Source organism: Sceloporus occidentalis, unplaced genomic scaffold, assembly GCF_023333645.1.
Source record: "Sceloporus occidentalis isolate IW3139 unplaced genomic scaffold, rSceOcc1.0.p SCAF_7, whole genome shotgun sequence".
Taxonomy (NCBI): domain Eukaryota; kingdom Metazoa; phylum Chordata; class Lepidosauria; order Squamata; family Phrynosomatidae; genus Sceloporus; species Sceloporus occidentalis.
Window position 1 is genome coordinate 43,990,517 of NW_028316987.1, and position 288,358 is coordinate 44,278,874.

The 288,358-nt window shown below is 40.7% G+C and overlaps 8 protein-coding genes and 1 non-coding gene across 17 annotated transcripts; 5 read left to right on the top strand and 4 right to left on the bottom strand.

Moving 5' to 3' along the window:
- The first annotated feature begins 27,849 nt into the window (after window positions 1–27,849).
- Window positions 27,850–76,664, top strand: LIMD1 (LIM domain containing 1). 3 transcript variants are annotated; one of them, XM_089532775.1, is made up of 9 exons: window positions 27,850–29,574; window positions 30,068–31,961; window positions 53,062–53,163; window positions 65,180–65,247; window positions 66,056–66,118; window positions 67,910–68,040; window positions 69,915–69,966; window positions 73,367–73,435; window positions 74,758–76,664. In XM_089532775.1, the coding sequence occupies exons 2-9, from the start codon at window positions 30,464–30,466 to the stop codon at window positions 74,893–74,895; spliced, it is 2,121 nt and encodes a 706-aa protein (XP_089388901.1). In that variant the 5' UTR covers window positions 27,850–29,574; window positions 30,068–30,463; the 3' UTR covers window positions 74,896–76,664. The 3 variants fall into 3 exon arrangements, with proteins under 3 accessions (XP_089388901.1, XP_089388903.1, XP_089388904.1); XM_089532777.1 differs by having other exon boundaries at window positions 27,850–29,529; XM_089532778.1 differs by having other exon boundaries at window positions 27,850–28,060.
- Window positions 76,665–78,181: 1,517 nt separating this feature from the next.
- SACM1L (SAC1 like phosphatidylinositide phosphatase) lies at window positions 78,182–114,653 on the bottom strand. The gene is made up of 20 exons (XM_089532779.1): window positions 114,552–114,653; window positions 100,605–100,702; window positions 99,829–99,903; window positions 98,909–99,036; window positions 98,008–98,157; window positions 97,030–97,089; window positions 96,148–96,181; window positions 94,761–94,862; window positions 93,182–93,267; window positions 92,925–93,011; window positions 91,916–91,984; window positions 91,735–91,814; window positions 89,693–89,791; window positions 88,344–88,482; window positions 88,028–88,097; window positions 87,870–87,942; window positions 87,242–87,335; window positions 85,800–85,892; window positions 82,122–82,179; window positions 78,182–80,253 (listed from the first exon to the last, which is right to left on the bottom strand). The coding sequence occupies exons 1-20, from the start codon at window positions 114,587–114,589 to the stop codon at window positions 80,117–80,119; spliced, it is 1,770 nt and encodes a 589-aa protein (XP_089388905.1). The 5' UTR covers window positions 114,590–114,653; the 3' UTR covers window positions 78,182–80,116.
- Window positions 114,654–114,965: 312 nt separating this feature from the next.
- Window positions 114,966–123,828, top strand: SNRPD1 (small nuclear ribonucleoprotein D1 polypeptide). 2 transcript variants are annotated; one of them, XM_089532781.1, is made up of 4 exons: window positions 114,966–115,021; window positions 120,863–120,939; window positions 121,473–121,664; window positions 123,649–123,828. In XM_089532781.1, exons 1-4 carry the CDS (start codon window positions 114,984–114,986, stop codon window positions 123,723–123,725), a joined length of 384 nt encoding a protein of 127 aa, XP_089388907.1. In that variant the 5' UTR covers window positions 114,966–114,983; the 3' UTR covers window positions 123,726–123,828. The 2 variants fall into 2 exon arrangements, with proteins under 2 accessions (XP_089388907.1, XP_089388908.1); XM_089532782.1 differs by lacking the exon at window positions 114,966–115,021 and adding an exon at window positions 118,082–118,251.
- On the top strand, window positions 114,970–115,042 carry TRNAR-ACG (transfer RNA arginine (anticodon ACG)). Its single transcript has one exon. It is a non-coding gene; the product is annotated as a tRNA-Arg (tRNA).
- An 82-nt stretch (window positions 123,829–123,910) lies between the features above and the next one.
- Window positions 123,911–148,652, bottom strand: SLC6A20 (solute carrier family 6 member 20). Its single transcript, XM_089532780.1, has 11 exons — window positions 148,464–148,652; window positions 137,466–137,606; window positions 136,693–136,784; window positions 133,578–133,805; window positions 131,969–132,079; window positions 130,234–130,475; window positions 128,867–129,029; window positions 127,762–127,966; window positions 127,077–127,236; window positions 126,707–126,872; window positions 123,911–125,516 (listed from the first exon to the last, which is right to left on the bottom strand). The coding sequence occupies exons 1-11, from the start codon at window positions 148,588–148,590 to the stop codon at window positions 125,388–125,390; spliced, it is 1,764 nt and encodes a 587-aa protein (XP_089388906.1). The 5' UTR covers window positions 148,591–148,652; the 3' UTR covers window positions 123,911–125,387.
- Window positions 148,653–161,438: 12,786 nt separating this feature from the next.
- LZTFL1 (leucine zipper transcription factor like 1) lies at window positions 161,439–179,403 on the bottom strand. Of its 2 annotated transcripts, none has more exons than XM_089532784.1 (10): window positions 179,198–179,403; window positions 177,408–177,532; window positions 176,066–176,260; window positions 175,613–175,673; window positions 173,784–173,852; window positions 167,211–167,276; window positions 167,025–167,102; window positions 165,050–165,208; window positions 163,227–163,330; window positions 161,439–162,502 (listed from the first exon to the last, which is right to left on the bottom strand). In XM_089532784.1, the coding sequence occupies exons 1-10, from the start codon at window positions 179,198–179,200 to the stop codon at window positions 162,484–162,486; spliced, it is 879 nt and encodes a 292-aa protein (XP_089388910.1). In that variant the 5' UTR covers window positions 179,201–179,403; the 3' UTR covers window positions 161,439–162,483. The 2 variants fall into 2 exon arrangements, with proteins under 2 accessions (XP_089388910.1, XP_089388909.1); XM_089532783.1 differs by having other exon boundaries at window positions 165,050–165,223; window positions 179,198–179,396.
- An 8,501-nt stretch (window positions 179,404–187,904) lies between these two features.
- CCR9 (C-C motif chemokine receptor 9) lies at window positions 187,905–195,552 on the top strand. 2 transcript variants are annotated; one of them, XM_089532787.1, is made up of 4 exons: window positions 187,905–188,541; window positions 189,077–189,122; window positions 191,298–191,362; window positions 192,712–195,552. In XM_089532787.1, the coding sequence occupies exons 3-4, from the start codon at window positions 191,348–191,350 to the stop codon at window positions 193,804–193,806; spliced, it is 1,110 nt and encodes a 369-aa protein (XP_089388913.1). In that variant the 5' UTR covers window positions 187,905–188,541; window positions 189,077–189,122; window positions 191,298–191,347; the 3' UTR covers window positions 193,807–195,552. The 2 variants fall into 2 exon arrangements, with proteins under 2 accessions (XP_089388913.1, XP_089388912.1); XM_089532786.1 differs by lacking the exon at window positions 189,077–189,122.
- A 5,421-nt stretch (window positions 195,553–200,973) lies between these two features.
- Window positions 200,974–271,524, bottom strand: FYCO1 (FYVE and coiled-coil domain autophagy adaptor 1). Of its 4 annotated transcripts, XM_089532789.1 has the most exons (19): window positions 271,339–271,388; window positions 267,426–267,464; window positions 260,272–260,461; window positions 260,030–260,136; window positions 259,134–259,259; window positions 252,604–252,710; window positions 250,988–251,131; window positions 250,330–250,423; window positions 247,308–249,938; window positions 245,325–245,417; window positions 241,985–242,103; window positions 240,967–241,134; window positions 237,926–238,075; window positions 235,389–235,576; window positions 232,636–232,768; window positions 214,341–214,436; window positions 211,863–212,073; window positions 207,506–207,615; window positions 200,974–206,178 (listed from the first exon to the last, which is right to left on the bottom strand). In XM_089532789.1, the coding sequence occupies exons 3-19, from the start codon at window positions 260,324–260,326 to the stop codon at window positions 206,103–206,105; spliced, it is 4,608 nt and encodes a 1,535-aa protein (XP_089388915.1). In that variant the 5' UTR covers window positions 260,327–260,461; window positions 267,426–267,464; window positions 271,339–271,388; the 3' UTR covers window positions 200,974–206,102. The 4 variants fall into 4 exon arrangements, with proteins under 4 accessions (XP_089388915.1, XP_089388916.1, XP_089388917.1 ...); XM_089532790.1 differs by lacking the exons at window positions 267,426–267,464; window positions 271,339–271,388 and adding an exon at window positions 271,452–271,524; XM_089532791.1 differs by lacking the exon at window positions 267,426–267,464 and having other exon boundaries at window positions 250,348–250,423; window positions 271,339–271,403.
- On the top strand, window positions 222,715–227,486 carry CXCR6 (C-X-C motif chemokine receptor 6). The gene is made up of 4 exons (XM_089531292.1): window positions 222,715–222,745; window positions 224,184–224,256; window positions 225,646–225,738; window positions 226,038–227,486. The coding sequence occupies exon 4, from the start codon at window positions 226,058–226,060 to the stop codon at window positions 227,090–227,092; it is 1,035 nt and encodes a 344-aa protein (XP_089387418.1). The 5' UTR covers window positions 222,715–222,745; window positions 224,184–224,256; window positions 225,646–225,738; window positions 226,038–226,057; the 3' UTR covers window positions 227,093–227,486.
- Window positions 271,525–288,358: the final 16,834 nt, after the last annotated feature.

Below are 288,358 nucleotides of genomic sequence, written 5' to 3' on the forward strand. Positions count from 1 at the left end.
ATTCTGTGGATACAGAGGGCCAACTGTACATTGTTATAATCCATCATCTCTTTCTCTAATTCTACATTCTTATTTGTTCAGAAGCCAAAAGTCATCTTAAACATTTTTATACCTTTGCTGTGTTTTTTCACCAGTTCCCACACAGCCCATCAACATGAAATGAGGTAATGAAAATTATTTCTAAGGAAAATGAACCATACTTAATTTATTACCTCTGTACTTCAAAGCAATGGGCTGGTAATAGATCAAGCCCAAGCCTAGCAGTGTTGCCAAGGGATATGCATACATGCAAGTGCTTGTCTTTTGTTAGCCCTGATTCTCACACAGCCTTAGTTGTTCAGGAAGAATGAAGGTTGTAACTTTGTCAGTACACAGTATTAATGTGAAAAGTAAAAATGAGGTGTTTTTTCAAGCATGGCGAGTCAATGATGTACTGTAGTAAGCAAAGCAGTTTTCTTGGAGAGTGCAGCCACTTGCCTAGTACAATACATCAGCTGTTCTGGGCACAGGAAATCTTGACTCTGTGTAACAAAGACGTCAGGATTTCTGGCTCCAGTTCTTCCCAACTGCATTTCTAATTCACAGTGCTTACTGTGCACTCTTTTTCTGTCTCCCCCCCCCTTTTTTTTTTTTACAGTTTGTAAGCCATGAGTCATTGATCAGCTGCCCTCCTGACAGCTTCAAAATGCATAGCCAATGTAGTTTGGCCTTTAACCTGTTAACTTTGGATGGCAAAAACTGCACTGTGATATGAGCACAAGGAGTGCTAACCAAACCAAAATGTTGTAATGGTTGAGACAGAACAAATCTATTTTGCAGCCTTCAGAAAACTGAATCACTGTCTCCTACCCCTTTGGGCTGGTGGACTCTATGATTCTTGTGTCATAGGATCATTTTTTTCTTTTTTAAGGATTCTGTTAAATCATAATTTAACCAATGTTACCAAATTCTGCCAGTTTAACTGCCAATGAATTCATTATCTTGGGTATTTTGACCTCTTCATTTAATTAAAGAGCTGCTTTACCCTCTCTGAGTAAAGTGTTCAAAAGTCTAATTCAGAGATCTCTGTTATAAAGAATCATCAATAATTCTTTTTTAAAAAAGGCTTTGAGAACAGTTCACACCTGTTAAAACACACCATTCAAAAACATGCCAGAAATATCCAAAAAAGGACATCCCACACTTAGTTTCCCTTAACCTACTCAATTTCTTTCTTCACTAATGAGATTCATACACACACACACACACACACACACACACACACACACGTATGTATGTATGTATGTTAGCAGTGAAGGGCTGTAAATAGAGCAGAATTGAAAGAATCATTAACAAAATTGGTTGAACCTAAATACACATATATGGTGACTTTTCTCTGTAGATCAGTGGCTGACCTCTGGTTTCAGAACCAGAACAGGTAGAGTCTGGCCTAGAAAGAAGATTGTTTGTTTGTTTGTTTGTTTGTTTGTTTGTTTTGCCTTTCAGAGGCTGTAAGTTGTTAATGTTCCTGGTTAAAATAATTGTGCTGTTAAAATGGATTTTCACAAACTTACTCATCTACACAATTGTGCAAGTCTGTATATACACTATCAGTTTTTCTCCATTAGAAAACTCCATTCTCTTAGGCTTGATAATGTAGTTCTGTTGCTTCATACCCAGCATTTCAGAGGCAGAGAAAATTATTGAGATTTGTAGCGATTTGATTGTTGGCCTAGGACTCAAGGAGACCACAGTTCAAATCCCCAGTCAGCCTTAGAAACCCACTTAGGTAAGCCACACTCTCATCTTCCTAAAAGGAAGGCAATGGCGAATCTCAAACAAATTTTGCGAAGAAACCTTAGGATAGAGCCACCACAAAGCCAGAGTTAGCTTGAAGGCACATGAGAGAGAAGACCATTATTAGTAAGCTACTTGGTTTTTTGTTTGTTTGTTTGTTTGTTTTTCAGTTTCCACACTTGTAGAGTAAAACCATCAGCATCTGTTTTGAAAGATGAGAGAAGTTTCATTTTTAATAAAAGCAGCAAATGCCTTTTAAAAGATTTTTTCCCTATAGGCAGCATCTTCCCTCTCCTGTTAGTCCACAACAGCAGAATAACTAGAGATATTCATTAAGGCTATGTTGGCTTTCCTTTCTTTTTTGTAGGAAGTTAACCCAATCCTTCTCTTAGCTCTTTCATTTCCCAGCAACAACTAAATCCTTTTTCAGTCATCAAAATGAACTGAGAAAGAATGTTAATTAGCACTTTACCAACTGAACACATTGTAGCATTTTAGTGTAAGAGCCAGGATTTCTCGTGCATTATTCTGGGGCTTGGACTTGCATTGTAAGCAACATGCTCAGTTAGAGAAGGCTGAGAGATCACAAAACGGCCTTTTATGTGTTTCTTTAGTTTTCAGCACAAACAAGGAAGGAGGGGTGGGTGCGGTGGGAAGTTAACATCCTGAACTTAATGCTTCATATGTGTGGATGATAAAAACAGCCTTTTAGGAAAGGAGGAGAAGGAGGAGCAGCTAGAGATAGAGGCTCATAATGCTCAAACAGATCCTGCTAAAATGTATGAATCTGCAGTTGGCCAGAGTTTGGAGGGCAGGTTTTCTTCATCCCCATATGTGTTTCACCAACATTATCCCAACTATGTCAGGCAGGCTACATAGACAAGCATACTTAAATTTTTAAAAGCCATTGACAATGAAACTCCTTTTTAAAGTCTTTTTATACTTGCCTGTCCACTCCCTTTTCCTCTGTCTTGTTGGAGGTTTTCAGCACCAGTGGAGGATGGTGAAGGCAGTCAGTCTGTCATACTGCCACAGCACATTTGTAGGAAACAATGCAATAAAGCTTGGGCTGAGAAAAAATGAGATTCTTCTCTTGCTGATTCTATTTGTAGTAGCATGTGCCTACCTAGAATAGGCAAGGTACCTTCAGAATCCCTTACTGAGCTTGCATGAAGAGCAAAACAGAGAGAAAAAAGGAGAGCAGAAAAAACTCTCAGCAGCTACCCACAACATGTTTTTTAAAAGCATAGATCTGTAGGTTTAGCCCCCAAAATGAAAATCATGAGAAAGGTGAGAAATGGTGAAAGAAAAAGTCAACCTGAGATGCCTTTTGGAAGAAGCTTTCAAGTGGGCTCTAGAAAATTAAAAAGGTTTTTGTTTACTTACCTGACCTTGGAGTTTCATTTCACATGCACATTTTGTTCATTTTGGATAAAAGGTTTGTTGGAACTTGCTGAACTACTCTTGTGTGTCTGTGTGTGTGTGCGTGCGCTGTAGCTACCTATCCCCATTCTTTCCATGTCATTTCTGCCGCAGGTACCACATTTTCTATTAAAGACATAGTGGCCAAGAACACATCTGTATTGTTAATTGATGTACACCTGTGAGCAGGACCCAACTGTAATCCTGGCTGGATACTTTAGTGGGCAACTGGAATAGGGATGGGAATTTTGTGGCCCTCCCAATGTTGTTGACCTGTAACTCCCAGCAGCCCAGTGGTCAGGAAGGCTGGGAGTTGCAGTTCAGCAACATCAGATGGGCCACACAGAACCCACTTGTGAACATTTCCCTGCCCACAAAGGAACAGGTCTGACTTGCCTTAGAAATGACAGCAGATCTACTCTTCATCTCTCAAGCCAGTACCATTGACTTCATCAAAATGTGTACTGTAGGGGAAGGCTTCACATTCTCACTGTTTTTCACCAATCCTGGAGGGCTACCAGGAGTGGTGGATTTGCTGGAAACCTCATCCTTCGAAAAAGCTTAAAAGCATTGCTAAAAATGTAAACCACAAGAAACAGCAACGTTGGCTGAAAATGGCACCTTGTGGCAAAATAGTAGCTTCTGCTGCCATTCTTTTGTGTATCATTTTCATATACTGATTAAGAGATTTGGGAAATTTCCTGTTCAATATTTGATTAGCCAATTTCAGGTCATAATGCCACATTTCACTAATTTTATATTCGGGAAATGCAGGGCAGAAAATTGTCAGCTGTCAAAATAACATGTATCTTAAAAGTTCAAATAATGGATCTACACGATCTCTAAGAATGTTTTAGGAATGTTTGAGATCCCCTAGTCTGTCAATTTTAATGTGCTGCATTATTCTATGTGGGGGTTTTTAAGCAAAGATTTTTAAATGTTTCTGTTTAATACTGAATGTATGTAGTATGTGCTCTTTAAAATGTACTGGACTTTAGTCTTCAACGGTCACCAACCGGGCATCTTCCAGACATGTTTGTCTACCACTTCCATAATCTCCAGCCAACATGGTCAGTACCTTGGGATGTTGACAACTGAAGTCAAACAACTGGAGGATGCCTTATTGGGGAAGTTCTCTTTCTTACGCTTCATTGAGATGCACAGACTACAGTACTGCTTTTTCACTATCCGTATCTATTTTAGTCTGGTGGAGCTATCTCCTGTTAAACTGTGTTAATTTTATTGGTGAAATAATTTCCTAGTATACTGTACTAATTTTAATCTGATTTCCTCTAGAGACCTATGGGAACAATACAAAAGTAGTGAAAATGCAGTGAAATGTTCAGTCTAAAAAATGTCCTTTGCATGGAAAATACAGGATGAGTGTCTATGTTTTTATGTTCTTTTGATCAGCACAAACCTTCTGGGGGATTAATGGCAGTCATTAATGTCTCTTGAGCCCATCATGAATACATTAAGTTGGAAGAACAACAGGATGTCAGGATGGTCTGACACTCCACTCAACCAAGGATTGCAGATAAACAAAAGTACGAATTGGCACCACATTTGCAAAATGTAGAGACTTTGAATGGGATTGGCATGTATTGCCAAATCAAGATAGCTGTGGGAACTTCAATTTTTATTAAGATCACGTCCAATAATCTGAATTTCTCCAAATGCCAGTGGAGGTCAGGTTTAGCAATAGCAAATTGGCAAGGGTTGAGAACAAGCATGTGGTTTAATGAAGTGATGAAGCTGTTAAGTGATGATACAATTGATCCAGCTGCTCTTGATGTTGAAAAGTGGAACAAGCCCATTGGAAATAAGAAACACGATACAAAGTGACTCTGCTTTGGACTTGGCTTGTTTAAAATTCATCACAAGGCCCTCCTTAGTAGGAATGCTATCATCCACAGTTTGTACAATGTCGACAGTGGAACAGCTCACACTTTGCAAATAAAAGCTCCCAGTTCGTTAGTAGAAGAAGGCTGCACAATCTGATGGATCTTGCTACCTCTGCGGACCTGCAGTGGATCATTTAGATCTTCACACGTCTGGTTGGCTGAGATCAGATATGGTACTATACAGCTTGGAAAGTTTACTACTTTGAACTAGAGTTCCAGAAACCCGCAGTCAACACACCCAGTTCTGACACTAAGGATGCTAGGTATATCACCAGCCAACTACCTTTCCCATGCTGCAAGTGGAATTGAACATATATTCTTCACAGTTCTTAGCTCACTATGATCCTTTTTGCATCTCCTATACATCTGAGGAAGTAAACTTCTACGAATGCTTATGCTACAACTTCTTTTCCACCATTAATCTCTAAGGTGCTACAAGATCCCTTTGCATATGATCTCATTCAGTGATGGCTTAGGGCTCAAGCAGACTGGAAGGCTGGAGTGGTCCCTGATCGGCTGTGAAAATTAATCTTGCCTTGAAAAATTCAGTCATTTGCTGTGATATGCACCACATTTTCAATTTTTTAAAAGAAGCAAGCCAACTGTTTGACATCTAAGCATCTTTGGTATAGCATTACCTCAGAAACTTTTGAAATTAAAGATTTCATAACTCACACCTACCAAGAAGCAAACACTTAATTTCATTCACAATATTCAGAATTGTGTGTGAGAGTGTGGTGTACCCATATGCAAGCTGGGTTTTCAAACAGGATTAGCTGTCCCAAAGAAAAAAGATAAGTGTCAAAGTAATCCCAAATGAAACAGTAGAACCCTTGACAAACTCCTGGAGTTTAATGAATATTAAACTTGGATGGTTCCAGTTCAGTTCAACTCCAAATTGCAGTTCCTCTGAAGGCCTGAGCATATCAAAAGAGCTGCTGTTGCAAATTAGTTTACATTAGAAATCAAGGAACATAATTCTCGTTTAATGTCCAGATGAAGAGATGAAGATTGAACTTGAAATGGATCAAAAAGCAATGCATGTGATGATTGGAGCCATCAAAACGCTGAGGGTTTTCTCCAGTGAGAGTACAGATAACAGTTTTCACAGCAATCTGGCCAATATTAGAAGTGCTGTATGGCTTTGTGTCATTTCTGAGTAGCAACCTAAATTTCTGGGGCATTTTTATAAAGGCCCATTTTGTGTACTTGGCATCAATAGGACCAAGGTAGCAGTGTCGCACAGAGGGTTAAAAGGGGAAGAAATTTGAAAAGGGACAGATTGTTCAGCTTTACAAATAATTCTGTAGCTCCCTGGGGCATTCCTCTTGATTTTAGGGCAGGTCACAGCACTTGAGACACAGCACTCACATGGCAGCTACAAGCCCTGCAGCATCCACTTTATTTGGCTCTCACTTTCTTTCCTAGCTTCACTCAATCCCTTCACTCTTTGATCCTTTCGCCTAAGAAATGTCATCAACGTTTTTTTGCTCTGTGTCTTTTACTCACTTGCGGGGGGGGAGGGGGGGAATTGACTGTTGCCTTTGTGTGCAATTCCAAATCTTCTCATAGGATAAACAAACAGAGTAAGAGAAAAGGAAAACTGTCATCACTCTCTTGCCTCTTTGGAACAGAAGCCATGCTTTTTTCTTAAGGATAACACAAATTGTCCCCAGTATCTCCACCCTCCCCCTGTTTAGTTTTCACTGACATTTGGATTTCATCATGTCAAAGCCAAACTAGACCTTTCATAGCATCATGTCAAAGTCAAACTAGACCTTTCCACTGATGGAAACAGTTCTTCCAATCAAGAAAGTAGGTGTGGAGCTTCTGAGCCGGATTAAAGCTTCATGAGAACACTAGACCTGAGTCCCCATTGAATCCTCTGTGTTCGCGGTTACTTTTTAAAAGCCTTTTATGCAACTGTATGAGTCTTTAATGATTAAGTGTATCTGTACTACACAGTTATAGTATTTTGATGTCTCTTTAAGTAGTCTGCGTCCTACAGAATATAGGGATTAATAGTTTACTGCTTAGAAATCGCCACTAAAGGTGTTTAGTGCTTTCCTGTGAACTATACTAGAACTCTCCACCAGAAAATTTGAGGTCCTAAATCCAAGTGTTAGTCCCAACTACAGTAGACTTATTGATCAATGGAACTTGTATAAATGTTGATTTCCCAAGTTCTCATTGACTCAGCTGGTTTATTCTCATAAGGGCTAATAATTGGATTTAGTATCTCACCAAACCAAGCAGGTAGTGTGGAGTAGTGATTTGAGTATTAGACTAAGATTATGGAGATCAGGTTTCAATTCCCTGCTCAGCCATGGAAACCCACTGGGTGCCCTTTGGCAAGTCACACTTTCTCAGCCTCAGAGGGTGGCAATGGCAAACCCCCTGTGAAGAAATGTGCCAAGAAAACCCTATGATAGGTTAGCCTTAGAGTCACCATAAGTCAAAAATGACTTTGGGGGGGCACATAATAACAACAACAACATTTTGCCAAGCTACAAATCCCAGGAATCCTTAGAATGAGGGCATGACAGTCTAATGTAAACCAGTGTAACTGTCTAATGTAAATTGGTGTTTTTCAATCTTTAGTGCTCCAGATGTTCTGTGCTTCAGCTCCCAGAATCCCTGGCCAGCTGAGACTTTTGAGACTTGAAGTCAAAAACACCTGGAAGACCGAAGTCTGAAAACCACTGGTGTAAATACACACTTAGCTTGATGCATAAGAGATGTTTGGTACAAAGGGGGGATTCTGCCATCTTATAATTGGCTGAGGAAGCCTGTCTCTTTTTGGAAAAAAGGCTTTCATGCCAATGAGGGTCAAATGTATAATTGTATTAAATTCCATTGCATTTAATAAATCAGGGCAGTTTAGAGGGGTACATGTGTCTGTTGATCACATGCATTCACATAAACTGATCTGGTCGGCCAAGATACAATTTCACTTTGTCTCAGAGGCAACTAGAGCTAAAATACAGCAATCACTTGCCCTTCAGGAAACGAGAAATTTTTTAAATTCCTTGTATAGAAAGGGTCACGTTTGTTCATTCAGAACTGAAATGGAAAAACCTCCCTAACATACTAAATCCTCCTTTAGGCTATTCAGCATTCTCTGCCTTGTGTGGATTTGGTACAGTAGATGAGTGGGCTGTTTCCTTGTATAATCAGGAGAGGATTTAAGTTGCAGCCACTCAGTGCGGGAAATCAGGAGAGGAATGTTTTCTTCCTATTCTGGTAGGAATTTCTTCCTAGTCGCCCCCACTACAGGGTGGGGAAGAGATTCTTTACAACTTGATATTAAAGTATTGTGAGATATACACTCTTCTTTAAAAATAATCTAAACTTTTGCATCAAGAAAAGGCAACATTCTACATAAATTTCTTTGTTGTTGTTAACTGCTGACTTTTCGTGGGAACCCTGCGGATAAGATCTCTCCAAGGCCCCCTGTCCTCAACCTCTCTGCTCAGGTCCTGCAGGTCCACTCCAGTGTCTACCCTGATCATCCCTAAGTATCTGGCATGTGGTCATCCTTTCTTTATACTGCCTTCCTCATTTCATAGCATCATTGTCTTTCTTCTTCGTGGTCTCTACGAATCAGACAAATGGGTGATTCTGTGCCTACACAGCAATGCTCGGAAACTTCTAGAATCTCTGGGCAAAAACAACTTTTTGGCAGTAGCTCCGTCCACCCTATATATTTCCTCCAACAGTCCTGCTCTTCTTCAGTTCCTTCATTCTGCCGTGCTTGTAGCTCGAGGAACTTTTGCTAGCTCGGTTCATCCTTGCTATCAGCCTTATTGTGAAGAAATCTCTTGGTTTTTGATCAATAGACTGTTCTTTGACCATTCTTTCGGATCATCCTTGGGGACCTTGGACTTTGTTTGCTACTCCGGATTTGACCACTCTTTCTTAAATGGCTTCTTTCAAGAGATGCTCAAAGTATGGGGTGAAGATCCCAATTTCTGATGGACATGATAAATGTGTCCTTTGCCTGGAGGAGACCCATAGCCTCAAGGTTTGTCCCTATTGTAAGGCCATGACATCCCTTGAAAAACCAGGACCAAAAATTGAAGGCCTTTTTATATGAAAAGGCCCTTCAACCATCTCCAACCTCCGTCTCTGTCTCCGACCAGAAGGAGCCTTCCATGAGGCCAGCCACAGGTGTACGTGCTGTGTACGTGCATGCACCACCATTAAATACTGCAGGACTTGAGGTCCTATGATTTTTGCCATCCACAGGGGTGTCCGGAACCCAGCCCCTGCAGATAAGAAGGGCCCACTATACAACAGCTTCAGTTTAGTCATCCTGGCTTCCAAGGGGTGTTCGGCCTTGATCTATTCTAGAACCCATTTGTTTGTCTTCTTGGCCATCCATGGCATCCTCAGCACTCTTCTCCAGCACCACACCTCAAATGAGTTGATTTTCTATCACCTTTTTTCACTCTCCAGTTCTCACATGTATACACTATGATGGGGAATACAATAGCCATCCTCACTTTAGTGTTCAGAGTTATGTCTTTACACTTTATGATTCTGTCCAGCTCTTTCATAGCTGTCCTTCCTAATCCTACTCTTCTGATTTCCTGACTCAAGCTTGATCAATGGTTGATCCAGGGCATGGGAACTCTTTAACTATTTCAAGTGCCTTGTTGTCTAAGATACTTTTTTTTTAGAATGATTTTATTGAAAAACAAAAACAAAATCCATAACACCAAACAGTACAAGCAATGCAAAGCTTTTGGGTGTGGACATATTCCCCTACAGGAAAAGAAAACCAACCATTATATTTGGATTGCTGCAGTTACAGGAGTGTACAGTCATGTAAAAAGCTTATTAACAGATGGGTATCTCTGGACATGAACCCAAGGAGATGAGATGGTCATCATTCAACACATTTTTCCAACTGTCAGCATGAAAAGCTGGGAGTTTCACTTGATGTATATGAGCTTTTATATAATCAATAAAAGCAGTCCAGTTCTCTTGGAATGTGACGTTTTTCTTATAATTAGTACAAGACTGAATGCTGTATGAGAGACTGTCCATCAACCAAAGGTCCCACACCCTTCTCCACCATTTTCCATCTTGAGATTTCCAGTCTTCCAGCATTGCACGGCTGCTGATATTAGAAACAAGTTCAAATGTATGCATTGCAAATGGATATTGTCTTTGCTGTAAATGTTTAACAATAAAAGATCCAGGCAAAAACCAACAGAATGGTTAGTAATATGAGAGGTCTGTTTTAAAACATCATTCCAGAATGCTTTTATTTTAGGACATCCATATGACCCTGGAGTTGTTCATTCCCTCCAGCACTTTGGTGAAGTGTTCTTCATAGTTCTTGGAGTCAAGTGCATTTTGTATATCTCTTATCATACCTTCCCTCACTGTCGCAGCGTGTGGCTGTTGTCTAAGATTCTTGTAGATCTTCCATCTTGTTTGTTGTTGGTTTTTTTTTCAATGTTCAGCATTAATCCAATCTTGGCACTTTCCTCCTTGACCAGTTTAATTTTGTATTTCCTAATTTTTTTTAGTTTAGAGGCTCCATGTGAGAAATTGGACCTAGACTCTAGCATCTTTCCTACTCCTGGTCTACACCTTTATAAGCCCCAAAGCAATGTACAGACATGCACCTCCTGTTAGTTGCTCCACCTGCTTTCATTCTAATACTGTCTCTGTTGTTGTATGCCCTCAAGTGGTTTTTGATTAATGGCAATCCTAAAATAAACCCATTATTGGGTTTTCTTGACAAGTGTCTTCAGAGGGGGTTTGCCACTGCCATCCTCTGAGGCTGAGAGAGTATGACTTGCTCAAGGTCACCCAGTGGTTGTGGGGGGGGGGGTTAATGCTCGAGCACAGAATTGAATTCTGATCTCCAGAGTTGTAGTCCAATGCTCAAATTCTGTCTCTTGCAGAGGAAAAAATAAGTTCTGCAGGGCAAGGAAAGAAGGTCCAAAAAGGTAACACGGAGCCAACATGGGGCTGTGTTTGACTTTCAAACAGAAAATCTTTTATCACACTACATTAGCCAATCTAATAACTTGAAGAAAAGGAAAGACACATCCAAATAAGCTGGGGGGAGGGAGAGAGATTTTTCTTCTCATGTGTGAAAATAAATTACAATATATCCTGATTTCATTAGACGAATCTAAGACAAAACCAAAGAAATTGACATCTGTAATGTATATGTTTCCCATTGTTTTGTAAAACCCAAACTAGAGTTCTGGGGACATGGTGCATGTTGGCAGGCATGGACACTGACAAGAAGGACCAGCAAAACTCTAAAACAGATCACTAGGTCAAATGGGAAAAGATGGAATGCTTTCTGTTTTTGTATTGTTTTACACACAAATGATCTATTCTTCTGCGATCAGGAAGGAAATGTATTTTACATTGCTAACCAAGGTCAGGTCAGGGAAAGAGGGGGAAAAAAGATGGCTGTTTCCTCATCAGCGAAGCAACCTCACAAATTGTGCCTGAATTAGAAACCTCTGCATGATTGTGCAGATGGAAAGGAAATGGAAGAAAAGCAGTGCAAACTGGGGAGTGATTTTTTTTATCAAGCGAACAAAAATAAAGGAAATGATTCTGTAAGAAGTCAAAGGGCATTCTTTTAATGCTTTGGTTTTTGGTTGGACAGACACATCTATGAACGCAAGGCATGGCCTGCTTACAAAGAATTTTGAAGATCCATAAACTGCATTGGGAAAGATTTAAAACTTTATCCTGTTTTTTGTGTGGTCTAGACAAATTATTCAAATTCTGTTTCAAAGCCACAGCAGGTAAGGGATGGGGGCCATATCACTCACTCACTTCTCCATCCACAGATATTATTTGGCATGTTGGGGAACCTCACCTGTATTTTCCCTAATAAAGGAAAAGAATATGTGCTCAAGATGACATCTGTTGCTGGCGTTTGGACGGGAACATTAATATTGCCAAGAGAAGCTGCCTTTTTTTGCCTGCCATTACTCAGTATTTATTTAGGAAGCTGCCTTAAACCAGAACAGACATCTTGTCCATCCATTCCAGTCACAAATTGGCATTGCTTCCAAAGTTTTGGGCAGAGAAAGGCCTTTCCTAGTCCTGGTGTCTATCAGGAAGAAGCCAGAATGAACCTAAAACCTTCTTCCCCCAATGTGTGTGTTCTACTGCTGAGCTATGGTTCTCTCAGAACTTTGAAATTTTACTTTTTGAGACTATGGGCCCGAACAGACAGGCCAAAATAAAGCTGCTTCGGGTCACTTTGGAGGTATACTATTTAAATGATGCATGCATCTTAAAGAGGTCGGAAGCCATGCCAAAGCCATGCTCCAGTTCTAAGGAATGGAGTGCAGCTTTGGTGCAGCTTCTGGCCTCTTAAGATGTGTGTTTCATTTAAACAGCATACCTCCAAAATGCCTCGAAGCAGCTTTATTTTGGCCTGTCTGTATGGGCCCAATGATTATCACAATCCCCCAACTAGTAGATTTTGAGAGGTATACTCCAAAAAGGTTAAATTTCCAAACTTTTACTATTTTATGTTGGAGAAAATGACATCACAGGTGCTTCTTTTGATGCACCACGATCCTCTCTGGTTGATTTAAAAAGGAAGGTCAAGAGATGATTTCACATATCTCTTCCAGTTAGGCTCTGTGTATGCGCTGACATTTATCGTGGAGAGATTAAAAACATACAGTATGTGTGTTTTACTGGGATAAAACTCATTATGCTTTGCTGAAAATTGAAATATCTTTTCTTTTACTTTTGTATAGGGAAGAAGCCTCTCTTTTTTTGAGTGTTTGGATGAAGACTGTTGGCTTAGTGAGAAAAGAAGTGTGTAATCTCTCCACCGCTTGCTCTTACCCTTCATTTTCATACATGCATCAGTGTTCTCCATTCATCTGAGGAAGTAGATCAAGTCTTATTCTACAACTTGGTATGGTATAGAAGGACAGAACTATCTTGTTGCTTGTTCCAAACAGCAAAATGTGTTGGGTTGGCCCTATCTCCCCTGCAGCCTTCTGAAAACTGCAGCTTTAAGCATTGCTATAAGATCCCTTTGCATATATTCCAAACTAACACAGCTATGTCTTTGAGCAGAACAGTAGCATTTTAAAGAACAGTCTGTCTTTTCTGCATTAGGAATGGTGCACAGATATGTGACTTTTCTGGAAAGGCTGAGATTTCATTAAAAGTATTTCACTATCAAAAGCAAACAAGTCTCTTGCTACGGGTTTTGAGCTCATGCCAATATAGTTTTTCTGCCCGGCCAAGTAAAATGAATACATCAGAAGCGGGTGAGTCAACAACATCCAAACTCATAGGATTTTCCAGCAATTTGTGGGGAATGTGCTAGGGAGTGTCATGAATCACACTGCTAAGGAATAAATGTTCTGGCAGGATTTCTGGGCCCTCTGATACCTGAAAGCTCTAGAGGGGGAATTGATCACTATTAGTTAGACGTGACTGCTCTCTCACACATATTTAAAAAGCTAGAATCAGCTACCCAAAGGTCCAGTAATGGTTAAACAGGCCAGGCTACTCTTAAAATCATAGAATCAATCAAACTTTATTGCTTTTGACCAAAGGTCATTGCACATAATCATAGAATCATAGACTCATAGAGTTGGAAGACACCACAAGGGCCATCCAGTCCAACTCCGTGCCATGCAGGAATTAACAGTCAAAGCACCCCCGACAGATGGCCATCCAGCCTCTGTTTAAAGACCTCCAGGGAAGGAGACGCCACTACACTTCGAGGAATAGTGTTCCAGTGTCGAACAGCCCTTACTGTCAGGAAGTTCCTCCTAATGTTGAGGTGGAATCTCTTTTCCTGGAACTTGCATCCAATTTTCTGGGTCCTGTTCTCTGGAGCAGCAGAAAACAAGCTTGCTCCCTCCTCAACATCCCTTCAAATATTTAAACATGGCTATCATATCACCTCTTAACCTTCTCTTCTCCAGACTATAAATACCCTAAATCGTTCCTCATAGGGCATGGTTTCCAGACCATTCACACTTTGGGTTTGGCCGGTCAACCAATTAAAATCCACCTAACAGTTGCATCATCTAACCCACATTTTACTAGCTTGTTTGCAAGAATGTCACAAGGGACCTTGTCAAAGGCCTTACTGAAATCAAGATATGCAGTATCCACAGCATTCCCTTCATTTACCAAGCTGGTAATTTTGTCAAAAAAATAAAGAGAGAGAGAGATCAGATTAGTCAGGCATGACTTGTTTTTCAGCTCACAAACTTCTCTGTTTGTCTGATCCCAGCCTGTGAAACTGAAGAGCCAGTGCCTGAAAAGAAGGAAAGAGATGTATGAAATCCACAAACACTACTAATTTCCACCCACATATCTCAGATTTAGCCAAATCACAGCCTTCTCTCAGGGTTGGCCTTACAGAGTGAGGTGGCTAGTTTAGGCAACAGATATGTTTAAGGTGAGAGAGCTATGTATCTCCTGGGGGTTGCCTTATGTGCTTCCTTCCCTCTGGTTCAGTGCAGGATTCTCTTGCCTCACTAGTACTGAACTAAGATTCAACAGTCTATCTAGTCAGCTTCTATGGCAACCCAAATCTAACCAATTATTGCAGTTATAGTGGATCACACAGCTTTGCAAGCAGTTCTGCTATTATTTGCATAATCTCATGTGCAAATATTTGTACATAAAAAATCCCTATATTGGATGACATATTTGCACCAATTCTAGAAATGTGCAATACAAGTGCAAATAGCCATATACTAACACTGATGAAGGTTTGTATATGGAATGGGAGGACAAAATTATATTGTCATTTGTTTCAGGCAGCAAAATGTGTCCTGTCTCCCCTGTAACCTTCTAAAATTGCATCTGTAAGTGTTGGCAAAAAAGCTTAGAGAGCCAGGTATCTTCTTGTCACAGTGCCTCATAATTCAAGCAACATTGACAGATTTACTGCCTCAGACAATGTTGGCTCTATTCTGATCTATTGTGGCCAATAATATTTGATAGGTCCTCATGAATTCGTTTGATACATCCCAAAAACCAATTGTTTACAGATTTACCACTTAAGGTCCCATCTGAGTAAATGCATTAGCTTTAGGGGAAAATAGGTCTAATATATATATCTTTTAATCTTATTCTTTATATTTAAAAAGTCACATTGTGGACTTAATTTTTGCTTCCACAGTATTCTCACCTTACATAGGTTAATATGTCAAGTAAAATAATACTGGTGAGAACTAAACCCTTGTGCTAAATTCCTAGCATAATTGGGATTCTTCACCACTACTGAAATAGGCAGGAACATTCAAAAGTTAAGTTGTTTTTTATCCAACAAATAATTACTTTCAAAAATTACAATAGAGGTTTTGAAAGTGTTTAATCATAGTTGAATGATCTTAGGTAAATGTAAATTACTAAGTAAAACGTGACAACATCAGCAAAACCCAGTACAGTGGCATTATAAGGGGCGCCACAAATTGAATGTCTAGAGTCTTGGGCCATCTAATATAGGTAGAATGTGCTTGCGAGCCAAAGGTCTTGTCATAAACAGGCTGGAGATTGAGTATCAAAATCAGACACAGAGAAGCAGGGATCGGGCAGAGGTAGGAGGTATATGAATGAATGAATGAATGACCGGGGGAGCCTATCACAAGTACTTCCGTTTTCTCTGGATTCAGGCTGAGTCTATTTTCCCTCATCCAGCCCATTACCGACTCCAGACAGGCATTGAGCGGAGAGATGCCATCCCTAGACACTGCATCAGTCAGAGACAGAGAGAAGACTATTTGGGTGTCATCAGCGTACTGATAACACCGCGCCCCGTGTCTCCGGATGATCTCTCCCAGCAGCTTCATGTAAATGTTGAATAGCATAGGGGAAAAAATCGCTCCCTGAGGGACCCCAGATGTAAGGGCCCTCTTATCGGAGCGACAGTCCCCCAGCTCCACCATCTGGAATCTGCCTGAGAGGTAGGAACGGAACCACTGCAGAGCAGTGCCCCCGATACCCAACTCTCCCAGGCGATCCAGAAGGATACCATGGTCGATGGTTTCGAAGGCCGCAGAGATGTCCAAGAGCACTAACAGGGACACGCTACCCCTGTCCATGCCCAATATGGCTAAACTAGTAATGATTAAGTACTGTAGTTTATAAACTAGAGGAGAATAGTGGATAAATGAGAGTCAAAGACTCAACTGGGCATAGAAAATAGAGTCAGGACAGAGCCGACAAGAGAGAGTTTGCTGTGTTATCCATGTACAGGCTCCCAGAACAATTAGAGGAAATTATTTTTATAGTGCTGGGTCCCTCTTCAGAGGACGAAAAAGAATGGGAAGGGTAGCTATGAGAGAACTAGACAAGAACCTAAAGTGTAAAATATACAACTAAACACTAAAGTTAGGATCATCCAAGGTATTGTATTCCCGATCACCATGTACAGATGTGAGACCTGGACCGTAAAGAAAGCAGATAAGAGGAAGATCTGTTGAGAAGTGCTGCTGGGGAAGAGTGCTGAGGATACCATGGAAAGCCAAAAGACTAACAAATGAGTCCTTGAATAGATCAACCCTGAAATCTCCCTGGAAGCTATGATGATCAAAGTAAAGCTGCTGTACTTTGACCACATCATGAGAAGGAATAACTCATTAGAAAGAACAATAATGCTAGGAAAGGTGGAGGGCAGTAGAAAGAGAGGGAGACTGTACACCAAATGGAGAGACTCAGGGAGATCGTATGCATGAATCTACAAGACAAGCAGAGCAGTAGAAGATAGGGACTCTTGGAGATGTCTCATCCATGGGGTCACCATGAGTCGGGGGTGACTTGAGATCAGTTAACAGCAACAAACCTGATCCCAACAAAGGGATCAGCTAATGCACCTAAGGTGTTCCTGCAGCATAAAAGGTACCTTTACCCAATGGAGTCAGTCTCTCTGGGTCTGTCTTTCTTTCTGTTTCTCTTTCTCTGATCAAAAGCCTGGAGTAGTGAAGGTGATGTGTCAAAGTCTACAAGAGGCCCTGAATTCACTCACTTTCACAAACACACACACACTACACTGTAAAGTTTAGTTTCCTGCATCAGTTCCACTGAAGCAAATGGGAACTACAGTTGGGTAACAGAGAAAGATTCTTCTCAATTGCTATGGGCCTCGGAGTTGTTTCTGACTTATGGCGACCTATCGTGGGGTTTTCTTAGCAAGTTTCTTCAGAGAGTGATTGCATTGCCATCCTCTGAGACAGAGAGAGTATGACTTGCCCAAGGTCAACCAGTTTATTTACATGGCCTAGCTGGGATAGTAATGCAATAATGTTCGCCCCAGAAAAGTCTACCTAGTCTGCATTTTGTTTTTACTGAGTAAGGAAGGTTGTTACAAAAGTGGCTCAAATGAACCAATTACTCTTGTGGGACTCATTCATTTCCAGTGTCAGTTGCTTGGGAAGCCATAACCAGGTTCTGGAAGTTTTGAGGGCAGAAAACCTTTGGTGAACTTATCTAAAGGAGTTTGAGCAGCCACCTTTACACCACTGCTGCTGGTCCTTCTTTGCCTGCTGTCTTCTCTTGGGAACAATCTACATTCCTCTACTCTGATCTCACTATCCAAAGCGATACAGAACGGTGGTAGAGGCTACAGCTCTCTTTCCTCACTCCTTTCACAGCTTATTCCCTGACTGCATGGCAACCACAATTAGAAGGAGCAGCACAGCTAGAGGCTGACAGTGGTCCCTCTGCTATAGAACCACAATGCTGGAAGGGACCCAAAGGGTCATTTAGTCCAACCCCCTGCCATGCAGGAAGATGCAACTAAATCACTTCTGAATGATGGCCATCCAACCTCTCTTTAAAGACCTCCAAAGGAAGAGAGTCCATCACCCTCCAGGGCAGTCTATTTGATTCCTGACCAGCTCTTACAGTCAAGACTTTCTGCCTAATGTTTAGGTGGAGTCTCTATAGCAAGAAACTAACCCAACTAGGCCAGTCCTCAATGCTGCCCTTGAAACTGGGGCAAGGTTCTAGTGGATGATGCTCCGAGTAACTTCAGTTAGTTGATATGTTCACATACCTTTATAGTGAGAGACTGGGATCTGCAACATTAGCATTGCCTTTTCTTCATTTTAGAGCCTAATGTTTGTGATAAGCTTATATCAAAACACAAAACTATAATTTTATGGGCTAAGCCACTTTGTTGAAAAACGCCTGGCTTAACAATCTTTCTTCAGAGAAACCACAGCAGGCTGAAATGCAGAACTTCCCTATCTGAGATCTGACAAAAAACAAAACAAAACAAAAACCACACTTGAAGTTACAGAACAGGCACTGGGTGTTAGATATTAGGGTGTTTAGAAAAACCTCAAGATCATTAGTTTGTCTTTCTTTGTTTAAGAAAGCTCTCTGTGTGCATGTGTTTTAAAGCTCTTAATTATTATAGGGAGAGGAAACTAAATTGTCTTTTTATCTGCTCTCAGTTATACAGGTACCATAGTTGCATGCAACTAAGAGGTGGTATATCTCCCAGAACATCAACAGTGTACCACATTCACCTGCAACAACATCTTGGGGAGCCAATTTCTCAGCCTATTAGAATTACGCAGCTTCTGCAGCTTGTTCATTTATGCTCCCTAGCATTGCAACAGCCAGTCCAGGAGTACTGCATATTGCCCCAAATGCCCACCTGGATTATTTAGTCAAGAGACATTCACAGTTTGTTTATTATGCAAAGAGATTGTTTTGCTCTGAGTATTAGGAACACTGAAAATGGGGGATAGGTATTACACTACTGTACTATGGATTTTGGAAATGTTCTGATGGGCAGAATAACAGTTACTCCTAATATGAACTGGACATGCGGGACACAGAGTGGATTCATAAATCCAGGGTTTCATTTTCAGACTAAGATTTGCTATGCAAAAGGGAACATTTTAATTGCTGTCAGCATGAGCGCTGGTGGTATGTTCTGACAAGCAAAATCCCTGGCAAAAGGCAAGCCAAATTCAAATAGAACAGAGAAAGAGAAGTTGTGGTTGTCTAGCAATGCTACTTGGAGTGGATCTCCAGTCAGTCAAAGCCTGCAAAACCATAGATGAGGGAGTATGAGAGCTGGAAGTCTAGCAATACCCAGAAGCTGCCATATTCCCAGTTCCTGTATTAGAAGGAAATTGGGAGCAGAAGCTATAGATGGAGAAGGAGGGAGAGACATGTTGGAGAATCATTACACATACTGTAATTCTGCTGTATTCCAAAATGATAAGCCTTATTTATTTATTTATTTGTATCTCTCTCAGAAACCCCTAAAAGAGATTTTACTTTTCAAACTTCTGCATTGTGCTGTATTGAAATTCAAGTGTCTTTATGTCAAAATTTGTCACAGCCTATTGAAAATGTTAAGATTTTGCATAACTTACTGGATACCTGTATATGTCTTTAATGATTTCCAACAAAAACGTCACAAAGAATAAAGCTTCCCAGTAACTCCAGTTCATTTATTACCTTTTTATTATCACTCCAATTAATTTATTACTCTTCTACTCATCTCTATTATGTTGTGTTTGGCAAGTGTATGCTAAGAGCTTAACTGTGACAATCATGCATTCCATGTTTAGTGAACAGTGCTATCCAGCAGTTTCCATTAATGACCACTCAACCGCATGGAATAATGCATGATTTAAGAATGGCTTAATACTGTATATATGACTGAGTAATGGACGTTCTTTGCCTAAGAAAACCCTATGAAATTCTTGGGATCACTATAAGCGATTAATTTAATAGCTACAATAATTTAGACAGGTTATGATAAAAACAACAATCTGGGAAATTTGTGGCCTTCCATCTAGCAACTATGTTGCAGTTAAATATACATATTACCTCATATTACATAAAACCAATATTAATTACATACAATAGTGATCAGAGAGCCAGTGTGGTGTAGTGGTTTGAGCATTGGACTGTACGACTCTGGAAACCAGGGTTCGAATCTCCACTCAGCCATGGAAACCCACTGGATGACTTTGGGTGAGTCACACACACTCAGCCTCAGAAAAGACCATGCTAGATCTGCCTAAGAGTTGACATAAATTGGAAAGGACTTGAAGGCACACATCAATAACAGTAGTGATCAAAATCACTGTCTTGCTTGTGGCTTAGCGTTGTAGTACACCACTTATTAACATACAGTAATTTTTTTAAAAGCCAGCATTATTTTTATTTGTAGTTCTCCTTTAAGACACTGTCAGTTATAGATATTTCTGTCTCAACAGTTTGAAATAAATGCAGGGATCTTCATAGTTATTGTATCAACATATGCTCTTCTCATCCCTCTGAGACCATCTTGTGTGAGAGAGTGGGAGAAGAAAAGGATCTGAGATACAACACAGCTGTCTCACACTCAGTTGGAAAGAAAAGGAGTATATGTGAAGCCAAAGGCTTTCATGGCTACCATCCATAGGTTTTTATAGGTTTTTCAGGCTATGTGGCCATGTTCTAGAAGAGTTTATTCTGATGTTTCACCAACATCTGTGCCTGGCATCTTCAGCCACAGATGCTTACGAAACGTCAGGAATAAACTCTTCTAGAACATGGCCACATAGCCTGAAAAACCCACAGAAACCAAAAGAAGTATAATAACTTAGAATGTGAAGGAAGCTTCCACTGCATCAAGGCACAGTTAAACTTTTTACTTTCAAATCTAGTGTCAGTGGACCAGCTGTCCAAACAAGTCTCTTGCTTCTGTTCAACCTCTGGTCCAGCTGAAGAAGAAAATAACTGCTAGTACCTGCCATGGCTAGTTAGTCCTACAGTGGTCAGTACTAGAAGACTAACTCTGTATCAAAGGAGACTTATTGGAGATCTGTGGCCAAAACATCAGGCTAGGAGGTGGCAAAAGCGTATATCATCTTTTCTGTGGCACTAGACTGGAATCAAGTTGCTACCAATTTTTCACTGGCATTAAATCTAAAACAGCTCCTAAGTCAATATACCCACTATCTGTTGGCTTACAAAACTGATACCAGTGGGAGGGTTCAGTGTATGGTGTGTGGGAGGGAAATTATGCCGAAAGTTTCCTAGAGCTGTTTGCAGTCTCCACTTTCATCATAACTCTTGGCACTATCTTCTCTGTAGCCTACAAGGCATAATTTAAAAAAGTGGGGAGGGAGACACACAGCATACATATATTTAAACAAGCTCTCTAGCCTAGTGCATTTTTAACCTAACTGTGCAGACGTCTAGCTCATGTTTCACTGAGACAGATTTCCAGAGGGCGCTAAACAGGACCCTAGTTTTCAAGCAGAATCTTGTATCCAGCTCTGTAAATCTGCTTTCTTGACAAATCAGAGCAGGATGAAACTGGGTGGTGCGTTCCACCCCTCTCCTCGCTTATTTGCCTCTAGTTGTTCAGTGCGTGGGAAATTCCCGTGTTCAAAGCCTGAGGATGATTAATCATAGCCATGTTCTTAATAAAATCAATAACGTTTGGCTTAACGGTAGCAATTACGCTGTGGAAGGAAATGTTACTGGGTAGAAAATAACAGATGGGAGAAAACACAAACAAGCATGTTTGCCCACAAGATACTCTCGTAATTTCCTTACATACTGAAGGGTTCTCGTTGTTCCTTATAAAGCAGATGTTTACCAAATGTTAGTGGTCCACAACTTCCATCGATTCCTCACTGCTGGCCATCAGGGACGTAGCTAGGATTTTAGGGGGGGGGGTCCAGACGAAGTGCCACCATTATAATGGGGCTTCAGTGCAGCGGCGCAGCAGCACACACCATTCATTTTTCTAATGGAAGGGGGGGTCCGGACCCCAAGAACCCCCCCCTTGGCTACGTCCCTGTGGCCATGCTGGCTGGGGCTGGTCAGAACTGGAGTCCAGCAACATCAGCCACAGGTTCCCCATACCATATGTACAGCACAACTAATTATACGGCGACATAAAAATAGGGGTATAGGTTGTTGTTGTGTGCCTTCAAGTTGTTTCCAACTTATGGCAACTCTAAGGTCAACCTATCATGGGAGTTTATGGTGCTGAGAGTGTGTGACTCACACAAGGTCACTCAGTGGGTTTCCATGGCCAAGTGGGGAATGGATCCCTGGTCACCAGAGTCTCCAGAGTCCAAGTCCAGTGTTCAAACTACTACATTCTCTAGCTATTTTCTTAACATTTCACTCTGTGTGTGAGCACACCTTCAAATCGCCTGTTGACTTATGAGGACCCCCATGAATTTCATAGGGTTTCTTTAGGCTAGGAAGACTCAGAGGTGGTTTTCCCAGTTCCTTCCTCTGAAATACAGCCCACAGCACCTGGTATTCCCAAGTGGTCTCCCATTCAAATACTAACCAGGACAGACCCTGCTTAGCTTCCAAGTTCAGACAGGACCTGGTCCCTTTAGGGTATTTAGGACTAACATTTCACCACCCTAGATTATTTGATGCTGAGGGCTAAACTCAGTGTCATACTGGAGATAAGGCATGTTCTTCCCCATCTCTCTTGTCCCCAGTTCTCATTGCTGTCAGAAAACTTTGTCTGCCAGCCATTCAGAGCTGTTTCTGAGGGTACAAAGGCTGCAGAGGGGGCAGCAAGGCAGATTGCTTCCCTCTCAGTTCCAATGGCTTCTGCTGTTCTGCCAGTGCTGACATAACAAGACATTGTTTTCTGCCATCATAGAATGAAGAAGAATTACTTTCAGAGTGGCTGCATTTGATGAAGTGAGCTGGAGTCCATAAAGCTTATGCCAAATAGGCTTTGAGGTACTGAAAACTGTTCTTTTTGATACAACAGGCTAATACAGCCTTCCATCACCTGGGAGTAAGCCCTGTTGTAAGTAGTAAGACACTCTGACCTTGGAGTAAGATATTGACAGTAAGACATATATCTGAATAAACATCAGATGAGTTCGCAACATGGTATACTGACACAGAGTCTTCAATCTGTCTCATGTACAGTTAGCAAAATTAGTCAAGGTTGCTAACTGGAATCAAATAGCAGGATAATATGACCCCCACCACTGGAACATTTGGTTTCCAGGCCCAATGAACACTTCTGGATATAACTTTTAAAGCCTTGTATGTTTGAGGCAGGCCATTTGTAAAACAACCTTTTCCTATATTAGCCTATTCTGGAATAAAGATTAAGGACAGGAGCCCTCTTATGGCTTCCAAAACCACTTGACTGACACCAGGGAGAGGGACTTTTCAATAGCTACACTCAGACTTTTAAATACCTGTGTTCAGATAGATCTGCCTGGTTGCAGTAGTGATTTCAGTGAGCTTTGGTGGGTGGAGTATCACAGCTTTTCTTGTGAGTCTATCTTTCTGGTGAGAGGGTCCCTCCTGTCCTTCGCTGAGTGCAGCATTTGCTGGATTTTCTTCATCAGTTTGTAGACCGCAGGAGGTCAGTTTGTAGGCCAGTATGTAGGCCACAGGAGTTTACCGCATACTGTGCGGCTGCGGACAAGTCTACGTAGGGAAAACCAAACACAGTGTTTAAACACGAATCAAGGACCTCAAGGGACACTGCAGACAGGGTCAGAAAGAAAAATCAGCAGCATCAGTACACATTATAAACCATCCTGGGCATAAAATGCTGTTTGAAAACACTGAAATTTTGGACCATGCCAAGAGCTATCAGGTCAGAATGCAGAGAAGCCACTGAAATCCATAAACACCTGGGCAACTTCAACAGGAAAGAAGAAACCCTTAAAGTGAACAAAGTTTGGCTACCAGTCCTGAAATCAAGACCCAGCAAATGAAAATGAAAACCACCCAGGGTCAGGGGGGTTTCCCAGCAGACAACAGATCATTTATTAAATAGACACCCTAAGGCCTTGCCATTCAACAACAGAACAAGACACAGATTAACATATAAATCGCTTCCTCTCAACCAACAGTATATATACCACACTCTCTTCCATGCCAACATTCTCAGGATGCCAGCCACAGCTGCTGGCGAAACGTCAGGAAAAAACTCTTCTAGACCACGGCGGCCTCATAGCCCAAAAAGCCTACAAAAAACTATACAAGCCATTCTTATCCCTGTTACCATGTATGGATGTGAAAGCTAGTCAGTTAAGAAAGAAGATAGGAAGAAAATCAATTCATTTGAGATGTGGTGCTGGAGAAGGGTGCTGAGGATCCCATTGACAGCCAAAAGGACAAACAAAAGGGTCCTAGAGCAGATCAAGCCAGAGATCTCCCTGGAAGCCAAGATGACAAAACTGAGGCTGTCGTATTTCAGACACATCATGAGAAAGCACAACTCATAGGAAAAAACAATAATGCTAGAAAAGGTGGAGGGAAGCAGAAAGAGGGGAAGGCCGTATGCTAGATGGATAGACTCTATTAAGGAGGTCATGGGCATGAATTTACAGTACCTGAGCATAGTATTGGAGGACAGGGAGTCTTGGAGATGTCTCATCCACAGGGTCGCCATAAATCGAAATTGACTTGAGAGTAGTTAACAACAATAAATCCAGCAAGTTGCCAACTAGTATTAAATCCTGGATCACAACTAATTTTCCCCCCTTGGGGGTTTGATTCAATTTCTACTAGCAACAATTTTATTCCATTTTATTTTATTGTACCTGTAAACATGATTTTAAATATTTTTCTTTGCATTATAATTTAAAAACACATTTTAAGTTAAAACATATAGCCTAACTTTTTGAGTTGAAATGGTTTCCCAGCAGAGCAGAGGGGGTAGGTAAAAATAGTTTCAGCGTGAACACAGAATCCCTGAAAGAAAAAAGTGACTCTCCTTCTATAAAGGGCGAATATCCTGGCCACTTTGACTGGTGCTGTGTACTTGCCAAAATGTCATGTGTACGACATGGAAGAATTTATAAACACAACCACAAAGGAACATGGGAATGAGCCAACAGAATGAGATTGCAGGTCATCCAGACCAGTCAGTTGGATCTCTGCTTAGCATTGGGCAAGCTGCTGTTACAGCTTCCCAGTATGTACAACGGGAATAACAGATACTTGCTATACATATCTGTTTTGAGAAACAATCCATATAGAATTTTTCTATATAATTTCTGCTGTAAAACTAAATGCATACCAAACTCTGAGGCTGGCAAAGATGTCACATAGCTCAATCTGTACAGAACAGATGACCAGTAGTGCAGGGACGTAGCCAAGGGGGGGGGGGGTTCTTGGGGTCCGGACCCCCCCTTCCATTAGAAAAATGAATGGTGTGTGCTGCTACGCCACCACACCCAAGCCCCATTATAATGGTGGCACTTAGTCTGGACCCCCCCTTCCTAAAATCCTAGCTACGTCCCTGAGTAGTGGAGGAGACAGTCCTTTTTCACTTAAAACCAGAAACTCCAAATTTCCGCAATACACTCTTATACTACTCCACTTTTACTGCTCTGGCTGCCTACTGTTGCATTCTGGGGTTTGCAGTTCAGTGAGACCTAAGAGCCCTCTGACTGAGAATTCTAAAGGACCCACCTTAAACTGCAAATCCCAGAATGCAACAGGAGGCAGCCAGCGCAGTTAAAGTGGAATAGCAATGCTTTAAGCGTGTAGTGCGGTAATCTAGATTGTTTCAGAGCATATATAAACAATTTTCCCTTTATATGCAGTGGACCCTTGCCTTATGCAGGGGATCCGTTCCCCCCCCCCGCGTAAGGCGAATTCCGCCTATGTTTGAGCCCCAATCACTTGAATGGGGCTCATGCGTGCAGTGGCGTGGTGGCATGGCGGCACGTGCCATGGGCACGCACCCCATTCATCTGAATGGAACATGCCGCCCCTTGCACCCAGCACGCTCCCGCACGGCTTGACCACATACGCTCAAAGCCACATATAACGCGGGCGCACTGTACGTGCCTTCAAGTCACCTGCCAACTTATGGCAAAGCCATGAATTTTATAGGGTTTTCTTAGGAAAGGAATACTTAGGCAAGGAGTTTTGCCAACCCCTTGCTCTGGAACAGTGGTTTCCAAATGGTGCTCTTTAAGGGATTTCGGATTTCAGCTCCCAGAATCCCAGACTATTGGCCAACATGGCTAAGGCTTCTGGGAGCTGAAGTCCAAAATCTCTTTAAAGGCACGGTTTGGAGACCACTGCTCTGGAATGTAGCCTACAGTACTTGGTATTACCAAATGGTTTTCCTTCCAAGTACTAACCAGGGCTGATCCTACTTAACTTCCAAGATCAGACAGGATCAGGTACTTTTAGGGTGTTAGGCCCTCAACATTCCCTCCATACTTTATTATCCATAAGCAACCTGAAGTAGAAGTACTGTATAATAAGTAGTGATAGCTTTCGGATCTGAGGACTTGGGCTTTCAACCCACTTTGGCCCCAGACAGTATTTTAGAAATGAAGCATAGACAACTGGATCCTATGGTCCAGCTAAGATGGGTGCCATGTCACACACAGACACAGTGTGAGCTGACTAATAAAAGCTGATAAATTTTCTATACTCCCTCCGCTGTTGTTATTCTGTGTCTTCCAGTTCTTTCCATCTTACAATGGAGTTTATCACACGGGGCTAATTTTGGCATGAAAGAGAGATTAAAGAACATTTAAAGCATCCCACAAATAAAGCAAAAATAGAGAGTAATTGCATGAATGGTTATCATACACAATTGCGGAAATAAAGCAATATCGGAAATGCATTGTCACTGAAATCCCGAAACTAAAAAGATGCATGTTAATGCTTCTTTGTGACTACTTGAATGGCGGGTTTATACGACGTCATGGGAAATAGTTTAGCGTAATAACAGGATTTTTCCAGTATATTTATGGGATCATGAGGCTTTCTTGGCAAGGTTTATTCAGAGCAGGTTTCCAATTGCCTTCCTTTAAGGATCCAGCAATGGGCCTTGCCCAGTCACCCAGTGCGTTTTCATAGGTAAACAAGGATTTGCACCCTGATCTCTCAGAGTCCTATTCCAACCACTCAACCCACCATTTGGGCCTCAAACTGGAGTATTTCTGCAGTGCGGATGCAGCCCGGAGCTCAGCAAAATGAGTGATTAAATTACATATTTCATAAAATATAATATTACTATTTAAATATTATGCCATATCAATTTTAAGGTCTGTATTTTTTGAACACATTACGTTTTAATTTATAACTGTTTTAACTCTTTAAATGGTTTGTTTTTAAATTTTTATTTTTATATTTATTTTATATAATAAATACATAATTATTATATTTATATTTATGTATATTTATATTTATATGTTGAACTGCTTTTAAATTGTATTTTTTAATGTTGTTCGCTGGCTATAGAAAGGGAGGATACAAGAAAACAACAACAACAAACAACATGCTTCTGTTTATTGTAGGAACCACATTAGGCCAGCTATGCAAACCTTGGCTGAACAGAGACACAAACACACACACACACACAACCCTATATCTTTCCCAATCAATAAATGTCAGAGAGGCTGGGCTTGAAAGTAATGTCTTAACAACATATTTTGTTGGCGGTGTTGTTGTGTGACTTCAGGTCGTTTTGTTCACATCACAGTGTCTTTTTGCCTTCCTCTGAGGCTGAGAGAGTGTGACTTGCCCAAAATAAGTGCTATGAGGCCTTGTGAGTTGTTGGGACTGAATTGGGACGGGAAGCGCCATTTTGTGCTGCTCCTCTTCCTGAGGCACCAAAAGCGGGACCTAATTGCTAATTGCAACGGGTTTCACTCTAAGGCTGCGTCCACACTGGAGATAACCCGGTTTGGAAACGCTTTCAGTCTTTGTCTCATTCTTTGCTCTTTTCCATAGCCTTGAGCCAGACAAATTAAAGCGTTGCCAAACCGGGTTATTTATCCAGTGTGGATGCAACGAAGCGAGAGAGAAGGAGGAGGAGGCCTCGCCCCGCCTCAAGGGCCTCCCCTTGGGTGTCTCTTCCCGAACCACGTCGCAAAGGAGCCTCCTCCTCCTTCTCCTCCCGCCTGAAGAGAAGGAGGCAAGGAAGGGACGCCAGAGGAGAAGAGAGGAGGAAGGCGCCCATTTGCCTCTACGGGACAGGAGTGAGTAAGGCCTCCTCTCAGGAGACGCAGCTCCAGCCGAAGCGCCCCCGAGAAGAGGAGGAGGAGGGCTCCCTCGGCGTTGGAGCTGGAGGAGGAGGAGGAGGAGGAGGAGGAGGAGGGAAAGCACGGGGGAGTCAGGCTGCCTCTTCTTCCCGGTCCTTGCCCTCCTTCCCTCCTCGGCTCCGTGGAACCGAACTCGAAGGGGAAGGAAGGAAGGAAAAGGGAGAAGGAGGAGAGAGAAAGAAACAAGGAAGGAAGGAAAAGAAAGAGGAGGGAGAACTAAGGAAGGGAAGAAGGGAAGAGAAGGCATGAAGGAAGGAAAAGAAAGAAAGAGGAAAGGAAAAGTTAAAGAAAGGAAGGGGAGGAAGGAGGGAAGGAAGGAAAAGAAAAAGGGAATGAAGTGAAGGAGAGGGAGGGAAGGAAGGAAGGAGAGAAAGAAAGAGGAAAAAGGAAGGAAGGAAAAGGAAGAGAGAAAGAGGGAAAGATAGAAAGAGAAAGGAAGGAAAAGAAAGAAGAAGGAAGGAGGGGGGCCTCAGGCGCAGGCAGTATGGCCAGGTGTCCTCATCTCAGAGGAGGACAAGGCATTTCAAAATGGAGGACACGGCAAAATAAAAGCTCAGCACGTTCATAGAAATATGTAACTTGGTGCTTCTTGTGTGTTGTGTGCCTTCAAGTCACAGGTGCCCTCCTTTTCCAGGACCCGTCCTCCATTCCTGCCTTCTGCCCAGAAGGAGTTCCAGAGCGCCCTCCCTTTTGAGCATGGAGTGGGCCCTGTCTCTGGTGGGGTTTTCTTGGAGGGGCTTTGTTTCTTGCCCTTGCCTCGCTTCCCCAGAGGAGGAGGCTGAGAGAGTGCTCCAACCACTAGGCCACGCTGCCCCTTCCGTCTTCTTCGTCATGCTCAAAATGGAGGATGTTTTGGAATTATTCCTGGACAGAAGGCAGGAGTGGAGGACGTGTCCTGGAAAAGGAGGACTCAGGGGAATTAGCCGGGGGTGGGCAGGGTGACCTGACGTCCTCCTTTTCCAGGACATGTCTTCCATTTCAACTTCTGTCCAGGAATAATTCCAAAACATCCTCCTTTTTGAGCCTGACTGAGAAGCATGGATTTATAATCCTATGAGTGTGTTTAGCAGGGTGACCATGACATGTCCTCCATTTTAATGGTGACCTGTCCTCCTTTGTGGTGAGGACACTTGGCCACCCTGAGGGGGTCGGAGTGTGTTTTTGTGTTGGGGGGAAACAGGACGTGCAGGTTGTGAAGATTTCCTCAAGCGAGGAGGGGAAAGTCTGGAGTTGGTGCGCTTCCTTCCTTGCTCCTCAGTGAAGAGTAGTAGTAACTTGTTGCTTCTTTTAAATCTGCTCCTTATTTCCTCTGCTTTTTCCTGTTTACTTCAACCACGGTGTAAATGTCTGACCCGACTGGCAGATTGAGAGTTTGTCTGGCTTGAGGGTTAATATTAAACTAGGAGGTAACTAAACCTCCTTCGGTCATGTCAGCAGGATTTGGAATTTTGGTGCGTCTCCTAAAAGTTGTTGTTGTTGTTGTTGTTGTTGTGTGCCTTCACGTCGTTCGACCTATCATAGGGTTTTCTGGCAAGTTGAGAAGGTTTGCCATGGCTATCCCCTGAGGCTGAGAGAGTGTGACTTGCCCCCCCCCCCAGGTCACCCAGGGGTTTGAAAATCATGTTGTTTTGTGCCTTCAAGTCATTTCCAACTTACAGCGAGCCTAAGGCAAACCTATCATGGGGTTTCCTTGTAAGTTTATTCACTGAGAGGGTTTGCCAAGGCTATCCCCTGAGTCTGAGAGAGAGTGACTTGCCCTGTTGTGTGGCTTCAAGTCCTTTCTGACTTATGGCGACCCTAAAGCAAGCCTATCATGGGGTTTTCTTGGCATGTTTCTTCAGAGTGGGTTTGCCATTGCCATTCTCTGCAGCTGAGAGTGTGTGACTTGCCCAAGGTCAACCAGTGGCTTTACTAAATTACACTTCTTTCTGTTTTAAATTCCAGCACTGTCCCTGCTCTTCCCGAAGTAGCACCAGGGAGATCTCAAGACGTGCTTTTGGTCACTTTGGATTTCTTCACAAGCTGAAAGTGACACCAGAGTTGGATCTGGTATCCTTCTGGGAGTACAGTCTGCAGTTACCAGGAAGTCTGAGAACGATACAAGTGTTGATATTGTTGTTTTTATCTTGTTTTGAATTATAAAGCCCTCCTATTTTTTTTTCATTAAAAACATTAGCTGCATATTTTAAGTGATTTTTAAAAAGGGGGCTTTAACGACTCTATTGGCTGTTGAATGGGAATCTCAAGCTTAACAAAACTGATTGACTGCAGTACTTAAATTCCCATTTCCTTATTTCTTCCTGGACTCTTGTGTGTGGAAACAAGTGATTTTTTTAAAAAATGGATAAATATGATGATCTTGGTCTGGAGGCAAGTAAATTTATAGAAGATCTCAATATGTATGAAGCTTCCAAAGATGGGCTCTTCCGAGTAGATAAAGGAGTTGGGAATAACCCAGAATTTGAAGAAACCAGAAGAGTGTTTGCTACAAAAATGGCCAAAATCCACCTTCAGAAACAGCAAGAGCAAGAGGAGCTGATGAAGGCAACCTCTGGGGTTCCAAGCAACGGGGCCACCCTTGGTCCTCAGCATCAGCTCCCAGGGCATCCTGTAGCCAGAGGCCCTGGAGGGACAAATAAACTGCACTCAGGTGAAAATATTGCAAAGCCTCCCCTGGCTGCATCATCAGCTGTATGTGCAGGCCATCACCTCTCCTTCCCAAACCAGCCCCAAGGTTATACTGAAGGAGAGAGAGCAAAATTGTACCCAGAAAGCAATAGAGGCAGTGGTGACTATGGATACAGTGAGGGCCTAGGGTGTCCAGAAGCTTCCAGAGGACATGGTAATCAAAGGGCAGGGCAGGTGAATCTATGTAATTCCAAGACAACTTTTCCCTCCCTTTCTCACGAAGAGCCCAATAATGGTGAAAATCAGATGGGCAATCAAGGTTGGGGAAGAGATGCTGGGAAGTTTTCTAGCATGAAGGCCAGCCCGGGCTCCCATTTATGGTCAAGCACCAATCATGATGAATCCTTTCAGAAACATCCTACAAAACCTCAAGCAGATCTTCTTCCGTACCAGCAATCACGTAACTCCTTCAGGTCTTCAGAGAGTGGGTACGGAAGTCAGGAAAGTGGAGGCGAAGGACCTGGGCTTGGTCAAAGCTATGACCCAAACCCAAGGAGTCAGAGGTCATCGTCTTTCTCAAATGCCTGTAGTCCCTTGTCCTCCACAGTTGGGGTTGGTGATGAACTTCCTGCAGGGTATTCACAGCAGAGGGCTTCCTCGTTCTCTGCATCATCAGGGCACCCTTCTCAGACTCTTTTGAATCAGTCTGATAATTTTCATCCAAACTCTGACGTTGAGGTGTGGACTTCTGGTACCTCAACTAAAGGCCCTGGTGACAATCATTCAATATGTAAGGATAATATTCAACCTTCAATTTCCGGTTCACTTCCTACTCCGCTACCTCCAAGTGTAGACTATCAGCAAGCTAACACTCATCCAAAGCCTGGTGGTCATTTTGTAGTTCATGGTCAAAATCACAGGCTTAATTCTGCCGTGTCTGGCATGAGTCCTGAGCAGAATTGCATCAGTGTAACATCTCATGGACCAATGATTTCCAATGTTCCAAAATCTCCTTTTAAAGAGGGCATCGGCACTCTGCAGCGTGACTCTGGTCACCAGGAAACTTCCACTTCTGCAAAAATAAAACTACCCTGTCAGACACTCCTTTCACAGCAAGAACAAGGACCATCTACTGCTGAATTAAAATTAGAAGCTCTTACCCAGCGTCTGGAGCAGGAGATGGATACTTGTCCAAAGGCTGACTACTTTGGTAGGTATATATTTGTCTACTACATTATGCAGTACATTACTTTTTAAAATAAAAGGTTCAGCGATAAATGGTACAGTATCTGCACCTGGAGGTATGTTTTCTTAGTTTCTTTTCTCCATTGTCACTAATCGTGGGAACAGCTCATACTTTTAAAATTATATTTTCTGGAAGCTACAATTTTAATATAATAACTTCAGTAGAAAATGATAAGCTAGGGAAAAATGAATCAAAAGCATGTTTTTAGAAGCAAGTTGATATGCCAATTTTATTGCCTCAAAAGCTGCAGTCTACCACATGCTTTTTTTTCCTGCTGTGTGCTGGATTATAAACAGTTTTGGAGGGTAAGTGGGATTTTATGACACTCTGATGGGAGCATTTAATTAAATAATTTTTCATTTACCAAAAAAACAGCTAGTTGTGTCCAAAACTGGTTGCAGGTTTATCTTTCCTGCTTAACCAAACAACATTGGCTTCAGTACTATCATGTTACACTGAGCTCCATAAAAGTGACTAGGAGAAGTGTGGAAACTTGATGTATTGTATCCTGCTTTTAGGGTATATAAGTGTTTAGCCAAACAAGGTGATAGATTTCTATCTTCTGCTTTGCAATATTTGACAAGGATCTTTATAGAATCTAAACGGAGGCATTAGATAGCTTAATAAGATAGGTTACCTATTCTCATGAGCAATAGATCTTCTCTTGCTGCTGTTTAAAACAAAAGCAGCTGCAGCAAGGTTGGGCCCCCATTTTCATCCCTGCGCGTAATAATCTACTGAAAAAGCGACCCAGAAGTCTACTTCTGGTTTACGTTCCCTGGATCTTCAGCTTATTTTCCATCTTGTTTGGAGGAGTTAAAGAGCAAACAGCTTTTGCAGGATGGTCAGTTTACCATTTGGCATATCTCTCCCATTAAAAAAAAGCAATTGGGTTTGGGAGGGCATTGGGGTGGGGACTTAGGGAAGTGCAAAAAGGGTGGAGCCACACTTTCCCTGTGTCTGATTTACAGGGACCAAAAGCACCAAGATGTCTTGGTGCTTTTGTGCACGTGCCTTCAATTTCCTGTTGACTTTTGACAACTCCATGAATTTCATAGGGTTTTCTTAGACAAGGCAGTGACGTAGCCAAGGGGGGCGTCCATGGGGTCCAAACCCCCCCTTCCGTAAGCTGCACTAGAATACAATGAATGGCATGCATACGCCACCGCACCCAAGCCCCCCTCTTCCCAAAATCCTGGCTACGTCCTGGGCAAGGAATACTCAGAGATAGTTTCCCCAGATCATTCCTCTGAAGCAGAGCCTACAGCACCTGGCATTTGTTAGTAGTCTCCCATCCAAGTATTAACCAGGGCTGGCCCTGCTAGCTTTCAAGATCAGGCAGGATCTCGTGCCTTTAGTGTATTTAGGTAGGGTATGAAATGCAAGACACCACAAGGAGGGAAGTAGTTCAGTGTACTGTTACACAGTACAATGGCACCAGCAGAGAGCACAGTTAGTCTCAAAGGTGCTACAGGATTTCTCTACAACCAGGAGAGAAAGTAATTCTAACCTCTAAGACCAATCCAAAATGTTTTGTTGACCAAAGCAGAGGCAAGATGGTGCATATTTCTTCATACAAGAACAAATTAGAAGTTAAATATCACTTTGACAGCGGTTCCAGAACAGCATCCTCAGGTAGTGGCAAACTAGTTTAGGCAGGCAGTAGAGGCCATATGGCTTCCTGTTATCTGCTGCTTGGGGCATTTGTGCCTAGTGAAATGGCTTGGGAAGCTCCTGAAGAGTAAGGTGATGAGCTTCCCTTGCCTCCAGCATGTGATTTTCCATGGCCTCTCAAGACAGTATTTTAGTGCCCTATTAAAGATGGAACATCTGATGTTGATATGGAAATGGCTTCTTTAAGATCATGAGTGAGTTTGTGGTCATGCTTGAGATTTAAACTGGGGATTTCCTTCCTCATAGAGCATTTTTGTAACTGTTGTGCAGCATTAGGATTCTTTTGAGAAGGAATAATAATGTTTAGTATTTTAAAACAACTGGCTAGGGGGGTACTTTGTGTTCAGAAGATTAATGGATTGCAAATGTGTAGTGGATGTTGAAGTGAAGTTCGAAGTAAGATCTATCTTTTCCTGGAATGGGAAACATGTGGCTCTTTAGCTGTTGATTTTCAGAGGCTGAAAATGCTGGGAATTGCAGTCCAGCAATATCAAGAAGGCTGCGTAATTGATTGGATTAGATAAGGAAAAACAGATGATTGAATATTCGTAGTTTTTCCTTACATTTGCTTGGTTTAGGCTGTTATTCTGAGTCTACCCGCCAGTAAGATTTTTGGAATTTTATTTATTTATAGAGACAGACCTACTTCATATCCTACAGTGCTCTTCTACTTTCAAGGCCTTCACAAGTCATTTCACAAAATAAACAGTCCAATACAAATACAATTTAAAATCAGTAAAAATACAGCATAAAACTAGGGTGATAATAGACTGTAATACAGTTAAAAACAACAAATAAAATGTAGGGAACCAGAAAAACAAATATATAAATAGTAGCAGAAACAAAGGTATGCTGAAAAAGAAAAATCTTCAGGAAAAACACAATTAAACAGGAAGATAATCTTGGGGTAGTGAGCTCCACCTATAAAAAGATGCCGCACAAAAGGCACAAGTGCACCTCAGAAGGCATACACGAGGGGTGTGTCAGCTCACCTTAAAGGACAGGCTGATACTTTATATTCTCATCCACATATCTAATGTCCATCTATCCAGAACTTCCATGGTCAATCAATTCATGCCATATGGACAATAAATTTTCAGGGGCAATTGATAATCGGACAAGGGGAATAGGCATTGGACACAAGAACAAGTTGGAGCAGACATAATATAAATGGTGCTGTTGGCACCATGGTTGTTTTGAAAAGATGAAGAGAGAGTACAGGTGAGATATATCTGGAGGGGGATATGGCTATACCTCACTTAGAGCAGAAGAGAAAATGTTCTTTTGGAGAGGGAAGATGTTACGAAATACAAGGTTGTACATGACTCCAGGAGACTGGCCTGTGGTGTGGGGCAAAAGCAACTGAAGCCCTCTCTTGAGTTCCTTGACTAGCATTTTTTCCTGGCATATGTTTTAAGAGAGAACACAGGAACTGTCAATTGTGAGTTCCTTGTGGAGCCCTGACTAAATCAATTATTAAATTATAAAGAAATATAATATTATTTAAAAATTATAATTGTTACATAATAAAAACAGAGAAAAGGGAGGAGCACTAGAGAGAAGGGTAAGAGGGGGGGAGCAGGGCTAGTTAAGGAATAGTTAGTTAGAGCAGTGTAAATTATTCTCAGATGTTGATGTTTTTGATATTACACACAGAAGGAACATTGCACTCTTACTGTAGGTCTTGCAGGGGTCAGTTACCCAGGAGAGAGTTGTTTCAAAGCTCAAAGGGGGGAAAGGTAGTAGTATTAGTGGGGATGGCTGTTTCTCCACAATGAGTCAAAGCACAGATGCCAGTAAGTGCTTAAGGTTTGTTGCTGGTGGTGCTATTCAGTAAAGGGTTTTTCCTTTGCTGGAGCACTGGATTGGTGCATTTGGGCTGCACCCTGAGTGTTTAGGGATTGTATTTAGGGATTAATCTAGAGAATCTGAAAGCAAATTGCATTTGGAATTTTGATTTTCTGAGAGAAAAGGCTCCTCACATTGTATGCTGTGCAGTGGAAGCAGATGTGTGCCAGTAAAAATACTGTGTCTCAACTTGCAAAGTCCCTTTTAAATTTTGCCTTCTCTAAATAGTAAGCATTGCAAGAAATATACTTTGATCTTCTTGTGAGCATGTAATAAAATACAATAGTAGTTTTGGTAACAAGTCTAGACAGTGGGTGTGTGGGATTATTTTAATTAATGTCCTTGTGAGAAAGAGGAAAGCTGAGACTACTTAAATTCCAGTGATATTCCTCCTCCCTGGCATACTCCTTCAGCTACACTACAGGGAGGATGTAGAGCCAGTGTATCTGATTTAAGAAGCCAGGAAAAAAGCATCTTGAAATATAAGGAAAAGAATGTACTTTCCCACAAAAGACTGATGATCAAGACTTGTAAGGAATGCACTAACTTGATCACAGATCGTTTCTATTAATAATGATAATAACAACAACAACAATAACTCCAGATTTTCTTTTCAACAGAATTCTTTCTATGTGATTTCTTCTGGTTCTGTAATTCCTCTATAATTACAGAGGACATTCTTGAATTTAAATTACATCACATACCTTAGGAAAGCTGGTGTTGTGGGAAATGGCTAAGAATTCCCTTCTGTGCCTTTTTCTCTTTAATCTCTTGGCTGTTACTTCAAACTGACTTCAAAAAGAATAAGAGCGTTTAGTTATTCAGTGGTGTGGCTTCTATTTTAAATGTAGCAATTTCTGAAATATTCCAGTAAGCATGCCCTTTCTGGTGAAAGTCAACTCATAGAATCATAGAGTTGGAAGAGACCTCAAAGGCCATCCTGCCATGCAGGAATACACAATCAAAGCATCCCTGACAGATGAGCATCCAGCCTCTGTTTAAAAACCTCCAAATAAGGAGGTCCCACCACACTGAGGCAGCATATTCCACTGTCACTAGCTCTTACTGTCAGGAGGTTCTTTCTAATGTTAAGGTAGAATCTCTTTGTTATTGTTAACTGCTGACTTTGGCTCATGGTGACCCTGTGAATGAGACATCTTCAGGACCCCCTGCCCTCCACTGCTCTGCCCAGTTCCTGCATGCCCAGGCTGGTATGTGATCTTTCTACTTTTTTACTACTTTCCACCTTCACCACACATCATTGTCTTTTCTAGTGATCCATTTTTTTTCATGATGCAGCCAAAGTACAACAGTCAATTTAGTCATTTTGGTTTCCAGGGGAAGTTCAGGCTTGATCTATTCTAGAACCCATTAGTTTGTCTTTTTGGCCGTCCATTTTCCTCAGCACTCTTCTCCAGCACCACATCTCAGATGAGTTGATTTTCTTTCTATCGGCTTTTTTTCACTATCCATCTCTTGAATCTGTATTTGCTGATGGCCCGCACAATCCTTACTTTAGTGTTCAGAGTTTTATCCTTACACTTTATGATCATGTCTAGTTTTTTTCATAGCTGCTTTTAGCAATTCTGGTTTTCTTTGTCTGGACCCCCCCTTCCTAAAATCCTGGCTACGTCACTGTTGGTGCGCACCCATCCACACGGCACGCGTCATGATGACACACATGGTGCGCCGTGTGGATGGGTGCGCACCAACAGTGACGTAGCCAGGATTTTAGGAAGGGGGGGTCCAGACTAAGTGCCACCATTATAATGGGGCTTGGGTGCGGTGACGCAGCAGCACACATCATTCATTTTTCTAGTGGAAGGGGGGGTCTGGACCCCAAGAACCCCCCCTGGCTACGTCCCTGGCACCAAGATGGTGCCCGGGCAGTGCAGTGAGGGCACGGTGAGTGCTCGGAGCATGCGGACACTCAACCCTCACTGCGCGTACAGGCTGACACAAAGTGCCGGTCTGTACAGCCCCTTAGTTGGAGTCAATAATGCACATGCAGATTTTGTTTGGCATTCCCTGGGGCACTCCATTATCCAACTTATGTTTGCAGTGTGACCCCTAGTGCCTTTTCTTTCCTGAATCCAGCTTGCACCTCTGGGATTTCACACTCCATATGTTGTAGGAAGTGGTTATTATGCCCTCTTCCTAGAAAGTAAGCCAAATTGAATTCAGTGGCCATCCATAGGACTCCATTGTTAGTCTTCTGGGCATTCATTCCCAGTAGACACTTCTAGGACTCCATTGTTAGTCTTGTGGATTTTTTCCTTTACAGATATATTAAAGGGCATAGTGAGGCAGCTATCATACAACAGCTTGCCTTGAAACATCCGTCTCAAATGCTGTGGCTGTAAGCAGAACAGCTGTGTGCTAATGTGTGATTACCAGGAAATGGAAACATGAGTGGTTTGAGAGACGTAGTAGCATGATTTTTACTTTGGGCAAATCACAGCCTCAGAGGGAGGCAAAAGCTAAAGCCCCTCTGAACAAATCTTGCCAAGAAAATCCCACAGTAGGTTCCTTAGCCTCTGTAGCTTTGATATTTTTTATTTCAGAACTAGATGTATAAAAAAGGAAGGAGAGCTTTCTTTTTCTTTGAAACTCTCCCTCCCCCACTATCTTCTAAAAAAAACAAACCCCAAACAGTTTAAAATGAATCATATAGGTTTCCTAAGGAATATCTGTGATTAAAGAATTTCTTCTGACATTCAGCATAACACTTATCTTCGAACTCAGGCATTACATATACACTTGTGACTTCTTTGTCCCTATATGGCAGGGCAGAAAGATATAAATGCCAAATAAAGTCAAGATTTTTGTTGGATTAGAAAAAGAACCACATTTGTCTGTGTGTTGTGATTTGGTCTGCTTTGTTTTATGGAGGGCTGATCTTGTAGTGTTGCAAGAATAACACGGAGAAATTCTGCAGTTGAGTTTCCACATTTGGGAAGCACACTTGCATTTCTAGTTTCTAATAATACTTCATTTCAATTTCGAATAAAGTGATAGAAAGTGATTTTTAAAAAAATGCATGTGCCTGCATTGATGCACAGACTGTGTGTTGTGTGCCTTCAAGTCGTTCAGACTTATGGCAATCCTAAAGTGACTCTATCAAGGGTTTTCTTGGCAAGATTTGTTCACATTGCCTTCCCCTGAGGCTGAGAGCATGTGACTTCCCCAAGTGGGTTTTATGGAACAGACTAGTAGTTGTTAGAAATATTACTGTTTAGAATAATAACCTCCAGAACATCCCAGCTAGCATATTTGATTCTGGGAGTTGTAGTCCAAGAAATAAGTTTTCCAATCTCTACTCTAAAGGACTGTTTTTAAGGGAATTAAGAATGCAGTGTGGTTTATTTTCTGAACACTAAAAAGTAAGAGATAGTAGACACCAGTGATTGTCAACTGCCAGTCTTGTCCTGTGCTTTGTTTCCTTTGGAAAACTGTTTTGTTAGTAAGGCTTTAATGAATAAGCCTAACAAAACAGTTTACCAAATGTTTATCATAAATGCCATCCAAACAATCGTATCCAAACCTGCCATGTATGCAGGATAATTTTTTTTCCATTTAATTCATTTTTGAACAAAAACTGGTTGTTACACTTTTACAAGTCTGAATATCTCCGAAACCTAGGAGACTGAAATAAAAGTGTTTTGGCATTCTTTAAGCTTTGTGGATAGGACTAACATTTTGACTTAATTTCAGAAGATTAGGCTTCATTATTGACAGCTCCAAAACTTCTGACTCCTGGGCTGTGTGAGGCAGGACTTTTTTCGGTGGCAGCTCTTGTGATATATGGTGAAGAAACCAAGATAGATAAGAGCCAGGGCATGGTTTACAAGGGATGTTTTCAGTCCCACTGTGCTCCAAAGCTTCCCTTGTTTAGCGACCAAGATGCAATTCGGGCATTTACTTTCCACATGATTTTGAAAGAAACAGAGACATCTTTGTGCAAGGACACATTGCTCTAGAGTGAGAAACCAAAGTGAAGGTTTTCTCTTACTCCTGCTTTCCACTTGAAATATTGTTACCTTTCTACCAAGGCTATGATGTGTTCAGATTTATTGGGATTAATCCACCACACAAACTGGGTATTTATATTGCTGGAATCTCTATCAGTAGCAGTCTGTTTATTTTTAATTTAGAAAAACTAGAAACAGTGCATTCCTCATGAGAACAAGGTATGGCCTGTGGATGAGGAAGACATGCCAGCAATAGCTAAAAAGAGCCCATTGTGAATTCTCTACCACTGGCGTTAGTGATGGGGGCGAGGGAAAGATTGCGTCAAACATAAATGCTTCAGAAAGATAAAGATACCTGGTATCTTGTGAAAAATATACTTCATTACATTTTAAAATTTACTCCCATTGACTATAATGTAATCCACATATGTGTATATTCATGTATAAGTCTACAAATTTTAGTCAAAATTTGACTCAAAAATCCTGAGTTGACTCATCAACGGGCCAATATAAGTACTGTACTTTAACTTTTATATTAAAAAATGAACCAGAGAAAACAGAGCTACTTGTGATAGGTTCCCCGAGTCCAGGGATGGAGATTTGCCAACCTGTTCTGGACGGGGTCACACTTCCCCTAAAGTTCGCAGTTTGGGAGTATTCCTGGACCCATCTCTACAGTTACTATCTCAAGTGGATGCGATGGCCAGGAGTGCTTGGTACCAGCTTCGGCTGATATGCCAACTGCATCCCTACCTGGACCGAAAGGACCTTGAAACAGTGGTACATGCACTGGTAATCTCTCGACTAGAATTCTGCAATGTGCTCTACTTGGGGCTACCTTTGTATCAAGTTCGGAAGCTTCAGCTAGTTCAAAATGCAGCAGCCAGACTGATCACTGGAACATCCAGATCAGATCATATAACACCAGTTTTAAAATCTCTACACTGGCTGTCAATCAGCTTCTGGGTGCAATACAAAGGGTTGGTCATCACCCTTAAAGCCCTACATGGCTTGGGCCCGAGTTACTTGAGGGAATGCCTCTCCCTACATAATCTGACCCGCACTCTCAGAAGATCCGGGAAGAATCTTTTACAATACTCAAAGACTAGATTAATATCAACTTCCGATAGAACATTTACTGCTTTGGCCCCATGTTATGGAACAACTTAGTTTAGGAAATCCATCTTATCACCACTTTAGATGCCTTCAAGAAGGCACTAAAGATGGATCTCTTCAGGCGGGCATACCCACCTGACCTGTAAAGAAATGGAAGAAATCCCGCTTCTGATCGTAACATCACATTGTATCTGATGTTTTTATTAGTATTGTTGATTCAAGTTTTAACTGATTATGGTTTATAATATGTTTTTTAGATACCATTGTATTGTATGTGGTTTTATGGTTGTAATCCTGCCTCGATCCAGTGGGAGAGATGGGAAAATAATAATAATAATAATAATAATAATAATAATATAATACACAGGTCATATCAAAATTCATACTTTTACCCCCAAACCTGCCCTCGACTTATATATGAGATTGACTTACAGTCAAGTATATACAGTAGTCATTTTAGTAAGAGTTGCCTTTCAAAGATAGTGCGTTTGGGTTTTATTTTTTTAATCATCGCCATTACAAATGGTTATAGGGGTTTTGCCATATATGGTGCTTCCTGTGTTTTGTTTTGATTTTTTTAGTTATGTGGATTTTGGGGTGGATGGCTTTAAAAAAGAAATCAAGAAAAAAGAGAACCCACTGTAGTATTCTTCAGGATAATACAATTTACACTGTTATGTTACACTGAATTGATACACTGTGCCAAGAATCTTTTGGCACTCAATCACTTTTTCACAGGGATGCTCTGATTATGTGAGACAGTGAGGAAGCTATGTTCTATCTCATACTTGATGGATGAGTTAGCATTACAGCTGTTGAGGCCTCATCTGTGCTGAGGATGCCACTGATAGGATGGATTGCAGCTGGAAAGTGGCCAGAGAAACAGGTAGTAAATCAGAATAGGCAGCTCATCTAACATCTGGGAACATGTTGGGGGGGGAATTATCTATACCATTGCCTACAATTAATTGCACAGCATCTGGGAAGTACATTTGGTTTGGATAGTTTATTCCTGATCTCTGACATGGCTTATCGATGTGCATATGCCAGCCTTGACATTGAGTAAAATGTATATTTTAACTTTAAAAGCAGATAGAGGGTATTTGAGCATAGATACATAACACTCTGCTGGGGATGACCTTATAAAAGATTGACTCCAATTGGTGTTGGAAAGAACAATTAGTTGTATTCTGTCTTAGGTCAAGGAGACTGTAACTCACTAGAGCTGCCTTCTCCATCCTGGTGATCTCTAGATGTTTCAGACTGTTACCTTCCATTGTTCCAATTCATCGATGTTGCTGGCTGAATCTGATAGAAGCTGTCATCTGAAACATCTGTAGGGGACCTATTTAGAAAGCCTGGATTAGACCACGGAATCTATATTAGAAGGAAGTGTGCCCCTTCCCCATAAATCCTGGCGTACAAATGGCATAACAGAATGACAAAGCTCACCAGTACTCAGTCTACTTCCAGAGTTCAGGGAGTGTCCAGCCAACAAGATTTACTCGCTGCTCTTTGCAGAAATGTGCCATCCTTGCAAGGGACTCAAGCTGTTCATCTCAGTGAATCAGGTATCAGTGTGAAGGTAAAGTTTGTTGTTGTTTGTACCTTCAGGTTGTTTCTGACTTAATGGCAACCCTAAGGCAGACTTACCATAGGGTTTTCTTGGCAAGATTTGTTCAGAGGAGGTTTGGCATTGCCTTCCTCTGAGTCTGGGGGCATGTGACTTGTCTACAATTACCCAGTGGTGGGTTTCATGGCCAAATGGGGAATCAAAACAAGTTTAGGGAGGTATAGTCTAAAAATACCGCTTTTCCATGATCGGATCCTACTTGACTGCCTTGCCTCCCTGTTCCTGCCACAGGAGTAATGTTTCTTGTTTGAGTTTTGTTAAAATAGGAGACTAGAAGGCAGCTCACAGAGAAGTACGGTTTTCTCTGTTAAAACAGGCAAGAAGAGTTCTTTTCTTGTTTGGGGTTTGTTACAAACAGTAGTAGACAATTTTAGCACTGGTTGTGTTATTCACAATTTGTCCAGTTCATGGAAAATATATTTTCTTTATCAAAACAAGATTAGTTTTAAAATGAAATAGGAGTACATAGAGATTAGAGAAATTCATAGGTGGCCATGGAAGTTACAAAAGATTATCTATCTATCTATCTATCTATCTATTGTATTTATACCCTGCTCTTCAGAAATGCTCCCAGAGCAGCTTACAAGTTGGTAATTAGACAGTTCCCTGCCCTCAGGTTTACAATCTAAAGACATGACACACAAGGTATCAGCTTCAGCTGATACACAAGCTATGCCCCTTCCTGGAACCGGGGATCTGGAAACAGTGGTACATGCACTGGTAACCTTGTGACTCGACTTCTGTAATGCGCTCTACATGAGGCTACCCTTGTACCTAGTCCAGAAACTTCAATTAGTTTGAAACATGGCAGCCAGATTAGTCACTGGAACAGCTAGCGGTGACCACATAAGACCTATCTTAAAAACCCTCCACTCGCTGCCTATTAGTTTCCGGACAAAGTACAAGCTGTTGTTAATGACCTTTAAAGCCCTTCATGGCCTGGGTCCAACCTGTTTGCAGGATCACCTTCTTCTATATAACCCACCCTGCACACTTAGGTCCTCTGGGGAAAATCTACTGCAAAAAAGACCAAGTTGGCCACATTTACCCGGAGGGCCTTTTCATCTTCCTGTTGGAAGAGATCCGAAATATTACCAATCAAGTAGGATCTTTTGTGACAGGCCTTCCCTGTCACCCACTGACATGAACTACCATATGGAATATCCCAGAATGCCCATCTCTCTACTATGGATTGATTGTTTTAATATTTTTAGATGAGATTTTACTGTTACTGAGATTTCATTGTTGTTGTTATGTGGGATTATAATGTTGTTGTTTGGGGGAGGGCTAATGGGTTTTATTTTGTATTACTGTATTTTGTTGTGTTGTAAGCTTCCTTGATCCTGTAGGAAAGGCATTATTATTATTATTATTATTATTATTATTATTATTATTGAAAGGGGATGGCAGCGGGGAAGGGGATCAGATCTGTTAGAAACTCTGTCTTATTCTCTTCTTCTGAGGCCAGGCCAATGGCAATAGATTGTTTTTTCACTTTGTAACTGTGGCGTCAGACATTGCTACTTATAAAGTTCTTTGTGGTGTAAACATTTAAAAATAAAACTAATTATGTCTGCAGGGTGAACCTAATCAAAGATATAACACATTAAGAACAAAAGGGATGAAATGTAAAATAACAGGGAAGGTGACTCAGAGGAACAGACAGAATGAAAATATGGATCCAAGGAAATTTTGAGTGATAGGAGACTCAAATGTTGGTTCGAGTAAACAAAGCATCTTCTTACTTTGTTACTCTAAGTGAGTCTATTCTTAGTGTAATGCTTGTATAGGAAGAAACAGGTGCAGCTGTTGAGTAAATGTCATGTGCAGATGCTTAGCATATGAGTGGAATTCCATATGATTATTCAGGGTGGACGGGGAAAAGTGGGAATGTGTCTTGTGCCTGTGATCTTACACAACATTATTAGCAATGAGAGAAATCTGGACAGTCAGTGAAATAGAGTGCTGTTCTTGTGTCATTTCACAGGTTGTCTTCAGCATCAGGTTAATCTTAATTCTCTTTACAGTGGACCCTTGTTATACGCTGGGGTTTGGTTCCAAGATCCCCTGTGTATAACAAAATCCGTGTAGGCTCAAGTCCCATTAAATATAATGACATAGCAAAATGGTGTCCCTAATAAAAAATGGAACTTCAAGGTAAATTTATACTTTTTTGGAACATTTTCAAACCGTGTATGCTTGAATCCGTGTATAAAAAATCCGTGTATAAGAAGGACCGACTGTACTATCACTTTGAAAGAACACCTGTTCTTTCAAATTGAATCTATTGCGTTTTGTTTTTTTAAAAAACACATCAACAATCTGGCATAGGATATTGACTCACATCAAAATTTCATTTTCAGAAATTGTCTGGGACGGGGATGAATTCTAACCTGCAACATGTGTACTGATCTTTGGGGGCAATTGTGGGGTGGTTTGATTTGGTTTCGCCTAACCCACTATGTAGTTACTGGGCTATTCAGTACAGTTTGCGTCTCCCTTATCTGGAATTTTGAAATCCAAAATATTCCAAAACCCAAAACTTTTTTCATGGCTGGCTGAGATAGTGACACCTTTGCACACTGATGAAACTGATGTTTCATGCACAAAATTGTTTAAAATATTGTATAAAATTATCTTCAGGATATATGTATAAGGGGTATACGAAACATAAAGAATTTTGTGTTTAGACTCGTTTCCCATCTCCAAAATACGTAAATATGTACATACAGTCGACTCTTGACATTCACAGGGGAAAGTCAACATTCATGAATGGGGGAGGCAAGAGCAGTGCCCCCATCTCCCTTCTGAAGCCTTAAACAGCTCTAGCAAGCTCTTAGAGTCACTGGAAGGGCAGGGGAGTGTGCATTTGCAGCACTGTCCTTCCCTTCCAAGGGTGGGGGATCTTTTCCCAAGGCAAGAGAGCTGTCTTTCACCAGGCAGGTATCTAAAGATGTGTAACTAGTCTGCTCTTTTCTGCACTCATCTTACAAAAAATTTCACTCATCATACCATATGCAAAATTAATTGTATAATTAAAAGAAAGTAGTTAGAAGGCAGAATAGGAAGGGTGGAAAGAGAGTGAAAGGCCACAACAGAAAGAATGGGTTTGAGAAAGACATTTTACTTAATAACCCAAGTACACAGAACTGTGTTAGCAGCAATTAGAATGTAATTTTTTGCACTCACTCCAAATAATAATATACAAGGTATAATACAATGATATATAATAGTATACGGTAGAAACCAGTTTGGAATATAATCAGCAATGGAGAAGTTACTGAAGAGAGTCCCTCAGTAGAACGCCAAACATTTTCCTTCCACATCTGATTTCCAGACCTAAAAGGCCCAACATCCTGAAAGACTCCTAGCTGTTTGACAACCTTGGTCTCTTGCTAAGCAAACATATCACACCCTCTATTCAACTGCAACTCTCTCTCTCTTTTTATTTTCCAAATTCAGCTCTTTGCTATACCAACGCAGCTTTCTATTCTGACTTGAACTTTAAAAAACTTTTTTCTCTCTTTCTACCCTGCCATTCCCAAAGAAATGACACAAATTAGTCTGCTTAACAGAGCCATGTGATTCATTTCTTCCAATTCTAACAGTTCTAACCATTCTAAAAGTTTTGGAAATACTTAGCCCATGGGTTGGCAACCTGCGGCCCGCAGGCCGGATCCGGCCCGTGGAGGCTTTTTAGCTGGCCCGCAGCAGCAGCCGCCGCCACCGGCAAATGCGGCTTTTTGCCTCTATGGGCGCCGCCATTTTTTCTCCCAAAATGGCGGCGAAGTCTCGCGCGACCTTCCCTGAGGTCACGTGAGACTTCGCCGCCATTTTGGGAGAAAAAATGGCAGTGTCCATAGTGGTGAAGTCTCGCGCGACCACAGAAAAGGTCGCATGAGACTTCACCGCTATGGGCAGCGGGCCTTTAGGAGACCCGCTGCCGCCCCAGGAGTCCCCAAATGGGGCTCCGGAGGCGGCAGCGGACCTTTAGGAGACCCGCTGCCGCCCCAGGAGTCCCCAAACGGGGCTCCGGAAGCGGCAGCGGGCCTTTAAGAGACCCGCTGCCGCCCCTGGCGTCCCCAAACGGGGCTCCGGAGGCGGCAGCGGGCCTTTCGGAGGCCCGCTGCCGCCCCTGGAGTCCTCCAAGAGGCCTCCGGCGGCGGCAAGGGGTCTCTGAGAGGCCCGCTGCCATCCCTGAAGTCCTCCAGTGCTGGCGGGCCCCGCCAGCTTTTTTGCCAGCCTCTGACGGGGCCTGGGGCCCTGTCATGGGCCAGCAAAGAGGGGGAGGCCTCCAGCGCTGGTGGCCCCCACCGGCTTTTCTGAAGGCCTCTGACGGGGTCTGGGGCCCCGTCAGGGGCCGGCAAAGATGGGTAGGCCTGGCCCCCGGAGGGTGGAAGCTCCACCCCCCGCTTCGGCCCCCCAGTCGCCTGAGGGAAAGCAACCCGGCCCCGGCTCAAAAAGGTTGCCTACCCCTGCTCTAGGATACCTTGCAACTCTATGAGTATGTGAACTACAAGGATGAAGTGGTAAAGTGATGTACTTAAAGGTTTTATATGAGCATTTACATAGATACTCCCAGGTCAGTCTGCTTAGAACTGCAGCCAAACTCCCCAGCTCAGTCCTACTTGGCCTGAAATTAATTTCTCTGCACAGACTGTGAAAAATGTCCCCATAAGAGTAAGAATGACAAGACAATCTTCAGTGTGCATTTGCTTTCCAGTTCCTCTCTGATGACACATTCATTGAAGGATGGTATTTCACCAGGGGTGAACATCATATAGACAGGCACTTCTATTCCCCATACATCCCTCCCGATAAATCAAATTCTGTTCAATATAACCTACTCCAAGTCAGTCTACTTAGAATTGCAACCAAAATCCCCAGATCAGTCTACTTGGCCCAAAATGAAATCCTCTGCACAGACTGTACAAAATGTCCCCATAAGCAAGAATAACAACAAGACAACTGTAGATATAATTCATTTCCTTCAACTTTATTGATCTGGGATGATGAGGTCCATTCTTCTGCCTGAGAAGTCCCATCTTTTAACTCCTCCTGAGCCACAAGCCAAAGGGATGCAGCACAGGAGGAAGGCAGTGCAGAGAAGGCAAAAAACCTGTCTTGACCCGGGGCCAATTTGGGCTCAACAGGGGAAAATTCCTTCTCGGCTCCAATTCAGGCAACCAGCTCATAAAGCCTGCACTGCCAGGTTAAAGGATGGGCAGGCTGGTTCTTCAGACAATCCAGAGAAGAGTCCAGTAGAAAAAGAGCTCGCTGAGTCCTTCCTTCCTTCCTTCCTTCCTTCCTTCTGGTCTTCCAAGCCAGTCCAGGCCCCTCTTCAGTAGGTAGAGAGGTGCCTTAGCCTTTCAGAGGAGCACAGACAGAAAAGGGAATGATCCCATGCTGTCTGGAGGCGGCTAAGTGCAATGCCAGCCATCCAGGAGCATACTCACCTCGAAGCAATGTCCCTCCTAGCTGAGTTCAGCCCAATGGGGCTCACCTAAAAATATGCATGGGATCCAACTAAAGGCTGGAAGTACATCATTTTGGACTACAACTGCCGGAATCGCCCAGCCCATCAGCATGGAGGATCCTGGGCGATGTAGTCCAAAAAGGTACTTAACCAAGCAGGGCACACTTACCTAGGAGTCTGCTCTCTGAAGGCAAGGCACCAGGAGTACTTACCTGGGAGCCTGGGTCTACACAAGCCCAACAGCGTTTGCATCAAACAAGGAATGTTTGAAGTGAATAGAAGAGTGAGCAAGTCTCTTGGTTTCTTCCATATCTGGCTATTCACAAGATTGGTCAGATTTTGTTTAAAAGCCAATTGAAGCCAGATTCTCCTTCATCTCAAAATGGAGATGGATACATTTCTAAGCTTCTTTTTTCCTCCAGAAGTGAATTTTCAAATTTATGATGAAACCCTGATTGAGGCTGTACTGAGACTCATTTCTTGTCTATCTGCTGTCCCAGCAGGGAATTAATGTGGGCTCAGAACCTGGGGACTTTTACATGAGTGGGTGTATTGTGACCTCACGTGACATATCACATTGTGATGCTGCTGTGTGTGATGAATGAATATTTGTGTGAGTGAGTGAGAGAGAGATGTGGGTAGTTTGCTTCAATTTGTTATAAGATTTTTAAAGCCTATATGCCAATACACAGTAATGAATCCTTTTGAGTAATTTTGGCTGCGATTGTACATTGAGGTTTAACTGTATGAATCTCAGAAACTAGGACCTATTAAAATAAACTGTTGTACTGTGATCTTTTGTACTTTTTGTACTTTTTTATCTTAAGTGTTTTGTATATTTTAAGCTTTTGGTCATGGCCTTTGGCTAATACAATAAATAATAGTTATGATGATAGTTATGATGCATGGGTAAGACAGTTGTTGGACCATCGGTGCGATGGTTCACAGGCACTGATATATCACCGCTAATGAAAGGGAATTCCATATCCAAGCCTCTACCAGAAGAATGTCCATCATGTTCTTTTCCCAGATGTTGCTAGACTTATTCCTCACCCTTGATTGTCTGGGGATGATGGGAGAGGCAGTCCAACAATAATCTGTAGGGCTGTATGATTTCCACCCTTTTTTTACACAAATGTTCCAAGTAATCTTCTCTGCGTGATTCGTTTTAAATTTTATTTTGTTGTTGTTTTTCTTAGGGGATTTTCTTGTTCCAAAAGAAAGATCTATTAACAAAATTGGCCATGGTAAGTTTAAATTATTCATGGTGTCTTAGAATGAGGGTTTCCAAGGAGTGACATCAACGGTAACTACCTGTTGCAAAGGAGCTGCTGGTTTGAGCTGTCCTTCTATAAATGGCGGTGTGCTTTACTCTCAGATGGCATCACATGAATTGTGATTTGTAATCCGAAACATGCTTACCTGAAATCATACATTCATGTTCTACATTCATCACCAAATACATTCAGAATTATTTGCTGCTGCTTTGCGTCTTCAAGTTGTTTCTGAGTTATGGAGATCCTAGGGCAAAGCTATTATAGGGTTTTCTTGGCAAGATTTGCTCAGAGAGAGTTTGCCATTACTTCCCTTTTACATGAAAGAGTCTGAATCTGGTCTCCAGATTTGTAGTCCAGATTCCACCTAAACGTTAGGACAAATGTCTTGATCAGGGGTAGGCAACCTGCGGCCCGCGGGCCGGATGCAGCCCGGCAAGGTCTTGGGACCGGCCCCCGGCCTGGTCCTGCCACCGACTGCTGCTGGGGCCTTTGGGGGGCAATTGTCTATAGAAGCCTCAGAAACATGCATTTATATTAACATTTTTTAAAAAATCAGCAATTTTTTTCGCGTGTCCTCCATTTTTTAAAAAAAAAGTGTCTTCCATTTGAAAATTTTGTCCTACATTTGTCCTGGTTTATTTATATATTTAATTTTTTTAAAAAAATTATTTAATTTAATTTAATTATTTATTTTTTGGCTTTGGCCCCCCAGTTGTCTGAGGGACAGCAACCCGGCCCCCGGCTCAAAAAGGTTGCCTACCCCTGACTTAGCCAGATGAAACACTGAAAGTTGGTAATTAGATCTCAGTGGGTTATTTTAATGGTATCAAGTAGGAGGAGGTGTGACTTAACCATCTCTGTTTTCATGTAATTTTTTTACCATATCCAACTGATAATTCTTTCATCAAGCAGACCTTCTGGTTTCATGCTCGCAATCAATTGTACAAAAACTTTTAAGAAAACACCCTTAAATCTGCCAGTGCCGTAACTATTCTTCAGGTTTTAGAGATAGGTAGTCTTGAAAGTTCAACTCTGTTGAGGACAAAACACCACCCCATAGAAAGGGGTTAAAACAAACAAATAAGCAGGTTTATGACCCATACACATCTCCTTCCAGGTGTAGAAAATTGAACTTGCAAGGCCAATTTTGCTAAAAGTATGTGATTCAGAGATGGTGTTCATTGTTTGAGTCAATGCGAACTGCAGAAGTAAATAGTGTGTCGCATCGCATTAACATAGCTGTCTAAATTGCATTCATATGTAAAATCTGGTAACAAGCCCCATTGAATTATAGAGTTGGAAGAGACCGCAAGGGCCATCCAGTTCAACCCCCTGCCATGCAGGAAATCTCAATCAAAGCATCCCTGATAGATGGCCATCCAGCCTCTTTTTAAAGACCTCTAATGAAGGAGACTCCTCTTCACTCCAAGGGAGTATGTTCCACTGTTGAACAGCCCTTACTGTCAGGAGGTTCCTCCTAACGTTGAGGTGGAATCTCTTTTCCTGTAGCTTGCATCCATTGCTCTGGGTCCTAGTCTCTGGAGCAGCACAAAACAAGTTAGTTCCCTCCTCAATGTGACATCCCTTCAAGTATTTAAACAGGGTTATCATATCACCTCTTAACCTTCTCTTCTCCAGGCTAAACATCCCCAACTCCCTAAGTCGTTCCTCATAGGGCATGGTTTCCAGACCCTTCACCATTTTAGTCGCCTGACCAGAGTAGAAAGAGTGGCACTATTACTTCCCTTGATCTAGACACTATACTTCTATTGATGCAGCCTAAAATCGCATTGGCCTTTTTTGCTGCTGCATTGCACTGTTGACTCATGTTCAACTTGTGGTCTACTTGGATTCCTAGATCCCTTTCACATGTAGTCTCATTCAGCCAGGTGTCACCCATCTTATATCTGTGCATTTCATTTTTCCACCCTAAGTGCAGTACCTTGCATTTCTCTGTGTTGAACTTCATTTTGTTAGCTTTGGCCCAGCTTTCTAATCTATTAAGATCATTTTGAATTTTGATCCTGTCCTCTGGAGTATTAGCTACTCCTCCTAGTTTGGTGTCATCTGCAAATTTGATAAGTATGCCCCCAATTCTGTCATCCAAGTCATTGATAATGCTGTTGAATAGCATTGGGCCCAAGACAGAACCCTGTGGCATCCCACTGGTCACTTCTCTCCAGGATGAAAATGAGCCATTGTTTAGCACTCTTTGGTTTTGGCCAGTCAATCAATTCTGTGTGACTTTCTTCTGAGCAAATGTGTATAGGAGAATACTGTTAGGTTGGTTCTTTAATTATGCAATATGGCAAATCCCCATGTATATTGCAAAAGTAGAGTTGCAAAAGCTGTTGCCACAAGTGTTTAATCTTTTAAAATTAAGATCATCTTTATAAAACATTTTAAATGCTTCCATTGTTTTGCATTTTATTTTGTATACCAACACATCTCTTTATTAAGTGACAATTCCAGTATACCATATATACTCGATTATAAGTCAAGAAATTTATTCCCCAAAATTTACCTTAACATTTTGAGTAGACTTATATAATGGTCAGTACATCAGTAGTGCTTAGAAAGGTCCTAAAGCAAGCAAGCCTGATGCTCCAATCTTCATTGAACACCAGTTCCTTCCCCCTCCAGCCCATTTTGCAAATCTTTGCTTCCTAGCGGAAAATCTCTCCATTTAAATCCACTTGCTTCTCTCTCTGCTCCGTTTTGCAAGCCCTGGCTTCCTATAGAAAAACCTCTCCATTTAAATCCACTTGCTTCTCCCTCTGGTCCCTTTTGCAAGACCTGGCTTCCTATAAAAAAAACCCTTAATTTAAAACTATCTCCCCAGTCCCTTTTGCAAGACGTTGCTTCCTATGAAAAAAAACTCTCAATTTAAATCTACTTGCTTCTGTCTCCAGTCCATTTTGCAAGACCTTGCTTCCTATGGAAACAACTCTCCATTTAAGTTCACTTGCTTCCTTTCCGATGTTAAAACCTCTCCTCCCAGCACCTGGGAATTGGTTGGGAGAGGTCCAGAGGAGAAGGAGGCACAGAAGTGGCATTTCCTCCTTTCTAGCCTTCCTTATAGCCCCCTAAAATTTACCCTCAGCTTATCCACGGGTCATATCAAAATCCAGGATTTTGACCCTGAAACCTTCCCTTGACTTATACATGAGGTTGACTTGTACATGAGTATATATGGTAACTGTTTCTGAAAGCATTTAAGTTTTTCATTTTTTACCTTTGAATGTTTCCCTGTGTCTTTGCGACTTCTCTGATGTCACAGTGGCCTAATGAGGTGGATTTGGCATCCATCATCCTTCCTGCTCTGATGTCATAGGTTAGCTTTGGCCTGGAGACACTTTGCATACCTTTTGTGAGATTTTTGAATTCGGATTCCTTGAGTAACATATAAAATTAAGCCAGCTGAAGGCAATGATGCCTGTGCTGCATGGGTTCTCATATTAACTGTACTACATAAAAAGTCTTATCTGTGAGCATTCTTGCAGTACAGGAATGGGAGAAATGCACAGAATTTGCTTTAGGTGTTAAAGGTTAAAACATAAATTATCATATCTATATATGTGATTGAAGGAGAGAGGAATACTGAAAGCAACAAATCCTCATTTGAAGGCTACATTAGGAAATGTTTCTCATAGAATATCCATGCAGTTTAGTGAACATAAAAATTTCTTCTAATAGAGTAGTGTGGATCTTTTGGCAATTGACAAAATAAATATATAAATTCACTACAACATTTTACTTGCTCATATCAACTGTACTGCATAAAAAGTCTTATCTGTTAGTATTCTTGCAATACAGGGATGGTGGAAATGCACAGAATTCTTAACATAACAATTTTGCCTGCTAAAATACCACTTTTCCCCCAACTATTTCTGTATTTTAGCTTAATAAATAGTAGTACACTGAATTCATTATCATTTAAGGGGAAATTATTTGATAATAAGTTGGTTTCCAGACCATCCTCTCTATCCAGAGTTTCTTTCCTTCATGCATTACTTTGATTTGAGGAATCTCTTTTTCACCTATAATTTCCCAAAACCTTTTTTTTTAGGAACCTGTGTGAAGTGCAGCAAAGGTGTCTATGGTGCAAACCAGGCTTGCCAGGCAATGGGAAATCTCTACCATGATGGATGCTTTACCTGTGGAGCTTGCAGTAAGTAATCATATATGGGGAAAGTCTTTCAGACAGAAGCTCAAATTGACAGAAAACGTGTGGTCTTGTTAAACTCCTGCACTGAAAGAAAGGTCATGGACCAACTGTCAAAAGTCAGCCAAGTCTGGTATTTACTGAACTGTGGACACTGACAGGAGTCCACTACAAATCAGAGTGACCTAAATTACTGCCTTACCTCTTATAGGCATTTCCCCTCCTTGCACATCCAGTATTGCAGTTGTGTGACGGTGGGATGGGAAAACCTTGGCAGGATACTTTTTGCTATGTCCTGACCTGCACAGATTAATAGCTACATCACCTGTCCCCCACAAGTTTGCAGTTAGTTGTATGATTTAAGAATCTCTCTGGCTGTACGTTGTGTTCCTCATGGAGCTAGAATCCCAGTTGGCCAGTCCTAGCTAGGCAAACAAATACAACTGCAGAAATATCTAGCCAAAGTTTAGGGAAGAGAAAGGTGGGTATGAAAGGCAGGAAAGAAGGGAGTCTTTGGGAGGATCCATTTTAAAACCTGGAGCTGGCCCAGGAAATAATGTGGAATTTTCCAAAGCAGCAATCTGACTTGGGCTCTCATGCTGCGCTGTGTATATTATTTTAATTGGAAGGGATTTTGAATCACATGGTACACTCCTGGAATATTTATAAATGCCCGCTGCTGCTTTCTTCTGTTTTCTCATGGATTTTGTTTCTGAAGCAATACAACTATGTTGGAATTCAGTAGCACAAACTAGGGAGGGGCAACTTCTTCAACCTCAGTTACCTGATCCTCCCCAGTTAAACTGTTTTACAGCCAAAAGCCCCTGGGAATACATCCCAACTGGGTTTCAGAAGAGTGTAAAGCAAAAGAGATCAGTATGAACATGAAGCCATCTTCCCATTTTTCTGTCCCTCACTGTCACCCTCTCTGTAGAACTGTAAAGAACTGTCATTTCAAGAATTTTGCTTTAAAACAAAGGGCCCGAACAGACAGACCAAAACAAAGATGCTTCAAGTCACTCTATGATTCTGTGATTCTATGACTTTGGAGGTATTCTGTTTAAATGATGCATGAGTCCTAAGTGGCCGAATGTTGCGCCAAAGCCACACTGCACAGCTTTGGCACAGATTCTGGCTTCTTAAGATGTGTGTGTCATTTAAACAGCATACCTGCAAAGTGACCCGAAGCAGCTTTATTTTGGCCTGTCTGTTCGTGCCCAAAGTCTGCAAAGAGTGCGCCTTATTTTAGAGCAGATTTACAGTCTAATGTATTTTAAAAATAGGCACATACTTTTGTGTACCATACTTGAAAGCAAAGGTACTTTATGGATTTGCCCCCTCCCATTTCTGCACCACTGAATTTACAGTTCAGTGTAAGGAACTACATGTCCTAGGGGAAGGGAGATTGACTTCCAGCTCTATGGATGTTGCCCACTTCTAGTTTAAAATTAGCAAGTTAAAGAGCCTGGTGAAGCCTTTTTTCCAACTGGTTGAAGCCACTCTTACCAAGAATTTAGAATTGATTCCAGAGGTTTGTGTGCTTAGGAGAGAAGTGATTGTATCTCTTCCCATCTTACCCCCCCCCCCCCCCATGAAAGGTAAAGGGCTGATGGAGAATGAGGAAGTGACTTTGCTCAGTTGCCCATAATAGTAAAAAGATGACAGCAGTGGAAATAGAGCCTGAGTGCACCACCCACGCAGCTCTTGTTTCTTTCTGTTAGATGTCTATTTTAGTCATACTTGTGTATATTTCGAAAGATATGTTGTATTTTCAGTAGCAATAAAGACCACTGACTTGTTAGTATGTGTCACAGGTTCCTCTCCCTTCACCTCCCTGCCAATTTGGATTCCATTCTTTCTTGTGCTTATAATTTCAGTTAATGCTTCTCTGCTTCAGGGAATGGGATTTATATATGTCTAAATTTAATCATATTTTAGTTTAGAGAGTTATATAAGCTTCTATTCAATGGCAGTTAAAATCCAAACTCTTGTCATCTTACATCTGTTTCCAAGGCACATAAAAGTTAATGTTAAATTTCAGTGTTACCAGAATTCAAATATCTGTCATTAATTATAGGTAATGGGAATGACAGATGAATGCCAGTTGATACTGTAACTCAAATACAAACTAAATAATGTTTAGCTCCTAGACAAGATACCCAGTGGTGCTGATTTATCACTCATTCTCATTTGAAACAGAGACTCCAGTATTTCCTCCCCCCCATTAATTCTACCTCTCTCATGCATATTTATAACTAGCATCCCCTCCCCCCCCCCAGTAAACCTTATAGTCTGGATTTTTCTTCTCCAAAAATCTTAATGCAAATGAGAGTTTCTACATGCTTTTGCAAACAATAAATGTTATAATTCATACATTGTTTTTCAGATTTAATCATAAACTTTTCATAGTGTTTTTTATGGTGAAGAATCTTGGGAAATGGGAAGGGATTCTGCTGGGTGTACTGACCCCAGTACTTAATAAAAAACAAGTGTGTGCTCAAGGGCACATTTGATAATCCCTGTTGCTGACATTTGGAGAGGAACATCAGTATTGCCTGGAGAAGCTGCCTTTCTTGCCTGCTATTATCATTGTTTAATTAGGAAGCTGCCTTAAACCAGGTCAGACATTTTGTCCATTTAGTCACAAATTGGCATTGCCTCCAAAGTCTCAGGCAGAGAGAGGCCTCTCCTACTCCTACTGTCTGATTTCCCTTGATAGCCAAGGTGAACCTGGAGCCCTCTGTCTGCAAAGCATGTACTATGACTGAGCTGCGGTCTTCTTAGAAAAAGGCACTTTGTGGACAACAATTCTCAGAATCTCCAGAGCTGGAGTGTTTGGAGACTTATACTCTCAACAAGGAATTTCTCCAAACTCTGGGTCCCTAGTGGAAGTTTAACCATTCTTTCCCTGGAATACAGTTTGAAAACTACTGTTTTGATGTGTATGTACCTTCGAGTAACCTATTGACTTATGGTGATCCCATGAATTTCTTAGATTTTTGTTAGGCAAGGAATACTTGGAAGTGGTTTTGCCAGTTCCTTGTTCTGAAATATAGCCTCCAGCATCTGGTATTCATTGGCAGTCTCCCCTTCAGGTACTAACCAGAGCTGACTCTGTTTAGCTTCCGGGCGTTTTAATATATCTTACCTTTTTTACGTGCTCAGTTGTTACTAATTAATTGAGATGGAAAAATCATATTTTTAAAAAAGACATGGATTGGTCCCCCCCCCCCCCTTCCCTCTGCCTTACCAAGACTCTGTTCCTTCATTATGAGCTTTTGTACCAGTTTTGACTCATTGGCATGAATGATATGCCATGACCTCATTTGAGGATTCTGTTCAACAGTATTTGAATCAGTGGGATTAGCTGTCCTCGGCTACAAATAAATTCTAAATTCTCTAGTATAGATGGGTTATATGTTTAGAACTAAATCCCATTTATTTTAGTGGTTCTTCCTTACAAGAAAGTGTGCTTAGTGTGCTCATACTTATTTGGGGATTTGTCTTCTGGATTTAACCATAAATGCTTTGCAGACCTATGTGCCGTTATTTCACACTCATGAGAAGCTTAAGCCTCTGTATGAGAATTGTTCTGTGCTGAAATTTTTGCTATGAAGCTCACTGGTGTAAGTGGTAGCAAAGTCAAAAGCTCTGCTGATATATTTGGCAGTTTTGAGAGAAAGGACGCAATCTCGATTATGGCAGGGGTGGAGCTACACCCAAGAGTCATTCTTGATGGCTGGTAAGTTGTGTTGCTGCCATGACCTCAACAGAATATGGAAACATTAGCTACCATCTTGTGAAAAAAATGCATTCACACAATGAGCAATTTTGCAAGCATAGTTTTGTCCTGATCTTTGGTTTCCATGATAAACACATCAGTTGCAGGTAACAGATAACATGACCTCTTTTAAAAATATATACGCACTTAAAAATATGCTTGGAGATTTGCAAAAAAAAAAAACACAATCGTGTTCATAGGCTTTAAGGAACTTAAATTTTATTCACACATCTTGTGTCTTGGACAAGACATACCTGCAGCAAACACTTTTCTCAGTTAATCTGTGGTGTCACTGTGCACATAAAATTATTTTGCATTAGTCTTCATAGACTATGGGGCTCAACAGACGGGCAGTTCTGCACTGCCTTTCTTTGCCCCGAGTCAGTGCTGCAGCATCCACATGCTGTAGCACCAATGCACTGCCTTGAGCAGCTTCTTTTTTGCGGCGCTGCAAACAGGAAAGGGCGCCACCATGCCGCCACTTCCGGCCCACGACATCTGGACGCTGCACGGCACTTGTGTCGTCATAGCGGCACCCATGTGGACAGGAGGCCGCCATGATGTTGCTGCCGTTCTGTATTAGGGTTCGGGAGTGTGTGGTTGCTGCGTGCTCCCGAACCCTAGTTTTGGCCTGAGGATGACGCTTTCTGCCCATGTGTACCGGGTCTAACTTACATGTTTAAGGATTCCAGTTTAAGTTGAATTCAGAGTTTGTTTCTGGGACTAGCTGTGACCCATTTATTTGTATCACCATTTATGAGGCATAAACGTTTTTCACAACAAAAATTAAGCCACATCCTTTTTGCCTATAGCTACACAAGCAGTGTTCATAATTCAGCAAATTGAGCATGTAGCTTGTTGAAGAATATATTTTTTCTTCATGTGAATGTCTTACACTTCTGCATGTAGTTTTCTCAGTACTGGCCATAATTCATAAATCACCCAAGTTCTAGATATCATCATAACAAGTGTGTCTCATGTATATTTCATATCTTAATAGTATGAAAGTTCACTTGCCAGAGCATATAACCCTCTGATACTTCCATTCAGTGGTGTTATTTCACATAAAGCTGCTATGACACGGCATTTTTGTATCATATGTTCCTCATACTTTGAAATGTGTAAACCATTGGATCATAAGAATAAAGAGAAGAGCCACATGCAAAAAATGCAGAGGAAGTATTTGAAAGATGTTAAGAGGGTAAAAATGCCATCATCCTGTCAGGCATTCTGGCTATCCCCAGCCCAGTGTGAATTGTGGTGTGATACAGCTGGAGGGTTCCAGGCCATCCATTGCTTATAGTAGAGTAGTTAAATACCTAGAATACAACTGGCACATTGCTAGCAGAAGTCATATTTAAACTAGTACTTCCTCAATCCCTTTCTCTTCCCAAATCACTCTTGTTTGCATTGATATGGATTGGGTACCTATCTGGGTATGCTAACATCTTCAGGGATTTAATTCAAATTCTGAGAAGCAGTAGTCTGTCATCTGCTTTGTAGGCTGGAAGTTATTGCTGTGGTTTCTTTTTAAACTACTGTAATAGATGTAGAAAAACCAAGTGCAAAAGGCTGAAGCAGACCATACATTGAAACTTCCAATCAATTTACCATTTAGCTGATGTAGGCAGAAGATCACGTTGAGACAAAATTATACACAATAAAATATATCCTTCCAAGTACATGTAAAGAAATATTCAGTGTTCGGTGTACTTTGCTTCTTCCTAGTTAGTTACAAGATGACAGGCTCTTCATTTGATATTATGGAGGTCAGAAGTTTAAATTCATTTTGATTACATGGTGATTCTACCATCCGTTGGATAAAGAGAGACTTCTGATACATAAAAATATGCTACTTTTAAGTACCAAGGACAGACAGCAGTATTCTAAAAGCCTCGTGTTGTTTAAATGAAAGAGCAATACACACAAGACAAGCATCAAATATTTAATTACTAGCTGAAAGAAAAACTGTGCCCTGTAATTATGGCCAGTAAGAAGGATACTAGAAATGCCAACATTACTTACATTTTCATGAACTTTGTCTAGTAATGAAATAGATGAGTGGTATATATTTTTAGAGCCCAGAGGTCAGAATCAGTTGCACGGTTGTAGAAATAGCTCGCTCTTGTGACCAATCCATAAATGGTGCCAACTGGCAAATATATTAGAGAATACCATGGTAGGCTTATTCTGAGATAATACTTTTTAAAAGAAGCACCCATACAGTCAGATGCAATAGGAATAAAAATAAGTCTCTATTTCTTAGTGTCGCCTTATATCCTTTATTTTAAGAGAGTGTCTTTCATACGCTGCCCTGCACACAATGCACTGCCTTGGGCATATCACAGGTTTTGTGATGACCTCTGGTGGATTTTTCTGTCCCATCCTGACTTCTTTGGATGCCTATCCAAAGGATTTAGGGTTGATATCTTAGTCATACTTAGAATAGTCACACAGAAAGCAATGGTGCATAAGTAATTCTCTAAGTATGGCTGTGCTTGCACCCATCCCATAAGCATTTCATTTATTTCACATGCAAGTAAACTACTCTAGTTTTCCCAGTGACTCTCAAGCTATACTTCAACCTATCATTTGTGATATTTCACTTTTGTTTGGAACATTGTGTGCAGTTGGGGACAGGTCAAGGAGAGTGAAGCAGAAAGGAGCAACACTGGAAATGTAATATAAAATTGGTCAGAATAGGTTTTTAATTATTAAATTTTATAACCCATCATGGGTGTTCATTATAATAAAACTCTTATATGGGCGTATTATGAAGACATCCCCTGTGTAACTGAAATGTGCAAAATATACATGACAACACATATAGGACAAAGATATGCAAGGCATGTGTATAAGATTGAGGCAGAGTAAACAGTAGTCTCTTGTGCAAACTAAATGATTTAATTATCAGATTTGTTGTATTAATTAGGAAGTTTATTAAGAGATATTGATGAGAAATATGATATAAATCAGTTACTTAAGTTGGCCTCTTTTTTTGCTGATTTAAATCATGATTTCGCCATTGGTATAAGCCCACCCTATATTCCACAGTAATAAAACTATTTAGGGTGAAATTCTACTTTCCATTTACCTGGAAGTAAGAACCATTTAACTCAGTGGGACATTTTAGACATGTATAGATTTCCACACTTACGTTTTTAATACTGTGTTGAGTTCTGTCTCCATTTATATTTTGTATTTAGATGTATTTTTGTTGTGAAGCACTGCACAAGTGTCCGGGGTTTATAATCTCAATAACACTGTAGATACCTTTCCATAAAGATATCCCATTCCATGAAACACATTTTTATAGAACAGTGTAAATTGTATCATCCTGCCATAACCCAGCATTACAGCCAAGTTTTAAAAATAGACACAATGCAGAATTCCTGTTAAATGACTTCTGTCTGTCACATAATGATATTGGCAGCTATCCAAGATGTATCCTTTATGCTAGTTGGAGCTTTCAGCCAACAAAAATGATCTAAAGTACAGCACTTACTGGGAGACATTTCAGGTGGCTGTATTATTATTATTTTTTTTACATTCCTCTCTCTCTTTGCAAGCCTTCTGGAAATTTTTGTTTTGAATGGAAAAGCCTTTTGACATCTGCCTGTTTTGTATAACCACTTGGACTTCTTAACTGTTAAATGAAGGCCACTCAACTTGTATTTCTGGATCAGTTTCTTTGGTGGCTTTTGTTGTGTGTCTCTCCTCGCTCCAGTAAATTTTCCATAAAAATAAAAGCACACCTTCCCCAAGCAATCTCTTTCTAGAGTTGCATTTTTTTCCTCTTGGTATTTGGAGGATTAATATCCATTTCTTTATATAGGGAATGCTTGGTGCTTAGATCAATGTTTAGTGGTCACCCAGTCTGCATTTATGCAAAAGAAAAAGGTTGACCTTCATGTAATACAATACATATGCATTTTCAGGGATTAATTTGAACTGTTCTATAATAGCGCTCTCTCTCTCTCTCTCTCTCTCTCTCTCACACACACACACACACACACACACACACACCAGAATCTACTGTAACTTCTAGGAATGTGTCAAGTAATAATAGGATTTCTATGTCCATGACCTGTGTATATTTGCTGATCACTTAGTAATTTATTTTAAAATATTTTTTTATTTTATGTCAAAATAAATTTATCCCCCTCCCTTCAATAACAAATCAGCATTCAAGGCTAGCTTACAAAAAGTTTAAATATTTGTTATAAAGCAAGAGATCACAACTCATGTTTAAAATTCCATCCCATGCAAAAAAGCACAACAATTTAAAACAATAAAACTATCAAGCACTGTATTTACTGTTTGATGCTTTTAAAACTAGGAAACAGTTGGAAACAGTTTGGGAAAAGAAAAACCCCAGTGGTTCACCTAGTGTTTAAACTTAAATGATATCAAACTAAGTAGTAGGTGAACCATCCTGGATGAACATTCTTCAGTAAGGATGCCACCACCAAATAGACTTTCTCCTAGTTTTCTACCTACTTTAAATTACTGCCATTGTATAATGTGTTACAGGCTGGCTGGTTATATTTTGTCAGTTCCATGCCCTGAAGCCTGGTTAATAATAATAAACATTGTTAAATTTCTAAGTACATAATTGTGCATTGGTTAATGGATGGTAACTTTATAAAGTTGAATTAAGTTCTGTTTAGGGAAAAAAGCATTCCACTTTTGTAAATAGTGATAACTTAAATACCAAGAGAAAGAGCTGTATTGAAAAAAGTGAGGATCTGATTTCTCATCATAAAGAGGCTTGTTCATGCTTGATGGCCATGTGCCACCAAGAATTCCTGCCCTACTGAATTCAGCTGATTTAAAGCATAGTGCCAAGAAAACCCTATGACAGGTTCACCTTAGGGTCGCCATAAGTTGGAAATTACTTGAAGGCACACAATGCACCCACACACAAGGCATAGTATACCCTGCCCCCAGCAGAGTCCCAAATGGAGAACAGTGGCCTTTCATTCTGAGTTTTCAAGTGCATTAATTTGGTTGGATAAGATAAGATAAAACATGTTACATTTACTGGCTGGTGATCATCTAGGAAGTATCAGTAACAGCATAAAGGCCACTTCAAACTAAGCAGTCCATAATTGCTTCCACTATGCTACGTCCTGTACAGCATCCCAGGATTTACACTGTACCTTAAAATGTTAGAGACACAGAGGAAGCAGCTCTTATGATTGAACTATGTAAAATGTGCTTTTTAATCTGATAAGAGAGATAAGTATATAATGATATATAATAAGTATATAGCAGGGACACATTGGCTTAGTAGTTGAGACACCAATTCTGACTACCGTAAGTGTCAGTAGTTTGAGGCCCAAGTGCCATGTGATGGAGTGAACTCCTGTCATTAGTCACAACTTCTGCCAATCTAGCAGTACAAAAGCATGTAAAAGTGTAAGTAAATAAATAGGTACAATGGGAAGGTAACAGCGTCCTGTGCGGACATGCAGGCCACATGACCACAGAATCGTTTTTGGACAACGCTGGCTCTTCGGTTTAGTAATGGAGATGAGCACCACCCCTGTAGTCGGTTACGACTAGACATTCATGTCAAGGGGAAACCTTTACCTTTACCTTATATAATGATATTCCAGTGCTACAGTATATTGAAATGGTTGCACAAAAGGTCTGTAGACAATAAAGATAACATGACTACTTATTGAAACAAGGCTAAAATAAGAATAAGTCTAGACAGTGTAATAATAATAATAATAATAATAATAATAATAATAATAATAAATTTTATTTGTATACTGCTTTTCCATAGATCAAAGCGGTTTACAGACCATATAAAAACCATTAAAAACCTCTCATAAGAATAGATAAAATCCACTAATACAAATTATACAAAATCTGAACACAATCATTCAACAGGGTAAGGCAGAGAATTGATGGGAACAGGGATACACAGCTTCATTTTATAGGGGGGAAAGCTTGACAGAAGAGGAAGGTTTTAGCCTCTTTTTAAATGTTACCAGGGAGGTCACAAGACGGAGCTCCTCGGGGAGACCATTCCAAATTTGTGGGGCCTTCACTGAATAGGCCATCCGGGATGTAGAAACATGTTTGGAAGATGAAATTTCCAACAAGTTCTTCCCTCAGAACTTGGTGCTGACCCTCACCAAGGAGAATGTCAAAATGTGTAACTTGTTGTTTTAATAAATATAAAGAATGACAATAAAGCGTCCTCTTATTCTCCTTGCATAAAATATCCTGACATTCCAAACATTCAGAGAGCCTGACAAGGAGTGTTGATGTTAACCTGCCTACTAAACAATGTACCTGGTTAATGTCTTGTAAGGTCTGTTTTGTTGTTGTTAGCTGCCCTCATGGTGGCCCTGTGGATGAGAAATCTCCAAGAAGCCTTGTCTTCAACTGCTTTGCTCAGGTCTTGCAAATTGTTGCCCATGGGCTACCTGATTGAGTCCATCCATCTGGCTTGTGATCTTCCTCTCTTTCGTCTGTCCTCTACCTTGCCTAGCATTATTGTCTTTTCTAGTGATCCGTACCTTCTCATTATGTGGCCAAAGTATGACAGCCTCAATTTGTTCATCTTGGCTTCCAATGAGATTTCAGGCTTGATCTGTTACCAAATCAATAAACAAGGAGGGCCTCCAACAAGATGAAGTTTATCTGACAAACAACAAAGAATCTTCATTCCCTAAAATAAAGAGATAAGAGTGGGAGACCGGATCTCTTTCAAATGTTTAGGGCAAGAACTCCTAAGAGCCATTTCCAAGCTGGATTAATTAAGCTCTTGGGCTAATCTTCCTTTTTAGAAATTCTCAGTGTGATATTGCATAAAGAATTGGTTTGTGATGTGGACATAGACAACAATTTCAAAGTCAGTCTTCAGATTTTCCCCTCCTAAATTTTAACAACTCATGCTTGACTTAGAATAGTTATTGGTGTCTTGCAAACATTTGTATTTGTTTCATTTCTGAGATACCTGTTTTTCTGACTGGCTCTGGTTTTATTAGTCCCACCAGTTGTGAAATGCATATAGATCCACATCTTTTTATATAATACTGTTATGCATGTTGTATACAGAATATTGCGTGTGTGGTCATGTACGATTTTATTGATACTTCTACAACATGCAAAAAAATATACAGTCTGATTATTACACCATACATCATGTAGTCTTTTTTTAATGTCTTTTAACTTCTTGTAGCTTCTTATAACTTTTGATTTACAACTATGCACCACAGTGTATTCAAAGCGGTAAATTGAACAACATGTTTCAACAAAGTACCTGTGAAGTATCATCTGAAAGGAATATTATATTTGGGTCTTGTGTTGGTAATAAATAAAACTGAAATCAGTCCAGAATCTCAAACATGTGCAGAGTCATTTACTGCTGGAACACTTTTTAAAAATCTTGTCTGGAAGCGCCCTCTTGTGTTAATGCAGAGACTTTGTTCACTAAGGGAAGGTTAATGGTATAATCTGCTACAGTCAGCTCTGTATACTTTTGAAGGTTGGAACATTGGCTTTCATTGGCGTTTTGAAACTGAGAGATTTGATCATGCCCAGACCTAAAATGGATTGCATTAATAGCCCATTGTCATTGCTAGGAGGTGTCTGGTTGTTGTTGTTGTTTTAATGTATTGTATGAGGAAGAGAGTTGTGGGGAGAGAGGAGGTAAGGGGAGTATAGCTCTGAGTTACTAAATCCTGTGGCTGCAGCTTCATCTTTTTCATGGGATACTGCATACTGTTGTTCTACTCTTGTCTGAGTCCTGGATAATATTAGAATAAAAGCAGCCAAATAAATATATTTATTTATTCATTTAGAGTGTTCAGTGCAAAAGGCTCCCAGAATGGCTTACAAACTGTTAATTTGACAATTCTCTGTCCTCAGGATTACAATGTACATACATTTTAACTATGTTTTATTATTTAATTTTAAACTTGGGAGGGAGAGTTTAAAAAGGAGAAGCTTATGCTGGTTCTTTTTAGAGAGGCAAACTGCCAGATCAGGGCTACAGCATGCAGTTGCTGCTGCCCAATCCAGTGCTGAAAGGTGCATCAGGATGCCACTCTATTGGGGCAGTCTGTTTTGCCCCCAAGTCTACAAAAGCTTACACATCTTTCACTCAGTCTCAGTGGTGCTGCAAGATCCCTTTGCATACTGATATTCCAGACTAATGTGGCTATGTCTCTGAATTATATTTAGTGATTTATTTTTTATTATTCTTGTTTCTCTCTCTAGGTCGAAAGCTGAGAGGGAAAGCTTTTTATTTTGTTAATGGAAAGGTGTTTTGTGAAGAAGACTTCCTGGTGAGTTGCTCATGGAGAAAACTTTTAAGTGTGGTTTAGTGTGTAAGAGTTGTCCCAGAGCAAAGTGAGAATGGCAGACACACTGATGCTGTATCCAATGATTTATTCTCTACATGTTGTTGTATTTTCTTTTTCAAGCAAATGAGTGAAGTACAATGAGTAGTCCTTCTCATCTGCTGCCTCTGATTAAGCATTTTTGCAAGAGATCAGAATTCTAAATGAAGCAATCACTACTGAGGGCATATTTTTCCTAATTGCAGCATGTGATTTTTTTCTATATGGTTACTTGTGTATGCAGGTACAGCTGTGAAAATAGATCATAGATTTTTTTTTGTTTACATGGTACAAATGTAGCCTATTGATTGGAAAAAATAAATATTTTATATTTCCCTGAAATGTGGCATTTTTGCATATGTCGTTTTTATTAATATGTATTGAGATTATGTACATTTTTTTACCGAGTGTATATATTCTAGTAATAGCCATGTATAATTTCATATTGCAATTAGTGGCATGTGGTGGAAAGAGGTGGCTTCTATAAAATCACCTAGTGTCTGTGTGTTATGATGGGATTATAACTGGGGACTTCACATGTCACCTCCTAGCCCCTACATTACACTGCCACATATAAAAGCTTCAAAGAAGATATGGGGAAGTTGTGCATATCAGCATTACAATGGCCTTTCATCCATGTCATTGGACCTCAACACTAGTTAAGAAAATGACCAAATGCTTAGGAATTTACTTAGGATTATAAAAATTTTAAACAGCCTTTGCTTTGCTGTACTGCATTTTTTCTCACATACAGTATTCAGGTTTCCAGCAGTCAGCTGACAGATGTTTCATATGTGGACATTTAATCATGGACATGGTAAGTGAATTTAGTGTGTGAAAACAAACACAGGGGAAGGGGAAAATCACAACAATTTGGTTTTCCAGATGTTTAGGACCTCACCTCTCAGAATGCCTGGCTGTTGGCCAACCTGGCTGGGGCTTTTGGGAATTGAATTCCAAAATATCCAGAGGGCCAAAATTTGAGAATCACTGATTTAGAATAATGTCTGATGTAAAAAATTAAAATCTATATTGACATTAATTTTGCAAGATACCATAATTCAGTTGGTGTGAAGTAAAACCTGGGTGTGGCATTAGCAGCAGCAAAAATCTCTGAATATATTTATTCATTCATTAAGTTTATTGTACTTGCCAAAGTCCATGACTGATACATTAAAATGTATAAAAGTATAAAGAGTATGCAAAATACAAGAAAATGATATTTCAAGCAATAACCTAATGTTGCAAACAGTAATATAAGTTAATTTTAAAATTACCAGCAGCATATTATGAGGCTGCATCTACATTGTAGAAATAATGTAGTTTGAGACTGCATTAATTTCCATTGCTCCATCCTGTGGTATCCTGGGATTTGTAGTTTGTTGTGACACCAGAGCTCACTGATAACAAAGGCGAAATAACTCACAAAAGTACAAATTGCAGAATTCCATAGCACTGAGCCATTACAATTAAGGTCATGTCAAACTGCAATATTTCTGTAGTGTGGATGCAGCCTGAGTCTCCAAAAAATCTGTAACCATTTTATATTTATCTTTCTTTCTAACTTTTTTTTTTCTGACCAAAGCAAAGTAAAAATAGCCACTTTGTGTGTCACATAGTCATGGGCATAGCATAAAAGAAGTTGAACTGATTCCCGCTTCCTTGAGTCAGCAAAGATTTCAAACATCTTTCTTGGGACAGATTGGCATACATTGGGGTGAAATAGATCGCACCTAAGGGGCAGATTTAAGCTGCCCCTTCTGAAGCAGATTGGGGCCATGGCAACTGCATGCCACAGCCCCAATCCACCTTGAAGCTGCCCGAAAGCGGGTGGCAAAAAACCTGCTTTCTGCCTGCACCAAAGCCAGCTTTAAGGTGCTCCGGCAGCATGTGTCATATAAACACGCTGCTACCAGAGCACTCTCAGTAATGGTGGTGATTCATGGCTTCTGAATTCCTAGTGCTATATTGAAAATGTTGTTGTTGTGTGCCTTCAGATCAATTCTAACTTATGGCAAGTCTATGATAAACCTATCACAGGGTTTTCTTGGCAGAATTTGTTCAGAGAAAATCTGCCCTTTCCTTCCCCTGCAGCTGAAAGAGTATCACTTACCCAAGTGGGGAGTCTAACCTTGGTTTCCCAGTGTCCTGGTCAGCACTGAAAAAGCTACATCATGCTGGGTCTTTATTGAAAATACATTATTTTAATTATTTTACAATCTTACTTTTTGTTACTGAAAACATTCTTTTTATTTTCCTGTTCTTTTTATTTACTCTCCTTGCCTACCCTTCATTTTAAGATGTGCTTGAAAGTGATCAGGTGCATCACTTGCCACCAGAATTATAATGATCATAACTTGCTTTTAAACAGTATTTCCATTTTTTGCCGTTTATTTTCTGCCAAAATTATTCAGATTGATTACAGTACTTCATGTGGCACTGCCTGTTTTGTTTTATTTTTTAAAGCATGTTACCATTAACAGATATTTCAGAACCATTGTACATCGTTGTAGCCGTGATATAATTCATGCACTCCTGCCTGTTTTGCTTCTGTATTTTTTTTTTAATGAAATGCTTATTCATTAGTATTTCCTGTCTCTTAATACAGATTTTGCAAGCTCTAGGGAAGTCATACCATCCTGGCTGCTTCCGTTGCGTCATCTGTAATGACTGTCTTGATGGAGTTCCATTCACAGTTGACAGCGACAACAAAATCTACTGTGTCCGAGATTACCACAAGTAAGAAGAAAAAGGAATTTAAGGATAAATTTCTGAAGTTTCAGCCTATAAAATGTAACTACATAAAATCTATTAAAGTCAGTGGCATAAAATGTATATATATAGGGTCAGACCAGTAATGCTGGTCAGTAGTGAGGTCAGGTGGAGGAGGGTAGTTGATATTAGAGACTTGCCTTTTTATCTCCTTGTAAGAATATGTCTGCACCAGCAGTTTTCATTACTCCCAGCTTTACTAGAATATGCAAAGTAGTATTTCCGAGTGTGGTGCAAAAGAATCTTGATGTATGGATTTCTTCATGCACCAACCCTTCAAATATGTGTAGGGGTTTAAAAGCATATTTAAACTGCAGTTCTTTGTTACTGTTTTGAAGCTGTGTACAACATTCAAAATGTAAAACAGTAAACAAACATCTAATTGCCATTCAACAACAGAACAATATCTTTGACCTTGCCATTCAACAACAGAATAATACACAGATTAACATGCAAATCACTTCCTCTCAACCAATAGTATATATACCCTACTCTCCTCCATGCCAGCATTCTTTGAAAATTCCAGCCACAGGTGCCTGCGAAACGTCAGGAATAAACTCTTCTAGAACATGGCCTCATAGCCCAAAAAACCTACAAAAACCTATGGAAACTGGATGTGAAAGCTTTTGACTTCACATTAAACATATCTAATAATAGATAATAGCATGATGAAACAATTCATTATTACAATTATTTATATAAAGCCATCAATGCACAAGTTGCCTTATAGAGTATAAGAGAATAGGTCTGGGCACAAGTTGTTGGCAGTCTAATGTGGTACAGTTAAGACGGCAGGGGAAATTGAAACGGGTAAACGGGAGAATGTGCATTTATTTTCAGTTGCTCGTAATCTGCAGTTTGGTTATAAGAAAGTGTAGGAACTAGGGTATACATTTTTATGTGTAAATAGCTGCTAGCATGGTGTAGTGGTTTGAGTGTTGGACTACGATTCTGGAGATCAGAGTTTGATTCCTTGTTTGAGCATGAAAACCCACTGGGTGACCTTGGGCAAGTCACAGTCTCTCAGCCTCAGAGGATGGCAACGACAAACCCTCTCTGAAGAAACTTGCCAAGAAAACCGTAAGTCAAAAATGACTTGGATGCGCACAACAACAACAATATTCAGTAGCTGCTGATCTTATCAAATACAAAGCATGTTTATCAGAAGGTAGTGGCCGAGTGGACTGTGCCATCTCAGACAGCATGCGTAATGCCATTTTAAATTTAAAATATTTTCAGATATTGAAATATATTATTATTTCCACTACCACTAGTAGGTAAAGCGGGGGAAACCTATAGGAAGGCATGGAGATAATTTAGAGTCTGACTTGGATCTTACTGTGCTAATCCATATACATTAGGCCCTTGGTATCTGTTGGGGTTTGGTTCCAGGACACCCCCCATGGATATCAAAATCTATGGATCCTCAAATCCCATTAAATATAATGGCATAGTAAAATTGTATCTCTTGTATGAAATGATAAAATCAAGGTTTGCTTTTTCAACTCTTGTATTTTTTAAAATATTTTCAAGCAGTAAATTGTTGCGTCTGTGGATGAAAAATCTATGGATACGGCAGGGTGACTGTATAAGGAGCTATTGTTTTTAAGACAGAAGAATATTTTAAAAATGTGATCCTACACATCTAGTCTGAAGTCAAAAAAATCCTTATTTAACCTCAAGTACCACCTCATTCCTGTCATTTTTCTGCAGTTTTAGACCAGGCCAGTTTGTGTAGATCTTTAGCAGAATTCTCAACACCTTTGAAAAAAGATCACATTGGGGACAGGGCTAGATTATCTTTCATTTTTGTAATGGTGTAACTTTTCATTTTTATACAGAGTTTTAGCTCCAAAATGTTCAGCTTGTGGCCTTCCCATTCTGCCAAGTGAGGTAAGCAATTATATTTTTGTTCAAAAATGCTACCAACTCTGTTTACTGCATTCTTCTGTTAACATGGGGCTTGAAACATATTGAAGCATGGCAATTGTTATATCCTGTAATGTCCTAAACCAGCTAAAGGTAGCCAAGAGCAGTTCATAATGAAAGTAATTTTTTAAAAAGAAAAATATGACAACTCAAAGACTAACAGATTTATTGAGGCATAAGGTTCAATTGATGCTCCTGATGCAGCTAAACACATCTGTTTTCAAGGTACAGCTATATGTTTTTCTTCTCCGTGGTCTCTGTGACTTACTCATATTAGTCATTCCACCCGTCCACAGAGATATTCAGAAGTGTCTAGAGCTGCGTTTTAGTGGCAACCCTCATCCCCTCAGCTACATTCACACAAATTGTATATTTCCACTGAAACACAAGTTCCTTTTCACGTGCGATCATGGTAAGATCATTAGGAACACTCTGCATTTTGTCATTTTTGTCATTTTATCAGTTCATCTCTCTCCAGGGGCATATAGCCCTGAGGAGTTTCTTCCAAAAGTGTCTACGGTGTGTGGTGAAAATTCCACCTTCTGACAGTTCTGCATATTGTCTTCTCTGCCTGAGTGAGAACAGTGCAGTTGACTCGTGCTGTATTGCTAGACCTTTACATAGCAAGTGAGGCATAACAGCTTTCTGTCTTAATGCTTTGCAGGGACAAGGGACCCTCCAGACTGCAGCTCTTGCAGGCTGAAATGAGGTGTTTGATACAGCTTCCATGACTACTTGTTCATGGCCCTCTTCAGCCATGGAGCACCAGTGGAGCATTCAGTGAGGTAGACTCCTTCAGCCATTTTCAAACCATATCAGAAAGCAAATTGATGCTATCAACCCTGACACCGAGAGAGGCTCCAAAGCCCCCTTCCAGAACATGGCCATATAGTTCAGAAAACCCACAAAAAATATGGACTCTGGCTGTGAAAGCCTTCGACTTCACAGTCAGTAAAGTGCTGCTATGACCTCCTTTCTCTCTTTTCAGCAAACCGAAGGTGTTGCACCAGATATCCCACTCAGATATGTACTATGCTTTCTTATGTCTCTGTGAGCTAAAATTCTCTCATACTCTTCTCTCAGGATCTGCCTGGTAGGCACCTCTGCTCACTCTAGGTCAGTGTAGCATAAAAGGGTACATACGACTTCATCTTGAAAGTTTACATATGCCTAATCGAAGACTACTACCAGCAAGGAATCTCTCATTGGTCCTCACTGAGTTCACACCATGCCCTTTGAACCCATGGTACCCTGTGATCTTCACCTGCTTTCCTGGAAAACAGCTTTCCTGTTTCCTATCAACTCTACTTGTAGAGCCATTGGATTGGCAGTGCTCAGGATGGACCCACCTTACTTGTCTTTTCCCCCTCCCTAGGTGGCTTCTGTTTTCCATCCTCACACCTTTATACAATTCCCATCTTCCAACCCTTCATATCCTAGATGTTAGGCAGCTGCTCCTGTTCTGTCTTGGGTGAAGCAATTAGAAGTCTAGTCATCTGTTTGTTACCTATGGTATGCATAAGAAAGGAAAAGTGATCTCACCTCAATGTCTCTCCTATTGGATGATGAACACTATCCACTTGGCCTGCTCCCTTGGTGGGAACTACTTCCACAAGGGGTTGAAGATCACTCAGATTGGGTGGCAGCCACCTTGTTGGTTTACTGAAGGGATTTCTGTCTCAGAACTCTGCTGCATGGCTATGTGGTTGCAACCATCTATATTCCTGTCTCATTACAGGCTGGATGTTCAGTCGCAAGCCAATGTGGCTTGGTAGAGCAGTTCTTTCATCTGTCCTATCATGGCCCATTGTCCTCAGTGAGTTTAGCTTGCTATTCTCCCATATGTGTGAGTCACAGAAACTGCAACAAAAGTCTAGGCTACCAATCTCTAACTGTAGGTTTTTGCGTGGTCATCTGTGAACTCACACAATCTTCCCTCCTCCCGTCTTCATGCCATCTCTTTCTCCAGACCACTCAGTGGCAGACTTAGAACTGGGTTTCACTGAGAATGCATGGTTTGTATGCGTGTGGATAGGAGGGGTGGGGTTACTGCCAAAATGCAAGTCTAAAAGCTTCTGAAGATCTCCATGCAGGCACAGGATGACCCATATGTATGAGTTCGCAGCGCAGATGACCACTAAACCAGTTAGAGTTAGGCAACCTGTTTTTGTTAGTTTTATGGCAGCAGGTTACCTTGGTGCAACAGGACTTCTGTTAAGACATTACAATTTATTTGTTCATGGTTTTCATTGGGACTTAAACACACTTAGCTGTTTTTGGATTCACCTCAAATTCCTGTAACTTTTTCATCGGGCCCATTTCTTGCCAGGCATTATAAAGAAAATTCTTCTTTGAAAGCAAATAAATCTGTCCTCATTCACGGGGTTAGGGGTTCAGGATCTCCACAAATGTGGAAAAATCACAAGTATCTTAACAATCCCACCCCCAGTTGCTTGCTCCAGACTTCTTTTGGGCCAACAGGCCTGGTCTGTACCTCCTTTTCCTGACTCAACATCGAGATGTCTCAGCCATTTTTTCAAATCCTCCACCTCCCTAGGATATTGAAACTAATTTTAGCAGCAGTCATAGCACATAGCCCTCCACCATCTGGGTGGCGAGGAGGGGGTGAAGAGCACTGGAGGCACCATTGTGGATTGCCTGCCATCTGCTTAGATCGGTTTCAGTGTCCTAGAGAGGCAAAGAGGCTTTGAAAATCTGGCTGAGATGTTGTTGTGCCAAGGTGGGAAAGAGATTAATGGGCTGGCACTGTTGGTAGGACAGGAGGCAGGAAGGAAGAGGAACCACGTCTGGGTGGTTGAGTAGTTAAGCAGCAGCTACAAAATTGCAAATAATCAAATTTGCAAAAGATTTGTGAATGTGGAGGGAGGGGTGTAAATAATAGAAATAATAAATAAAATGAAATAGCGCAGTAAACAAATATATGCACATAATTGCATTTTTGCATGCTAAGTTATTACATAATGTGATTTTTCTTGACAAAAAAATTGGTGGGTTCCCCCCTCTTTCTCCTCCTGCTTACTGAGTTACCGACTTCAAATTAAGTGTGATATGCTGAGGAGCAATTTTTCAAACAATGACTCATGAATGTTTAAAAGCTAATGGGGTTTTTCATATTTAATTTTTTTTCTCGTGTTTGTAGCCTTTGGCCATTTGCTTTCAGACTTGAGGAGGATGCTAGAGTTTTGTATGCATGTTGCCTGTGTTTACCATTTTTGGCAGTGACATAAATGATAGTAAAGCATTCACTTTGCCAGATGAAAGAGAGCAATTCTCTATTAGCCCACTTCTGTTCATTTCTCCCTTTCAAACCTTTCCCCTTGTTTCTTCTCCTTCTTTGTAACAGGGTTCTGACGAGACTATCCGTGTTGTATCAATGGACAAGGATTACCATGTGGAATGTTACTGCTGTGAGGTAATCCAGCTCTTCTTTAGTGACAATCTATAAAATAAAATTACAAACCAAAGCTAACTGTATCTAGGAAATATATATAACCATAATTAGACTCCTTAGCCTATCGTGCACATGGACATAGGCAAAAATAAACCCTGTGTCAGTTTTTATTCTTTAGTAAAGCATTAATTAAAACCCAGAGAACCTGTTAGACATGTTTGGGCCTTCTTTACATACCCTGGAGTTGTATGTTGGAAGTGTAGTGGAAGGACTCCTCCTTTTTGTGGTGGTGTATTGGGTTTTGTTTTGATTAGCAGGCCCCCTATTACATCAGAGCCCATTCCTTAAAGTCCTCTGGATCTGGGGAGCAGCTCTTTAGGCAGTAGTGAGCAGCCCACTGTAGTCAAAAGGATATCTTCAAATAAAGAATGGGGGTGTTGGCTTCCTGCGTTGCCCAGAATTAGAAAAACTTACTCCAAAGAGTTGTTTCTGAACACATTACAGTGAACTGTTTAAAAACAAAGACCACTCTTATTCTTCATCCATAGATGGCAAAGGAGACAGAGTTGGGGTTTTTTAAATCTAATACTGAGAGTAGATAACAATGACTTCATCTTCAGAGCAAATTATGCTGGTTGCATGTACACCCCCAAAGCCAGTATGTATTACTCTTCGTGAATGTACCACTAGTGACACTGTGGATACTCACCAAGATATTCTATAATAAAGGGCCAGTGGACAAAGGTTGTTTGTATGCTAGCACCAATTGGATGAGCTAGCCATGGAAAAGAGCTTCATTTTCATAGCAAAAACCAAAAAAAAATTTTTTTGGGAATTATTTTTATCCATAGTGGGGAATGTTTGGTTCCCTATTCCTCTATCACAGTTGTGATGTAAAGTCTCTTTAAATCAACTGTGCTTTTACTGCAGCTGCATAGCATTTAATGGGCTGTCAGGCCTCATTCACAATGTTATGTTGGAGTTCATGAAGAAATAAACCTTGTCTCTGATGCCTTTGGAATCTTATCAGCTTGTGAGTCTGTCTTATATTAATTGCAATAGCAGACATTACAACAGTCGTGAACAGTAGGAATCCGAGTCTGTTTAGAAATAACTGTACCATTTAAATAAGGATCACATGTTGGCTCTGTCTGGAAAGGCTCTCAAATGAAAGCATTTCCTGTGATGCTTATTATAATTATTTGTGGCAGTAACAGACTTCAGTATCAATAGACCTCTTTTTATATAACAGCTCATTATATAAGAACCATTTATATGTTTGAGGATAAGTACATAATCCAGTTAGGAGTTTCCCCACCACAATCTTCTTCTCTCTTGCACAGGACTGTGGCACAGAGCTCAACGATGAAGATGGACATCGCTGTTATCCCCTGGATGAACATTTATTGTGCCATTCCTGTCACCTTAAGCATATAGAGAAAGGATCAACTTCTGTACCTTCATACCGGCATCATTACTAGTCATCACTGCTAAAATTTCTAGAAGCCTGTCAAGGAAATATAACTGTTTTAGCTGTTCATTTCCCTCAGCTGTAATTTGCGGTAAGAGGACATTAAAAGAGGCCTGGTCTTGTTCCATGCATTTTATGCACCAGAAGTTTACACAAAAGATGTAGTTTTATCCAGAGCTACTTGTGGTTTGTGTATTCCCCCACCTCTTTTGAAGAACAGGATGAAGAAGGTAAAGAGATGGTATGTTTTCTCCTGAGTCCTTTCAAAAGAACACGTTAATAAGAAATTAGGTTCCAACAAATTATTTACTAAATGGTTCCTTGTTACAAAATGTGTATACTGATACTTAGGTGCTTGTCTAACATAGTGGCCTTTATTTTTATAGTCCACCTCACCAGCTGCTCTACTCAGTGAGTAAACCCCAAGTTTCTTGCTACAGGAATCTACTGTGCCAACCCTGTTGTGGGAATATGGGTGTTCAGTTTTTAGTGAGAAGGGTTGCTGAGAAATAATCATACTCCCCTCCCCCTTTTTACATTGTAAGGAAAGTTTTGTTTTATACCCCACTGTTTTTGTTCTGAAGAAGACACTGAAATTTTATATCTAGATACAAGATTCTTACCATAGAAATCCAGTCTTCCCTGTCTGTTTATAGTGCATGGGTATCACCAGCACTGATGTGAAACAGTAGAACAATTCAGGAGTGTACATTAAGATGATTTATGCAGCTCACTGCTTAAATTTCTGCTTCTTTTGAGTGGTTGAAACAACCTGAGATCACTGTGAGGATTTCTTTTATGTATAGCTTTGGGATCTGTTCTTCAATCACTGACTGCAGACTGATAAGTAAAACAATTTATTTCCAGAACAAGATCTTCTATACTGTGTGTCTAGGAAAGAGAAATCACCTATTGTTGTGAATGATAACATTTGTGCCTTATAAACCATAAACTCTACAATTAAGTGTGTATTTAATAAATGTGATATGGGCTATAGAATATTTGTCTACTTTCAGTTACTAATACTTGGGATAAATGAAACAGATGGTTAATTTACCTCAGAGATCTACCAGCTGATTGCTTCAATGCAACCAGAGCTGCTTTGAATGTTAATAAACTAATACTGTGTCAGTTCTGAGATGTGTGTTGAACTTTTGAGAGGCCCTTGTTAACTATCATGAAATGGCTCCTCAGTAAAAACGCAGGATGGTTCAAGCTGCATTTAGTCCAACATTTGGTTCTCACACAGTGACCAGATAGTTGCCCCATTGGCAGGCTGTCAGCAGAAGATGAATGCTGCTGCACCCTTCCTGTCATGTTTCCCAGCAACTGACATACATAGTGCCATCCTGATAGCACCATTCTATATTCATTTATATGACTCTCCCCTTAAAGCCATCAAAATTGGGAACCATATTTACATAGTCTGGCAGTAATTCCAGTTTAGCTATTCCTGAGTGAGAATGTACTTCCTTTTGACTGTTAAACTGAACAACAAGAGGTACAGTATGCAGGCTGCATTTGCTTTACTAGCAATAATAGGTGTGCTGGGTGGTTGTTTATGATGTAGATGATTTAATTCAAAAGCCCTCTCATTACTGACTTTTGAAGTGCTATTTGGGGAAGACCCTCTTCATCTCATCAGTTATTTTAGAATACTGTTTACATACGATTTTCATTTGCTCTATCAGGAAGAAACAAAGGGTTTTCAACAGCACTGTCTGTCTCAGTTTCAATGAATGTTACAAAGAAAACATTGATTTTCCTATATTAACCCAATGCATACTGAGTCTGACTCCTTTTTGTCTGTAAATATGTGTCTGGTTTTTCTTATACAACTAGAACTAAAGGGCCATGTATAAAACACCACAGACAAGGGTTATCCAGGGCCACAATACCTCCTGCCTTATAACCGTGCCTAGAAAGCCAGTTAATGCTCTGGAATACAATTCAGCACAGTAGAAGAGAAGTGCGGGAAGTAACAACCATCCATGTCTGTGTATGAATCCCGATGCAGTAACCACTCGTGCATTGCTGTACTGTTTGTTTTGTTCTTGTTCACTGTATTACATAAAGGAAAACAGAAGCAGAACCAGACTACATTACCACACAGAATTCTAATCAACTTTGTTGAGGCATACCCCTCATTAGTTCCATGTAATTCTCTTTCATGTGAGCAATCCTTATTACACTTAGAATAATAGAATTACAGAACTGGAAGAGACCATAAGGGCCAACCAGTCCAGACCCCCACCACTTCTATAGTCAGCCCTGCATATCCAGATTCTTAATTGGCACCTTGAAAATATTCCTATCTATCTTCCAAAAAGCAAACTTTGATTTTGCCATTTTATATAAGGGACACTATGCCATTGTATTTAGTGTAACTTGAGCATCCACAGTGTGTGTGTGTGTGTGTGTGTCCTAGAACCAAATTCCAGTGGATTTTAAATCATTAAGATTAGGTAAGGCAGCATATATTGGTCTAGCTGCCAAGCTTGACAGCTTATCACAAGCTAACATACAGTAAAATATTCCATATTATCTTGAAAATATTTTAAACTATGCTGTTTGCTTTCTTTTTAGTTTATCATGCACCTTGAAGGCATTCAGGCTTTACTTTATTCCAGCCCCTCATCTAAACCAGGGATATAAAACTCATGCCCTAACTGTGCCTGTCCCTGAAAGCCTTGGGACAGATACATGCAGCACTCTGGGCTGAAAAAACTCTGATCTAAAGTTCTCCAAGCACAAAATATTTATGCAGTTTGCAAGGCATCATTTAGATGAAGAGTTAGAATGTGGAAGTAAATGTCTTGCAATATTGGCTATTTTAGTGCCCTATGTCATCTAGGTTGTTCTGTCTTTGTTATTTGAAGATAGGGCACTCAGGTCATATAGGACAGTGCTATTCAAAGTGGTGGTCTGTGAGTTATTCCCAGGTCCGTGGAGAGTTTCCCAGGAACAAATAGTTGTAGTCAACCAGCACAACAAGGGTACTGGTCCCTGGCACACTTGGAAAAACAACCTGCCAATCCCATCACATCAGATGGTGCTTCTCAAGCTCACACAAGGCATCAAAAATAGTAGGATGGCAAGAGGTTTGTTTGTTTTTCAGTACTGTGATTCTAAATTAGACTTGCTTCCTATGAGGAGGTTCATAGTGGAATCCAACACCTTTGAAATCAAATACCACCCCTAGGTGAACATGGTTTTGCAGCTGTTACTTTACATTTGAAAATACACAACTAACACTGGCCTTTGTCATTCAGCATTCAGACACAGAAATCAGTATGTAGAAAAGACTCAAGTTTTTATTATTATTTAGGTACATTGTATGTGGACTTAGAAATCCAACCCCTTAACAAAGCACTGGAATATAGACATCCTTCAAACCCTCAAGCCTATACATTTGAATTCTGCTCTAGCAATACCACCTGGCCCAGTTTTCTTCTTTGCTGCAACCAGTTCTTAATCAGAAATGCACCAGACAGAAGTAGTCATTTTTAAAAACCATGGACCATCGACAATGAAACCATACATTTAATGCACAGCCTTCTTACATTATCCATACATGTGAGTGGATGACTTGCATCTTACATTTTTATTTTCATGGATTTTAATGCCACTGATAGTTCTTTCCACTATGTCATCTAAAAAGCAAATAGGAACTGCGTAGATTACAAATGAGTGAGACAATATTTAAACAAACCCAGGGAGGCACCCAACCATTCAAAGACTGAAGTGAACAGTTGTTTGTAAAGACTATACAGTATTATTCAGTTGTCATACACTGCAGCAGTGATTTCTGTTTTTAGCTCGGAGTGACAAAATCGTATTAACCCTAGCTGTTTACATGTTCTCCTAAGATTTAAATCCATAATTGCAATCTTGAACACAGCTGCAATAACAGGAAATATAATAATGCACTGCACCTGAAGCCAACTCATGTTGGTTCTTAACTCAAGTAATTAGAAAATGGATGACATGAATCATTTTAAAATTGGTCCTTGATTTAGATCTAGTTTTAATATAAAGCTTGGAAGCACTAAATTTTGAAACACACATAACCAGCACAAGGCTACTCTTAGAGCTTAAATGTTTTCAGAGAAAGTTACAATTGTAGAGATATATAATTACGGCATGCACAAAAAGCAAGCTGATGCTGATCCCGAGTGCAAACATGGAATTTAGCCCAAGAAAGTCTATCAAATCTGCATTGTTTCTTCCAAAGGTTATACCTATTAAAACCAAGGCAGCATAAATAGCAGCTGGTTTGCCAGGATAAGAAATACCTTCTACACTTGGACCTTTTCTTCAGAAAGAAACAAATACTTTGGACCTTTAGCATAAGAGGGTCGAAATAAGCAGTTTTACATTCTTTGATTCCGTTTACATCTTACAAAAAAGACAATACAGTTTGAATGACACTAAAGTTGTCATCTACGTCTAAGGATTGTAGTCATTAAAGAAGCTCTCAAGACACATTCCAAACAAGTCAATTGTACAGCTCATCCGCACAACAATGATTTCACAAAATACTGCATCCATATTGTCCCAGACCTGCAGGTGAGATTTTCCTTTTGTAGGGAGAGTGTGGGGAGAAAAAACAAACATCACTTCCTCCGCTTAGGGAAATGCAAATACATATAGGAGGGAAAAACCAAGCATACAACCCTGCACTTGCAAACATTAACTGCCCTCCTGACAACAAGAGTGCCTGACTAGAAGTTTATTGAAGCAGCAATATTTGTTATTGTTAACCAGAAAGGCTTTTACTAGTATCAAGTAATGTAACTTAGACCTACCTTAGGTACAATCGTGCAGTAAATAGCTCTTGATCTATCAAAACAGCATCTCTTCTTAGAGCCATCTCAAAGGTTCTTATAGTCCTACACTGCTGGGTTGTAAAGCTTGGCAGACCCTTTCAAGAATCCAGGAAATGCACTGTAGGCCTGCTATTTGGCTTTCATCTCTTAATCTCCCCTGTATTAAGTGCGTACACTCTCCAGCAAATGCAGTACTCCTAAGATCACTGTGATTGCAGAACCAAAACAAATCAATCCCCTCCACCAAGTACCCAGTTGGATTCACTGTTGCACCCTGCAAAGATGAAAGCTTTAAAAAAAGATAAAGAGAAACCACATGCTGGTGTGGAAAACAGGTCAGTAGAGACTCCAGGTGTGGCTTGAGGAGCCATCCCTACCAAGCTGCTTTCCACACACACAAATTCAGTCCATCTTCTCTTTCTGGACTAGTCTGGGTGCATCTACAAAATCCTTGCCATTGTAAAGGATGATAGCTAGTGTTCCGAAGCTTGCACTCCCCCAGAACATCACGTAGGCCAATGTCTCTGTCCATGTGTCACCTGTGGAACATAATAAATAACTTTCAGCTACATATGAGAAATATTTAGTCATAGTACCAACCAAAGAAAGATAGAAAAGCCTGCTAATTGGACCAGTTCTGATGTATTGGCTGAGATCCAGCACTGGGAGTAGTGAGGGCTCCAGCTCTTTACACTAGCTGGATGTACTGCAAATAAACACCTACAGGGAGCTATCTCACTTGCAGATTCCTGTTGCAGCGCACCTGTCTCCTGGGACACAGCTGAATATGTCCCTGCTAGTCCCCTTGCCCATTCCGGAAACAAGGAAATGGCAGTATTGGGGAAGGGCAGGCTGCACTGCTTAAAAGGTAAGCTTTGAGAAAAGGGGGGGGGGATTTTTGGTCATTGTGTAGTCAGAAGATACTTCCACCCTGCACAACTATAAAGGTGAATTGTGATGGTATAAAGTCATACTTAGTTCATGAACAGGATGCCAGCTATTATTTCAGTTCCTGAACTAGGATGGTTATGTGTGCTTTTTTTCCTATATCATTTTGACATTACTGACAGTATCTGATTCATTGCCATCTTGGTGAGAAGATATTGTCATGTGCAGACTAGGAAAAGTCAAGCGCCCCCCCCCCCCCCATTTGTGAACTGAGGAAAGAGCATGGGAGATACTGGGAGCATTCACATAAACTATATATATGTAGTAGACTTGTCCATAAAGGATGCCATGAAGCAGAGACAGTATGACACAGAAAGACACTGGAATGAAAATATTTCTCATAGCATAAAATGACGAACAAGAGATTACCGTATACACAGTTGTGGGCAAGGCATCATTCAACATGAATGAGATGTACATTCAACTGTTACTTGCCCTAACTCTTTTAATATGCTATATAGTTCTACTGAATGCATATACGGAGGAATGAAAATCCTCTGATTATGATGTTCTCCCAAGTCCCATCAGCCCCAACCAACATAACCAATAATTTGAGATTGTACAATCCTGCCTTTGCATGAATAAACAGAGCACTGCCCACCAAAGTAGGTATCTCTACTTACTGCACATAAACTAAGAAGTGAATCCTGGCTCATAAATACATTTCATCAAGAGTCTGTACTCTTTCTTGATGAGGAAAAAAGGAGTGAAAACAAGAGTCGTAAGAGGAGTAGATTCCTTTAAGTGGGGGTGGGATTTGATGGTCTACAAACCAGATCAAGAGAGTACATCAAATACACCTAAAGTACAATATTAAAATCCCCACTTCTTTAAAAGTCCTACCATCTTAACACACACAAATAAAAATAAAAATTACATTGTTAAAGTCTGGGACACAGTCCTGATGAAACTTACCTAATTAATTAGTTATAAGAGACTTAATTTATGTAACAGTTTTGTTAACAAACTGCCCAACCTGATAGCTACATCAGCTTTGCTGTTATTCAGAAATTTGCAGATGCTTGTTTCACAAAGCTGAGCCTTTGCTGCATATCAAAAACTTGTTTTGCTCTTGTACTTTCCTTGAAATCCTCATGGGCTTCCTTGTAGGTGGACTACAAGGTTGATTTGTGGAAGATTCTGTCTTGGAGCACAAGGTTGGCTCAGGCTGCCTTCCAACTCTGTGGTTCAGTCAGACTGTGGCATGCCTGGTTGAGGAATCTTCTTTGATTCTATGGCTTCTAGTACACGGAGCTCTTCCTGTTACTCTACATTAGCTCATGCGTTTTATTTGTCATCTTACCTACTAAAGTACTTTGTTCCCAACCAACACACTACTCAGATAAGGCCATGGAGATATATCATGTCAAGAGGAGAAACCATAAGAAGGTTTGTGATTGTAACTTGTTATGTACAATATGCAGAGAACTTTACACAGAGAGACTAAAAGATCACTTACCAGCCATAAGCAAACAGATAATGCACATTGAGAAAGCAACCACCATGATAATAGGCAACTGAGAAAAAAAGAAACAGACATAATTAAGAAATAAAAAATAATACTTTTCAGTTGTTTCTGAAGCAAAGAGTATGATGCACACAGAACATGGATAACTTTAATGCCCTAATGTAGCCAGTAAAAGACAAAATATGGCACTATAAAGATTAAATACATTTATCAGGCATACATATCTGGAGTTTGCCTTTAAAATATGAACAGATTACTCATACGCTGCAGCAAGAACTAGCAAGGAGACATTATTGCTTGTATACTGCAGCAAGAATTGCATATAATTTTCCTCAATGCATTATTACTTTTATAAAACATTACATTACATTATACATTGACAAAGTATAGAACAAAATTTTGGAATATCAAATATGTAATATAAAAAAGGAATTCTCATTAGAGAAATAAGGTTAAAAACAAGTAGATGGAAGGATAAAATGTGTACATCTCTGATGGAAGCCAGTTAGTTGTAACAGAATCAGAGTATCTGCACTCTGTTAATTATCATAGTACAGTGATGCAAACAAGGAGATCGCTGTCCTCTACAAGAAGTGTCTAGTGGTATTTATGCTAGTGGAAATAGTCAATCTATTGCAGATTTTAGTCTGAAGTTAAAGGAATTGCCCAAAGTAATTGCTGAATCATAATCCTCAAAGCCTCAAAAAAGGCTCAGTACCTTGGATAACATATCTGACAATAAACGCAATGTCATTTATATTGATTGCACTGGTCCCCCAGATGTTTTGAATTAAAGCCAAGGTATGTTGGTTGTGGGTACAAGAGCTGTAGTCCAACACGTCTGGAGGGCACCAGCTGTGGAAAGCTCACCAAAAAAAAAGCAAGTCAAGAATTCATAGAATCATAGAGCTGGAAGAGACCTCAGGGGCCATCCAGTCCAACTCCCTGCCATGCAGGAATACACAATCACAGCACCCCCACTAGATGGCAGTTCAGCCTCTGTTTAAAAAACTCTAAAGAAGGAAACGCCATCACTCTGAGGAAGTGTGTTCTACTGTCAAACAGATCTTACTGTCAGGAAGTTCTTCCTAATGTTTAACTCTGAGCAGTATTTATTTGAGCATTTGACAATATTTGCCCAGTTATCTGCCGAAGCTCAGCAAGTTTGGGTCTGATTACTGTGTGAATGGAAAACTGCCTAAGAATACATTTTGTATGCCATGTAGTTCTATCATGAAAGGAAGACAAGTGAATTGATTTTTTCTGACTTGTTTTCTGCAATGCATTGGGAAGTTTCAGCACTATAGATTTGGAGACTAGAACATGAAAACCACTCTCCTAACCATGCTAACCTACTTTAAAAGTTTTCTGTCTGGCACCCGTTTGTTTTCTTGTTGTGTACCTTCAAGTCATGTCTGACTTATGGCAACCCTAAGGCAAAATCACAGGGTTTTCTTGGCAAGATTTGTTGCGAGGGGGTTTGCCTTTGCCTTCCTCTGAGGCTGAGAGAATGTGACATGTCACCCCAGTGGCTTTCCATGGCTGAGTGGGGATTTGAGTCCTGGCCTCCAGTCATAGCCCAGTTCTCAAACCAGTACACCACACTGTCTCTCTAGTTGTGTAAAAAAGGAAGTGTCCTTAACCTCTGACTGCACCCCTGATCCCAGCATTATTTTTCCTCCTCCACTTACATGGGGTTACAGATAACTGACAGCACTAAGACTAGCCATGTGGAGTCAAAGGCTACAAATGATCCCATACGAGTTACAGGCACCGTGGCTCTAAGTAGTTAAGTACCTGTCTCAATCTGCTTTAATTCTTCAGCTGTACTACAGGTTTTAATCATCTGTCTTCCTAGAAGCCTGGTCAAAGAGGTCATGCTAACCACTATATCTTCCTGGCCATACAACAAGTGTAGAAAATAACACAACTCATAGATAATGTGGAAGGTGACATATACACTCCACAATGTTATTGTTAATAAACATTATTGTGTAATTCAGGAAAAATGTCCATTATCATTTGTATAGTGCCTGCTAACAAGAATCTCTACTTAGAACAGAAGTGATTGGTTGCCTGCAGTTCTGAGTACACCTGATGTTTTGGCAATCATTAATGGTGATAATAATACTTCTATTTTTATGCCCCTTGTTGAGCAACAGTTCAGACCTAGCATACTGATGCAGAGAGAAGTACTGCAATGCCAAAAATAGCATTGTATGAGAAACAGGAAGAGGCAAAACAAGGCACCAAGCCCCACCTTCATCAAAATATGCTGCACTGTTCCAAACTGCAGATATGGTCAGGGACTATCTATAGAAGCAATGGCAAACACCAGCAGTAGCCTCACTTTCCTCCTCTGCAGTTCCACAGCAGAGATCCCATCTAGGGCATAGTCAAAGGTTTGGGTTTTTGTTTTTGTTTTTTGTTTTTTTGGCATGTTGATGCAGCAGCACAGATAGCTCTTGTTGCATGTATGTTACAACAAGCAGGAGAAGCAGTGTTAGGTGCCAAGGTCTAGAATCTGATCCTATTCCAGTTGCACCAAAACCAACATGGTACACCTACATGAAGCTCCCAACTGTTCCTGCTTTGCTCAAGCAAACAAGCCAAGGATCTGCAGTTAACTGTAACTTCTTAATAAAGTGGGATCTTGGTATCCATGGAGGATCTGTTCTGGACCTCCCTGTGGATACAAAAATCCATGGGGCCTCAAGTTCCACTGTTACCAATAACGGCACGTGCAAGCGGTCACATCACTATTAGGGATAACGGGGTTCCTAATGGCGGCACAGCTGTGTGCATGCTCCACTACTGGGGACAATACTGCCTTGCCGTCTGTGGATGGTTAAATCTGTGGATGGCAAGTCTGTGGATAATGAGGCCCTGCTGTACATATAAGTGGGGAATAATAGTTAATGGCTTCCAAGCAAGTCATGATTTTAAACTTAAAACATCTGAATCCTGACATATTTGGAAGCCATTACCCATAGTTCTGAGTCTGGATATACACTCATCCTTCCATATTTGCAGCTTCGACTTTTGCAGATTTGATTATTAATGGATTTTATTAATATGTCCTCTCTAGGAATATCTAAGCCCTTCAGTACTATATGATCAACTTTAACCAAATGTCACACTGAAGGACCTAGAGATTCTTAGAGAGAACACTCCACTAGGCCTTTGTAGCTCCTCTAGCACAATTCTATGGTCAAAATCTGGCAGATGCTGATCACAGAGTTGTCCTGGAGGACCTAGAGATTCCTAGGGAGGTGTTCTCTCAGGTAAAAACATAGTGTTTTTGTTATTTGTGATTTTCCACATTCATGGGGGTCCTGTGCCCCTAAATGCAGCCAATGTGGAGGGATGGGTGTAGTAATATATAGTTTACTGCTGCTTCATGACTTGTTCACTCAAGAAAGCAACCCAAGCAGGTGCAGTTTGTGAATATTCTGATAAGACTGTGGGTATTTTCTTTCTTAGCACCCAATATTTAAGTCCTGAGACAAGTCCCACTTTTTGCCAAAATTCTGTCTGAGCTTTAGTTATATTAATGTGAAATGTATGTGATCCCAACACTATCATTCAGCTTAAATCAATTAAGTTTCTTTTTTTAAAAAAAAACAAAAAACTATTTACAAATACTACAGAGATAAAAAAAAATCTTACAGCCAAGAATTTCCAGTCCTTCTGTACATGAAGAGGACTGAGAGAATCTACTTCATCCACTGAATAGTTTCCAAGAAACAGATCTATAGCATCCTGTAAAACAAGCCAGAGGTAAACAATTTAAAATTAATCTCATGTTATCTTATAAAGAAAGTCCCCTAGCTTCGCCTAAATGTATCTTCTGGTGCTTTCTTCACATCTCTAAAATCTTTTCTGATAGCACTTCTTCCCCTGTATACCATCTCTCCAGTGTGAGCAAAATGAATCTGATATAAGGACTTTCCTATCATATATTACACATCAGCCACTTGAAGCCAGAAGGGTGCAGCACTTAGAATGCTGACTTCAGATGTGTGAAAACTTTAGGAGCCCCTGAAAAATAAAATGAAGTGACCTCTGCATTGAATACCACCTGCAGATCCCTGGACAAAGGGATACAAATGTGTCACTATCCCCAACTTGGGGGAATATCTCCAATATTCCTTTTTTGGGCAAGGTTCTAGGGCATGTAGTGGCCTCCCAGCTCCAGGGATTTCTGGATGAAATGGATTATCTAGATCCATTTCAATCTGGTTTCAGGACTGGAAAAGAGATAGAGACAGCTTTGGTTGCCTTGGTAAATGAACTCATAGGGAACTGGACAGCGGACTCGTGAAGTTGACGGCTTTCGTATCCAAAATGCAAAGTTTTTTGCAGGGTTTCCACAATAGCCCAAAATCCCACAAATAACTCTGGATGCCCAATCCAGTGGACAGGGGAGTTTGTCCCTGTTCATTCCACTGGACCTTTCAGTGGCTTTTGATACCATTGACTGTAGTATCCTTCTGATCTGCGTCTCTGGGATGGGAGCACTGTTATGCAGTGGTTCCAGTTCTTCTTTGGATGGAGTTACATTCCCACTGAAGTCACAGGTTTGAAGCTTGAGCATACTCCTGGACTCAGATCTGAGAACGGATTCCCACGTTTTAGTGGTAGCCAAGAATGCATTTGTAAAGCTAAAAGTGATGCACAAGCTGTGCCCATTCCTTGAGACATCAGATCAGGTTACAGTGACACATGCCTTGGATTACTGCAATGCACTCTACGTGGGGCTGCCTTTGGAAACTGTTTGGAAACTTCAGCAGATCCAAAAGGTTGCAGCCAGGTTGCTGACTGGGGCAGATTAAAGGGGACATTAACCCACTTGTTGAAACAATTCTATTGGCTGCTTATCTGTTTCCAGGCTGAATTCAAAGTGTGAATTTATGACCTATGACCTTTAAAGCTATACTTGGCTTGGATTTAGACTATTTGAAAAATGAGCCTGTCCATGGTCTAAGATCAGTGGGGGAAGACTTTGGATACAATGGCCATATCCCTTTTTATTCATGGCAACACAGAGCAGACTGCTGCAGGCACATGAAAACAGCAACAGTAAAATGCAAAGGGTGGGAATTTCTCACCTGTCTAAATCCATCAGAAAAGTTGTTTTTGTAGTAACGAATTAGTGAGTTCCAGCCATCCATAAGTAGGCCCCATTGAGTTCTCTTTCCAGTTCTGGTTGGAAAAAACAACATACATTTAGTATTATGAAAACACACAATTCCAAGAAGCAAACCAGAGATGATTAGTACTTGAGGTTACGAGAAACCGATCTGTAGTAGGTCTGCTTGCATGTTATTCATTCTATCATTGACTAGAAGGAAGCCTTACTCCTGTAGCTTATTGTATCTTGAATTCTTCCCCACAATTTCTCCCTTACCAGATGGCACTTAGTACACTACATATATAGACTGATTTGCTAGTTTTAGAATCTATTATTTGTATAGCTTTACTATAGTTTTAATAGTAATTGATTAATTGCCATAAACTGATCTGAGAAGCCAACTGGGCTAGCTAAACAAGATACACATTCAAAAATTATTCCATTCTGAGTCATTTCAACTGTGTATTTACTGTTACTATTGTACATGTTTTCTATAGCAACAACACTAAACAGTTTTCAAATCAGTGCCTAAACAACAGATAAATGCTTTTAGCATGATTAATATTTGTGTATTTTATTTTAAGAGAGAATGGCTCAAAACTTACCTGGTGTAGTCTGTCTTTAAGGCACCTGTTCCAGCATATTGTTTGGCACAAGCATTTGCATTGTCAGCCCATGCTATGAAAAGAGAACATTTTTTAAAAAGAGATCACATGCTAAATAGCACATAGGCTAAGATGTACTTATTAAAACAAAAACCTACCATTTTTGTAAAGTTTCTCAAATTCAGCTTGTTCTTCAAGTCTCTGGCCAACATGCAAAACACCTAGTCTCTACAATGACAAAGAAGCCACTATTTACAACTTCATCAGAACTCTACTAACATTTTTAATTATATATATAGACTGGAACATTTAAATAGTTAAGAAAATGTATGTTCTCCATATTTTAAGTATATTTCTTTCAAGAATGATACACTTACTATACTAAGAAGTCATTAGTGCTATTGGCTTTTAAAGTTTCTGCAAGAGTGGCAATATCATTTTACACATGGTTTTCTAAAAGACAGAAATCTCCACCTGGAGCTGTGCTTGGAGAGAGCGGCGTGCTAAAAGGCTCTGAATCACATTTGTTCGGTCCAGGCAATCCATACAGTTACTGCGGAAAGTTCCTTCTTGCTGCGTCACCACCTTCCCATCAGAATCAACTAGAAAGTAGCTGAAATACAGAACAGTGCTTCTATAAGAATCTACAAGACAACTTTTTGATCTATTTTCTGTTGGAAGACTTAACACAGCTGAAACATCAGGTCAAGGAAATATATCTGACTGTGATATCAATCACCCATCCACCCTGAAACAATTTCCCTTAGCTTTAGAGTATCCCTTAGGCAGGGTTTGGTTAGGCAATAGAGGTTGCAATTGCCTAACTATTAAAATTCTATTCTTCCTTCTTAAAATACCTGTCAAGAAACTTTTAATGTCTTTAATATTATGTATGAAGAATTATTGCCAAGATCCACAGACAGTAAAGAGGTTCCACATGGTTAAAGAGAGATGGATTTCTGGCTCTTGAAGACAGCCTCCATGGTGTGTACAAACCATGTTCAAAATCAGACATTCAAGTGTTGTTCAAGACAGGACATATAGCACTGTTGATTAAAGTACAAATTACAATTGACACTCACAGGCCCTGGCTGAAGTAATCCTTTGGCTTCTGGCTAAGTAATGTTTAGAAATTTGTAAAGGAAAAATATAAAGTAAAGTTAGGGGAGGGTACTCCCCTGCCTATAATGGATCTGGAAAGCATTCTCCTAAAATCCAAGCCTTAATTCATATTCAAAAGCAGAAAAGTAAAAGGAAGCACTCCTTTTATAACAGGTATATTCCACAAAACTAGAACTTTAATCTCATTATAACAAAAATGTAACTTTGAATTTCCTGTTGGTTAGTTTTTTGGGATTCAACCGTACTCTCAAGAAACTAAAATAAAGATATAAAATTTTCTACTTCCATAACCTACTACCACTGTCTTGTAAATGTAAGCAAGCACTTTGAAATCTAGTTACATCAGAAAGTTGTCACAAACTTTACAAAGGCATAGCCAAAGAGGCATGACACCACCACATCAAGATCTTTATGCTGTTGTACAGAAACCAAAAGAGAAGAGATCTTCGGACTGTTAGACTGGCCAAACTCAAACAGCAGTAAACTTCACTGATCTAAATGGAAGTTCACTTCAAATGAAAAGATTTCGATTACAGCCCAGATTACTAGCTGTTGACATCGCTGTACTTAAAAGTTACTAAAGCAATGAGATTTTCTTTCAGCAACACTTTATTTCTTGTGTCTGTTGTGCACAATCAAATTATTATGTAACTTCTACTAACCACAACTAAATGCCTGCACACTGCAGTTGCATATATTACCCAAATTCATCTTGTTGTTCAGCTAGGCGATCCAATAAAATCTGGAGCCGATCCCACCTCATATGACTGCATTCTTTATGGAAATCAAATGCTACGTATCTGAGCAAAGAAAGTACATGTCAGTTAAGAGGTTATTTACTTCTATTTGATAGCCAGGGATGATACTGGTAGGGTAAAAGGAAGAGCTCTTGTTTAAATGTGTTGCAGCAGGATAAATGCCCCCCATCAGTTTATTGAATAGCATGAACATTTTCACATAATAAAGACACTCCTCAAAGCTTGTTAAGTAATATATCAATCTATGCAACAGCCCTTTTTGTCTTTTGGACAGAAAGTGTCTACCCCAGTAGGGGAGATTTAAGGACAAGGCAGGTCGACAAAGTTCCAACAGGAGAACACATTTCTGAACTTTAAAAAGACACATATCCTAGTACATACTATCTAACAAAAACAACAAAATCAAGATCAGTGTTGCCAAAATCAAAGTATATCACATTCTGTATGTAGGCCTCTCCACCAAGGCAGCTTCCCTCAAACTGTCACCCTCTAGAAAAGATGAACTACAGCCTCCATAATCCCCAGACATTACTGACAACAATGTTCAATGTCCATTGACAATGATGGCTGCAGTACTACAACATGGGCCCTTTTATGCTACACAATTACAGCACTATAATTCCACTTGAACTGTCATAATTCCATCCTTCTGGATTCTGGGATCAGCTGTTTATGGAGTGGGATTTAGAATTTTTAGCCAGTGCCTCAACAAAGTAAGAACCTTATGATTCCATGGCAAGTCAGCATAGCAGCTGAAAAGAAACAGTCCAGTCTCCATATCCACACAGAATACATTCCCAGACTTAACTGCAGATAATGAAAACTTTTGAATGGTGAATGTTATATTCCTACCAGAGGTTGATCAAAGTCATACTGGAAGACTTTCAGATGCTCAGAGAGGTGGTCTCTTTAGGTATCTTGAGGTCCTCCAATGCACTTTATGACTTACCATAGAATCAGGCAGGAGGACCCCCAGATGGGCAGGTTTACTCATATCTATTTTATTGTTTATATGTACAGCGCTGTGCAAATCTACAGCGCTATATAAATAAAGCATAATAATAATAATAATAATAATAATAATAATAATAATAATTCCTAGAGGGATTTTTTTCCAGACACAAATAAGTGGAACCATAGCTAATGATCCTGTGGATATGGGGGCTGTACTGTATTGCTATAATTCCCTGTGTGTGGAAGGGTCCAATATCTGGATGGCAGTTATGTTAAGGAAAGCAGCTTCAATGGTTTCCCCTGCATCAGAGGGTGAATAATCAACTTTGTTCTCCTCAATTTTCTCACCTCCACTATGGACATTTGTAACAAGCACATCTCCATTTCTTGCTTCAGAACATGCTTAGAGGTTGGTACAAGTGTCATAAAGGAAAGGGAATTGCTGGGAGAAAGTCTCATTTTTTAAAAAACTCTGCATGATGCTAACACACTTCCTCTGTGGAAGTGTGTTAACATCATCTTGTTCACATAGAATCCATCTGTTCAGTTTATATACAGGTATTATATTACTGTATATACTCATATATAAATCTAAAAATTTATGCCCCCAAACTGACCCCCAAATCTTAGGTCGACTTATTTACAGGTCAGTATGGTAATGTGATAGCAGCTCTTTCAGATTTCCACATGCAGTTTTTTTCTATCTTGAGCCAAGCAGATACAGTCCTTCATGACTGATGGATTGCTGTTTAAGAGTCCCTCTCCCATCCCTGCACTTTGCTGTCTTATGAGTGATGGCTGAAACACTGAAGCCTAGTACTGATTGCTGCTTCTCTCTTGCTGTTGGCATACACATACTGGAGAGTTTTACACTTGACCTATCCACAGGTCATGTCAAAATCCACAATTCTAGCCCCAAAACTTGCCCTCGACTTATATATGAGGTCGACTTATAGTTGGGTATATACAGTAAGTTGTTTAAAACAACCAGTTCTTCCAACAATGACGTAAATATGTCAGATGGCATGTACCTGACCATTCCATTTCCCAAGCTGTTTACCATTTGTGAAAATGTTTGTTCAAGAGGCTTTTCTGAGCCCTTCTGGTTAACCTACAAACAAAAACACAATACAAAAATAAATAAATAAGTAACAGTACCAATCATTTTCAGTTACTTTTCTTTAAAATTGGATGCAGAATTAAATATCATACCAAGTTAACTATCATTTGTTTTCCATAGCTAATAATCTGAGAATCAAAGTGTCTTTGGAAGCCATCCATCTGAAAGAGAACATGGTGCAGATATTTATTTTGAAATAAATAGATATTTTGAAATATTTATCAAACCCACAAATCATGGAGAAAAGGAAAATGTGCAACTTCAGTACTGATTGAATATAACAGAGAAATATTAATGTGAATTCACTGTGCATTTCTATTTGTGTGTAGTTAAGTCAAACCGTAAAATGTTTTTAGGACTACTGCAGATGCTTGGACAATACAGTAGACAAAGAATATCCATTCCAATCAGATTCTGAAGCAGCCCAAAGGTTTATCAAGTTTCTCTGGGCTGTTAACCTGCTATATTTTTCCTTCCCCCAGTTCTGCCTCTGTTTGCCCTGCTTCTTTTGAGGTCACTGATTCCCATCCAATTTGAGGGGGAAAAGAGAGCTGAGCCAAGGATGTGGGGTGGAAAGAGAGAATAGGGGAAATCTTTGATTTGCTAGTTCTGTCAAGGAACACACTATTTACACCAAGAGGATTAAAACTGCATTCTGTTATTACAGAACACTTCAGTTATCTTTGAACCTTTCACTGGAAACAAAGGACATCTGCTGCTCATGATAATCAATCTTTAGTTCAAGAACATCCTGAGGAAAGTCACATGCCACAGAAAAGTACAATCATCTTAAGGGCTAATACACACACACACTCTCTCTCTCTGCCTCTCTACAGTAAATTCCTCCTGCAGAACAGCATGAAGAAAAGTACAGTGGACCCTTCCCTTACACGGGGATCCATTCCGGACCCCTCACATAAGGGAAAAAGCGTGTATGCTCGCACCCATTGAAAAGAATAGGGCACAAACCTGGAGTGTGGTGCGGTGCATGCGCTGTGAGCCCATGCACCATTGTTGCCCCCGTGAGGCTTCCCTGTAAGCTGGAAGCCGCATACGGTGCACCTGCATATGGCACAGGCACACTGTATACTAAAAACTTACATGATTTATTGTTTTGCTGATCTGTGGCTTTGGTTTGTATTTGAGGTTTGGCCTCTGTGACCAGAAAAAAGGAATTGATCCACGTGTCTGGAAAACAAAAGGAACAGAAAAATGAAGTGTTCAACAAGATTGTTATTAATGCAAACTCTCAATTTGGTTTTTTTTTTTAAAAAGAAACCAGAATTCAGAGAGATGGGGCAAGAACTAACTCCATAAACAAGACTTGCTATATAATGGAATATAGTAGAAAAACATACTTGGACAAAAGAAGCTTTGCTCCCATTGTAATGTACTATCTGTTCCGTTTCTACAAAATTAGCTGCATGTCCTTCAGAATCAATACCTGTGAGAGAGTAAGAAATACACATATAACTAGATACAGTACAAACCCTGCTTATTACTTCAAATCCTAGCCTCTTTAGAGAGAAACGAAACGTCTCATCTGTATGAATTTCTGCTAAGTAAACTGGGGGGAAATAAATCAGAGCAGTGCCTAAAAATGGAACCCTGAGTCCTGAAAAGACAGAAGATGACCTATATTGTGTTTGCCAGTTCCTGGAACAATGCACAGTCAGCCTATTTCTGCCATAGGATGCAGTATTTCTAAGTGTTCAGGAGTTAGAGTAGCAGGGATCTTTAGAAGATATTTTCCCGTTTCACTGTATTTCAGGATCACAAATTGTAGAGTCCTCTGGATGAAGACTAAGTCACAGTGGATCTGAAGAGGCAATCATAAGGGTTTTTCAAAATGTCTGGGCCCTGTGGTTCAAGCAAAGCACAGACCACTTATATGTTTAGAGTACATCTAGTATTGTGAGGGCTGTATATATATATATAGATAGATAGATAGATAGATAGATAGATATAGATATAGATATAGATATATACACACACACACATATACACACATAAAGGATCATTTTAAAATATATATTCTGCATTCTTTCCTTCTTCCAAACAGTTCTGTAAATTAGGAAAGGCTGAAATATAATGAGTAGCACAAGGTCGTTCAGCAGGCTTCATAAGTGATTAGAGAGCTAAGCCTGTCATTTCCCATATTCAAATGCAAGTCACTGTTCCCAGTGATTAATGAGACTTAAACCTAAAATAATCATATACACTGGTGCCTCGGGTTACGAAATTAATTCGTTCCGCCATTCCTTTCGTAACCCGAAAATTTCGTAACCCGAAACGCTAAGAGAAGGCTTTCCATTAGCACTGGAAAGCCTATAGCTGCACTTTGCAGCATTTGAATTTCGCGCCGAAATGAATTTCGTAACCCGAAAAATATTTCGTAACCCGAAACAGTTTTTGCCAATCCAACTTTTTCGTATCTCGGAAATTTCGTAACCCGATCATTTCGTATCCCGAGGCACCAGTGTACCGTTAAAAATAATTTCATCACAGCACAGTATCATAATGGCACTAGAACCTGTCTGATCTTGGAAGCTAAACGGGTCAGCCCTGGTTAGTATTTGTGGGGGAGACTATCAACAAATATCAGGTGGTATAGGCTATACTTCAGAGGCAGGAACTGGAAAAAGCCACCTATGTGTGTATCTTGCCTAAGAAAACCCTATGAAATTCATGAGGTCACCATAAGTTGGACAGGCGACTAGAAGACATAGGTATGTGCATGTGCACACACACACACATACACACACCACCTTTGCCATTTGGTTTAAATCATCTGGCACATGGAGATACTACAATTACTAGAGAATACTCCAGTAAAATCTTTATCAACATTTGGCAGAATGAAACAGCAGCCCAGCTTTCATTAAGAAGATGCAAACAGATGGCCTCCTTTATATAGTGGTTACACATTTGTCTTACCTCTCACATAGTAACGCACTCCAGCTCTGAAACAGCTTCTTCGAGAAATAAGAATCCAATCAAAATATTTCCCATTAATTGAACAAGAGTGCATAATGATAACTAATGCATGGTAATGTGTTAAGGAATATATAAGCAGGTTTAATATAACAGTAACTTAAAGAAGTGATAACATCAGATATCAATGCACCATGTTATGAGCAGAGGGAGCATATCCTCTATTTCATACTGCTTAATACTAGTAATGTAGGCCAGCAATTATTAATCAGTACATGCAAGACAGAAAAAAATACTTTGTGCAGAAATAAGAAAACAGGATGCATTTTTCCCCAAGCAATGTAAACCCAGCAAACAAGATAACTGCTAACAAATAATGATGCTATAATGTTGCTACTGTCTCTAAGACAAAGTAAGAAGATTTTCCTTTTTCGGAATAGCAACTAAGTTATGGGAACAGGATTCAAAACAAGGCCCGTATCTTGTTCAAGTATCAATTCTTTTATGAATGATATTGACTCAGAGTTCCACTGAATTTAGTGTACATAGCACAGCAGCCTTAGATCTGAAACAGGTGGCAGTGGTCAAAAATGACCTCTTTGCATGAACAAAATAGTTGGCATCTATCCCAGAATGCCACCAATTCCCATGGAAATCTGAATCATTTTCAAAACAAGACCAAGAAACAACATTTTCCGTGCAACCCTTTTACAAAGGGCTACTAATCCAGAGCTGTTCTGAGCTGGAAACCAGTGAACCAAACCCACTATGTCACACCAAATGAGGATTTGGATGCTTGAGATCAGGTATTTTAGCAAGAAAGCTCAAGATTTTTATATGGAAAAGAAGCCGCTTCTGCTTCTTTTTGAACAGATACACACAACAGCCAAAACATACAAACAAATCCAGCCTAACTACATTGTTTTTAAGACTCATTAATTTTAATGAAATTAAAGTTAGGAACATACTTAATTCTTCCCTTAAAATACATGAGATATTAAAGTTACTGGCTTTTGACAGACATATGAGCACTGTTTTTTGATCACATCACCAGCAAGATGCTCTAGTGCAGTGGTTGCAAGCTGTTGTCCTCCAGATGTTTTGGACTTCAGCTCCCAAAATTTCTGACTGCTGGCCAAACTGTCTGGAGCTTCTAGACATTGAAGTCCAAATTCCTGGAGAATCAAAGTTTGGGAATCATTGCCCCAGAGGAATGTAAAACAGTGTCCAACGCTCATTTTGAAATGTAAGAAGATATCCAAAATAACTTAAACTCAGAAACCTTGATTTAAGATTTGTCTTTACCTACACTGTGTGACATTTTGCAGAATCTTTAAAATCTAAACATTAAACAAATTGTGATCTTCTGTCAGAAACAGGAAAAGGATACAGCCATGCATAACAGGAATAGCAAACCTATGGATCTGTAAGAGAGAAAATTTAGCATGTCTTAGTATTTAAAAATAATCACCTGATAATAAAGATAGGAATAGCGAGGGTTATAAGACTCAAAAAATGTGGCATTTGCAAGAAGGGTTGTATTTACAGAAGAACTCTCTCCATGGACATATGCTTAATGATGCTTGCTTATGCTGTACAAACTGATAATGATACAGCTTTTCGTGGAAAAGTGAGTTTCTGTTGTTACAGGAAGGTCAGAACAGAGAGTGCACCATATTATCTGATTTAGTAACTTGGAGACTAAGGTTATTCTTCTCTGTTTCATCCAATATTACCCACAAAAGAAACTGGAAACGTCACAAAAGACTCAAGAGATGGTTGTTTTATTGGTAAAAAAAAGCCCAATGCATTTCAAGCTGTGTATATTACTGAGGCGCTTTTCTAGGGATATGTGTAATCTTAAATTCAGAAATGTCTGAATCAGGAACTCCCAAACCAGTTGCTTTTTTCATTTCTCCAGTAAAGAGCATGGCAGTTCCTCATTCAGAAATCTTCTGACGCATCTTCTGAACATTCTGAAATGCATCTCCAGTTTCTTCTGCAGTTTTCATTAAGGTGCTCCGCAGTTTCTGTCATTCAATATTGTCACCATTTCACTGTAACAACAGCATTCATTATATGTGAACTCATTTTTATAAGCAATTACTAAAGGCTACATGGTTGCTAAAGCTCCTGCTTCAAGTTAAATGATGCCTATAGGTTTCACAAGTGATTTAGATACTTTATTGCTATACAGGAAGCAAATAACAAGTGCAAAAAAAAGAGTTATCATATTGATAATACTTTCAAAACAAAAATGGATATACACTACCTCAGGCTGAGCAGCAAATTCTCTAAGAAGATGCCCATTCCATACAAAGCGTGGATCTGCCTGTAATAAGTTGCAATCACAAAATAAATTTTAACTACCAAGTGTTTTACTTTCAAACATTGGTCTAACAGATCAGCTCTAACTGTACTCAGAATGGTACCACTGAAATAATGAGAATTACTGTATATACTTGACTATAAATTGACCTCATGTATAAACTGAGGGCAGGTTTCAGGTCCAAAATTATGGATTTTACCATGACCCATGGATAGGTCAAGGGTAAAACTTGGAGGCTCCCTCACTGTGTGTATGTGTGTGTGCAACAAAAGGGACTGTCATTGAGGCTTCTTGCTTCTCCGTTTCAGCTTTCATTTCAACCTTCACTCACACAGCGAGGGCACATAGGCAGGAGAGGGACTCTTAAACAAACAGTGATATCAATCAATCGCCCAGGACTCTTTCTGCTTGGCTCAAGACAGAAAGAAACTGCATGGGGAAATCTGAAAGAGCTGCTATCATATTACCATAGTGACCATAGTAAATAAGTCGACCTGGGATTTTGAGGTCAATTTTGGGGCATAATTTTTTAGACTTATAGACAAGTATATACGGTAATTATGACTAACTGAGAATCCCACTGACTGCAATGAGGCCAGTCCAAGTATGAGCCATTAGTCTGAAGCCAACTCTAAGCTTTTCTGAAGTATGACAGTAAGCCAATTCCCCACCAAACCCATCTTAAGGGTTCTGTGACACACACTTATCTCTTTTCCCCAGAAAGAGGGAATGGGGTCAGTAAGTGGGTAAATGGTTTACAAAGTTCACTCTAGAACAATCAGTATCATAGCTACTCATCATGACTCTATTCTCTATTCTTAATTGTTATTGTTCAGATAGCATGCTGTTATGATTGATTGCAAATTTATATTCCTTGTCTTTTATAAAACTGGAAAGAAAGCTAGATATAGATATACTTACCCTCTCAAGCAAGCTCATTTCTTGAAACTCTGGACTGGTATTGGCCAACCGTTGTAGGGTGTGCGTTAAATCATATGTTGTAGAAAAATAAAATCCGTCCACACTCAGTACATGGCTAAGCATTGCTAAAAAGACTTTATTATCCTGCAACTGTTAGAAGTAAAATATTGTTATTTACTATGCTTCCTGTCATTTTCTCTACTCAGAAGCAGACATTTTGTATGATAACTGATAATGACTCCATGCATACTTACTAGGGTCAGCTCAACTATGCTAAGGTTACAATTATATGTCCACTGCAGGTCATTACATAAGCACGACTATTTAGCATCACAGTAAAAGACAAATATGTATAATCAAACTAGTCAACATCTACTTTATGATAAATTATACTTTAGCTTCAGATTGCTGTCAATAATGGCATAAGCCCCTCCTATCCATTAAAAAGAAAAGAAGCAAGCTCAGATTTCTATAAAGTACAAAGTGGACCAGTTTGAATCTTATCAGTAAAACCTACAGAAAAGCACCAAACATTGAACAACTTCAAGATTATGGTCAGGATTCAAAGGACACATGCAAGGGAGCTAGATATTTTCATGTGTATATCTCCATCCTCTTGTGATACATTGAATTTTGTTCTGGAAGGTTTCCTGTTTTTCAGCAACAGCTTTCCAAGGAGCATAAGAGTTGGGTCTCCACTCAGAAAGGTGGCCCACTGGATGCTAGGCTATGCGTTAGCTGCTGAAGTCATGAGAATGGTACAGAGTATTTCAATCACTGAGTTCTTCACTAAGCTTCAACAATATGGATAAAGGTATTTAATGTCATTTCATCTCAAATGTCTTCAAGGAATTTTTGAAGTAATGAAAAACATTTTTATTACAACAAAATGTATTCCTACCTGAATATCAGTTAAATGCAGCATTGTCTTTTTGTAAGAGAGGATGTCAAAATCAGTTGCTTTCCAGAGTACATGATTGAAAAATTCACCTACTTTTCTCTTTTTTGTTATTACAATAAGGTATGTGCCTGTAAAAAAAGGAAGACAAGAGATCAGTTACACATACCTTTTTTTCCTATGAAGCTGTTGCTCTTTTAAGTTACAACACAAACAACCAAAGTGGGCAGAGAGACTGAGCTTCATATCTCTTTTTCTATCATTTATATGCTGTTGCATTCTTAACAGCTGGTTACCCTAAAGCCTTGAAGACTGGATCACACAGGATGGTTAATGTCACATCCCATGGGCTAATCTATAAAGTATGTTTCTACTGTACTATTACCATTCCAGAAGATTGCAGATGGGGAAATGCAATTATGAATGCTTGGCCATGAAAAATAGCTTCTCACATCTCAAGAATTTTCACAGCAAAGAGAAAATCATTGTGTAGCTTTCAACATCATGTGCTTACATGCGAGACAGCACACAAAAGGGGAGGTTATTAAAATAGTTAATACCCAGCCTGTACCCAGAAATAATGTCATCTGAGTAAGCTCTGCTACGTGATCATTCTGAATGTATAAACTGGTTCCTATCACAAGACCTCCAAAAGTCTACTCTCAAGTTACATCTTCACTACAGGAATAGAAATGTTAATCTATGTATACAATTGGAACGCAATTTCTCTTTCCTGCCTTTCACAAGTGATGCAATATAACTGTGTTAAAAATAAATATTGTCAGTTTAAGTGTGCCCAAAATGAAGTTTCAGGTTTTTCACACATATTTCTTTTCTTCTCTGTCATACTTGCACCCATCGTAAGTCAGATTTATAAGTGTAATAAAAGGAATTTCCTTTCATTTCTACAGAATGCTTCATACCTGCAACAAGACGGATTGTTCCCAGAATACCATATATTTGCCTGGTAACTGCTGAAGGTGGAATATCTTTCTTAACTGCAAAGAAAAAACAGCACAAACAGTAACACTAAACCACTAATGGACAACCACACCAAGGGCAGGGACCAACTTCCACCCCTGCACTCCCATCCAAATTGGCTACACCAATTTAAAAATAAAAGTAACCAACATTTCTAGCCATGGTTTTGTTTCACCTTTATTTTTTGGCTGATTTTGAGCCTTTCCCCCATTTGATTCAGATGGAGGAGGGAATAAAACTCAACCACTGCATTTTGGAGTGTTTTTGAAGCAGTGATTTTTTTTTTTAAGCTCATTGTAAAAGTTGGAACTTTCCCAAGGACTTGAGGGTGCATTAGACCAAATCTAAACACGTACATTTGAGAAGATACATACATATTCAGATCATACTGTATTTATCTAATTTAGTTTTTCAAAACATACAGGTAAATAAAAAGTAAACTTAACAATTGTTAACAGAGGGGTCGCAGTATTAGTCTGTTGCATAAAAACTGAGTTTTCAAGTGCCCCCCAAACTAACAATTTATCATGGCATAAATGTCTAATGACTGCTTATTAATTTGTTAGCAAACTGCACTATTGTAAATAAGGATAGAGAAGGTAGACCACAATGAAATGCTCTCAAAATGAGCCAGATTCTGCTGACAGTTTTATTTTGTACCTTAGAGCAAAACAGTAAGCCATATTATGAATATGTCAACCGGAAAGTGAAGAGATACCTGTGAGGGTAACCTCTGTAGAGACTCTGTCAATGGCAAGTACATCATTTGCTCCGGCATCACAAGCTTCCACATAAAACTTCTCTGGTGTTATGTGCCTAAGATGAAAGAAATGTGATAGGACATCACCAGACAAGTAGGGACACTAATAGGCGTTAGAAGCAATACCATCATGCCGTTTTATACGACAGTGAACACGAACAGGAGTTAAACGTCCATTAAAAAGAAAGAGGCTCTTGTTTAGCATCATCAAATTAATTCCTCTGATCTGATTACTTTGATGTGCCTTGAAAACAAGGTGAAAAATTAAAACAAAAAGCACTCTTCTCTTAAAAAAAATCTATGTCTTGCATATGCAAGAAACAATTTTTCATTTACATACGCTCTCTTGGTGTTAAGCAATTATGTGGTTACAAATTTCTGCACCTTCCAATCTTTCTCCTTTGTTTTAGCTCTTCCCTTCTTGCCTCACTTATGAAACCTTGTAGTGAACGCACAAGTCATAGTTATAGTGATATGCTAATACACTAGAATGGCTAAGACCTGTGGGCAAAGAATTTGTTAGTTCAAATATAACTTCAGTCACTGAGGTTCAATCCACACTGCAGAAATAATCCAGTTTGAAACCACTTTAACTGCCCTGGATCCTAAGGAATCCTGGGAACTGCAATTAGTTGTGGCACCAGAACTCTCTGACAGAGAAGGCTAAAAGTTGCACAAAACCACAGTTCCCAGAATTCCCTAGCATTGAGCCAGGGCAGTTAAAGCTGCCTTAAATTAGATTATTTCTGCAGTGTGGATTGGACCTGAGTTCACTTGGTGACCTTGGGCAAACCACCAAGAAACAAAATCATATTTGCAAGCACTGTTAAAATATAAACCACTTTTTAGTGCATATGTTAAAAAAAAAAGTAATTCTGCTTAGAATAGCACACACAAATAATTCACTGAACTGCATTTGCATTATTTAAGACAGACATTAAATGCAAGTTTTCAGATCAAGTAACAGCATCTCATTTCTATATTCATAGCAAATGGCAGTTATCCAGCAAATAAAAGGACAAGGAAAAGAAACAAAAAGAAACACTTGATTCATTTTCAAGTTCTTCAGCTATCTCTCAAGCATGTTCTATATGGTTCTTTTACCAACAGATGCAGTTCAATTCATAACTTAGGGCCCGAACAGACAAGCCAAAGTAAAGCTGCTTCGTATCACTTTGGAGGTATGCTATTTAAATGATGCATGCATCCTAAGAGGCCGAAAGCCACAGCAAAGCCATGCTCAGTCCTAAGGACTGGAGCGCAACTTTGGCAGAGCTTCTGGCCTCTTAAGATGCGCATATAATTTAAACAGCCTACTTCCAAAGTGACCTGAAGCAGTTTTATTTTGGCCTATCTGTTTGGGCCCCTAGTCTCCATGTGCCTGTCAGTCATAGTTAAATAAGTCTGTCTCTGGTGCTTGAAGTGGTATCAGGTGTACACATAACCTGTCTGGCACTTTGCCACAATGATTGATTCAGATGTGCAAAATGCACTACTAGCATCATCACATAAATGGACCTGTATGGATGAACACCCTCTCCATCCAGTCTGCATGCTAGATGGAAATGAATTTAGCACAGGGGTGGGAAAGTGCAGCTCAAACACCACATGCAGCCTCTCAAGGCCCTGAAGGGCCGCCCTTCAAATTTGTTTTTTAAACTCCAACTACCCCCTATGCCTCCTAAGTGCTCTGGCAGTTAGTTTGCCATGTTTCCCTCATTTTTAAGGCCCATGGGATATTTTTCAAAACCAAAAAAAAATTCTGTGTTACTTGCTGGCCTGAAAAAGGCCACTTCTGAGCCTGAAACAGCTTTGGAATGATGAAAATGGCCAAGCTCCTGATTTAATATAGTTTGCTTTGTTTGATGCTTGAACTGACCACTTATTCAGACAGATTTATATCACCTGAGCACAAAGAGGATTTTGAAGGAGCAATTCAATGCCTGGAAAAGATATGCAGCTCAAGCTGGCCTGTCTTTGTATGTCCCTTGGCTTTTCCCTTTTCAGTTTTTACCCATCTTGCTTGGCACCAGAAAACATGATTTTCTGACTACCAGCCATCTTGTACTAGGATGCTTTGTAGTTTTAAAAAAGTAGACATTGTAGGGCACTTCAGTGTTCAGTGCCTACTAGAAAATATAACCTTTTGCAGGGGTTTGCAGATCCTCAAAAGAGGAAACTTTCTGGCTGTCAGTAGTATGTATCTTACACTAAAAGCATTTTCTTTCCAATTAACACTAGCACATTCTCAGACCAAAGTTATACTGGTTTGGCTTAAGATAAGAATGAGCTGTACAGCTTCATAACTCCAATCATTTCCTGGTTTCTGTACACACCTGTAAAAAGTGAGGAAAACGAAAATGCCTGCAAATGTACCAAAATGGCCAATTGTGTCCACACAACAAAATTTTGGTGGGTACTATTAGCCATTTGGAGGCAAAAACCTCCTCTGTGGGGTGCTAGCAGGACTATGTACACTCCTGGCAGTTGTCCACCCCTATCTCAATTGTCCCTACATTGCAAAGATTTTGCTTTCAAGAGCATAGCTCACATGCTTTTAATTTGCCATTGGCCTTCACCCTTGTGTCTCTTGTACTATTTTTAACAAATATATGCTTTGCATTTGAACTTGAAGCTTCAGGGGAACTAATTATCCAATGCAAGGTCTGTCTTTCCAGCTGCTCAGCCTTCATTTACCAGTATCCTGTCTACCTGCCTAGGCTTAATGGGTTATAAAAGGCAAGCAAGCTGCCTTACCTAGTTTGGGAGAGGGAGAAGAGATCTAACTAGCTGCATTATCTTCCAAGCAGCTAATTATTTTGAAATGCTAGACTTTTTGCCTTGGCTGGTTAGTAAAAATGGGAGGAATGACAGGAAACTTTTGATCAGACAGAAGTATATACCAATTGTGGTATGTCAGTTGTTTGTTGTTGCTGCTGCTGTTGTTGTTGTTGTTGTTGTGTGTCTTCAGGTCATTTCCAACTCTATCATGGGGTTTTCTTGGCAAGTTTCTTCACAGGGGGGTTGTCATTGCCACCTTCTGAGGCTGAGAGAGTGTGACTTACCCAATGGGTTTACATGGCCAAGCTGGGTTTCAACCCTGGTCTACGGAGTAATAGTCCAATGCTCAAAGCATTACACCACACTGGCTCCATGTCAATTGTTACAGAAATATTTTTCAAGTGGTTCATAAGATTTCTGATTATTGCATGTCAAGTTGCAACATAAAGAGCACATAACTGCCTTTCTTTTATTATATTAGCACAGAAAATGTGTTGGGAGTTGAAGGCTTTCTGTGTAAATCTATCCAAATATCACTAACCAAATCAATATAGTTTCAATAGCTCTCATTATATCTGGATGTTGCTTTTGTTGTTGACTACCTTTGAGTCAACCTTAACTCATGGAAACACTTGTGAATGAGATGTCTCCAAGCCCCTCTATCTTCTACCTCTCTGCTTAAGTCCTGTAGATTCAGGCCTGTGTTCCTCCTGACTGAGTCTATTCTACCTGCAGTCTTATTTTTTTTCTACTGCCTTCTACCTTTTCCAGCATTATTGTTATTCTCATGATCTGGCTGAAGTTCAAAACACACTGCAGAAATAATCCAGTTTGAGACCACTTTAACTGTCCTGGCTCAATGCTAGGGAATTTGGAGAACTGTAGTTTTGTGAGACATTTAACCTTCTCTGTCAGAGCTCTCTGGTGCCACAATAAACTACAGTTCCCAGGATTCCCTAACACTGAACCAGGCCAGTTAAAGCGGTTTCAAACTGGACTGTTTTTGCAGTGTATTTTGGACCTTTGTCACTCTGGCCTCCAGGAAGAGTTCAGACCTGATTTGCTGTAGGACCCAATTGTTACTCTTTCTGGCTGTCCACATATCCTCAGCACTCTTCTTCAGCACCACATCTCAAATGAATTATTTTTTTCCTAAATGCTTTCTTCACTATCCAGCTCTCACATCTGTACATGTTAATGGGACACACAACAGCTTGGACGGTCCTAACTTTAGTGCTCAGCTGTGTATCTTTACATTTTAGGATTCTGTCTAGTTCTTGAATAGCTGCCCTTCCCATTCCTAATCTTCCGCTGATTTCTTGATTGTAGTCTCCGTTCTGATCAATGTTTGATCCAAGGCACGGGAAAGCTTTAATTATTTCGATTTCCTTGTTATCTAGGTTGAATTTCTCTAACTCCTCTATGGTTATTATTTTTGTTTTCTTTATGTTTAACATTAGGCCTGCCTTTGTGTTTTGTTCTTTTACTTCTTTTAGTGATTGTTCCAAGTCTGAGATGCTTTCTGCTATAGTAGTATGGTGTCATCTGCATATCTTAGACTGTTGATGTCCCTATCTTCACTCCTCCTTCTTCTGTGTCTAAACCTGATCGACATACATGTTGAACAGATATGGTGATAAAATACAACCTTGCCTGCTACAAGCATTCATAGTAGCACCAAAGGTCCCAGTTGGAGAATTCAGTGCAACATTCTACTACCATTATAGTATGTCGCAGAAAGGGAAGACAGAAGAGAATTAGAAGGAATGCCACAGCAGTGATAAGAGACCCTTGGACCCTGATACAGTGATAATTACAGCAGAGCTACAGGACAAAACTGTGCCACTTCAAATCTAGCATCTGCCTCTTCTTTAACGTCCCAGAAATTGATCCAATTATTCCAGATGTTTGCTCATCACTAATAAAAAGAACTGTGATAACAAAAGACAGGGTGAGGCAACCTTATGCTTATGCATGATATCTTTTACTCACCTCACAAACAGGGTATCAGCCAACCTCTGCCTGCCTTTGCACCCAGCTATTACCTCCCTGAAGGAAAGGTAGTCACAAAGAAATGGTCTATGTAGCATCAGTGACAAAGGATGGCTCATTATTAATTGTATTTATTACCTTGTTTCAGTCTTCTGACTTGCTTTACATCACAAAATAAAATTATTTAACCCTAACATACAACACTGAAAATTTCTAGTAATATTTAGAATTAAATCACGAACATAATATAGCATTGCTTTATTTGCAATGATTTCACATATGGGGCTTTAGAGACATTATTAAAGCTATTAATGCTCACTTGGGAATTCCATATGCTAACCTCTCTCTCAGATGTACCTTACTCTTTTTCCCTGATTAGGAAGAAAGACATTATGGACTATCTCTTTGATGCGCTAATGGCATCTAAAGATAGCATCGGCATTCAGTCTCATTTAAGAATCCTTGTAGTCAATCTTGATTTTAGTAATGTACACATTTCCCTCATGAATCCTTGATTATATTCTAATACAGGAAATTCTAATGCCAGCTACCACACACTAAAGAAGAAGAAAAAACCCAAAAGGCACATCCTGTTCTAGGTAATCTTGTACCCATCCATCTTCAGGTTGCCCTTAAAACTGTCTAAAAGGACAAAAAGAGCCCAAAGGCCAGACAGCAGCAAGACTGAGGAAGCATTCTGGGCATGAGCAATTCTAGGAGTATTAGCAACTGCCACATTTTTCTTACGCTGCTGTGTTCAGCCATTTACCTCATATATCTGCGTAATCATTTTCAAACATATTCTACTCTGGGTATCCCTATTAATGTAGGTAAATGAAAACAAAACAAAACATCAAAGCAGCAATAGCTCACATTTAAAGAATACAGTCGGCCCTTCTTATACACGGATTTTTTATACACGGATTCAAGCATACACGGTTTGAAAATGTTCCAAAAAAGTATAAATTTACCTTGATTTTCCATTTTTTATAAGGGACACCATTGTGCTATGTCATTATATGTAATGGGACTTGAGCATACACGGATTTTGTTATACACGGGGGATCTTGGAACCAAACCCCAGCGTATAACAAGGGTCCACTGTACTCAATACCTCCAAGTGCATTAGAACTTGGGTGTTAAATGTTAATATCCCATTACTGGAAGAATGACCATATGTAGATGGGAGCCTGCATCATTTGACAGAGAAGGCACAAGTACAAGTCCCCTAAGCCTACAGAAATCTTTCACATTTAAATCACATCTCCACCTGGGTGGCAAAGAGCTCTTTGCTGGGCTGTTCTTGTGTTCCTTCAAGTCATTTCCAACTTATGGCACCCCTAAGTTGAACCTATTATGGGGTTTTCCTGGCAAAATTTGTTCAGAGGAGGTTTGTTTGACATTGTATTTCTCTGAGACTGAGACAGTGTGACAGGCCCAAGGTCACCCAGTGGGTTTCCATGACTTAGGAGGTCCTGGTCTCTCGAGTCATAGTCCAATGGTCAAACCATTCCACCAACCTGGCTTTCTTGCGATTCTGGCAGGAATGCAACTTCAGCAGCCGCAATAGGAGGCCACTTGCACATTGCCTATGTGGGTTGCTCCTATGTACTTTAAAGAGTCAACATGGCAAGCCTACCTCTCTGCATTCTCTTTTATATCAAACAGAAAGAAGGCAAAACAGTAAGGTGAAGGGGATGAGCTAGAAGGAAAGGGAGGCCATTTGACTGGCCTTATACTTGGCACTTGAAGACTATGGCCTGAATTCTACTGGTTAGTCCAAATTAGAGTAGACCATATGAATCAACTGCTGAACAGTACATAAACATGTGTGTAAATCCTATTGATGGACTTGCTCTGGTTGGGACTTAAAATAGAAATTTCACTCAAAGATGAATTGGGACCATATGAACACTGAAATAGTAAATCACAATTGAAGTGCTCTCTTTTGAACCAGGAGTCTCAAGGGCTTATATTTCTGTAGAGTTGTACACAAACCTTAAAGTTGAGAGACTAAGGTCCAAAACACACTGCAGAAATAATCCAGTTTGAGACCACTTTAACTGCCCTGGCTCAATGCAAGGGAATTCTGGGAACTGTAGTTTTGTGAGACATTTAGCCTTCTCTGTCAAACAGCTCTGGTGCCACAATAAACTACAGTTCCCAGGATTCTCTAGTACTGAACCAGGGCAGTTAAAGCAGTCTTGAACTAGATTATTTCTGCAATGTGTTTTGGACCTAACTGACATGGCTTAACATTATCAACTCTGAACTCCACCAATACAGGTTGAAACTGACAGAGACATTCTATGAAACTGCATTTCTTACTATAGACACATGCAAGAGTAAGACCCATATTTTCATCACGACCACATTACTTTCAGTGACAACTTGTTGCAGTTTCACACTATGTACCTCCCCAAATGGAAAAGGTAGCAAGAATAGGATGAAGACAGAAAACTCATTCCCCCATCACTCAAAGGCATTCATGTTATTGATTTCCAGAGGAAAGCACTCTCAGGTACTTACTGATGTAGACCAAAATGATGATAATTTAGTTGAGCCCAATGACAAGGGAGAAATTCTCCAAGGTAAAATAAGGCAATCCCAAACTCTGAAATTATGCCAAGTCCAACATTAGGTTTATGTAGAGTAGACCCTGTGCTTGGCAGCTACAGTTAAATTATTAATTGATATGGGACTTTGAGTCAGTCCATTATGTGTGGAATTAACACTGGATTTAGCCATAAAGCAAAAAAGGTGAGCATATTTTAAAATTCACATTCTTTTCATGCTGCTCTTTATTCCGAAAAACACACACAAAGAGTACAAAGCAAGGCAAAAATTACAAGGCCAAGTAAGAAAGCACTAAAATAAATTTACATCACTGCCTCTTCACAAGTCTTACGGTAGCAAAACATACCAAGAGCTTTGCTAAGATATTTATAGAAAGAAGAAACAGAATTGTTTGGAGGGCCTTCTAAATTCACCTCATATTGCTATCAATTTCTTAGGTGCAATAGTGTATATAATTGTCTTCAAGTTGTCAAAATGTGCTAAACCTTCTATTCATCCATATATATATTTCACATGTGCATCACATCGCCATTGCAAACAATGGGACTTGAGGTCACACAAATTTTATTATGTGGGGGGGATGTCCAAAATGAGACCCTACATATACCAAGAGCTGTCTGTGCACATCTAACATCAGTCTGGCTGCTGCATTTTGCACAAACTGCAGCTTTCAAACACTTTTCAAGGGCAGCCTCACATATTACAGTAGTCTAATCAAGAGATAACTAAGCCATGTACCACTGTGGCAAGATCTGCCCTCCCTAAGAAAGAGAAAGCTGACACACCAGCTGAAGCTGGGCAAATGCTCCGGACCACTTCATCAGCCTAGCCTTCCAAGAACACCCCCAAGTAACAAAACTAATTTTTCAGGGCAAAAGAAAGGTGGGATATAAGTGAATAAAATAAAATAAATGAAGCCCAAAGCTCCATATGACCTCTCCCAAAAGCTTCATGTAGATGTTGGAAAGCATAGGGGACAGCTTTGACCTCTGCGGAATCCTACAGGCTCAGGATCAACAGTCCCCAACTACCACCCTTTGTGAATGTTCAGCCATGAAAGACCAGAACCACTGCAAAGCAATGCCCTCAAATCCCATATTAACCAAACAGCCCAGAAGGATACCTTGATCAATGCTATCAAATGCTGTTGAAAGATCCAGGAGGGCCATCAGGGAGTCACTCCCACTGTCCAACTCCCAGTGTAGACCATTCACTAAGATGACCAAAGATGTTTCTGTCCCATAACCAGGCCTGAATCCTGATTAGAATGGCTCCAAGTAATCCATTTCATCCAAGAAAGCCTGGAGCTGTGTTGCCACTACTCGCTCTAGCACCTTACTTAGGAAGAAGAGATTATAGGTGTCTGATAGTTACCTAGGGGAGGTGGATGAAATGCTTCGAAATGCTTTCAAAGAAGAATTTACAACCTCCACCACCCCAAGGGCCAGTCTTCCTCTGGAAGTTTTAATTAGCCAGGATGAACATGGGTTTAACACACAAGTGATTGCCCTCATGTTGAACAACCTGAAAACTGCACAAGTACTTGCCTCAGTTAGCTCCCTAGATTCTACCTTCTCTACCTCTACCTTCTCAATAGGTGCTCTGTTATTTAGAGAGTAAACATGCTGTTCTGGCATAGGCTTGTTCTGCTTTCCATTCAATCTGGATTCTTTAGAGAAAGTGGTCCTTTGCTGTGGCCCTAGGCTAAGAATCCTTCCCTTCATGCCAAGAAGTGTGTGCCTCCAGCAAGATGCCTGCTTGAACAATACCTGCAGCTGGGAGGAGCCAAACACAGTCTCTGCAACCCAGGTGTCTTCAGTTTCAGCTTCCCTCCAGACAGAGCAACCAAGTCTCCTCAGGTCCTCTAGCAAGATGCCTGCCTTAACCATACCTACTTCCTATATGAAGTCCTACTGCCACCTGCAGAGTTGCTGATGCTATTGGAAACAATCATTGCCAAGTTAAAACCCACGCTACCCCTCCAGATGGGAAGCAATTTTTGAAGCAACTTAGGAAGGTGACCATGGCAAAGGGTCTTTCCTTCCCCAGCTGTGGCTTCTCTTGGAGCTGGACTCTTTGTCGCGAGCGTCCTTTCCTTCTCCTTTACCACACTCACCCTTAGCTGAGTCTCTCATGCAACGTACCTCTCATCCTTCTTCATTCTCCCAGGATCACCTGCAGCAGGACAGCCAGGCTGCAAACCAACAGAACCAACCACCCAGCCTGCCATAAGAGTGACTACATTGGTCTTGCAGCTGCTGCGACCTGAACTGGTGATAGTGGTTGCAGTGTCAGTGTCTTTCACAGTCATGGGTTTGATCTGCTAACCTTGCTACTCTAGTAGCAAAACAGATAATCACACTCAAGTTAACAACAATTATATTATGGTCTCAATAACTGCAGAGAAAAAAAGCCAGCAATTCTAGCAAACTGGAAAATGGCTAGAAGATTATAAAGTGCAACAAATACTCTACGCTGTATCTTTATTTCTACATGCATCTGAGGAAGTAGAGTGAAGTCTACGAAAGCTCATGCTACCAACTTCTTTATTTCAGTTAGGGCTGAAACATGGCCCTGAAGGAGCAGCTTGATGACGCCCTTTTGATCGCCGCATTGGGGCCACAGAAACCACATGATGTGGCCCCAATCTGGTGTTTTTCCAGCCCAAAAAGAAGTGGTACAATCCCACTTGTTTTTGCGCCAGAAAAAAGCCACATTTTCCGCCACCAAAGCAGCTTTTCAGTGCTCCCTGTGGCACGCAACATCACCAGACCACCAAAAAGCTGCCCCCATGTGGGTAGCGGGGCAGCATAATGCTGGCTTTGGGGCATGTTGTCCATACGCCACACCCCACGCCGCCAGGAAGCCGGCATATTTTGCTGATCTATACCAGCCGTTACTCTCATAGGAGCTACAAGATCTCTCTACATCTTTATTTCTGAGTTTTTAAAAAAGGGTATTGGCCTGTTACAGACTGCCAAAATAAAGCTGCTTCGGGTCTCTTTGGAGGTATGCTATTTAAATGATGCATGGGTCCTAAGAGTCCGGAGGTCGCGCCAAAGCCACACTCCATTCCTAAGCACTGGAGGGCAGCTTTGGTGCAGCTTCTGGATTCTTAGGATGCATGCATCATTTAAACAGCATACCTCCAAAGAGACCCGAAGCAGCTTTATTTTGGCAGTCTGTAACAGGCCCTTGTACCTGCTACACTGTTTGAGAAGCAGATCTACTGGTGATGCTTCATACATACAAAGGTTTTAAAAAGTTAAATAGGATCAGTTATTTGCATTACTTATACCAGAATCATTAGTATACTGCTCAGTTTACACTGGCCTGTTACAGACAGCCAAAATAAAGCTGCTTCGAGTCACAGTGGAAGTATGGTGTTTGAATGATGCATGTGTCGTAAGAGTCCAGAAGCCACACCAAAGCCACGCTCCAGTCCTTAGGGCTGGAGCATGGCTTTGGTGCGACTTCTGGACTCTTAGGATGCATGCATCATTGAAACACCATACCTCCACTGTGACTCGAAGCAGCTTTATTTTGGCTGTCTGTAACAGGCCACTGAACTGTTTAATCTAAGTTCTCACTGTCTTGAAGGTAGAACATTCCATTCCAAGATTATTGCACAGCGTCATTTGAGCATGGTTTGAGAAACTGGAAACAGAGTTGTAGAACAAGGCAAGAAGAGCACAATGGAGATCTTTCTTAAGGAAGATACAGTTGGCAAACGATACTGCAACAGTAAAGTCGCCTTCTGGTTTTGGCTTTATCCCAGAGTAAAAATATAACAGCCAACAAAAAAGTGGTTTCACCTGTTGCCGGGAATCTAAGTACAGATTTGCATGCTTTCCCCCATTTGAAATTGCGAAACATACTAAATTACACACTGATTAATTCCACAGTGTTAATTTCTAGCACTTGTGGAAATTACATTTTTGCCACCACACAAGTATCTAATTCTTTCAGCAATTCAGTGGAAGATAAGAGAACGAAGAAGATATATTTCGAGCACTTGTGAAATTCGTTTGGTCATCCATTATTAAACAGATTGAAGACTGTGTGGTAAACAGTATCACTACCTCTGATAACGTAAATGCTAACTAGGCACTTCTGAGTGTGCTTATCTGGAGGCTAACTCCACAAATTACATTTGACAGCTCTGTGTAAATACGTTTAAAATGAGATGGTGAATTTTCTCTCTGAGCAACAGGAAGGACAGATGTTTACAAAACCTCTTCATGATATGTCCTCAGTCATCTTTCTCCTGAAAATGCTTATGCTCCCTCCTCTTGACATTTCCAACACTTCTGCCCTAACTTTTAGTTTAGGCTATTTTTATTTATTTGCTAAACTACTTTAACCCACCCTGCATCTTTTATTAACATCAAATACTATTAAAACAGTAAAATATAATTTAAGAACGAGAACACCAAAAGCACACCTTCAAAAACAAGAAGAGCAGCAGGCTTTTCCTACAGGCTTCAGTACTGAACAGAATACAATCCTTCTTGCTCTTTAATTCCATTATAAATACTGGAATGACTACAGAAAGCATTGGCGCAAGTTGTCCTACTTTTCATAAACTATAGAAAAAGCATAATTTGTGACACTTTATAATAGGACTTCCCCACCCTGGTGCCTTCCATATGAGTTACACAGAAGTTCTCACCATCCTCAGTTAAGTCTCCTTGCTGGGGAAGATGGGACTTGTAACCCAACACAAGGTCAGGATGATGAACTATCAACGTAGGACACAGGCTGTTTCCTATGAGACCACTCCATGAAGGTGAGGAAAAGTTACACTGGGAGAGGAAGGCCGGGGAAGAAACACTCTTACAGACCCCACCTAAAAAAAACACTACGACATGGCACCACAAATAACTGGTTACGCATTACTCCCTCGTTACATTTATACCCAACCTTTCCTCCGCTGAGCATTTCTTCTCCTTGCGAAACCAATAATAATCATCACCATCATCGCCACTGAATTTATTTATAATGACCTTTTCACCAAAGGGAAGAACATCAGACATGCATGGTCAGGAAAGAAACAACAAAGCACAATACTACAGTATACTAAAATACAGTTACCCCTCCACATTCCTAGGTTTGGCTGTTGGGGCTCTGCAGCTGCTGCTTAACAAAGTCGACCGCATCACTCTCCCTCCTCTCCAGCTTCCCTCCCAAATAGTCAAAAGCAACACAGAGAGACATGTATATATATATGTGTGTGTGTGTGTGTATGAATGTGTGTGTGTTGCTTTTGACTGGATGGGAGAGATGCTGAAGAGGAAGGGGAGTGAAGAGGTCGACCTTGTGTATGTATAATATGTGTATTTTACATATATGCATGTGTTGTATATGTGTCATATAAGTTTCACACATGTGTGTTTTACATATATGTTATAGATGTATCAGGTGTTTTATATGTATGTTTTACATATACAGTATGTATATATATATGTGTGTGTATGTGCTTTATACATGTGTTTTATATATGTGTGTGTTATATATAATGTTACACACACATATGTCATTGTGTGTTTTATATGTGTGTGTTTTACATGTCATATATGCTATATATATGTGCTATATTACATATATGTGTTACATATATATGTTACCCATATGCCATATATATGTGCTTCATACACGTGTTTTATGTATGTGTGTTTTACATATCTATGTATGTCATATATATAGTATGCCATATATGTGTGTTATATATGGTACATATATGCCTTATACATGTGTTTTATGTATGTGCATTTTACATATACATGAATGGTATATATGTATGGTATATATATGTGTGTGTGCTTTATATATGTGTGTTTTACATAAATGTTATATATATGCTATATACATGTTACAAAGGTTACATATATGCCATATATGTGTTTTTATATACACTGTATGTGTGTGTCATATGTTTTATATGCATGTGTGTTTTATATAATGCTATATATATATATATATGCATGTGTTTTACATATACATGTTACATACATATGTTATACATATGATATATATGTGTGTGTATTTCACATATACATGTTACATCTATGCCTCATAGATATGTGTTTTATACACACACATAGGAAGATGGAAGCAGTGGAGGAAGGTAGGAAGCAGGGCCCAGGAAAGAGAGAGATGCCTGGGAGTCAGGGTTCAAATCCCGGCTGGAGCACAAGCACCCACTGGGGGTGGGGACCTTGGCCAAGCCACACTCTCTCAGCCTCAGAGGACAGCCGTCCAAAGAAGCAGACTCATCAGGAGTGCCTAGCAGGCATGCACTTTATCCTCTGGCTGCATGGCAGGTGCATAAGGAGCCCTGGTGGCGCAGGGGTTAAATGCCTCCACTGCAGCCACTCGCTCGCAGACCACAAGGTTGTGGGTTCAATCCCAGCCAGGGGCTCAGGGTCGGCTCAGCCCGGCATCCCTCTGCAGGTGGCTAAAATGAGGACCCATTGTAAGCCGCTTAGGGAGTGCTTAAGTGCACTGAGGAAGCGGTATAGAGATGCCCTTTCCCTTCACTTGGAGCGTACTCACAGCTTCAGGTTCTCGTAGGCTGCCCCTGCCGCCGCCATCTCCGCTCCTAGAATGCCTCTTTCTTCCTCCTCCTCACCTGACACACTGAGGAGGCCCTGACGACTACGGCGTCTCGCTCAGGACAAAACTAAGCGGAAAGCATTTCCCGGAAACGGCTTCCTCTTACTAGGGACGCTGGGATTGGCGGAGCCGGCGATGACTGGTGGGCAGGACCTCTGGATTGTGACGTCACTACGAACGCCTCATAGAAGCCCGGCCGGGATTGGCCGCCTCGAAGGGGCTCTTTTCATAATGTTCGGAGGGCGTTGATTGGCTGGGCTGGACGAGAATGCCCCGCCCCCTGAGTGTGTTTCTAACCAGTTAGAATTGAGGACGGATGGAATTTAGAACGCGGCTGAGAAGGAAGGTTTGTCAGGCAGGGCCAGTGGCGCAATGGATAACGCGTCTGACTACGGATCAGAAGATTCTAGGTTCGACTCCTGGCTGGCTCGGCTCAGACCTTTTTTAATATAAATTGATTTAAAATAATTAATGATGCCTCACTAGATCCCATAATTAAATATAGCCGCCTGGCTCTTCCTGTGGATGCATAAATGTTATTATTTATTGTTTATCACATTCAAGTCTCTAAAGCTTTTCTAAACAACAAAAAGAACCTCATTAAGTAGGTGCTTTGCCATTGCCTTCCTCTGAGGCTGAGAGAGTGTGACTTGGCCCCAAGGTCATTTCTCATGAAGTTTTCTTGGAGGTTTCTTCAGAGGACATTTGTGATTGCCATCTTCTGAGGCTGAGAGAGTGTGACTTGCCCAAAATCAGGTGTCATAAGGTTTCCTTGGTAAGTTTCTTCAGAGGGGTTTGCAATGGTCATCCTCTGAGGCTGAGAGAGTGTGACTTGACTCCAAAGTCACTTATTATGAGTTTCCTTGGCAAGTTTCTTCAGAGGTGTGTTTGTAATGGCCATCCTCTAAGGCTGAGAGAGTGTGACTTGCCCCCAGAGTCACCTGTCATAAGGTTTCCTTGGTAAGTTTCTTCAGAGGGCTTGCCATTGCCTTCTTCTGAGGCTGAGAGAGTGTGACTTGGCCCCAAAGTCACTTACTATGAGTTTTCTTGGCAAGTCTTTTCAGAAAGGGCTTGCCATTGCCTTTGCCTGAAGCTGAGAGAGTGTGACCTGCCCCCAAGGCCACCCAGGGGTTTGAAAATCACGTTGTTGTTGTTGTTGTTGTTGTTGTTGTGTGCCTTCAAGTTATTTCTGACGTACGGCAACCCTAATGCGAACCTATGATAGGGCTTCCTTGGCAAGTCTCCTCAGAGGGGTTTGCCATGGCCATCCTCTGAGGCTGAGAGAGTGTGGCTTTCCCAAGGCCTCCCAATGGGTTTCCATACCTTTTTGCAATCATACCACATTGTCTTAATTTTCTACGGTTCTGGTATTTGTAACTGTTTTAATACGTACTGTTTTCAAGCACTTTTGCTTTTCATATTGCATTTCATTCTTTTAGTGAGTGATGTGTTTTAATACTATACTAGTTTAATTCTCTTTTTAATGTCCACTTTTGTATATTTTTAATTGGCAAGCGGCTTTGTATCCCAATTTTGGGGGGAAAGTGGGATATAAGTAAATTATTATTAATATTATACTTTATTTATATAGCGCTGTAGATTTACACACAGCATAATATTATATTATCTAATAATATTATTAAATATAATAATAATAATACCTGATCAGGATTCAAACCCTGTTCCTAAGAGGCATAGTCCAAACCACTATAACGCACTGGTTCAGGTTTCTAGATTGGACCCTGACTCTCTTCCTGTTTATAATAATAATAATAAATGTTTATTTATAAACCGCTTTTCCAATGATCAAAGCGGTGTACATGTCGTTAATCAAACAGTAAAAACAGTAAAAAGAGTCTACATCATAAAATACATATTAAAATAGAATTAAATTCAAACGACAGTAAAAACATCAGATAAAAAACTGTTAAAAACATAGCAATCCATTAAAACCAAACTGCAAAAACAATAGAGGAGGTAGAATCTTAGATGGAATTGGGAGGGTAGGCTTGTTGAAAGAGATAAGTCTTTAAAGCCTTCTTGAAGGCTTCCACCGTTCCACTGTGGCGGATATCTTCAGGAAAAAATGCAAGTTATTTTGCCTCTAAATCAGGATAAATAAGGATTAATCTTTTAAACCACTTGGGGAAAATAAATATGTGGGGTCAGGAAGGGTCAAGTATGTTCTTGTCCTCTTTTGTAGTTAGGACATCAGGTCACCCAGTTTCCGGCTGCACAAAATATGCCCAACTGCATGTAATAATAATGTCTGAATTAAACCTTTTCCCCAGAGTACGGTTTGTAACAGGAATATTTTCTTACTGTTTACATGCTACAGGCATGGAAACCGACTGAAGGGCCTCAGGCAAGTCACACTCTCTCAGCTCAGAAGAAGGTACTGGCACTGAACAAATCTTGCCATGAAAAGCTTATGACCGTGTTTGCCTTTGGGTCTCCATAAACTGGAAACCATTTGCAGGTTTGCAACAACAAACACCTCCGCTGACAACATTGACACTGCTTTTATTAAGTGTCATCATGGCTCAACGGTGCGGTGTTCTGTGGGCCCAAACAGACAGGCCGAAATAAAGCTGCTTCGGGTCACTTTGGAGGTATGCTGTTTAAATGACACACCCATTTTAAGAGGCCAGAAGCTGTACCAAAGCCATGCCCCAGTCCTTAGGACTATAGCATGGCTTTGGTGCAGCTTCTGGCCTTTTAGGACGCATGCATCCTTTTGTGTCGTGTCTTCTTAGATTGTAAGCCTGAGGGCAGGGAACTGTCTAACTAAAAGATTGTATGTACAGCGCTGTGTAAATTTACAGCGCTTTATAAATAAAAGTTAATAATAATAATAATAATAATAATAATAATGCAGCATTTAAACAGCATACCTCCAAAGTGACCCGAAGCAGCTTTATTTTGGCCTGTCTGTTCAGGCCCTGTGTTGTGTAGTTTGTTGTGGCACCAGAGGCCAGGGTGGTGTAGTGGTTTGGACTATGACTTTGGAGACCAGTGTTTTTGCATCCCAGCTTGGCCATGTAAACCCACTGGGTGAGTTTAGGCATGTCACATCCTCTCAGCTTCACAGGATCATAGAATCCCAGTTGGAAGAGACCCCAAGAAGTGCCATCTATTCCAACCCCATTCTGCCATGCAGGAACTCTCCATCAAAGCATCCCTATTGACAGGTGGCCATTTGACCTCTATTTTAAAGGACTGTTGCAATGCATAGGAGGCTAATTGTACAGGCTTTATATTTATATTGATTCGATATAAGCGCTGTGTACACTTAGAAATAAGCTATAATAATAAAGAAGCTCTAAAGAAAGAGACCTAGGGGCCATCATCACAAGGCAGAAACTAAAGTCAGCGATGAACCTCCCAGTCGGCAGGTGGCGCCCAAGAGCGCAGTCCCAGTTTTCCACTCGCCGGAAGGAACGAGAGGAAGAGGGACAGCGGAGGGGGCGGGGCTTCCGGTCGCTCCTCTGCCTCGCGCGCTCGCCGTCGTCGTAGCAGCGCTTTCCCCCTCTCTCTCTGCCAGCAACGGACGCGGCCTAGTTTCCGGTTCGGAGCCTGGTTGTTATTTTCGTGGCTTCTTCCTCCTCCTCTCTCTCTCTGCCGCCATGAAGCTAGTGAGGTAAGAAGAGGAGGAGAAGGAGGAGGCTCCTCGTTGGCTCTTAGCTTCATAGGATGTGGGCTTCTTTGCCTCCAGCCTCCATTTTGTGTCTTGGAAGGGGACCCCATTGCTCTCTCCAGGCTGCAATCCACACAAAAGGAAGCAGACCTTGGTTTTGCCATTGGATACAATGGGACCTTGGTATCCATTGGGCTTCAGGAGCCCCGCTCCCTTCCCATGAACCATAATATATATATATATATGTATGTGTGTATATACATACACAATTATTATTATTATTATTATTAAGATTTCGTAGGTATTCAAGTGCTATTAAATACAATGGCATAGTGTTGTTGTTTTTTGTTGTTGTTTTAAATGATGCCCCTCTTATAAAATGGCAAAACCAAGGCTTGCTTTTGGGAATCTTACCTGTCTTAAAGGTGTTTTCAAACCGTGGGTGGTTGACTCTGTGGGTGATAAAAAGAGTCTGTGGATGTGGAAGGCTGGCTGTCCTTTGTCAGCTGGAGGATTCAAAGGCATGGCCTTGTTAGTATGGAAAACCACTAGGCTATAAAGGGGCCTTGCGCAGTGCAAAATGGAGGGGATTCAAGGGGGGAAACGGAGGGCGTGACCCAATAAAAGCCCAAAACACTCATAGAAAGGTAAACCCATGCTCCTTAGTCAAAGTGGAAGATGTTCAGGATGAATGGAGGATGTGACACAATGAAGGCTAGAAACACACACACACACACATATATATAGTATACTTATTAGTCATGCTTAAAATGGAGGTCATTTTGGTATTTCACTGGACAAAAGGTTGAAATGGAGGACACGACCTGGAAAAGGAGGACACGAGACGAACGGAAAGAAAGAAGTAAAGAGTGTGGCGAAGTGGTTTGAGCGTTGGACTGTGACACTGGAGACTAGGGCTTGAATCTCTGCTCCGCCATGTAAACTAACTGGGTGGCCTTGGGCTAGTCACACTCTCTCAGCCTCAGGATGGCGAAGACAAGCCCCTTATGGAGAAACATGCCAAGAAAATCCCAGGATAGGTTCACTTTAGGGCCGCCATAAGCCAGAAACAACTTGAAGGCACACAACAACAACAAGAAGAAGCAAAGAAAAAGAGTTTCCTTGAAGCTTTTCATTAGCTGCATAGAAGAGGCTATCTTTGCAGTTGCAGATTGTTACATGAAGTGCTAAAACTGCACTAATTGAAGAACCACTTCTAGATATTTAGCCTTTGCCTCCGGTCATGTTTATGTTGTTTTAATAAACGAAATAATAGTGATAGGCCAACCTTAGGCCAGGATGTGGTTCCTTTCTGGATGTCGATCCATCTGTTGAATCTGGAAGTGTTTGCAGGTGAAGGCCTGCTGCAGTTAAACATTCTCCTATCAGCTGCCCTGTTGAAAGGATTCAAGGAGAAGGAAGGAGATGAGAGTAACACATGTCCAGCTTCTTTGCCAGCCAGACATTTGTCCTCCCCATTTAGAGCCACTAGCTACCTATAGGAAGGATCCTGAACGGCTATTGATATTTATTTGTTTTATTTTTATGTCTTTTAAATGTATTATTTCACTTGTAATGCTTTCCAAGGCAGTTGACAACAATTAAATCCACCTAATGAGGACAGCTGGTTAGGAGTTGTCTCATTATAACAATTAAAACCACCCAATGAGGACAGTGGGCTAGGAGCCTTGATACAAAGCCCTTTCACTGCTTATTGCTAATAGTAATAAGTGGCCATTCGTACTTGCTTTTAACTGGTGTCGATTTGTATGCTTGTTTATACTATCCTGTAAGTGGATGTTAATCCAGGGCTTCTGAAGAACTGCTTTGTCCTTTGCAGAAAAGATAATTATTCCATGATAACAGTTGGGCAGTTTTCCCCATATAAGCATAACATTCCAGATCCAGTTCTTGTCCTGATTTGACCACTCTTGTATACTGTGAACAATCTTGTTGTGCAGAGCCAGACTGGATATTTATCATTTGATACTAGCATTTAGTGTTTTATATTGTAATCCTCAGTCATTGATTATTTTTTAAAAACAACTTGTCCGAGTTCACATTGTGCCTTGCTTTGTTCACATAACATTTTGACGAAGGAGGTATATGAATTGCACAAATGTGCACAGTTATGTGGTTAAGGTTTTTCCCAGCTGGAAGATAGTCTGGTGGGAAAGCCTTCACACATTCATTTCTGTCTCTTATGTAGGAGCCACAATCTTAGTCCGTGAAATTGATAGAACTGGAATACATTTTGAAAGAATCCAGAGATTTGCAATGGAGGATATAAATTAAGGCATGGCTCTTACACTTGGATATAAATCTTGCAGTAAGGTTTAAATTTTTCTACGCTCGCAATAACAAGCCTCTAGATGCCTTTAACCTGACAAGATTTCTCTTCAGAAGTTAAATACACCATTGATGTTCTTACAGACTTTCATGAATATATGTCTTATCTTTTCTCACAGAATGACACACTCTTTCCATATTGGCTGATTCAAACCCTGATCTCCAGAGTTGTAGTCCCACATTCAAATGACTACACCACACTGCTTGTGTATTATATTGCATTATATTCAAGATGAAAATACTATTTTTTAATTGTAAATTGCAGGTTTCTTATGAAACTAAGTCATGAAACTGTAACCATTGAACTGAAGAACGGGACCCAAGTTCATGGAACCATCACAGGTATGGGAGTCTTCTCAAAATATACTAACATTTCTTTTTCAGTAGCAGTTTTGTCATCTCAGAAATGTAATATTTGTTTCTGGATAAAGCTTGGAGGTAACCTTTTTCTGAGTAGCTGTTGCATAAAGAATTCCAAGAACGTTGTAAGTTTGGGATTAAAAAGGCCACCCTGCAGAGTTTAATTGGGATTTGAATCTAGCCTTCCCTTGTTGCACTCCAGTGCTTTTAAGCACATATCATGCAGGCCATCTGCACATCAGTTTTCTCTGGATCACTGTTTGCCTGTTTGGTGTGTCATAGAATTAACTTAGCTCAGTTAAACATCAGATAGGCAAAGTGCCATATGATTAGCAGCACTTTCTCCACAATTATGTTGGATGCCTGAACATGTAGGATGCTACTTTTCCCTTCTCCGTGCAAATAATAGTAGTGTTCATTATTGGGACTCTCAAATTGGAAAATATAAGCAAATGGCAATATAAAACTATTAAATATCTGCATGCATAGAAAGCTTTCTGGTTTTTGTTTTTCAGGAGTGGATGTCAGTATGAATACACATCTGAAAGCTGTGAAAATGACCCTGAAAAACAGAGAACCTGTCCAGCTGGAAACTTTGAGTATTCGAGGCAATAATATTAGGTATTTCATTCTGCCAGACAGCTTGCCGCTGGATACCCTCTTGGTGGATGTTGAACCAAAAGTCAAATCCAAGAAAAGGGAGGCAGGTTAGTAACTTCATCTCAGTCTACCAAGGGTAGATATTTTTGCAATATATGTGAGCATTTGAACTTGTCTTCCATAAGCATATTTGCTTACATCATTTATTCTTATACATATGACAGCACCTTTTTTAAAATTCTTTCTTTATATTAACCTGAAATGTGTTCATTTTTCTCCATATTGGAAAAGTAATGGTTGGAAGGGTGCTTGTTTGCTTTTTTCCCCAATCAATTTGACATTTGATGTAGTTTTTCTTTTTAAAAAAATCACAATCATTTCCTCCACCTGTTCCTTTACAACTAACAGTTATCTTATTTTTTTAATAACTTCTGTAGTTCTCAAAGGTATAGCTGTATTAGCCTGAAAAATTAGTGTGCAATGGGATCTTGTAGCACTTCTGAGATTGACTAAAAGAAAGAAGATGGTAGCATGGCCTTACATAGACTCAAGTCTACGAAAGCTCATGCTATCAGACATCCTTCTTTCAGCTAGTCTCAAAGGTTCTGTAAGATCCCTTTGTACACTTTTGTAGTTCTGTTACTCACTAGGCAGCGTAGCACTGGATTTGGTGGTCACATCCTGCCTATCCTTCTGGTCACAAACTAATGTTTCAACAATGTCATGCTGTTTGTTCATTTCTTAAATTTTGAAAAGTAGTGTAATAGCCGAACGCTTTAATAATGCAGCATATAAATGTTTCACACTTACAGAGTGCTTATGTTTCTCATTTCTATTCATTACTACTGTTGTTTCCAATTTCTTCATTAGAAATCCTAGGGCCTATATACACGGGCAGGATAACATGGGCCAACCCCATGATATCCTGTCCGCAGTTCTGACCTGTTTCTGTCCCTAGGCCAGCATAGCAATGGTCGGGTGTTCACAAGCCTGGCTCCTGTCACACTGTGGAGTCACCACAGTCATGTCCCCTGGGAAGGCCCCCACTGCAGCCTGTAAAAGTGGTAATGGGGAGTCTTCCTACAGCCACATGGTCAGGTGCTCCCTTTGAATGTCACAGGCTGGGACTAGGGCATTCAGAGCAGATGCAAGAGTTATGGCACAAAGCAGGTTTGTGGTCTGCCGGCTGTCACAGTGGAGATTCCAGGAAATTCCACTGCAAATAGCCAATCTTTTTAAACCATAAGGGCCTTTGGGGGTTTGGTCAGACCAGAACTACTAGATCGACATCTGGACTGGCTGATCCTGGCTTGGGGCCATTGGCTTGCATCCTCCATACAGGACTATGCCAGGCTGGGGGGGGGGGGGGGGGACATCGCCTATTGGCCCATGTGTTTAGCCTCTTAATACCTTTTATTAAATCAAGCCATCTTATTTAGTTCAAATTCCAAAAGAACGGTCTTTTTTATGGTGCAAAGGTCAAGTTAAATATGGGCCAGAGAGCCAGTTGCTTGCTTTCCTCGTGTTACCTTTTTAAATGTTTGGAGCAGAGGAGTTCTGACTTCCTTCGTGAACTGTTTTAAGGCAGAATTGTAATTCCTTACTTGTAGGCAAGAGCCTTAAAAGATCATTATGCTCTGTTTTTGCCTGTGAAGGAGATCCTAGTGCTGGGGACACACTGGGGAATTAAGCTGTTGTGGAATCTGTCCTAGTGGATTTTACAGGCTTTATACCTACTTAGCAAATTTCACTGGGTTTTGACCTAGACTACATGAAGCAAAAGTAACCTGTTTACTTGTGATCCATCTCACTGCACTAGCAGGCCCCTTCCCCATTCCTTAATATATTGTATTTCTGTCTCATGTTGACAAAGGAATGATGGTTGGATACTATTTAGCAGCTAACTTACTATAGAGAACCTTTGTTACTAAAAATGTTGTGTTGAATATGTAGTGAAAACTTAGTTTTAAAGTGAAAAGAAAATATAAATGAAGTTTTAAATAGAAAATACTAGTTCCAGACCACGGTGAAACCTTTACATGCCACTATTTCATGTTTATTTCAAGGAATTTGTATTTCTTTTTTGTACAGTTGCAGGAAGAGGCCGTGGCAGAGGACGCGGCAGAGGTAGAGGACGTGGTCGAGGAAGAGGAGGGCCAAGGCGATAATTTCTTTATAGCTGCTTTAAAAAAAAAAGCCACACAACTTCAACTATTTTTTGTACAGGTTTTGTTTATTATCAGTTTTTAATAAACCAGTGTGAAAATGTTTTGTCAGTTGCACATGCATCTCATGAAAACTCTGTAATTAAACCTGTCATTGCTTCCTTTAGTACTGTCCAGCCCAAACTTGGAAATATACCAAAATTTTTTCAGAATTCCCCAAAGGTGTGAAACATGCTTTTTGTAGCATAATTGTCTTCTTTTCACATATCCTGATGTAACTTAAAGAGCCTTGCATTGATTTCTTTGTGTTCAACGTTGCTTGACATAATACATACTAAGTTCCAACCAATATCTTGGTTTTCTATAAAATGTCTTGACCTCCTATGGAGTCTTACATGGGGAAAATGCATGTAGAGTATGCATTTGTCTGGAAGTATTCCGAGACTAGAAGTAGTATTCACATAATGTAATGTTAAAAGGATTTTGTTGGGGAAGCATTACATTTGTAGATCCAGGGGGAAAAGCTTCTAGTGCTAAAAACATGGTCCTAGTACACGTTTGCATTTGAAATGTTTTCCCAGCTCTTAAGGTATAGATAAGCAGTGTGGCTTCTTGCCCTCATGGAAGTATATGATGAAAACTGGAGTATCTGTTTCTCTTCATTACCTTTTTTTTATTGTTTCAGAAGTTTGGCAGCAGGTAATTAAGGTCTAGGGAAAGAAGGCAAGTAAAAATAAGCCTTCATCTATATCACTTTTGCTACAATTAAATTTTTTGATTCATGTTTTTGCTTGAAGGTAATGTTAAGAATATTGTATAAGTGCAGCACGTGCTGTTAAAAGCATTTATATGCATTTTTGAAATACAGCTAACATCTGCCTTTTTAGATTCCCAGCTCATAATCATTCCTCCAAGAGTGTGAAATATGTCCATCTGGATGATATTGGACCGTAACTCCCAGCATTCCTGACCATTGGTTGTACTGGTCAGGGCTGCTACGAACTGTAACCCAAAACATCTGGGCTACCCTTGCCTTGGTGCTTAATATTTTACCTTCCCTGCTACCATTTAAAAATATGTGAAGCACCTACAGAAAAAGAGAAATTTAGTAGACTGTTAGCTGTTTTGAGCTTGCTGTTTTCCTGTATTAGTAACTCAAAAAATCAATAATGCTTTGCTTGATAACTCAGGTAAATGAGCTAATGTAGCTCCTAAAGAAAGTGCTAGCATCTACTAAAAGATACATTCCATCAGCCATGCATATAACTTGCATAGTCAAAGCTATGCATTATACATGGGAAAACTGTGTGGTGTTGCAGCTTTCCAGCAATGCAAAACTTTCTTGTTTCACTTCAGGTATAAAAGGAATATGTTTCCACTCAAAATATTGCTTTTAAGGAAGCAGATGAAATGGGCCGATATCTACTTCATGTTTAAAGCCTGGGTGTGTTTTTGTTAGCCCCCCAATTGCTATGTTCGTGTCTCTCAAAAGCAATTGTAAACCTTCATTTGCTACAGAACAGCTTTGACTATGAGATTGTCCAAGAGAATATTTTAGGATGATAGCCAAGTTCTGTGTGTCTTGCTTATTGTTGGAAGTTCTAGCTGCTATAGTCTTCAAGGTGGTACTGGGAAGTTGCAGCTGTTGAGGTTCTAAGTCCAGTACTAACTACTAGTTCGCTTTTTTATGAAAACTAGTATCGCACCAAGTGGTATACACAAAGTAGAAGATGCCACAAGCAGTCCAATAAGTGCTAGAGCACCACTTGGGTAGTCTTTTGTAACCAGTTGCCCCTGAAAAAGAGAGAGATCAGAATTTTAAAGTGGAAAGTGTATTCTTGCAGAGAAGTAGTGTGCTCTTTTTGTGTGAATATTAGGTCTGGTAATCGAATACCAATATTGTGAAAAATCATTTTCCTCCAGAAAGCCTCTTGCATTACTTTCACAGTGAATATCTTTGAGACACCATTGCTGAAATACTGTTCTCTTGGGTCTCTGAATGATTCAGGGAATGGATATTTACTTCTACACTTCTATTAAGCAAGGGCTGATGAGCCAAAACCAGCAAGGATTTTGTATGGCAAAGTTTGGAGAATATACTAAGTTGCATACAGCTGGATTTGAAGCAAAGATCTATGATAATGATCACTATTCTCTAGTCAGTATACAATGCTAACAGGTAAGCCTTCTGTTGTGGATGCTTTTCCTCTGCAACTGTATAAAAATGTTAAGATTAGAATTTAAGTTGATGTCTTTGTAAAGATTGCTGTGAATTATACAGTCAACCTGAATAGCTTCAGTTTTTTAAAGAGTGGAGGGCAATGAAAGAGGCATAAGTTAGGAACAGCAGATTTCTCATGGAAGTGTAAATTGTACAGTCAGTGAAAAAACTGAAGATATATGGTATGTCCCTTACTTTCAAGGAATTGCTTCCACACACAAAAAGATGTTAAAATTATTTTTTCTTTGTTCCAAGTTGCTGTTTTAAGTTTATGAGACCTGGCATTCCTATGTACCTCAATGGCAGTGGTGCAAACCATTACACATACCTGGCTGGTAATCTTTCTATTGGAGGTCAGATAATGGAAACAGATATAAAGCTGAATAAAGCTTTTTGTAGAATATTATTAAATTGACTTATTCATACTTGATAGATATTCTAGCATCAAGAAAACAGTCATTTCATTTCCTATATGGTCTCATTTCTAAGAAATCTTAATAGTTATAAAAGCCTCAGTGTGAGCAATGGATTGTCCCAGTGTGACCAAAGATCATACCTATTATCTTGCAAAGGATAGTTTTCTAATCTAAAGAGAGAGAGAAATATATCTTATCCCTGTATTTTAAAATGCACTCACATGTAATGGAACTAAATGGCACAGTTGAATTTTGCAAAATTATGAGTTGTAAATTCTTCACAGAGTTCCTGGCTTTCATATACCAGTAGTTATGGTGAAGGATATTTATAGCAGTGAGTAAAATACCTCTGTTGCATCCCAGGCTTGGTACTGCAGTGTTCCTGTCCTGATGTAGTCCGTGAGGTAAAATATAAGTAGGCTTACAATTAACACAGGACTGACAAAAGCCCACATAATTTTCCAGTACCAACTTGGTTCATGCCCAATCATCACACCAAGGGCTTTCTGAAATCTGTCAGGGAAAGAGACATAGTTCTTACATTAAAGAAGGGATAACCATGCTATCGAAAGCAAGATGCTAGGATATTGACAAAGAAATGGAAATTATGCGAAGGAATCTCTTTCACTTCAGTGGAGAAACATCCATTCATCAGAATAGCAAGTGTATGGGGTGGCAGGGTGGGAAGGGAAGGGAAAGATATAATGGAACAGTTACCTCCTTAGCCCGTAAACATAACAGACAGCAAGAGTTTCCACCAGTACAATAAGCAGTAGGGACAGAGTAGCTGCATAGTCATTGAAGATATCAAACCAGTAGTTGCCAGCTTGCATGGTAAACAATAGGCCAATGAAACAGTTGATAATACACACTCCACCTGTAAGGACAGAGCAAATCATTTTAGTTGCATCTGAAAAATGAAAGGTAGGCACAAAAAATGTTTTCTAGCAGAGCACAGTTTATGTTCTGCTACACAATGGGCTCTTAAATGATCTGTGGCCAGTTGACTTCATGGGAAAACCTATACACCAGTCAATACTGTTTTGACACCTGCCCCCCTCAAAAAAAGCAAACCGCAAAAAGAGTGTGGTGGTGTCACTATCAAGGAACGAGATGAAGGATGCCTCATTGACCCCTGTTCGCAGACCTGCGAGGGCCATAGTATTCAGACTCCTCTACATATATGCAGCAGATGGGAAAGGCTGGTGGCATATTAGTGTCTCCCATTCCACTCGAGAGATGAAGATGGGAGCTCTGTGTCTTCACAGTCAGTGAGCATAAAGCTGGTAGCTATTTCTCTAATTTATGTCCAAAAGTATTATCTGAGAGCATGCTCCATGAGCCCTGTGGACACCTTGTTCTTGGACTGCATTAGATGTATTCAGGAAGGAATCATATTTACCTGAGATCATCTCTCTGGGCACGTGGGAGGAAAGGAAGTTGCTGTCGGTCAAAGGAGTGAGGATGGCTGCAGTGTTCCCCAGCATGCTGCCTAATCCCAGCAACAACAGCATAATAAAATACAACACTGAATACAGTTGTGAGACCTCCATATTCTTTATGGCTTCAGAATACACGATGAAGGCCAATCCAGTCCCTTGCACAGCCTGTCCGTGTGAAGGAAAGAAGAAAAAACATGGAGAACTGATTGGCAACTGCAAAGCAACATTTGGTTAGGGGTGGAACTTCTAGTCATGAGGATGTCTTTACAAGACTGGCTTGCAACATTCTGATGATTTTTTAAAAGTAATAAAAAGTATCTGGGTGACTTAACAAGAAAAAGATTTATGTACTTATGAATTATATCTGTTAATTAGACACATATAGTTGGAAGAGATTACAAGAGCTATGCCTTGCAGGAATACACAGTCAATGCACTCCTGATAGATGGCCATCCAGCCTCTGTTTTAAAACTTCCAAAGGAGACTCCACTACACTCTGAGGCAACTTATTCCAATGTCAAACGGCTCTTGCCATCAGAAAGTTCTTCCTAATGTTTAAGTGGAATTTCTTTTCCTGTAGTTTGCACCTATTGCTCTGTTTCCTAGTCTCAGGAGCAGCAGACAACAAGATTGCTCCAACCTCAACATATTTCATCTTTTATGGCACAGAAGCATTTTATTCATCCTTTCTGCAGCCCTATTGGATAATTTAGGCTGGACCTATGTAACCTTCATGTCAGTCCCAGTTCTTTATTAGTGCTACACCAGGTTTTCCCAGCTAGTGCCCTCTAGGTGTTCTGTACTGCAGCTCCCATCAGCTTTAGTCACCAGGGCCAATAGTTATCCAAAACATCTGGAAAGTGTGTTGGTGGAAACTACACCATACAACCAGGATAATGAGTAGTCCCAGGCCTGCTTAACTTCAAGGTTGTTTCATCATCCTCTTTTTGATCATATCTCAAATTGTTATATCAATATAGGTTTGGGATTGTTGCTTATAACATTTTGGTTTTATAATGACAGCCTTTGTGCTGACCCAATGTATTTTAAAAACAAGCTGCCCACCGTGTCTAGTTCTGCTTCCAGGCTACAGTTCTTAATCTGTGGCAATAAATCTGCGTATTCTCTGGGATGAGTAGACCCTAGAACATGTTTCATATCTTCAAGGTTTTCCATGGTTAATGATCCTTCTTCCAGGTCAAAAAAATTGGTCAATAGCAAGATCACCCTGCAAGATAAATTAAACAAGATTTTTTTCTGGTAAAAATGAAAATGAGAATATTATGTAAATTGACTTATTTATATTTGGCAGATATTCTAGCATCAAGAAAACAGTCATTTCTTTTCTTTTTAATATATGTAATTTGCATTAATTTTCATATCATGTCATAGTGAGTCAAACCAGCTACTTCTGATGTTGATTTTAAATACATATTTTATAAGTCCAGTCAATTGTAAAACAATTGAATTGAGGGATGGATCAGTAGCTATAAAGGGCTCCCAAATAACCAGAAATGTCCTTTTTTATTATTATTAAGACAGATGTTCCAAAACTGTCCTTGTAAACCCCATGTCAGGTTACTCAGATGCATCTGCAATGTGTGATGTAAGACAACTTTAGGCAGTGGTGTGTGACAGCATCATTATGAAAGGAATAAAAAAGTAACTTTTTGGACTACAGCTCCCTGCATATTACCATTGGGATGTGCAACTAGACCATTGACCATGCTGGATAGATAATTTTGGAATTTGTAATCCAAAAAGAAACTTTTTCAAGCATTACATGGCTGTAAAATTTATTGATCAATATAGATGAAAGATATCTTTTGGAATGCCATTATACAATTGGATGCCTTCCATCATCCTATCCAAGGTTTGAAAATGATGGCATGACTCCATCGACAAGGTTTTATGAACATGTCTGGCACTCATGAGTGACTTTTTAAAAAACCTTGTAATAAAAAAGTGCATTGACTATGCAGGAGAGTCTCAATTTATGTTGGAGTTGTATTTGTGGACTTGCAATGTAAATTGAGAACAACATGAGCAGGGGGCAGCACTTCTATAGGGAATCAGTGGAGACTGGGGAACATGTTCTGATGGAGCAGAAGTAGCCACAGAACAATTTTACTCAACCCACCACCAATCTGAAAGAGGTTTAAAACAGAACATCAGAACTTACTTTCATCAGGATGGAGAAAGACCTCCCTTCCAGATAATAAGACTCCAGTTGCTCAACACATCCCACCTAAGCAAACAGAGGAAGCCCTTCCAGCCACATCAAAACTCTAAGGTTCCAGTTTCTTTATCCCTCTAAGCAAGCAGAGAAAACCCATGAAATGTAAAGCAGGGCAATGCAAACTGACACTTGCCTGCTATATACTTTCAGATGCAGAAGAAAAGAAGGGAACAGGATTAAAAGTCAAGCTTACTTATTTACGCAGTTTTCATAGTTGAATGTTGCCTTAAAGCCGTAAATGGAGAAAGTGACAATGCTGGCAAATACTGAAGTGCTGCTGTTTATTAATGAAACAATGATGGCATGTCGCTCGCAGTTGTTGCTTGGCTCATTGTAGCTGGCAAAAGCTATCAAGCTGCCAAAGCCCAGCCCAAGAGAGAAGAAGATCTGCGTAGCTGCATTAATCCAAGTCTTGGGGTTTGCTAATTGCTCTAGCTGCAAGGCATAAACCATGAGGATGGATCAGTTCTATAGAAGCGTTAACACTTGGATTCAGTTTTTTCAACTTGCCCATAACATGGTCCATTATAAATTTCTGTGGCATGCATTTGGAACAAAGACTGAAAAATGTTAGCCTAAATGCAATTGTTAGTCCAAACTGAAATAGACATTTGAGTAGGTCAGCATTTATGTAAATTCCACTGATTCAGTGGATCTAATGTTAAAAAAATTGCTTTGACATAAGGACGTCATTCTCTAACCCTATGCATATTTACTCAGGATATGTCCCACTGAGTTCTGTGGGCTTACTTGCTTGTAAGTGTTAAAAAGACTATGACCTTAGTGCCACTTAATTTAAGATAGTCCTAAATGTCTGAGCAGGATGGACATTAGCCTGGATATATAATCCATCACTCCAGCTCCTTTCCCAAAAAAACACTTCTCTCATTCAGTAATATTCCATACATATTTCAGCTTTATAGATCTTATTACAATTATATTCACAGCTAATCTATTACAGTATCAATCCACTGCTAGTTTTTGTGCCAGTAGAGATGTCTCTGACAGCAAGGCAATAATTTGTCAGTTGATGGTCATATATAAGATCCTCTGTGGCCATTTATCTTTCATGAGGATTGTTTTTCAAAGTCCATGAATAAAAGTGCATTGACTCCAAGTTAATTTCCTTGAAATTTGGGGCATTAAAGGCACACAAATTTTATATCAGCTGGAATCCAACATCACAATTATGTATTCATAACCTGGAGTTATGGACCCAAACTGCTCTGTATTCAGCCCATGCTCTGTATTTTAACAGCCAGCAGCCACATCAAACAATGAGGGGGGTGGGTCTGTTTTGCTGGAAATTAGGGCACCACAAGATGGTGCTTCCAATCCATCCCACCTGCAATCTGAAATGCAATGATTTGCTACAGAGTCCCATCTCTGCCGCACCACAGATCCCTGGCAGAAGACTGGAAATCTCATCGCACTTCAAACTGACCTCCAGCATAACAGCCCTCTGTTGCTCAATGCAGCTGCTGGCTGTTAAGGTAGTTTTGCAGAGTGGAGTTGGGAGATGAAACGTAGTTGCATAATCATAACTATGTCTGTGAAGTAGGATCTTGGCAAGCCTTAGGAATTTTTGTCATAGACCAATAAGATAACATGCCAAATTTATTTATCTTGATCCTTTATCTTTGGTGCATTCATTGTGCCCCATACACTTCTGTGGAAAGGGTAATTCTGCTCCCTTTGTTGGGAAATTTCTATAGGTACATCAGCAAAACTACGCCTGTGGGTACAGATTGCTAAATGCAGCACTGTCAAATAATACACTCTTGTCAGTATCTTTTGTCTGACTGAGATCATACTCATGAAAATTGTATTCTTCATTCGCAGAAAAGCTCTGTTATGAAAATATACATTTGTGAAAAGTACACTTCAGTTTCCATAAGCAATTGTTTAGAATTCTGTTGTGGCAGTACCTTTGGTGTAAACATATATGTCAGCCCATTCACAGCTCCATGGAGGGTTAGGCCTCTGATTAAGTATATCATGAGTACTACATATGGCATTGTAGCTGTTACATAAACAACCTGCAAAAAAAACAACACATTCATTACACCTGAAATTTAGTGCCTATATTTCATATTCCAAGAGCATTTTCAATTTTTGTGGTGGGCTTCGATTACAATGACAATAATAATAATAATAATAATAATAATAAACTGTTTATTTCTATACCGCTTTTCCTCGAGATCAATACCTATAAATAGGCAGAATGAGGCATCCGCTTCAGGATGTACATACTGGGGGCCAGCAACTCAGGAATGTGCTTCCCAGTGGCATCACTAGAGTTGGTATCACCTGGTGCAGGTGTCTAGAAAGGCAGCAGAAAGGCTGGAAGAAGTGTGCACCTGCCTGCCCCTCCTTTTCTGATGTGTTGGCTCCCTCAGCAGAGAGATCCAAGCAGTGGAGAAGCAAAAGGGACTCCTCCTCTGGTACCTTGGCAGCCAGAAGGGATGTGAACTGACACTCCTTCTTGGCCAAGAGAGCCATGGCAGTGGATAAGAAGTGTTTGGCACTGGCAATAACACTGGACACTGGCAAGAGGAGGGCCTGACCTGGTGTCACCTGGTGTGGTCCGCACTCCCTGCACCCCCTAGTGACACCTAGTTTACATGTCCACTTAGGACAGAGTTCTATGTCCTATACACACTCCTCATCCTCTGAACTTCTCTGTTGCTTTCAGAGGTGGGAGAGAAGAATACCCCATCAACAGTATTGACTTAAGATTCAACTGGCAGTCCAATCCAGTCAACTTCTGTATGTGGAATGGGGCAGGGTGCTACCTTCTCCTTCTTGCCTTAGGCAACAATACTTGGGTTGACCAAGATCAATGCCAAAATAATGGCGGCAATTTTCAGACATTAAAACAGTAGCCCTCAAACCTCTTTATTCTTGAATACTGAATAGTTTGCTAGGAACTACTGGTTATGTCACATTTTAAGCACTGCATCCTCATAGAGACGAAAAATATATTATTGAGTATGATGGAAGGGATGATTTGTGTGCCCCTCTAATATTCCAGTTGTTGCTTAAATGCAATTAGAAGGGAAGTTAAATCAAATTTCCAATGTGTACAAGTGCCTATTTCAGATGCTACATTTTGAGGGATGAAAATGTATGAGAGGATGACCACATGATGGATTTTCGAACAGTTCCGCTCACTGCCATCCAGAGATACAAACAGATGATTTACATGTGTGACCTGCTATTTTCATTTCGAAGGAGGAAAAGTCTTGAGCACAAGTGTCCCTTTCCATATATCCACAAGAGTGCTCCACTGAGACAACTGAAAGGTTTCGTGAATGGGGAAACTCCATTTACCCTCCACAGGTCTCTCTCCAAACAGAAATTGCCATGGACATAGACTGGGGTACTCCTTGAATGTTTCACTCAGCAGTTGAGGAGAATTAAATCCACACTGATTTTAAACTTTTTTTTTAGGTTCCCCCCACTTTTTCATTTCATATTCATTAAAAAGACGGTTCCTCCAAATGAAACGCCAGCCAACCCCAATAAGCGTCCTACCTTGCCTGTGTGTTCTGTTCCTTTTAGAATACAGAGATAGACCACCAGCCAAGCCAGGATGAGGCAGGCTGCTTGTTCCCACTGGATGCTCCCACTCTCTTCGATGGATGGAGAAATATTGAGTGTTTTCCTGTACCAGAAGTACTGAGTTGGTGTAGCTTTCTCACACTCTTCATCATAGTGAGTGTGATTAATATTCAACGGACAGGTTGCCCATGGCAAAGGATCCTTTGGATGTGAAACGGAAATTAAGCACAATGATCTTTAGTAGTGTCACAGTCAGATTGGAAAGCAAGATGGTTTGAAGTGATTCCTGCCAGTGTGTAGGGGATGAGGATGATAAGGGTAAGGAAATGAAGCAGAAATCTTTCTTTGCTCATTGAGCTATCTTCCTGCATTTGCAATATTCCGATCTAATTATGGGAATATAAACAAAAGGCAGGTGGAGGCTCATATATAGAGTGAGTGGGCCCTTACCTTATGAGGGCTAGGCCAAGATGAAGTAAACGGAGGCACTCATGTTCCTACACTTTCTGCCCCCTGCCCTTGCACACATGCATATTCAGAACTTGCAAGTAAATTGTTACAAATAAGTAACTACCTGTACTAATCATAATTATTTATCTATTACAGTAACTAAGGTACAACGGCTACAACCTTGTAACGTAATAAGAAATAAATTAATTTCTTTTGTAGTTCAGCTGTGACCTTTAAAGAAATAAATGCATTTCTTGTGGAGTTTCAATTGTGACTATTTATTTAGAAGGATGAATACTACATGCTTCAAGGGCTGCCTCATTTGATCTGTCATGCTGCTGCCTCCAGCTCTGTGGCGAATCTTGGGGAGACAATGGCTGCATCTGCACTATAGAAATAATGCTGTTTTATACCACTTTAAAAGCCATGGCTCAATGCTATGCAATTATGGGTTTTGCAGTTTTCTTTTTCTTTTTCTAAAAAATAAGTAATTTTTATTATTTTCAACAAAATAGGTTGGGATTTGTAGTTTTGTGAGAGATTTAGTGTTCTCTGTCAGATCACCCTGGCACCACAACAAACTTCAAATCCCAGGATTCCCTAGCATTGACCAATGGCAGTCAAAGTGGTGTCAAACTGCATTATTTCTGCAATGCAGATGCAGCCAAGGAGGTATGCTAGAGGACTGAGCTTTGAACCACAGGACTATAGTTTCCAGCATTCAGACGGATTTTATAAAGTAATTAAAAGTACCTATTGTAGTTCCTTTTGAGGGCCACTAAATCAAAACAATAAACCTCTAAATAATTTGTTTAAAAATTGCAATGGTAACAAAATTGTAAGTATAATGGTAACAGTATTATTTTAAAAATACAGTGGACCCTTGTTATCCGCTGGGGTTTGGTTCCAGGAACCCCCATGAATAACAAAATCCATGGATGCTCAAGTCCCATTAAATATAATGGCATAGCAAAATGGTGTCCCTTATAAAAAATGGAAAATCAAGGTTTGATATTTGAAATTTTTTTTTGAACATTTTCAAACTGTGGATGCTTGAATCCGTGTATAAAAAAATTCTTGTTTAAGAAGGGCCGACTGCAATTAGTAATTCCTATCAATTATTATTAACAATTAGTATTATTTTGTAATTAATATTAGTAATTCCAAGCTGAGTTTTCAGCTACCCTGCAAAAAGATTTGATCAAGGGGTGCCATTTCTAAAGGCCTGATGTCTAATTTAATAGGAGGCTGCTCCTGATAGTTGCTTTCTCCTGTAGGATTTGATATCTGACCCTTTTTCAAAATACAAGTTGTAAGGTAATAACTGAGCAATCATTTCCCACTTGCCCATGATTGCCCAGTTGTTGCCCATCTTTCTACTATTACAAGGAGGTCATTAGGAAAAAATATTGTTGTCCCCCCCAATATCTTCAGAGGAACTGATCTGACTATAATGATGGTCCTCTTTACTTAGCTAGTAGTTCTTCTTGGAAGAATAAATACTTAAACAGAGTAGTCCCTCTGGAGATGAATAATCAAAGGAAGTGATAACGGGAATTAGGTGCATTTTTCTCCTCTTGATTCGCATATTCTTACAAAATGAATTCTTACATTCTTCAAAATGTAGTCAATATCACTCCTGGGTCAAGTTGTATGCCAGGGTATTCCTGTGTTAATGCCAAACAGTTCTGGAATGCGCACCCTCCAGCATTTCACATATGAAAACAGGGACATGTCTGGCCAAGCAACATCAGAGTGTGGGCAAGATGAGAAAAGTTATTAATGATAAGTAAGCTTTGTGGCAGTGTGCTTTTGTCTGAACATACAGGGAAGGGCAAAATTCTGCCCTCTTCTCTGCTGAGATAATTGGGTGCAAACTACGTAGTTCTGTACTTTGAACTCAGTTTGCAGCAGTTGAAATATGCTAAGGACAAAGGGGTAAAGTGGGAGGAGAAGAGAGAAGCTGGGACATTTTAAAAGCAGCTGGAAAAGTGAGATGACAGAGGATTAAATCATGGCTATCCCTGACTAATTGGGACAGTTGGAGGATATGGGAACACCAAAGAAAAGCTAATTACATACACATAGATAACTTCTACATCTCAGCGGCGTCTGCTGTTGCAGAACTGGGTGGAGTCACAGACTTAGTGTCATAAGGAAGTTCTTTCCTGGCTTGTTACACATGTACATTACTGTTGTTACTACTGAACATTATTTCCCACTGAATATCTCAAGTTCAACTCCTGTTACACAATAATGAAGCTGTCTCAGGAACATCATAAAATGTCAGCCTTATCTTATCAGCAAAATCCAGTATATGATTCTGGGGGAAGGTTAAACCAGCATGCCAAAGGAATAGCTTTTCATACATGACTGTCTACATGCACAATTACATCATTTTTTAAAAGATGCAAACAGAGAAATGACCAAAAGAATAATCCTTTATCTGAAAACTGGCGGTGCAGGTGGCATGGCTCTTTTTTCTTTCTTTCTTTTTTCCTTCACTCTGCAACTTTTCTTGGTATCTGCAGGAAGTGGCAGCTATATTTGCTACATGTGTTTAATCGAAGGTCAATCTTGAAAAGAAGGGAGATAATGATGTGCTTAACCTTGCATTTTGAAGCATTTTCTGACTCACCTGGAATGAATGGAATAGATACCAGAATGCCCAGGCATTGATAACATTGTAATACATAGAGAGGAAAAAGGAAACGATAACACTGGCAACACCTAGGAAGGAGAAAACGGAGAATGACAAAAAGGCCATCACTTTGAGACTGCATCACCACTTTGCCCATACATACACCCATCTCCATTTTAATTTATTTAAGATTGGACTTCTGTGTGTCTCTGGTATCCTCCGACTATGAGAAAGCCATTAAAGGCAGACCTCAGTTAACAAAGCCCCTGGCAGAGAAGCTCCCTTTTACAAAGTCTTTCTTACGTCTCCTTTCCTCTTTGTCATCTGTCTAGCTGGAGGTTCTTTGTAGCATTGGGAGGATGAAGGAGGACTAGAGAAACACACAGACTTTGGAGAGTGTTGCAGCACTGCAGAAAACCATGCAATAAAACTTGAGCTGGGAAACAAGAAGATTAAACACAGTGGTTCCCAAACTTTGATTCTCCAGATGTTTTGGACTTCAGCTCAAAGAATTCCTGACTATTGGCCAAGCTAGCTGGAGCATCTGGGAACTAAAGTCCAAAGTTTGGGAATTCGTTCAAGCCAATCCTACTGTAGCTGTGTGTGCCATTTTTGTCCTTTGTACTAAATATTTTGGGGTGGTTCTAGTTTAGAACCCAAAGGTGGCATACTGTAAGATGAATGGTCCTCCAGTCTTTCAACTTAAAATAATCTAGAATTACATTACAGAGGGACAAGAAAAAGAGTTGCATATATCAACATGAACGCACCAACCCCACAGAGGTAAGGACTAATTGCTTTCCATGCTCCAATGCTCCCCCGTCGCATGTGCTGTCCTACTGCCAGCTCCAAGTATAACAGGGGCATCCCTTCCACTATTAACATTATCATATATGGGACTAGAAATCCACCTGCAAGAGAAAGAAATGCTTCTGTTTAGACATGCAATGGGTTTAGTAATTAGTTCATATTTAAAATATTATTGGTTAAAAGGCTCAATGTAAAAAAATTATGCTGAATAATTCATAGCACTTGCGGACTGTACCACCTTCAGTCCCAGTTTTGGAAAAGTGGGACTTAAATGTAACAACGACAACAACGATACCTGATCAATGCCAGGAATGGCTAAGAATTGTGTTTGAGTTCAATTTTTAATGCTAATTTGTCCAAAAGCACACATGTATTCATATTTGGGATGGAAAGACTTGAGATTTTTTTAACACATGAAATCTTAAAAACTGAAACAGGCAGATTCATATACACCAAACCTTCCAACATTTCACAGATGAGAATGTGGACACATAGCCAAGCAACTTGAACATGTGGTTGAGACGGCAAACATTATTAATGAGGAAGAAGAGACAAGGTAGGAGATGATGCAGCAGTTTGCTTTTCCCTGAGCCTTCTGGGGAGGGCAATATTCTCCTCCACTCCTGTCCTCTTCCCCTGCTCAGTTAATAGAATACAAATCATTAAATTAAAGTTAGTTGAAGAGAAGGAGGGGAAATGGGAGGAGGAGAGAGAAACTGGGATATTTTAAAAGCGGATGAAAAGATGGGATGAGAGAAGATCAATTGGGACTGGCCCTGCCAAGTTATGACAGTTTTTTAACCCAAGGGTTTTGAATGCTTAAATGGACGTGATTCCCTATGTATTCAACTGACACGGAACAATTATCTCTAGATATCTTATCATTAATATCCCTATGTTTGATAGGTACAATTCTGTGCTGGGAAAAAGCCACAGTTATGCAAAGTGGCTACAGCTGACACGAATTTTATTTCAGTTCATTGTGGAAGATTAGGTAATTTCCCCCCCAGAAATTTATTGCTATTTGGAATGGGAATAACAAGAGATTTAATTTTTTTTAATGCAAAAGAAAGCAAACACAGCAGATTTTCCCATTGTTCTTCAGTGTTCTAATTTGTGTACACATTGATATCACCACATACTTGGGATATTTATGGAGGCACAAATTTGTATGTGCCTTCACATTGCCTGTGATTTATGGCAATCCCATTAATTACAAAAGATTTTCTTAGGCAAGGAATACTCAGAGGTGGTTTGGCCAGTTCCTTCCACTGAAATGTAGCCTATAGCACCTGATATTCATTGGTGGTTTCCTATCCTGTACTAACCAGGACTGCCCCTGTTTAGCTTCTAAAATCAGATGGTACCTGGTGCCTTTAGGTAAGTGGTTCCCAAGCTCTGGTCTTCCAGGTATTTTAGACTTCAGCTCTTGGCTATCATGCCAAGTTAGCTTAGGTTTCTGGGAATTACCTGGAGAACCAGACTTTGGAAACCACTACTTTAAGGTATTTAGGCCACTATGGAGAACCTGTGAGAAAAATCCAAGTCTGAGATAGATTCTGGGAGAAAAGGTCACCATGCTTGTTGTGTAATAACTGGTCAGATCAAATCTGAAAGTTTTAATGAATCCTCTCACAAGAAATCTATACTGAATTTTTATATCTAGTATTCCAATATTGCATAAATCTCAACATAACAGTTTGGGAGACCATAAACTCTTTCACACAGAGAAAAGTGACAGGAGCATAGCGGGATGCTCCCGTCACTATTGTGTAATTGCTTAAAGATTATCAGATAATGTCACGTGACATTGCCATAATCGCAGCATTATCCCACAAATAAAGAGTAATTTTAGCACCTCTTTTCATTCACAGGAGAGTCCTGTGAATCAAAAACAGTGCTAAAATTACTCTTTATTCACAGGATAATGCTGTGATTATGGCGACATCATGTGACGTTGGATAATCTTCAAGCAATTGCTTCTTAGTGATGGGAGCATCCCACTTTGTTCCCGTAATTTTTCACTGTGTGAAAGAGTCCTGAGAAGGAGTGTGTGAGGGGAGAGTCTAGTAGTCCTTTTACGCATCCTTTTATGTTAAACCAAACTCCTGTTTCAGTTCCCTGAATCAGACTCTCAGTCCTGCAAATCATAAACTGAATTAAGCTTCCCACATCTTCCTCCTTTAGGGTTGTTATCTCTCAGAATTCTTGCACCAATACAGTTAAGCTGATGGATCCAATACAGCAAAGGACTTTTGACCAGGCCCAAACTGCCTGCTCTATTCTCCCCAGTGCCTCTTTTTTGCCTTTGGACATTATCAGACAAGGGAATTTGGAAGTATAATCCAATGGCAATCTGAACGCAATCATGGGGTTTCACATTATTGTGTGATAGACTACCACACGCAATTTCAGGCAGTGGGAAGTCAGTCCGAACGCAATCACGGGATTTCACGTTATTGCATGATAGACTACCACATGCAATTTTGGGCAATGGCAAGCTATTTTTGGGCAATGGGAAGTCAGTTCGAACGCAATTCGAATTTCAATTTAAAATGATCTAGAATTACATTACAGAGGGACAAGAAAAAGAGTTGCATATATCAACATGAACGCACCAACCCCACAGAGGTAAGGACATATTGCTTTCCATGCTCTAATGCTCCCCTGTCGCATGTGCTGTCCTACTGCCAGCTCCAAGTATAACAGGGGCATCCCTTCCACTATTAACATTATCATATATGGGACTAGCGAATTCATGTGAATGCGTTCTGGCCCCACTTTCTTTTCATTCGAAATTAAGAGAAATTCCTCCCGTGTAATAAACTTCTTTGTAAAAGATCTTTCATTTTCCTCTCTGGTGGAATTTTACAGTAATTCCACTGGGCTGGTTTTGAGAGCAGGGCACTGGAATTTTTCTGCTACCCATGCCAAAATCTGTTTGGAAGGAGAGAACTAAAGTGAACTAAAGAATGTAAGAACTGGCACCTGAATTCATCCCCCTCCCACCTTCCCCTTTTTAAATTTTATAAATTGGGTTAGCTCCAGAATGTGAGGCAGCATGGTGAAGAGTTTTGAGTGCTGAACTAGGATTTAAATCACTAGTCAGTCATCCAGTGGATGACCTTGGGCAAATCACACACTCTCAGCTCTAGAGAAAGGCAATGGCAATCGCTAACCCTGAACAAATCTTGCCAAGAAAACCCTCAACGTATGAGTTGACTTGAAGGCCCATACCAACAAACCAGGCTAAGTCATAGAACAGATGTGCTGAAATTATTGGCTAAGAGTTGTTGCTAAATTCAGACTTATTGATTTCAATGGATCCATTCTAACCACAACTTCATCCTCTATCCACCCCTGTATCTATTGGATTGTATCTATATGAGCAGATTTGGTTGGGATTGGCAATGCCAGAATAGTTTTCTGTAAATAATTTCATACTGTAGATGTGATTAAGAAGAGTCTTACACACAGTGTAGTCTCAGTGAGTGTTAAAGGATAACTAATTGTTGTAAAAAGCATTAAAATGTAACCAAGGGAAGAGAGAAAAGATCAAGTGTGGCATGCAGCTTTTAAGTCAAATACAATACAAACAGTTCAGAAGTAAGTCTGATGAAAATCAGTTGAACTTTTGGATGGTTTAGAACTGAGTTGTAGCAGGTAGTTATGCTGAAAATAACTTATTTAAGGTGATACTTTTCTATGGCCACCCTTCAAATTCACAAGGCAGGTGAAACTTTCAGCTCAAGCCTAGCCCAAAGCATTTTGTTGCCTGAGACAAAGAATAAAGATGGCATGCTCCCCCAACCCATTCCACATATGAAAGCAAATCAGGCCAGCAGCTGAATCTTATTGTAACACTGGTAATGGCACAGTAGTCTTTGCTGAAGCTGAGAGTGGCAGGCTAATCTAGTGGGCACCAGTGGCATACTGGGGATTGGCGTCACCCAGTGCAGGAAGGGGCAATGGGAGGCAGACTGCCTCAGCTCCCGGAGGTTTGTTTGGGCTCTGGCATGACTGCAATCACTCCAAAGTACAAATGGAAGGCACTCTCTCCCCAACCCCCAGCAGTCACCACCACTGGAGCGGGCAGTGCCAGTTCCCAGAGGTATGTTTGGGGTTTGCTGTGGCTGCAGCCATGCTGAAGCCCAAATGGGACTGCTGGGTAGGCGAGAAATGAACCCAATGCCCTTTCTTGCTCGCCCAGTTCCACCCCACAGAGTGACATCCCCCTCTGGGATGTCACCTGGTGCGGTCCACATGCCCCACACTCCCTTAGTGACACTACTGGTGGGCACACATAGCTCTCTCTGCTCCCTGCCCACCCACTACATCTGTCCAAGGCATCTGCCTCATTCTGCAAAGAAAGAAGGCTAGCCCTGGTCAAACTGGGGCTCAAATCGATCCCTGAGGCCCAGTCTGAGGCTTGGTGGCCACAATTGTTGCCACTCTTTTCATTTTGCATCAAGTATGAAGAAGAGATATAGTCTGTTATCTGTCTATCCATCCAACTAGTTTCTAGAATTAGGGTGACTTCCAGAAAATAACCCGATGTCTTAACACTAGGAAGAGCACTCTAAGTGGCAGTTGCTCAATATCATTCTAGTGAAAAGTTCAATGAAGTAATGAAACTGATTCAGATTCTGAAATTCCAAAGGAGAACCACAGTAGCTAATGTATGCTGCCAGGGCAGAGTGAGGTGGAGCTGCCTCAAAAGAGCTTGTGAAAATGGACTTGCCCATCCTCGCTTGTCTTCAGCATTTCCAGAAGTCATCCTCAGTCCACAAAACACGCTTTCCCCTCCATCTCCTTGCTGCACTAGGTAACAAAACACCCTGGACCTAATGTCCAGTAGGTAAAAGGAGATGTAGTTTTCTCAAAGACTGCTGCAGTAGAAGGGTTCAGATATGTTTTGGACTCTGGTGAGGACAGCAGAAAAGGGGCAGTTAGGCAACCTGCTCTACTTTGGATTTTCATCTGACCTGGAAAATGTATGTATGTATGTATGTATGTATGTATGTATGTATGTATGTATAACATCTTGCTTTTCTCCCAGTGTGGGAACCAAGATGGTTCAGTGTAGAATTTTTAAAAATACACTTGAAACAATCATATTAAAATATTTAAAACACCCTGAATTACTGCACTGGGTGACACCAGCTCTAGTGACGCCACTGCAAAAAGCTCAAGGTTTGGGCTGGCTAACATAAAGAAGTATTGTCTTTCAGATAGTCTAGACCCTGGCCGTACAGGTTGTACTGGGAGCTTTTAAAGAACACTGTAATGCCCCTGTCTGACCCCAATGAGCCTTTCATACCAAACCTCTATAATGAAAGGCATGCAAGTCACATAGCTTCAAGATGCTCCCCAGGGCAAGATAGCAGGTCTCACAGAAATCCGGAGCATTAGCCTGGGAGCGTTGCAAGCACTTATACATCCTTTGAAGTGTAAATCGATTGGGAGGTCAGTGATGGGAAAGTGGTATCTGGCATCTAGTGGGAATGTATGTAAGCCAACTTGATCCGCAGGGAGAGGCAGGGTACAAATATTATTATTATTATTATTATTATTATTATTATTATTATTATTATTATTAGAGAATCAAAAGGACAACCCATATGGATCTGCCACCTCTTTTGTTTAGGATGGCTACATTTTATGGCACAAGGGCTTGCTCTTTCCTCCCATGAAAATTTCCACCTTTCAGGTTTTCAAAAATCTAACCACAGATTGAAAAAGTATAAAGGAGGGCTGTTTGCACTTTGTTTTCAGTCCTGGGTGAAGTCAGAAGCCATGATTTTACCTAGACTCCTCAGAATTGCTAGCATTCTGAGTTCATTTTCTTGACAATTTCTCCTCTGATATGGCCTCTGCATTAGTAATGTATGGTCCCCATCCTTCTAATCTCTGTCCCATCTAACCTAACTTTAATTCATTAGCTCTTGTGTGTGAGACAGAGTGCTTGTGTGTATGTTGATTCCCTGTTCATAAAAAAACTACAGTGTGCCCACCCTGTATGTGGTTTTCAATTTACGCCGATGCTGTGTCACAAAGAAAAACAATGGCATGGCATGCACACTGCACTGTGCTGCATGCACATACCCCATTGTTTTCAATGGGGCTTGAGCATACGCGTTTTTTCCCTTATGCATGGGGGTCCGGAACGGATCACCCGCGTGAGGAAGGGCCCACTGTACATTAATTTGGAAACTGCCTCTGGAGTTCTGTGGGTTTGGAACCATTATAAACAGGTATGAAAGATCCCAGACAGATGTTACCCTGACACTCATTGAGCTGAATTAATTTCCCCATTGAATGCAATTTGTGGGTGCCTCCCCACACTCCCTAAAATTTAGGCAACAACACATTTCATTGGAAGTGTCCTTTTACAAAGTCTTCACGTTCAAATCCAAGCCTGGCTCAGCAGAAATGTGGCTGCATTTCTTCTGAAAGCACCTATATTTCCATCCTTGGTGAGCTGCAGCCAGTTACAACATCTTTTAAAACATCTTTGTTTTGGTCCTACCATGTGTGTGTGAAGGGAGAAATATAGAAATAGACATACAGGCTGGAGACCAGCAGATTTCTTGGGTGGGAGCCAGTCGGGTGAGCGGAAAGAATGTGACCTCTAAACTGGGCCTTTGGTTATGCTGACATCTCATATGAGGTGCATTTCCCCGCATGATAGAAAAACTCACCCCCAATATTGCATTTACAGTGACACCCCCTGCAAGCACATGTAGCACAACCTTCAAATAAACATTATTCTGGCTCAGGCCCCTTTCTTTGACTTTGAAATCACCTCAAAGCTACTGACTCAATCAAAAACATGTTTTTGTGTCTAACTTTCCTTGGTTTTCTTTTTACAGCTGGCCAAAATATTTATGTAAATAAGTGTTATTTAGTTTTTAATCTCCAGCATTAACATTCTTTAAAGTGGGGGCTGTTTAGCACTCGGAATGAATGCAGTCAGCACGCTGACTGATGCAGACAAACTGAAGTGAATGTTCAGCCATAATCCGTTTTATTCAGGGAATTATTGTTGCAACCTCCTGCCTCTGCTTTATTAACAGACCCTTTGTTTGGAAGTTAGGTAACTTCTTCCTTCTTGTAAAGGGAGCACTCAGACGCCTCGCAGGCTTCGACTCTGCCATGGTGCCCTTTAATAGCAGTAGGCATTATGGAAATGAGTAAGCTAGCCTTCATTTGGAGTGAGTCAAGGGACGTTATCAGACAAGGGAAATTGGAAGTATAATCCAATGGCAATCCGAACGCAATCATGGGGTTTAACATTATTGCATGATAGACTACCACATGCAATTTCAGGCAATGGGAAGTCAGTCTGAACGCAATCATGGGGTTTCACATTATTGCGTGAGAGGTGATCACACACAATTTCGGGCAATATCAAGCTATTTTCAGGCAATGGGAAGTCAGTTCGAACCGAATTCGCATTGATGTAAATTCACTGAACTAGCAAATTCACGTGAATGCGTTCTGGCCCCACTTTCTTTTCATTCAAAATGAAGAGAAATTCATCCCGTGTGATTAAACTCCATGGTTTGTAAAGTGTTGGACACACTTGTGGTGTTTCTAACCTTCATATGCCAGGAGAAATGGGGTCCAAAATTCAGCCGAATTCTGGGAGATGTCATCTCAAAAAGTTACATTTCTACAGGGAAACAGTGCCATGACTACAGTGGACCTCTTCTCCCTGCCTGACCACTTTAAAACATTACACGAGAAAGCCAATCTACGTATTCCAGCATCTTGTGAACACACACAAACCAGGTTAAGATATTTTGCTCCCTAAGGTGAAGGACAAGATAGTGCTCCACTGACTTACCCATCATTTAGGGATCTAGCTACAAGGAAGGCAAAATGAGATAGGAATTCTGTTCCCCAATGAAACTTTCCTTCAACCTCCAAACTTGTAGCATTGCAGAGAGAAACTGTTCACTTGTAGAAGTCTTAGAGCTTTATTGTATGCAAAAAGAAAGCTGAAACTGAGCAGAAAATTAATGGCTTTCTCCATACCTCTCCATGTGCCATCGTAGGACTTCCACTCTCTTCCCAAGGGAGATGGTCATGAAAGTGTGCCTTTTGGTGAATGCATTTTCCCAGTGTGACAAAAGGCATACTTTTATGAACGTCTCCCTTGGGAAGAGAACAGAAGTGCTACAACATCGGCACGGAGAAAGCCACTACTCTCCCTCTCTGTTTTGGCTTTCTTTTCTTGTGTGATAAGGCTCTTCTATAGTTGCATTGCCTTGATAACTTTGCCTGTCCTTTTTCTGCAAATGCCTAAATTGTATTGTTAAATGCTCGGCTGAATTTTTAAGTTACTGCAATGCTAGAAATTTAGGGGCTGAAGAAAAATATTGGGGGGGGGAGACAATGGTCCCATGCCCCCTCCCTATATCTAGATCTCTGCCACCATTCCTCCTACAGAAGCTGACTAAACTGGATTTAGATCTTTTAGTGGTCCCTTGGTATTCACTGGGGTTTGGTTCCAGGACCCTCAGTGGATACCAAAATCCATGGATGGTCATGCCCCATTATATATAATGGCATAATAAAATTATGTCCCTTATATAAAACAGCAAAAGCAAGGTTTCCTTTTTGGAACTCTCTCTCTCTCTGTCTGAATATATTCAAACCATGGTTGATTGAATCTATGGATGCAGAAACTGTGGATATGAAGGACCAACTGTACTTCTTCACTGGTGATGGGACAACATCTTTACGTGAGGATAGTCATCCCAGTATTTCAGATTCAGCATAGTAGATGTCCCTTTTGATTTTATCAATGTTGAGACTTTTTAAAACGGAACTATGGATTGAGTCTTCCTTATCCGGAATTCTGAAATCCAAAATACTCCAAAATCCAAAATCGTTCACATGGGTGTTTTAGATAGTGACATCTTTGCTCTCTGATGGTCTTAGTGTACAAAAACGTTGTTTCATGCCCAACATTATTAAAAATATTGCATATAGAATTATCTCCAGGCTATGCATATAAGGTGTATAGGAAATAAATTAATGTCATGATTAGACTTGGGTCCCATCTCCAAGAAATCTCATTATGTATATGCAAATATTCCAAAATCCAAAACTAACAAAAATAATCTCCACCCTTCTGAACACATCAAGAACACTTCTGGTCCCAGGCACTTTGAATAAGGGAGACTCAACCCGTACAATGATTCATCTCTTTTGGAAGTCTGATTCTATGTATTTGAGTCTTCATGTTTATTGTGTTACTTTTTCAATATCTTCATTTTATACTCTTTTTTTTACTGTGTGAAGTAATTCACAGTTTGTTCTTATCAATGCATTTACAGTTCTAGCTGTATCATTAGACAGATTGGAGAAATCAGTTCAGATACATGACACATGATATCATGAAAGGGCAGGAAATCATTAGCACTCTAAATAATTATTGTTGCATTTTAAGTGACAAAGAAGAGAAGAGGTATTCGTGTGATCCCATGTCTATAAGTTTCCAAAAAATTGAACAACGAACAGCTTTGAATACTGAAGCACCTTGTTCTGGGGTTTGATAACATTTACCATCCCACCCGAGGAAACAAAAACTCTTGAGCCAGTTCTGGTTGCAAATAGTATATTTAGTTAATTTCTTTACTTCTGTCCTAATGCTAAGATCTACACCACATCTCTAAAAGAATTGTTCCCATCTCCACCAGCATAGCATAAGGCAGTTACTTCCAAATCACAAGAGTGGAGCACTTTGGAAAGTGTGTGCTTCCATGTGTGCGTATATTCATATAGCATAGCATAGGTCCCATACAGACATGCCAAAATAAAGCTGCTTTGGGTCACTTTAGAGGTATGCTGTTTAAATGACACATGCATCTTAAGAGGCCAGAAGTTGCGCCAAAATTGCGCTCCAATCCTTAGGACTGAGCATGGCTTTTGCATGGCTTCCGGACTCTTAGGACGCATGCATCATTTAAACAGCATACCTCCAAAATGACGTGAAGCAGCTTTATTTTGGCCTGTCTGTTCAGGCCCATAGTTAGCAGCAGTTGATCCTGAGACCCAAATACCATATGATGTGAAAGGTTCTTTAATTCCTGCCCCTTAGTTTTTATCTTAAAGGCGTGGATAAGGAGGTTTTATTTTGTTTGGATTAGTGGTAATGAGAAAGTGCCTGATAACACAGTTTTCCTCAGCTTCTACTATCCAGTTCCTAGTGTTGTCAACCATAAGAATTTAAGCAGGTCTTTCACCTTTTCATTCTATTAGTGCACTCCTCCCACCAGTAATAAGAAAGATGGGAAACATCATGGAAAATCATGAGAAGGTGACAACTGGGATGTATTCTGGAACCCCTGCAAAATTTCATGCTTGAGGCAAAGATAGCACAATAAAAGGCTTGTCTGGCTGCAGTTCTGTTGCTGTCTGCCTTCTCATTCTATGCCTTTGTGAGAAACTGAATTAACTTTCAATATATGACAAGTATAAAAAAAAGATCTTAGGAACTTACAGCCTCTTACTTACAGCCACTGCAATGGAAAGAATAATAGTTCCAATGATTATAATTACAGTTACGGTGATGACACACAGTTTAAACAACCACCTTGCCCAGTTTGCAGGGTAAGTCATGCACTAGAAATCCGTTAAGTCCAACTAAGGAAGAAAAGAAGTGGAACGAAGGGAGAATGAGCAGCAGAAGGATGCAAGGTGGCTCTACTGATCTATTGCCTTTCTAAAATGTTATGGCAGTTGGGTGGCATGTAGCATCATCAAATCACTCTTCTTTAAGTTTAACTGAATCCAAACCATAGTGTATTTCTTCTCAATACTGTACAAGGAACCCTGTCTACCATTGCATACTATTTTGAAAAAGACATTTTTGAATAAAAACAAAGGAACTTGTTCCCTGATTCCATGTCCAAATAATGATAATATAAACCTAAAATCATACTCACCTCCTCCATGCATCTGACATAAATAAGGAAACCGCCATACATTCCCCAGTCCCACCGCATAAGATATACAGGCAAAAATAAACTGGAAGGAATTGTCCCATAGTGGCCTGGATTTCTCCACTTCCATCCTTAGGTACCAGTTCCACACGGCAGCGTGCGCTTTTTTTGCCTTCCCTTCTTCAGGTGCTCTTCAAGACCAGCTGGAGTCAGAGTGCCAACCCAACTCTTAAGAGGAAACCGCTTGGCAATTGCTATTCAAGCTTTTTAATTGCTAATCTTATTAACAGGCACTTTGCAAAGTGGGAATGCTGGTTAGACAAATAGAAGGGAAAGCAAGCCTGTAACACAAATTTTCCAGAGAAATCATTGTTTAGATTTCAGGGTGTATTGCTGAGAAAGATCCGAAATTTGGCAATTTAGCATTGCCCCATGCTGGCTTGATGTCGAAAACATTTGGGGTTGCGCAAGATTCTGCTGTGACAGACCCATGGGGCTTTGGGAACTATGTGCACCTCTCAGCATCTTGCTTAATTATTTGCAGGGGGGGAAATTTACCACACGGTATGGGTTTGGGTTCATACACTCTCCACCTTACAAACATCACATTTAATTGGTGAGTTATCCTTCTGAACACTGGCAGGGAGGCAGGGAGGAGTTTTTTCTTGACATATCAACAATATTCTGGCTGGGCTTTTGATCACAAAGGAGAAAAACAAAGTAAGCAATGGGGTATCATAGAAATATGCTTTATTTTTCAAGAATCACAGCTTTTAGGTCAGATCAGGTTATAAAAAGGACAAGGTTTGTCAAGATTAGCTGTGTTCTCCAAGGGGACTTGAGATGGAACCAGTTTTGATTTTGTAAATCTAGAACAGACATTAATTAATGTCTAATTAACAAATTGTAAGCCGCTCTGATAGCCTTGGCTGAAGAGCGGGGTATAAATAAATTATTATTATTATTATTACAGTATGTGTTATACTACATACTGACATAATTTATATCTTTTGTTTCATTATGAATGATCTTATACGATTATTGTGTTTGTACTTCAATCTGTGGTATATACAGCCAGCTTTATCTTTCTTGCTTTTGTTATGCATAAGAAGGTGTAAGTAAGCCATGCATTCTCTAGCTTTATTTTAAACAACTAACCTAAAATCCATTGGTTTCACCACAACTATTTTAAGAATTATTATATCTGGTTGTGACCTCTACACATTATTAATTGCTTGAAATTCCAAGTTAATTAATTAATTCCAAGCAGTGTAGCTGAATTAACTATGAATATCATATTTTGGTATTTCTAACCTTCCCATGGAGGTTCGAAGATCTTTAGTCATGTATTCTCTTTTGATAGCTCATGTTGCAGCATAGAGATGGCTTATTTTTTGGCTAGATCCAAAGATCCCACTCCTTCTAACATCAGAAGGCCTAAAGTCAAGGAAAGCCTTCTGTTGGAGGAATGGAACTAAGGATCCAATCTATCATTTAAATCAGAAGGGTGATATGAAAGTTCATGTAAAAGAGATTTCATCTTACATTCCTTAACTGTTGGCAAGATCGGCTTTTCTTCTTTATCTTTTTCTTTTAAATTGACTTGTTTCAAAGGTGCATGTGCTTAGCGTATTTGTATATAATATTTGAACATGAAGAATAAAACATTAACATTAATATTAAATATAAAGGATCCACAAACTTTCCAGTTCAACTTGGTCAACTTGGACATCCATGCTATTGTGATCTCAGTCAAGAAGAAAGTCCAAAGACTGCTGTCTCTCCAGTTTCATTCAGTGTTTATGAATTTCCACACCGGTCTTTTTAAAATCAAGTCTCTCCAAAATCTCAGATGATTCTGGGACAGATATAAGTCAGATGTGTTGCCTTTTATGTACTTGAAAGAAAGCCCAGCATTTAGTCTTTCTAAATGATTTAGTCTTTCTGGGTCTGTTGACATATTTATTTTACTAGGAAGTTTTTTATGAAGTGCAGAAGTCCTCACATAATCAAACCCAGCCTGGATACTTAATTCAGACAATGTTTTCTAGTGTTCACATATTTCTAACTGGTCTACCATCAAAAATATACAGTTCATTTTGTGTGCTTTAATGATTTGTTGGTTGCCGCAAAATGAGAACAAATTAAGAGTTGGCTACAATGAAAAATTGGTTGTCTAGTGATATCTTTTAAGATTTTAAAGACTTCTGACCTGAAGGAAGATGCGTTGGGACACAGATCTAGCCACAGATGTATGAATGATCCATATTTACCACACTCCTTCCAGCATTTAGGGGAGAGGATGGGGTGGTTGATAGTGTCCAGTGCCATCTGTGCACAATTTCAAGAGTTGTTTAATTTTTGCTGAGATAGAGTTGAAATAGCAAATATGACCACATCTCATTTCAGTCTGAATCTTTTATGATGGGTTTGAACCCTGCTTTCCATACAAATCTAAGGCCTGCCACTGGTGCATATTTAGTATCTATTTGATGTTTATAGATTTTAGATGCCAATTTTTTTCTTCATCTATTGGAACGAGACAGAGGTTCCCAAAACAGGATAGGCTCCTAGATGTTTTATATAACTCCTTTACAAAAGAGTGTATTTGAGGCTTGTGGAGACAACCTGTACTTTTATCAAGGAACAAATTATCCTTAGGTCTCACCTATAATGGAGGCCATGGACTTTTCCAGTTTTCTGGCAACATTTTCTCTTATTGGCAGGGAAATGTGGGTGTTGAAAAACTGAACAGAGTGGCGATAGAAATGAGGCTAATTTTTTCCTTCCAATGAGTCCATTGTTTGTGGTGGTCTTTTTAAAAAATAAAGGTTGAAAATATGTTTAAGGTTAATTTTTATTTTAGGCAAAGTGAGCCTTGTGCTTGGAGGTCAGGTAGATTGGGGAAACCTAGACTTTCTTTCTTGGATTGGGGACATTTAGAGAAATGAAGTCTACTTGGCCCAAATATGATTTTTACTAGTTTTAGTTGTCATTTAATAAACAATGCTATATCAGGATTTGTACTAATTAAAGAAATCTGGGTAAAATAGAAAAGCTAATTAATATTTGACCAAGAGTAGATAGGTGTACAGTTTATTTTGTTCCATTTTTAAAGTTTCCTAAAAGACCATTTTTTTCATTGGTTGAAAATTTCTACATCTCATCTGTTTTAAATCTTTGGTTAGTTGTCTTTCCAGAAATTTAAAGTCTGATGGACCTAGAATTGCCTCTCAAAGTTGTTGGGTTGATTGTTGGAGACTGGAAGCCAGATTTAAACACAGAAAGTCTGGTTTGTTGTAGCTTATTTTGAATTCCAAGTTTCCCTGACATTGTTTTAATATAGTTTTGAGAGCGGGGATCAACTCAATGGGGTTGGTAATGTCGAGCAATATATCATCTATGAACAGACTGATAATTTGTTTGGTCTTCTTTACATAGAAGTTATATATGAGAGGGTGCAATGTGATTTGTTCTACTAATGGTTTGATGGTGAATGCAAAAAGCGGGGTGAGAATGGGCATCCTTGTCTCCTTTCCCTTCTCAGCACAAACACAGCTGAGCCAGTGCCATTTGTACATATCCTGGCTACTGAGTTCTGACAGATTTTTTCTATCAGCTCCACTAATGGGTTTCTAAAGTTTAATTTATGAAGGCAGACAAACTGGTATGGCCATTCAATATGATCAAACACCTTAAAGGTATGAAATGATAATAGAGCAAGTTTGTACAGTAGTAATATTAGATTTAGTGTCATACAGAGATGGAGATGGGAAAGAAGGAGGAGGAGAAGGACAGAGACCAGAGTTATTAGTTAAGAGAAGGACTTAGAAAGGTTAGGAAAGTGAGAAGGGTTAAGGGAAAGACACTGCATGAGATCCAAGGGTTAAGTTGACATTAGAAAATATTGGTTAAAATAGGATAGGTTTAATTCAATAATTTTAGAATACAGAAGGATCAAATCAGAAGTATAATCGAAATTGTAAGTGTAGAATGATTTATTTAATGATTTATAAGTCAAATGTTTATGAGTAGTGTTAAATGTTTGTGTGTTTAATTTTTTTTTATTTTATTTTATTTTTGATTTAACAAAGAAGGAAAAAGGGAAGAAAGAGAAGATAAAAAGAGGCAGGGAGGAAGTGTATAGAGTGGGGACAAAGGTTTATACTGATAAATAGGAAAGGAAGGGTAACAAGGAATAAGATTGGAGAAGTGATAGGATGGGAACGAAAGAAGAGTGAATATTTATAGTAAAGATAAGGAAAATGAGAGGAAAAACCAGGGAAAGGAATCTCAGATAAAGCTGTGGCAGGTGGAGCTAAGATGGCATTTGCAAAACTGAGATTATATTGGCATACCCATTGCTGTGTGCTGGAGGCACTGGATCTATTTTGTGGCTCTTCTTTTTTTTTTGGGGGGGGGGGTTGTTGAACCCATTCCTCCTTCGATGGTCCATCTCCTGAAGGAGCTCCTTGTACTACAGTAGGTCTAGGGCTTCTAACACTTCTGCTTCTTCATCAGCATTGGTAGCTTTGAATATTTTGCCTTTGTTCCTTATTGTAAATGTCAGTGTGTAGTTTCAGTGTTACTGTATGTTCAGCTCTCAAAGTGGTAATGTATGGGTTAAGCTCTTTCCTTCTTTTTAGTATTTCTGGTGCTAAGATTTGGCTAGTCGCTCCCTGCAGCTCGACTGGGTATAGCTTGTTTAATGTGATTAAAACTCATGTTTTCTTCACAAAGTGAGTGAATTTAAGGACAACATTGCACACTCTGCCAGGCTTTAGCAGTCCAGAGCTTAGCAGTCAATGAATGTGTCCAGTGTCACTGGATGGTAAGAACAAATTGAAGCAAAGCTTGGTGGACCACCGGACAATAAACTGTGTAGTATTAACACTGTCCATGCTTTTAGGAAAGTGAAAGTTATTCCTGAGCAATCTGTTTTCCAATTCTTCAATTTTAATTTGTGAGATGGACAGTATGGTTTACAATTCTTGTTTTAAATGATTGGACTTGTGTATTTGTGATGCTAGATGTTGCACTTCAGCATTATTCGTGGACATAAAGTGCTGTCATGATGGCAGCGAGCTTTAGATCAACTGGAGGTAATGCTTCTGTGAGGGCATTGTTAAAATCTTCCTGGATTTCAGATCTCATTTGGTGCAATAGTGTTTTAAATAAGCTTTCTGTCCCCTAGCTCCTGTGTGTGTGTGACAGGCACAGTTTCTCTGTAGTTAATGTCCAAGGGCCTAGTAGAGCAGATCTCAGGTTGGTAAAGAAAAGCCTTTTTTACTGTGGCCTGTACTCACTGAGGCATCTTCCTTTTCTCCAATCTGGATTTTGCAAAACTGAGATTATATCCTCACCAGATTAAGATTTTTTTTGTTTCTTATAAGAGTTGCTGGATCAGGTGGTCATCTTATTCAGTGCCTACTGGTGAGATCTCATCTTCCTTTAAAGAGGCATTTATGACCATTATGACCCCCGGTCCCAGTGCTTTTGGTAACCAGGATAGACACAGGTTAAGAACTCACATGCGATAAATTTCATCTCTTCAAGGTCCTCGTCCATGTCTTTGGCATCTATTAGGGTTTTTGTTTTTAATCACTGGCTGATCCTTGACACAAATCTGAATAGTTACGCATCTGGGATGGAGCAAATGTCAAAAATGTTTCTCTGTGGGTAATAAACCACTTTCTGTATATTTGCTTGGAAGAGAGCTGGGATTTTTTTCCAGTGTTCTTGCTGTGGAGATTTAAGAGACTCTTAATCTATTGTATATTTTCAAATGTGTACGTAAAATAATTTGAGCAATATCTGAACAGAGTAAACAGACCTTTGAAAATGAGTATTGTACAAGGAAAGCAATGGCTGAACAAGACATGAAAATAACAATGTACATTTGCTTTCTGTTTATTAAATAGCCTTAAAGCCTTCTAATCAGATTTAGGACTGCAGGGTGGAGGGAATTTAACCTTCGACTTCTACCATGCTCTCAGTCTAGAAATCCCTCCCATATAATTTGTTTGTGCAGTGGTAATATTGAATAAACTGGATCTCTTTTTGTTTTAAAAGGGGGGGTCAATTTATGTATTATTCCAATATATTCTAGTATGTATTATTCCAATATATTCTAGTCATGCAAGTCACCTTGGTTGCTACAGCAGAAAGGCAGGGTAAAAGAATAAAGTTTATTTTTTAGTTTATATCCGAGGTAAGTTCTAGATCCTCTGACAACTTCCAGACCATCCTGGAGGGTAGTGACGGAAAGATCTGACACTGCTAAGATGAACCGATGTATCTTAACTGGGGCATATACAAAAAATGCTGTGAATACAGTAAATGCACCTATTCCTGTGAGTTAGTCGTGTGCCTCCATGATGTGAGCGGGGAAAATGTAGCGACTCACTTGAGAGGATAACATAGGAAATTTCCTATGTCACCGATTGAGAAATATAGTGACACTTAATGAGGCCCTTGTGGATATGTAACATGCCGCTGTTAACTGCGCTTGGGATATAAATGCTTAGTCCTTGACACCTCAGTTAAAAATACATAATGGTAATTCTATAAAACATGAGCTTGCAATGGCAGGTTAATAAATGATAAGACAATCTGTAAGATAAGAACACTGCTGGCTTGTGTACTGATGGACAAACGTCTGCCTGAATGGAACATCAGATAAAACATTGGAGAATAATTTAAGTTAAACATTTCCCTCAGCTTTTTATATCCCCATGAAATGTAAGGCTGCAATCCTGTACTCATTTACTTGGGACGAAGTTCCATTGAACTCAACAGATTTTATTCCTGAGTAGACACAGGTTTCCTGCTTCCTGAATGGAGGCAAGCAATACAGAAAGATTGCCGCTTGTTGCTATAGGCTGCACTTGGTTACTCATTTGTTCAGGGGTACACAATCTGGAGCCATCCAGAGGTTTGAATGATAACTCCCATCAACCACAGCATGGTTGATGATCAGGGATTATCATATCTGTTGTCAAAAATATACAAAGGAGATCAGGTTGCCTCACCTTGAACAAGGTGTTACTATGGGATGAAGATGGTAGGTTTTTCTAAACTCCATGCATTGCTACAGATTTCTTTCCACTACCTTTTGTTTATCAGTTTAAGTGGATGCTTAATCTCTTCTACTGTTTGAATGATTGTACTGCTTTGCTGACATTAAGGCATGAAGTGCATATTATTTCAAAGCCTTGTTTGGCTTTTCTCTACATTGTAATTGCAACTGCAATGAAAAAAGTAAGGCACAAACCCTTAAAATAATGCTCCCTTTGCACTTTGAAATCCAGTTTAATCAAATATTTGCATGAGTGAGTAATTTTAAAAATCTGAAATGCTGATGCAAAGCTTAAAAATACAGGCCAAATAAAAGCTATAGAAGATTTGCTAAAATATGTATGTACAAAAAATATGTCATCTTGTTGTCAGGCAGCACAAGGTAACCTGTAATTTTTGACTGGTGCTGTGCTGAAAATATTGGCTATATTAGTTTATTTGAAATATAAAACATCATTTACATGTTTATGTTTAAATATTACCCCCTTCAGCTTTATGTCCTGCAGTAATGACTACCATTTGTTATAAGTGGGAGGTACAGCGGTGCTCTTAAATGTATTTACATGACCTCTTCATCACACAATCTCCAAACCAGTTTGGTGTATAGTAATGGATTTTCTTGGCAAGATTTATTCAGAGGGGAGTTGCCTTTGCCTTCCTCTGAGGCTAAGAGAATGTGACTTATTCAAAGTCACCCAATGGGTTTCCATGGCCAAGCAGAAATTCGAACCCTGGTCTCCAGTTGTAGCCCAACGCTCAAACAAGTGCATCATGTTGGCTCTCGCAGGACACATCTCCCTGGGACAAATAAAACAGTCTCACTTTTTCAAAACTGTCCAAACAATAGACAGGCCAAAATAAAGCTGCTTCAGGTCACTTTGAGGTATTTTATTTAAATGATGCATGCATCCTAAGAGGCTGGAAGCTGCATGCCAATCCTTAGGACTGGAGCGTGGCTTTGGTTCGGCTTCCAGCCTCTTCGGATACATGTATCATTTAAACAGCATACCTCCAAAGTGACCCGAAGTAGCTTTATTTTGGCCTGTCTGTTCAGGCCCAATGTAAGGGATGATTATGGCTGAATCTGGGCTCAAGGTTTTAATTGGAAGGGGAAAAAAGCAGGGATTTATCCCAGTTTTGAGCAGAAAATCTGTATATCCACATTGTGTGGACTGCGCTCCATAGCAGTTAGCGTGAGATTGCTGGGGGGATAGTTTAGAAATACATATTCATACGTAGGATGGTGTGCAGCAGAGAGAAAAAATCAAGTGGCCCCAGCCGTATGGCTACACATATTGAGATTTATCAGACCAAGGTGTGTTTGAAAGGAAGAGGTATATGGACAGTCCTCTTGAACTCACTTCAGTGTGTGGAAACAAGCCTGTGGTTGCTGCAGATCAGAGTAGCCCCATTCCCACTCAGCTATTTGCCCTGGATGGAACTGGGCAGATTCAGATCCCCCCTCCCAAATCCCTCCGGAAGCAAGTGCCCACTATCATTTACCTTAATTGGGGTTATTTACCCCTGAATGCCATTGCAGCTCTTTGCGGAGAGTTCACATTTGTGGTACCGGTTTAAAATGAAGGCTCCTTTGCTGTCAAATTCACTTCCGCTTTCGTCAAAGGTGAAGTTTCCGACAGCAATTGGCAAACAGAATGGGTGCTTTCCCCCCTCCTTTAAAAAAAAAAAACTGGTGGCAGAGTGTGCATATTCTGTCAAATTTAAAAACCTCCAGGTGTGTGTGTGTAGCAAAAGAATTCACTCTTGTATCAATCTGCCAAATTGAAAGGGAAACATTTGTAACATTCGCATTGTAGCATTCGCATTTTAAACAACAAAAAAATAATAATTTTAAAAAGCCTCTTGCAAAGTGAGGCTGCCGTTCCGAGAGCAAGAGGAAATGAAAGGGAAATGTAGCACAAGCAGACACACATTCTATCTATATGTATCACCCAAAAATAATTCTCATAGTCTTGTCAAAAACAAAAAATAAAAAGAGAGTGAGAAAGCTGCCTGGTGCGAGGGAGGCTTGTTCCGTTCTCTGCCTTCCCTCTGACCATGCCTCCCCTGAACTTGACCCTTCCTCCGGCTTCTTCCTCCTCCTCCTCCTCCTGCTCCGTCACCCCGATTGCCCTTGGCACCCTTCCTCTGGTTCCATCCTTCTCCTCCTCCGTCACCCCGATTCTCTTGGCACCCTTTCACCAAGGCTCCTTCCTTGTCATGTCCAGCCTGGAGGACGATTCGGAGGACTCAGAGGATGAGCCAGAGCCCCTGGGACCTGAACCTGTCATCGGGGAGCCCGAGGCTGGCCCTAGCTCTGCTGGAGCAGTCTGTGGCCCCTCCAGAGGTTCAGCAGACAAGTCTGCTTGGGGCTGAGGCTGTGGACATAGAGGAGGGTCTGGGAAGTGCGTCTACCTTCAGGGTGCGTCGAGCCAAAAGAGAGGGCCTTTGAAGATCACAGAGGCTTTATCAGAAGCGTGTTTGTGATCAGACACACCTGAAGGCCTGCTGCTGGCCTATTTAGGCAGCTGGAGCAAGTGTGACTCTTTGCCTTTTTTAGAGGAAAGACTCTGTCTCTGGCTCCTGTGGCTTCTTGGAACAAATCCTTGTTTCCTAGACTGCTATCTTGATTATCCGGAAATCTTGACCTTGGACTGCCTTATCGACCTGCCTATCTGATACCTTGAATCTCGGACTGTCTGACAACTCTTTTGGTAATTCTTCTGCTGATACTGCTTTGAATCTCCAAGACTGTGTTGCTTGCACTGACTCTGCTATCTGGTGGTTTGTTTAAGAACTAGCTGGCTTATCAGCCATTTGGCTGCTTTCCTGGACATTCCTTCTCCTCCTCCTCCTCTGCCCCAATGAAGGGGAGGTCTGTTACACCTTCTGCCCTCCCTCTGACCTAAATTCCTCCCCTGAACCTGACCCGATCATGATCAGGGACAAGTTCATATTTGCCGGACCCGTTTTTTCTCAAATGATACAGCTTTTACTCTGTTTTCAAAAGACCTGCGCCAAGGGGGATTTGCCCCTGAATGGGTGTGAAAACCTCATTTTTGCTTGTGGAAGGATCGGGGCCAATATGAACTTCCTGTGGTTAATCTGGGTTCTGATCAGGGGTAAAAGGTAGTCTGAATGGGCCCTGGATTTTCCTGTCAATATAGTCGCGCCTTCAGACACTTCTCTACTATCCAATATATGGAATATGTTAGTTAAAGATGGGCATCTTATCATATAGTGTTTTCTTAAGAGACAACTTTATCATTTTCAGAATGTATAGAGGCAGAGATCCATGTCCTTCTCCCACTTGTCTTGCCTCTTCAGCATTTACAATGTTTGAGGTTTCATTTTATAATAGTTATGCTAGCTTTGCACTTTTATTTCAAAAACTGAGAAATGTTATTTTCATTCAATTTATCAGTGCCGCATCAGATGTCATGATGATCATTACACAGATATATGCTTAAGAAAAATGTCCTGGTCTCACTTGAGGGCCTCAGACAGGACCTAGACTGCAGAAATTTGCTATGTGGAACTGGGCTGATTAAAAATATATGGAGCATGATTAGTTGTGCTCTCATCTGTATGATTCAAAACAGACATCATGTTGGAAGACTGAACATTAATTCCAGCAGTTTTTAAACAATGCTGATTGTAGTCCCATTTATGTGTATTTGAATTGGTTTAATGATTCAGTGCATTAATCTCAACTGTACACCCCACAAGGACTAGAAGAACAGACTAATGGTTGGCTCCTGATGTATACTTCTGTAAACCCCGATAACACAATGGAACTTAAGACAGTACTCACACTGATTTCAGTGGGTTTACTTTCTAAATAATGATTAAGTCTGAATCCCTCACACATCTTTATGATGCACCCAAAGTTCATGTGTATGTCCTTATATGACTAGCATATGCAGACGTATAAGAGAGGAAGCATACTGACTAATTAAAAATATTATTACCACCCGCATCTACTTCCAAGTCAGTTAGTGCCAACTACTGAATTCAGGTGGAGTCCTTCTATGTTGGGTCTATCAGTTAACAAATGTAATATGTACCAGTTTAAATCACTTTGGCAGAAATCATGCCTCTTGTTCACAAGCACAAACACTCCTTGAAAGAAAAAAAGCCTCCTCCCAACTGTTTTACCACAAAATAAATGCATCCTTACACCATTATTTCAAGTACAGCAAGCAAATTAATTCTGCTGTATTTCATAATAGTTCAGGGTTAATGCTAATATGTGGTGGCCAATGAAAGAAGTTTTGCTAACTTGGTTTGTTTATGCTGTCACTTCCATTTTTCTATGCTTAATCCAAGAACACTGTCATCACACCAGAATTCTTTCTGCATATTTGAGGAAGCATAACAGAATGACCCAAGTACACAACCTGGATTGGACTGAGATTTAACTTTACTTAGACAGACCCATTATAATAAATGGAACTAAAATTTGTAATAGCTAACATTAAGTCCTACTAATTTCAATAAGGCCATTCTAAGTGCAAATGAAATCTGGGTCAAAAACAATATTTATTTATTTATTTATTTAACTACTGTGGGGAAGTGCTATGATTTGTCATTGGGACATATTATGTTCTTTAAGACCTTTAAAACAAATTTAACTAAAAAATTGGGGTTGGATGGAAAGTTTCTTTTTCTGCAAGATGAAGAATCTCTTCTTCAGAAGAAAGGAACTTTTGTAATCAATGCATAGACCAAGGGTCTATGAATGACTGTTAGTCAAATAACAGTAACAGTTAAAATGGTTCCTCCTGTTTCAGAAGTCTGAATACAGTAGGCCCTTGGTATCCACTGGAGTTTGGTTCCAGGAACCTTCATAAATGCCAAAATCCAAGGATACTCAAGTCCTATTATATTCAGTGGGTAGTAAAATGATGTCCCTTATACAAACCAGCACAATCAAGGTTTGCTTTTTGAAATTTATATATTTTTGAATATTTTCAAGCCATGGATGACTGAATCCGTGGATAAAGCGTCTGTGGATATGGAGGGTTCACTGTATTAGCAACCAATGGTGGGCGTGTTAACTTCAAGCTCTGCTTGTGAGCTTTCTTCAAGTATGCAACAGGAAGCAGACAGCAAAATTAAACTGGCTATTTGCAGGGCTCCTCTTACATTATTCCTTTTCTTTCATTTTTCATAGCTGCTATTACTTACCAGGAAATTCAAAACACGTAATCTCAATCTTAAAGGGACTTAAAAATGATATAGAATGCATATTCTTTAAATACATACACAAACAGTGGGGAAGAGAACAGGAATGAGGAGTAATGATTTAATGCGACATTGCATAGAAAAAAATATTTGCTGAATGCTAACATGTTCTGTGTGGCAGTGCAGTAGTAATGGATACTGTCCTGTATCTCTCAGTTGGGTCAAGCTATCCTATCCCAGTCTGTCAGTGTGCTTTACTATGCACATAATAATGAAATAAAATCATTCTGATTATTAGGTACTGAAATTAAAAGAACAAAGATCCAGCATGATTAGCAACCACTCTCCCCCTTCAACACTAACATGGACTGCAGTGGTACTATGTGGATATCAGCCAACAGCTGAAATCTCTTCACTGTCATCTGTTTTGAGCCCTCACCAACTAAGATATTTTGCATTCTTTTTTTCTTGCCTACTAATAAAAACTTTGAACCTTTAGTACTTGTCTATGTAGTTTATAAACTTCTTGCCTTGGGCAAGACACTTCCCTGCCATTTTGGACTTACCTAAAGTATTATGAAATTTGTAAAAATCAAGATACAGCCTTCTATTAGTTGAGAGATAGAGACAACTGTTAACGGGACACAGAAACTTGTTCTCCACTTGCTGTCCACCTATATTTCATGTAAAGGATTCACAAACCAATTCATTAAATGCCTTAAAATCTTGGTAACTTCTTTTATAAAAACACTGAACATATAACAATGGTCAACAGAAACATGAAGCTTAAAAGAATAAATACAAGAATGTTTTATAAGTGCTTTGTAACTGAAACAGTCCTTCCACATAAACATCTTCCACAAATCCTGTTAAACATTTATTTCATTTAGTTTCACCTGGTCTGTTGTCAACAGATTTGGAACAAACAATTTTTTTACCTTTAATTTGGAATATTTTCAGAGTGTGGTTTATAATGCTGGGTCAGAAAATAGAGAGAAAATAGAGAGAAAAAGCCTGCTATACACAACTGATTAATTTCAGTGTAGTCTACCTAAATTCTGAGCCAAATGTCAGAGAAATAAAATGGAAAGTGTACCTGAGTGCACTGTGATGCCTGTTTAATATTTGTAATAAAATTAAGTACTTCCAGTTAAGACAGAAGAAATTCAGTCTGCATATATTTACTGGTGAATTAACAAAGGAAGACCAAATTTTCTGCTTCCTAAACACATAACTTTTCTCTTGGTGATAAAACTCTATTGGAAATTACTGAGATAATATTTTATATTATTACTGTACAGAATCAGCCTTTCCCTCCTGCTATCACTATAACTGTAAAAATAAACCACATTTAGGAAACATGTCAACTGCATGGAACAGATTGTTTGGGCCTGCATTGTACAGATATATAAGGAATGAAAATTTAATTAATTCTAAAATTTTGATTAAAATAAGAATAGTTCCTCTACTACAGGTTCTCTGCGCTTATATTCTTCCAGACAATACACAAGGTAACTATTAAAAAAGGCTTGAAACACAGAAATAAGACTATGTCCTTTTTTTGCTCTCAGTTCTCAGTTATGACTTCCTAATGTAAAATATGCTTCCCAAAAAAGGGAGAAAAAAAAGAAAAGAAAATTAGAAACAAACTTTTTGAAATGCATGACTTGTAACATATTCAAAAGCAGATGACCTATTTTCAAAACGGTCTGCTTTTCCAACGTGGCAGTTCCTTGACACAGCAAATGTTCTTCTGATATTAATCATCTGGTTCATATCTTTTAAAAAAGGAAGTTAGAAAAACAGATTAAAATATCATGCTAAAACAAGACATAACGTATTGCCACTTAGCTATAGTGTATGTTCTAGTAAATAAGCCATTACCCCATCAGGATACACTTATTCAGCTCTTGAATACAACCCAATGTAAGCAGAACATTTTAAATCCTAATAATTTGAATCTTTATCTGAGCTTTTTCACTTCCATTCTGCACTGTGATGTCAGTGAAACAGAACTGGATGACTTGCACTCAAGCCATCCAGAAATTCTGCTGGAGTTTATTTAGCTTGCCAGGAACCTGCCCTGTGTGTGTAGATGAGCAGAACATATACTGAAGAAGGTACTATTCACAATTCACTTGACTTGCATGTTTACATTCTAAAAGCTACAGTTATAGAACGAACATCAGCATCTTGGGGCTGGGATCCAAAGATCTAGTTCTGCACACTCAAGAAGGCTTTATACTTGGTTTTTAAACCATAGCAATTTTGGGCAACCTCTTAACAATGCTTTTAAAAATATCATGAAAGTGTTGTTTGTAGACTGGCATGTGGTTCTGCTGTTCAAAGGAAAAACAATAAAAGCATGTATAAATGCTGAGACTCAACACGATTAATTCACTGAATCCTAGTCTCAGTTTTCACTTACTAAAAATGTGTGGTTTGGCAAAAATCACACAATGTCATACAAAGATGAAAGATAAATGGAAGAACACAACTTACTTTGTAAGCTTCTTTCTTAGCTCCTTTATCTGCTCGTTCTTCTTGGACAAAATCTCTTTCATGTTGCGATAGGCAGCTGTTTGCTGAAACTTCTTTTCCAGTTCCTGTTCATTTAGAATCATTAATGCATTTACATAGGTTTTTTAAAGCAGAATGGAAACTTACTAGGGGATCTCTATCAGAACTGTGTAATGAGCTACTGCAGACCGATGAGTGTATATCTGAGGGAAATGAGATTTACAGCACAATCCTTTAAATTAGCAGTTCTCAACCTGTGGGTCGTGATCCCTTTGGGAGGTTGAATGACCCTTTCACAGGGGCTGCCTAAGACCGTTGGAAAACACATATTTCCGATTGTCTTAGGAACTGAGACATGGCAATTTTCTGGTTGGGGGTCACCACAACATGAGGAACTATATTAAAGGGTTGCAGCATTAGGAAGGTTAAGAACCACTGCTTTAAATATACTCAGAAGCAAGTCCCACTGTACTTTGTATGGCTTATGTCAATGTGGATAGGTATAGAACTGCAGCCTTAACTCCCCTTTTTGCTTTCTCTTCCAATCAGCAAAGGAATCTAGCCTATAATTTGTGATGTTATGGACTATTGAAAAAAGTTGTATATTTAGTACAGAAATTAAGGTAAATATGGTTATGGATGTCATGTATGGTATATGTAATAAGGTAAGTGATCTGTCAGGAGGAAGTGAGTAGGAATGTTGGAAGTAAGTGGTAGCTGAATATTTGAAGGTATTTTAAAGGTATTTTTAAAAAGCTAGGTGGACATCAGTTTTGTGATAGCAATAGCAAGTACATTTCTATACCGTTTATCAGTGCACTTAAACACTAGTGGTTTACAATGTATAAGCCAATTGCCCCACACAAGCTGGGTACTCATTTTAGCAACCTATAGAAGGATGCAAGGCTGAATGCACCCTGGAGCTCTGTCTGGGATTGAATTCATAACCTTGTGGCTGTGAATGGCTGCAGTTTTGGCATTTAACCACTGTGTCACCAGGGCAGAGTGAGAGTGACAGAGTGAGAAATATGAATATGAGTGAAAAATAACAGTGGAAGCTATGAGTTAAGAGTTCATGTCAGTCAGGTTTTATATGTTTTAAATATGTAATTTTTACAATATGTTTTTGTTTTTATACACATGTGCTTCTGAGAAAGTTATATAAAGGTTACTGGAATGTTTGGCTTCACACACATATTGCCTGTGTTGCCAGCAGTTATTCAAGGATAGTGGTATCCAGCGGTGGGATCAAAGAAATAAGTCTCACACAGGAACAGCAAGGGCACCTAGAAGTTCTCCATGTTTGATGCCACAGGAGTGGGACAGGTGGAAGACCCTTGCAATTGGTGGCAGAGGTGGAGTTAGACAGAAGTGTTCACATTTTAGTCCAGAACTCCTGGAACTTGCATATGATACTGATTTTTTTTTTTAAAAAAAACCCTGTATATTAAACCTGTTAAAACATAATTCCTTTCAAGGACACTCTAACTATTCTTTAATTTTTTTATATCAAAAAGAATAAATATCTAAATGAAAAAGATATTCCAAAGTTTATTCTATACTGTAGATTACATGTGCTATAACTATTTTTCTGTATTAAAATATTGTATATCCTGCCCTATATCTAAAGATCTCAGTTCTAAAGATCTAAAGATGACTGTCACTAATATACAGTATAAGCCACTATATTCTATATTCTCTTTCATATACAGTCAATACATTTATCCCACTGTCATGTTACTAGACTTAGGAAAAGAAGGTGATGACAGCTATGACTTCAGCAGTGCAAAAGAATGAAAACTAACCTTTTCAGCCATAGCCAGTTGGTCTTGAACCTTAAGAAGGTCATGCTTTGTTGACACCAGATTCTCTTCCAAGGATTTTTGGTTTTCAGTACTGTCTTTCAGAGTCTTTTCTAACTGGTACTTCAGATCAGCCATACCACTTTCTAGTTCACTAAGATCCTGTGTGGTGTTATGCTGAAAAAGAAAGGAAGCAAACATGAACATGGTTTTAATAAAATAAAATAAAAAACTACAAAATCCATTACTAAACAATTAACACTTGCATGTTCACTCACACCTATTAAAAACCAGAAGATTAAAAACCAGATGCAAAAATATATACCATGCACCCCTCTCAGACTATGAACAAGAGATGGAAAATAAATGCAATAGCTTTATATCATCACCTGAAATATCTAAGAAAAAAACTTTGAAAAGGAATTAGGGGCAAAAGAGACTGCCCTAATGGGGAGACTTTAAGCCCCTCTTCCGAAGATGGATCGTGGCCATGGCAACTGCACACCATGGGCCCAATTTGCCTTTTTGCTGGCTGAAAAATAAGTGGCAAATAGTGGCTCCTTTTTGCACAGGCAAAAAGCCGGCTTTTCCTCCCGGCCATGGCTGGAAGCTAGCTTTAAAGCGCTCTTATGACGTGTGTCGTATGAACACCACTAAGCACCCAGAAGTGGCCTTTCATCAAGGCAGCCAGGCAGCTTGAAGCCGGCTTCTGAGCGTTTTGGGGGTATGCGTCGTCTGAATGCCATGACCCCAAGAAGCCTGCAAGCAGGCTTTTTATGTTTCTGTTTTGCACCTTATTTAAACATAATATTTAAACCTTCCTTATAATATTTACTCTGAAAAGCAAAATAGAGAATCTTGGGATTCTTCATTTGTACTATGTTGCGCTAGAACAGTGCTTCCATTTTCGTCCTGGCTATGAAGACCTGTAAATATATCTAAAGATATCTTTAAAGATATCTGAAGTCATATAATGTATGCTGCAGCAATTGATTCCACAAACTCCAACAACAGATTTTGGGAAGAGCACAATACCTCCGTATTGGAATGTTATGTAATGTATGGAAGTCCTAGTTGAATTTAATAATACAGATTAACTTCAGCTGGGGAAATTCAGTCAGTCATAATTTATTACAGTCCATAGACCTAAAATTTAGGCATTCAGTCAAGACACACAAGTTCTCAAAATTCCCCACAATAAAACTGCAAGTGGGGAAATTTGTAAGATATTGTTTCAATTTAATATTGCTGACAGCTGAATCAGAAATTTAATCAGGAAGTTGCCAAGTCATGAACTATTGCCTCACAGAGGCTAGAAGAGATAAAAATAACTTTTTAAAGGAAAAAAAAATTAGCCAGGGATTCAGGTAGACATTTTTGTTAGTATTAAACAGAGAAGTTTTCAATCTGAAAAGCCTCACCATATGTCAATACTGTTCGGTCGAAGATAAAGCTTTAACGGCTGGAACAAAATGGCGATGCTTTGGAAACAGTAATTTAATTTGACAGGGAATACTGCTATCTAATACATAGTTTAAAATTATTCAGTGCAAGAAAGCATAGTTCTAGGACTGACTTTCAATACTAAAAATTTTCTTAACTGAACAACCCCCGCTCCTCCCCAAGTATTTTTATATCAAAGAATACATACCACAAACCATGTTGGAAAGCAAAATAAAAGAAATTTGAATTAAAAAAAACAGCAAAAATTGTAAGAAATGCTTATTTTGCCTGTTGTACCTTTGTACTTATTATTCAACTATTTTGGGTTTTTTTAAAATAACATCACATATGATTATCAAGTTTACAACGGGCCTGGTAAATTAAACCAATTAATTTTTTTTTCTGAAAAAGCTTCTAAAATAATCCATCTGGAATAATTCAATATAATTTAACATTTAACTGAAATTATATTAAATGTTAGTCAGTATTTCCCCTGGTGTAGTTGATCTATTCGAGTAAGACAATTTTTTTTTACCTTTTGATCTCCCTGAGCAATCTCTAGATCTCGCACAACTTTCTCTAACTTTGATTTTTCATCCAGTGCGCTGGTGGCCTGAAAGAGATTTGAAAATTAAAATCAGAATGTATTTTAAAAAAACAACAAACTAACAGAACTTCTGCGCTTTCAGTATATGTATATCAAAATCTTCAGCAAATTTACCTGCGCTTCTATTCTCTTTAATCTGCTCCTCAATTTTTCGTTTTCTTCTTGAAGTCTTGCAATTTCCTGTGGATAATTACACAGTTGATTGTACTATTCTATCACTAAATAGTCAACTTATAGACACGTCTAACATTCAGATATGTTTTTCTGATTAAAACAAAGATAACTGGGAGATAATGGTCATCAGAGTAGCAAGTGTTCTATGGGTTACAGTACTTACTAGGTTCTGACATGCTTAACTTTGAAACAGTAATTCTTAGGGTGAGAGCAGACACCCACATTTGGTCAACATTCCCTCTTTCTCCATACACCTGCAGAGGCACCACAGACTGATGAAACAGCAGGTTGGTAATGGAGAACATCTTCCATCCTTAATTTTGGGAGCAAGAGGACATTATTGCAGTATATCCTCAAATTCTCAAATATGATGTCCATGGTGCACCCTCCAACAACAATTTCACCTCTAATGATTTCTTCTTCACTTCCCAATCTTTCTTGATTATATATGTACCATTTAACTTCACTGGAATTATGGAAAATGAAGCTAGCAAGCTAGCTCTTGCTTCAGTTCAGAGTTTAAGGCATTAGACTATTAACTGTTCCTTGCCTGAAAGGATCTTTAGTGACAGAAAAAGGAACAGTGGCCAAGCTGAATCATTTTTAATCATATCATAGAGCATGAGATCAAATACAACAAAAGCTCATAGATTTCTGACAAACTGTTTTTCAAATCTCTGTTGACTAGAAAGGAAGAAGGAATGGACGGTTTCTGATTTTTAGATTTTCAGTTATCCTAAAATTACACAATAACTTTTAGGAGGAGGGGTTGCTTTTGTTTTGTAACTTATATCTGGTCTTAAATGCAATGCATTCATATTAAATATATAATTTCTCAACTAAACATCTAGTGATTAGATTAGATATGGCCTTATGGAATCTACATTCTTCTTCAACCATACAATCCTATACACTACTACTATTAATAACAGCCCACTGAATTCAATGAATCTTACTGTCTGTTAAATGCATATGGAAATGCAGTTTCCTGCAATTCTATGCACATTTAACTAAGAATAAGTCCCACTGAACAAAGGAAGACTTATGTCTAAGGCCTATTACAGACAGCCAAAATAAAGCTGCTTCGAGTCACAGTGGAGGTATGGTGTTTCAATGATGCATGCGTCCTAAGAGTTGCACCAAAGCCACTCTCCAGCCCTAAGGACTGGAGCGTGGCTTTGGTGCGGCTTCTGGACTCTTAGGACGCATGCATCATTGAAACACCATACCTCCACTGTGACTCGAAGCAGCTTTATTTTGGCTGTCTGTAACAGGCCTAAGTAAACATATATAGCACTGCAATGTAAAGAAACTTAAATGAAGCTGGCATTTTCTTTCAGTCCGGCCAGAGAGAGGAGAAGGAGAGGAGCTGCTTGGCAGCCATTTTGAGACCGTGTGCTTGAGACCGTGTGCTCGTTGCTGAAGGGGAGGAGCTTCTTTGAGTCACATCTGTGAGTCACAAAGGGGCGGAGCTAGCAGACTAGCTTTATATACCAACTTCCAGAGCCTTCCAGAACAGTCCGGCCAGAGAGAGGAGAAGGAGAGGAGCTGCTTGGCAGCCATTTTGAGACCGTGTGCTTGAGACCGTGTGCTCGTTGCTGAAGGGGAGGAGCTTCTGTGAGTCACATCTGTGAGTCACAAAGGGGCGGAGCTAGCAGACTAGCTTTATATACCAACTTCCAGAGCCTTCCAGAACAGTCCGGCCAGAGAGAGGAGAAGGAGAGGAGCTGCTTGGCAGCCATTTTGAGACCGTGTGCTTGAGACCATGTGCTCGTTGCTGAAGGGGAGGAGCTTCTGTGAGTCACATCTGTGAGTCACAAAGGGGCGGAGCTAGCAGACTAGCTTTATATACCAACTTCCAGAGCCTTCCAGAACAGTCCGGCCAGAGAGAGGAGAAGGAGAGGAGCTGCTTGGCAGCCATTTTGAGACTGTGTGCTTGAGACCGTGTGCTTGTTGCTGAAGGGGAGGAGCTTCTGTGAGTCACATCTGTGAGTCACAAAGGGGCGGAGCTAGCAGACTAGCTTTATATACCAACTTCCAGATTTTACTTTTCTTTAACTCAACAACTCTGCTCAAGTGGCATCAGGTTAGAATCAGATATTGAAACAGAACCTTCCCTTTAAGTGTAAGATAGCAGCCAGAACATTCCTTTAAAGAAGTATTCCCAGTAGATTGACTGTTATACTCATTACTAAAGACTTTGCAGTATGGACAACGAGGGATCTGCTGCAGTCACCTGCAACTCTTGTGGGATGTTTCTCTTCTTGCCTACAGAAGTGGAGAACTTCACATGCACCAAGTGCAAGTTGGTAGCACTCTTGGAGGAGAAAGTGCAGCAGCTGGAGTCCAGAGTAGCTACACTTCAGCATATTAGGGAACAAGAGGATTTCCTGGACACAATAGAACTAACCATCTTGGATGAGTACCACGCAGAGGAAGATGCTAGGGTGGAAGAGGTCACTTGCCAAACAGAGGAGGCAGACAGCTGGAGGAATGTCACAAAGAGAAGTAAGCCAAGAAGGAATTGTTCGGGGAGCTTGCAGCTAGAGAATCGATTCGAAGCTCTTTCCCTTATCAAGGAGGATGAAGAAGAGCAGCATGGACAGACTTCAGGGACGGAGCAGGGGAGCCTGAGAGTCCCACCCGAGGGAACAGTCGCTGCTAAGCCTCAGAGGAGGCGTGTGGTCGTAGTGGGGGACTCCTTGCTGAGGGGTACAGAAGCAGTGATTTGTAGGCCTGACAAGATGTCTCGAGAGGTGTGTTGTCTTCCAGGTGCAAAGATCCGTGATGTGACAGAGAGGCTGACAAGACTGGTCAAGCCTACTGACCAATACCCCTTCCTTTTGGTCCACGTGGGAACTAATGATACTGCAAGACACAGCATTCAGAACATCAAAAGGGATTATGAGGCGCTTGGTAGGAAGCTGAAAGGAATGGATGTACAGGTTGTCATCTCGTCTCTTCTGCCAGTTGAAGGGCATGGTCCAGGAAGGGAGAGGAAAATAGCAGATGTGAACAACTGGCTTCACAGATGGTGCCGCCGAGAAGGATTTGGATTCTTCGATCATGGCCTGCGGTTCCATGAGGAGGGACTTCTTGCAACAGACGGGTTGCATCTCACGCCAGTTGGAAGAAATGTTTTTGCCAACAGTCTCAAGAACTTGATCAGGAGAGCTTTAAACTGAGTTCCGAGGGGAAGGGAGACAATATTAAGGAAGGCGAAAGGGATGGCAAAAATAGTCAAACTGACACAGAGGAAACAAGGCAAACAGTGCAAGGACCCAACAGTGGGAGGCAAAAAAACTTGCACAGGCAGCAAGTAAAAGGGAACCATGGTCTGCGATGTCTCTACACTAATGCACAGAGCATGGGAAATAAGCAAGATAAACTCGAACTCCTAGTACAACAAAGCAAATATGATATAATAGGCATCACTGAAACCTGGTGGGATGAGTCTCATGATTGGAATGTGGAAATAGAGGGGTATAACCTTTTTAAGAGAAATAGGCCAAACAGGAAAGGAGGAGGAATAGCACTATATGTCAGAGATATTTACAAGATCCTGGACATCAATCATGGAAGCCAGGTGGAGAGCATCTGGATAAGAATCAAAGGGGAGGGAAACAACAAGGATGTTACGGTGGGAGTCTACTACAGACCCCCAAGTCAGACTGAGGAATTGGATGATATCTTTCTAGAACAGATGACCACACAGTCAGAAAAGAGAGATGTAGTAGTGATGGGCGACTTCAACTATCCTGATATTTGCTGGAAGTCAAACTCAGCAAAATCCTCAAGGCCTAGCAAATTCCTCACTTGCCTGGAAGACAATTTCATGGTCCAAAAGGTGGAAGAGGCAACAAGGGGGTCAGCTATTTTGGATCTGATCCTAACCAACAAGGATGACTTGGTTAATGGGGTGCAAGTGGTGGGATCATTAGGTGGAAGTGACCATGTTCTCCTGGAGTTTGTAATACAGTGGAAAGGAGAAGCCAGGCATAGTCAGACACACATCCTAGACTTTAGGAGAGCAAATTTCAGTAAACTTAGAGAAGTATTGAGGGCGATTCCATGGTCAGAAATACTAAAAGATAAAGGAGTTCAGGATGGATGGGAGTTTCTCAAAAGAGAGATACTGAAGGCACAATTTCAAACAGTTCCAGTGAGAAAGAAAAACGGGAGGTGTCTCAAGAAACCAGGATGGATGACTAAGGAACTTTCAACTGAGCTAAGTTTGAAACGGAACATGTATAAGAAATGGAAAAAAGGGGAAATCACGAAAAAGGAATTCAAAGAAATAGCAGGCATGTGTAGGGGTAAAGTCAGAAAAGCTAAAGCACAGAATGAACTCAGGCTTGCTAGAGAGGTTAAGAACAATAAAAAGGGCTTTTTTGGATATGTCCGCAGCAAGAGGAAGAAGAAGGAAACGGTAGGGCCACTGCGTGGAGAAGATGGCAAAATGCTAACAGGAGATAGAGAAAAGGCAGAATTACTCAACACCTTCTTTGCCTCAGTCTTCTCAGAAAAGGAAAAGGGTGCTCAACCTGAGGATAATGGAGCAGAGGACAGAATAGGGGAATTTCAGCACACAATAAGTAAAAAGATAGTAGAGGAACACCTTGTTAATCTAAATGAATTTAAGTCTCCGGGACCAGATGAACTCCATCCAAGGGTATTAAAAGAACTGGCAAAAGTAATATCGGAGCCATTGGCAATCATATTTGAAAACTCCTGGAGAACAGGAGAAGTCCCAGCAGACTGGAGGAGGGCAAATGTTGTCCCCATCTTCAAAAAGGGGAAAAAAGAGGATCCCAACAATTATCGTCCAGTTAGTCTGACATCAATACCAGGAAAGATTCTGGAGCAGATCGTTAAACAGAGAGTCTGTGAACATCTAGAAGGCAATGCCATAATCACAAAAAGTCAACATGGGTTTCAGAGAAACAAGTCATGCCAGACAAACCTAATCTCTTTCTTTGATAAAATTACCAGCTTGGTAGATGAAGGGAATGCTGTGGATATAGTATATCTTGATTTCAGTAAGGCCTTTGACAAGGTTTCCCATGACATTCTTGCAAACAAGCTTGTAAAATGTGGGCTAGACAAAGAAACTGTTAAATGGATCTGTAATTGGTTGACCGGCCGAACCCAAAGGGTGCTCAACAATGGCTCCTTTTCATCCTGGAGAGAAGTGACCAGTGGGGTCCCACAGGGCTCTGTCCTGGGCCCAGTGCTATTCAACATCTTTATCAATGACCTGGATGACAGAATTGGGAGCATACTTATCAAATTTGCAGATGACACCAAATTAGGGGGAATAGCTAATACCCCAGAGGACAGGATCAAGATTCAAAATGACCTGAATAGACTAGAAAGCTGGGCCAAAGCTAACAAAATGAAATTCAACACAGAGAAATGTAAGCTATTGCACTTAGGGCGGAAAAATAAAATGCACAGATATAGGATGGGTGACACCTGGCTGAATGAAACTACGTGTGAAAGGGATCTAGGAGTCCAAGTAGACCACAAGTTGAACATGAGTGAACAGTGTGATGCGGCAGCTAAAAAGGCCAGTGCTATTTTAGGCTGCATCAATAGAAGTATAGTGTCTAGATCAAGAGAAGTAATAGTGCCACTGTATTCTGCTCTGGTCAGGCCCACCTAGAATATTGTGTCCAGTTCTGGGCACCACAATTCAGAAAGGACATTGAGAAACTGGAGCGTGTCCAAAGGAGGGCGACAAAAATGGTGAAGGGTCTGGAAACAATGCCCTATGAGGAACGACTTAGGGAGCTGGGGATGTTTAGCCTGGAGAAAAGAAGGTTAAGAGGTGATATGATAGCCCTGTTTAAATATTTGAAAGGATGTCATATTGAAGAGGGAGCAAGCTTGTTTTCTGCTGCTCCAGAGAGCAGGACCCGGAACAATGGATGCAAGCTACAGGAAAAGAGATTCCACCTGAACATTAGGAGGAACTTCCTGACAGTAAGGGCTGTTCGGCAGTGGAATGCACTTCCTCGGAAGGTGATAGAGTCTCCTTCCTTGGAGGTCTTTAAACAGAGGCTGGATGGCCATCTGTCAGGGATGCTTTGAATTGGATTTCCTGCATGGCAGGGGGTTGGACTGGATGGCCCTAGTGGTCTCTTCCAACTCTACGATTCTATGATTCTATGATTCTATGATTTTCAAATTACATGGATAATTTTTGGAAACCTAAAATTCTAGCTGGCAAGAATGGAGAAAAAATGTGTACACCATCATTTAAAAACGATGGTATAATGCACCTGTGTCATACACTGGAAGCTGCGCCGGAAAAAAACCCTGGCGCGCCCCGGAAGAAGTAACGGGGTGTGCGTCCATGGCACCCCATTACTTCTAATGGGGCTTGAGCACACACTTTTTTTCCTTACGAGGGGAAGGGCCAATTGTAGAATAATTTCTAAGCAAAGGTTTAAATAACATTAACTGAATTAACAGACAACAGCCAAAACTATCACAAGAACTACATCATACCTTCTGTAGGAGTTCTGATGCACCATCATGCAATGGGGTAAGTTTAGGCTTAACCAGCTCTGGATTGGGCTGAAGGAAAAAGAGCATTAAAAGGTTATAAGTACATATTCAAACATATTCTTTCCAGCATGTATAAGACAACTCTATACATTTTCCCTAGAGAAAACACTTCTCTAGACGTTTGTAGGTCCTCCAGCATGATTCTATTATTCTGGTAGATGTTGACCATAGAGTTGCACTGGAGGACCTGGAGATTCCTAGAGATGTGTTCTCTCAGGTAAAAAGAATAATATTTTTATTTGTGGTTTTTCCACATTCATGGGAGTCCTTCACTCCTAACCCCAGAGAATGTGGAGGGACCACTGTAAAGCTCACTGAAGTGAATGGGATTTACTTTCAGATAAGTGGATGCATGACTGAAGCTATAAGATAGCAATAGCAACAGCAAGTACATTTCTATACCGCTTATCAGTGAACTAACACTACTTACATTGTTTACAATGTGTACGCTAACTGCTCCCAACAAGCAGGGTACTCATTTGACTGGCTTATGAAAGGATTCAAGGCTGAGTGGATCTTGAAGCCCTGCCTGGGATCATACAACCTTTGAGTACTGCAATACTGGCATTTAATCACTGCACCACCAGGGCTCCCTTCCTATCTATATTCTGGTAGGAAGACTATTTTCTAAAGGTATCAGATGTAAGGAAACAAGTTATAAGCGTGAAACTTCCTCCTCCTCCTCCTCTCCAGACTCCTTTCAGTTCATATAAGGACTGTGAAGATCCTCAACTAACTGCCCCAGCCCCTTTTAACAACAGCCTCCAAGCTATCCATGTCTCCTTCTTCCCTTATATAGCATACATCCTGCAGGCCATCTATTTACAAGAAAAATTATCTTCACTGCTTTACCATTTCCTCACAGACTTCCTGATTCAGCAGACCCGCTTTCCAGTCATGAAACAACTGTCCCACTCACATTTGGCTCCATTCTCCCTAGTTCCAGGTCTCTGGATCACTGAGACAACCTGTCTACCTGCAGAACAGACTGTCATACAGACAGCACGTCTCACCAAACATTGGAGCAGGTAAAAACAACATAGGTTTCTCTCCTTGTTGGTGCCTTCTACAAATACTTTTGAAGTCTTCTATTAGTGCGGTTTTAATAGGCTGACTTATTTAACTTTTAACACACACACACACACACACACACACACACACACATATATATATAAAATCATTTTTATGGAGCTATACTTTAAGTTATGCTTGAACCATGTTGGGTGCCATGTTGAAAGAAAGGCAGAATATAAAATGAATGAGTGAAAAGAACAGCACAATGTGACTACTTCCTAGACTGATGGTGGGGAGGGAAAGATTCCCTCATATTATGCTTACAAAGTAGAAACAGAGCTACTCCATTGTCTCTAATCAGAGGGAGCTGTATTTGATTCTCTCCAGCTCTAACAGATTATATCTGGGCTGTTTCCATCCCAGTCGGCAATTATAAAATCATTAATAAACTTCTACTTGAGCTTCCTTTTCTCCTTCTCCCTCTCCATCCTCTTTTCCTTGTGTGCTATGTCTTCTAGTTTGTAAGACCGATTTCAGAAACTGTCTTTTTTGTAACTATTTTGTAAGCCATTTTATTAAAGAACAGGATAAATATATTTTAAATAAACTGACAAACTTTTTTTTAAAATTCAGCAAAGTGTTATTGCTTAGAAACCATTAACTTTCTAGTTACCTCTTCTCTTAAATTCAGAACCATTAAAAACTCCTTATAGTAAGCAATTTTGCTACAATGGCAGAAAAAGATTCATACGTACTTTCTTATTTGAAGCTGTAAATTCTGACTGTTCAAACTCTGCAACTTGCTCTAATAAGTCCCTTGAAACAGAGAAGAAAACATTTCACTCAGTTAATCCTTTTGAACATCAAGCTATATTCTATATTGTACAGAGCAATGAAAGCGATAAAAACAGAAAAATTAGTCTTGCAGTTGTATATGGAAAAATAGTACAGTACTAAGGCAGAAACTTTAATGGAAAGATCCTTTAAGAAATAAAATTACTTTTCTAGATAAACAGATTTACTTAACTGAGCAGGATTGCAAACCTAAACACACTTACTTGGGGCAACTTTAGTTGAATTTAGTGGAACTGACCTCTGAGTAAAAATGTTAAGAACTCTTGTACAAATCAGTATTTTTTAAAACTAATAGTGCCCCAAACACACAGTGGAAACACCTTATTAATATTTGTACATTTCAAAAATCCTACCTATTTTCCAGCTCAGAAATGTCAGTCTGCAATTTAAGATACCACTTCTCTGCTTGGGAGAAAATCTGGCGCAGAAGTAACACATTGGTGTATGCCGTGTTAATAAGCTCTGATTCCACCTCACTGTGTACCACGGTTTGTAAGCCGTCCAGTATGTCTGTAACTTCATCGATGGTAAACGTGTCTTCTACCAACCTTCAACAAAAAAAAAAAATGTACAGGGTTATTAAAGCATGCGTACCAGCAAACCAACATATCTGAATTAACAAAACAAACAAGCAAACAAACAATATGGCTACTGATATTTTTGCTGTAACTATGTAAATACATGGACAACAATCCATAGAATCCCATGGATTGCAGTCAAATGCTTTTGTGTGACTATTGTACAGTGGCAGCAATGTTTACTTCGGTTGGTGAATCCTTTTTTCCTTCTGGATTACATTCCAGAGAACCTTTACCGACTACTTTAAAGAAAGCATTGACAGGGATGATGGAGCTGCTCCTGGGAAAGGAAGGTGGAAACCAAATTATGTATAATGTGCTGAATTCCAGATATGGTTCCAAAGTTACAGTTCTATTCTTGTTAGTATGATTGGACCACATCACTACTTTCTAAAAAGAAACTGGGATTAAGTCTGCTTCAGATCTCTACAAAGTGACAAAGCAATCAAGATATATATATCATATCACACACATACTATATATATGTGGGAAAGATGTTGCGGTTACTTGTAGATACTGTGTGTACATGATCAAATGAATTTTCTATTATGGTTTGTGACCTGAGGTCCCATTCTCTGCAATAGTGGTGCGATGTGTGTGCCGACGCATGCACACGTCATCATTGACAACAATGGGATTTGCTGTCCATGGATGCTCAGATCTGCGCACGATAAGCCTGCAGATGGTGAGAACCCACTGTGTTTCAGATACTAGTTACATACAACTTGGTACTGAAGAAAGGCACAAAACACGGGTACAATGGGGGCTGCTAGTAAATACACTCTTGATACCCTTCTGAGTGAAGGCAGGTGCAATATAAGAAGAAATGTTCCTGCATTCCCAATTAAATAATATACACATATTAGATAAAGCAAATGGCGGTTTATATGTCAGTCATGCTGCACAATTTGTAAAAGCTGCCTTCCATATTTTTGGAAATATGGGGGATATGTTTACCTGTAACCTTATATATTACAAAACAAAACATAAAGCACTGGGTTGCAAGCAGTGAGTGTATGTCCAATCACAGTCCCTTCTTCACAAGTATTACATCTGTGTGCATGCTACATATTGGCACCTTTGAGATTGTGTTCCTGTTATTTTATCACCAGGGTACCTGCTGTCCTTAAGGTCCTGAAAGCAGGAATCGACTGTCTTGAGACGTAGGCCACGCTTGGAGCGTGCAAAGCGCATGTAGTTGATCACTTCATTCTGATGGTGGTCATTAAGCCCCAGCTCTGCCTGCATAAAGAAACAAAGACATCAAACAGCATTTATGTAAACAATGTATTTTACTCTTAAGACTTTTGGGTCTTCTGCTAACTTATTGAGTGTTATGAATTACATTGGAAAAGGCAGCAACCACCTTAAACTAACGTTTTTTTAAAAAGCCAAGGCTGTGTCCACAAGAACAGTGCCAGTGGTTTTATTTACCCATGTCCAAAAATATGTTTCCTCTAGGCATTTTCTTGGTCCTCCAGTGTAGTTCTATGTAGATTGTAGGTTGTGTGTGCTTCTGGCAGAGGATGATCACAGAGTTGTGATGGAGGACCTAGAAATGCCAGGAGGGGTGTTGCACTATTCCATGCTTTAAGAAAACAACCCCAATAAATGGGTCCTGGATCAAAACACACCTGACCTCTCCCTAGAAGTCGACATGACGAAGCTGAGACCGCAAATCGTGGGCCACATCCATGCAATCTGAAAATGCCAGCTTTATTCTAGTCCCTTTACATTGCAGTGCTGTATGTGTTTACTCAGATATAAGTCTTCCTTTGTTCAATGGGACCTATTCATAGAATCGTAGAGTTGGAAGAGACTGCAAGGGCCATCCAGTCTAACCCCTTGCCGTGCAGGAAATCCAAATCAAAGCATTCCTGACAGTTGGCCATCCAGCCTCTGTTTGAAGACCTCCAAGGAAGGAGACTCCACTACACTTCGAGGGAGTGTGTTCCACTGTCGAACAGCCCTCACTGTCAGGAAGTTCCTCCTAATGTTGAAGTGGAATCTCTTTTCCTGCAGCTTGCATCCATTGCTCTGGGTCCTGTTCTCTGGAGCAGCAGAAAACAAGCTTGCTCACTCCTCAATATGACATCCTCTCAAGTATTTAAACAGAGCTATCATATCACCTCTCAACCTTCTCTTCTCCAGACTAAACATCCCCAGCTCCCTGAGTCTTTACTCATAGGGCATGGTTTCCAGACCCTTCACCATTTTAGTCGCCCTCCTTTGGACACGCTCCAGTTTCTCAATGTCCTTTCTGAATTGTGGTGCCCAGAACTGGACACAATATTCCAGTTGGGGCCTGACCAGAGCAGAATACAGTGGCACTATTACTTCTCTTGATCTAGACACTATACTTCTATTGATGCAGCCTAAAATCGCATTGGCCTTTTTAGCTGCCGCATCGCACTGTTGACTCATGTTCAACTTGTGGTCTACTTGGACTCCTAGATCCCTTTCACATGTTGTCTCCTTAAGCCAGGTGTCCTCCATCCTATATCTGTGCTTTTCGTTTTTCCTCCCTAAGTGCAGTGCCTTACATTGCTCCCTGTTGAATTTAAATGTGCACAGAATTGCAGAAAACTGCATTTCCAAATGCATTTAACAGACAGTAAGATTCACTGAATTCATCGTAGTAATGTATAGGATTATATGGTTAATGAAGAATGTAAATCCCAGAAGGCCATAGCTACTCTAATCACTAGATGTCTGCTTGGGAAATTACATATTTAACATGAATTTAAGACCAGATATAAGCTCCGCTCTGGGCCCCACAACAAACTCCAGCTCCCAGAATTCCATAGCCTTGAGCCAAGGCACACTTAAAGCGGTGCCAAACTGGGTTATTTCTCCAGCGTGGATGCAGCCCAGATAAAAAGGGGAGATAAAGCGGTCCTTACTCACCATGGCGCTCCGCCGCACAGAAGAGCGGAAGGGTTTACAGGACGCCGGTTGCCATGGTGAGGAAAGAGCAGCCTCGCGAGCGCCCCTTTTAGGAGCCCTATTGGTCAATCGGAGCGTTTGCCTGGCCGGAGAATGAGACAGTAAAGTTTGGCTGCGACTTGGGGGGCGGGGCTAACGGAGGCCGAGTTTTCAAAGGGCCCAAGAGTTAAGTGTTGTTACGGTTCGGGCTCAACTTCCTGGTTGTGTTCGACGCTATGGTGGTTGTTTTCTCCCCCCTCCCTTTGTTTCAGAAAGAGTGACAGCTCAGCTGCCAATAGGAAACGGGGAAAGCCAGGGCTTTAGTAGAGCCGTCGTGTGATTGGATAATGCCGAGCTGTGCTCCGTCCCCCTGGGGCTATAAAAGGGAGGAACAATTGTGTATAGTATAATAATAATTCATATATATATATGAAATATATATATATTATATAATAATAATAATATATATGAAATATATAATCATTTATATAATTTATATAATATATAAATATATAAAATATCATACTATTAAAATATTATTGTTTTAAGTTTGTAAGCCACTTCTTGTCCCAATTTCTGTGGGGAATTGGGATAATTATATTTTTATTATATTATATTATATTATGTTATATTATAATAATATATATTATAATAATATAAAATCAAAATGCAATGATCCTACCACGTTTAACATATTATATATTATGTAATTATATTATAATGATATAAAATTATCCCACCACAATACGATATTATTTAATTATATTATAATAGTATAACATTAAAATAAAATTATCCCACCACATTTAATATAAAATTATATTATATTATTATAATAATAATAAAATATATTAAATGTGGTGGGATAATTTTATTTTAATGTTATATTATTATGTGGTAGGATATTTTATATTACTATTATATTATATTATTATAATAATAATATAATAGTAATATAAAATATCCTACCACATTTAATATTATATTATTATGTTATGTTATAATAAGATAATGTTAAAATAAAATTATCCCACTGCGTTGTGACCCAATTTTGGTGGAGAAGTGCGATAATTGTATTTTAATATACATTATATATTATATTATTATAACGTAATAATATAATATAATATATTAAAATATAATTATAGCACTTCTCCACCAAAACTGGGACACACAAAGCAGCTTATAAATTAAAAAAAGCAATGCAATTATAAAACATAGAAAAGTGAGCATTAAAATGGAATTAAGTATAGTATTAAAAAGCATCACTCATTAAAAGAATAAAATGCCATTTAAAAGAATTATACTTCAGAGCAATTTTCCCTATTATTATTATTATTATTTTATCCTGCTTTCCCCCAAAATTGGGACACAAAGCGGCTTACAAATTTTTAAAAATCCAATTATAAAACATAGAAAGGTAAGCACTAAAGTGGAATTAGACTAGTGTAGTATTAAAACATATCACTGATTGATAGAACAAAATGCCATTTAAAAGAATGATGCTTCAAAGCAACTTTTATCAGAAGGTGCAAAGGTACAGCACTTTGCTTTTGTGGTGCTTTGTGACTGTTGTTGTGTGCCTTTGTTTCCAACTTATGGCAACCCTAAGGCAAACCTATCTTGGGGTTTTCTTGACAAGTTTCCTCAGAGGAGGTTTGCCATGGCCTTCCTCTGAGGCTGAGAGAGTGTGACTTGCCCAAAGTCACCCAGTGGGTTTCCATGGCTGAGCCAGGATTCGAACCCTGGTCTCCAGAGCCATAGTCCAACACTCAAATCCCTATGCTATGCTGGCTCTTTTGTTACTATAGGCATGGAAACCATTAAAAGAAATATAATCAACAGCACAGATATTGCTGAATAAATTATTCTAGTATACAGTACAGCAGTGAACTGGACATGGCTTGATACATTTGTGGGATTTTTTCACCCAGGGAAGTTCAATAGGTGTCCTCTTTCCACATTTTCGGATTATATATGAAGACTTTTTAATTCCTGAAGGGTGTTTCTGATTACTTTTTGTGCAAGAGAAAGAGACAGCTTGCTCTTTGGACTTTGCTTTGGCTGTTTTAACGATGCCAAATGCATTTAGGTTTTCTGATTTTAATACTACGTGTTTGTTAGATCTCTCTATATGTCTTTGTTATTATACAGTGGACCCTCCACATTCACTGGGGTTAGGGGCACAGGACCCCCGTGAAAGTGAAAAACCATAAATAAAAATCCACTATTCTTTTTACCTGAGAGAACACCTCTCTAGGAGTATCTTGGTCCTCCAGCGCAACTCCGTGGTTAACATCTGCCATATGTTGACCATGAAATTGTGTTGGAGGACTTACAAATGGCTAGAGAAATGTTCTCTTTAGGAATCTCTAGGTCCTCCAGTGTGACTTTTGGCAGACGTTGACCATAGAGTCATCCTGGAGGACCTAGAAAGATTCCTAGAGAGAGCATACCAATCAAATCCATGAATAATCAAATCCACAAAAGTCAAAGCCGCAAATGTGGAGGGACAGCTGTACATGTTAAATTAAGGTGTTTATGACACTGGGGCTGATTTCGGCATTGAAGATTAAAGCACATTTAAAGCATCCTGCAAATGAAGGGAAAATGGCGAGTAATTGCGCAAATGATGATCACACACAATTGTGCGAATAAAGTGATATCGGAAATGCATTGTCGTTTAAATCTGGAAAGTAAAAAGATGCGCATTAATGCTTCTTTGTGAGCGGTTTAATGGCAGGTTTTGTGCAATGTCATGTGAAATCATTATGCATAATTGCACGGTTTTTCCGGGATATTCACAGCATAAACTCCAGATCACCTTTGTGTGATAAACCCCTATGTTACTTTGAGAAATGCATTTGAAAAATGGGGTTTAACAGTCTATACATCATAAACCTCTTTTAAAGGGTCTTAAATGCTGGGGGGAAAGAACCTTTTGTGCCAACTGCCAGCTGTAGATAAGTACAATAGTTACTGTAGAATTAATTGTATGCCATAATAATACATTTGTTAGTATTTAAAGTGATACAAATTTTTTTTATTATTTGTGTACACTTTCTTGAAAAATGGATTGAACTTGTTAACAATACTGAACGTTTCAGTAACATTATCATCGTCGTGCAAAATAACAAGTGAATGTAGAAGGACCACTGTAGATTATATTGCAGTTTCTGGCATTCATAGATTCATAATGTACTAACATTACCTTTTTGTATTTCATAAAAGTAGTTAAAAAGTAAAGTAGAGTAGCTAATAATAAATCCAGAGGAGGAGGAGGAGGAGGATATACAACTAGACAGTTATATCAAAGGTGAAACCTTTACCTCTTTAATGTACATGGGCAATATAAAGTTTCCAAAACAAAGCAAATGAGAGGTAAACAATGCTGCACAGCAATGAGGCGCAACAACCAGCTAAAACAAAAAGTCAAACATTCCAGGCAGGACACGGTGGAAGAAGAAAAATGCAAAATACGAGAACAAAAGAAAACAAAGAGCTAGTTAAAATGCTACCTATTATGCTGGCACCATCCTAATTAAAAAGTGATAAAGAATAAATGGAAACCCATACAATGCTATTCAAGCAATAGATATCCTTGAAAAAAACCATTGTTTCAACTTTCAGGTTCCTTGCACTAATCCAATGGCATCACTTGGTGGGTGCAGAGGGTGCCTGCGGACCTCACGGGGTGACACCCCGGAGGAGGAGTGACACCCAGTTGGACTCTCCTCCTGCTGTGGGTGGTGTGTGAATGCACACTTGTGGCTTTGCTGCCACCCCAGCTCTTTCCTCGAGGAGTGAGCCGAAATGGTGGCCATTGCAGTGGAGGGACAAGTGCGTTCCTTGTGGCTTTGCTACCATCCCGATTCTCCTCGAGGAGGGAGCCGAAGTGGTGGTAGGGATGAGCACTATCCTACCTATGTCTGCCTCAGGAGAGGTGGCTGGTGAGCAAGGAAGCAGAAAGAGAAGGTGGGTCAGGCCTCCTCAGCCTCCCCTTGGAAGCCCCCAGCTCTGGATATCACAACTGCACCAATCTAAATGAGTTCTTCCAAGATCAGTAGCATTTGAGCATGAAGTTTCATGTACATCTCCCTGGACACTGCACAAGTGAAATTTGCATGGCTTGAAACAATCGCTACGCAATCACATTTTTAGTACATCTCTTGATTTGATGCCTGTGGTCCAAAACACACTGCAGAGCTAATCCAGTTTGAGACCACTTTAACTGCTCTGGCTCGGTGCTAGGGACATCTAGGAACTAGTTTTGTGGGATATTTAGCCTTCTTTTTCAAAGAGCTCTGGTACCACGATAAAGTGCAGTCCCCAGGATTCCCCAGCATTGAGCCAGGGCAGTAAAAGCGGTCTCAGACTGGATTATTTCTGCAGTGAGATATGGACCTGTATTTCCAAACGTAATTCATTTTCTTTTCACCTAATGCAAAAGAAAGGGATCTGATGCCGGAGAGATGATACTAAATAATGTGTATTTCTACAATATAACTGAGTGCTAACGATCTAATGTGGATATTAGGTCATTATAGTGAGTAGATAGCGCAAGTACAACCTGATACAAAATGTTGCACTGGGAAATGCTCCTACTTAAGGTTCCAGTTACCTCGCTATACCATCTTCCAAAGTTGTCCATTTCATTCTTCTGTCTGCGTTAGTCTCAATAAGCAGTCAGCATTATATGGCCACTGACCATGCACATTCAGTCTTCATTGGTGTTTATTTGGGCAGGTTTCCTCACTTATTTCCTCCCTTACATTTCTTTGTATTTTTGTCAGTCTTGGGTTTTGTCAAGCCTGCTGGTACCTCTGCTGAGTTGTGGTGTCGCTTTGGCAACAGAAGCATTGGGTTCACTATTGTTACATACGCTTGGAAAGACAAAGGGCAGCAAAACTAACATTTCAAAACCTTGCCTTGATATGCCTTTTGCTCATCGCTGTACAGGATAAAATAGTTTGGGTTTGCCTCTGTAGAACAACAACCCTCTTGAATCTCTCCTTTTTCTCTTTTTTAAATTAAAGTTTATTGCATACATTAAAAAGTGCAAGGTCATATATATTAATACATATACGTTAAGTATTTTTTCCACTTGTTATTTTAACAGCAAAGAAAAAAGAGTTTATCTGCGTTATTTGACTTCTCGTCAGTTCTGCTTGGGTTCAAAGTAACTAAAAGTAATATTAACAATTCCCTTTTATTTAAAGTTGTTTGATGACTTCAGTATATCAAAATCATATTGGTATCATTGAACAGTATCAGGGCTTTGGTATACATTTGTGGTGTGTTATGACCATCTTTTTACAAAAATCTGTTATAGTTTCCCAATCTTTATTGAACACTGTATGAGTTTCTTTCTATCATATTTGTTAGTCAATGCAATTAAATATTATCTAATGTTTTTAATAACCATCCATCTATTGTAGGTAATTCTTTTAACTTCCATTTCTATGCTATGAGATTCTCTCCTTTTTCCTTTGCTTGTTTTCACATTTCCGCCTTGAGTTGAAATGTAAGGGAGGGGTACTTACAAATGGGAAGGGTAAGTTTTCTCCCCTTTGTTTTTCTTGCCTGTATAAGGCCTGACATATCATTAAACAACAACAACTCTGACAGTTGAGGTCTCTCCCCTCTTCTTATTTCTGCCACACCCTGACCACACTCAAATTTTCTCCTATTTTAGTCCATTTTTAGAAGTTACTGTACTGTGATCATGAACAGGGAAGTCACATAGCCATTTTCAAACACTTTTTTGATCACTCTAGAATATTTTCTCCCTTCAGTTAATTCACATTGCCACCATCCACAAATCATACTTTTCCGCCTTTAGACATCAGCTGCCTATCCAGGTCGGGAAATACACTCTGCCATTTACCTGTGTCAGATTGTGAGGTATGTTGTTTTGCAACTCAGCTCAGATACAATCCCATCTTTGCAACCCCTCCTCTGCAATACATATTCACTTTTCTGGTATCATTTCATTCACCATAATTTCTCTCCCATTTCCATTGAAACTTACAAAGTCAGGCAAAATGTTTGTCAGTATTGCTTACCCCCCGCCCTCCAATTTTGATGAAATTGCCAAAGGAGGGAGGGAGGGAGAAGTTTTAAAAGGTCTGCTAAAACAATTTTCAAAACTTCTAAGTAACAGCAGTGGAACACATGCTTAAATTAACGTTTTAATTTTAAAATAAAATATACAAAAATACAATGATGTTGTGAGAAAAGGAGACCCGAATAAATAAAATTGGCAATACTTTCACTCATCTTGTTAGTTTGATATCCAGAGATGGAGCAAATGAACATCATAGGTGAAAAGGGATGTGATTAACAAATTAACCCATTCTTGTTCTCCGCTTACCATCAATTGATTCAATGGACTTAGTACATGCCTTTGGCTTCTGTGACTATCCATAGAGAAGGATCCAGATGCAAATTGGGTGACGAATATCAAGGGATCTTTCCATTCACATGCTTCACCATAGGGAAGCCTTGGTGAATGTTGGGTTTGTGCTAAACCAATATCTCTGAAGATGTGGATGGATTCCTTGGATGGCTATATTTACACAAACATGCTGGCTGAGTGTGTATCAAGCATGAATGTCTCTTTTTAAAGAAAGTTTGATTCAAACAGACTTCAAACAGACTTGAACAATGTGTTTGTGCATCCTCCAGATGATGCTAGACTCAACACCCCCAGCCCCAGTTGTCATGCCAAAAGTCAACAATGGTGGAATTTGTAGGACTAATACCTGGAAAACCCAATGTTTTCCACAGTTGCACTAAACCAGCTTATAAAAATTGAGTTATAAATTCCACCAAAATACCTCCCTAGGAACTGGCTCTTTTTTGCTGGATGGTCTGCCTGGTAGTTACCAATCTCTCACATATACAGTCAGCTTTCCTTATCCATGGATTTTTTATCCACAGATTCAAGCATCCACGGCTTAAAAATATTCCAAAAAAGTATAAATTCCAAATAGCAAACCTTGATTTTCCATTTTATATAAGGAACACCATTATGCTCTGCCATTATATTTAATGGGACTTGAGCATCCACAGATTTTGTTATCCACAGGGGATCCTGGAACCAAACCCCAGTGGATAACAAGGCCCCACTGTACTTATCCATCAATGCAGGGGTTTTCATACAGTGGGGTGGGGTCCCTAGGGGGGTTGAGACTAGCTCAAGGGGGGGCATGATACTTGGAGGCTCTGATTTCTCCTCCTCCTCCCAAATGTTTTGATTTGTAAAATTTGCATGTGTGTTGAGTTAAACATTGAATAAAACCGTTCTAATTGGAACAATATTCAAGAAGAGCATATTTTTGTTTTATGCTATGTTGAGTGCGGTGTGTGACAGTTGCATGTAGATGTAAAGGGCGGTTCCAAGGGCAAAGAGTTTGAGTACCACTGCATCAGTGGAACTATGCCTCATTCTCTTACTCTATTCCCACTTCTTGGGATGCAGAAAAATATGCCTTTACCCGCAAGGGTCCAGCAGAGTGGCTTGTTCCTTGAGATCTCCTGCCTTGGATGGAGAAGAGACTCATATTTGCTAGAGAATATAGCCAACAGGAGCATGACAAATAGCTTAACTGGCATGCTGCTTTGGCAACTGCTTTATGCAACAAAATTATTATTATTATTAGGCTGGATTGGATCCAGATTTAATCATACTTACAATAAACCTATTGATTTCAATGGATTTTCTCTACGTATGTGTATAACTGGATCCATTGTATGATAATTACCTTGAGGGGGAAGGGATAGGTATATAGAGTTTTATATAGTTTTTATATAGAGTTCTATTTAGCTTTGTTGTATTTTGAGATGGCTCATGGACTAATCAATAAACATTGATTGATTGATAGGTATGGAATCTTTTGTCTCAAGCGCCAAACTTCAAAGGCATTATCCAAAGTACTGAACTGTACTCCCCTAAATATATTCAATACCTTGGATAGTTCTTTTTGTTTAGACTAAAACCTGAGTGGTATCTCCAAGGCGGCTCTCCTCCAAAGGTTGACCCTCTAGTCACTGAGAGAAAGGCCTATGGTGCCTAGGATACTTTCTCATGGGAGATAGAAATACATTTTTAAGGTAGTTATGGGTGCTCTTGCAATGCATTTCCACCAAATTGCTATGCAGCTTTTGGAAACACAGGAACCTCCCTGCACATCATGTTTTATTGTATGGAATCACTGAATGGAAGCTTTTCCCACTAAAACTAGTCAAAATAAATTAGTGCTATACATTTCCTGTTTTTATATAGCATTGTCATAGAAATCACTACAGGTGGTTCTGGATTTGATGAAAAGGCTTTCTAAAGACTAAGCTGGAATGAGAAATATACAGCCCTCAAGATGCTGCAGTATTATAACTCTTATTACTCATAATTGTGGAATATATTGGCTGTGGCTGATGGGAAGAGCAGTCCATCAACATCTGAAGGGCTAGATGTCCCCTACCCTAGCCAGTTTTGCACTCAGAGTTATTGATATTGATATTCACAGTGAGCTTTTGTTATCCACTAGGATTGGGATCCAGGACCCCCATGGATACCAAAATCTATAGCTGCCCAAGTCCTATTAAATACAACGGCATAGTAAAATGGTGTCCCTTATATAAAATGGCAAAAATCAAGGTTTGCTATTTGGAATTTATATTTTTTTTTGAATATTTTTAAGCTGTGGATGTTTGAATTCGTGGATAAAAGATCTGTGGATACGGAGGGCCAAGTGTAATAGTTGACTCATAATTAATATTTATTCAAGCAAGCTTTGGGAAATGCAAGGTTTTTAAAGTAAGGGCTGTTATGAGGATGTTGTACTGTTTTTACCATTTTCCCTGTTCTTATAAAAACTACTTTTAATAATTTTTAACTGTATGTTTTAAATTGCTTTAAAATGTTGTTGGTAATTTACTTCCATTTTAATGTTGTTGGGTTTTTTTTTGTATATTTTAATTGTATTGTATTTTAATATGTAACCTGCCTTGAGTCCCAGTTCTGGGGAAAAGCTTGGGGATACATAAAGTTTAACAGCAGGAGCTGCAGCAACAACAACAACAACAACGAAAGCTTTACAGGTGTACCACAGTTGTACTGGGACACTCCCCATAAGATGAAAATGAGAGCAGGAACTTGGGGTTTACCACAGATTGTGACCCACCCAAGCAAGAGATTAAAGGACCTGCTGCAGACTTACTTCTATGGCAGAAATGCTGCGGGGCAACTGGACGCAATACACATTTAATAAGTTCTTCACCAAAGCAGTGTGTAAAGGACCAGCCCAGTAAAAGACCAGTCACAAGTGAGTATCTTCTACCATGTGGTAGCCTTGTCTTTATATAAATATGATTTCCCCAATGCTTCTTTCTATCCCCATTTTAAGGCATGATCCTGCAGTACAGGACAAATTTCTATGGGGCAAATCCAATCAATAGTCCACCTAAAGCTGGATCATTGGATCCATTAGTCTCATTGATCTAGTAAATCCACTCTATCTGGGCCAAGCAGTAGGATTTAGACCTATGTAATAAACACACTAGAATATTTGTACTACTCAACTAAACCCATTGTGATAATTTCTCTGTTTTTTATCTTTTGGATAAAACAGATAATTCTATGCCTGCTTATTCAAAAGCAAGTCCCACTATGTTCAATGGGCTTAACTTCTAGACAAATATGTACCACACTGAAACCAGAAATATTTAAACCGTTCAAAGCTTCTGTGATAAACACCTTGTCAAAGTTTTGCCTGGGCAAAATGCTGACATCTAAGTAGATTTTAGGTACATGTTTCAAATTGGCCTTAGTGTGACTGAGACAATGCTTTTCTGTTCTAGAATCAGTGGAGAAATTACAAGTGGCTCACCACATTTTCACAAATAAGTATGTTTTCACCCTTTGAAATCTTAATTTCATTCTGTAAACATGAAGCAAAGTTGTAATTTGGTTCGATGGGCAGGATGAGCGTACAATTGGCACTGTACGTGAAAGCAAATGTTCTTTTTAAAAGTATGCTGCAATGATATCATGGAATGGCCCAGTCAAGAAAGAATTCTGTGTTCTAGATTGAAATAGTAGTTGTTGGTTTTTTGTGGGTTTTTCAGGCTATGTGGCCATGTTCTAGAAGAGTTTATTCCTGACGTTTCTCTAACATCTGTGGCTGACATCTTCAACATTCTCTGAAGATGCCAGCCACAGATGCAGGTGAAACGTCAGGAATAAACTCTTCTAGAACATGGCCACATAGCCCCAAAAAACCCACAAAAAACTATGGATGTCAGCCATGAAAGCCTTCACAGCTGTGCAACAAGCAGAAGAAAATTTCTCTAAATAAAGTATGACTGGCATTCTCTATGAGAATGAGATTGGTGTGTATGTCCCAAAAGAGTATGCCAAATTATACATATATGAAATGGTTTAATAATGCAACTGACAGGAATGGCACTAAATCAATGTGAACACAAATATATCAGTTCAAGTGGTTTTGGGAGTGCAGCCTGGCAGCCTAAAGTAAAGGAATATAGGATTTCAGACTTAAAGAGGATCAGCTTGTTTAGAACAGATGACACACTGCTCACATAGCAGGAAAAAGCAAACCAGTAATGGGGTTACTGCATGCGCCATAATGGTAATTTTGATCAGTATTAATGAAACTACAGGAGACAAAGGGTTTTTATTGCTGCTGTGGGAAGCTAGTATAAAAAACATTTTTCACTTCCTTTTGTGAAAATGCTTAACAACTTGACTGAAATGCTTAACAACTTGACAGTTGCTTAACAACAAATGAAAATGCTTAACAACTTGACAGTTGCTGGAGATTGCTTATAAAATAGCTATTTGTCGATGCTAATTCTGTACTTACTGGAATTAGGTAACTTTCAATATATGAAAATTTATTTTCTATCAGGGCTTGCTCCCAAATATGTGGATGTAGGATTGTACCCTCATTTGTCTTTTGGCATTTTTCTGGGTTAAGGACCACACACAGATTGCTTGACATTGCCTTTATATTCTAATACAAACCATCATGTCCAAAAATAGACAAGAGATCAACAGCACCTTTAAGTCTGAAAAATTTGTTATGGCTTAAGTTTCAGATTCTTGAACTATTATCCATAATATGAGATACACACCTACATACACACTACACATAGATGGGGTTGAGCTGTCAGATTTTCAATGAACAAAGCCTGGAAAAGTAATTTTGCCAAACTCTAGGTCAGAGGAAAAATGAACACAGAAAATACTGGTAACAACAATTACATTGTTAGCATTGGCCATTCACAGACCTATTGCCTGCACAATGGCATAAAGCAAGCCAATAAATACACATACATAGTGTGGTAAGAAAGTGTTATCTTACTTTAAATCTTTGGTAGTAGATTAGAATTTTCCATTGAATTAGCATCCAGTAGTCATGTATATCACATTGCATGGTTTGCATCAGCTGCTGATGTATGTTTTGCTGCATGACCAAACAGTGGTATGCAGAACTAATGTGATGGCATCAAAATCTCAAGGACTTTGTGGCATGAAGTTCGTTGTTGAACAGCCACCTCTTAAATGCAAGATCAAACAGCCTCCACTGTTTAATTTGAGACAGAGAAGAATCTGGGGGTACACAATGCTTGCTCATCATTTTAAAGTGGGGATTATGAGCTACTTTTCCAAGGCTACTTTAAATGAATCTTGCTGGATTTCTTGTTTTGCTGTCAAGAGCCGTTCCTTTATGATGGACTGACCATTTAAATAGAACGTTCTGTAGTATTTTCATGGAACTACAAACCCCAGGGTTTAGCTTGTAGAAACTATAACTACTGTACATCATTTTTAAAATGCAGAGAGGCAACTTATGGCCCTCCAGATGTTGCTGAACCACAATTAGCAAAATTTTTCACTACTGGCAGTGCTGGCTAGGGAGTTTCAGTCCAAAAAGGTTCAATTTCCCACCCTTGCCATACATAAACAGAAGTGCACTGGTAAGCAGCAGAATTATATTAAAGCTATTATTTGATTCGAAAAGTCTATATGAAAATCATACTCATTTTATTCTTGCAGAGAAATTGCTGTGAGTTAATCACAACTGACAAAAGAATTGGGATCAAAAGATGCTGGCTATCATGGTGAGTATAAATATACAGATCCTAATAATTCATGAGGGCATTGGTTAGTTTTAGCCCCTTGACCAGCATCTGGAGGAGAGTGTATTCCCAGATATATAGACATTAAACACTCCAGATATACCAATATAGTAGCTACACCATCCTGTAGTCATTGTATTATTGAAATAGTTGAAGTCACACAATGATCATCATGGCAATGAGAGTCAAATAAGACATTGCTTTAATGATGAAGGCAGTCATTATGCCTTATTATAAATACGGTTTGGTGAGTTGTAGAATCAATTTTACTAAGGAAGGGTAAACAGCTTATTTTGGATCAGACTACAACCTCCCTTTAAAATCATCTTCATAGTTTGGGAAGTGATTCATCCAGATTTCTGGATGGTCTTACATCAAAGGATCAGTTTTTGCCAGCTACACTCTTTCTTTGAAAACTTGGACCTAGCCAGAATCATTCATGCCTTCAGGCAGCCTCCCCAATCCTTCAGGTGTACAAATTCCATCACAACAGCCACCATGGCAATGGGAGTTGTAGTCCGACACATTTGGAGGATACCAGTTTGGGAAGGATGCCCTACTCACTCCTATGGATAGATAGATCGTTTCAATGTACTGCCTTGGGAGACGGGTTGGAAACTGCAGAACATGGCTGCCAGGGTGTTAGCAGTGATAGGAACGTGAACAAAAGAATAACAGCTACAAAATACTTATGCTTTGATTTCTGAGCTTAGCACAAATGGAAAGATTTCTTAAGAAATATGTCTGTGTCTCTGCTTGGTATGGCTTACTGAGACCAGAGTTTAGTGATCGACTGGGCATCTGGTTGCCCTACAGATATCTTTGAAATCCATTTCAGAGCAGCCCCATCCAGGGTAGTAAATGGCAAGGGACCATGGGAATTGCAGTCTTTAAAACACCTAGAAGGAGACCTACTCCTGGTCTACACCCATTTGCCCTTCCCTGGAGATTTTCTGTGGAAATCTTCTGCCAGATCCCCTTGCCATTGGAATTATAGTAGTGGAGATGTCCTGAAAGTGCAGTGACTAGAAAGATGGAGAAGCCGCGCTTCAGTGTAAACCACTTAAACTACCACAATTCAGTCATTTTTCACGATAATTTTCTGAAATTAATTATGAATAGATAGATGGTAAGATAATTAGGTAGCACGGTAAGATTCTCCATGAATAATGAAAATGTTTGTATCAATGCAACTACTTCCCGCATCAGAGTGGAGGTTGCCTATTTCTCTAGTTCCAGTCTTTAAAAGTGTGTCATGTTTATAAAAGACAGAAATCATTCATTATGCAAATGCTCTTGGAGTATAATTTTGATCTGTTGGTGTTTTCCAGATGGTTCAGAGCACCTGGCCTCCAACAAATGCTTTTGTCTCAGAAGACAATGCCTTTAACCAGTCGGATCTCCTCTGCGACAAGCGTCATGTCAAGCTGCTTGCACAAACTTTCCTGCCAACATTTTTCTGGTGTGTGTTCTTTGTGGGAACTATAGGTAATGTCTTTGTCATCCTTGTCTACTGGAGATACAAGGGCAAGAAGAACCTAACTGACAGATACTTGATCCATTTAGCAATTGCTGACCTTCTCTTCCTCTTCACTCTTCCTTTCTGGGCAATAGCGGCTCAGAAGGGATGGTCTTTTAACACGTTAATGTGTAAAATTGTAAACAGCATGTATAAGATCAACTTGTACAGCTGCATGTTATTCCTAATGTTCATCAGTTTTGACAGATACACTGTGGTAGTTCGACCAATGAGAGTGCAGTATTCAAAACAAAAAAGGCTTATGTACCACAAATTTATTTGTTTTGGAGTGTGGCTCATGGCAGTTCTTCTGTGCATCCCAGAAATAATCTACAGTCAAACTGAACTGTCTAGTAATATTACTGTTTGCAGAATGATTTATCCTCCCAGTGTTAACAGAAGTATCAAAGTCACTGACCTGTCTTTGAAAATTGTGATAGGATTTCTCCTTCCCTTTCTTGTGATAGTTGTCTGCTACACATGTGTAGCCCATACTATTATTAGAGCCAAAAGAACTCCCAAGCATAAACCGTTCAAGATTATTACTATCATTATTTTAGTTTTTCTTTTCTCTCAGGTCCCTTACAATAGCGTTTTGCTGGTGAAAACCATGGTTCTGTATGCTCCAGCCATAAAGGACTGCAAAATGTTGGATCACCTTGATCTTGGATTCCAGTTAACCCAGTCCATAGCTTTTCTTCACAGCTGCCTGAACCCTTTTCTCTATGTTTTTGCCGGGCAGAAATTCCGCAAAACCCTTTTCCAAATGCTGAAATGTGTTACTCAAGGCCATGTTAAGATGCCTGAGCAATGCACAGATAGCCAAGGATACGACTCTCGATGGTCTAGCAGTGCATTGTTTGGGGAATCAAAAATTAAAAACTCTTTTACTATGACCCCTTCTTAAAAATCTCAATTTTTATCCTATGCAGGTCAATCTACTGGAAATCCCTTTCCCTGTCTACAGGACACTTTGATTTTGGAGGCCTTTTCTTTGTGTCATTTTAAGATTTTTGTTAAAAAGATTTTTCCCCTCTTTTATCTCCTCCTTACATGTTGCTATTAAAAATCATTCCTATTTTTAAATGAATTATTGGGCTTGTTAAGTTCAGAATCCTCTGTCTGTCTACTCTGAAATAAGTCCCATATAGCTTAGTAGTAGTTACTCTCAGGTCAGTGTGTTAAAACTGAAGCTTAATTCCTTTCCCCTTTCTCATTCTCTCCACAATTTCGACAAAATATTTCAATCTCACCTCCTTTTGCTCTTTAAATATGTGTGACCCTTTGTGTAGAGGTGTGTGTGTGTGTGGTGCCTACAACACATTCAGTGCTTCATATATATAAGAGATGATGATGAACCTAGGAGCATGGCTGCCCTAGCCTGTTTTAGCAAATCCAACAAAGACTATAAAGTTTTATTTGGTAAATGGTTTCACAGATGTCACCCAACGTAATCTAGCTTTAGTGGGGTACAGTCCATGACAACTTACAATAAACAGAATTTGCTAGTATTTTAACTGCTACAAGGGTGTTTGTTGGACCATGATAAAATCTATAACTCTCTAGCTCTGTAATACATGTCTGTTCATGAGTAAGTCTCACTGAGTTCAATGGGGTTTAGCTGACGGTGAGGATTTCTCCTTCCGTTTCTCTGATATCTAAAAGTTGAGTTTTGACACATTCCAGAGAAGCCAGTGGCTTTCCTGACATTTTAACAGTCAGCTGTTCCAGGTAAAGCTGTTGAATTGAATCCATGCCAGTGAACAAAAAAAGTAACCGGTATGTTTTAGCATTTTTTCTGGGTGTTCCTTTGAGAGTTTATTAATTAGTTGTGAAGAGCCTAATATACTGTATATATATAAAATAAAGGAGCAACATTTGAACCACAAATTTTTGGTTGGAAGAAATGAAGCTGTTGTGAGTAACACACACACACACATGTACACATAAACACACATACACACACAAACCCTAAATGAAAAAGTTAGGATGATCTGCAGAAAAAATGAAGCTAAAATATTACATACTGCATTTGCAAGTACTGTATTTGCAAATGCTCTTAAACCTGCATAGGTTCTAGTCAGATGGCAGTGATGTTGGTTATTGTTGCTGTGTGTTTTCAAGTAATTTCTGACTTCTGGCAACCCTAAGGCCACCCTATCACTGCTTATTTTAACCAATTCTATTTTATATTATTACCTATTGTTTTATACGTATTTTGTAGATTGTACGCCATTGGCAGGTTTCATTTTTATTGGTTTGACCATTTGTATGTACAGCACTGTGTACAATTACAGCACTATAAAAATAAACAACAACAATAATAATAATCATCATCATCATCATCATCATCATCATCACTGAATTTTCTTGGCAGAATTTGTTCAGAGGGGGTTTGCTCTTGGCTTCCTCTGAGGCTGAGAGAGAGTCACTTGCCCAAGATCACCCAGTGGGTTTCCATGGCCGAGCGGGGATTAAGTGTTAGACACTGGTCTCACAGTGTCTAACACTTTAACCAGTACACTGGCTGTAGGTACACAATAATCATACATGAGACAGCATGGTGTAGTGGTTTGTGTGTTAGACTACGATTCTGGAGACCAGGGCACAGTTTTCTGCTTCAGCATAAAAACATACTGGGTGACCTTGGGCAAGTCACACTCTCTCAGCCTGAGAGGAGGGCAATGGCAAACTCCCTCTGAAGAAACAAGCCATGCAGACCCTATGATAGGTTCGTCTTAGAGTCACCATAAGTAAAAAATGACTTGGAGGCACACCACCACAACAAATATCCTTTAAAGCAGCCATAGACATTAGTTAAGTTGTCAAATACATAGGTAAGGTATACGTCAGCTATAACTATATAACTGTTACACCATCCCAAATTTACCTCCCTTTCCTTACAACTGCCATTCCATCCAAATATATGAGTATAACCTGCCCGCTCCCCAAATTGCCGACATTGATCTCAAAAAGAAGGAAATGCTTTAAGTTCATTCAATTTTATGTTTTTAAACTCATTTAAATTACACCACCAGTGCAATGGCAGGAATAAAATGGAGTTTGTGTCTGCATCTTTGATGCTTTAATAAATTTATTTGGGAACACACAGTACTTTGTCGGGAAAAAGGATAGGACAAGAAGTCATAATAATGCTCCCATTGTCTCATCAGTTGTTGTGTTCATCTTAGGTACAATTTTGTAAGTTTTAAAAATCTTTGCTCTGCATGATATTAAAATATTTTTTATAAATAATAAAAGTTATAAATTGTAAATTAGTTTTTGACCCATTCTGGACTGAAAGACAATTCCAAAATAATGAATAAACATTTCACTTTTCAGTCAAATGCCTGTTTACTGGACTTAAAGGGAACCAACACGCTCATTGATTAATAATGGGTGCAATCAGATTAACAAGGAGATACATGATTCTGAATTTTTACATATACAAATATTTGGTTGGGTCTAGATTTAGTCCTGCTTAGACTAGATGGACTGCCTTGATGAGAGTCATTAAACATTATTAAACTGAGTTCCATTGATTCCAGTGGGTCTATTTTAAATATGTGTAAGTCTGGATTCAGCCCATAATATATGAATTAGACAAACACCTGCCTGGGAAAAAGGAAATGATATAGGACCATTCATAAGAGAGAAGGGGTTACAGAATTTGGCTATAGCTCTTTGTTGACTGGCCGCTTGCTGGCAAATTTAGCCATGATGCCAGGTAATGTGTGGAACTAGAAGAGTTTATTCCTGACATTTCGCCAGCATCTATGGCTGGCATCTTCAGAGAATGCGTTCTCTGAAGATGCCAGCTATAGATGCTGGCAAAACGTCAGGAATAAACTCTTCTAGAACATGGCCACATAGCCCGAAAAACCTACAAAAAATTATGGATGTCGGCCATAAAAGCCTTCAACTTCACAATGTGTGGACCATGTGTCAATTTCACTGAATTCAGTGGACCTAAAGCCAGGTGAGTGTTATAAGATTACAGCTTTAAAGCACAAACCTATACTCAGAAATAAATGCCTCTGAAATCAGTGGTGCTTACCCATATATAAATGGGCACAAAAATGTAGCCTTGGTTGCTTAAATCCCACTGATTTCAGGTGGGCTGAGAGTATGCCAATTGCCCAAAATAAAGAGATTCATGATCTAGTTGTACCGTTGAATCTTGCCAACTCACCTTTCATGAAGAACACTTCTTATCTCTCCCTTGATACTGCACAGCTACCTTTTGAGAAGTCATGATGTACATGCCATAAGGATAGCCAGATATGATGTTGCATTGTTCCTTGGAGACAGGAGTCTACTTTGCTCTATTGCATTCAATCTACTCAAAGTTCAGGCCAAGAAAAAAAAAATGTATACAACTGAAAGGCCATCTATGGGCCATGAACTTCTTTTAAACTTTGGGGGAAAGCTTTGAGCCTTATAGTGGTTTTTTATGTGACGATTTCTGTGGGAAAAAATTTGAAACAAGCTTCAAAAATACCCCAACTTCTGTAAAGCACTTTCATTATTACTGCTTCACTTCTAGATCTTGAGTTCTAAGAGACACATGACAACAGATAATTTGGTTTCTCTGGGTTCTGAGGCTAATGAACATTTCATTATCGATCAGTTAGAATTCTTTTCTCGCTGATAGATGAGTCACTTTTAAAACAATTCTTATAGTTAGGTATGAACAGTGGATAAAATCTAAAAGACAGGCCAGGCAGAGGGGGGTAAGAGCTCAATGAAAGGTATCAGCTCTGCTCCTTATCCCCGCCAAAGCTGTGTCAACCTCTAAAACTAGTACCTAAGAGGACCATTTTTTGTAATCCAAATTATGCACCCAAATTTGGGTATCAGAATTCTGCAGTTTTAGCTAGATCATGCCCAAAATGGACACCTAATAATTAAAGCTGTGGCCAAGATGTAACAGTGGACTTTGGCATTCAATATTACTGGAAGTAACATTTGCAACATTTCACAGTGACCAAAATTTGTTTCAGAGCACTACCCAATTCCTTGGCAGGTTTTACCAGTAGAGGGGTCTTAAAGGAGAGGTGTCATTCTCAGTGAAAGCATTGGCATCCAACAAAATTACACCACTGGATCATCAACACCTTTTTAACAACCTATATAGCATTATTAACATCTTGTACATGTGTCACAGCATAGCCTGCATTAAGATGCACTGTAGTTTTGCTCTCATGAAGTTATCCCTCAGTTACATTGCATTTCATTGCAGAACTGTAACACTGCACTATCAAAGATGTTAATCTGATGAATCGGTTTGCAGAGAGATCTTGTAGCACCTTTGAGACTAACTAAAAGAAGTTGGCAGCATGAGCTTTCATAGACTTCAGTCTACTTCCTCAGATGTATTTAGTGGAGTGGAAACCAGGGACAGACATACATATATATATGCCATTAGCATATGAGAATGTCAATTCAAATTCAAAATCCTTTGTGTTTGGAAATGAAGTAGCAAGTCCAGTTTTAACTACGCTTGTTAGTGAACAAAGACATTGGGAGCTGGCCAGTATATATGGCTTTGGAAACTAACCTGTAGGTGGGGAGAATAGATGAGTGTAGGATGCCCCCTGAGGATGTGGTCAGATAATGTTGAAATGTGTGTAGTGAGCCAAGAAGCCATTGTCCCTGTTCAATCCATTGCTGAGGTATAGTAGTTTATGGATGAATTCCAATTCTGCTGTTTCCCTTTCCAATTTACCTTTATAGTTCTTTTGCTCAAGGACTGCTGTTCTGAGGTCTGAGATGGAATGTCCCGGGAGACTGAAATGTTTTGCCAAAGGAACAATCAAACATTCGTTGTGTATTGATCCACAATGCACAGCCGCACAATAAATGCACAATGGAAATAATAGGCTCAGAATTCTTAATTCCAAGTGTATTTTTGTGTGTGTGACAGACTGTGATTGGTTGACCTTAGCATTCTATTTTTTTTAAAATCCAAATAATCCCTGCAAACATAAATTTCTTCGTCTTTAGGTGTAATAATAATAATAATAATAATAATAATAATAAGGCTTGATTATTGGACACTTGGCATACTAGGTGGCATCCCAACTGATCTAGAAATAGTTTAGTAGCAATTTGTGTCACCAGATGATTTTGCTGCTATTTTTATATGTTGCAGTGTGGGTTGAAATTAACTAGGTTGATCTTGTATTTATTTCAGACCTGTCAGCTGATGTCTTAACTGCAAAGGAGGAAAAGACACTACAAAGTGTAGGAGATTCAATAAAAATGTAGGACATTACCAAACAAACCCTAAAAGCACTCATATAAATATGAATTCATGCTTTTCAGTCAAGGTCAAAATGAAGGACGTTTTTGAATTCCTTCTGAACAGAAGGCTAAAATGTAGGACATGTCCTGGAAAAGAAGGATGCCTGGTTACCCTGAGTGCTTCATTATAGACCAGTGGTTGCCACACTTTGTTCTTCCAGATCATTTGGACTTCAGCTCCCAGAATTCCTGACTGCTGATCAAGTTGTTTGGGTCTTCTGGGAGCTGAAGTTTGGGAACCATTGTCATAGATGCAGATTGCTGGGAGGTGATGAAGAAGTGCACAGGCCTTCTCCAGGTAGATGGGACACTTTGTTGGTGTTAATTTGTTGTCAATGTGACTTCAACAAATAAGACCTCCTGGATGAACACTGGCCTTACTGGACATTAAGTAAGCCTGAACGTGTCTTGTGGGCACACAACAGGGACAACACCAGTTAATAAGTAACATTTGCACCTTGCTCCTGCCTGTAAGAATTTATAGTAGAAGAAAAGGGACTTTCTTCGGTTTCAAAAGTGAAACTATATAGAAGCAATTTAAATTTTAAAAAATCAATCACTATCAGTTAAGGTCACATTACAAGAGCTTGAAAACATCATTTATTTGGACTATAAATCACTGAATCATGAATCAGCAATCCAAAGGAGTAACCTTTTCAGTCTCTGCAAATGATGCAGTCCTATTAATATTGCAAACCAGGGAAAAATAGAATAAGAGTGTATCAGGTATAGGTCTTGAGGCTACATAGCCTGCACTTAGGTGATGAAAAAGAAAAAAAGGTGACAAGGGAAGGAATGGAATCTAGTAGCACCTTTAAGATTGATTCATTTTCTTATGAAGTTTAGGGGCTATCAGTCCACTTTTTCAGATGTACTGATAAGAGCAAAATTTTTATCCCACTCCTACTACTGTGCAACTATGGTTAAAATACTGTGATTTTAATACTGTGCTACCAATGTATTAAAGACATAGAAAGCTCATGCTGAAATTAATCAGTTGTAAATGTGCTGTAAGATTCCTCTTTCCCCTCTCCCCTTTTCCTTTTTATACTTTCCATTTAATAACATGGCTATCCCTTTGAAAACATTGGTAGTGAGAATTTTGATGGTATTACTCAACTGTATGTCACAGAAATATTTCAGCTTGGTAAAATTGTGCTGTTAGGTGCTAATATGTATTCTAAGGTCTAAAAAACAGGCATACTGGGAACTCCCTTTGCTAGCGACAGTTATTGTGCAGATGAATGGCCACCATCTTCATCACCTGGTGTATATTCCTTGTTTGAAACTCACAACTAGTGCAGCTTCCCTACAGACAGACAGGTCAGCCATTCAGCAGCTCAGTTGGTTGTCCAGAGATGGAGCACCCAGCAGAAAAGCTAGAAGCAAAAATTCATCTTTTGGTCTACCTGAGAAGCATATAAGGGCTCCCCAGAGAAGACATAGCCCAGTCTTTTGGTAGTCTTCCCCATTTGGGATCCCCGATCTGGCGAGGAAAGGGGTGGCTGCAGGCTGTTCCAAAGGGGTGGTATGTTGAGCCCCTCGGTCTCAGAGGAATGCAAAGGCAAACTCCCTCTGAACAAACCTTGCCAAGAAACCTTATGGATGCCATAAGTCAGAAGTGACTTGAAGGCACACAACAACAACCATTTCTTTTACTATTGTTGTTATTATTGTTGTTAATGATAAAAAGAATCCAAACCTCTGGAGTTCCGTCAGCCTTACAATCTGAACTATTTAATAATATAAAAACACACACACCAGTCACTTGAAATGATAGAGGTTTTTAATTAGTTCCTGAGCATAAAAAGCATCCAGAAACATTCCAATACAAAAGCCATCTGCATCCATAAAAATGTACATACTTAACATATACATGAGTGATTATTTCCCCTGCATAAGATCAGCTGAAATTTGGTGTCATTCTGCCACATAATAATTTTGGCAGATATAAAAGTTCTATCATTTTCTTATGTCTGAGGATTAATAAAACCATTCTGTGATTCCTACTAGAAAACAAAAGCTCAAGTCCAAAATTTGTTACTGATAAGTTTTGTTTCTTTGCAAAGCCTTTCATTGTTATTTTTGCATAGTATCTTTCTTCAGGTTAACAAGCCAACTTTCAGTAACAAGTACTTGAAAAATCTAGGAAAGAGAAGAAAAACCCAGCTATATCCTATTTTTTGTGCAGGTAAATTTGTCTTTGCAAAGCATGACATTTAGATGAAAGTCTCCTCTGTCCAGCAAAACTGAAAGGGTAAAACATGTAATCCTACTCTGTCCAGTGAGACATACATCTTGGTGGGTTGCATAGCTTAATGTCCTTATTTCTAGCAGCAAGAAATGAATGAATGGTTGACGTGTAATTCATTGTTAGCAGTATTTCTAAATGGAGGACTTGGATGGGAATTCGTGGCTGTCTAGATGTCCTTAGACTCTAGTTCCCATTACGTTCCCACAATGCAGCCAATTGTGAAAAATGATGGGAGTTGTAGTTCAGCAACATTTTAGGGGCAACATATCCCCATATTGTAGTAGGATGAACATTATCCTTACTGAAGTATACACTAGCCATAAAAGACATCTGTAAAACATTGCTACTGTAAATTGAAGAATCTGATAAATGGGCTAACTGGCTACTCATTACTGATTATCTCCAGGACAATGAACTGAACTATGCTGGATTGTCAGCATTAGGTCAGCTTTGAATAACAGCAATCTTCATTTTCATAATCAATAATTTTCTGTCCTGTATACTGAGCCGGTGTAGTAGCTTGAGTGTTGGACTAAGACTCTAGAGAGCTGGGATCAAATCCCGGCTTAGTCATGAAAACCTACTGGCTGACCTTATTCTCTCAGCCTCAGAGGGAGGCAAAGGCAACCCACTTCTGTACAAATCTTGCCAAGAAAACCCTGTGCGAAGTTCGACTTACGGCTGTCTCAAGTCAGAAGCGACTTGAAGGCACACAACAACACTGGAAACTCACTGATTATGACTTTTGAGGGACAGCCTTCTTTCTATGTAATTGTTTAGTTATACCATTTAGTTTCTGCTTTGTTTAGTTTGGACAAAGCCTGGAAAAGTTATTCATTGTATGTTGACTCTATGAATCCACCAACCAACATGCTTCTGGCTGTGTTGTCTCAAAAATCTGGAGGACTAGCATGATTGGGAACCTATTGATGAGTTTCCCCTGTCAATGAAAAGGGACACCCTAAAGATACTTTGGAGATGCAGCAACTGTGGGATGGACACCATGACATGAAGCCAACACTGCCACACTGTGTTTCTGACAATAAGGTTTATTAGTAAGTGTCTTCATTTAATGCTGGTTTAGCTCTCAAAGTGCACCCCGACCTCCACCCCTGATTCTTTGTACTGGATTCAGAGAAGCATCTTACATTAGAAGCCTCTTTCTCTGGATTCAACTCTCTGTGGGTATTTTAAAAAAGTAAATAATTCAAAACTAAAGCTTTACAGTAAAATACAAATAAACAAAAATACCCAGGCATCTTCTTCTTTCATCCGACTATGTATATTTAAAATCCATAAATTGGCATTGATAACAATGGGCAGCATCCTTTCCATATTTATCTGAATTGTGAAGCAAACACACTTTTGCAAAATTAGCAATCCATCCTCAAATCACAGCAAAGTCGACTGGAAACCTAGTACTATAATATTATGAGGATTTCAGTTCAAAAACCATTACATATTGCACAGTCCATGGCAAACTCTGTTTCAGCTTATAACACTGAAATTCCTATTGCTTTTCAGTTCAAAATAAAAGACACTTCTGGCACTTCAATAACAACACCATTAAATCATTCAGTGGCAAATGCACAATTTGGATGCTACCACCTCTGTGATTACTACTTCATCTTCTACATAATATTTTTAACTGTATCAGGCAACCCATACATCTCAGCATAGTAGAAAGGAATAGGCATATTGCAGGAACACTGTGCTGGTACAACCAAAAGGTGCACAGGTAACACATGGCAGTATCATACAACTAACTAAACCCCAACAGTATGCCACACAGCTTTGATTAGAAGAACAAGTACAGAGCAAGGATTTGTAGGGAAAAGTAAGGAAAAGAAGAAGAAAAGTAAGTCCAGTGTACCCTATGTTCTGTCTGTGAAAAATATTATTATGAATAGCTTAAGTGAGTTACAGTTCCATCATATAGTAATTCCCACTCCCCACACATTTTAGCATCTCTTAAACAAAGGAACTGGAGGACCTTCCTCCTTTACTCTCATCATGAATCAGTCTCCTTGCCAGAATAGTTGGGAAACCTTTTTTTTAAAATGGCTTGTATTGTAATTTAATGAGTCTAAAGAGTGAAACAGCCTGAGCCTTTTTCATATGGGAGTAAAATATATAAGGGAAAGACAAACACACACTTAATTCATTTCAGAGTATCTTTCAAATTAAGTGTGTGGTCTGTTAAAGTAGTTGTTAACAAACCATAATATAAATAAGGTGTGATATACCCACCCTGTTTGGAAGCTGGGGGCACTTCAGCTATTGGGGGACTACATCTCCCATCATTCCACATCACTGGCTGAAAGTGACAAGTGAAAACAGTCAGCAATTTGCCAGTTTTGGAGCTAGTGAACTTCAGACCTGTTTTATTCCTAACAGCATTTAAGAGTTTAAAAAATGTGGCCATTTAAAAAACAAATACTACAGGATCATTTTGCTAATATTACCAGGGCCAACTGATATACCATTATTAGATGAAGTTTGCTACATTATGAAATGGTAAAATAAAATTAGAACAAAAAATCTACATTCATATTCGGTTGTTTAAAATTAGACACTTTGTTTTACTCATTTCATAACTGGATCTGTATATCACCACCTTGATCAGCAAATTTGCTTTTATAAGACAACAGCTTCTAGAATGTTCCAGCATCCTGGAAGCTGCAGTCTTCATAAGTAACTTTTCTACACATTAGTTCTATATAGTTCTTATGGAAATAAATCTCACCAAAATGAATGAAGCTTACATCTACATTTAGGTTTCACTTGCCAATCAAGTTGTGAAATATGCTTTACCTCAAAGGACTGGGGCTGCTAGAAGAGTGAGAATGTTTCTTCATCAAGGAACAAATCGATGCTGGTATATTTTTATAAACGTCCCAAGTTAGCTGAACAGTTAGCTGGCCCAGAATCACTTTCACACAATGTATGGTTGTGATCACAAGCAATAAACTGCGTTTGGGAAGTAGAAAGGCATGAAGAATCACTCTGCAAAAATCTTGTGCGACGACCATCCACATACTGCCTGGAGTTTAACTCCATGTAGAACATATCTAGACTGAACCCTTGCTATTAAAAAATAATAATTTTTGATTTTGCAGAGCTGTACTTGAATTCCATCTCTTTTGCTGCATTTAATAGAAAATAACTAGCAGCAGAAGCAACACTATTTTAAAATCTTCATATAAAACTTCCTACCTAGCACATCAAAAGTATATTTCATATTTCTTAGCCCTTTGAAAATGTATATATTGATTGTGCGCCACTGTTGCACCAAATGCACCACTGCATAGCTATTTTTTTCATTTAGATAAACAAAATGGCTTGTGAACAACTGGCATGTAGGCCAGAATCATTAGTGTTTCTATAAAAGTTAGATTTCTTTTTGTAAGTGCTTACATGTTAAGTGTTTTTTTTTTAAAAAAATTATTGCATAACCCTAATAGGGCTTCAGACACATCTGTAATATTAGTGCTCTCATGTACATATAAATAATAAGTTGTGGCTTTGGGACCAGGGAATGAAGGACAGGCAGTCTAGACCTTTTTGAGGCCTCTTTCCCAGCTATGGGGGAAGGGCCGCTGCCGCCGTTTCTTGTGCTTTCGGAGTGGCGACTAACGAACAAAGAGCCGCAAACATGCCAAGAGGAACTTCAATCCAAAAGAAGCCTCAAAGGAAACATAAACGCAAGGAGTGCCTGGGCACTACTTCACTCAGTAGCTGCGTACTATCTGAAACGCTGAATAAAACAAAGCGAAAGGACATGGCACAGTTCCTTGTTTTGTTTTCAAAGATGTGTTAAATTGTTTTGAACTGTTTAGAATTATTACATTTTTCAATTTCTTATAAAAATTACTCTTACTTTCAGTTGGTGCATAAACTCCAACCACCAATATTTTTTGTTCTTGTAGTTCAATTTCTACAATTTCCACTATGTCCTTCTCCATCTGAAAAAATTTCTCTAGCTGTAACTGATGTTTTAACATATGGCACTATAAAGTGGACCCTTGTTATACGCTGGGGTTTGGTTCCAAGATCCCCTGTGGAAAACAAAATCCATGGATGCTCAAGTCCCATTAAATATAATGACATAGCAAAATGGTGTCCCTTATAAAAAATGGAAAATCAAGGTTTGATATTTGAAATTTATACCTTTTTGAACATTTTCAAACCATGGGTGCTTGACCCGTGTATAAAAAATCCATGTATAAGAAGGGCCTACTGTACCTTTTTTCCCTTTTGGATTAGTTGATAAAATTCTTTCCCAAATTTCCTATTTTTTGAATATTTTTCTTCCCCTTTTTGATTTTAATTTCTTGTAGACAAATTATATCATATTAATTTTTTTCCAAATAATGAAATATCTTCTACATTTTGGAGCCGAATTAATCCTTTTTACATTCCATGAAATAATATCCATTTTAATATCTTATTAAACTCATTTATCCTCTCTCAAAAGAAAGAAAAAGGAAAAAATATTGTATTGTTATAAGGCTACCCCTATGTTTTATAATGGATTGGCATCTTGATTTCAGAAGCCAGGAACTTTTTACTGTACATAAATAGTGTTTTTTAAAAATATAATTTGAAAAAATACAGTATATAAATATTACATATATTCAAGGCTATGGAAAATCACTTCCATCGTAGATTATTGGGCGTTGAACAGCTAAGTGAAAAAATACTTTCTTTGAGATAAACCTGTAGGGAAAAACAACAAAAGAAGAAACAATACTTGAGCTGAAACAATAAAGTAAACTCATCTTGGAAAAAATGGCTGCATATAGGCCCTATTGAAATCAATGCTGCAACTGAACTATTACTATTCACTGCCTCTCTATTAGTAGTAGTAGTATTTAAACAAGATCTGTATGCTTAGAAATAAATCTCATCGACTTCAAAATAATTAATTCTCAAGTATGATTTAAGTTACCTGATTTTCAAGTTACCTGATTTATCTACTGACCTTTAAGATACAAAGAGTTTGGAAATATTGTTTTTGGACTACATTCCCAGAATCCTGCAATGGATGGAGGATACTTGGGAGCCATAGTCTAAACATAACATTTCCAAGTTCTGGGCAAAACTGTTCCTTCAAAGTGATGTATGAGATTTTATAAAATATCATTATCATCATCACCATTCAATTAAAACCATACCCCAACTCCTTTAAAACTGAACAGTTGCTGTTAAAACATCAAGAGTAATTAATGATAATCTAAACATCCTGAATGCACTTGAGCTTGCTTGGGCTCAGAAGCTAAGTAGGGTCATATTAGCAATAGTTAATATGCTAGTATTTTCTAGTATTTGGAAGAGAAACTGCCAGAGAATACCTGGTGCTTTAAGCTATATTCAGAGAAAGGCAGTGGCAAACTTCCTCTGAATAAATCCCGCCAAGAAAATCCTATGATAGGGTTGCTATAAGTTGGAATTGACTTGAAGGCTCATAACAATGACAAAATGTGCTTAGGACTGCCATCTAAAAGAGCAAAACACCTGTTTTTAAAAACCAAAATTTCTATTCCCCTTTAGACCGAGACTTTAAAGGTGGATTACCACTGCAGAAATAATCCAGTTTGACAGTACTTTAACTGTCATGGCTCAATGCTATGTAATCCTGGGATTTGTAGTTTGTTGTGGTACCAGAACTCTCTGACAGAAAAGGCTAAATGTCTCACAAAATTACAAATCCTGGAATTCCATAGCATTGAGACACAACAGTTGGTGAAAAACTGGATTATTTCTGCAGTGTGCTTGCAGCCTTTGACTAAGTCAGAAGTTCAATGCATGACCTTTTTGTGAGAGAAAAAACAAAGCTGTACCAAATATCTGGATGCAAAACTTCAGAAAGAATAGGTTTGAAACATCTGTTCAGACATGACAGCATATTCCAAAAGGGTTACAACTGTACTTCTTTAACTTCAAACTAAGGTGGCCAAGTGTAAAATTGGGAATTCTGACAGAGGAAATTCCATCTGTCTTTTGTATATGGACATCTTTTCCCACCCATTCCAGATACACCAACCTTGAGAAAGTGTTGTCAAATATCAGGATGTATATCCCAGCATGTCTCACTTTCACCTTCCCGCGTATAGTTTCCTTATGAGAGTTGCAGCGAGTCATAGGAATGAGAACCTGCAAGATACAGAAGAGCAAAATGTGAATAAATTTCTTCTTGCAAGGATTCTGTCTGTCTGTCTATCTATCTGTCACTATCTGCTGATCCAAAGTGGCCATCTTTTAACCCAATGAGAAGCAACATGTGCTGGTTATAATCTGCAAAGCCCTATATGGCTCAGGTCCAGGCTATTTGGCAGACTATGGGGGTATACAGACAGCTCAACAGGGGCAGCTATATGTCACCCCTGGAAGCGCTGGGTTGGGGACATGGCAATTGCATGCCACGCCCTCCAACCTAGTGTAAAAAGGAGCCACGAAATGTGGCTCCTATATGCGCCATACAAGGGTGCTATAAGCACCCCAGTGTGGCATTATGATACCGTTCGTGTGCAGTGCTGTTTGAGTGCTGTGTACAAGGAATGTCATCATGGCACACACCATCTGGCCTCGCTTTAATTGCAGGGACATGGAAACTGAGCTCCTATGTGGATTTAACTGGAGGAAGCCCCAGTGGAATCATTTGAACAAATAAGCACAGGATTTGAAGTCGAAGCATAGGATTGCACTAACCATCAACAGCAGGAAGCAACATACCAACCCAGGATCCAATGAGCTCCTTCAAGTGTTTTGAAGGGTTTGGACATATCTAGTGGTTTCACTTTTTATTTTTGAATAACATTTGACCAGTCAATCCATCTAGCAGTCTCTTAAATGCAGGGAGTCACCAGAAGAGGTCTCCTGAACACAATTTCATGCAATGCATCTGGGAGGTGAGATTGCACTGGATACTGGATTGACTAATTAGGGGGAGTTGAAATATTGCTTTTAAGGAAAAAATTTTTGAAATAAACATGACAATCTTATTATGCAAAGCATAATTACCTGTCATACTATTGTTTGCTAGGCCATTTTGAAAAAACTGGGATGCAAAAAGTGTAGTGGTTGCTGCTGCTGCTGCTGCTGCTGCAGCAACAACAACAAACTCATGAGCTCCAATGAGTCAGGGGTGTCACTGAGGGTGTGTGTGTGCAGTGTTTATGGGATGCACCGGGTTACATCCTAAGTGAGGGGTGACACCACTGTCCCCCAAACAACTGCCTTTTGGCAGAAATGGGCTGTGGAGTTTGCCTGCATCCTTTTAAAATGCTGAAGACATGGTGTAAATGTGGCAAGGCTCTGTGAGAAAAGAAAGGAGAAGCCCCAGGTTTTCCTTTTTAAAATTACATTTTAATTTTAAAAAAAAATCTTATAAAACGTAACATTCTACCTCACTTTAACCACATGAAACAATGCACAGTGGGCCTTTGGTATCTGTTTGGTTTGGTTTCTGAATGTTCAAGTTCCATTAAATACAATGGCATAGTAAAATGGTGTCCCTCATATAAGATGGTGAAATCAAGCTTTGCTTTTTGGTATTTATATATTTTTTGAATATTTTCAAGCCATGGGTTCTTAAATCTATGGATAAAGAATCTGTGGATATGGAGGGCCGACTGTATATGCAAATATATTTAGGATGTATGTATGATACTGTAATTAGAATGTATTAGAATGGTCCACCCTCGAAGGCTGATGGAACCCAAAAGGTTCCAGGAAGCCTTAGAGGGGCACATGGTTGGAAATGACGGTGACTCTGTTGACGCCCTGACTGGTATCTGGGATACCGGTCTTTCTAGGGCTATACACAGGATCGCTCCCAAGCGCCCTCTCAGGCCTGCTTCCAAGCAAAAGCCCTGGTATACGGAAGATCTCAGAGCGAGGAAGCGGGTTCTGCGACGGCTAGAGCATCGCTGGCGGAAACACCTATGCTTAGCCGACAAGACTCTCCTAGACCGCCTTTTGGAGGACTACAGAGAGGCGATACGAGCAGCTAAGAACTCGTTCTATGGTGCTCGTATCGTGTCCGCGGAGTCGCGTCCAGCAGAGTTGTTCAGGGTAGTCAGGGAGCTAACTCAGCTCCCTCCTGCCCCGAACCAGATCCTTGAACCTTCTAAGGCCTGCTGTGACCAATTTAACAACTTCTTCGCGGATAAAATCTCTCGGATAAGCGAAGGTCTTAAAGCCGGCATTAGGGCAGAATCCAGAGTAGAGGTGTCCAGAGCCTCCGTGAACTCTATTAAACTGGATCAGTTTGAGTTGGTTAGTACCGATGATGTGGACAAGATCCTTGGAAGTGTTCGGAAGACAACCTGCTCTCTCGATCCCTGTCCCTCATGGCTAGCGGCTCAGGGGGGACCGGTGGTAACTTCATTGTTACACCGGATTATAAATACATCTTTGAGGGACGGGCAATTTCCATCCAGCTTAAAATTGGCCATAGTAAAACCGCTGTTAAAAAAGCCCTCCCTCGACCCCCTGATGCATAATAATTATCGGCCAGTTTCGCTGCTGCCATTTTGGGGGAAGGTGATCGAGAGGGCGGTTGCAATCCAGCTTCAATCGATCTTGGATGAAACGGATTATCTGGACCCATTTCAAACCGGGTTTCGGGTGGGTTACGGGGTTGAGACTGCCATGGTCGCCTTGGTCGATGATCTCCATCTGGGCATTGACAGGGGAAGCGTGTCCCTGTTGGTGCTCTTGGACATCTCAGCGGCTTTCGATACCATAGACCATGGTATCCTTCTGGAGCGCCTGGCAGAGGTGGGAATCGGGGGCACTGCGCTCCAGTGGTTCTGATCCTATCTCTCTGGGAGGTTCCAGATGGTGCAGCTGGGAGACATGTGCTCCGACAAGAGGGCCCTTACATCTGGGGTCCCTCAAGGAGCCATTCTGTCTCCCATGCTTTTCAACATTTACATGAAACCGCTGGGAGAGATCATCCGGAGACATGGGGCGCGGGGTTATCAGTACGCTGATGACACCCAAATAGTCTTCTCTATGTCTCCGACTGATGCAGTGACTGGGGATGGCGTCTCTCCTCTTGTGGCCTGTCTGGAGTCGGTAATGGGCTGGATGAGGGAAAACTGACTCAGTCTGAATCCAGAGAAAACGGAGGTGCTCGTGATAGGTTCCCCCGGCCCGGGGATCGCGGTGGTTCCACCTGTCCTGAACGGGATCACGCTTCCCGTGAAGGACTCGGTACGCAGTCTGGGGGTGCTCCTTGATTCGTCCCTCCACCTTACAGCTCAGGTGGATGCGACGGTCAGGAGCACCTGTTATCAGCTTCGGCTGATTCGCCAGCTGCGTCCCTTCCTGGACCGGGGGCACCTTGAAACAGTAGTACATGTTCTGGTAACCTCTCGTTTGGACTTCTGCAATGCGCTCTACATGGGGCAGCCCTTGTACCATACCCTGAAGCTACAATTAGTCCAGAATATGGCAGCAAGGCTGGTTACTGGCATACCCAGAGCCAGCCACATAACACCAGTGCTTAAGGATCTGCACTGGCTGCCGATTCGCTTCCGGGTGCAATACAAGGTGCTGGTTATTACCTATAAAGCCCTAAATGGCTTGGGCCCAGGATACCTTGAGGACCACCTCTCCCCATACAATCCGCCCCGCGCTCTCAGAACATCTGGGCGGCAGTTATTGAGGGTCCCAGGGGCCAGACTAGTCTCCACGTCTAGGAGAGCTTTCACCACCTTGGCCCCGACCCTCTGGAATTCTCTGCCCATCGAGCTCCGCTCGGCCACTCCCTGGCCCAGTTTAAAAAGGGGCTTAAAACTTTTCTGTTTAAATCAGCATTCCCCGACACAAGCCCCAATTAGCTCTTCCACCCCCCTAGGCCAGCAGTGGCAAGCTGGCTCGACTGTTTTAATATGTTGTAATTTTAAAGTAAATGTAATTGATGTATTGTTTGATGTTTTATGATGTTGTACACTGCCCTGATTGTATAGAAGGGCGGTATAGAAATAAAATTTTTATTTTTTATTTTTTATTAATGTGGGATGACACCATGAGTTACCATACTGGGTGACACCAACCCTAATGATGCCACTGACATAGGTCTCTTCCTCCCCACTTTATCCTCAATCTACAGCCCTCTGAGGTTGGTCAGGCTGAATCTGAGTGATGGGCCAATGAAGTTTCATGGCTTAGTGATAACTTGAGCCTCGGTCTCTCAAGCCCCAGTCCAACACTCTAACCACATCATACAGGATTCCTAATATCACTTACTACTAAGAGCTTATTGGACTTTGAAAGCTAAGAAAAAGAAGTTTATTCTTATTTAAATAAATTTTGTTTCCTATATTATTAAGGGCAAGGTTAAAGTTAGTTCAGTAGAAAAGAATAATAACATTGAGATCCAGTTGTCTTACTTTACATTGATCCAATGGCGTTTCTTCTGATTCTTGGTACACCACACTGAATGCAATGCTCTTTGGATCTGATGAAAATACCCAGCTTATTGTAAGGCCAGTTTCTATCGCAGTGATAGGAATAATGCTGTAAGTATTTGATTTAATGAACAGTTCTCTGTTAGCTTCTCCGAACTTAAAAATCTCCTCCACAGTGAGCGGCAGCTTTAGCCTGAGAAAAATAAACAGAATGTGTAAGAGAGTTCATGAGAGAGCATGACCAGTGCTATATCTGATGCATGCATGCATATGAAATAAGAAGACAATGCATTAACAAGTAGTGCTTCCAGGAAGCTCCTGGGAATGTATTGCTCTGCTTCGTAACTAATGAAGCAGGAAGGGTCATGCTTTCCAATTACAAATTAAAAATCTTGTTCTTTAAGAAAAGCAGTATGTCTTTATGGTCTTCTGTGGTGCTGGTAGGGAGGGGATGGGGAGCTTTGGGAGCAACAGTTAAAAGCACATATGGCCTTCAATGAAATTGGGGGACAATCTGTCCCTTACTCAGTCCTACTTTAGTTCTATTTAAATCAAAGGGGAAAACTGGTTGTAATTAATGTGTCTTAATAAGTCATGGGCCGTGGTCCACGGCCAAGTATAGTATAGTGGTCCCTTGCCTTACGCAAGGGATCCATTCTGGACCCTGCCGCGTAAGGCACGTTCCACCTATGCTTGAGCCCCATTGAAAATAATGGGGCTTGTGCACACAGTGCACCATACAAGAAATGGCATGGAGCTTTCAGCATAAACTGAAAGCCGCGTAAAAGGCACCTGCATATGACACGGGCATACTGTATATATCTGAGTTGCCCTTTAAGTGCTATAAGAGATTCCTTTTATTACATCGTTCACTGGTATCCCACACTGTCTTTAAGGGGTTTAAAGTGGGGTAATCCCAACTCTAGTATTCCCTGTCATCACAACAATAACACTTAAGGCAGATTAGACAGCAATATGGCCATTAACCCAATATGCTTTTTGTGATCAAGCAGGTATAGGAGCCAAAGATTTCTCAGTTTAATGCTCTGGTTTTTATTAAGATTTCCTCACTCCTTCTCAAGAGCTTGCAGGGATGGGGGAATATATTTTTTACTACAACTCCCACAAATTCCCAGGCAATGTGATGCTGGCCAGAGAAGGCATCCTGGGAATTGTAAAATTTCCCCCTGCCCCACATCTCTGCTTTTACTTACTCTGGATTGATGGATTCATCATAAGCGAGATCAACAGATCCTTTGTTCCTATACAGAAACTAATTTCTTTGTGTGGTGCAAGTATTTTCCAAATGCTTGAAATATGGATATATAAAAGTATGAACACAAAACATAATTTGCACCTAAAAATTGCTTGTACACATAGACACAAATTTGACATGATGGTGGTTTTGGTCTGTGGCGACTTTAAACCATTATTTCTTGCCTCAAATAAAAAGAAAAAAGGCCTCTAAAGTTTCAGTTCTATCCCCACAACTGGAGGTAAGCCCCACTGAACTCTTTCACCTTGAAAGGGTTGGCTTGTGGAATTGGTTTTGTTCTTCTATTTTAATGGTTATGTACTTACAGCTCTTCTTCCCACTGATTAGGCAAACTAGTTAAAACCTCAAATACAGAAGACAATAAAAATGAATCATTTTTATTTTTAACTTTATTGTAATGTCTTACTCTTACTGCCATGTAGACAAAAGGGCAAGTTAAAGACCACCCAAACAGGGCGGATTGGAGATGCGCTGGAGCTGGTTGTTCCAGAGCTGTGGCAATCACACACTGCCCTGAAGCCAGACCAAATAGGAGTGGAAAAGATCCGTGCCATTTCCTGTATGGCGCACTGCATGCACAAGCACCATTATTTTAAATGGTGCTTGAGCATAGGAGGAATTTGCCTTATGCGGCGGGATCTGGCACAGATCCCCCTTATAAGGCAAGGGGCCACTGTACTGTATTGGTAAAAAGCCACTTTAAGCAGCCTGGCTGCAACTCCAGGGTGGCTTCTGGGTGCTCCAACAGCGTGCAAATGCCATCCCCCCCGAGTGTCCAGAAGCCGTCCCTGTGTGATTGGCTGGGTGGCTTCCAGGCATTTTGGGAGCATGCTGCATGTAAACGCCATGCTCCCAAGCTGCCCGGAAGGCAGCTTAACTTGCCAGTCTGTCCCAGCCCTTAGTATCAAGTACTGCACATTTTGAAAATGAAGAGAACATGGGAAATGGATCTCACATTAGCTAATACAGTATCGGCTTTGCTTTGTATTCAGTTTTGTCATCAATTGCACACAATAAAAACCCAGTGGAGTCCTATTCACATGTGTAGGATGCAAATGCAGGCAATGTCATGCACATGCACTTAGGAGTCAACTCCACTAAACTCTATGGAAATTGCTTCTGAGTGGATATGATTATGTTGTTAATCTTTAAAAATGAAAGACTGAAGAACATGTTTTGCTTACATCAGTTCTCCTGACTTCAGCAAGCATATTTCTGCATCTTGGGTCATCTGCAAGTCATCAATCTCATCAAATGTTGAGGAATTATATGTGCTGTTTCTGTGACAGAGAGAAAACAAGATAATCATCCAACTTATTCCAGAAACTGATTATTTTAAAAATCATCTAAATCTAACAATGATACAGGAATTGTATGGAATTGCTTTCTCCCATATTCATTTTTTAAAAATCAAGTTATTTCTATTCTAAGGCAAATTCTTGGTAAAGTCTTCAAAACTAAACTGAAATGATATTCTTTCCCTTCTGCCCAATTCAATACACTAAGCTATTCTCAGCATGGGGAGGACCATGTTACCATATATATATTTAAAAGATGAAGAATCTCTCTCAAAGAAAGAGACTGCCAGCTTTAATTCATCACCAATGTAGAAGTAAGACTTCAAAGCCCTGGATCAGGTTAGACAAAGTGGCCAGTTAAAGTGTCTCTTATATTAATTAAAAAAACCTCAAACTCTTTCAATCCTGAATAGGAATTTGAACATTTGGGCATTTCTTTAAAAAAAAACCTCACAAGAGTTTCACCCATCCCCAGGAGTACAGCTACAGTATGGGTGGTGGATGCGTGCAGACAAAACGAAGACATTGCCCACACACACAAAAACTCTTTCCCTTAATTACATTTTTCTTCAGATCCCAAGTGTCACAGTAAGATAAATCTTCTTAAACAAATAGAAATACAGTTGATTTATCCAAGAAAAGGAGCGGGCACAGTTTCCAAGCGAGTATGAACACAGCAAATATGAGTTCAAAGTGTGAAGAATTTTCAGTGTCTTGCTCTCTGCAATGATAATATCTGGAGACTGCAGGAAAATTTCATTGAGGGGACAGAATTCTTATTTGGGGGCAATGTCTTCATTTTTCCATCTCTGTTGTTACTATAGTCCCTCCTTATCCACGGGAGATATGTTCCAAGACCCCCAGTGGATACCTGAAACTGCAGATAGTATCTTACCCTGTACCTGTAATATTTTCAGACTATGACTGACCATGGGTAATTGAAACCACAGAGAGCAAAACTGTGGAAAAGAGGAAACGACATTATATTTTTGGATTGTAGCTGACCATGGGTAACTGAAACTGCAGAAAGTGAAATTGCAGATAGGGGTGGACTATCCCTAGCCATCCCTAATATCTACCTAATTCCAAGAGCAAATTTTAAAAAAAACACAGTCTGATGAATGCTTAAGCTACTAACATTTTTCTCTCAGTCTGATAGATGCTACAAGATCCTTTTGTATACTTAAAAAATCCAGATAAATGACAGTATCTTGACATATCAGCAACAAGCCTAGAAATTGCACAATTTAGGAAAAAGCCCTGCAAAAGAGCCATGCTTACACCCTCCAAAGAAAAGGTCAGCTGTGGTGAAGGCAAGCAGGTCCTCTCTAAGGAAAGCTTTCCACAGCAAGGGTTAGCTGTTTTCTGTTCATATGACTCTAACATGTATCCAGGTATCACAATGGCAACAAATATTCTTAGTGATTTAATTGAATTTTATGAATCGTCTAAACCAACCTGGACAATTTCGTAGGGAGGCAAGCTAATACAGTATATTTATAGCATAGTCCTATACATGTTTATAGAAAAGTAGGCCCAATTGAGGCTAGTGATGTACAGTTCCTGGTCAATGAATATAGAGCTGCTGCCTTGAAGACAGACTTTAGATGTGGTACATACTGGTTTGTTTATTTCTATTTGTGTGTGGGTTTTTAAAAAATGTTATTTCACCATGAAATAGAAAGAAATGGAAAGAAAAGTTGCAAAATATTCCACCACTAGACAGAAAAGAAATGGACATTAGGGCAATGGTGATTAACTATTAAAAAAATCAGAAGCTTTTCCTAAACTGGGTGAACAGAAAGCAATAAAACAGGCTGAAAAAAGTGATCAATTTAAAGGCACAGGAATGTGGAAAAGCCTAAATACTTTTGCATGTTCCACAGAAAAGCGGTGCTACAATCCATTTTATCACACACACATACGTCACAAGCATGTCTGGGAAAAACAGGGTGGGATTATTCAGAAAACACTGGAACACAATGGGCTAACAGCGCATATTATGTGAGCAAATCACAGCAATTTCAGAGAAAGGGGACAGTGTGTATCGAAGTGCTGATACAACCTCATTGTACTAACTTATTTGATTGCTTAAAATGTTTGCATGCTGTCTCTAAGGTGGTGGCAGGACCTTTCAGAAAGCATCTGAGTTTGTAGTAACACCAACACCTTCAATTAATTTTTGTTGCTAATTTTATTTTAGAAAAAAGTTAGCGACATGACACTAGATGGCAGTAGACCACTGAGGTATCTTCTGGCTCTGAAAAGCCTGGCTTTTAATTTCTGTGAGTTGAGCTGACTATGACTGCATCCACACTGCAGAAATAATCCAGTTTGACACCACTTTAACTGCCACTGCTCAGTGCTATGGAATTCTGGGAACTGCAGTTTTGTGAACTATTTAACCTTCTCTCTCAGAGAGCTCTGGTAACACAACAAACTGCAATGCCCAGAATTGCACAGCATTGAGCCATGTGAGTTAAAGGGTTGTCAAAGGCCCTTTAAAGCCCACTTCCAGGCATCTTGGGAGCACAGTGTTTTTACACTGCTTGCTCTGAAGACATCTGGAAGCCACATAGAAGCCGAGTGGCTTCCCAGACATGAGCGGTCTTGAAGCCGCTCTGGGGTTGCAGCGGGGCTGGAAAAGGCGCCTCTTTGTCGGCCCAATTAAGAAGTGGATCTTTCCCACTCCTATTTGGGCTGGGTTCAAGGCAGACTAGGGCTGTGGCGTGTGTTTGCCACAGCCCCAATCCGTCTGTGGAAAGGGTTATCTGTTCTGACCCAAACTGGATTATTTCTGCATTGTGGATGCAGCCTATCTAGGTCTGAATTAGGATTGTTCCTTCTTTCTTTTTTTATGGCATGTCTCTTATCATTAATAATAATAATAATAATAATTTATCCCGCCTCTCCCTGCGGATCGAGGCAGGTTACAAAAAAGTGTGAAATTAAAGGGGAGCACACATCTTCAAACATGATGCAGAAATAAACTAAGGCCTGTTACAGACTGCCAAAATAAAGCTGCTTCGGGTCTCTCTCATTTAATGCTATTTAAATGATACATGGGTCCTAAGAGTCCAGAGGTCACACCAAAGCCACACTCCATTCCTAAGCACTGGAGTGCAGCTTTGGTGCAGCTTCCGGATTCTTAGGATGCATGCATCATTTAAATAGCATACCTCCAGAGAGACCCGAAGCAGCTTTATTTTGGCAGTCTGTAACAGGCCTAAGAAACTACAACCAATTGTGACTCTCTAGCAAGCCCCCATCGTGTCTGAGACTCTGGGGATGTGTATCTCCCCATCATGGTTTACACAGTACCAGTACAGAAAGCATCTGCCTACACAGCTCATTCATTTTGCCTGTGCACAAATATACTGTACCTTCATTCAAATCACCAATAAAGAAATATAATGCGGAAATATTGAAGAACTGATTTTCCTGGTTCTAACAAGAGATAGACCTTCTTCATTCTGTCACCTGTGAACATGATCCACTCCACTTTTATGCTATTAAAAAACCACCAGACAGCGGGGCTGACCCAAAACATTTTTCCTCAGGTGAAGCATAAGATAGTGTCATACCTCATTCTTAGTGCAGCAGTGAAGTGGACTGGAAGTTGATGTTTATCTCAACGCCACACACCACACTATAGAGATGCAAGATAAGCCACGTGGTACATAAGGACCCCAAAAGTGTTTCTAAGGTGGCTTATCATTGACAGGCAGATTAATATTAATTTCTGCATGTACCTGCAAGGGAAGGACAAATTGGCTATCCCTTATCATTCCATCTTCCTTAAATATCTTACAATGTGTACTTAGAAGTGCCAGAGGTATTGGAGGTCTGAGACCCTGACCCTGCTGTTCTTGAGTCCATGGTGGTGTACACAGCTTTGTCCTCCAACCCAGGGGACTGGCTGCTGTTCTGAGGTCTAAGCGGGAATGCTGAGGGAGACTGAAATGTTCTGCCACTTGTTTTTGTGTATCCTCAATGGGAATACACAAAAACCAGTGGCAGAACATTTCAATCTCCCTAGGCATTCCATCTCAGGGAATACACAAAAACCATTGGGAGAACATTTCAATCTTCCTCAGCATTCCCACTTAGACCTCAGAACAGCAGATGGAATTTCAATTCCATCTCAGACTTCAGAACAGCGATCCTTGAGCAAAAGAACTACAAAGACAGATTAGGAAGAGAAACAGCAGAATTGGAGCTCATCTACAGACTACAGTCCCTCAGCAATGGATTGAATAAAGATAATGGCTGCCTGGCACATTACACACATTTCAACGCTATCTGACCCCATCATCTTGGGGATGTCCTATACTCATTTATTCTCTTCACCTACAGGCTAGTTTCCAATGCCAAACTGGACTTGCCACTTCATTTCCACAAACAAAAGCTAGTTCCCAATGCCTTTGTTCACAAACAGCCATCATTAAAACTGGACTTGCTACCATTTCCATACACAAAGAAATCTGAATTTGAATTGACATTCTCACATACCAATGGCATATATATGTCTGTCCCTGTTTCCACTCCACTAAATGCATCTGAGGAAGTAGACTGAAGTCTACGAAAACTCATGCTGCCAACTTCCTTCTTTCAGTTAGTCTCAACGGTGCTACAAGTTCTCTCTGCATACTGATTCTACAGACTAACACAGCTATATTTTTGAATAAATAAAAACAATGAATAAACATTTGCCAGCTGAAACATAGCTGGAATCAATATTTTTGCACATTTGTCACTTATCCTGCATGAACTTGATCCTCCCTCGGCAAGCACTCCTATTGTCCTTACTGACCCAGCTTTGGAGGGATGAAAACTGAGAAAGATTTTTCTATACATCTGAATACTTTTCTGTCATTCTAACACTTTTTGTGCATACCTTTGTTAAAACTAGCTGATGCTGCAAATGTTAGGACTAACCAGTTGAAAAGAGCAGGTAGCAATATCAATCTTTTGTATAGTTTTGCAGATTTTTTTTTTAAAAAAAACCGAACCCACAGTGTATCTCATCATAGGAAAGATCTATGTTATTGACCTTTAAAAAAGAAAGCAGCTCACTAAGAAAAGTGGGTCAGCACTGTAGTCAGTCTGAAGCATAATTGTCTCTGCAGTGGTAAACCTATGTCTGGGCTCTATTTCTTCAGATTTTTGGAAGGGACTTGCATACCTGAATGCATAATTCACAGGAAAGAACTCTTCTTCCCAATAAACTGTTTTTTCTGTATCTTGGGAAAACTCACTGTGTGAAGGAACATTCAGGCATTTGAATCCCTTCTTGGGCATGGAATTGGTACAATCCAAACAGGGGATTGCCACTGCAGGGGAACTAAGAATTTGCAGCAGTGAAGCAAGAGATGAATCATTCATCTTTCTAAACACAGAAGTCTGGTTCCTTCCCCCTGCCTGCCCAAAAGAAATAATGTCAAGCTTCTTGAACTTCTGAGACAGCAAAGTTCCTAATGTGAACATTACATGAATAATGGGACCAATAATGTTGGAGAAGTAGAAGTAGTTTTCCAGAGAATACTGCTAGATATGGAGTTAACTGACATTACATTTCTTTACAATTTATTTTTATATTCCTACATGGTACAGTCCCTCATGAACTAAACAGTATGCAGCATGACACCACTTTTTATTCCTTCTTGGTCTTGAATTGTGTTATCTTTATTGTTACAGAGCATTCTGGTCCTTGGTCTGAACTTCCCTTTGATTTCCCAGATCTTGTGGAAGAGGTCCCTCATTCTTCCATTTTTGTTGTTGTCTTCTACTTCTCAGCATTGGTTGTAGCAGTAATTGTCTTTATCTTTTTGCACTAGTCATTTTACTGTTGCATTCATGGTTCCGAATTAGTTCCTATCTCCCCTTTCTTTTGCTTCTCTTCTTTCGTTTATTGTTTCAAGTGTTTTATATAGCATCCCTTGTTTCTCTTTCTTTTTGGCTCCTGAAAGTGTCTATCTGAATTCCTCTTTTATTATGTCCCTAGCTTCTGACCACAGTTCTTCCGGTTCACAGTTGATAATGCTTAATGGCATAAATCTGTTTCTGATATTGTCAGTAAATTCTGTTGAGATATTGTTCAGATCATATTTTGGTGTGATGACTTCTTCTGATTAACTATTGTTTTTCATATAAGTAATTCACAATCTGTGCCACAGCATCTGGTCTAGTCTTGGCCACCAGAATGGAGCTTCTCCATCTTTTGCTTCCTGTTTATGTAATCAAATTGGTTTCAATGTTGGCTATCTGGTGATGCCCATGTGTAGTCTTCTTTCTGGTTGTATGAAAAAGGTGTTTGCAATGAATAACCTGTTCATTGTAAAAATCTATCAGATGCTCATCTGCTTTGTTCCTTCTGCCTCATCTAATCTGCATACTCTTTTTTTTATTCTTCTTTGCTTCCCACTTTGCCATTCCAGTCTCCTATAATCAGTTCGAAATCCTTTGTTGGTGTGTTGTCAATTTCTTCCTGGACTCCTTTATTGAATTTCTCAGTTTCTTCCTCCTCTGCCTCTGTGGCTGGTATGTATACTTGAGTTATGGTGATACAGTGTGGCCACAACATACGCGGACACACTATACGCGGCTTACAGCATACGCTGAAAGTCGTGAGGAAGCCCATGGGGCACAAGGGGCGGCACATCCCATTAAGATTATTTTCAATGGGGCTTGAGCATACGTGTTTTTTTTACGCAGGGGGTCCCGAACAGATCCTCCACGTAAAAAAAGGCGTACTGTATTTATAAGTTTTCCATAGAGCCTTCTTGACATGATTCAGTCTGATTTTGCATTGCATCCTTGGACAGCTTTTGCCATATCTCTCCTTAGTATAAGGCTACCTCATTTCTTCATGTCTATTCATTTCCTGAGTAGAACACTCACTGTGCAGCTGTCTGAGTCAATGTGACCCATTCCTGTCCATTTTAGCTTGCTTACCCCCAATGGGTTCCATTTATTTTTTTTTACTTTGTCTAGTGCTCCCTAGCTTATGCTTCTCACATTCCTATCCTATGTGTGCTGCTGCTTCAGATAGTGTTTGCATTTTGGAATGTGTTTACTAGTTGTTGTCCCATCTTTGGGGATTTTTTATGCCCTTGGCTCATCCATCTAATGTGATTCCCAAATTGTATTTCTACTGTACTTCTACTGCTGGTAAAATATCACCCTGACACATTGTTAGAACTGGAATTTCATGCATGTGTATTTGGGAATGAGCTCCACAGAATACATGGAGGCTAACATTTGAGGAAACAAACAAAGGATTGGACTGTCAGAATAACTGTGCTTGTATGTACTTTCAATAAATACATTTCACAACTGGATCACCCATTTTCCAGTCATAAAACCAATGACCACTATATGACTTGCTCATCCAAATCAAAGTTGTCCTGATGAGCAGTCCTTCATCCACCTTCTCAGGAGCTTCTTCTAAATAAACTACACTCATCCCTCCATATTTGCAGCTTTGATTATTCATGGATTTGATTAATATGTTCTCTCTAGGAATATCTAGATCCACTGGTACAACTCTATGGTCAACTTTAACTAAAAGTTGCACTGAAAGACTTAGAGATTCCTTGAGAGAATACTCTACTATGCCTTTGTAGCTCCTCCAGTGCAGTTCTATGGTCAGTGTCTGTTGGAAGTTGATCACAGAATTGCCCTGGAGGACCTAGAGATTCCTAGAGAGGTGTCCTCTCAGGTAAAAACATGGTGTTTTTGTTAGTTGCAGTTTTTCCATATTCACTGGGGTCTTGTGTCCCTAACCCTAACGGACATGGAGGGACAAGAGTACATGGATCCTGCTTCCAAGTAAGTATGTATCAAATCAGTCTTAGAGTTGGAGAATCCAAGCTCGGCATAACCTCTCAACAAGATCCCCAATGGTTGGAGATAACAATCATTATTATCAAATCAGAAACTTGATCTGCTTTTTGATTAAGAACTGCTTTTCTTATTCTCTTAACAATCTAACTGTTTTATATTGATGCATCTGTACCTGGCATAAACTTTTGTATATGACTATACGTATATGCATATAGCTATATGTTTATACACAGACTAAGAGAGAGATATATACCCAGAGTTGTCCTGTTCTACTTAAGAGATACTAGATCTATTCTGATGACTTAAACCCTGTTTCACTCTGTGGCAGCAGGTATGTACTCAGCAACAGGAAACCATTGATAACTCTCATAAGTACGCTTTGCCACCATGAACTCCATCATCAGATTGTGCTTGACACTGAGCTGACAACACTCTACCACAGCAAGGTAAGGGACTATTTCCTGTTTCTGTAAACTAATACTAATGATGATCATACATATATTATAACAGATGTTTCAGACAGGCAAAATTAAAAAAAGGAATCAACTTTTCAAAAGGCAGACATTTGAAAATCTCGTTTGATTCTTCTAATTTGTTGCATTTTAAGAGAAGGACAACTTGTTTTTCAGCAGTACATCCTTCTTTTGTAACCCGAAAGCAACTTTCAAAGAAGTGTGATCATTCATTTTACCAGAGTTTTGCTATGAAGTGCCCTTTTCTCACCCACTCCTTTGTTCTGCAATTCAAATTCCTTAGCATTGAGCCAGGACAGTTAAAGCAGTCTCAGATTGGATTATTTCTGCAGTGTGTTTTGGACCCAAATAAGGAATCTTCACAGCAAAATGGTATCTCTGCATGAAGGACATCTTCCTTGAGGTACAGGAGCTCAGATGGGACTTGTAGTCCTTGATGTTCATCGGGTAGCTGGAAGTCTGGACTCTGTTGTCCAACCTCCACCAGTCTTCCCAAACTGGAGCCCCTCGCTCCAGGGGTTCCTTTGTAAAAGGCCCCTTCTGTTCTGAAGCATCTCGAAGGCTTCCAACTGGTTATCTAATTGGACAATATCTATCTTGCTGAGCCTCCTTAAAATGTAACTGTACAATTTAACCCTTTGTTATCTGGGAAGAAGGCTCTGATAATGGGAGGACTCCTCATTATCACACAATCCAACTTTTTAGAAAGTTCTGTAGCACTTCTCTTGTGACTCCTTTAATACCCACCCACCCACCCACCCTCCAAAATGAGTAACCCCAAAAGCTTATTTTTTGATGGTGGAAGTGTTATGACTAAGTGAAGCAGTAACTCTTTGGAACTCCTTTCAACTTCACTGGTACTGCCACTGCTAAAAGCTGCACTCTGCTCCATCCAACACAACTATGGTCTCATACAGACAGGCCAAAATAAAGCTGCTTCGGGTCACTTTGGAGGTATCCTGTTTAAATGATGCATGCGTACTATGAATCCAGAAGCTGCACCAAAGCTGCACTCTAGTCCTTAGGACTGGATCATGGCTTTGGCATGGCTTCCTGACTCTTAGTACACATGCATCATTTAAACAGCACACCTCCAAAATGACCTGAAGCAGCTTTATTTTGGCCTGTCTGTATGGGGCCTATAATTGGGGAAGGTTAAGAAAGCTTTTTTATCAGTGCTTCTCAAGCTATCAGTTGTGGCAGACTAGCAACTGTTTTACCCTAATGTGCCAGGGATTGTACCATACTTTTTGCCCATTGGCAACAACTCTATGTTTCCCATAAACTCACCACAGACCAACAGCCAGTGTCTTCTTGTCTATGCACAACTACTTTGTGAAGCACTCCTGTAGATCATACTCATTTGTTATGGAGAAGCTATGTTAACCCAGTATTTTTGGCTGGCTACCAGCTTTACCTAGGAAGAAAACCTATCTGCATAGTTCCCTGAAAGTCTTTGCATGAACTTCAGCCTTCACCCTCAGGTAAGACAATCTTTTTTTTTTCCTTTGGTGAAAGATATTGCTAAGAGGACCTGGGGGAAATGGCTTTCTGTGGTTAGACACTACATCTGGAGGATTTGTTTAACCACTTAGCTGTTTTAGCTAGAGTTCTGATTCTGATGTTAAAAGCAAATCATGGTTTTCCAGTACATTCATGGGCTATGTTGAGTCTCAGCTCACAAATCTCCTCCTCCCCAGTTTCACAGAGAGAGAGAAATGAGAAGGTTATGTTTGCAGTTTAAAACAAACTATCTGCATCTGACCAAGTCTACGAAAGCTTATGCTACTTCTTTCACACTTTTTCCAGTAGTCACAAAGGTGCTACAAGATCCCTTTGCATACTGATCTTCCAGACTAACATGCACAACTATGTCTCGGAACAAATCAGATCACCATAGTACATGCTCATAACAAAGAGTCATGGTTTGTTATGTCTGATTCAGACCTGTATACCTGAACTTTTGTGATTGCATAAGGATACCACACAACATAAACATAATGGTGAAGATATATCTATAAAACCAATGGTGGCCTTTGCAAAAAGGATTGCTACTCAGAAGTAAAGAACAGGTTTGCCTGCAGAAAGTGCTGGATTCAATTCCTCAGCATCTCCACCTAAAATTATCAAGTAATGTTATTCTGAGAGCCTCAGGTAAGGCAAGCAGTCAGAGCATGCAATTCTGACATAGAAAATTCTGGGGTGAGAAATAGGACTGTCATGCCTCAATGCTATAGAAGCCTGGGATTTGTAGTTTGTTGTGGTACCAGAGCTCCCTGTTAGAAAAGGCTAAATATCTAAAAAAAAAAACAACACTACAAATCCCAGAATTTCACAGCATTGAGTCATGGCAGAGTCAGGAATAAAAATATATCCCTTCAATCCATATTAAAACACAATAAATTCCTTTCTACTGGAATATTTCCTTGCATCAGATTATCAGTTTAAGATACACACTGCTTTGCACAAATTTCTTCTCCACTTCCTCACTGTGGTTTCAAGATGGTTCTGGGTTCTGAAAGGTTAGTTCTAGCAAAGCTTGATCAAACTGTCCATAAACCAGCCTAGCTAAATACAGAGACTCATAACCAGAAGGTTGATCAACAGGCGATGAATTACTCACAGGACTATGAACATAATCATGGTATGAAACAACTGTCTTGGTAGAAGGACTACCCAGACTGATAAAACAGGGGTAGGAAATGCATGTGCCCCCAGATCTAGACTGCAATTACCATCTGTCCTAGCCAACATAACCAGGGGGATGATGGGAGAAATAGTCCCACAACAGCTGGAGAGCCATATGTTCCTCATCTCTGCTCTTAAAGACTTCCTATTGTATTTCAGTTTGAAAAGCCTATTTTCTTTCATAGTCTAGGAGAAATCAACTTTTGAAAATACAGAAGGCTGTGGATTTCGTTTGCGAAGTTCAGGTCCTACTTTTTTAAACCTCAATACTGACAAAGGTTTGTTACCTATAATTGCCTTTCAATGATGCTCTGTTATAATCTGATTTAGGAACAGAAAGAGATGACTTTTTTTTATTACCCATGTCCTTAAAAACAATTGAAAAGAAACATGCTGTCAAGCAAAGTGAAACCCCAATAAAGCCCAGGCCTGCAATGTGAGAACACTCCTATTCCCACCCTCACAACAGTTTGTTTATTATCACCTATCCTATACCAGCAAGGTGACAGCTAAGTGGGAGTGGTTGGGGTTTGATTTGCAAATATATGTGACACTTTTCAAATGTGTGTGATTACAGGTATTTGAGAAAGGAAGCTCATGGCCACCGAGGATGATGATTATGATGCATGGATCAGTGCTGTATCTGATCAAGACAACACACATGAAATGTTTGTAAGGTTTAACAGAATCTTCTTAGTATGCATGTATTCAGTGACATGCATCTTTGGGGTGTCTGGGAACTCTTTGGTTCTCATCATTCTGATTTTCTATGAGAAAGTGAAGGTATTAAGTGACATATTTTTAGTGAGCTTGGCTGTTGCTGACTTATGCTTTCTTTGTACACTGCCATTCTGGGCTTATTCTGCAGCTGACGAGTGGATCTTCTACACTTTGCCATGTAAAGTCATCCGAGGCCTTTACACAGTAAATCTGTATGGTTCCATGCTAACCCTTACTTGTATAACAATTGACAGATACTTTGCTATTGTTCAAGCTACTAAAGCTCATGTCAACCAATCCAAAAGAAGAGTTTGGGGTACTGCAGTCTGTGTTTCAGTTTGGGTGCTTTCTCTGGCATTTGCTATGCCACAATTTATATTTAGTACTGAGGTCCAGTATGACAAAAAGATATGCTATGCAAAATATCCTTCTAAACATGCCCACATGTTCACTGAAATAACACAGATGGTTCTTGGATTCTTTTGTCCCATAGTGGTCATGATTATTTTCTACTCAATCATTGTGAAGACTTTATTCAAAGCTAAGGGCTTCCACAAGCACAAATCCTTACAAATAATATTTGCTATTGTGGTGACATTCATTTTTACACAGACCCCCTACAACTTGTTGAAAATCATTCGTGCGATGAACAAGTATGTTCTTCTGGATAACAGTTTTGACTACAATCTCGTCATAACCGAAGCAATTGCTTATTTACACAGTTGCCTCAACCCTGTTCTCTATTTCTTTATTGGTGTGAAGTTTCGAAAGAATTTGGCAAAAATCCTTAAAAAATTTGGATGTGTCAAACATCAACATGTCATAAAACAATGGCAAACAACGGAAGAAGATGGCTCAAAAACTGGAACTGACACACATAATGTGGAAGAAACAAGCATATATCCATTGTAAGAGAATCTTGTACAATATTCATCAATGTGTTTAGTACTGTTTTATTTCTAGGCACCCTGACTGTTCATGCTCGTGTCTGGAGGACTTGAAGACACGTGTGTTTGTATCTTCTCAATATAGCTGTAGCTTATATGAATGGTAGAAGTTTCTTTGCAATGAAACCGTGCGGAATCTTATTGTACTCTCATGCTCTAAGTGTCATCTGAGAAAAGACTGAATTCTGATCACTTATTCAGTAGTCTTAAAACAGTTTCTAAAAGGGAGTTCAGGCTTGGCAATTCATGAAAATGTACAGTCAGAACGCACATCTACTTTCAGAGCGCAGTAACTTTCCAAGGCAGTGCTTTGGGCTTTATATACAAATAGATTGCAAACATAGTTTTAACTTGCCTTTCCTCACAGTATGATTTTTAAAATAAAATAAAATATAACATTGGATATTCTGGTAGAGTGTCTGAATCATGTTTGTCTTGTTCATTCATCTAAGTTCATTCTTTTAAGGGAACATACATACAGTCTTATCCTGACTATATTACACTACTGGTGCATCCAGTTTTCTAGTCCAGCTAGCAATGGCTTTCAGAAATCTTGGGAAAAAGATTGTTCAGCACATTTCTAATTCAGTATCCACTAAGTATTCCCAAACCCAAGTAAAGTACTGATCTCAAATTTCATAAAACCCCTATAAAGAACACATTTCCTTGTTAGAATTAATATGCTGGGGGCTCAATTGTCAAGTGGATGTATGTGATTATCATATACCTATGGACCTAAATAGAGCTAGCTTGATGTAGTTGTTTGAGTGTTGAACGAAAGACACAGGGAAAGCAGGGTTCAAATATCAGCTCAAGCCATGTAAACCCACTGATTGATCTTGGGCAAGTCATAATCTCTCAGCCTTAGATGAAACAATGGAAAGTGTCTTTTGAAGAAATCTTCCCTAGAAAACTCTTCAATAGTGTCATAACAAGTGGGAGTTAACTTGAGAATAGGTAACAATATGGACCCAAATCCAACATAAGAGAAATACTGGGGGTGATCCCATGGTCAGGAATACTAAAAGAGAAGGGAGTTCAGGACAGATGTGAGTTTCTCAAAAGGGAGATACAGAAGGCATAATTTAAAACCGTTCCAGTGAGGAAGAAAAATGGGAGGTGTCTCAAGAAATCAAGATGGATGACTAAGAAACTTTCAGCTGAGCTAAATTTTAAATGGAACATATATAAGAAATGGAAAAATGGGGAAATCATCAAAGAGGAATTCAAATAAATAGCGAGGACATGTAAGGGTAAAGTCAAAAAAGCTAAAGCGCAGGATGAACTCAGGCTTGCTAGAGAGGTTAAGAACAATAAAAATGGCTTTTTCAGATATGTTTGCAGCAAAAGGAAGAAGAAGGAAATGGTAGGGCCACTGCGTGGAGAAGATGGCAAAATGCTAACAGGGGACAGAGAAAAGGCAGAATTACTCAACATCTTCTTTGCCTCAGTCTTCTCAGAAACGGAAAAGGGTGCTCAACCTAAGGGAAATGGAATAGAGGACAGAATAGGGGAAATTCAGCACAGAATAAGCAAAGAGATAGTACAGGAATACCTGGTTAATCTAAATTAATATAAGTCTCCAGGACCTGAAGAACTACATGCAAGGGTATTTTAAAAACTGGCAAATATAATATTGGAGCCATTGGCAATAACCTTTGAGAACTCCTGGAGAACAGGAGAAATCCCAACAGACTGGAGGAGGGCAAACATCCCCATCTTCAAAAAAGGGGAAAAAAGAGGATCCAAACAATTATCATCCAGTTAGTCTGACATCAATACCAGGAAAGATTCTAGAGCAGATCATTAAACAGAGAGTCTGTGAACATCTAGAATGCAATGCCATAATCACAAAAAGTCAACATGGGTTTCACAGAAAGAAGTCATGCCAGACAAATCTTATCTCTTTTTCTGATAAAATGAAAGATGAAAGGAATGCTGTGGATATAGTATATCTTGATTTCAGTAAGGCCTTTGACAAAGTTCCCCATGACATTCTTGCAAACAAGCTAGTGAAATGTGGGCTAGATAAAGTAACGGTGACATGGATTTGTAATTGGTTGACTGGCCGAACCCAAAGGGTGCTCAACAATGGCTCTTTTTCATCCTGGAGAGAAGTGACCAGTGGGGTCCCACAGGGCTCTGTCCTGGGCCCAGTGCTATCCAACATTATTATCAATGACTTGGATGACAGAATTGGGAGCATACTTATCAAATTTGCAGATGGCACCAAATTAGGAGGAGTAGCTAATACCCCAATGGACAGAATTAAAAGTTGGGCCAAAGCTAACAAAATGAGTTTCAACATGGAGAAATGTAAGGTACTGCACTTAGGATGGAAAAATGAAATGCACAGATATAGGATGGGGGACACCTGGCTGAACGAGACTATGTGTGAAAGGGATCTGGGAGTCCAAGTAGACCAGAAGTTGAACATGAGTCAACAGTGTGATGCAGCAGTTAAAAAGGCCAATGCAATTTTAGGCTGTATCAATAGAAGTATAGTGTCTAGATCAAGGGAAGTAATAGTGCCACTCTATTCTGCTGTGGTCAGGCCCCACCAGGAATATTGTGTCCAGTTCTGGGCGCCACAATTCAAAAAGGACATTGAGAAACTGGAGCGTGTCCAAAGGAGGGCAACTAAAATGGTGAAGGGTCTGGAAACCATGCCCTATGAGTAAAGACTCAGGGAGCTGGGTATGTTTAGTCTGGAGAAGAGAAGGTTGAGAGGTGATATGATAGCTCTGTTTAAATATTTGAAGGGATGTCATATTGAGGAGGGAGCTCGCTTGTTTTCTGCTGTTCCAGAGACTAGGACCTGGAGCAATGGATGCAAGCTATAGGAAAAGAGATTCCACCTCAACATTAGGAGGAACATCCTGACAATAAGGGCTGTTCGACAGTGGAACATACTCCCTCGGAGTGTAGTGAAGTCTCCTTCCTTGGAGGTCTTTAAGCAGAGACTGGATGGCCATCTGTCCGGGATGCTTTGATTGAGATTTCCTGCACGGCAAGGGGTTAAACTGGATGGTCCTTGTGGTCTCTTCCAACTCTTATGATTCTATAAAGAAGATGCTGTGACAGAACTTTCTTCCTTCCCCCTTCCTCCTACAGCCCACACAACTGCCTGGAAATTTGAAGGTTTTCCAAGACTTTGGAGTGAATGGAGATTGGGGTGCAGTGGGAAGCAGAGACTATCCATGCTCCTGATTCTGGTGGTCTGCTAGCAAAAGTCCACTGTTGCATCCTGCCTGATGTCTCCTACTTTACGTATGCAAGTTAGGAAGCATTGGCTCATCACATACCCCAAGACACATAGAAGGAACAGAATAATTATGTTTGTTTTCAACACATGCTGCCAATCTATTGTGGCCAAATGATCTTACTCACAGCTTCCCTACTAATTTTTGCATAAAAGTATTTTATGTGCCATGGGTTTGCAACATGGACCTATAGCATTAGGAATTTCTTGGCGGCCTTCCATCCGAGTACTAACCAGGTTTGACCCTGCCTAGCTTCTAAGATCAGATGGACTCTGGTGTCTTCAGAGTATTTAGGCTCTTTACAAAAGAATAGGAAAGCAAAATTTCACATTATGCCAAGCTGGTCAATACCTTTGTGTTTGTGTGTTGTTGTTAGGTTTTGTTTCCCCATGTTCCTCTGAACCAATTAGCATAAATGACCAGAAACAACCAGCAAAGTTTCTCAGGGGGCCACATTTAGGCTGAGGCCAACCAACTGTCAAATCTTACATTAACAGTGCAATCCTATAGATGGCTACTTAAAAATAAGTCTCAGAGAATACACTGAGACTTATATCCATGGATGTGGGCATTGGGCAGCAGCCTAAACTGCAAGTAACCTAAGATGAATGTGACTAAGCCCATACATCATTCACAACACCATTCATCTTTGTAAGTTCTCTATTAGTACCTATATGAGCAACTACTACATCTGAGTATTGTATTCTATCCTGCATTGATGGGGAAAAGCTGTATGTATACTCTTCACACACAAAATGGTCATATGGCATATCCTTTCAGTTGGGGTAGGATGGAGATTACTCATTTACTTTTGCACTATGTTTAGACAGCCACATGCACTGTATGAGTTGTGGTGTATGCCAACCTTTCCCAAACTAGAGCCTTCCCAGTTTTTTTAAAAAAATTATAACCCCAACAGCCATGCCAGCAAGGTGTGTGTGTATGTGATGGAATTGAAAATATCTGGATTGTAAAAGGCTGGAATTGTAATTGTGGAAAATTTGAACCAATACATTTGGGTCAAAGTATCTTTATTTTACCCTGACAACTCAGAACAGTATAATGAAGCCTTGAATGTTCTCTTTGTTGTTGTGTGCTTTCAAGTCGTTTCCTACATGGCAACTCCAAGGCAAACCTATCACTGGGTTTTCTTGGCAAGATTTGTTTACAGGTGGTTTGCCTTTGCCCTCCTCTTAGGCTGAGCGAGTCTGATTTGCCCAAGGTCACCCTGTGGGTTTCCATGGTTGAGCGGGGATTCGAACCCTGGTCTCCAGAGTTGCAGTCCAACACTCAAACCACTGTACCAACATTGTTTCTTTGACATTTTTTTACTACTGAATTAATACAGGCTGATTCATAACCAGACACCACAGTGATGGGGTGGGGAGGAAACAACCTATGTAGCACAGAAATGCTTCATCATGTAAACTGTTTTTCTTTTCTCTCTCCAAACTAAGGTGGAATTCAGCTATCTGGTCAATATTTTATGGTAAAGGATACATGAAGATAGGGACCCTAGCCGCAAAGGACTGGGTCAAAACTAACCCTTCTTCTGGCTCACAAACCAAATGAAAGTGGACAAAATGAACGGTTTCTGTATTCTCTTGACGAGGAGAATAAATGAATCAACTATTAGTGGTGGGAAGTCATACAATATCAAACCTTTTGAGGGAAATATGCATATACAGCTACTGTATTTCATTCAAGATGGGCAGGGGAGAGACATGGCTTCATTTCCTTTTTTAAAAATTTAAAATCTAATGGGGAAACTAGATCCATTTCAGCAAATTCCAGCTGCTAAAGCAAATTTTGTTAACATGTAGGGGCAGGGGAGGTACTTACATAGACTGGGAAGTGGAAGGGGAACATACCACCATTTCTTTCTTTACAAACACCTCTTACTTTCCCACCTCTAACAATAACTTTGTTTCAGTTTGCACTTTGGAGTCTGACTAGGAGGAGGGAGGATCCTTTACAACAACTAGAAGTAATTAACATGTATGCAAAGTATAAGATCCCAGTGTTGCTCTCATAATGTTTGACCATTCTGATGTCTCCATCTTGGTACACACCATCCCATTGGCATTGCTTATTACGTATTGTGGGAGATGTAATCCCATATGCTTGGAAAACATTGGGTTGGGGAACAAAGAGCCTGGTAAAACTATACATACTTTTAACTTCAATGGCACCGCCTGGTGTGTGAAAGTTTAAGAGATTCCATGTTTAAATAACATGTACTCACAGATCAGCCATGCTACAGTCCAGAGGTTCTTCCTCAGTTTGAACAGAATCACCTTCCTGTATTTGGCCCACTTCCTCATCTGTGATTATATCAAACACTGAATCGTCTGTAGGTTTAGAGGCTTCACTTGAAACTGTGTCACAAAAAGAAGACACAAAATGAAGTTATAATACTGTATATAAAACAAAGGAACTTCATTTTTACACTATTTACAGACTTACATGTTTAAAAAGTACACTGAACATATCACAGGTTGCTTAATATTATTATTTATATGCCCCACCTCTTCCAAGGATCTGAGTGGGATTACAACATTAAAATAATACAGTGCGCCCTCGTCATATGCAGGTGCATTATATGCGGCTTTGAGCATACTCTCAAAGCCAGGAGGGAGTGCGTGGAGCGCAAGGGGCGGCACATCCCATTTGCATGAATGGGGCGCGTGCCCATGGTGTGCACACGCCACCACGCCGCCACATGCATGAGCCCCATTCATGCAAATGAGGCTTGAGTATGCGCGGAATTCAGCTTACGCAGGGATCCAGAATAGATCCCTGCATAAGCCAAGGGCGCACTGTACAATACAGTTTAAATAATCAATAAAATACTAATACTGAATTATTCATTAGTTTGTTAAAATCTCCAAACATCAAATCATATACCATCATGATTAGGGTAGGGTCTTAATCATTGTCTCTATATCAAATCCAATTGTAAAACCCGCCAGAAAAGATCTGTCTTAAGTGCCTTCTTAAAAGCATCTAAGGTGGTAATAAGACGGATCTCCTCCGGCAGACTATTCCATAGTTTAGGGGCTGCAGCAGTAAATGCTCTGTGGGAAGTTGAGGTTAATCAAGTATTACAGCGTTCCAACAAATTCTTCCCTGATGTTCTGAGTGTGTGGGGCACATTATGTAGGGAGAGGCGTTCCCACAAATAATTCGGTCCTGAGCCATGCAGGGCTTTAAAGGTAATAACCAACATTGCACCCGGAAGCTAATTGGCAGCCAGTGGAGAGATTCTAACACTGGTGTTATGTGGTCAAACCTAGAAATACCGGTGACCAATCTGGCTGCTGCATTTTGAATCAGTTGAAGCTTCCAAACTTGGTACAAGGGTAGCCCCAAATAGAGCACCTTACAGAAGTCTAAATGAGAGATTACCAGTGCGTGTACCATTGTTTCAAGGTCCTTTTGGTCCAGGTATCAAATGAAGTTGGTACCAAGCATTCCTGGCTATCGCATCTACTTGAGTGATGAGTCCAGTACTCTCAAACTGCGAACTTTGTCTTTTAGGGGAAGTGTGACCCCATCCACGACTGGTCGACAAATCTCCCTCCCTGGAACGAGGGTACCTATCACAAGTACTTCCGTTTTGTCTGGATTCAACTTGAGTTTGTTTTCCCTCATCCAGCCCATTACTGACCCAAGATAGGCATCCAGAGGTGCCATCCTTAGTCACTATAGTAGTCGGAGACATAGAGAAATAGATCTGGGTGTCATCAGCGTACTGATAACACTGCACCCCATTTCTCTGGATGATCTCGCCCAGCAGCTTCATGTAAATGTTAAACAGCATGGGGGACAGAATGGCACCCTGAAGAACACCAAATGTTAGCTCTCTTTTCGAGGAGCAGCTGTCCCCCAGCATTACCATCTGGAATCTGCCCGAGAGGTAGGAATGGAACCACTGCAAAGCAGAGCATCCAATTCCCAATTCCCTCAGGCACTCCATAAGAATACAGTGGTCAATGGTATTGAAGGCTGCTGAGATGTCCAAGGGCACCAACATGGTCACACTTCCCCTGTCGATGCCCAGATGGAGATATTCGACTAAGGTGACCATAATAGTCTCAACTCCGTATCCTGCCCTGAAGCCAGTTTGAAATGGGTCCAGATAATCGGCTTCATCCGAGACAGCCTGGAGCTGGAAGGCGACTGCCCTCTTGATCACTTTGCCCAAGAATGATAAAAGAGAGACCTGTCTGTAATTATTTCTCACCAGGGGATCGAGGGAGGGTTTTTTCAAAAGTGATCTAACAACTGCTTGCTTTAATTTTGATGGAAATCTCTCCCCCCCCCCCCCAGGGATGCATTTATTGTCGATTGTAATAATGCTTTTGTTACATCTCCTCCCTGGGCGGTCAACCATGATGGGCAAGGATGGAGGGGCATGTTGTCTTCCTGACACTTCCAAGGATCTTGTTCACTTCATCGGTATTTACAAACTCAAAATAATCCAGTCTAACAAAGTCCACAGAGTCACTGGACACCTCTCTTTCTGTTTCTGTTATAATGCCCACATCCAGATTGACCCTTATCTGAGAGATTTTGTCCACAAAAAAGTAATTAAAAGCATCAAAGCAGGCTTTAGTTGGTTCCAAAAGTAAGTTTAAGGTGGGAGGCAATTGGGTTAATTCTTTAACCACCCTAAACAGCTCTGCCGGACGAGACTATGCAGACACAATACATGCAGCATAGAAAGAATCCTTAGCTGCATCTATTGCCACTTCATAGGAATCTAAATAGTCTCTATGGCGTGTCTCGTCAGATAAGCATCCAGCTATTCTGGAATGTCACCTTCATAGTTGTCACAGCAATTTCCAATTTTCTCTTGTGTTTCTTGGCTGGACTAAGAAGCTCTACAATAATGGGCACTGTAAGCAGATGCAAGACTGGCATTTGATTGGAGATTTCCCAAAGTCCCTTGGATATTTCCTGGATAAATTACTTTTATGTATTGAAATGGCCTACCCATAACTCTCTGCACCAAGGACAATGGTGAAGCCAGTAGACTTGATGGTGGTTCTTCTTGGGTAACGTTTGATCCAGAGTCACTCGCTTTTTTAAAGCAGGCTCGGCAGCAGCGTTCTTTCCTGCCTGTCTGTTTTGACATAGCATAGTTGTTGCAGCAGTAGTAACAGAAGATGCGTCCACACAGTCTAGAAAAGTCATATATAATAAGGGGGGAAAGAGTTCCTCATGAAACTTGAAAATAAAGGCATTTAAGGGATACAATATTCAACATGCAGAAAGATTCACTTCTTGAAACTGTCACAGTGTTCAGATGTAATTTCCCTCTCTAGTCAATGGGACAAAAACATTAAACTAAGATTGGTTCCACAGGAGAGTTCCTTGGTGCTACAGGTGATCCAGTGGACCCAAGGTTTCAGGGTCAAAATATTAGGACTAACTGATCAACAGGGGCAATAACATCATTTCCCACCCTCTTCAGCCTTTTTTATTCCCACTAAATTCAGATGAAATCCTCTATGTATTTGATGAAGTGGAATGGATTTTCCCAGCAACAACATTTTGTTGTGTTGGACCACAAAATATTTCAAGGTAATTTGATCTTTAATGGGCAGTTACAACCCATTAGCTTTATAAAAGTTCTGCCCCAAGCTGCAATGAAAAATGCTACGACTAGTTTCTTGATATGGTTCAACACAGGGGCCTGCAGACTAGACACTCCTTGGCAGTGTACGGATGGATGGAGACTGTCACAAAAAGCACTTTAATTTCAAAATTCACTCCTTTGCTACTCAACACTGCCAAGCAAAAGATACCATGGATCTATCCATCCCCCCCCCCCCCGCTGCTTTTGACAGAGGTTTGTGTAAACAGAAAAAAATAATGTTTCTCTCCCTGTGTGTAGAGACAAGAAAGGTTTACATGATTAAGATGTTTTGTTATGCACTTTCAAGTCGACACCAACTTATGATAACCCTATCATAAGGGTTTCTTGGCAAAAATTCTTCAGAGGTGGTTTGCCATTATTTTCCTCTAAGGCTGAGAGAGAGTGTGACTTGCTCAAAGTCACCCAGTTGGTTTCTATGGCCAAGCAGGGATTTCAACCCTAATTTCCTGTCCTGGTCAACACTCAAACCATTGCACTACACTGGCTCTCTGATTAAGTTGACCTCATCTGAAATTTCCCCTACTGTAAAAGTCCAACATGACTGCATGATAAAAAAACTCCACTGGAAATACTCACATTCAGTGTGAAAAAAATGGTATTTTATTTTGTGTTCTGCACAATAACATTCATAAAACAATCTCCCCTCATACAAACACACATCTGCACAAATGCACACACTCTTTCAGGTAGGTACCAGTGAAAAATGCCAGGTTCTAGATTCTTAAAGAGGAATGAAATGCAATCATTGTACTATGACCAGGATAATCCATGGTGATATAAACTGTGCACAAGCTTTACCAGACTTAGACTACATCTGCACTGCAAAATTAATCTGGTGCCACAACAAACTACAGGTCCCAGAATTCCATAACACTGAGCTATGGCAGTTAAAGTGGCGTCAAACCAGATTCCTTCTGCAGTGTGGATGCAGCCTTAGTTAAGTCTGTCAACAAGTTAAAGCCTTTTTAGTTAAATAAGACCCATGACTTGACCTCTTATTCAATTAATTAAACCATTACAAGATTCAGTATACAAGGGATTTTCTGATATTTCATGAATCTTTCATCTTTACTAAATAAGTATTTATTATTGGGAAACTTAGGAAGAAAGCATTTGATGAGACCAAACATGTGTCAGAAAATGCTAGAGCAGAAGGCATGTATACATCAAATGCTTCAATTAAAATCAGAGTTACAACACAAGTTCCTAATATATGTTAAGTGTGATGATTAATAAGTGTTCCTTAACAGATGGATAACCTAACTTCACAGTCTTATCTCTGGGTTGGTTACATATTTTGACATTAGGACTGTCTACTCAGTTATCTAGAAAAATCCAGACCAATCAAATTTCCTTTCTGTTCTTTGTCTTCTCAGTCTTTCATGTTCTTAGTGCCTTTCCCTTTCACCATCTCCCGTCATTGCTGTGTAAATAGTGCTTTATGCTTTAATTTTATAAACCACAATATAAAAAGGATTTTTTTAATTAATATAGTTCTTGGAGTACTGTACAATGAGAATATATGCTAACAGCATGCTATGTGTTAACCATTAGTTCCTTGGATGATTTTGAATTCATCTGTGTGGCTAGTGCCTGCTCTGATGCAGATCACACTGATTATGTTTATGGTTGCTGTGGCCAACCTATCATCTGGTGGCCAACCTTCTAGTGATGGTTAGATTAGGCTGTGCCTCAAACAGCAGTCACAGAGATTACTGCTGTGGCTATGCTAGACATTTTACAAGTCTGACAGAACTTGTTAGAACTATATATGGGCAATATTTACATAGTGACTAGGGAAAACGCAATAGCTAGTGTATCTTGCTTGCCAAACATCACAGCTTACACACCTTTATCAAGTCAGACTGACCTGCAATGATGCCGACGACTCATCCAACCAAATTCCTTTTGACAATCTAGGCAGCTGCTTACTTCTGCATCACCAAGCCATCTTTGTTCTGCAGTGAGTTTCTGCTGGAACTCCAGAGCATCTGACTTCTGCCACAGGGCATCTTTGTCCCTTTCAAATGTAAACATAAAGAACAATATGATATCAGTGAATTAATATTATAAAAGTTCAGTTTGCAGCCCTCCTCTGTTAATGTCTTTATCATTTAATTTTGATAAATCCATATCTGAAACTCTAGCTCAGTACCCTATACACTTTCCTATACTCTTCTAAGACACCCTGCAGGTATTCTATATATGAAGCCCAAGAAATTAAAGAAGACTGTGTATGTGAATGCTGGTCCTTATCTGTGCACAAAATTCAATATGCCTTTTTTGATTACGTGCCTCCCTTGGGTGGCGGGGGGCTTGACTCTTTCTTCCAGTGTAATTTGCCCAGTCTAACACACTACCACATTGCTGTTTGTCCCACTGAACAAAAATTATGTGCCCTCATATGGTAACTATATATTTTTCACTGTGGGGTAAACAGTTTCAAGAAATGGGACAGGAATTCAAGCAGGAAATTACACTGCGGTGGGAGAAATTGAATATCATCTCTTATTGTGGTGCTTTCCCGCAGTTCCTTTCATGGCTGCTTTGATCTAAAAACATACACACATACAAACCCACAGGATGTCCTGAAACAGATTAATCTACATCTTGTCTTGTCTGGCTTTTTAAGTTCCACTCAAATGGATGGGACATAGAGTTGACACACATTATGGCAGGATGGGTAATTGGGCGTGTGTGAGAAATGTTCAATCCTATGACCCTCCTGCAAGCTCACCACTGCTCCCAGCACAACTAGAAGAGAAGTCACATCACTTCCAGTTTTGGTATTTGGCCAAGATACAGATTCTTCTCCAGCTTGTAGGGGGAAGGGTGGGCTAGGATAGTGGAAGGCAAGGAGATGTTTTTGTTATGTCTTGTACCATTTTCTTGGTTTTTTCCTCCAATTTCCCCCCTAATTTAGGAGAGACATTCAGAGCTCTCAAGCAGCCTGTGATCCACACTTACTTCACTCCTACATTATAGTAGTTAGATGCATATGCATGCAGAATTTGGAAAGGTTACTACATTCCCTACAATCTCACACCCATCATGATCATGCTAATGTGAAATACATCTTTCATAGTGCTTGCATCCTGATTCAGCATGCAACAAATAATTCCACATCCAATTAAATAAGTATGGAAGCCTTCAGATTTGTGAAAATTGCTAGGGAGAAAGTATATGCCTGTGAAAATTAAGGTGAACAATTGGGATAGAGATCCAAACTGATCATCTTTGCCGTGGGTTATTATACATTTATGTCTTCACATATGCAAGGTACACAAGTGCTGGGAAACTTTGGCTAAACACACAGTCCAAACACACTGAGATTCTAAGCTGAAGCAGAGGGACTGCCTGGTTTGTACTGATATGTAAGTCTTTATGCATGAATAGTGGGGTACAAAGTGAGCTTGGGGGAAAAAATTCAGACTATCAAGTATCATGCTTTTTCAGCTAGTATGGCCCAAGAGCCATGTATACATATATATAGATGGAAGAATTATTGTAAATGTATGCACAGATGTATTTGGGCCTTTTATGCTAGGTTAACACTATTCAAGAAGAATATTTCCTTGCAGTTTAAAATGCCAAGTGTGACCCACAAACCACAAGTCATAACAAGCCCAGCTAAAGCTGTCAAATATGTGGTAAATATTAGTTAACAAGTGTGGTGTGATGCTGCTGCAAAGGAATGGGTAACACTGCAGAGAATCCACTGTGGTTCCACAGCACAGAAAAAGAAAGAGGCTCTGGGTCTGCAAATAAAAATGCTTTTATCTTAAATGTGTTAGCAAGAGCAAGAAAGAAAGCTTATGATGATGTGGTGATACTGGTGCTGTGCTGATGTTATCATCTAATCAGATTTGTTTGTGCAAAAATAGGAGTAGCCTATTTTGGCTGCATGCCACCATCGAAATGGGGAGTCTGGTCTGCCTCCATTGTCATGACGGTAGTGAATACTATTTAAGGTACCTTTAACATTTAAACTAAACTTTAAACAGCATTGGCCACCATCTCAGCAACACCAGAACAGGCTGCCCCCATGGCCACCTCACTACCAGTGCAACTCTTTGTCTCAGAGCAAGACATGTGACAGACAAGATTGCCCCAGCTGGGCAAAAACAGAGGAAATGATGGCAGCAACTTCTTTTGTTTCAGGCAGCATGCCGTTGGTGCCTGGCCTCTCCCAGCCCCGCCAAATACTTTAAACTCCCTGTTTCTAGAAGCTTTCAGGAGTACCTATGATTCTGTATAGCAGTGGTTCCCAACCTGTGCTCCGAGGAGCCCTAAGGGCTCCTTGTGCACTTCCCAGGTGCTCTGTGGCTGCTCCGGGAAAATGAAATAAATAAAAATGGAATGAAATTAAAGAATTAAGATCCCCCCTTAATAACACTACTCCTAAACACCATTAACTTGTAAGACAGAGGGTAGACCTCTTGGGGGCCCTGGGATAGAAACTGATTCTAAATAGGGCTCTGCGAGTCAAAAAGTTTGGGAGCCCTTGATTTATAGCAAAAGTAAGGACCGTGTGTGTGTGTGTGTGTGTGTGTGTGTGTGTGTGTGTGCGTGCACAGACTTTTATGTTTCTTGGTTTTTCTCCGAAACCAGAAGTTAACTTCCAGTCACTCCTGCTAATTTTTTAAAAAATAAAATAAAACCCAATGCATTTTCAGCATAGGTCTAGACCCCGGGGGTTCTGAATGGCCAAATTTGACACCCATAACAAAATAAGTTTACCACTCTTGCATCAACTGAAACATCTAGGTGAATTTCACAAATCATCATAATCATTAGAAGGACAAATATCCTGAACAGTGCCCTAAAATATGGCTTTAGTTCTGCAATAGCAGATTCTAAAGATAAAAGGACATAATTTCCAGTCTATGCTAGAACACATCTGAAACCAACCTAAGAAGTTCAATCAACCGTTCTTCCAGGAACTGCTTTGTTCTTGTGAGGTCATCTACTTCGGCTAGTAACTTCTTCTCATTGCCATCATGGTCTGATCTCATCTTGTTCAGTTTATCACTAGAGTCTTGCACTAGCTCATGTGCTTTGTTGATTTCCTGCTGAGCCCTGTTTAAAAACATATTAGAAGTTCCTTATCTTTTTTGACATCAACATTATCTCAATTACTCCTATTTATAACATTGAAAATAATTTATAACAGCATTTATAACTATTTAAAACACAACTGATTCTAGTTCTCCATTTTCAAAGGCACATAGAATTTTAATTTTTATTCAGCAATGATGTCACACCACTATTTAAGTGCTGACTTTAGATTTTTAAAAATGCCACACAGATAATGTTTTTAGATTTCAGATACCGGTAAATATAAAATAAAGAACTTATGGAGGAAGGAATACAAAATGGAAAGCAGGAATCTACAGGTGGTTAAAGATGCCAACATGTTAATGAGAACATTCGCTATTCTCTGGCTCCTGAAGATAAGCTCAGATTAATCCACTACTCCCAATTTTTTGAACATCAATTTAAGGCCTGAGTGCATGCCCTGATTTGCTATATTCTACAGCTAATAAAGACAGCCTGCATGATGTAGTGGTTTGAGCACTGGACTACAACCTTGGGCAAGTCACATTCTCCCAGGCTCAGAGGAATGCAAAGGTAAACCTCTGAACAAATCTTGCCAAGAGAACTCAGTGATACGGTTGCCATTAGTCAGTATGACTAGAAGGCACATAACAATAACAAAACATCTTAACTGCCATAAATTGGAAATAATTTGAAGGCACACAACAACAGCCAAAAACCAATTCTTCTCGAGAAAAGTGTAATTGCAGAATTGGAGCGCAAGAAGAGCTGTACTTGATCAGATCAAAGTCCTGATCAAAGGCATCCTTACAGGTTTAAAAGAAAAATGTTAATATGGAAAAAGTCCATATAATGTAAGTGGATTTCTAACCTTTTCAGATCTTCTTTAAGTTGTGCTACTTCCTCATCTTTCTTTTGCTGGGCTATTTTGTACTCAGTTATCTGATCCATGGCAAGATCCAGTTCTGCACACAGGTCTTTTTTCACCGTCTAACAAAATAATTTTAAAAGAAAGGGGAGAATATAATAACAGGGCTACACATAGAGCTTTTAACCATCTATTCAGAATCTTGAATAAATTGGGGCGGGGGGGATTGCAGGAAGGCTGGATCACTCCAGGTGACATCCTAAGGAAGGTGACACCAGTGCTCCCCAAACACCTGCCTTTGGGCAGAAACAGGCTGTGGCATTCACTTGCACCTCTTTAAAAATGCAGGTGATCAGCAGAAGAGATAGAATCGTAGAATAATAGAGTTGGAAGAGACCGCAAGGGTCATCCAGTCCAACCCCCTGCCATGCAGGAAATCCAAATCAAAGCATCCCCAACAGATGGCCATCCAGCCTCTCTTTAAAGACCTCCAAGGAGGGAGATTCCACTATACTCCGAGGGAGTGTGTTCCAATGTCGGACAGCCCTTACTGTCAGGAAGTTCTTCCTAATGTTGAGGTGGAATCTCTTTAGCTGTAGCTTGCATCCATTGTTCCGGGTCCTAGTTTCTGGAACAGCAGAAAACAAGCTTGCTCCCACCTCAATATGACATCCCTTCAAATATTTAAACAGGGCTATCATATCACCTCTTAACCTTCTCTTCTCCAGGCTAAACATCCCCAGCTCCCTAAGTCTTTCCTCACAGGGCATGGTTTCCAGACCCTTCACCATTTTAGTCGCTCTCATTTGGACATGCTCCAGTTTCTCCACATCCTTTTTAAATTGTGGTACCCAGAACTGGAACTGGATATTCCAGGTGGGGCCTGGACCAGAGCAGAATAGAGTGGCACTATTATTTCCCTTGATCTAGACACTATACTTTTATTGATGCATGTTAGCATGTGAGATGATGTGAGTGGGGCAAGATGCAGTAGGAGGAGAAAAGAGAAGCCTCAGGGTTTTAGATTTTTTTTTAAAAAAATTAAATTTTAAAGAAATTTTTAATTTTTAGGGTTTCTGTTTGCACACCTGTAGGGAACATTCAGAGGGAGGCCCTGTTAACAGTGCAGCATTAAGCAAAAGTAGATTTGTAGATTTTCAGAAAGGCAACAGGTTTTTCATATCTTCCAAAAATGGCTGCCAATTAACATATAAGTATATAAGGTACAGTCGGCCCTCTCCTTACACAGGGATCCGTCTGCGTAAGGCGAATTCCGCCTATGTTCAAGCCCCATTGGAAACAATGGGGCTTGTGCGCGGCGGTGTGGCAGTGCCGTGGCGCGCGGGGCACAACGGGCGCACGCGCCCATTCAATTGAATGGGACGCGCTGCCCCTTCTGCCCTGCGTGCGCCCCACGGCTTGAGCGCATAAGCTCAGGTTCGCGTAAAGCGTACCTGTGTATGATGCGGGCGCGCTGTATATAATTATCTAAGTACAGTGATCATGGTGAAACTACAGAATCCAAGAGGTACGTACATGGACAGAGCCTTAAATTATGGAAATCCAGAGTATGGTTGATTGAATGCATGTTTAATTTTTGGCTTTTCAATTATTCATTTCCTGTTATAGATGGAATGGAAACAAAATTCAAAAAGGTCATGGGGTAGTTTATTTGATGTTGCATGAGGATCTCTCCTTAAAAAGTTATATGCTTACTATAGTAAGGAAGACCTTTTAAAAATTCTGTTAAGTGCGCACCAGTCTCTGTGGACAAAGAACTCACATTTGGATTCAGGACTTGTCTTAAACTGCCTTGGCTATAAACTGGGTGGCAATGGGTAATCCTTTGGCTGTAAGTGCACCTATGATCCCCCATTTTTTTGTTCCTGTGCCCCCAGATAGTTCTGGCTTGCATGATTCACCATTTAAACATAATCTCCTCATTCCTGTGGTTACTTCCAGTTTCTAAAAACCACCCTTCTATGGCCTAAAGAGGGCTGGGATAAGAATGCAGTCAGTTGTATTCACAGATTTTGTTAAACCCATGGATTGAAGCATCCATTGCTTGCACGTGTGTGTGTGTGTGTGTGTATTACAAAAAGCAAACTTTAATTTTGCCTTTTAACATAAGAAACACAATTTTACTATACCACTGTATTTAATGGGCCTTGAATAATCCATGTATTTTGGTATCCATGGGAATGGGGATGGTCCTGGAACTACTGTAACCTCCATCAGATACTAAGGACTCACTGTATGTCTAAACAGTAAATTTTGCTCATAGATGCATCTGGAGGGTCCAATTTGCAACTGAAGAGGGATTTTTGAAGCGGAGGTATCGGAGGTGGTAAAAATGCCTCCCTGGCCTGTAGAAGTTGCCAATCCCTGCTATAATTTAGAGTTACCATACATCCTCTTTTCCTGGACATGTCTGTCCAAGGGGCTTTTAAAAATGTCCAGGTTATCATACAAGGTCTCTCCCACCTCTGAAATTTAGAAGTAAACATCCTCTGTGAGTCTAACTATTGTGAATCTATGGGACAAAATGAAGTGGCATATAGAAAATATCCTATTCTAGCTTGTGAATTTAATGTCACCTCTCTGCACTAATGGAACTCACAAAGAGAGGTGGGAGGGAGAAAGGAGAATGGCAGCGACAACAGTTTGGCAAGTAAGGAGCTATTGCATGGTATGGAGTAGCTTTAGGCTTCTTCCCTCTCCTCTGGAATGTATTTACTCTGGATGTTTATGCTCCTTCCTCTTCTCCCTTTTCCAGACCTTCCATCCATTGTCCCTTTCCTGTCCATAGCTCTTCTTTTTCATCCCCACTTCCCTGCTACTGCCCTAACTTGCAGGGTTGTTGTAGGAACCTGCAATGCTGGACTAGTAGATGAGTAGGTACAAAATCTGGGCCTCTAATCCCAGGTTGCATTGGGATAAAGCTGGGGTAACCAGATCATTGTTGATCTATACATTGCTAAATAATCCATTAAAAGTGTTGCCATTTCAATACAATGAATGTTAGGAATACTTCTACTAGCAGTTATCACAGCTTATATAGTAGGGATGTCACCATAAGCCAGAACTGAAAGCTTTTTTGTTCCAGGTGGGAAATGTGGGAGGCTTAAATCTCCACCAGCATTTGATGGTCCAAATCCAAATTGGGTACCACACAATTGAGAGTTAAAAAACCCAAGCATACACAAGTGATCCTGAACTATATGCTACATATAGTTTGCCACACAAAAAGAGCTATCTGATAGCCCATGTGTTAGACTGATGCAAATGCACATTGCTCCAATGCTTCAGAGTGTTATTTGTTCCAATTAGATATATGACCAACCTGCATCTCTTTGAGTGCTTCTTCAGCAATGTGTGATTGCTGGCTCTTCGCCTCAAGTTCCTGTTTTAATTGTTCACATTCTTCATTGATAGCCTGGTAGGAAACATTAAACACCCACTGGTATTGTTTAAAAAGAGATACTATCAATTTTTTTCAAAGGTTATGTGATTCATTTGCTGAAGTTAGGGATCAACCACAAAGTACACCATTAGATTAAGGAAGGCGGGGGCATAATGAAACTGTGACAAAAGAGAGATTTAGTATGTATTTAAATGGTGCACAATGGGACAGGAGTGGGAAAAGATTTGTATTATACAGCCATCTAGCCCTCAGTGACATCTGTGTTATTTTCATAATGTAATATAGGAATCCAAAAATTATCAGCAAATGAAAGAAAGCCAAAGGTCTGGGTGGGGGAGAGGAAATATTCTAGCCATCCACTTGACATACTTGTATGGAGAACAAATCTAATTAATGCTACTCACAAAAGTCCAACATGCATAGAGCAAAATGGGCAAAACTTACAAAAGTTACAGCATAGAAGACTACTAATGGTATGGCAGTATTTAGACCTTACATAGGAAAAACCCTGCATCTAGATCTATCCGGTCCAGCGTTGTGACTTCAATGATAGTGACCCACATGCTTCAGTAAAGCTCACTTAGTAGTCTATGGCAGAAAAAAACAATCCTTTCATTTGTCTCCCAAGATCTGTAATCAGAGGCATGTAGTCTCTTGAACACAGATATTTAAACCAGTGGTTGTTAGACTTATCTTCACTGATTATGCCTAATCTCCTTTTAAAACCATATGTCAATAAATCCTACACCTTATTCTCTGTCCTGTACCCAATTAACAATCAATGCCAACAGATGAACCTGAGTTATATTATAACATGAGGGAGAAACAGCAAACCCTTCCTAGTCAATGGTCTTGGTTTAATGAAGAAAGATATGAATGAATGTTTATGCTGTCTACTTGGCCCTGTCTCCATGGCATAAGTGCTCAAATCTGATTGTCTGTAATTAAGTCTATGGCCTGTTACAGACAGCCAAAATAAAGCTGCTTCAAGTCACAGTGTAGGTATGGTGTTTCAATGATGCATGCGTCCCAAGAGTCCAGAAGTCACACCAAAGCCACACTCCAGCCCTAAGGATTGGAGCATGGCTTTGGTGTAGCTTCTGGACTCTTAGGACGCATGCATCATTGAAACACCATACCTCCACTGTGACTCGAAGCAGCTTTATTTTGGCTGTCTGTAACAGGCCTATCTTTCTATTTCATCCAAACTAGGAGACATCATGGTTCCAATTTCACAACAAGCCAGGATAGTAAAGCAACTTTAAAACATATTTCCAAGTCCATAGTCTTCTTGGGAGAGCAAAACAGGAAATTATGATTAATTATAGGTTTCCTGGTTTCACTGCTTGTGCTGTGAAGAGTGTAGTAAAGGTGGTGCAGGCACAGTCAAAAGCCTTATTATACATAAATTATGATTATCTGAACTGGGCTAGTTTCTTCATTGTCATGTTTCTTAAGTGCATAGTTTTTGCTCTGGCTAGAATTAGTGGAAGCAGGATAACCCTGCAGGCTTGACTTCCCTAGCTACCCCAGAGCAAAAATTATCTTCTTTCCCTGAGATTACTTTCTGTCTTTGCAGTTAATCACTACTATGCTGCAAGTTATGCTCCAGCAAGAATGGGCAATGCTGTGGCTTTCAGGGATTCTGTGTCTACCTGAGATCTTCCTCCATTATTACCTCTAATCAGTCACTGGAATCCTAGTTATGGCTATTCAAAAGTAAAACCAACTACATTCAATGGAACCCAATCTTTCCTTCTTTTTAATGTGGAGTGTGTGCACGTGTGTGCGCGCACACACACCTTGGGCTGCCCAGGATCCCCGGCTTTCAAAAAGTTGTCTACCCCAGTGTACAGAATCCTTGTCTTACTTCATCACAGAAGAATCTGATGTTCACATTACCTTAAATTTTGTTTGATAGTTTATAATTTCTGTGCTCAGCTGAAATTTGACTGCAGATACCTCCTCTCTGCTGGTCTCTTGAAAACTCTGGGCCTGTCGCTCTGCGATCTCTAGCTGAGTTTGCAGGTCAGGTACAGTGGCAGCACAAAGCTCAGAATCCTCCAGTTTCTCTTTCAGGGCCTGTTTTTCCTGAGTGAGCCTTGAGAGCTCATACTGCAGTTCCTCTCGTTCTTTGGCTGCACTTTCTCTGGTAGCGCTGAATTCTTTTATGAGCTGGGACAGCTTCTCTTCTGCTTCTGCTTTTTCAGATGTCAGAGTGCAAATCTGAATGCCAAGCTCAGCCATTTCAGTGTTGGTCCTGTGGAGAAGGTCTTTGATCTCCATATTTTCCAGGTTAACAGTTTCTAAACACAGCTTGGCCTTGGACAATTCATCTGTGAGGCATAGAAAGCTCTTCTCCAGTTCAGCCTTCTGATGGGCTTCCTGGTCCCTCTCTTTTTTCAGCCCTTCCTCCTGCTCCTGACACTGAAGCAGTTCCTGCACATGGTTTCTGTTGAGCATTTCATTCTGTTCCTTCAGCTGCTGGGCCAGTGACTTTTGCTCACTTAGGATTGTCCCATGGACAACCAATTTGCCTTGCAGTTTCTCCTTCTCTGCAATTGTTTGCCTAAACTTAGCCTGAAGGTCTATAATTTCCTCCTGAAGCCTAGCTACCTCTGCCTGGTTGATATGCAGCTGTTCCTCAGACAGAGCCAATCTGGAAGCCAGATCTTTTGATCTTCTCTCTTGAGAGGTTGCTTGTTCCAGCTGGGCTTTCTCCACAGATGTCCTTTCAGAAGTAATGGATTCAATCACCTTTGTTTGATGAAGACAAGTTTTTTCAATATCTGCTTTTTCTGTTTCAAGGGTTTCCACTTTTTTCCTGTACCTCTCAGCTTGTCCTTGAAGCTGCCTGCATTGGCTCTCCAGCCACTGCAATGCTTCATCTTTCTCTCTGAGGAGTAACTGCAAAGTTTCTTCATTCTTCCTTGAAGAAGACAAATTCTTTTCCATTTGCAGACAATGCTCTTTGGTATGCTGGAGCTTAGCTTCAAGTACATTTAAGGACTCCTTGGTAGTTTCTTCACTCTGTTTCAGTTCTTGGTAGTCAGTCTGCAAAGTATTCATCTTTTCTTCCAGAGCTTGGTTTTGCCTTGTGGCATTCCGCAAGTTTTCATCCAGCAGCTTGTTTTCTTCCCGAAGCCTTTTCTCCTTTTCATCCACAGACACTACAGCATCGTCTATCTGACTTTGGAGCTGTTTCTCAGAGGCTCTCAGCCTCGCAACTTCAGATTCTAAAGAGGATTTAGATGCTTCCAGTTCTCTCCACTTCTCTTCTAACTTCTGATTGGTTTGTTGCAACTTTACATTCTGGGACTTGAGTTTCTCATTTCCTTTGGAGATGTTTCTCAATGAGGACCTCTGCTCGCTTGCCTCTTGTTCCATTCTTTCTACTGTTTTTCTGAGAGAGTCTCTTTCAGAAACAAGTTCTCTGTTTTGTTCCTCTAAGCTCTTAACTCTCTGACTTAGTTCTGATAGCTGAATTTCCAGCAATACAAGGTGTTCCATTGTGTTTTTTACTTCTTGTTCCATTCTTGTTTTTGTATGGTTGAATGATTCCTCATGTTCTGCTTTCTCTTCCCTTTCCTCCTCAAGTTTTTTACCCAATGATTTTATACATTCCAATGAATCTTTCAACTGGATTTGAAGACCAGCTGCTTCTTTGTCTTTTGCTGCTAGCTCTTTCTCAAGTATAGCTCTTTCAGTTGCCATGGTTTCCAGTTTAATACTCAGTTTTTCAGATTCTTCACTGGAGCTGGTGGTGAGGTTTTCCAACTTCAGTTCAAACTCTTTCTGAGCATCCTCTTTCAAATGGAGTTCCTCTTCCATAGCTTTAAGCTGAGAAAGGTGCTTGTCATTTAGCTTCCAGGCATCAGCCTTTTCCTGTTCTGCCATTTGAAGCTTCTTTAGCAACTCTTCAACTTTCAGTGCAGACTCATATTGACTTATAGTTTGTTGCCCCTTTTCATTCAGGAGGGCATTGGCTTTGTCTATGAGCTCCTCATTCTTCTGTTCTGCTGACTTCAGATTGGCCATAAGCTCACTGATGCAGATGTCCTTCATGGTCATTGAAGTCCTGGTGTTTTCCAGCTCTTGATTAAGGAGAAGTAGCTTTGAGTCAGAGTCCCTTTTGCTAGCCTCCATCTCTTCCAGCCTTCCAAAATATTCTTTCTGCTTCTCAGCAGCATTCAGTTCTAATGCCTGCAGACATTTCTGCAGGTCCTGCACAGTACCCTGAGTGCAATAAGAGATCTCACGTTGTTTCTCTAGCTCTTCAAGCATCTTTGTTAGCCTGGAGTTCTCCTCATTTATACGGTCACTCTTCTCCCTTTCTGTATGTGCTTGCTGTTGCTCAAAACTGATGGCTGTCTGGAGCTCCTGGTTCTCCTTTTCCAGATGCTGAATCCGATCCTGAAGTTCCTTTTGCCGCAGTTCTGCCTGGTCAAGCTCTGTGTGCAACTCATCTAGGCCCTCAAGGGATTCATTATTTAAAAAGTTATTCCCATTGGGACTGGAAGGAATCTCTTGTGCCTAAGAAGAACAGGAGAAAAATTAAGCATTTTAATTAGTAAAATGGCTGCCTCTTTTAAAGCAAGCATTTTGAAAACGTCCCAGATTATTATACAGAAGCAATTTTTATTATATATAAAGAGCAAGAAAACTCTTGTAACCAGATCAACAAGATTCTTGTTTATTTAATATTCCAGTGATAAGAAAGCAAATGGCGAACACACAGTGAGTTCAGATAATCAAGGTGTTGTACAAGAAAGAGAAGAGATTGTGATTGTACTGTAATTCTCCCCTTTTAATAATCTAATTGTGATGGTCCATAACTATGAGGCTATACACAAGAAGGTCTGCCAAGAGCACCTGCCACTTATGAGGAAACGTTACTCACACACTCCTTTGTTAACACAGTTACCTGCAGATAGTTGCTCACCAAGCTGCTCATACTCGAACTGCGGCTTGGAGGTTTCCACAGGTAAGCTGAGGGGCCAAGTGAAGATAATGTTCTCCTAAAAATAAAAAAGTGACTTTTTTGTTTCTAGTAAATGACATTGTTATTTGCAATTACTATCTCACTGGACAAAATGAATCCACATCTACATCCACTATAAAGCTTGTGTGTACTTGGCAGTATGAATTGTCTAAAGTACTTGATCACTTGTGTTGTCTATTAACCTAAGAGAAATTAGGACTCACTAAATAGTGTGTTATAGCTTTACTTTCTATGTAAGTGAATACTCCTTGTTCAGAGCACTCTATAATGAGGCAAAGTGGAACTCATCTACCTTTCAGTCATCACATATTCTTCTTCATGGACTCTGTGAATCACACAAATGGACATAAGCCCAATTGTGTGAATTTACAGATGATCACTTAAAGACCCACATTGATAGGTAAGCAATCTCTTCTTATGAATCAAATGACCTGGTACAGAAAATAACATCACAATGTAGGATAAGACACTTCCAAAAATCCATGATTAAAAAACAGTAATGTGTTAAAAATGACAACATATTTTATACAGAGGCTACAGAAGATTGTTCAGTGCCACAACAGTATCTGGTTTATATTACCTGGCAAAAGTGGGCCATGCTGAATCTAAGTCATAGCCTCTAGATGCCAAATCAAATTGAACTTCAGTTAATTCATAGAGGTGACCAACGATATCAGAACTCATTTTGGGATTGAGAAAAGGACTTCTTGCATAGTACCAGTCACTAAAGAAATGAGGATTGCAAAAAGTAAGTAAAAGCAGCTCATCTTTATGGTTCACAACATGATAAATGGTAACAAAAGGACTATCACATTGTTGTTTTCTAGTACATTTCAGAAATGCTATGCAGTTTTAAAGAAACCTATCAGTCAAACTGTCTGCTTTGAACAGCCTTGTTGGTAGATCTCTGTGACAAAACAAGACCACTCTCCATAAAGAATACCTACAGAATACCTACAGCTGTAAATGAATCCCACTGAAAAGAATAACATAGATTTTAAAAGAACCCTCCTATATGTATCACTTCAGAAATAAGTCTCACTGAGTTGAATAGAATTTGCTCTCAGGTAAAGGTGTACAGTGTGTATTGGACAATGGCTCTGGAGATCAGGGTTCAATTTCCAGATTGACCATGAAACTCTCTGGGTGGCCTTAGGCAAGTCACATGCTCTCAGCCACAGGGAAAAGCAATGGCAAACTTCCTTTGAACAAATCTTGCCAAGAAAAGCCAATGAAAGGTTCACCTTAGGGTCACTGTAAGTTGGAAACTTGAAAGCATACAACAACGATGTACAGGATTTCAAACTTAAACTGCAATCTTTAATGAAACAGAGGATGAGGAGAAACTGGGAGGGGGATTGGGTGCTATCAGAGTTTTTTTTAACTGAGGTGTGCCTATACAGTATGCCGTTGGTATCCACTGAGGTTTGATTTCAGGTCCCATGTGGATATCAAAATCCATGGATGCTGAAGTCCATGGAGTACAATGGAGTAGTAAAATGGTGTCCCTCATATAAAATGGCAAAATCAAGATTTGCTTTTAGGAATATATATATATATATATATATATATATGCCATGAATATGGAGGGCCAACTGTATATACTAAATAAAACATCAATTCTCCAAGGGAGACTTTGTTTGCCTCCACGACTTTATGCCAACAGGCAGACATTTCTATTATTGGAGGCCTTAACCTACAAGTTAAGGAGCCCTGGTGGCGTAGTGGTTAAATGCCTGTACTGCAGCCATTCACTCAAAACCACAAGGTTGCGAGTTCAAGACCAGCAAAAGGGCCCAAGCTCGACTCAGGCTTGCATCCTTCCGAGGTCGCTAAAATGAGTACCCAGACTGTTGGGGGCAAATTAGCTTACTTGCTAATTAGCTTACTTGCTGTTCACCGCTATGATCTTTGGAATAGCGGTATATAAATAAAACAAAACAAAAAAACAAAACAAACAAGTTGATCTGTGAATCTACTGAAATTACTTGGATATTGTTTTTATTGTTTTTGTTAATGCTTGAGTGTTGATACTTGTTTTTAAGCTTTTACTGGCTCAATATTGTGGTTTAGTTCTATCACATGTTTTACTGGGATGATACTACTGTTAGCCATCTTGAGCAGCAGTTAGAAAGACTGAATATACATTTAACAAACAAAAGAAATCAAATATATAAAAGAGCAAAGGGCATTTACCTTGTAACTTTGGTATTCATAAAACACTGTTGTAAAGTATCTGCAAGTCTTTGGTGCACTAAGGAGTAACGGAGAAATGCCCTTCCCTTGCCAAGGGAAGTTCTGAGCTAGAAAAAGAGAACAATCACAAACAAAGAAGTAATACATTTTGAGGAGCATGTGCATGACTCAATCATCTGCAAAACTAGAGTTTACCATTAACCATCAGCAGAAAATATTACTTTTTTTGTACTATCATTCACAGAATCCTCCAGCTAACATGTGGCCATGTCTAAAAAGATCTTTAAAAGTAAGTTTTCCAAGATGTGGTGTTCTCTTATTTTATATAGACTAGTCCACAGTTGCGACACTACCACTGAACTCAAATCAGGCCCTTTTTAAATAGAGGGATCACTTGCTTGGGTTTCATACATGAAACGCAATCAACATTTACAAACAAACAGTGCGGTAACTCATGGTGTCACCCTCCACACACACACACACACATTGATCCCCTCCCATACCACACCATACAGAATCCTTGGTAATGTTTTTGTACTAAAGTTACCCATAAATTGTAATTCCTCTATATCACTGGACATAATGATAATACAGTCGGCCCTTCTTATACACGGATTTTTTATATACGGATTCAAGCATACATGGTTTGAAAATGTTCCAAAAAAGTATAAATTTCAAATATCAAACCTTGATTTTCCATTTTTTATAAGGGACATCATTTTGCTATGTCATACACGGATTTTGTTATCCATGGGGGATCTCAGAACCAAACCCCAGCGTATAACAAGGGTCTACTGTAGTCAACTAGCAAAATTAAAATTACCGCAGGCCCTTGGTATCTGCAGGGATTTGGTTCCAGGACCCCCCCATGGATACCAAAATCCATAGAAGCTCAAGTTCTATTATGTACAATGGCATAGTAAAAATGGTGTCAATTACATAAAATGGCAAAATCAAGGTTTGCTTTTTTGGAATTTATTTATTTTTGGAATATTTCCAATCTGTGGATGGTTGAATTCATGGATAAAATATCCCGTGGTTATGGAGGGCTGATTGTATACCTTTAAATTACAGTATCATATGCACATTTATTTACACATGCAAAGCTTCATGTGCTTAAAGTGAAAATTTTAAAAGGTATTTAATTTAAAAAACATATTAAAACTTTGAAATGTTAATCAAAAAACCCTGGAGCCTCTCCTTTCTCCTTCCACTGAGCTTCACCCCGCTCACCCCATCTCTTCCATGTTTTAAAGAAATGTCACACCCCGCACCCACTAGTGACACCACTATACAATATGCTGGATATTGCTAATTGTTGTATCAGATTCTGTGTGTGTATGTTTTAATCATATATTTTATTTTAATCATACTTTTTTGGACTATAATTTCTACAATCCCAAAGATTGGTCACATTGACTGTGGGATTCTGGGAGCTGTAGTCCAAAAATAAATTCCCCAAGTTTTGAATAGTATTTTCTATATAGAAAGTATTTTCATCTGGTGCCCAAAGCTCTTTTATTAAATTAATAATAATAGTGCACAGCAGGCTATTATTTGTATATTTATTCAGTGACCATAAATCTCCATAATATCTGTGTCCCCCTACTACAAATGTAATGACTGAAAAATGGTAATTCATCTAAGACTTTCTTGGGCTCACGTTTGAAGGAGGGACTTTCATTCTGTTAGCTCATTTTCTTAGCTACTATACTGCTCTAGCTCTTTGTCCTTATCCCTTCCTAAGCTGGTATCACCATGATATTCTAACTCCTGTTTGTGTGCACAAGATCTAACTCTTCATAAGAGACTTAGCAAACATGTCTCTTAACTTCTTTGAAGCATCTTGTTAACTAATCAAATCAACTGATTAACAGCAAGGGTCTGATAAAGAATTTTCAAGGGATTGTGCCTTATTATCCTATTTTGAATTTCAAAAGGCTGAGACAGGGAGCAATTTTAAGATGAAACAAACCAGAAGTCAAGTTGCTGGTGTATTTCACCCAATTCCAGGTGTTATGCTTTAAGAAGAACAGTGACAAACTAGTGCCCATTTAGAAGAAGGTGGCCAGATGGAGAGAGTTTAGAAACCAGTGAGTGTCAAAGGGCTGAATATTTTTATCCTGCAGAAAAGATTAAGGAAAGCCATGATAGTTGTCTTAAAATATCTTTAGAGTTGCCATGCAGAAAATAGGTCAGATGTACCCATTTGCTCCAAGTCTAGAATTAATAGGTCAAAATGAGATCTTGGCTGGATGTTAGAAGACTCTTCTTAGGCTGCATCCGCACTGCAGAAATAACCCAGTTTGGCATTACTTTTACTAACATGGCTCGGTGCTATGGAATTCTGGGAATTATAGTTTTCCATGGCACCACAGCTATCTGATAGAGAAGGCTAAATGTCTCACAAAACTGGCTTAGAGAATTCCCAGAATTCAATAGCATAAAACTATGGCAGTTAAAGTGGTGTCAAATGGGATTATTTGTACATTGCGGATGCAGCCCTGATGGTAGGATCTGTTCAACAGTGGAACATACTTGCTTGAGGAGACAGTCAGCTTCCCTTTAGAGGAGATTTTTAAGTACAAGCTGATTGAAGGCTGTCAGGGTTATTGTAATTGCAAGATTTCTGCCTTAAACAGGTACTAGATCAGATGAGTTCCAAAATATCTTTCCAATTCTAAAACCCATTCTGTGATATGTTATGATCTGATCTGATTCTAAACCCTGACAGGCTATTTGTCTGGAGTAAAATACAAGCCTCTAAGAGAATAAATAAATAAATTCAAATCTGGTATATTCTGCCATCTGCAGGCCCATCACTGAGTCTACAATTTGAAAAACTAGTTTGAATGAAGAGAAGTGAAGCTGTCAATAGGAACTAGCAGGCTATCAGGCAAGAGAGAAGATCAGACAAAATTTTCATGTGAACCAGGATAGGCAGAAGGCCATTGTTCCAATGCAGGAACATGGGTGTTATTGTTATGTGCCTTCAATTCCAGCTTATGGAGATAGGGTTTTCTCAGCAAGATTTACTCAGAGGAAATTTATCATTGCCTTCCTCTACAGCTGAGAGTGTGACTTTCCCAAGGTCACTAATGGTTTCCATGGTTGAGCGGGAATATGAATTCTAATCATCTGGAATCCTAGACCAGTACTCAAATCACTACACTGCACTGGCTCTTGCTGGAACATGGGGCCAGTCAATAAAGCAAACGGGCACCAAGCAAACTCTACTCTGCAAAACACAGAACTAATTGTGCTACAAATTCAACAGTTATAAGAAAGAAAGGCTTTAAAAGAAAGGTAGGCTAGTTCACAGAGAAAGGGTCTGTCATGGAAAACTAGGTGTGCTAATTAAATGATGCCATAAGCTTCAGAGGTAATATGTCATGATACCCACTTACTTGGGGCCTGTCATAACCTACCCTGGATGAATCCCATGAAGAGCAGGAAGATGCCATAATTAATTCCATGAATGGCCCAGTTGAGAAGGAGGAAAAGGCAGTGTGCCTGGAAGCTGATTAGAATGCTTGCTGTGAGTCTGCAGAACTAGCAGAGACCACAGACAGCGAAGAAAGCATGTACCTGTCCTTCAGTGAATGCAGGGCACATTGCCACACCCAACTCAGATTAAATACTAAATACCCAACTGGCAGACCTTTACTCTGGTCCAATGTAACTCTTCTCATAATAGAAATTATAATGTCTCAAGAGCGTCTCTTCCCTGGTTGTACTTACAAAGGCTTACATAGCCTTGTCTGCATGTCCAGACTGACACTTCCCTACGTTTGCAGTTCTTCTATCCCTATATGTATCCATTTCTTCCAGCAGCTGCACACTTTCTCCTTTTCTATTCCAAATGCACAGAACTGAGTTGCAGGACATCAGCTTGAATGCCTTTTTCACATCTGTCAGATATCACCTCAGAGTCTACTTTCTCTGTGAATTCTTTGGCAGACCTATTCAATAGAAAAATAACCTACTGCAACCTTTCACCTCCATCATCCTCACAGCTATGATCATACTAGCCATGGTCACTGGAGTTGCAGTCTAACACCTCTTGAAGGTAACTGATTGGAGAAAGTTGATTTGCAGCAGCTAACTGTGTTATCACTAAAAGAGTTGCTCATTTTTTCCCTATTTGACCCATTTCCCTCTCCTGAATTTGGGCACAGACCTCTGCTTTTGTACTTTGAACAGGCATTGTGTACAACACAGTTAGCCCTGGGTTTTGTGGGTTTTTTTAGGCCATGTAGCTGTGTCAGCCCTGGTTAGTACTTGGATGGGAGATCACCAATGAATGCCAGGTGCTGTAGGCTATACTTCAGAGGAAGGAAGTGGCAAAACTACCTCTGAGTATTTCTTGCCTAAGAAAACTCTATGAAATTCCTGAAGGTCACGATAAGTCATTAGGCAACCTGAAGGCATATATATATTGATAGAGCTGAGAAATCTGTAATTCTCCAGATATTGACAAAGTGATACTCTCATCAGACCTCAGCATTGGCCAAGCTGGGGAAGCTGATGGGAATTTGAACTGACCGCTGCCCAGGACTTTTTCACGCCACAATTCTAGGTCTATGATTCCACTTTCTGTCGTGGCTTCATTCTTTGGAATCCTATGATTGGTATTGTGTTGAGGCACTACAGTTCTCTGGCTTAGAATTCTAAACATCCCTCCCTAAACTGCAAATACCAGGAGTCCATAGGATGGAACTATAACAACTAAAGTACAATCACAGCAATAAAATTATGTACTGTGAGTAGTCTTCTGGTGGACCACCATTCCCTTGTCTTGTGTTTTAGCATGGATAATTAACACACTCCCTGTCAATGTGGCAACCATTCATTTTGACAAGAATTGAGTTTCCCAGGATCCTTCTTTTACTACACCCCTATCTTTTATTCCAAGCTTACTTTCAAGCCCATGGGTTTTTCTAGAGAAACTTCCTTTATTTTGTCTCAATTGTGTTTCAAACAGGAAAGAGGGTCTAACAATTATTCATGAATTAAGGATGCTCATAATGAGTCAAAGTGGGAAATAGTCCCTAGCACACGACATATGTTTAATATAAACAGTCTTACAAGAGTAATGCCTGTTCAATACATATGATTTGAGATGGTCTAATAATGTGATGGATAGGCTATGTGACACACACAAAATATAATGGGAGGGCCTAGTAGCACCCCCACTGATCTGATGTAGTTATTTGGCTACTGTTTGGAAAAGGCTTCTCAAGGGCAACTGAGACTGATATGCAAGGAATTTTGGAACACCCAAAGAAACAAGCAGACATGCTCCAGAACAACTAAAACTTAATGCTCAATAACAATTGTTAATGAATCTCCCAAGCAATGCTGGATACTAGAGCAAGTACAGATTTAAAAAAAACCAACAGTATTCTGTGAACCTGATCGCACTTGCATTTCTTCTGAAATGAAGCCAGTTAAAAGGGGCAATATCATAATATCAATGCACTGAGCAGACTGACATTTGCATATACAGGTTGATATACACTTGGATATCCACTTTGGGGCTCTTCAGACCGGCCATAAAGGGTGGCCTGGGGCGGAGTCAGGATGACATGTCCACATGACGCATGCAATGACTCTGTCCCCCCCAGGGCGCCCTGATGCTGCACGCCACTCCACACGGCCTGCAGCATCATGACGCTCCTCCAGCACTGCATCTGCACAATGCAGCACCAAAGAAGTGTCGTATAGCTGTGTTGGCGCAGCTATTGCACCCTTTGCAGGGTGCAAAAAGGAGCCACTTTTTGCAGCTCCTTTTTGCTCCCTGAAAAGGCTGGATTGGGGCCGTGGTATGCAGTTGCTGTGGCCCCAATCCAGCTAGGAAAGGGGCAGCGTCACGCTGTCCCTTAGAGGCTGTGTGTACAGCATCTTTGTCTTTTTTCAAAATCTGTCATCCTATATGCTTTCTTCAGAGATGTAATAACTTGGGTGTCGCATATTACATTATTTCATTACATATGATGTAATGAAATTTTTGCAAACGGAAGGCTGTAGAAACAGCTGCAGGGAGTCACATAAAAAAAGGATTAGCAGAAGCACTCCAAAACATTTTGCTAAAGCAAAGAACAAGATGGGAACCCAATCCAACCCATGTAGAAAAGATGACTGGACTGGCAAGTGAATCTTGCTTCAACACTAGCTATTAGAAAACATTCTCTACCACATAGGAAAGGAGCATCAGTGGCATCCAGTGCCTCCCCAGCAGCCCCCCCCCCCCCGCACTGGGTTTCTCCAAGTAAGATGATGTCACTGGAGAGCATGCTAGGTTACAGTATGCAAAGTTCCTTCCTACTACACCTTGTTGCAGCCTTCCAGCAGCTGTTGTCCGAGGCAACCATCTCACTCCGCCTGATAGTAAGGCTGGCTATACAGCCCAACTAACACTGTTCTTGGCGTGTGAGAGTTCTGCACCATTATCACCAAGAAGATTAACCCAGCCTGTCAGAATGTTATATCACATGACTGTAATGCTAAAGCAATGTGCTTTCACTTACTTCTGAAATAGACTTGACAAAACGAATTCCATCATTTGCCCCTTTAACCTTAGCCAGACAGTCGCAGAAATAATCCCAGTAGTCTTTCCGGTTACCCAGTAAAGTGGCTTTTTCCTTCTGGTCAAACTTAGGAATAGAAAAGGGAAACATGTTAACTTCAAGCCAGCAACTTTAAAAATATCATTTTTGTTCTTCGCAAGTATTATGAAACAAAGGGGATATATCATCCCAAAGCAATTGGGGTTATTGCACTGATAAAACTACAAATAATTACATACACCTATAGTTACTAATGTTGTTAAACATTCAAGCAAAGGCCTGAAAATGCCTGTGCCTGATATGCAGAACTATTAAAGCAAAGTACTTGGATTGATGTCCATTTCATTCATTGGACAAGAACAGCATGGAGTCTCCATCCTACAAACTGGTTTTAGCTGTACAAATGTAAGAATTCGGTATGTGCCACAAAACCCATGGAGAACCATTGAGATTTGAGTCTGCATCTTTTATATTTCCATCTTTTCATTACAATCAAAGCAAGAACACCAAGATTTAGCTTTTAAATACAGAATGACACTAATCCTTGTGTGTGGTTGTTTTTAGACACAGATATTTAAAATTCACCACGGTATTTACTATTACATTTCTATGATAAAATGGTACACTTTCTTGAAGTCAAGTTATACAATATTCCTGTAATAATAAAAATGCTCTTTGGCCATGCCAAGATTTGAAGAAATGTTAATACGAAGATTTATTCTGGGGGATTCACTAGAGACTACCTCTTTAAAATGCACACTCTGATTATGTCAAGAACTAAAGATAACAAGGCTCAAGAAACCTGTAACTTGTAACACGGTTCAAGAATCCACTTGTAAATGTTAGCTTTTAATTACCTGCAAAAGATATTCAAGCTTGTAGGAAAATTTATGCAAACTGACACAGTCATCTGTGATTGGTTCTCCTGCTTCTGTAAATTCTTTGTTCAGTTCTGTCACAGCATCTTTGAAAAAGAATACAAAGCACTGTTTGTGGGAAGTTAAAAGAGAAACAATGTGAATAATGTAATTGATAAAAGCATGAGGAATGCATCACGGCACCAAGAATGAGTCAATCAACAGCAAGGCAGTGTTTTTACCCTGCAAATCTCGGATAATCCTCTGCAGCTGACTTTCTCCACTACTTCCTGCCATTGTCAAAAAATAAAGGTGCCAATGAGGAGCTGCACCATTCAGCTTCTCCTACAGCTATGTCAAAAAGGCAGTGTTCATGTTGCTGGTGACTTTGGTTAGCAGTGGTGACCAGGCATCTTTGCAGCATATGGAAGTCTAAAGAAAAGAAAAAAGTTATAAGTTAATGAGTGTTCTAGATTTTCAAATTATGTTTAAAAAATCCTTCAGTTTAGTAATGATCCAATAGAGTGGCAGTTTAAGGCACCCAAGGGTTACTCAAAAACACTTAAAGAGCCAGGAGTAAGAAAGTTCTTCCATATTGAGATCCCGAGTACCTTGGTCAAAACATTTTGTGGGAATTCTAGCAGTGGACATGGCCAGGGAAGAGTTACAGAAGTGACTCAGTATAAGACAAGGTATCAACAGTCTCCTTCTTCAAGTTGTGTGTTGTCCAGCAGTGATGTTCTTGAGCCATGGAGAAGAGTAAATAATACCAATATACTGGAGCAGAGTTGGCAAGAGGGTGTGAACACATGTAACCAATGGACTGGAGGCTCCCATTCCATGTCCTAAGTAGTTGTCCTGGCTCAAACATAACATCAAACCAAAGTTTGGCATTAGGACAGTGAACAAGCATGAGCCTTTATCTTGCAAGTTCACTCTTCTCTCCTTCCTCTCATGTGCTGGTTGCCCAAAATCCAGAACTAAGGGAAGCAAACATGAGTTTACCATTTCATTCAAGCTCAAGAAACAATTGAGGGGTTGAAGAGAACTCATTCCTTAGGGAAGGGCAGAAGTAGAAAACCTACTTGTTTGGACTGTAATTCCCAGTCTTTTGGGGTAATTCAAAGGATCAGAACAAACTGCTACTGTAAGTAGCTTTTGGTGGATTATATTGTGTTTGGCGGCATTTTTGAACCCTCAAACCATTTTGAAATTGGGTGGCCATTGGAGTTTTGTGGAATGCAAACCAGGAGTGGAATTGCACTTTTCCTACATCTGTTTTAGATATTTTCTAAACAAAATGCATACATATAGAAACATAACACTTTATCATTACAGTACAGTATCTAAGCCAATTATAGGATTTGGGTAATTACTAGGTGTAATACAGAAGTAAAGGTCACCTAAATGGGTCAGTGGATGATGCTTGTTGTGATTTTCCAGTACAGTACGTGGTCTTAGTTTCAAGTCATGATACATGAACTTTTGTGTGTTACAATGAATGAAGAGATGATTGACACAAATTTTTTAAAAAAAAGAAAGCATCACTGAATAAATCCATAGAACTGAGGGTTCAGTTTTGTGAGACTGCATGTTTTCACATTAACCTTGAATTTCATTTCAAACCACACTATTTAAATACACTATTTGTAGCTTTAAAATTTACATAACCTAAAGATACTTAGCTTTAAATATAAAAGTCTACTGTTTGTTACCAGTTTTTGTTCAATCTAATTATGTCTGAACTGTTCTAGTGACACTGCTATTTGACAGCTATGTTATATTTTTTAAAAACATGACTTAATCCACATCTCTGAGACACATCATACAATCTGAATTCTCCTCTTGAAAGAGCAAAACCATAAAGAAAAAAAATGACAAGACAAATTCTAGGTCACCAAGTGGTTGGACACTGACACAGAATGAGTAGTTACAAGACAGTAATAAGGTCAAACTGGCAGAAGAGATGCAGTCCCAGAATTCAGGATGAAAGGAAACATGTGACACTTATTCACAGTGCCAGTATAAACACATTGCCAGTTGTACTGAAATGGCATGATGCCATGTCTTTGAGCAACAGGCGCAATAAATGTTTATGTGTGTGCATATGCACGCCACCATCCCATCTCAAACTTTCATTTTTGTCATTTACTTTTTAAAAATAAGCAAAGAAACTATATAAAGCATTAAGTGCAGGTATACCCAGAGAAATGAAGGTTTAGGCATAATTCCTTTGATACCAATGAAACAGCTGTATGACTGTTCTTCAATTACAATACCAAACTATAGTCAAACCCATAAAGTCACAACTATTTTAACTCTAAAAAAAGTGTGGCTTCATTTGTTTTGCCTTATTTACATACCAAGGAAAGAGAAAGTAGCCTAAAGTAATGTTTAAACAATTCAAAGTGTATGCCAAAAGGGCTGTGCCAAACTTTCATAGATTGCATAGTTTTCTTTGCTTACTGGCAGGCACAGAAAAACTGGGAAAGAAATTTCCATTTACTACTTTTCAGGAAGCCGTGCCAAAGCCAAGATCCAGTCCTATGAACTAGAGCGCAGCTTTGGCACAGCTTCTGGACTCTTAGGACGCATGCATCATTGAAACAGCATACCTCCAAAGTGACCCGAAGCAGCTTTATTTGGGCCTGTCTGTATGGGGCCATGTCTCAGAACTTAACAAATGGTTTGGGTAATTAAGAACAGATTGGCTGACCATCATAAATGTGACTAAGAATTAAAATAAATGAGAAAGAAGCACCTTTTCAAGCTATCCTCAAGTAACGTGGGATTGGCTTAGGCTGCAATCATGTTCACTTACAATGAAAAAAAACTACACTGGCTTTGAGGCTGCATCTTCACTGCAAAAATGAAGCAGTCTGACACAGGTTTGACTGCCATGGCTCAATGCTATAGAAACTTGGGTTCTGTAGTATGTTGTGACACCAAAACTCTCTGACAAAGGTGGTTAGATATCTCACAAAACTACAAACCCCAGAATTTTATAGCATTGAGCCATGACAGTTAAAGTGGTGTCAAACTGTAGTATTTTTACAGTACAGATGCAGCCTCATTGGAGCTAATAGGCTTGTACTGTCAAGCTGAGAAACTGACCAAACTGCAATGGAAGAGTGCTCTCACAAAAAGTTATTTAGAAACTTTATCCTGCATAGCTAACCAGCAACTCATACATTCTGTGATCAGTGAACATAAAGCCATGCATGGAAGGCAATTTGATTCTGGCTCTCTGTTTTATAACCCAGTTATTTTCCAAAATAGATCCACAGCAATAGAGGTTCATATTAACCAGTGTTCCAGACATGGGACAGCGATAGGACCCATATTAGTATCATCTCATAAATATTATTTTTATTCTGTCAGGGTCAATCAACCTGTCTCTTCCTTCACTTTCCATCTGCTGCCTTTCAGTTCCACACGCACCGACCACAGAGAAGTCAGAAGTGAAACTTTTCATGGCTAGGTTGTTTTCAGAATCAGTTTGATGGCATATGACTCTGGCAAGAAGCACGTAAACAAGGAATGGCTCACAAATAGTTCTCACAGGACTGGCCTGCAATAAGCAACATGAGACCTAGGCTGCATCCGCACTACAGAAATAATTAGGTTTGACACCACTTTAGCTGCTATGGCTCAGTGCTTTAGAATTCTAGGAATTGTTGTGTGAGATATTCAGACTTCTCTGTTACAACACTCTGGTGCCACAACAAACAATTCCCATAATTTCATAGCACTGAGCCATGGCAGTTAAAGGGATGTCAACCTGGATTATTTTTACAGTATGGATGGAGCCATAGTGGAACAGGAAAGAGCATGGCCAGATGATTTGGGATTCTATGGTGGCCATATACTACCACTGCTGCTGTTGTGTGCCTTCAAAATCATGGGGTTTTCTTGGCAAGATTTGTTCAGGAGAGGTTTGCCATTGCCTTCCCCTGAGGCTGAGAGCGTGTGACTCACCCAAAGTACCACTCTACAAACACCTAATCTCATCTGCTTTCAGAAACAAGGCAAGGTCAAACCTATTTAGTTCTTGGGAGACCACCATGGATATCCAAGTAGGACTAGGAAAGAATGATGCATGAAAGCAAGACAAGATGTTCCCACTCACAACTGACAATATAATACTGGGCTTGATAGGTCTGGCTTAGTATATGGCAGTGTCCAATGTCCTATGCTAGACTGTTGGCATGGATATGATACCATACACTAAAAATGTGACAGAAAAGTGACAACACTTGCACAGTGTCACAGAACAACCCCATTCCCACAACTAGGCAAGGTGAGATATGGGATCACTGCTAGAGCCCAGGGTTTCTTAACCAGGCTCCCTGGAACACTAGTCTTTATACAAGAGGTTGTCTTTATACAACAGTGTCTTTATACAAGAGGTTGGTAGTGGTTCTGCGAAAGACTGTGATTAAAAAATAAACAAATGTTTACACAAAGGTGTAGATATAATACTTTTTATACATGGGTTCCCTGACACCTGAACATTATTTCAAGAGTTCCTCCGGAGTAAAAGATTGACCAAGCCTACTGTATCTAATCCTGGAAACAGCACTAGGCATGCTGAAACTGAAGCAGAGAGTGACATTCACAGAGGTAAAAAACACACTGCAGAAATAATCCAGTTTGAGATCATTTTAATTATGCTGGCTCAGTGCTAGAGAATTCTGGTAACTGTAATTTTGAGAGACATTTAGTGTTCTCTGTCAGAGAGGTCTGGTGCCACAATAAAAACAATACAACTTCCAGGGTTCTCTACCACTGAGCCAGGGCAGTTAAAGTGGTCTCGAACTGGATTATTTCTGCAGCGTGTTTTGTACCTAAAGGACTAGTGCTCCATCATATAGTAGCTGTCTTTGATTTTAGTTTTCAAACTTGCACAGAGATCTTTTTATGCCCCTTTTTGGTTGGCCTAACAAAGGTATTATCACTGGGTGAGCACTGGAATTTTCCTTATAATAAACATGGGTACATCTGAATTAATTTACAAAGTGTAAAAGGTTTTGGACCACAGTCTGATGTGTTTTGGACTAGAGTCCCAGTTAACAGTGCAGAAATACTTGAGAAAGTTTTTTGGACTATAATGCCCAGAATCCCTTAACCACTATTTGCCAGGCTTTGCACAGCTGTTTTGAACACTTTGTCTCACCTCACATGACAAATGTTAACATTTATTTGAACTTGAATTTAACTCCTCGGCCTGTGCTAGCTTATCTGCCTTATCTGGAACAATGATTAGATGTTTTAATCTTGCTCTGATCATTTTCCCGGGGGAAAACAGCTATACAGTATTAAGCCCATGGTCACTTGTCTTGTTCTTCTTTACTTCCTCAGTAACTCAACAGAAGCTGTCTTCACTTTCTTTCTGGATATAAATCTGACCTATGTAAATAAACCAATGAAAGCTAGTCCCCATTTTTTTGGAAGGAGACAACAAAAGCAGGACCTGAAACTGAAATGTGTATCAAAAGTTACATTCTGAGGGGATTTTCCCGTTTTGCTGAGTGGATTCATGTTGAACATAAATCACGGATGGTGCTGCACTGTTGTTGATTGTGAAGAGAAGTACCCAGCAAGCCTGAATGAAGCCAAACAACATAAAACTGCAGTATATACAACTTGTCTGTTAATCTGTCAAACAGAGGCAATTATAAGTAGGCAAAGGGGACAGGTGGGAATGGATTAAATCCTGACAGAGAAAGATTTAGGCTGCATCTACACTGCAGAAATAATCCAGTTTGACCCCACTTTAACTGCCATGGTTCAATGCTATGTAATTCTGGGAATTGTAGTTTATTGTGGCACCAGGGCTCTCTTTCAGAGAGCTAAATGTCTCACAAAACTACAATTTCCAGCATTCCACAGCACTCAGCCATGGCAATTAAAGCTGCAGCCAACACAGCCTATGGTAAGGAATCATGGGAGTTGTAGTCCAACAACATTCAAATCGCCCGCCCCTAATTTAGAGCATGAAATTGGGTTGATATGGCAGATTTAAATATTTGCTATAGTTTAATACCATTTTGCAGTTGAAGTATCTAAAGAGGTTACATCATTATGATCTCTTATGCAAAAATGTTTGCCCATCAGATCAGTCACAGTACAAATGTGAACAAGGAACACTGACACTGTAAATATTGACATCTAAAAATAATGACACAAAACAGTATGCATTAATATTTCCTTATGTTTTGTTTTCTGTTCTTAACTATTGCTCACACAAAATGTCAGATTTGTATTGGAGCAGTAGACAGATTCTGACTGATCAACAATTCCTTCAAAAATATCTAGCAAGCACATTTGAAAATGCACTGATAAATGGAGTATTTTCCCTATACCACCATTAAAATAACCCCTTTTTCTGAGCCTAGAACATTTAACATCTTCAACCACAGAAGGTCTGGAAGTTAATAAAGGCAATAAAGTTTTGGACAAGGCATGGACAGTATTAAGCATATGTTGTTCAAAGAGTGAGGAATTACCTAACTTCTGTTTCTTTTCAAGACTGTATGTAGAAAAATTTAACCAAATACACAAAAGTGCTAGCTGAGAACTCCTGATTTTTTAAACTTCGAACTACTGTACATGCCAAACAAGAGATTCAAGTCTACAAAAATTATTGTTCTTACACATCTGGATGTCAAACATGAATCATAAAGCCACTGCTGGGTTGAAATAAATGCATTCCTTCTGGTATTAAAACAACCTCACTGGTTTTGGCAGAAGCAAGCACCAGCCTCTCCTCTGCAATGAACTAGGCTTGTTGGATTAGGAAAGTGAGAGATGTTTGTTTGTCAGCAATTTTTAAAAAATCAAATGATGTGGAAGGGCTAAAGCACACATTTAGATTCAACAGCAGTTTACACACAAGTCCTCTTTGTTGCATGGCAACAAAAGGCAAAGTTGTTTAAAAGTGAACAGTGTTATATTTAAAATCCAGCAGAGTTGGAAAAGAAGTTTTAAAAAACACCAAAACCCTCAGGTTGTTTTTTTGCTATTTGAACCAGTTTTTTTCCTTTAATGTTTTAATTAAAAAATCCAAATCCTGTTTATTATATTAATAATGTGAAACATTATTTTACGTATTAGAAAGTTTGATTAACCATGTTTTAATTCTTTCTAACATTAACAATCCAAAGTTATTAGGCTTTAGTATCTTTATATCTTTCAATAAAGATTTATATCTTCTAATAAAACTTTAAGAATTATATTAATAAGTTTATAGCCTATATATAGAATTATAGGACTATACCAATACAAATCAGAAAATTAAATAGCAAAACACAGTTCAGATATGGACACCAGCTTAAATAATAATTGCTCTTTTAAAGAGTACTCTTTGAAAGCAGGTTGTTTTAATTGAACGTACGTGAACTGTAGGATTGGTTTCCAAACTGTATTTCTTCCACTATAAAATAAAGTGATTAAAAAGAAGCAATTGACACTGGATACTAGTGTAACAATAAACAACAACCAATGAACTATTAAAACGATGAAATGTTTAAATTCAAACATTCATTGTTATTCCAGTAAGAAGGTTGAAAAATAGTAATAATAGCCAGACTTTTAGAGGTAATAATAGTAATAATACCCAGACTATGGATTTTGGTATCCATGGAGGGTCCTGGAACCAAACCTCAGCCCCAAGGGCCCACTGTACATAATGAGGTATCTTGGACATGGAACCCAAGGGGTTATTCACACTGTGGAAATAATCAGAGATTAATCTGGGTTAAATCTTTCTTATTCACATGCATCCTGAATGAACTTGATTCCACTTTTTTTGGGGGGTGGGCTGCCAAAGCCCCACTTAACCTGGGATAATCAGTACCAGGGTTTTTTCCAAGTGTTTAAAAAGATTTGCATCATTGGCAGTGTGAATAATGATCCAAATAACCCCACTGTCTTTGGGCAGCTGGCGGCTTCAGGGAGCAGTGAGGGACATTGCTGCTGCTCCTGCTTCATTGAGAGACCCAGCTGGGGACAGTTTCTCCCAGGGGTCGCTGGCACCCTTGGTGGGGAAGCGCAGGGCTGGCGAGCATGTCTGAGCAATAGGATGCAGAAAGATGCAAAGAGATGTGGTTCTGATGAAACATGGTGTGAATAACAAACCCAGAATGTGTGAGTTGGTTTATTCGCATCATCCCACTAAAAATAAAAGACCCACAGGTCTAAACATGAAATTTATTTGTTTTGTATATACCTTATACACATAGCCTGAAGGTCATATTATACACAACATTTTTAATCATTTTGTCCATGAAACTGTGGGCTGAAACAGACTGCCCTGAAGGGACAGTTTTTTGCCGGCACAAAAAGAAGTGACAAAATGCCTCTCCTTTTTGAGCCAGCAAAAAGCCAGCTTTTCCACTGTGGCGGCAGCTTTGCAACACTCCTGTGGTGTGCAACATATAAGCACTGTGCCACCAGAGTGCCACAAAGCTGTGGTAAGGTGGGCGTCATGATGCTGGCTTGGGACAGCATCAGAGCATGTGGCATCTAAACACTGTGCTCTGCCGCCAACCCCAAGCCAGTGCAAATAGGTGGTCTGTTTTGCCCCAAAGTGTGAATACACTGAACGGTCAGAAAGCAAAAGGTGTCACTATTTCAGCCACCCAGGTGGATGATTTTTGAATATTTGGGATGTTGGAATTCCAGATAAGGGAGACTCAACCTGTATCAACATGAGCACAAACAATATGGAAGAAGAAAACAAAATACAATTGTCCCTCCATATCCACAAATTGTTATCCATGGATTCAAACACCCATGGCTGGAAAATATTCCAAAAAATATATAAATACCAAGAAGCAAACCTTGATTTTGGTATTTTATATTTGGGACACCATTTCACTATGCTATTGTATTTAATGGGTTTTGAGCATCAATGGATTTTGGTATGCAAGGGGGGTCCTGGAGGCAAATCCCAGTGGATACCAACTGTATTTGTTTATGAAGTGGCAAAAAGAATCACAAAGGTGCAGCTGTGGAGGGATTGTGGGTGGCAGGAATTTACAAAGGCAGAAAAAACCTATGCTGGTTTACTTGGTCCTGATACCAGTGAACCCAATGGCGTCACTGGGAGTGCAGGGGGTGCAGCACATACCAGGTGACACCCTAAGCGGTGGGGTGACACCACTGCTCCTCAAACATCTCCTTTTTGGCAGAAATGGGCCGTGTGCCATTAAAATACTGAAGAGATGGTCTGAATGGGGATTAAAGTTCAGTGGGAGGGAAAAGATGAGGCCCCAGGCTTTTAGAAAACCCTAGTGGCATCACTGATTGAACCCAGACCTTCTTGCTTCTGAGTACAGATGCACAGGATTGAGCTGCAGAGGTTGGCGCTACTGATCTCTGAAAGTCAAAGGGATTAAGCCCTGACCCCGAGAACGTTTAATGTCAGTGGAGCAAACTGGCTGCCAGCTTAATCCCTGCAAGATAAAGGGCTGCTTCAGAGAGGATCCATTTGCCTCTTCTCCTCAAGAGGTTCGTTTGCTAAGCAAAAAGTTCTGCATTACCTTCTCCCAGTATTTCCCAAACTTTAGTCCTCTAGATGTCTTGGACTTCAGCTCCCACAATTCCTGACGCTTGGCTAGGCTGAAGTTGAAGACCCAAACTTCTGTAGGACCAAAGTTTGGGAAACACTGCCCTTACCCTGTCACACCACCCTTCCCTTCTTTATACCTCTGGTCCTGTAACAGGTGGCACCAGACATGAGACCAGGGGGACCAGATATCCTCATTTTCCTAGACCTGTCCTCCTTTTCAATCTTCTGTCCAGGAGAAATTTCAAAATCCCCTCCGTTTTGAGCAAGACTAAGGAACATGGATTTATATTTCCATGAGTGTTTTTAGCTTCTGTTTTGTAATGTGTTTTATTCTGTGAATTTTGTATTTTTCAATTTATTTTATTTTGTAGATTTTTTAGTTCTTATTTTGCCAGCATGGTGTAGTTTAAGGGCTGGACGACGACTCTGGAGACAAGGGTTCGAGTCCCTGCTCGGCCATGGAATCCCACTGGGTGACCTTGCGCATGTCACACTCTCTCAGCCTCAGAGGATGGCCCAGGCAAACCTCCTCTGAAGAAACATGCCAAGAAAACCCTATTATAGGGTCGCCATAAATCGGAAAGGACTTGAAGGCACACAACACACACTTTTCTTTGATGTCCTACATTTTGCAGTGCCTTGTCCTCCACTGCAGTTAGGACATCTGGGCACTGTGCATGCAACCCCCATCATCTCCCTCTCAGCTGTTGCCCAGCTTCAAGTTATTTGGTTATTTGGAAGGGAGATCTGGGGGAGAGAAATTGATAGGAAAAGCCTTGTTGTGCTAAAAGATCAAGGGAAGCTTCTTCCACTGTTGTTGACAACTGGACAACAATCGTCAGCTGTTGCTGACAACTGACGGAAGCAGCAAAAAAGGGCATCGGCAGCAACAGCCACAAGTGGAAATTCAGGTTGATCCTCCCTTATCTGGAATCCAGACACACAAAATAAAACCAAAACCTTGTTCATGAGTGGTGGTTCGACGTACGCAAGTTTTGTTTCTTGCGCCAAATTATTATTTTTTTAAATATTGCAGAACGTTTTATAATATTATATTAATAACTTATATTTTATTAAGTTAATTTATACTATATTATATTTATTATTATTTTATATTATATTTTTATTTTATTTTATTATTATTTAATAATAATAATAAATTTAACAATAATAATTTTAACAACTATAATAAAATTATATTACAAGTTATAAATTATAATAGATAACGATAATAATAATAATCAAACAGATGATGTTTCTGAATAAATTTTATATTTAGGCTTGGGTCCCATTTCCAAAATACCTCTCATTATGAACATATATAGGCAAAGACAGGGATTGCAACATCCATATATATATATATATATATATATATATATATATTCCCAAACATTTCTAGCCCCAAGCCTTTCAGAAAAGGGAGACTCATCCACTTGTGGAAAGTTTTAAGTCTTCTTTAGATGAGTTGGATCTGCACCCTATCTTGCCTTTTAGGGCTGCATCCACACTGCAGGGATAATCCAGTTTGAAACTGGTTTAACTTTTGTGTCTGAATGGTATGGCATTGTGGGAATTGAAGTGTGTGGTGGCCCCAGAGAGGAGCTCTGCTCCGCTCTGGGGCCACCACACACTTCAGTTCCCACAATGCCATAGCATTCAGACACAAAAGTTAAACCAGTTTCAAACTGGATTATTTGCACAGTAAAGAGACTAAACAAAAAGTTCGTTACATTACCTCAAACGTAAGACAGCCATTACAAGGGAATGGTTTTCTTTGGGTGTTTTTCCCCTACAACTCCCATGATTCCCAGTGGCCTACAACTCCCATGATGCCTCGGAGGAACAAACCTTTTGTGTTTGTGTTGTATTATTAACCCTTTAATTGCCTGAGTTATATACTGTAGTGTTGTTTTTTTCTGCCCCTTCTGCCAAAGCTTTTCTTCTTGAGGCTGAAAAAGCCATTAATGTCATCCTATTAGACCTTTTTCTCCTAAATGTCTGACATTTTGTGGGGCCTTTTGTGGTTTTAGGGCCACTATTTCTGCTCACCCTTTTTATTTCTAGTCTTCCTCACCCCTCAAGTCAATTTGACATTTTTAGCAGGATATATAAGTCGAAAGGGCCAAAACACACTGCAGAAATAATCCAGTTTGAGACCGCTTTAACTGCCCTGGCTCAATGCTAGGGAATTCTGGGAATTGTAGTGTTTGTGAGACATTTAGCCTTCTCTATCAGAGAGCTCTGGTGCCACAATAAACTACAATTCCCAGGATTCCCTAGCACTGAGCCAGGGCAGTTAAAGCGGTCTCAAACTGGATTATTTCTGCAGTGTGTTTTGGACCCTTAAATCGAAGTTGACTTGAGGGCAGTTACAAACAACAAACTATATTGACAGAAAAATAGATGGTTAGATGATGATGTTGATAATGATAACAATTTAAATAACAAAGCATTACCCAGCATTGATAAATCAGTTTTAAATATGTTTTTTAATTAATATGACTTTATAAAAAAATAAATGAATTTTCAAAATTTTGTTGATACACTTGGGAATATATAAAGCCTAAGTGGAAGATATCCTAATGAAGACTAATTATACAACACACTGCAGAAATAATCCAGTTTGAGACTGCTTTAACTGCCCTGGCTCAGTGCGCTGGTTAAAAAACCATTACTGTATATACAGCCGGCCCTTCTTATACATGGATTTTTTATTCACGGATTCAAGCATCCACAGTCTGAAAACATTCAAAAAAAGTATAAATTTCAAATATCAAACCTTGATTTTTTCATTTTTTATAAGGGATACCATTTTGCTATGGCATTATGTTTAATGGGATTTGAGCATACATGCTTTTTGTTATCCACGGGGGATCTTGGAACCAAACCCCAGCGTATAACAAGGGTCCACTGTATTCATGTATACGTCTTGAAATTTTAGTCAAAAAATTGACCCCCAAAAAACAAGGTCGACTTATCCATGGTTCAATGTAAGTACTGCACTTTAACTCTCATCAAAAAAGGAGCCATGCTCTGGTGAAAGGCGAGAGCTTAATCTCTTTTCTGAGCATCAAAAAGAAGCACCAACCCCCTCTACTATCTCATCCATCCAGCCTTTAGAGTGAGCACAAAGAGTTATGGTTGTCAAACATTTTGAAGACCTTTAGCATCACTTTCCTTTGCTTCATCCTTTACATCTTTGGTTACATGCTGCTAAGTTTTACCCTAAACTTATTCATGGGTCATATCAAAAGCCATAATTTTGGCCCAAAACCTGCCCATGATTTATACATGAGGTCGACTTATAGTCGAGTATATACAGTAATTGTTTCTTCTTTAAACACCAGGACAGAGTTGGGCAACCATGGTGAAGGTTTGGGCCAATTCTTGCCCCTGTTGTGAGCTGCATCCTGTGGTGCACTATGGTGGGTATAAAATTCAACCAGTTTTAAGCTGAAAAGAAATTGAGAAGTGGTTTCTGATTTATACTTCTGGTTTCAGGTATGATTGGGTTTCCCCCCATATTTGGAGGTGGTACTGTATGGGTGAAATCAACAGTTTCCCTTTTGGTTGTTTGTCGCGGCAAAGAGACAGGAATGGGGGTGCAAAACTTCTTCGCTGGCCAGGTCTTGGCCAGCCCTTTTTATTCACATCAGGGTTACATTAGGTTTACATTATCTCATAGTACATCAGAAGGCAATTTACGGAATCAGGAACCAATGTGTACTAAGGAAAATCCTAATTAGCAAAGGGAGCAGGATGTGTACACTGTCTCAGCCGAATCAACATGGGCTTATCCAATTATGGATAAAGCATTGTCAACCAGAAGGCGAGTCATAATCCTATGGTCTGCCAGTAGGGTTATCACATTTCAATCTTGGTAAACATTGCTATCCTGGGAGGGGGCGCATCCCCTGGGTCTCCCAGGGAATGCCACAGTTGTTTTCCCATGTGTGTGGATATTTTTATTCCTGTGGTTTAGAGGGTTTGGGGAAAGCTTGAAAAACCCATGAGGCCCAAAAAACCTCCCTAGAGCTTGTGGCGTAGAGTCCACATTTACTCCAACCCCAGTTTACAGCATGTGTGGTGGTGGTAATTTTCCTAATTTAGCATACAAGGTCAACAGTTTGTTCATCGCAAGCACATTCTTCAAGCAACCAAAGAAGTGACTGTATACATAGCCCTCACCTGCTGGCCAGTATAGAAATCAAATAGACAATCAGAAGAGAATGGAGATGTTCCATTTTCCCTGAAAAAACAAGATTAGGAGTATTTTGTGGCACAGACCATGAACTGCTAATCTCAAAAATTAGAGTAATGTTAAAGAGGAATGCTAAAATAAAATACAAATTCAGTTTGTCAAAATGCAAGCTAAAGACCATCCCCACAGAATTTAAAAAGACACTATCTGAAGCTAAAAAGAAAGAGATGCCCCAATAGATGAAACTCTCCAAGCAGTTAAGGACAGATGAGAAGCAAACGTAAAAGGAGAGAGAAATAGAACCCTGAATGCAACGTAACTTGTACTGTAATTGTCAATGAAGGAAAATAGAAAATGACAACAAAAAGGAAGACCTCCTCCACAAGAACCAAGAAATCCGAGGGAATTTAAGCCAAGAACGGGGATTCTCTAAAACCAGCAGGGGAACACATTACATGACCAAATAAAAATAAAAAAGGATGACAGATTCATTCAAGGAAGAACCATTGAAGATGAACACACAATTTTAGAAAGTGAAGTGGTAGCTGCACTCAAGAATGTTACCCAAAGAAAACATTAAAATTATGGTAAATTTAAATTTGAATTTGACTCTAATAAAATCAAATGAAGAACACAATCCTGTAATAACATATACTGGTTGAGATACCAAGGGATATAGTGGAAACCCTGCTAGACCATCAGGCACAGTCCACTTATAAACAATATGGAAGCAGACATTCCAAGAAAATATTTCACTGGAACATATGCCTGAGAACCTGATAAACTTCTAACCACAGAACAGCTAAAATCTGAAAGATTTGTGGTGGGATGAGTTCGCAAAGAGGACCAGCATGCTTGCTTCATATCCTATAATCAGTGCAACTCTATCAGCGGTGCGGTTTTACACAAGAGATCCTGTCTGATTGAATTTGGCAGAATTTGACATTGAGGGTGTTCTCACTAGGCGAAACCCCGCGTTGTGAATCGAATCCTAGGACACTAAAGGGGAGTCCTTTCCCACTCCGAGAACTCCAACTCCCAGCATGCAAAGCGGGAAAAGCGCCCCCACGTGACACTAAACGAGAGTCCTTTCCCACTCTCAGAACTTCAACTCCCAGCATGCAAAGCGGGAAAAGCGCCACCACGTGACACTAAACGGGAGTCCTTTCCCACTCCGAGAACTCCAACTCCCAGCATGCAAAGCGGGAAAAGCGCCCCACGTGACACTAAACGAGAGTCCTTTCCCACTCTCAGAACTCCAACTCCCAGCATGCAAAGCGGGAAAAACGCCCCACATGACACTAAACGGGAGTCCTTTCCCACTCTCAGAACTCCAACTCCCAGCATGCAAAGCGAGAAAAACGGCCCCACGTGACACTAAACGGGAGTCCTTTCCCACTCTCAGAACTCCAACTCCCAGCATGCAAAGCGAGAAAAACGGCCCCACGTGACACTAAACGGGAGTCCTTTCCCACTCTCAGAACTCCAACTCCCAGCATGCAAAGCGAGAAAAACGCCCCCACGTGACACTAAACGGGAGTCCTTTCCCACTCTCAGAACTCCAACTCCCAGCATGCAAAGCGAGAAAAACGGCCCCACGTGACACTAAACGGGAGTCCTTTCCCACTCTCAGAACTCCAACTCCCAGCATGCAAAGCGGGAAAAGCGCCCCCACATGACACTAAACGGGAGTCCTTTCCCACTCTCAGAACTTCAACTCCCAGCATGCAAAGCGGGAAAAGCGGCACCACGTGACACTAAACGGGAGTCCTTTCCCACTCCGAGAACTCCAACTCCCAGCATGCAAAGCGGGAAAAGCGCCCCACGTGACACTAAACGAGAGTCCTTTCCCACTCTCAGAACTTCAACTCCCAGCATGCAAAGCGGGAAAAACGGCCCCACGTGACACTAAACGGGAGTCCTTTCCCACTCTCAGAACTTCAACTCCCAGCATGCAAAGCGGGAATAGCGCCCCACGTGACACTAAACGGGAGTCCTTTCCCACTCTCAGAACTCCAACTCCCAGCATGCAAAGCGAGAAAAACGGCCCCACGTGACACTAAACGGGAGTCCTTTCCCACTCTCAGAACTCCAACTCCCAGCATGCAAAGCGAGAAAAACGGCCCCACGTGACACTAAACGGGAGTCCTTTCCCACTCTCAGAACTCCAACTCCCAGCATGCAAAGCGAGAAAAACGCCCCCACGTGACACTAAACGGGAGTCCTTTCCCACTCTCAGAACTCCAACTCCCAGCATGCAAAGCGAGAAAAACGGCCCCACGTGACACTAAACGGGAGTCCTTTCCCACTCTCAGAACTCCAACTCCCAGCATGCAAAGCGGGAAAAGCGCCCCCACATGACACTAAACGGGAGTCCTTTCCCACTCTCAGAACTTCAACTCCCAGCATGCAAAGCGGGAAAAGCGGCACCACGTGACACTAAACGGGAGTCCTTTCCCACTCCGAGAACTCCAACTCCCAGCATGCAAAGCGGGAAAAGCGCCCCACGTGACACTAAACGAGAGTCCTTTCCCACTCTCAGAACTCCAACTCCCAGCATGCAAAGCGGGAAAAACGCCCCCACGTGACACTAAACGGGAGTCCTTTCCCACTCTCAGAACTCCAACTCCCAGCATGCAAAGCGGGAAAAGCGCCCCCACGTGACACTAAACGGGAGTCCACTCTCAGAACTTCAACTCCCAGCATGCAAAGCGGGAAAAGCGCCCCATGTGACACTAAACGGGAGTCCACTCTCAGAACTCCAACTCCCAGTATGCAAAGCGGGAAAAGCGCCCCCACGTGACACGAAACGAGAGTCCTTTCCCACTCCCAGAACTCCAACTCCCAGCATGCAAAGCGGGAAAAGCGCCCCACGTGACACTAAATGAGAGTCCTTTCCCACTCTCAGAACTCCAACTCCCAGCATGCAAAGCGGGAAAAGCGCCCCCACGTGACACTAAACGGGAGTCCTTTCCCACTCTCAGAACTTCAACTCCCAGCATGCAAAGCGGGAAAAGCGGCACCACGTGACACTAAACGGGAGTCCTTTCCCACTCCGTGAACTCCAACTCCCAGCATGCAAAGCGGGAAAAGCGCCCCCACGTGACACTAAACGGGAGTCCTTTCCCACTCTCAGAACTCCAACTCCCAGCATGCAAAGCGGGAAAAACGGCCCCACGTGACACTAAACGGGAGTCCTTTCCCACTCTCAGAACTCCAACTCCCAGCATGCAAAGCGGGAAAACCGCCCCCACGTGACACTAAACGAGAGTCCTTTCCCATTCTCAGAACTCCAACTCCCAGCATGCAAAGCGGGAAAAGCGCCCCCACGTGACACTAAACGGGAGTCCTTTCCCACTCTCAGAACTTCAACTCCCAGCATGCAAAGCGGGAAAAGCGGCACCACGTGACACTAAACGGGAGTCCTTTCCCACTCCGAGAACTCCAACTCCCAGCATGCAAAGCGGGAAAAGCGCCCCACGTGACACTAAACGAGAGTCCTTTCCCACTCTCAGAACTCCAACTCCCAGCATGCAAAGCGGGAAAAACGCCCCCACGTGACACTAAACGGGAGTCCTTTCCCACTCTCAGAACTTCAACTCCCAGCATGCAAAGCGGGAAAAGCGCCCCACGTGACACTAAACGGGAGTCCTTTCCCACTCTCAGAACTCCAACTCCCAGCATGCAAAGCGGGAAAAACGGCCCCACGTGACACTAAACGGGAGTCCTTTCCCACTCTCAGAACTCCAACTCCCAGCATGCAAAGCGGGAAAAACGGCCCCACGTGACACTAAACGGGAGTCCTTTCCCACTCTCAGAACTCCAACTCCCAGCATGCAAAGCGGGAAAAGCGCCCCACGTGACACTAAACGGGAGTCCTTTCCCACTCTCAGAACTCCAACTCCCAGCATGCAAAGCGGGAAAAGCGCCCCACGTGACACTAAACGAGAGTCCTTTCCCACTCTCAGAACTCCAACTCCCAGCATGCAAAGCGGGAAAAGCGCCCCACGTGACACTAAACGGGAGTCCTTTCCCACTCTCAGAACTCCAACTCCCAGCATGCAAAGCGGGAAAAACGCCCCCTCGTGACACTAAACGAGAGTCCTTTCCCACTCTCAGAACTCCAACTCCCAGCATGCAAAGCGGGAAAAACGGCCCCACGTGACACTAAACGGGAGTCCTTTCCCACTCTCAGAACTCCAACTCCCAGCATGCAAAGCGGGAAAAGCGCCCCACGTGACACTAAACGGGAGTCCTTTCCCACTCTCAGAACTCCAACTCCCAGCATGCAAAGCGGGAAAAACGGCCCCACGTGACACTAAACGGGAGTCCTTTCCCACTCTCAGAACTCCAACTCCCAGCATGCAAAGCGGGAAAAGCGCCCCACGTGACACTAAACGGGAGTCCTTTCCCACTCTCAGAACTCCAACTCCCAGCATGCAAAGCGGGAAAAGCGCCCCACGTGACACTAAACGAGAGTCCTTTCCCACTCTCAGAACTCCAACTCCCAGCATGCAAAGCGGGAAAAGCGCCCCACGTGACACTAAACGGGAGTCCTTTCCCACTCTCAGAACTCCAACTCCCAGCATGCAAAGCGGGAAAAGCGCCCCACGTGACACTAAACGAGAGTCCTTTCCCACTCTCAGAACTCCAACTCCCAGCATGCAAAGCGGGAAAAGCGCCCCACGTGACACTAAACGGGAGTCCTTTCCCACTCTCAGAACTCCAACTCCCAGCATGCAAAGCGGGAAAAGCGCCCCACGTGACACTAAACGAGAGTCCTTTCCCACTCTCAGAACACCAACTCCCAGCATGCAAAGCGGGAAAAGCGGCACCACGTGACACTAAACGGGAGTCCTTTCCCACTCTCAGAACTCCAACTCCCAGCATGCAAAGCGGGAAAAGCGCCCCCACGTGACACTAAACGGGAGTCCTTTCCCACTCTCAGAACTTCAACTCCCAGCATGCAAAGCGGGAAAAGTGCCCCCACGTGACACGAAACGGGAGTCCTTTCCCACTCCCAGAACTCCAACTCCCAGCATGCAAAGCGGGAAAAGTGCCCCCACGTGACACTAAACGGGAGTCCTTTCCCACTCCCAGAACTCCAACTCCCAGCATGCAAAGCGGGAAAAGTGCCCCCACGTGACACGAAACGAGAGTCCTTTCCCACTCTTAGAACTTCAACTCCCAGCATGCAAAGCGGGAAAAGCGCCCCCACGTGACACTAAACGAGAGTCCTTTCCCACTCCCAGAACTTCAACTCCCAGCATGCAAAGCGGGAAAAGCGCCCCCTCGTGACACGAAACGAGAGTCCTTTCCCACTCTCAGAACTTCAACTCCCAGCATGCAAAGCGGGAAAAGTGCCCCCACGTGACACTAAACGAGAGTCCTTTCCCACTCCCAGAACTTCAACTCCCAGCATGCAAAGCGGGAAAAGCGCCCCCACGTGACACTAAACGAGAGTCCTTTCCCACTCTCAGAACTTCAACTCCCAGCATGCAAAGCGGGAAAAGCGCCCCACGTGACACTAAACGGGAGTCCACTCCCAGAACTTCAACTCCCAGCATGCAAAGCGGGAAAAGCGCCCCCACGTGACACTAAACGGGAGTCCTTTCCCACTCCCAGAACTCCAAATCCCAGCATGCAAAGCGGGAAAAGCGCCCCCACGTGACACGAAACGAGAGTCTTTTCCCACTCCCAGAACTTCAACTCCCAGCATGCAAAGCGGGAAAAGCGCCCCCACGTGACACTAAACGGGAGTCCTGTCCCACTCCCAGAACTTCAACTCCCAGCATGCAAAGCGGGAAAAGCGCCCCCACGTGACACTGAACGGGAGTCCTTTCCCACTCCCAGAACTCCAAATCCCAGCATGCAAAGCGGGAAAAGTGCCCCCACGTGACACGAAACGAGAGTCTTTTCCCACTCCCAGAACTTCAACTCCCAGCATGCAAAGCGGGAAAAGCGCCCCACGTGACACTAAACGGGAGTCCTTTCCTACTCCCAGAACTCCAACTCCCAGCATGCAAAGCGGGGAAAGCGCCCCACTTGACACAAAACGAGAGTCCTTTCCCACTCTCAGAACTCCAACTCCCAGCATGCAAAGCGGGAAAAGCGCCACCACGTGACACTAAAGGGGAGTCCTTTCCCACTCTCAGAACTCCAACTCCCAGCATGCAAAGCGGGAAAAGTGCCCCCACGTGACACTAAACGGGAGTCCTTTCCCACTCCCAGAACTTCAACTCCCAGCATGCAAAGCGGAAAAGTGCCCCCTCGTGACACGAAACGAGAGTCCTTTCCCACTCTCAGAACTTCAACTCCCAGCATGCAAAGCGGGAAAAGTGCCCCCACGTGACACTAAACGAGAGTCCTTTCCCACTCCCAGAACTTCAACTCCCAATATGCAAAGCGGGAAAAGCGCCCCCACGTGACACGAAACGAGAGTCCTTTCCCACTCTCAGAACTTCAACTCCCAGCATGCAAAGCGGGAAAAGTGCCCCCTCGTGACACGAAACGAGAGTCCTTTCCCACTCTCAGAACTTCAACTCCCAGCATGCAAAGCGGGAAAAGTGACCCACGTGACACTAAACGAGAGTCCTTTCCCACTCCCAGAACTTCAACTCCCAGCATGCAAAGCGGGAAAAGCGCCCCCACGTGACACGAAACGAGAGTCCTTTCCCACTCTGAGAACTTCAACTCCCAGCATGCAAAGCGGGAAAAGCGCCCCCACGTGACACTAAACAAGAGTCCTTTCCCACTCTCAGAACTTCAACTCCCAGCATGCAAAGCGGGAAAAGCGCCCCACGTGACACTAAACGGGAGTCCACTCCCAGAACTCCAACTCCCAGCATGCAAAGCGGGAAAAGCGCCCCCACCTGACACTAAACGAGAGTCCTTTCCCACTCCCAGAACACCAACTCCCAGCATGCAAAGCGGGAAAAGCGGCCCCACGTGACACTAAACGGGAGTCCTTACCCACTCCCAGAACTCCAAATCCCAGCATGCAAAGCGGGAAAAGCGCCTCCACGTGACACAAAACGAGAGTCTTTTCCCACTCCCAGAACTTCAACTCCCAGCATGCAAAGCGGGAAAAGCGCCCCACGTGACACTAAACGGGAGTCCTGTCCCACTCCCAGAACTTCAACTCCCAGCATGCAAAGCGGGAAAAGCGCCCCCACGTGACACGAAACGAGAGTCTTTTCCCACTCCCAGAACTTCAACTCCCAGCATGCAAAGCGGGAAAAGCGCCCCACGTGACACTAAAGGGGAGTCCTTTCCCACTCCCAGAACTCCAACTCCCAGCATGCAAAGCGGGATAAGCGCCCCACGTGACACTAAAGGGGAGTCCTTTCCCACTCCCAGAACTCCAACTCCCAGCATGCAAAGCGGGAAAAGTGCCCCCACGTGACACGAAACGAGAGTCCTTTCCCACTCTCAGAACTTCAACTCCCAGCATGCAAAGCGAGAAAAGTGCCCCACGTGACACTAAACGGGAGTCCTTAGCCACTCCCAGAACTTCAACTCCCAGCATGCAAAGCGGGAAAAGTGCCCCCACGTGACACGAAACGAGAGTCCATTCCCACTCTCAGAACTCCAACTCCTAGCATGCAAAGCGGGAAAAGTGCCCCCACGTGACACTAAACGGGAGTCCTTTCCTACTCCCAGAACTCCAACTCCCAGCATGCAAAGCGGGAAAAGTGCCCCCACGTGACACTAAAGGGGAGTCCTTTCCCACTCCCAGAACTCCCACTCCCAGCATGCAAAGCGGGAAAAGCGCCCCCACATGACACTAAACGAGAGTCCTTTCCCACTCCCAGAACTCCAACTCCCAACATGCAAAGCGGGAAAAGCGCCCCCACGTGACACTAAACCAGAGTCCTTTCCCACTCTCAGAACTTCAACTCCCAGCATGCAATGCGGGAAAGGTGCCCCCACGTGATACTAAACGAGAGTCTTTTCCCACTCTCAGAACTTCAACTCCCAGCATGCAAAGCGAGAAAAGTGCCCCCACGTGACACGAAACGAGAGTCCTTTCCCACTCTCAGAACTTCAACTCCCAGCATGCAAAGCGGGAAAAGCGCCCCACGTGACACTAAACGAGAGTCCTTTCCCACTTCCAGAACTTCAACTCCCAGCATGCAAAGCGGGAAAAGCGGCCCCACGTGACACTAAATGGGAGTCCTGTCCCTCTCCCAGAACTCCAACTCCCAGCATGCAAAGCGGACACTAAACGGGGGAGTCTGCATGCTGGGAGTTGAAGTTCTGAGAGTGCGAAAGGACTCTCGTTTCGTGTCACGTGGTGGCGCTTTTCCCGCTTTGCATGCTGGGAGTTGAAGTTCTGAGAGTGGGAAAGGATTCTCGTTTAGTGTCACGTGGGGCGCTTTTCCCGCTTTGCATGCTGGGAGTTGGAGTTCTGGGAGTGAACGCCCGTTTAGTGTCACGTGGGGCGCTTTTGCCGCTTTGCATGCTGGGAGTTGGAGTTCTGAGAGTGGGAAAGGACTCCCCTTTAGTGTCACGTGGGGGCGCTTTTCCCGCTTGGCCTGCTGGGAGTTGAAGTTCTGGGAGTGGGAAAGGACTCTCGTTTAGTGTCACGTGGGGCGCTTTTCCCGCTTGGCATACTGGGAGTTGGAGTTCTGGGAGTGGACTCCCGTTTAGTGTCACGTGGGGCGCTTTTCCCGCTTTGCATGCTGGGAGTTGGAGTTCTGAGAGTGGGAAAGGACTCTCGTTTAGTGTCACGTGGGGCGCTTTTCCCGCTTTGCATGCTGGGAGTTGGAGTTCTGAGAGTGGGAAAGGACTCTCGTTTAGTGTCACGTGGGGCGCTTTTCCCGCTTTGCATGCTGGGAGTTGGAGTTCTGGGAGTGGGAAAGGACTCTCGTTTCGTGTCACGTGGGGGCGCTTTTCCCGCTTTGCATGCTGGGAGTTGGAGTTCTGGGAGTGGGAAAGGACTCCTGTTTCGTGTCACGTGGTGGCGCTTTTCCCACTTTGCATGCTGGGAGTTGAAGTTCTGAGAGTGGGAAAGGACTCTCGTTTAGTGTCACGTGGGGCGCTTTTCCCGCTTTGCATGCTGGGAGTTGGAGTTCTGGGAGTGAACGCCCGTTTAGTGTCACGTGGGGCGCTTTTGCCGCTTTGCATGCTGGAAGTTGGAGTTCTGAGAGTGGGAAAGGACTCCCCTTTAGTGTCACGTGGGGGCGCTTTTCCCGCTTGGCATGCTGGGAGTTGAAGTTCTGGGAGTGGGAAAGGACTCTCGTTTAGTGTCACGTGGGGCGCTTTTCCCGCTTGGCATACTGGGAGTTGGAGTTCTGGGAGTGGACTCCCGTTTAGTGTCACGTGGGGTGCTTTTCCCGCTTTGCATGCTGGGAGTTGGAGTTCTGGGAGTGGGAAAGGACTCCCGTTTAGTGTCACGTGGGGCGCTTTTCCCGCTTTGCATGCTGGGAGTTGGAGTTCTGAGAGTGGGAAAGGACTCCCGTTTAGTGTCACGTGGGCCGCTTTTCCCGCTTTGCATGCTGGGAGTTGAAGTTCTGAGAGTGGACTCCCGTTTATTGTCACGTGGGGGCACTTTTCCCGCTTTGCATGCTGGGAGTTGGAGTTCTGGGAGTGGGAAAGGACTCCCGTTTAGTGTCACGTGGGGGTACTTTTCCCGCTTTGCATGCTGGGAGTTGGAGTTCTGGGAGTGGGAAAGGACTCCCGTTTAGTGTCACGTGGGGGCACTTTTCCCGCTTTGCATACTGGGAGTTGGAGTTCTGGGAGAGGACTCCCGTTTAGTGTCACGTGGAGCACTTTTCCCGCTTTGCATGCTGGGAGTTGGAGTTCTGGGAGTGGGAAAGGACTCCCGTTTAGTGTCACGTGGGGCGCTTTTCCCGCTTTGCATGCTGGGAGTTGGAGTTCTGAGAGTGGGAAAGGACTCCCGTTTAGTATCACGTGGGGCGCTTTTCCCGCTTTGCATGCTGGGAGTTGGAGTTCTGGGAGTGGGAAAGGACTCTCGTTTCGTGTCACGTGGGGGCGCTTTTCCCGCTTTGCATGCTGGGAGTTGGAGTTCTGGGAGTGGGAAAGGACTGCCGTTTAGTGTCACGTGGGGGCACTTTTCCCGCTTTGCATGCTGGGAGTTGGAGTTCTGGGAGTGGGAAAGGACTCCAGTTTAGTGTCACGTGGGGGCACTTTTCCCGCTTTGCATGCTGGGAGTTGGAGTTCTGGGAGTGGACTCCTGTTTAGTGTCATGTGGGGCGCTTTTACCGCTTTGCATACTGGGAGTTGGAGTTCTGGGAGCGGACTCCCGTTTAGTGTCACGTGGGGCGCTTTTCCCGCTTTGCATACTGGGAGTTGGAGTTCTGGGAGTGGACTCCCGTTTAGTGTCACATGGGGCGCTTTTCCCGCTTTGCATGCTGGGAGCTGAAGTTCTGAGAGTGGACTCCCGTTTAGTGTCACGTGGGGGCACTTTTCCCGCTTTGCATGCTGGGAGTTGAAGTTCTGGGAGTGGGAAAGGACTCCCGTTTAGTGTCACGTGGGGGCGCTTTTCCCGCTTTGCATGCTGGGAGTTGGAGTTCTGGGAGTGGGAAAGGACTCTCGTTTCGTGTCACGTGGGGGCGCTTTTCCCGCTTTGCATGCTGGGAGTTGGAGTTCTGGGAGAGGACTCCCGTTTAGTGTCACGTGGGGGCACTTTTCCCGCTTTGCATGCTGGGAGTTGGAGTTCTGGGAGAGGACTCCCGTTTAGTGTCACGTGGGGGCACTTTTCCCGCTTTGCATGCTGGGAGTTGGAGTTCTGAGAGTGGGAAAGGACTCCCTTTTAGTGTCACGTGGGGCGCTTTTCCCGCTTTGCATGCTGGGAGTTGGAGTTCTGAGAGTGGGAAAGGACTCTCGTTTAGTGTCACGTGGGGCGCTTTTCCCGCTTTGCATGCTGGGAGTTGGAGTTCTGGGAGTGGGAAAGGACTCTCGTTTCGTGTCACGTGGGGGCGCTTTTCCCGCTTTGCATGCTGGGAGTTGGAGTTCTGAGAGTGGGAAAGGACTCCCGTTTAGTGTCACGTGGGGCCGTTTTTCCCGCTTTGCATGCTGGGAGTTGGTGTTCTGAGAGTGGGAAAGGACTCTCGTTTAGTGTCACGTGGGGCGCTTTTCCCGCTTTGCATGCTGGGAGTTGGAGTTCTCGGAGTGGGAAAGGACTCCCGTTTAGTGTCACGTGGGGCACTTTTCCCGCTTTGCATGCTGGGAGTTGGAGTTCTGGGAGTGGGAAAGGACTCCCGTTTAGTGTCACGTGGGGGCACTTTTCCCGCTTTGCATGCTGGGAGTTGGAGTTCTGGGAGTGGGAAAGGACTCCCGTTTCGTGTCACGTGGGGGCACTTTTCCCGCTTTGCATGCTGGGAGTTGAAGTTCTGAGAGTGGGAAAGGACTCCCGTTTAGTGTCACGTGGGGGCGCTTTTCCCGCTTTGCATGCTGGGAGTTGGAGTTCTGAGAGTGGGAAAGGACTCCCGTTTAGTGTCACGTGGTGCCGCTTTTCCCGCTTTGCATGCTGGGAGTTGGTGTTCTGAGAGTGGGAAAGGACTCTCGTTTAGTGTCACGTGGGGGCGTTTTTCCCGCTTTGCATGCTGGGAGTTGGAGTTCTGAGAGTGGGAAAGGACTCCCGTTTAGTGTCACGTGGGGCGCTTTTCCCGCTTTGCATGCTGGGAGTTGGAGTTCTGAGAGTGGGAAAGGACTCTCGTTTAGTGTCACGTGGGGCGCTTTTCCCGCTTTGCATGCTGGGAGTTGGAGTTCTGAGAGTGGGAAAGGACTCCCGTTTAGTGTCACGTGGGGCGCTTTTCCCGCTTTGCATGCTGGGAGTTGGAGTTCTGAGAGTGGGAAAGGACTCCCGTTTAGTGTCACGTGGGGCCGTTTTTCCCGCTTTGCATGCTGGGAGTTGGAGTTCTGAGAGTGGGAAAGGACTCCCGTTTAGTGTCACGTGGGGCCGTTTTTCCCGCTTTGCATGCTGGGAGTTGGAGTTCTGAGAGTGGGAAAGGACTCCCGTTTAGTGTCACGTGGGGCGCTTTTCCCGCTTTGCATGCTGGGAGTTGAAGTTCTGAGAGTGGGAAAGGACTCCCGTTTAGTGTCACGTGGGGGCGTTTTTCCCGCTTTGCATGCTGGGAGTTGGAGTTCTGAGAGTGGGAAAGGACTCTCGTTTAGTGTCACGTGGGGCGCTTTTCCCGCTTTGCATGCTGGGAGTTGGAGTTCTCGGAGTGGGAAAGGACTCCCGTTTAGTGTCACGTGGTGCCGCTTTTCCCGCTTTGCATGCTGGGAGTTGAAGTTCTGAGAGTGGGAAAGGACTCCCGTTTAGTGTCACGTGGGGGCGCTTTTCCCGCTTTGCATGCTGGGAGTTGGAGTTCTGAGAATGGGAAAGGACTCTCGTTTAGTGTCACGTGGGGGCGGTTTTCCCGCTTTGCATGCTGGGAGTTGGAGTTCTGAGAGTGGGAAAGGACTCCCGTTTAGTGTCACGTGGGGCCGTTTTTCCCGCTTTGCATGCTGGGAGTTGGAGTTCTGAGAGTGGGAAAGGACTCCCGTTTAGTGTCACGTGGGGGCGCTTTTCCCGCTTTGCATGCTGGGAGTTGGAGTTCACGGAGTGGGAAAGGACTCCCGTTTAGTGTCACGTGGTGCCGCTTTTCCCGCTTTGCATGCTGGGAGTTGAAGTTCTGAGAGTGGGAAAGGACTCCCGTTTAGTGTCACGTGGGGGCGCTTTTCCCGCTTTGCATGCTGGGAGTTGGAGTTCTGAGAGTGGGAAAGGACTCTCATTTAGTGTCACGTGGGGCGCTTTTCCCGCTTTGCATGCTGGGAGTTGGAGTTCTGGGAGTGGGAAAGGACTCTCGTTTCGTGTCACGTGGGGGCGCTTTTCCCGCTTTGCATACTGGGAGTTGGAGTTCTGAGAGTGGACTCCCGTTTAGTGTCACATGGGGCGCTTTTCCCGCTTTGCATGCTGGGAGTTGAAGTTCTGAGAGTGGACTCCCGTTTAGTGTCACGTGGGGGCGCTTTTCCCGCTTTGCATGCTGGGAGTTGGAGTTCTGAGAGTGGGAAAGGACTCTCGTTTAGTGTCACGTGGGGCGCTTTTCCCGCTTTGCATGCTGGGATTTGGAGTTCTGGGAGTGGGAAAGGACTCCCGTTTAGTGTCACGTGGGGGCGCTTTTCCCGCTTTGCATGCTGGGAGTTGAAGTTCTGGGAGTGGACTCCCGTTTAGTGTCACGTGGGGCGCTTTTCCCGCTTTGCATGCTGGGAGTTGAAGTTCTGAGAGTGGGAAAGGACTCTCGTTTAGTGTCACGTGGGGGCGCTTTTCCCGCTTTGCATGCTGGGAGTTGAAGTTCTGGGAGTGGGAAAGGACTCTCGTTTAGTGTCACGTGGGGGCACTTTTCCCGCTTTGCATGCTGGGAGTTGAAGTTCTGAGAGTGGGAAAGGACTCTCGTTTCGTGTCACGAGGGGGCGCTTTTCCCGCTTTGCATGCTGGGAGTTGAAGTTCTGGGAGTGGGAAAGGACTCTCGTTTAGTGTCACGTGGGGGCGCTTTTCCCGCTTTGCATGCTGGGAGTTGAAGTTCTAAGAGTGGGAAAGGACTCTCGTTTCGTGTCACGTGGGGGCACTTTTCCCGCTTTGCATGCTGGGAGTTTGATCTGAGAGTGGGAAAGGACTCTCGTTTAGTGTCACGTGGGGGCGCTTTTCCCGCTTTGCATGCTGGGAGTTGAAGTTCTAAGAGTGGGAAAGGACTCTCGTTTCGTGTCACGTGGGGGCACTTTTCCCGCTTTGCATGCTGGGAGTTTGATCTGAGAGTGTGAAAGGACTCTCGTTTAGTGTCACGTGGGGGCGCTTTCCCCGCTTTGCATGCTGGGAGTTGGAGTTCTGGGAGTGGGAAAGGACTCCCGTTTAGTGTCACGTGGGGCGCTTTTCCCGCTTTGCATGCTGGGAGTTGGAGTTCTGAGAGTGGGAAAGGACTCCCGTTTAGTGTCACGTGGGCCGCTTTTCCCGCTTTGCATGCTGGGAGTTGAAGTTCTGAGAGTGGACTCCCGTTTATTGTCACGTGGGGGCACTTTTCCCGCTTTGCATGCTGGGAGTTGGAGTTCTGGGAGTGGGAAAGGACTCCCGTTTAGTGTCACGTGGGGGTACTTTTCCCGCTTTGCATGCTGGGAGTTGGAGTTCTGGGAGTGGGAAAGGACTCCCGTTTAGTGTCACGTGGGGGCACTTTTCCCGCTTTGCATACTGGGAGTTGGAGTTCTGGGAGAGGACTCCCGTTTAGTGTCACGTGGAGCACTTTTCCCGCTTTGCATGCTGGGAGTTGGAGTTCTGGGAGTGGGAAAGGACTCCCGTTTAGTGTCACGTGGGGCGCTTTTCCCGCTTTGCATGCTGGGAGTTGGAGTTCTGAGAGTGGGAAAGGACTCCCGTTTAGTATCACGTGGGGCGCTTTTCCCGCTTTGCATGCTGGGAGTTGGAGTTCTGGGAGTGGGAAAGGACTCTCGTTTCGTGTCACGTGGGGGCGCTTTTCCCGCTTTGCATGCTGGGAGTTGGAGTTCTGGGAGTGGGAAAGGACTGCCGTTTAGTGTCACGTGGGGGCACTTTTCCCGC

Bases quoted from the DNA above. Each gene is read 5' to 3' on its own strand.
- LIMD1 (XM_089532775.1), top strand. From the start codon at position 30,464: ATGGATAAATATGATGATCTTGGTCTGGAGGCAAGTAAATTTATAGAA. The intron at 31,962-53,061 runs GTAGGTATATAT...CTTTTTTTTTAG, and splicing joins TCCAAAGGCTGACTACTTTG to GAACCTGTGTGAAGTGCAGC. The intron at 53,164-65,179 runs GTAAGTAATCAT...TTCTCTCTCTAG, and splicing joins CTTTACCTGTGGAGCTTGCA to GTCGAAAGCTGAGAGGGAAA.
- SACM1L (XM_089532779.1), bottom strand. From the start codon at position 114,589: ATGGCGGCGGCAGGGGCAGCCTACGAGAACCTGAAGCT. The intron at 88,098-88,343 runs GTGGAGATTTCT...TTGTCATTGTAG, and splicing joins CTCTCCAAGCACAGCTCCAG to AGACTAGGTGTTTTGCATGT. The intron at 87,943-88,027 runs GTAGGTTTTTGT...CTCTTTTCATAG, and splicing joins TGAGAAACTTTACAAAAATG to CATGGGCTGACAATGCAAAT.
- SNRPD1 (XM_089532781.1), top strand. From the start codon at position 114,984: ATGGATAACGCGTCTGACTACGGATCAGAAGATTCTAG. The intron at 115,022-120,862 runs GTTCGACTCCTG...TGTAAATTGCAG, and splicing joins TACGGATCAGAAGATTCTAG to GTTTCTTATGAAACTAAGTC. The intron at 120,940-121,472 runs GTATGGGAGTCT...TTTGTTTTTCAG, and splicing joins AGTTCATGGAACCATCACAG to GAGTGGATGTCAGTATGAAT.
- SLC6A20 (XM_089532780.1), bottom strand. From the start codon at position 148,590: ATGGAAGTGGAGAAATCCAGGCCACTATGGGACAATTCCTTCCAGTTT. The intron at 137,607-148,463 runs GTGAGTATGATT...TTTCTCTTGCAG, and splicing joins ATGTCAGATGCATGGAGGAG to GTGGATTTCTAGTCCCATAT. The intron at 127,237-127,761 runs GTAAATATGATT...CTGTCCTTACAG, and splicing joins GCCCAGAGAGATGATCTCAG to GTGGAGTGTGTATTATCAAC.
- LZTFL1 (XM_089532783.1), bottom strand. The intron at 175,674-176,065 runs GTAGGATTTTTG...CTCTGTTTCAAG, and splicing joins ATTTCTGAGCTGGAAAATAG to GGACTTATTAGAGCAAGTTG. The intron at 167,277-173,783 runs GTATGATGTAGT...AATTATCCACAG, and splicing joins CATCAGAACTCCTACAGAAG to GAAATTGCAAGACTTCAAGA.
- CXCR6 (XM_089531292.1), top strand. From the start codon at position 226,058: ATGGCCACCGAGGATGATGATTATGATGCATGGATCAGTGCTGTATCT.
- FYCO1 (XM_089532790.1), bottom strand. From the start codon at position 260,326: ATGGCAGGAAGTAGTGGAGAAAGTCAGCTGCAGAGGATTATCCGAGAT. The intron at 232,769-235,388 runs GTAGGCCATTTC...TTTGTGACACAG, and splicing joins CTTGGTGCAGAGAGTTATGG to TTTCAAGTGAAGCCTCTAAA. The intron at 206,179-207,505 runs GTTGGTGTATCT...TTTTCCCTACAG, and splicing joins TTTGACAACACTTTCTCAAG to GTTTATCTCAAAGAAAGTAT.